Source organism: Bactrocera oleae, chromosome X (assembly GCF_042242935.1).
Source record: "Bactrocera oleae isolate idBacOlea1 chromosome X, idBacOlea1, whole genome shotgun sequence".
In the NCBI taxonomy this organism is placed as follows: domain Eukaryota; kingdom Metazoa; phylum Arthropoda; class Insecta; order Diptera; family Tephritidae; genus Bactrocera; species Bactrocera oleae.
Genome location: NC_091541.1, coordinates 30,451,065 through 30,675,000, shown reverse-complemented (window position 1 = coordinate 30,675,000; position 223,936 = coordinate 30,451,065). Strand labels below are relative to the sequence as shown.

At 38.5% G+C, this 223,936-nt stretch overlaps 2 pseudogenes; both read left to right on the top strand.

Annotated features, from left to right (window-relative positions):
- The first annotated feature begins 28,904 nt into the window (after positions 1-28,904).
- LOC138858196 (uncharacterized) lies at positions 28,905-141,191 on the top strand (annotated as a pseudogene).
- A 14,904-nt stretch (positions 141,192-156,095) lies between these two features.
- LOC138858195 (uncharacterized) lies at positions 156,096-157,515 on the top strand (annotated as a pseudogene).
- The last annotated feature ends 66,421 nt before the right edge of the window (positions 157,516-223,936 follow it).

The following is a 223,936-nucleotide window of genomic DNA, read 5'->3' as shown; positions in this document are numbered from 1 at the left end:
AATATTTGTCATTTACAGTTTTTAATAATTTTCAACTGAAAATTAATACCATTATACGTCACATCACAAAAACATTTCATCGGATACATTTAAAATTAATTTTTTTTTTGTATATTATATTGTTTTACATTTTTTATTGGTGATTTTAACGGCGTCAACAAATCCCACCGTTTGCATAAATAATATATTTAGTAGTTTCAATCTGGCCGTTTCAATCGTCCCACTTGCAGAACGTCAAAACCTCCTCAATCCAGTTAAATGACAAAGTTGAGGAGGTGAAATCTACTTTCTTCTACAAATGTACTTTTTGGAAAAACAAGATTTCACATTTTAGGAATTAAATAAGTTTAAGTAAAGTTTATTTACAAATTTAATGTATTTAATTGCTTTTTTCCATGTTTTGGTAAAATTTATGTTTTGAATAGTTGCAGTTTAAGTACAAAATTTACACATTGGCATTTCAGCTTTGTTGGCATCATGCCACCTAAGCTAACATGTACAAGCGTAGCCTCTTCAAAATTTGTATGCAAATAGTCCTGTCAAACCAACAAAATAAAAGTAAAGTAAATCTAGCAATGTATGGCTGGAAATATATTTAGACATCAATTGCTAAACATTAACAATGGTCAGTTTCCATGGCAATATTACTAGCATTCAGATTTTTAGCTAACTTTAATTGCCTGTCTTGATGTCCCGTTTTCTCTGCCTCAAATTATTCGCTATTGGAGAGAATATATTGTAGGAACACGAATTCCAGAACAAATCAGAATCGACTATAAACTGACAGAAGCAACTAGACAATAACAATTCGTAGTTACCAGAATGTTCTAGAGACGAAGTTTTGTTAAAGATCTACTATAAAAGGGCAGCCAGGCTGTACAAGAGACACAGTCCTAATTAGAGTGTTGTCCTGTAAACAGCAACTAAGCTATTAGTAAGAAGAAGAGATACAAGTGTTAAGTGGCTAAAATTAGAAATAAAGAAATGTGTATAGCATTAAATTGGGACTTTTATTTAAAAATCCAGTGAGTTACAAGGTAAATGATTTATCGAGAAATCCGTTACAAATTTTCCAAGAGAGAATTGTTTTAAAATGGCAAAGTCTAACGAACTGAAGATTCCACAACAACACAAAGGAGCTAGAAAAACGTGATTTAGCAACAAATGAAATAAAGTCCAAATTACAACCAAGGTTATGGGAGGCCGTAGAAACAGAAAACATTAATGTTGTTGAATATGTGTTTCACTTTAACGGAAAAAACTACGAAGATAGAAGCAAAGGAAGAGGCTCAATGCTCGTCAAAGATTGTGGACATGAACAGGATTTTCACTATTACATCGCAGATGGGAAAAGAGCAGGATGCATGTATATCGCAAATGCCAGCGCAAATGTTCCAGATGTCAACGCAAATATCGCCACAAATAGAAGAGACACACACAAATGGTGACACAACAATCCCAATTGTCCTCGCTAGAAATGCGATTGTCAACGCAGTTGGAAGAGCAGTTTGCAGCGCAAGATGCACGTATATCAGCACAGGTGTGCTCACAGTTGGAAAGCAGTTCGCAGCGCAAAATGCACGTATATCAGCACTGGTGACCTCACAAATAGCAGAAGCGTCCTCATAGATTTCGGAAGAGCGGGCCAAAATTAAGACTGAACTGGATGAGTTGAAAGATCGTCTCCGCGAGCTACAATTGAATCGGCCAATTATATCAACAGCTTCTGCCAAGATAAAACTACCATCTTTTGATGACACTGTTCAATTCCACGATTTTAAACTTTAATTTTAAAAGACGGCATCTTCATAACTGGAAAGCAGAAGATAAAGTAGTTGCATTGTGCGTTGCATTGAAAGGATATGCAACGGAGATATTACAGACCATTCTAAACGGCGAGGCGAGTAGTTATGAAAAGTTGATGGGTACGTAAGAAAGACGGTATGGTAGTGAGCACAGGAAGCAGATCTTCCCAATTAAATTGCGAAATCGCCGCCAGAAAGCCGATGACTCGCTAAGGAGAGATTGAAAGGTAAGGTCACTTTGTTTATGCACATAAATCCGGGAAATACATCGAGGATACGAAAATTTAGACCTACACGCATCGCTGCATTAGCATGTCCAAAATTGACGTTTGCGGAACCCGTTTCGTATGCTCTGGCACAGGAAACTGCACCTCTGCATAGCAGTCGAACATTTAAAGCTCATACGGTAGAAATAAAAGAACACACTTGGGTAAACCATTTATATAAAAAAATTTAAAACATGCAGAAAGTACTGGAAAAATCTACAGAAACGCGTAAGAAAAATGATGTTGAGGTTAAATGCTTCAACTGCGGAAAAAGTGGCCATATTACACGCACCTTTAACCAGTCCAATATAACAGTTGGACGTAAACGCAGAACTGAGGAAGATCAAGCAAATGTTAAATCTAACTTGGCGAGCCAGCGAAAAAGGCCACGGGCTGGTTCCCGCATGCAAATGCCCTGTAATCTCTATTTCACAAATAAGCAGGAATACGAGTAACGTTACCGTAAGTAGACGGCAAAAAGCGCATACTGACTGTGGATACAGGCGCATCACATCCAATAATTCGATCTGATCTGGTTGATAAAAAAGTGTATAGCCATTAAATTGGGACTTTTATTTACAAACCAGTGAACGAACCCAAGAGTGAGTTATAGGTAGGCATTATCTGGAGCAAAGTTGCGTACTGTAACTGGAGAAGTTATCCAAGTTATCGGAGAAGTAACGTGCGAGATCGTAATTGGAAAGGAAGCCGTGTTACACAACTTGATAGTGGCAGATATCGTCGACGAAGTCATTACTGAAGTAGACTTTCCAGCGAATCAAGAAATCCAAATTGACATGAAGAACAGAATCTATACAAATATGGAAACTCCACTTATGTTCTGTTAGTAAGTTACCAATCTGAGGGTAAGTTACCAATCAAACTCTCCAAAGATGCTATATAAGGGCAGTGTCAAGAGATTGAGGCCGTGATAAATTACAAAATAAGTCTTGAGGAAGATTCCATGGAGGAAAACGACATATCGAACGAAATTAACGCATGGAACGAGGAACTAGAGGCAAACCATCAAAAGAAGACTTAACAGCTTCTTCTCAGATACTCATCCATATTTGATAAACACGATTCCAAACCAGGAAGAACCAAAGTTGTGAAACATTTTGTTAACACAGGTTATGTAAGATCAATCGGCCAGACTCCTCGAAGCGTTTCTTTAGCAAACCGTGAAGTTGAAAGCCAGACCATACGTGAAATAAGCGAAAAGGGCGTAATCGAACCATGAGAGAGTCCATGGATGGATCATCTGCAGTACTTATGAAGAAGAAAGATGGAAACATGAGATTCTGTGTGGACTATAGAAGGTTGAATGATGTAACGAAGAAAGACAGTTATCCACTACCTAAAATCGATGACACCTCGTTATCAGGCACAAAATGGTTATCAACACTTAGGTTTAGGTTTAGGCTGCGTTGCAGATGGTCTATGGCAATTTACCGCAATCCTTTTGGCTAATATAACGCTCCTGCTACCGTTGAGAGACTTATGGACCAGATATTAAAAAAGTTACACTGGAAGACTTGTTCGGTACGCCTCAACGATATCATCATATTAGGTAAAAGCTTCGATGAACACCTTAAGAACTTGGAAGAGGTTTTCCAATAGATAGCTAGCGCTGGTCTAAAGCTGAGTCCAAAAAAGTGTTCCCTTTTTAAGAAAAAAGTTAGTTACTTAGGACACAAAGTGACAACGGAGGGAATTTGCACAGCTAATGAAAAGTAGAGACAGTAAAATATTGCCCCACTCCTTAAAATTTACATGAATTGCGGAGTTTCCTTGGACTGTGTACTTATTATCGACGATTCGTTTCAAGTTTTGCCAGCGTAGCTAGTACCTCCATGCCTCCATGAACTCACGAAAAAGAACCGAGTTTTTGAAATAAAAAGAACCTTAACATATAAAAAGTTTGAATTTTGCGGAACAGATGAAATTATTATATTTTTTTGAAACAGGCTGAAAGAAATCCTTATAATATGTATATATATATATCTCGGTAATATGTTTCATTTTTTGTTTTGCTAGCCTTATGTGTTATAAGCGATCCTGTTTGTTGCTTGATTAACCCAAGAGGTATCGCTGGAAATATTGCAGGTAGGAATACTTGACTTTGCACAAAATTTTTTTTTTGGAAGAATATAACGGTGTGTTTGGAGACACAAAATATGCTAAAGCAGATACCGTATATTTTTTTCTTTATCAGTTATTTTGTTCCGTTATTTATTTCCAAAAAAATACCGATAAAACTGTGAATTAACATACATATGAACTTACATATGTACATAAAATGCCTCTATTTTCAAATTTATTTGGAATGGACTCACTTTTTTTTGCCGCCAAGAGGTTTTGGGAGTTATACTTATGTATGCTTCTTCTCTGTTTTCTCTGTTTTGAATTTTTTTTGTTTTGTCTCCGGTGTTTTGAATGTGCGTTACTGTCCACCTCTCTGCGTGCTTTGTGGACTTATACCTGTGCTTTATGTTGATTTTTTCTCTTAGTTTGTGTTAAATTGCGCCCGCTTTTAATGTTTGGTGATTTTTTGTGTTAGTTTTGTATATCCATTGATTTCGCGCCCGTTGTTGCAATTTTATTTAACCACTGTTTAGGTATGCATATATGTACTTATATTAGTACTTTTGACCTTTCCGTTTTTGGTTTTTTGTAATTTACGTTTGTATAAGTATTAATCACTTTAATTTTTACGTTTTGTCTTTTTTTTCGATAGGTACGTTTGAAAAAGGCTCGAAGGACCATTTGGTGATTTCAGTTATTTTTTCACCTTGGGTGCGGTGTTATACTCACTTGCACTATTGCACTACATTTAGTTAAAAACTCTTTAATTAATTTTTAAATTCTGTACTTAATTTCACGGCAATATATATTTTGAAAATGCTTTATTATATATCAAGTTCGCTTTCTAAAATTTTTTTAAAAATAATGTATAATGTAACAAGTTTAGTGTGGGTGTATAGTGTGGTTGGTTAATTGTATATGGTTGTGTTGTAGGTGGTGTATGATGTTGCATTGTATTATGTTGTGTTGTATGATGTTGTACGGTGGATTGTGTGCTTAGTTGCAAAATGTCGCGGGATCAGAAGTCGCATGAACAATACTTAATAAAATGATTTAGATTGTTAGCTCTAATATAATTTTTGTCATTTACAGTTTTTAATAATTTTCAACTGAAAATTAATACCATTATGTACATCACAAAAACATTTCATCGGATACATTTAAAATTAATTTTTTTTTATTTTAATGTTTTACATTTTTATACTCTCGCAACCTGTTGCGACAGAGTATAATAGTTTTGTTCACCTAACGGTTGTTTGTATCACCTAAAACAAATCGAGTTAGATATAGGGTTATGTATATATAAATGATCAGGATGAAGAGACCAGTTGAAATCCGGGTGACTGTCTGTCCGTCCGTCCGTGCAAGCTGTAACTTGGGTAAAAATTGAAATATCTTTATGAAACTTGGTAGACATGTTTCTTGGTACCGTGAGACGGTTGGTATTTCAGATGGGCGTAATCGGACCACTGCCACGCCCACAAAACGCCATTAATCAAAAACAAATAAATTGCTATAACTAAGCTCCGCAATACGATACAAGACTGTTATTTGGTACACAGGATCACATTAGGGAGGGGCATCTGCAGTTAAAATTTTTAATGTGCATATCTCCTAAACTGCTAATGCTATAATAACAAAATTCACTGGAAGCAAATGTTTTAAGTTTACAGTGTGAAAATAGTTGAAATCGGGTGGCAACTCCACCCACTCCCCATATAACGGTACTGTTAAAAACTACTAAAAGCGCGATAAATCAAGCACGAAGCACGCCAGAGACATTAAATTTTATCTCTGGGATGGTATGAGATGACTTTATAAGAACTGCGTTCAAAATTAGACAGTGGGCGTGGCACGGCCCACTTTTAGGTGAAAACCCATATCTTGGAATCTGCTTAACCGATTTCAACCAAATTCGGTGCATAACGTTCTTTTCATATTTCTATGTAGTGCGAAAATGAGCGAAATCGGACTACAACCGCGCATATTTACCATATAACACCATTTTTAATTCCATCTGATTCTTTCACTTTCCACTATGCATATCAAGCAACAATGACTGTATCGGGGTAAAACTTTGCGTGAATAATGCGATTAAAGTATGCCACCTTGTGGCCAAAAATTGTCTAAATCGAACCAAAACTGTTCAAGCCCCTAAGTACTAAATATGTGGACCCCAGTGCCTATAGTTGACCTTCTACCGAAAATATCAGTCAATCCACAAAGAAATTTCAAACGAGTATACCATTTGACTTTGCGAGAGTATAAAATGTTCGGTTACATCCGAACTTAGCCCTTCCTTACTTGTTTATTGGTGATTTTGAACAGCGGCAACAAATCCCACCGTTTTCAAATATATTTAGTAGTTTCAATCTGGCCGTTTCAATCGTCCCACTTGCGGAACGTCAAAACCTCCTCAAACCAGTCAACTGACAAAGTTGAGGAGATGAAATCTATTTTCTTCTACAAATGTACTTTTTGGAAAAACAAGATTTCACATTTTAAGTATTAAATTGTAACGTAAAGTTTTTTTAGAAATTCATTAATGATACATGAGCTAAGTATGCTTACAATTATCTAAACTATTAACCATACATATACATACATACGGATGTATTTAATTGTTTTTTTCCATGTTTTGGTAAAATTTATGTTTTGAATAGTTGCAGTTTAGGTACAAAATTTACACATTGGCATTTCAGCTTTGCTGGCATCATGCCACCTAAGCTAACATGTACAAGCATAGCCTCTTCAAAATTTGTATGCAAATAGTCCTGTCAAATCACCAAAATAAAAGTAAAGTAAATCTAGCAATACATGGCTGGAAATATAATTAGACATCAATTGCTAAACATTAACAATGTTCAGTCTCCATGGCAATATTACTAGCATTCAGAGTTTTAGCTAACTTTAATTGCCTGTCTTGGTGTCCCGTTTTCTCTGCCTCAAATTATTCGCTATTGGTGAGAATATATTGTAGGAACACGAATTCCAGAACAAATCAGAATCGACTATAAACTGACAGAAGCAAATAGACAATAACAATTCGTAGTTACCAGAATGTTCTAGAGACGAAGTTTTGTTAAAGATCTACTATAAAAGGGCTGCCTGATTGTGCAAGAAATACAGTCCTAATTAGAGTGTTGTCGTGTAAACAGCAATTAAGCTATTAGTAAGAAGAAGAGGTACAAATGTTAAGTGGCTGAAATTAGAAATAAAGAAATGTGTATAGCATTAAATTAACACGTTTATTTAACAATCCAGTGATCGAACTCAAGAGTGAGTTACAAGATAAAAGATTTATCGAGAAATCCGTTACAATTGGTGTCAGAAGTGGGATTGTCAAATAAATTTTCCAAGAGAGAATTGTTTTAAAATGGCAAAGTCTAACGAACTGAAGATTCCACAACAACATAAAGGAGCCTCAAAAACGCGATTTAGCAACAAATGAAATAAAGTCCAAATTACAACCAAGGTTATGAGAGGCCGTGGAAACAGAAAACATTAATGTCGTTGAATATGTGTTTCACTTTAAAGGAAAAAACTACGAAGATAGAAGCAAAGAAAAAAGAGGCTCAATGCTCGTCAAAGATTGTGGACATGAACAGGATTTTCACTATAACATCGCAGATGGGAAAAGAGCAGGATGCACGTATATCGCAAATGCCAGCGCAATGCTGACTCTCTGAGGAGAGATTGAAAGGTAAGGTCACTTTGTTTATGCACATAAATCCGGGAAATACATCGAGGATACGAAAATTCAGACCTACACGCTTCGCTGCATTAGCATGTCCAAAATTGACGTTTGTGAAACCCGTTTCGTATGCTCTGGCACAGGAAACTGCACCTCTGCATAGCAGTCTTACATTTAAAGCTCAGGGAATTAAAAGAACACACTTGGGTAAACCATTTATTTGAAAAAATTTAAAACATGCAGAAAGCACTGGAAAAATCTACAGAAACGCGAAAGAAAAATGATGGTGAGGTTAAATGCTTCAACTGCGGAAAAAGGTTCCATATTACACGCAACTTTAACCAGTCCAATATAACAGTTGGACGTAAACGCAGAGCTGAGGAAGATCAAGCAAATGTTAAATCTAACTTGGCGAGCCAGCGAAAAAGGCCACTGGATGGCTCCCGCAAGCAAATGCCCTGTAATGTCTATTTCACAAATAAGCAGAAATACGAATAACGTTACCGTAACTAGACGGCAAAAAGCGCATAATTACTGTGGATACAGGCGCATCACATCCAATAATTCGATATGATCTGGTTGATTAAGAAGTCTATAGCCATTAAATTGGGACTTTTATTTACAAACCAGTGATCGAACCCAAGAGTGAGTTATAGGTAGGCATTATCTGGAGCAAAGTTGCGTATTGCAACTGGAGAAGTTATCCAAGTTCTCGGAAAAGTAACGTGCGAGATCGTTATTGGAAAGGAAGCCGTGTTACACAACTTGATAGTGGCAGATATCGTCGACGAAGTCATTACTGAAGTAGACTTTCCAGCGAATCAAGAAATCAAAATTGACATGTAGAACTGAATCTATACAAGTATGGACACTCCACTTATGTTCTGTTACGATAATAAGTACAACGTTAGACGAGTGATGACAACAGAGAGCCAGCAGATCCCACCAAAATCAGAAGCAGTTTTTTGGGCAGAAATAGAAGGAGACTATTGGCCAAACAAACGGTGGACTGTTTGACAAGATAAACATGTTCCAGTAAGAGTACTTAATAAGTGCAAGTTACCAATCAAACTCTCCAAAGATGCTATATAAGGGCAGTGTCAAGAGATTGAGGCCGTGATAAATTACAAAATAGATCTAAAGGAAGATTCCATGGAGGAAAACGACATATCGAACGAAATTAACGCATGGAACGAGGAACTAGAGGCAAACCATCAAAAGAAGACTTAACAGCTTCTTCTCAGATACTCATCCATATTTGATAAACACGATTCCAAACCAGGAAGAACCAAAGTTGTGAAACATTTTGTTAACACAGGTGATGCAAGATCAATTCGCCAGACTCTTCGAAGCGTTTCTTTAGCAAACCGTGAAGTTGAAAGCCAGACCATACTTGAAATAAGCGAAATGGGCGTAATAGAACTATCAGAGAGTCCATGTATGGATCATCTGCAGTACTTGTGAAGAAGAAAGATGGCAACATGAGATTCTGTGTGGACTATAGAAGGTTGAATGATGTAACGAAAAAAGACAGTTATCCTCTACTAAAATCAATGACCGCTGGACTCGTTATCAGGCACAAAATGGTTATCAACACTTAAACGAAAAACAAAGAAAACAGACAGACAGTCAGCGTTGCAGATGGTCTATGGCAATTTACCGCAATGCCTTTTGAATAATGTAACGCTCCTGCTACCTTTGAGAGACTTATGGGCCAGGTATTAAAAAGATTACACTGGAAGACTTGTTCGGTATAACTCAATGATATCATCATATTAGGTAAAAGCTTCGATGAACACCTTAAGAATTTGGAAGAGGTTTTCCAACAGATAGCTAGCGCTGGTCTAAAACTGAGTCCAAAACAGTGTTCCCTTTTCAAGAAAAAAGTTAGTTACTTAGGACACAAAGTGACAACGGAGGGCATTTGCACAGCTAATGAAAAATAGAGACAGTAAAATATTGCCCCACTACTAAAAATTTACATAAATTGCGGAGTTTCCTTGGGCTGTATACTTATTATAGACGATTCGTTTCAAGTTTTACCAGCGTAGCTAGTACCTCCATGCCTCCGTGAACTCACGAAAAAGGACCGAGTTTTTGAAATAAAAAGAACATTAAAATATAAAAAGATTGAATTTTGCAGAACAGATGAAATGTATAGCTTTTTTTGAAACAGGCTGAAATAAATCCTTATAATATATATATATATTTCGGTAATATGTTTTATTTTTTGTTAGCCTTATGCGTTATAAGCGATCCTGTTTGTTGCTTGATTAACCCAAGGGGTATCGCTGGAAATATTGCAGGTAGGAATACTTGACTTTGCAAACATTTTTTTTTTTGAAAGAATATAACGGTGTGTTTGGAGACACAAAATAAGCTGAGGCAGATGCTGTATATTTTTTTTCTTTTTCAGTTATTTTGTTCCGTTATTTATTTCCAACGAAATACCGATAAAACTGTAAATTAACATACATATGTACATATGTGCATAAAATGCCTATATTTTCAAATTTAATTGGAATGGACTCACTTTTTTGCCGTTAAGAGGTTTTGGGAGTAATACTTATGTATGTGTATGCTTCCTCTCTATTTCCTCGGTTTCCTCTGTTTTAATTTTTTTTGTTTTGTCTCCGGGGTTTTGCCTGTGCGTTACTGTCCTCCTCTCTGCGTGCTTTGTGGACTTATACCCGTGCTTTATGTTGATTTTTTCTCTTAGTTTGTGTTAAATTAGAAACGGGCGCTCTAATTTTTAGTGGTTTTTATACTCTCGCAACCTATTGCTACAGAGTATAATAGTTTTGTTGTTTGTATCACCTAAAACTAATCGAGTTAGATATAGGGTTATATATATAAATGATCAGGATGAAGATACCAGTTGAAATCCGGGTGACTGTCTGTCCGTCCGTCCGTCTGTCCGTCCGTGCAAGCTGTAAATTGAGTTAAAATTGAGATATCTTTATGAAACTTGGTAGACATGTTTCTTGGTACCGTGAGACGGTTGGTATTGCAGATGAGCGTAATCGGACCACTGCCACGCCCACAAAACGCCAGTAATCAAAAACAAATAAATTGCCATAGCTAAGCTCCGCAATAAGATACAAGACTGTTATTTGGTACACAGAATCACATTAGGGAGGGGCATCTGCAGTTAAAATTTTAATGTGCATATCTCCTAAACCGCTATTGCTATAATAACAAAATTCACTGGAAGCAAATGTTTTAAGCACTTCTATTGACGGTGTGAAAATAGTTGAAATCGGGTAGCAACTCCGCCCACTCCCCATATAACGGTACTGTTAAAAACTACTAAAAGCGCGATAAATCAAGCACGAAGCACGCCAGAGACATTAAGTTTTATCTCTGGGATGGTATGAGACGGCTTTATAGAAACCGCGTTCAAAATTAGACAGTGGGCTTGGCACAGCCCACTTTTAGGTGAAAAACCATATCTTGAGATCTGCTTAACCAATTTCAACAGAATTCGGCACATAACGTTATTTTCATATTTCTATGTTATAGTGCGAAAATGGGCGAAATCGGACTACAACCACGTCTATTTCCCATATAACACCTTTTTCAATTCCATCTGATTCTTTCACTTTCTACTATGCATATCAAGCAACAATGATTATATCGGGGTAAAACTTTGCGTAAATAATACGTTTAAAGTATGCCACCTTGTGACCGAAAATTCTCTAAATCAAACCAAAACTATTTAAGCCCCTAAGTACTAAATATGTGGACCCCAGTGCCTATAGTTGACCTTCTACCGAAAATATCAGCCAATCCACAAAGAAATCTCAAACGTGTATACCATTTGACTTTGCGAGAGTATAAAATGTTTGGTTTCATCCGAACTTAGCCCTTCCTTACTTATTTTAATTTACGTTTGTATAAGTATTAATCACTTTAATTTTAACATTTTTTCTTTTTTTTCGATAGGTACGTTTGAAAGAGGCTCGAAGGACCATTTGGTGATTTCACTTATTTTTTCACCTTGGGTGCGGTGTCACTTGCACTATTGCACTATATTAAGTTAAAAGTTCTTTAATTAATTTTAAATTCTGTACTTAATTTCACGATAATATATATTTTGAAAATACTTTATTATATATCATGTTCGCTTTCTTATATTTTTTTAAAAATAATGTATAATGTAACAAGTTTAGTGTGGGTGTATGGTGTATTTGTATAGTGTGGTTGGTTAATTGTATATGGTTGTGTTGTTGAGTGATATGGTGTGTTGTAGGTGGTGTATGATGTTGCATTGTGTTATGTAGTGTTGTATGATGTTGTACGGTGGATTGTGTGCTTAGTTGCAAAATGTCGCGGGATCAGAAGTCGCATGAACAATACTTAACAAAACGATTTAGATTGTTAGCTCTAATCTAATTTTTGTAATTTACAGTTTTTAATAATTTTCAACTGAAAATTAATACCATTATACACATGGACTGTTTGACAAGATAAACATGTTCCAGTAAGAGTACTTAATGAGTGCAAGTTACCAATCAAACTCTCTAAAGATGCTATATAAGGGCGGTGTCAAGAGATTGAGGCCGTGATAAATTGCAAGATAGGTCTTGAGGAAGATTCCATGGAGGAAAACGACATATCGAACGAAATTAACGCATGGAACGAGGAACTAGAGGCAAACCATCAAAAGAAGGCTTAGCAGCTTCTTCTCAGATACTCATCCATATTTGATAAACGCGATTCCAAACCAGGAAGAACCAAAGTTGTGAAACATTTTGTTAACAAAGGTGATGCAAGATCACTCCGCCAGACTTCTCGAAGCGTTTCTTTTTTGATTTTGTTAGCCTTATGTGTTATAAGCGATCCTGTTTGTTGCTTGATTAACCCAAGGGGTAGCGCTGGAAATATTGCAGGTAGGACTACTTGACTTTGCAAAAAAAATTTTTTTTGGAAGAATATAACGGTGTGTTTGGAGACACAAAATAAGCTGAGGCAGATACCGTATATTTTTTTCTTTTTCAGTTATTTTGTTCCGTTATTTATTTCCAACGAAATACCGATAAAACTGTAAATTAACATATATATGTACATATGTGCATAAAATGCCTATATTTTCAAATTTAATTGGAATGGACTCACTTTTTTTTGCCGCCAAGAGGTTTTGGGAGTAATACTTATGCATATGTATGCTTCTTCTCTGTTTCCTCGGTTTCCTCTGTTTTTATTTTTTTTTGTTTTGTCTCCGGGGTTTTGCCTGTGCGTTACTCCTCCTCTCTGTGTGCTTTGTGGATTTATACCCGTGCTTTATGTTGATTTTTTCTCTTAGTTTGTGTTATATCGCGCCCGTTTCTAATTTTTAGTGATTTTTATACTCTCGCAACCTGTTGCTACAGAGTATAAGAGTTTTGTTCACCTAACGGTTGTTTGTATCACCTAAAACTAATCGAGTTAGATATAGGGTTATATATATATAAATGATCAGGATGAAGAGACCAGTTGAAATCCGGGTGACTGTCTGTCCGTCCGTCCGTCTGTCCGTCCGTGCAAGCTGTAACTTGAGTAAAAATTGAGATATCTTTATGAAACTTGGTAGACATGTTTCTTGGTACCGTGAGACGGTTGGTATTGCAGATGAGCGTAATCGGACCACTGCCACGCCCACAAAACGCCATTAATCAAAAACAAATAAATTGCCATAACTAAGCTCCGCAATAAGATACAAGACTGTTATTTGGTACACAGAATCACATTAAGGAGGGGCATCTGCAGTTAAAATTTTTAATGTGCATATCTCCTAAACCGCTAATGCTATAATAACAAAATTCACTGGAAGCAAATGTTTTTAGAACCTCTACCTACAGTGTGAAAATAGTTGAAATCGGGTGGCAACTCCGCCCACTCCCGGGTATAACGGTACTGTTAAAAACTACTAAAAGCGCGATAAATCAAGCACTTACACGCCAGAGACATTAAATTTTATCTCTGGGATGGTATGAGATGACTTTATAGAAACCGCGTTCAAAATTAGACAGTGGGCGTGGCACAGCCCACTTTTAGGTGAAAAACCATATCTTGAGATCTGCTAAACCAATTTCAACAGAATTCGGTACATAACGTTATTTTCATATTTCTATGTTATAGTGCGAAAATGGGCTAAATCGGACTACAACCACGCATTTTTCCCATATAACACCATTTTCAATTTCATCTGATTCTTTCACTTTCCACTATACATATCAAGCAACAATGATTATATCGGGGTAAAACTTTGCGTGAATAATACGTTTAAAGTATGCCACCTTGTGACCAAAAATTGTTTAAATCGAACCAAAACTGTTTAAGCCCCTAAGTACTAAATATGTGGACCCCAGTGCCTATAGTTGACCTTCTACCGAAAATATCAGCCAATCCACAAAGAAATCTCAATCGAGTATACCATTTGACTTTGCGAGAGTATAAAATGTTCGGTTTCATCCGAACTTAGCCCTTCCTTACTTATTTTAATTTACGTTTGTATAAGTATTAATCACTTTAATTTTTACGTTTTTCTTTTTTTTCGATAGGTACGTTTGAAAGAGGCTCGAAGGACCATTTGGTGATTTCACTTATTTTTTCACCTTGGGTGCGGTGTTATACTCACTTGCACTATTGCACTATATTAAGTTAAAAGTTCTTTAATTAATTTTTAAATTCTGTACTTAATTTCACGATAATATATATTTTGAAAATACTTTATTATATATCATGTTCGCTTTCTTATATTTTTTTAAAAATAATGTATAATGTAACAAGTTTAGTGTGGGTGTATGGTGTATTTGTATAGTGTGGTTGGTTAATTGTATATGGTTGTGTTGTTGAGTGATATGGTGTGTTGTAGGTGGTGCATGATGTTGCATTGTGTTATGTAGTGTTGTATGATGTTGTACGGTGGATTGTGTCCTTAGTTGCAAAATGTCGCGGGATCAGAAGTCGCATGAACAATACTTAATAAAACGATTTAGATTGTTAGCTCTAATATAATTTTTGTCATTTACAGTTTTTAGTAATTTTCAACTGAAAATTAATACCATTATACACATGGAGTGTTTGACAAGATAAACATGTTCCAGTAAGAGTACTTAATTACTTTAATTTTTAGGTTTTTTCTTTTTTTTCGATAGGTACGTTTGAAAGAGGCTCGAAGGACCATTTGGTGATTTCACTTTTTTTTTCATCTTGGGTGCGGTGTTATACTCACTTGCACTATTGCACTACATTTAGTTAAAAACTCTTGAATTAATTTTTAAATTCTGTACGTAATTTCACGTTAATATATATTTTGAAAATACTTTATTATATTATATATCAAGTTCACTTTCTTATATATTTTTTAAAATAATTTATAATGTAACAAGTTTAGTGTGGGTGTATGGTGTAGGTGTATAGTGTGGTTGGTTAATTGTATATGGTTGTGTTGTTGAGTGATATGGTGTGTTTTAGGTGGTGTATGATGTTGCATTGTATTATGTTGTGTTGTATGATGTTGTTCGGTGGATTGTGTGCTTAGTTGCAAAATGTCGCGGGATCAGAAGTCGCATGAACAATACTTAATAAAATGATTTAGATTGTTAGCTCTAATATAATTTTTGTCATTTACAGTTTTTAATAATTTTCAACTGAAAATTAATACCATTATACATCACATCACAAAAACATTTCATGGGATACATGTAAAGTTAAGTTTTTTTTTGTATATTATATTGTTTTACATTTTTTATTGGTGATTTTGAACGGCGGCAACAAATCCCACCGTTTCAATATATATTTAGTAGTTTCAATCTGGCCGTTTCAATCGTCCCAATTGCGGAACGTCAAAACCTCCTCACTCCAGTCAACTGACAAAGTTGAGGAGGTGAAATCTACTTTCTTCTACAAATGTACTTTTTGGAAAAACGAGATTTCACATTTTAAGAATTAAATAATTGTTACGTAAAGTTTATTTACAAATTTAATGTATTTAATTGCTTTTTTCCATGTTTTGGTAAAATTTATGTTTTGAATAGTTGCAGTTTAAGTACAATATTTACACATTGGCATTTCAGCTTTGTTGGCATCATGCCACCTAAGCTAACATGTACAAGCATAGCCGCTTCAAAATTTGTATGCAAATAGTCCTGTCAAACCAACAAAATAAAAGTATAGTAGTATCTAGCAATGTATGGCTGGAAATATATTTAGACATCAATTGCTAAACATTAACAATGTTCAGTCTCCATGGCAATATTACTAGCCTTCAGATTTTTAGCTAACTTTAATTGCGTGTCTGATGTCCCGTTTTCTCTGCCACACATTATTCGCTATTGGAGAGAATATATTGTAGGAACACGAATTCCAGAACAAATCAGAATCGACGATAAACTGACAGAAGCAACTAGACAATAACAATTCGTAGTTACCAGAATGTTCTAGAGACGAAGTTTTGTTACAGATCTACTATAAAAGGGCTGCCAGACTGTGCTGGAAAAGGACACATTCCTAATTAGAGTGTTGACGTGTAAACAGCAGTTAAGCTATAAGTAAGAAGAATAGATACAAGTGTTAAGTAGCTGAAATTAGAAATAAAGAAATGTGTATATCATTAAATTGGGACTTTTATTTAACAATTCAGTGAGAGACAAGGTAAAAGATTTATCGAGAAATCCGTTACAAATTTTCCAAGAGAGAATTGATTTCAAATTTCAAAGTCTAACGAACTGAAGATTCCACAACAACACATAGGAGCTAGAAAAACGTGATTTAGCAACAAATGAAATAAAGTCCAAATTACAACCAAGGTTATGGGAGGCCGTGGAAACAGAAAACATTAATGTTGTCGAATATGTGTTTCACTTTAAAGGAAAAAACTATGAAGATAGAAGCAAAGGAAGAGGCTCAATGCTTGTCAAAGATTGTGGACATAAACAGGACTTTCACTATAACATCTAAGATGGGAAAAGAGCAGGATGCACGTATATCGCAAATGCCAGCGCAAATGTTCCATCCAGATATCAGCACAGGTGTCCTCACAGTTGGAAAGCAGTTCGCAGGGCAAAATGCACGTATATCAGCACAGGTGACCTCACAAATAGCAGAAGAGTCCTCACAGAGTTCGGAAGAGCGGGCCAAAATTAAAACTGAACTGGATGAGTTGAAAGATCGTCTCCGCGAGCTACAATTGAATTGGCCAATTATATCAACAGCTTCTGCCAAGGCAAAACTACCATCTTTTGATGACACTGTTCCATTCCACGTTTTGAAACTTTAATTTTAAAAGAAGGCTTCTTCAAATAATTGGAAAGCAGAAGATAAAGTAGTTGCATTGAAAGGATATGCAACGGAGATATTACAGACCATTCTAAACGGCGAGGCGAGTAGTTATGAAACGTTGATGGGTGCATTAGAAAGACGGTATGGTAGTGAGCACAGGAAGCTGATCTTCACAATTGAGTTACGAAATCGCCGCCAGAGAGCCGATGACTTCCTGAGGAGAGCTTGAGAGGTAAGGTCACTTTGTTTATGCACATAAATCCGGGAAATACATCGAGGATACGAAAATTCAGACCTTTACGCTTCGCTGCATTAGCATGACCAAAATTGACGTTTGCGGAATCCGTTTCGTATGTTCTGGCACAGGAAACTGCACCTACAGAAACTCGTAAGAAAAATGATGGTGAGGTTAAATGCTTCAACTGCGAAAAAAGTGGCCATATTACACGCAACTTTAGTTCAGTCCAATATAACAGTTGGACGTATACGCAAAGCTGAGGATCAAGCAAATGTTAATTCTAACTTGGCGAGCCAGCGAAAAAGGCCACGGGCTGGCTCCTGCAAGCAAACGCCCTGCAATCTCTATTTCACTAATAAACAGGAATACGAGTAACGTTACCGTAAGTAGACGGCAAAACGCGCATACTGACTGTGGATACAGGCGCATCACATCCAATAATTCGATCTGATCTGGTTGATAAAGAAGTGTATAGCCATTAAATTGGGACTTTTATTTACAAAGCAGTGATCGAACCCAAGAGTGAGTTATAGGTAGGCATTATCTGGAGCAAAGTTGCGTATTGCAACTGGAGAAGTTATACAAGTTCTCGGAAAAGTAACGTGCGAGATCGTAATTGGAAAGAAAGCATTACTGAATAGAATTACTGAAGTAGACTTTCCAGCGAATCAAGAAATCAAAATTGACATGAAGAAATGAATCTATACAAATGTGGAAGCACCACTTATGTTCTGTTACGATAATAAGTACAACGTTAGACAAGTGATGACAGCAGAGAGCCAGCAGATCCCACCAAAATCAGAAGCAGTTTTTTGGGCAGAAATAGAAAGAGACTATGGGCCAAACAAACGGTGGACTGTTTAACAATATAAACATGTTCCAGTAAGAGTACTAAATGAGGGCAAGTTATTAATTGAACTCTCCAAAGATGCTATATAAGGGCAGTGTCAAGAGATTGAGGCCTTGATAAATTGCAAAATAAGTCTTGAGGAAGATTCCATGGATCACAATGACATATCGAACGAAATTAACGCCTGGAACGAGGAACTAGAGGCAACCCCTCAAAAGAATACCTTACAGCTTCTTCTCAGATACTCATCCATATTTGATAAACACGAGTCCAAACCAGGAAGAACCAAAGTTGTGAAACATTTTGTTAACACAGGTGATGCAAGATCAATTCGCCAGACTCCTCGAAGCGTTTCTTTAGCAAACCGTGAAGTTGAAAGCCAGACCATACGTGAAATAAGCGAAAAGGGCGTAATCGAAATCATCAGAGAGTCCATGGATGGATCATCTGCAGTACTTGTGAAGAAGAAAGATGGCAACATGAGATTCTGTGTGGACTATAGAAGGTTGAATGATGTAACGTAGAAAGACAGTTATCCACTACCTAAAATCGATGACACGCTGAACTCGTTATCAGGCACAAAATGGTTATCAACACTTAAACGAAAAACAAATAAAACAGACGGACGTCAGCGTTGCAGATGGTCTATGGCAATTTACCGCAACGCCATTTGGATAATGTAACGCTCCTGCTACCTTTGAGAGACATATGGACCATGTATTAAAAATATTACACTGGAAGACTTATTCGGTATACCTCAACGATATCATCATATTAGGTAAAAGCTTCGATGAACACCTTAAGAACTTGTAAGAAGTTTTCCAATAGATAGCTAGCGCTGGTCTAAAGCTGATTCCAAAAAAGTGTTCCCTTTTCAAGAAAAAAGTTAGTTACTTAGGACACAAAGTGACAACGGAGGGCATTTGCACAGCTTATGAAAAGTAGAGACAGTAAAATATTGCCCCACTCCTTAAAATTTACATGAATTGCAGAGTTTCCTTGGACTGTGTACTTATTATCGACGATTCGTTTCAAGTTTTGCCAGCGTAGCTAGTACCTCCATGCCTCCATGAACTCACGAAAAAGAACCGAGTTTTTGAAATAAAAAGTACATTAAATATACAAAGTTTGAATTTTGCAGAACAGATGAAGTTTATAGATTTTTTTTGAAACAGGCTGAAATAAATCCTTATAATATATATATATTTCTGTAATATGTTTCATTTTTTGTTTTTGTTAGCCTTATGTGTTATAAGCGATCCTGTTTGTTGCTTGATTAACCCAAGGGGTATCGCTGGAAATATTGCAGGTTGGAATACTTGACTTTGCACAAACTTTTTTTTTTTGGAATAATATAACGGTGTGTTTGAAGACACAAAATAAGCTGAGGCAGATACCGTATAATTTTTTCTTTTTCAGTTTTTTTGTGCCGTTATTTATTTCCAACGAAATACCGATAAATCTGTAAATTAACATACATATGTACATATGTGCATAAAATGCCTCTATTTTCAAATTTAATTGGAATGAACTCACTTTTTTTGCCGCCAAGAGGTTTTGGGAGTAATACTTATGTATGTGTATACTTCTTCTCTGTTTTCTCTGTTTTAACTTTTTTTTGTTTTGTCTCCGGGGTTTTGAATGTGCGTTACTGTCCACCTCTCTGCGTGCTTTGTGGATTAATACCCGTGCTTTATGTTGATTTTTTCTCTTAGTTTGTGTTAAATCGCGCCCGCTTTTAATGTTTGGTGATTTTTTGTGTTAGTTTTGTATATCCATTGATTTCGCGCCCGTTGTTGCAATTTTATTTAACCACTGTTAGTATGTATTTAGGTATGCATATATGTACTTATATTAGTACTTTTGACCTTTCCGTTTTCGGTTTTTTTTTTTATTTATGTTTGTATAGGTATTAATCACTTTAATTTTTACGTTTTTTCTTTTTTTTTGATAGGTACGTTTGAAAGAGGCTCGAAGAACCATTTGGTGATTTCACTTATTTTTTCACCTTGGGTGCGGTGTTATACTCACTTGCACTATTGCACTACATTTAGCTAAAAACTCTTTAATTAATTTTTAAACTCTGTACATAATTTCACGTTAATATATATTTTGAAAATACTTTATTATATATCAAGTTCACTTTCTTATATTTTTTTAAAAATAATGTATAATGTAACAAGTTTAGTGTGGGTGTATGGTGTAGGTGTATAGTGTGTTTGGTTAATTGTATATGATTGTGTTGTTGAGTGATATGGTGTGTTGTAGGTGGTGTCTGATGTTGCATTGTGTTATGTTGTGTTGTATGATGTGGTACGGTGGATTGTGTGCTTAGTTGCAAAATATCGCGGGATCAGAAGTCGCATGAACAATACTTAATGAAATGATTTAGATTGTTAGCTCTAATATAATTTTTTTAATTTACAGTTTTTAATAATTTTCAAAAGAAAATGAATACCACTTGTTTAAATGAGCTAAGCCTCAGTAAATAAACACACCACACTCCGCAAAAAATTGGCGCACCCTAATGTAACGCACCACACCTGAAAACACTCACAGACGCACCACACCACACTCAACTTTTGAGAACACTACACATGATGACACACCATACAGCAACTTAACAAAAAGGACGGGATCATCGCACACACATCATTCGAATATACACGTCAGTCAACACGGTTTCTGCTTGCTTTTTTAATTCGTTTTTCCGCCAACCACAATCCTGCGCGCTACATCCAATTCCTTTCGTCAACGCGCCTGAGCACTACATCGATCTCAGTTTGGCTCATCTTTGTGCCTAATCGGATTCAACGGCTTCAGCTTTCAACGTTCCCTGTTTTCGATCCGTATTTCTAGGCGTACAGCGTTTGCAAACGCATTATAAATATTTTATAATTGATTTAAACCTAAGCGTTAATAAATAAAAATTTATTAAGCTTATGTATACAAATTAAACGGGCGTTTTTGTTTACAATACTTAGTGAGAGTGTCTAAGTATTCATGGTCCTTCGAGCCATAGTGAGCGGCACTATGGAGTAACAAAAAAAAACAAAAAACCTATAAAAACGAAAGAACAAAATATATATATATATATATATGTTTACATATAACAAGTGACAAAAAGTGCTGTGGAGTGAACCGACATACTTACATATACACATAAAAGAAGAAAAACAAATTGTTAAAAAGTTAATTTAAAAAAAAGAAGAAGAAAGAGTGGAGTGACACAGACATATGTACAAGAGGTAAAAAAGAACAAGTATCAAAAAAAAAAAAACAACGGGCGCGAAATAACACAAAATTTCACACGGGCGCGAATAGCAACATAACCACAACAAAAATACATGCATAATTAAAAAGAAAACGGGCGCGAGTCAAAACTAACAAAAAAAACATAATCACCTCAAAAGGACACAACAACAACCACACCAGCCTAATCAACACAGCGAAGCAGAAACTGGGAGAGAGCCACAAGCGGAAAAAGCAACACACAAGTACACCATACACACATATGGTATACAATATTGGCCCCAAAACCTCTTGGCGGACCCCATAGTGAGTCGTATCGTTTCCTATTCCTTTATTTTATCATGCATATATGTATGTAAAAATTACAGTTTTAAATATAATATTATATATAGAACCTGTAATAACAAATACGTTCACCAAACTACAACAGTTCGGTAAAATATATATAATACAATATATATATTATTAACAAAAAAAAATAATTCAATGCCTATTTATGCTTAGCTTCGTGTATTCAAATACACCATCAAGAAACAAAAAGCAAAAACAAATTCAAGTATATACTTGCAAATTTCTCCAGCAATACCCCTTGTGTTTAATAAAGCAATAAGCAGGATTGCATATAAAAAGTAAGCAAAGGCAAAATAGCAAACCTAAAACAAGACAGAGAAACAAAAAAAAAAACACAACAAACAAACATACATATATGCATATCGAAATAACGTTTATATATTACATCTCTATATATCGTTAAATATATATAATATTTTTAATAAACATATATACATAAAAAAATATATTTACAATGTGCATACGGTAAAATACCTGCACATTATTTACTTTGCTTTCGCGCTCTCTTCGCTGTGCGAACCTACATACATACACATTTATATACACAAACGGCAATTAATATATCTGTAACTTTATACCCTACTTTGGGACCTTATAAAGTTATTTAATATCAATTTCCAAAAAAGGAACCATTATCATAAATTTCGAATATAATCATACGGCATAGAATCTGCCTGTCTACCCTACGCTGGGTAATATTAAACTATACAAATTTTAAACATTCACTAAAAAGTGATTTTCAAATTGTGAATGAATAAACAAAGTGAAATAAAATGTCCTTAATTTTATTTTTTATTAAAACGTAAACAAAAAAAAAAAACTCTTAAAAAAAAAAATATATATATATATATATATAAATACATAAAATATTCTTTTAACAAGAACTAAAGTACATACGCATATGTACATCTATTCAAGCAAAACCTCTTGTTCTTGTTAAAACACAAGCAAGCAGGATTGCGAACCACACAAAAACGCATTGATCTCTCTAACGAGCTCTCAATTGCACACAAACAAAAATAATATTTAAATATACACATATTAAAACATATACAATTATAGTTGTACATATTTTTAAAGTCCACATTGGCATACACCCCGCCATACCCCTTGTAACAAACAAGCAGGATTGCGTACATAAAAAACTAAAAGCACATTGATCTCTTCAACGAGCTCTCAATTTCATTAGAAAATATACACACATACGCACAAACAATCCGTGCATACTTATGTACAAAGTGTATTGATCTCTTTAACGAGCTCTCATTTTCACGAGCACATAAATATATACTAACAAGTCCGTGTATTAGGGTGTACCTAAATATATCAACATAAGGACATAATAAGTATTATTAAATTAAAAGTGCCATTCTTAATAACTAAATTAAGAAAATTTAAATTACGCTCACAAATATATATTTAAAATAAAATACAAATTAAAAAATTATTTCGCAAGTAAATATTTATCTAGTCCGAAAAAAACTCGTATACAAGTATACGTAAAAGAGTATTCGGTATTAATTATCATTTATTGCTGCGTTTAAATCAGTTTACACTGAGAAAATTTTAATTAACTTTGACACATATAGTAATAAAAAACATAACAAAAATGGTTAATGACGATAAAAATCAAATTACACCTGCAGAAGCTACACGCGCAAGACAGGTTACAACAAAGCAAATAAAAGGCAAAAATATTTGTGCCACCAAATTCATTTCTGAGAGTGACAGATTAACACGATACTGCACTCGATTTTCATCTTCACCGATTCAAGACATCTCTGAATCGTTATTGGAAATAAAAAAACAAAATATTGACAATTTTTGGACTCGTCTCCAAACGGCTCATGACGCCATAGTAGATTATGACAATTCAGATCTACCATACGATTTTAAATCATCGGCTTACGCACGATACGAAAACTGTTTAGACCAGTACGAAGAAGGAAAAGCTATGATTTCTGATCAATTAAAGCTAATAAAAGCGATTGCACCTACTCCACATCCGAGAGTAGAGCTGCCACAAATTCTAAGTCAAGAGGCAAGTTCAGGCATCCATCTCGAGGTGCCCGCATGTGACACAGAAATATTTTATGGAGGTTATGAAGAATGGCCGTCCTTCCGGGACATGTTCACTGCCGTATATATCAACCATCCAAAATTATCAAAAGCGCAGAAATTGTATCACCTCCGATACAAAACAAAAGGTCAAGCAGGCGTCATAGTCAAACAGTTCGCACTAAATGACGACAATTTCAATTTGGCTTGGGAAGCTCTTAAATCAAGATTCGAAAACGAAAGAATATTGGTCGATAAACAAGTAACGACACTAATAAACTTGCCTAAAATTCAAAAAGAAACAAGTGAAGAATTTGTTAGACTACAATCCACTGTTTCTAATTGTTTGTCGGTTCTATCGACACAAAATATTCCCACAGACAGCTGGGACCGTATACTGGTAAACATATGCACCGCCGCATTACCAAAAAAATCGTTACTTTTATGGGAGCAATCGCTCTAATCACGAAAGAAATGCCCCACGTGGCAACAAATGAAAGACTTTCTTACTACCCAGTTCGAAATCGCTGAAAAGGTAGACAAAAAGCTAATTAAAACAAAAATGTACAACACGACCTAAAAAGAAGCTTCAATAGACCCCAAGCTAGTAACAAAAACAAATTAAACAGAAGCTTGTACAAAACGCAATCGTTCACATCTGAACAGAACAATCATACGTCATGCGAACTTTGCACGAGAGGGCATAAACTACAATCTTGCGAGATATTTAAAAAATTAAAAATTCACGAAAGAAACAATTTTATAAGATCAAAAAGATTATGTACAAATTGCTTGTCATATACTCATACTCATAAAAATTGTAAAAGCAAATTCAATTGCATCTACTGTCGAAAAAGACATCACACAATGCTTCATTACAGCCAATTTCCCATATCACCCCAAAAAAGCGCTTATACAAAAAGAACCACAGGTTTAGTTGTAACAACAACTCTTAAAAACCAAAATCCCGAACATTGCCAAAATACACCTTGCTCAAAGGCACAAAACACTCAAACGCTACACAGCGAAATACAAAATAGGGTATTACTACCCACAGCAGTTATCTCCACCGAACATCGAGGAGAACTCTACAAACTTAAAGCCCTATTCGACCAAGGATCACAACGATCTTTCATAGCGTCTAGGGCACAAAATAGGCTACAACTGCCAACAAAACAATCAAATTTTAAAATTACGGAAATGGGCGGAAGAGTAGTCCAAAACTCAAATAAAATCTGTCCCATTACCCTAATTTCCCCCCAAGCGGATAAGCGAATTGTAGCAGAAGCTATAGTTTTACCGCAACTTACTAACATGCTTCCAAGCTATCGCATAAATAGCAAGCATTGGCAAAAGGTTTCACACCTAAAGCTAGCAGATGCCAACTGCAACGCCCCCGCTCAAATAGATATTCTAATAGGCAGCGACCTTATACCGCAAATAATACTTGAAGGTGTTGGAAAAATTTCAACCACCCTTCTAGCCCAAAACACTATATTTGGTTGGATTCTAAGTGGACTAGTTACAGAACCAGTTTCCACATCAACAACTCAAGTTGACAAACATTCCAAAGAATCGCTTAATTCACAATTAAGGAAATTTCGGGAGTTAGAAAAACGCCCCCTTATAACGACTCTAGAAGATCAGTATTGTGAAGACTTCTACAAACCCACAACTACTCGATCAAATAATGGCCGGTACGTCATACAACTACCAATAAAGCCACAATTTTCCAACACTCTACATAATGGTACAAAAAACAAATTCAGTGTTTCCTCTGCCAATGTTCGAAACACCAATATATGTAATCCAAACATATCACCCAAATATAATAATACCTATTCCAAAAGATAATTTTTTGTACACCAATTTCCTTAAATTTTAAAACGACAGTACAACAAAAATACAGAGGATCCAATGAATCTGTCTAGTTTTAATATCCTACTGATTCAATACCTGCATTATCCCCAATAACAAAGAGGCAAATTTTATCCTCTGTGGCAAAATTTCGACTCCGCAGGATGGCTTTCGCCAATAATGATAAAAGTGCTGACTAAAAAATTATGGCTAGACGGAACCAACTGGGACGAACTAGCGAAACATATTCGCTTAGAAAACTGACCCCCCTTTACACACAATTTTACCCCAATTTTGCAACTACAAATACCATGTTGAGCGAACTATTCCCAAATTACCAACGCAAACCAGATTGCTTCGGCGACGGCTCAGAAAATCCATACTGCGCACCAATTCAAATTGAGCTATGTGGTAATGCCAAATAAGTACTGTGTATACTACCACACGCATTTCAACATGGCAAAATATAAATTATCTCGATACTCCGATTAGGAAATTATTCTAGCCTGATTGGAAAAAACACTTTATGCTAAGAAAACATGTATCCAATTGCACGTACACTCGTCCATGCGCGACACAATACACATAATTGCATGATACTCACATCCTTGAGCGATTGACCGTTCCCCCGAGCACTCAGAATAATTACCCACATTCCCAAATACAATTCAACAATAAAGTTTAGGGATTACCATACTCCCAATGCGATACAGTGCCTCATCTTACAAAAAACAAAGGTCGCACTTATCCCATCTATCTTAGCGCTCATCACATGGGTAGTTTATAGCAAACACTTTTAAAAGTTGCAAATCACACTTCAAAAAAGTGGGTAAAAATCATAAACCTTACTCTCGCAAGATCCCTCTTCAAATGTTTTCAAAGGAGCACCCATTCTGGCCATATCTGAGCCAGGTGTGGAGTCGCTATCCTTACTTAGTCATAATAAATAAATGGTAAATAACCGCCAATAAAAATTATAAACACAAAAACTCATATACTATTACTATAATAACAAGTCGTCAAAATAGTGAATCAATAAACACGCAAAATAAATTTGCTTACATTAAGCATTAATACCTATGGTACTTTAAAATCGATTTAAACCAAAATCTTACACTTAATATTCTGCGCCCTCGGCTACTCTACCAGCAGCATGCCGAAATACTTCCAACATTTACAGCCAATATGGGTAATACTAGGCAAAATATTTGCCTAGGTGGCCCAGGATGTTTAAATGAGCTAAGCCTCAGTAAATAAACACACCACACTCCGCGAAAAATTGGCGCACCCTAATGTAACGCACCACACCTGAAAACACTCACAGACGCACCACACCACACTCAACTTTTGAGAACACTACACATGATGACACACCATACAGGAACTTAACAAAAAGGACGGGATCATCGCACACACATCATTCGAATATACACGTCAGTCAACACGGTTTCTGCTTGCTATTTTTATTCGTTTTTCCGCCAACCACAATCCTGCGCGCTACATCCAATTCCTTTCGTCAACGCGCCTGAGCACTACATCGATCTCAGTTTGGCTCATCTTTGTGCCTAATCGGATTCAACGGCTTCAGCTTTCAACGTTCCCTGTTTTCGATCCGTATTTCTAGGCGTACAGCGTTTGCAAACGCATTATAAATATTTTATAATTGATTTAAACCTAAGCGTTAATAAATAAAAATTTATTAAGCTTATGTATACAAATTAAACGGGCGTTTTTGTTTACAATACTTAGTGAGAGTGTCTAAGTATTCACCATTATACATCACATCACAAAAACATTTCATCGGATACATTTAAAATAAATTTTTTTTTTTGTATATTATATTGTTTTACATTTTTTATTGGTGATTTTGAACGGCCGCAACAAATCCCACCATTTGCATATATATTTAGTAGCTTCAATCTGGCCGTTTCAATCGTCCCACTTGCGGAACGTCAAAACCTCCTCACTCCAGTTAACTGACAAAGTTGAGGAGGTGAAATCTACTTTCTTCTACAAATGTACTTTTTGGAAAAACAAGATTTCACATTTTAAGAATTAAATAATTGTTACGTAAAGTTTATTTACAAATTCATTAATGAAACATGAGCAATGTATGCTTACAATTATCTAAACTATTAACCATACATATACATAGATACGGATGTATTTAATTGCTTTTTTCCCATGTTTTGGTAAAATTTATGTTTTGAATAGTTGCAGTTTAAGTACAAAATTTACACATTGGCATTTCAGCTTTGTTGGCATCATGCCACCTAAGCTAACATGTACAAGCATAGCCTCTTCAAAATTTGTATGCAAATAGTCCTGTCGGACTAACAAAATAAAAGTAAAGTAAATCTAGCAATGTATGGCTGGAAATATATTTAGACATCAATTGCTAAACATTTACAATGTTCAGTCTCCATGGCAATACTACTAGCCTTCAGATTTTTAGCTAACTTTAATTGCCCGTCTGATGTCCCGTTTTCTCTGCTTCAAATTATTCGCTATTGGAGAGAATATATTGTAGGAACACGAAGTCCAGAACAAATCAGAATTGACGATAAACTGACAGAAGCAACTAGACAATAACCTTTCGTAGTTACCAGAATGTTCTAGAGACGAAGTTTTGTTAAAGATCTACTATAAAAGGGCTGCCAGACTGTGCAGGAAACACAGTAATAATTAGAGTGTTGTCGTGTAAACAGCAATTAAGCTATTAATAAGAAGAAGAGGTACAAATGTTAAGTGGCTGAAATTAGAAATAAAGAAATGTGTATAGCATTAAATTGGGAATTTTATTTAACAATCCAGTGATCGAACTCAAGAGTAAGTTGCAAGGTAAAAGAGAGAAATCCGTTACAAATTTTCCAAGAGAGAATTGTTTTAAAATGGCAAAGTCTAACGAACTGAAGATTCCACAACAACACAAAGGAGCTAGAAAAACGTTATTTAGCAACAAATGAAATAAAGTCCAAATTAAAACCAAGGTTATGAAAGGCCGTGGAAACATTAATGTTGACGAATATGTGTTTCACTTTAAAGGAAAAAACTACAAAGACAGAAGTAAAGGAGGAGGCTCAATGCTCGTCAAAGATTGTGGACATAAACAGGATTTTCACTATAACATCGCAGATGGGAAAAGAGCAGGAGGACATAGCAATCCCAATTATTCTCGTTAGAAATGCGATTGTCAACGCAGTTGGAAGAGCAGTTCGCAGCGCAAGATGAACGTATATCAGCGCAGGTCTCCTCACAGTTGGAAAGCAGTTCGCAGCGCAAAATGCACGTATATCAACACAGGTGACCTCACAAATAGCAGAAGAGTCCTCACAGAATTCGGAAGAGCGGCCCAAAATTAAAACTGAACTGGATGAGTTGAAAGATCGTCTCCGCGAGCTACAATTGAATCGGCCAATTCTGCCAAGGTAAAACTACCATCTTTTGATGACACTGTTCCATTCCACGATTTTAAACTTTAATTTTAAAAGACGGCATCTTCAAATAATTGGAAAGCAGAAGATAAAGTAGTTGCATTGTGCGTTGCATTGAAAGAATATGCAACGGAGATATTACAAACCATTCTAAACGGCGAGGCGAGTAGTTATGAAACGTTGATGGGTGCATTAGAAAGACGGTATGGTAGTGAGCACAGGAAGCAGATCTTTCCAATTGAGTTACGAAATCGCCGCCAGAAAGCCGATGGCTTCCTGAGGAGAGATTGAGAGGTAAGGTCACTTTGTTTATGCACATAAATCCGGGAAATACATCGAGGTTACGAAAATTCAGACCTACACGCTTCGCTGCATTAGCTGTCCAAAATTGACGTTTGCGGAACCCGTTTCGTATACTCTGGCACAGGAAACTGCACCTCTGCATAGCAGTCGAACATTTAAAGCTCATACGGTAGAAATAAAAGAACACACTTGGGTAAACCATTTATTTGAAAAAATTGAAAACATGCAGAAAGCACTGCAAAAATCTACAGAAACGCGTAAGAAAAATGATGGTGAGGTTAAATGCTTCAACTGCAAAAAAAGTGGCCATATTACACGCAACTTTAGCCAGTCCAATATAACAGTAGGACGTAAACGCAGAATTGAGGAAGATCAAGCAAATGTTAAATCTAACTTGACGAGCCAGCGAAAAGGGCCACGGGCTGGCTCCCGCAAGCAAATGCCCTGTAATCTCTATTTCAATAATAAGCAGGAATACGAGTAGCGTTACCGTAAGTAGACGGCAAAAAGCGCATACTGACTGTGGATACAAGATCGTAATTGGAAAGGAAGCCGTGTTACACAACTTGATAGTGGCAGATATCGTCGACGAAGTCATTACTGAAGTAGACTTTCCAGCGAATCAAGAAATCAAAATTGACATGAAGAACTGAATCTATACAAATATGGAAACACCACTTATGTTCTGTTACGATAATAAGTACAACGTTAGACGAGTGATGACAAAAGAGAGCCAGCAGATCCCACCAAAATCAGAAGCAGTTTTTTGGGCAGAAATAGAAGGAGACTATGGGCCAAGCAAACGGTGGACTGTTTGACAAGATAAACATGTTCCAGTAAGAGTACTTAATGAGTACAAGTTACCAAGCAATCTTTCCAAAGAAGCTATATAAGGGCAGTGTCAAAAGATTGAGGCCGTGATAAATTGCAAAATAGGTCTTGAGGAATATTCCATGGAGGAAAACGACATTTCGAACGAAATTAACGCATGGAACGAGGAACTAGAGGCAAACCATCAAAAGAAGACTTAACAGCTTCTTCTCAGATACTCATTCATATTTGATAAACACGAATCCAAACCAGGAAGAACCAAAGGTGTGAAACATTTTGCTAACACAGGTGATGCAAGATCAATTCGCCAGACTCCTCGAAGCGTCTCTTTAGCAAACCGTGAAGTTGAGAGCCAGACCATACGTGAAATAAGCGAAAAGGGCGTAATCGAACCATCAGAGGGTCCATGGATGGATCATCTGCAGTACTTGTGAAGAAGAAAGATGGAAACATGAGATTCTGTTTGGACTATAGAAGGTCGAATGATGTAACGAAGAAAGACAGTTATCCACTACCTAAAATCGATGACACGCTGGACTCGTTATCAGGCACAAAATGGTTATCAACAGTTAAACGAAAAACAAAGAAAACAGACGGACAGTCAGCGTTGCAGATGGTCTATGGCAATTTACCGCAATGCCTTTTGGATAATGTAACGCTCCTGCTACCTTTGAGAGACTTTTGGACCAGGTATTAAAAAGATTACACTGGAAGACTTGTTCGGTATACTTCAACGATATCATCATATTAGGTAAAACACCTTAACTATCTCACCAAGGTCCTCAACCTGTCGATATCCACTCTTCAAATACCCGATGTGTGAAAAGTCGGAAGAGTGGTACCACTACTGAAATCTGGGAAACCCGCCAACAAAGGGGAGTCTTATCGCCCGATATCTCTCCTTTCCCCAGTAGTGAAGACACTTGAGGCATTGTTATTCCCGTCATTCACTCACCACCTGAGCCTAGCAGATCATCAGCATGGCTTCCGAAAAAAGCACAGTAGCACCACAGCACTTAGCGTCATAAACGCCCAGATACTTCATGGCCTGAACCAGCAGCCACCCTGCGAGAGGACGATCCCCGTAGCGTTGGACTTGCCAAAAGCTTTTGACACAGTCAATCACACAACGCTTCTTGAGGATCTAGAACAATCAACGCTCCCTCCAGGGCTGAAGCGGTGGACTATGAACTACCTGCGCGGCTGGCATTCATCCGTACTGTTTCAAGGTCAAAACTCCAAACTTAGGAAAATTAAACAGGGTGTTCCGCAGGGCGGTGTCTTCTCCCCACTACTGTTTAATTTCTATATTTCGAAACTCCCCCAGCCACCAGCGGGAATTTCAGTGACCCCGTACGCTGATGACTGTACGATATTGACGTCGGGCAATGGAATCGATGGCATGTGTTCAAAAGTAAACAGCTACCTCTCCGATCTTCCTCGCTTCTTCTCTGCAAGGAGCCTAACACTCTCCCCCACTAAATCCACAGCGACCATATTCTCAAATTGGACGAAGGAGTACGGACTGGGCCTGAACATTTCAGTCGATGGCACAAAAATTCCGACAGTAAATAACCTTAAAATTTTAGGCGTCACATTGGATAGTCTGTGCTCTTTCACTCCTCACACGACCGCGATAACTGCCAAAGTACAGAGCCGCAACAAAATCCTCAAGCCGCTTGCCGGCAGCTCTTGGGGAAAAGACAAAGAAACGTTGTTGGCAACATACAAGGCAATCCGCCGGCCGGTCCTAAATTATGCAGCCTCAATATGGTCGCCTGGATGCAGTGACACGCAGAAGAAGAAGCTTCAGACCTATCACGGGATGCCTCTTGATGTCTCCAATCGAACACCTACATAGTGAGGCCCGTATGCTTCCGGTTAAGGAACACAACGAACTCCTCTTCAAGCAGTTTCTGCTGGGGTGCTTCGGTAGAAACCACCCCTGTAGTCGCCTGCTTGTAACGGAGCCGCCTCCTAGGAACATCAAGAGGTCTTTCCTTGATTACGTTGACGACATCAGGCAGTACGCCGATCGGACTTCAGACGCTGCGAACTTCAGACAGGTACTGACCGCCATTCACAGTGGAGCTATCAACACTTTCACCGACTCCCTCTCAGTGAATGGCGTATTACGAGTCAAACCACCACACATAGCAGATGTAGAGCTCGAGTTGCTTCGCGAAACCAGAGTGACCCTTGCGCAACTTCGTTCTGGATACTGTAGCAGGTTAGACTCCTACTTATCCAGAATAGACCCCGACATACCAAACACATGTCCTGCGTGCAATGAGTCTCCTCATGACACTAACCACCTCTTTGCACGCCCAACAAACCCCACCCATCTTACACCCTTCTCCCTATGGTCCGACCCCGTCGAAACAGCTCGTTTCCTGGGCCTACCGTTAGATGACCTCGACGACAACGAATCTGGAATTTATCCCCAAACGGGGATTAGGTAACCGTTACAACAACAACAACAACGAAATGAACACCTTAAGAGCTTGGAAGAGGTTTTCCAACAGATAGCTAGCGCTGGTCTAAAGCTGAGTCCAAAAAAGTGTTCCCTTTTCAAGAAAAAAGTTAGTTACTTAGGACACAAAGTGACAACGGAGGGCATTTGCACAGCTAATGAAAAGTAGAGACAGTAAAATATTGCCCCACTCCTTTAAATTTACATGAATTGCGGAGTTTCCTTGGACTGTGTACTTATTATCGACGATTCGTTTCAAGTTTTGCCAGCGTAGCTAGTACCTCCATGCCTCCATGAACTCACGAAAAAGAACCGAGTTTTTGAAATAAAAAGAACATTAAAATATAAAAAGTTTGAATTTTGCAGAACAGATGAAATTTATAGATTTTTTTTGAAACAGGCTGAAATAAATCCTTAAATATATATATATTTCTGTAATATGTTTCATTTTTTGTTTTTGTTAGCCTTATGTGTTATAAGCGATCCTGATTGTTGCTTGATTAACCCAAGGGGTATCGCTGGAAATATGGCAGGTAGGAATACTTGACTTTGCAAAAATTTTTTTTCTGAAAGAATATAACGATGTGTTTGGAGACACAAAATAAGCTGAGGCAGATACCGTATATTTTTTTCTTTTTCAGTTATTTTGTTCCGTTATTTATTTCCAACGAAATACCGATAAAACTGTAAATTAACATACATATGTACATATGTGCATAAAATGCCTCTATTTTCAAATTTAATTGGAATGGACTCACTTTTTTTGCCACCAAGAGGTTTTGGGAGTAATACTTATGTATGTGTATGCTTCTTCTCTGTTATGCTCCTCGGTTTCCTCTGTTTTAATATTTTTTGTTTTGTCTCCGGAGTTTTGAATGTGCGTTACTGTCCACCTCTCTGCGTGCTTTGTGAATTTATACCCGTGCTTTATGTTGATTCTTAGTTTGTGTTAAATCGCGCCCTCTTTTAATTTTTGGTGATTTTTTGTGTTAGTTTTGTATATCCATTGATTTCGCGCCCGTTGTTGTAATTTTATTTAACCACTGTTAGTATGTATTTAGGTATGCATATATGTACTTATATTAGTACTTTTGACCTTTCCGTTTTTGGTTTTTTTTTTTGTAATTTATGTTTGTATAAGTATAAATCACTTTAATTTTTACGTTTTTTCTTTTTTTTTCGATAGGTACGTGTGAAAGAGGCTCGAAGGACCATTTGGTGATTTCACTTTTTTTTCACCTTGGGTGCGGTGTTATACTCACTTGCACTATTGCACTACATTTAGTTAAAAACTCTTGAATTAATTTTTAAATTCTGTACGTAATTTCACGTTAATATATATTTTGAAAATACTTTATTATATTATATATCAAGTTCACTTTCTTATATATTTTTTAAAATAATTTATAATGTAACAAGTTTAGTGTGGGTGTATGGTGTAGGTGTATAGTGTGGTTGGTTAATTGTATATGGTTGTGTTGTTGAGTGATATGGTGTGTTTTAGGTGGTGTATGATGTTGCATTGTATTATGTCGTGTTGTATGATGTTGTACGGTGGATTATGTGCTTAGTTGCAAAATGTCGCGGGATCAGAAGTCGCATGAACAATACTTAATAAAATGATTTAGATTGTTAGCTCTAATATAATTTTTGTCATTTACAGTTTTTAATAATCTTCAACTGAAAATTAATACCATTATACATCACATCACAAAAACATTTCATGGGATACATTTAAAATTAATTTTTTTTTTTGTATATTATATTGTTTTACATTTTTTATTGGTGATTTTGAACGGCGGCAACAAAACCCACCGTTTGCATATATATTTAGTAGTTTCAATCTGGCCGTTTCAATCGTCCCACTTGCGGAACGTCAAAACCTCCTCACTCCAGTTAAATGACAAACTTGAGGAGGTGAAATCTACTTTCTTCTACAAAACTTTTTGGAAAAACAAGATTTCACATTTTAAGAATTAAATAATGGTTACGTAAAGTTTATTAACAAATTTAATGTATTTAATTGCTTTTTTCCATGTTTTGGTAAAATTTATGTTTTGAATAGTTGCAGTTTAAGTACAATATTTACACATTGGCATTTCAGCTTTGTTGGCATCATGCCACCTAAGCTAACATGTACAAGCATAGCCTCTTCAAAATTTGTATGCAAATAGTCCTGTCGGACCAACAAAATAAAAGTAAAGTAAATCTAGCAATGTATGGCTGGAAATATATTTAGACATCAATTGCTAAACATTAACAATGTTCAGTCTCCATGGCAATACTACTAGCCTTCAGATTTTTAGCTAACTTTAATTGCCCGTCTGATGACCCGTTTTCTCTGCTTCAAATTATTCGCTATTGGAGAGAATATATTGTAGGAACACGAATTCCAGAACAAATCAGAATCGACTATAAACTGACTGAAGCAACTAGGCAATAACAATTCGTAGTTACCAGAATGTTCTAGAGACAAAGTTTTATTAAAGATCTACTATAAAAGGGCTGCCAGACTGTGCTGGAAAAGGACACAGTCCTAATTAGAGTGTTGACGTGTAAACAGCAATTAAGCTATTAGTAAGAAGAAAAGATACAAGTGTTAAGTGGCTGAAATTAGAAATAAAGAAATGTGTATAGCATTAAATTGGGACTTTTATTTAACAATCCAGTGAGTTACAAGGTAAAAGATTTATCGAGAAATCCGTTACAAATTTTCCAAGAGAGAATTATTTTAAAATGGCAAAGTCTAACGAACTGAAGATTCCACAACAACACAAAGGAGCTAGAAAAACGTTATTTAGCAACAAATGAAATAAAGTCCAAATTAAAACCAAGGTTATGAAAGGCCGTGGAAACAGAAAAAATTAATGGTGACGAATATGTGTTTCACTTTAAAGGAAAAAACTACAAAGACAGAAGTAAAGGAGGAGGCTCAATGCTCGTCAAAGATTGTGGACATAAACAGGAGTTTCACTATATAATCGCAGATGGGAAAAGAGCAGGAGGACACAACAATCCCAATTATTCTCGTTAGAAATGCGATTGTCAACGCAGTTGGAAGAGCAGTTCGCAGCGCAAGATGCACGTATATCAGCGCAGGTCTCCTCACAGTTGGAAAGCAGTTCGCAGCGCAAAATGCACGTATATCAGCACTGGTGACCTCACAAATAGCAGAAGCGTCCTCATAGATTTCGGAAGAGCGGGCCAAAATGAAAACTGGACTGGATGAGTTGAAAGATCGTCTCCGCGAGCTACAATTGAATCTGCCAATTATATCAATCGCTTCTGCCAAGGTAAAAGTACCATCATTTGATGACACTGTTCCATTCCACGTTTTTAAACTTCAATTTTAAAAGATGGCATCTTCAAATAATTGGAAAGCAGAAGATAAAGTAGTTACATTGTGCGTTGCATTCAAAGGATATGCAACGGAGATATTACAGACCATTCTAATCGGCAAGCCGAGTAGCTATGAAACGTTGATAGGTGCATTAGAAAGACGGTATGGTAGTGAGCACAGGAAGCAGATCTTCCCAAATAAGTTACGAAATCGCCGCCAGAAAGCCGATGACTCCCTGAGGAGAGATTGAGAGGTAAGGTCATTTTGTTTATGCACATAAATCCGGGAAATACATCGAGGATACGAAAATTCAGACCTACACGCTTCGCTGCATTAGCATGTCCAAAATTGACGTTTGCGGAACCCGTTTCGTATACTCTGGCACAGGAAACTGCACCTCCGCATAGCAGTCGAACATTTAAAGCTCATACGGTAGAAATAAAAGAACACACTTGGGTAAACCATTTATTTGAAAAAATTGAAAACATGCAGAAAGCACTGGAAAAATCTACAGAAACGCGTAAGAAAAATTATGGTGAGGTTAAATGCTTCAACTGCAAAAAAAGTGGCCATATTACACGCAACTTTAACCAGTCCAATATAACAGTAGGACGTAAACGCAGAGCTGAGGAAGATCAAACAAATGTTAAATCTAACTTGGCGAGCCAGCGAAAAAGGCCACGGGCTGGCTCCCGCGAGCAAATGCCCTGAAATCTCTATTTCACAAGTAGGCAGGAATACGAGTAACGTTACCGTAAGTAGACGGCAAAAAGCGCATACTGACTGTGGATACAAGATCGTAATTGGAAAGGAAGCCGTGTTACACAACTTGATAGTGGCAGATATCGTCGACGAAGTCATTACTGAAGTAGACTTTCCAGCGAATCAAGAAATCAAAATTGACATGAAGAACTGAATCTATACAAATATGGAAACACCACTTATGTTCTGTTACGATAATAAGTACAACGTTAGACGAGTGATGACAAAAGAGAGCCAGCAGATCCCACCAAAATCAGAAGCAGTTTTTTGGGCAGAAATAGAAGGAGACTATGGGCCAAACAAACGGTGGACTGTTTCACAAGATAAACATCTTCCTGTAAGAGTACTTAATGAGTGCAAGTTACCAATCAAACTCTCCAAAGATGCTATGTAAGGGCAGTGTCAAGAGATTGAGGCCGTGATAAATTGCAAAATAGGTCTTGAGTAAGATTCCATGGAGGAAAACGACATATCGAACGAAATTAACGCATGGAACGAGGAACTAGATACAAACCATCAAAAGAAGACTTAATAGCTTCTTCTCAGATACTCATCCATATTTGATAAACACGATTCCAAACCAGGAAGAACCAAAGTTGTGAAACATTTTGTTAACACAGGTGATGCAAGATCAATCCGCCAGACTCCTCGAAGCGTTTCTTTTGCAAACCGTGAAGTTGAAAGCCAGACCATACGTGAAATAAGCGAAGAGGGCGTACTCGAACCAGCAGAGAGTCCATGAATGGATCATCTGCAGTATTTGTGAACAAGAAAGATGGAAACATGAGATTCTGTGTGGACTATTGAAGGTTGAATGATGTAACGGTGAAAGACAGTTATCCACTACCTAAAATCGATAACACCTCGTTATCAGGCACAAAATGGTTATCAACACTTAAACGAAAAACAAAGAAAACAGACGGACAGTCAATGTTGCAGATGGTCTATGGCAATTTACCGCAATGCCTTTTGGATTATGTAACGCTCCTGCTACCTTTGAGAGACTTATGGACCAGTAATTAAAAAGATTACACTGGAAGACTTGTTCGGTATACCTCAACGATATCATCATATTAGGTAAAAGCTTCGATGAACACCTTAAGAATTTGGAAGAGGTTTTCCAACAGATAGCTAGCGCTGGTCTAAAGCTGAGTCCAAAACAGTGTTCCCTTTTCAAGAAAAAAGTTAGTTACCAAAGACACAAAGTGACAACGGAGGGCATTTGCACAGCTAATGAAAAATAGAGACAGTAAAATATTGCCCCACTCCTAAAAATTTACATGAATTGCGGAGTTTCCTTGGGCTGTGTACTTATTATCGACGATTCGTTTCAAGTTTTGCCCGCGTAGCTAGTACCTCCATGCCTCCATGAACTCACGAAAAAAAACCGAGTTTTTGAAATAAAAAGAACACTAAAATATAAAAAGTTTGAATTTTGCAGAACAGATGAAATGTATAGATTTTTTTTGAAACAGGCTGAAATAAATCCTTATAATATATATATATTTCGGTAATATGTTTCATTTTTTGTTTTTGTTAGCCTTATGTGTTATAAGCGATCCTGTTTGTTGCTTGATTAACCCAAGGGGTATCGCTGGAAATATTGCAGGTAGGAATACTTGACTTTGCAAACATTTTTTTTTTTGGAAGAATATAACTGTGTGTTTGGAGACACAAAATAAGGTGAGGCAGATACTGTATATTTTTTTCTTTTTCAGTTATTTTGTTCCGTTATTTATTTCCAACGAAATACCGATAAAACTGTAAATTAACATACATATGTGCATAAAATGCCTATATTTTCAAATTTAATTGGAATGGACTCACTTTTTTGCCGTTAAGAGGTTTTGGGAGTAATACTTATGTATGTGTATGCTTCTTCTCTATTTCCTCGGTTTCGTCTGTATTAATTTTTTTTGTTTTGTCTCCGGGGTTTTGCCTGTGCGTTACTGTCCTCCTCTCTGCGTGCTTTGTGGATTTATACCCGTGCTTTATGTTGATTTTTTCTCTTAGTTTGTGTTAAATCTCGCCCGTTTCTAATATTTGGTGATTTTTATACTCTCGGAACCAGTTGCTACAGAGTATAATAGTTTTGTTCACCTAACGGTTGTTTGTATCACCTAAAACTAATTGAGTTAGATATAGGGTTATATATATATAAATGATCAGGATGTAGAGACAAATTGAAATCCGGTTGACTGTCTGTCCGTCCGTGCAAGCTGTAACTTGAGTAAAAATTTTGATATGTTTATGAAACTTGGTAGACATGTTTCTTGGTACCGTGAGACGGTTGGTGAGCGTAATCGGACCACTGCCAAGCCCACAAAACGCCATTAATCAAAAACAAATAAATTGCCATAACTAAGCTCCGCAAAAAGATACAAGACTGTTATTTGGTACACAGGATCACATTAGAGAGGGGCATCTGCAGTTAAATTTTGGGCGTGGTCCCGCCTCTAATAGGTTTAATGTGTATATCTCCTAAACCGCTAACGCTGTAATAACAAAATTCACTGGAAGCAAATACTTTTAGCACTTCTATTGACGGTGTGAAAATAGTTGAAATCGGGTGGCAACCCCGCCCACTCCCCATATAACGGTACTGTTAAAAACTACTAAAAGCGCGATTAATCAAGCACTAAACACGCCAGAGACATTAAATTTTATCTCTGGGATGGTATGAGATGACTTTATAGGAACCGCGTTCAAAATTAGACAGTGGGCGTGGCACAGCCCACTTTTAGGTGAAAACCCATATCTTGAGATTTGCTTAACCAATTTCAACAGAATTCGGTACATAACGTTATTTTCATATTTCTATGTTATAGTGCGAAAATGGCCGAAATCGGACTACAACCACGTCTATTTCCCATATAACACCATTTTCAATTCCATCTGATTCTTTCACTTTCCACTATGCATATCAAGCAACAATGATTATATCGGGGTAAAACTTTGGGTGAATTTTACGTTTAAAGTATGCCACCTTGTGAGCAAAAATTGTCTAAATCGAACCAAAACTGTTCAAGCCCCTAAGTACTAAATATGTGGACCCCAGTGCCTATAGTTGACCTTCTACCGAAAATATCAGCCAATCCACAAAGAAATCTCAAACGAGTATACCATTTGACTTTGCGAGAGTATAAAATGTTCGGTTACATCCGAACTTAGCCCTTCATTACTTGTTTGTGTTAGTTTTGTATATCCATTGATTTCGCGCCCGTTGTTGTAATTTTATTTAACCACTGCTGCATATATATACTTATATTAGTACTTTTGACCTTTCCGTTTTTGGGTTTTTTTTTTTTTATTTACGTTTGTAGAAGTATTAATCACTTTAATTTTTACGTTTTTTAATTTTTTTCGATAGGTAATTTTTGAAAGAGGCTCGAAGGACCATTTGGTGATTTCACTTATTTTTTCACCTTGGGTGCGGTGTGATACTCACTTGCACTATTGCACTATATTTAGTTAAAAATTCTTTAAATAATTTTTAAACTCTGTACTTAATTTCACGTTAATATATATTTTGGAAATACTTTATTATATATCAAGTTCACTTTCTTATATATATTTTTTTTTAAATTTATAATGTAACAAGTTTAGTGTGGGTGTATGGTGTAAGTGTATAGTGTGGTTGGTTAATTGTATATTATTGTGTTGTTGAGTAATATGGTATGTTGTAGCAGAGAACTTAAAACAATGAGAAGGTGCAAATTGAATTTTGTATGATGCTCGATTGGTTGGCTGAAAATTTGAGATCAAGGAGTTCACCACTTTCTGTATAGTTTTGCTGTTATTTAACAAAAATGAGAATTTTTAACAGCGTTCTCTGACAAAATACAATGAAATGAAATAGAAAACAAGAAATACAAATGCCACTTCACATATGCATGATTATTTTTTGCCATATAAACGATTTTTATGATGATATGATTTTTTTGCACAAATGCTACATTGATAAAATTGAAAGATTATGCAAAAAATGATATTTTACTATTTTTATAATTTTCTAATTTCAATTTTTACAGAATTAATAATTTATGTATGTACATCAATATGTTATATTATATAATATAGTAATATATTATCAATTATCAATAAATACATGTGAGCGCACTGCTCTATATGCAAGTATGTATGTACAAATATGCATATGACCGCGCAAAATAAGTAATGCATACACAAATCTACATACATTTAAGCGTACAAATGTAAGTACGTCAGCCAATAGGAAAAATACAAACATTGTTGTACAAAAACAACAATTGTCTCAAATAGCATCAGCACTAGAAATCAATATGGCAGCCAAATTGACAAATCCTAAATTTGTAGTAAATCACACAACAACCACATTTTCATTCATGAACGCTGGCGCACAAGCAATAAGCTAAGTCGTTTCATTCATAAAAGCAAACGCCTTACACATCTCCCCGAGCATGTGTTTGTCTACAAGCGTCTTTTCGCGACGATGGCAAAAGCTAAAAATCATAAATTGAACAAATTTCTGATATTCCCTCTAAAACGGAAAAGTGACAACCCCTCAAATATGAGTATTAAAATATTTTAGAATAAAAGTGACAACATAGTAAATTTGTCGATTTACAATTCAAGAAACATTTTAAAGAAAATATTCAATATTCCTCTGATTTATGTATACAGTAAACCCCGGTTAAGTATTACTCCTCCAATCCCTCTTATCTGCCGGTGTCTTGCTGCATCTCACTTTTTTTTTCTTAATTTTTTAAAGAAAACGGTAATTTTTTTTTAAATACATAGAAATAATTTTTTTTGGTACCACTCGCTTAAGTACCATAATCGCTTATGTACTACAAAGCACAAAAAATCTGCATCTTTGGTTTTGGCACTTAACCGGGATTGACTGTATTTGTCAAAGAATTTACGTAAGTACGTTCGAATTTTTTGTACACACATTGACTTTGCACTTGCCCATATGCGATGTATGTTTGTAAGAGTGTGTATGGCACATCTCGGATTTTCTACCAACAACACAATGTTTTGACGCTTTGTCGTCGCGACAGTTCTTCGACAGATTGACTCTTTGACATAAAAGCAAAAAATGTGTCAACGGAGATTTCACATGAAGTAATTAGTGTACATATCTACATAAAACTACATACAAATGTGTAAACGACATAATATATGTATGTCCTGTTACATATGTTTACACATGCATTTGAAAAGAAAAATTGAAGTATGAATGTGAAATACCGACGGCAAAACACAATTCTGTACTTTTATGACTCCATAATGGTGTCAAGTACAATTAATGAATTATTTTAAGAAATATATCAAAATAATTTATTAGTAATAATTTAAAAGTATTTTGATATATTTCTCATAATAAAGAAAAAATGAATTAACATAAAATAATTTAAAAAATAATAAATAATAGTTCAATAAAAGGGAAGTTTTGCTCACATATTATATTCTCTTCAATTGGTTATGTTAAGAGAGCGTATGTGTACAGATTCATCGCTATTATAAAAGCGAAAAATGTTATTTGTTTCTCGTTCATCTGTGAACTCCTTGATAAATTCCTACAAATTGTTCGCTGTCGAACCTGCACCTTCTCATTGTTTTAAGTTCTCTGGTTGTAGGTGGTGTATGATGTTGCATTGTATGATGTTGTACGGTGGATTGTGTGCTTTGTTGCAAACTGTCGCGGGATAAGAAGTCGCATGAACAATACTTAATAAAATGATTTAGATTGTTAGCTCTAATATAATTTTTGTCATTTACAGTTTTTAATAATTTTCAACTGAAAATTAATACCATTATACATCACATCACAAAAACATTTCATCGGATACGATTAAAATTAATTTTTTTTTATATTATAATGTTTTACATTTTTTATTGGTGATTTTGAACGGCGGCAACAAATCCCACCGTTTGAATATATATTTGGTAGTTTCAATCCGGCCGTTTCAATCGTTCCACTTGCGGAACGTCAAAACCTCCTCAATCCAGTCAACTGACAAAGTTGAGGAGGTGAAATCTACTTTCTTCTACAAATGTACTGGAAAAACAAGATTTCAGATTTTAAGAATTAAATATTTGCTACGTAAAGTTTATTTACAAATTCATTAATGAAACATGAGCAATGTATGCTTACAATTATCTAAACTATTAACCATATATATACATACATACGGATGTATTTAACTGCTTTTTTTCCATGTTTTGGTAAAGTTTATGTTTTGAATAGTTGCAGTTTAAGTACAAAATTTACACATTGGCTTTCAGCTTTGCTGGCATCATGCCATCTAAGCTAACATGTACAAGCATAGCCTCTTTAAAATTTGTATGCAAATAGTCCTGTCAAACCAACAGAATAAAAGTAAAGTAAATCTAGCAATGTATGGCTGGAAATATATTTAGACATCAATTGCTAAACATTAACAATGTTCAGTCTCCATGGCAATATTACTAGCATTCAGATTTTTAGCTAACTTTAATTGCCTGTCTTGATGTCCCGTTTTCTCTGCCTCAAATTATTCGCTATTGGAGAGAATATATTGTAGGAACACGAATTCCAGAACAAATCAGAATCGACTATAAACTGACAGAAGCAACTAGACAATAACAATTCGTAGTTACCAGAATGTTCTAGAGACGAAGTTTTGTTAAAGATCTACTATAAAAGGGCTGCCAGACTGTGCAGGAAACACAGTCCTAATTAGAGTGTTGTCGTGTAAGGAGCAATTAAGCTATTAGTAAGAAGAAGAGGTACATGTGTTAAGTGGTGGTGAGGTACAAGGTAAAAGATTTATCGAGAAATCCGTTACAAATTTTCCAAGAGAGAATTGTTTTCAAATGGCAAAGTCTAACGAACTGAAGATTCCACAACAACACAAAGGAGCTAGAAAAACGTGATTTAGCAACAAATGAAATAAAGTCCAAATTACAACCAAGGTTATGGGAGGCCGTGGAAACAGAAAACATTAATGTTGTCGAATATGTGTTTCACTTTAAAGGAAAAAACTATGAAGATAGAAGCAAAGGAAGAGGCTCAATGCTCGTCAAAGACTGTGGACATAAACAGGACTTTCACTATAACATCTAAGATGGGAAAAGAGCAGGATGCACGTATATCGCAAATGCCAGCGCAAATGTTCCATCCAGATATCAGCACCGTTGTCCTCACAGTTGGAAAGCAGTTTCCTTGGGCTGTGTACTTATTATCGACGATTCGTTTCAAGTTTTGCCCGCGTAGCTAGTACCTCCATGCCTCCATGAACTCACGAAAAAAAACCGAGTTTTTGAAATAAAAAGAACACTAAAATATAAAAAGTTTGAATTTTGCAGAACAGATGAAATGTATAGATTTTTTTTGAAACAGGCTGAAATAAATCCTTATAATATATATATATTTCGGTAATATGTTTCATTTTTTGTTTTTGTTAGCCTTATGTGTTATAAGCGATCCTGTTTGTTGCTTGATTAACCCAAGGGGTATCGCTGGAAATATTGCAGGTAGGAATACTTGACTTTGCAAACATTTTTTTTTTTGAAAGAATATAACTGTGTGTTTGGAGACACAAAATAAGGTGAGGCAGATACTGTATATTTTTTTCTTTTTCAGTTATTTTGTTCCGTTATTTATTTCCAACGAAATACCGATAAAACTGTAAATTAACATACATATGTGCATAAAATGCCTATATTTTCAAATTTAATTGGAATGGACTCACTTTTTTGCCGTTAAGAGGTTTTGGGAGTAATACTTATGTATGTGTATGCTTCTTCTCTATTTCCTCGGTTTCGTCTGTATTAATTTTTTTTGTTTTGTCTCCGGGGTTTTGCCTGTGCGTTACTGTCCTCCTCTCTGCGTGCTTTGTGGATTTATACCCGTGCTTTATGTTGATTTTTTCTCTTAGTTTGTGTTAAATCTCGCCCGTTTCTAATATTTGGTGATTTTTATACTCTCGGAACCAGTTGCTACAGAGTATAATAGTTTTGTTCACCTAACGGTTGTTTGTATCACCTAAAACTAATTGAGTTAGATATAGGGTTATATATATATAAATGATCAGGATGTAGAGACAAATTGAAATCCGGTTGACTGTCTGTCCGTCCGTGCAAGCTGTAACTTGAGTAAAAATTTTGATATGTTTATGAAACTTGGTAGACATGTTTCTTGGTACCGTGAGACGGTTGGTGAGCGTAATCGGACCACTGCCAAGCCCACAAAACGCCATTAATCAAAAACAAATAAATTGCCATAACTAAGCTCCGCAAAAAGATACAAGACTGTTATTTGGTACACAGGATCACATTAGAGAGGGGCATCTGCAGTTAAATTTTGGGCGTGGTCCCGCCTCTAATAGGTTTAATGTGTATATCTCCTAAACCGCTAACGCTGTAATAACAAAATTCACTGGAAGCAAATACTTTTAGCACTTCTATTGACGGTGTGAAAATAGTTGAAATCGGGTGGCAACCCCGCCCACTCCCCATATAACGGTACTGTTAAAAACTACTAAAAGCGCGATTAATCAAGCACTAAACACGCCAGAGACATTAAATTTTATCTCTGGGATGGTATGAGATGACTTTATAGGAACCGCGTTCAAAATTAGACAGTGGGCGTGGCACAGCCCACTTTTAGGTGAAAACCCATATCTTGAGATTTGCTTAACCAATTTCAACAGAATTCGGTACATAACGTTATTTTCATATTTCTATGTTATAGTGCGAAAATGGCCGAAATCGGACTACAACCACGTCTATTTCCCATATAACACCATTTTCAATTCCATCTGATTCTTTCACTTTCCACTATGCATATCAAGCAACAATGATTATATCGGGGTAAAACTTTGGGTGAATTTTACGTTTAAAGTATGCCACCTTGTGAGCAAAAATTGTCTAAATCGAACCAAAACTGTTCAAGCCCCTAAGTACTAAATATGTGGACCCCAGTGCCTATAGTTGACCTTCTACCGAAAATATCAGCCAATCCACAAAGAAATCTCAAACGAGTATACCATTTGACTTTGCGAGAGTATAAAATGTTCGGTTACATCCGAACTTAGCCCTTCATTACTTGTTTGTGTTAGTTTTGTATATCCATTGATTTCGCGCCCGTTGTTGTAATTTTATTTAACCACTGCTGCATATATATACTTATATTAGTACTTTTGACCTTTCCGTTTTTGGGTTTTTTTTTTTTTATTTACGTTTGTAGAAGTATTAATCACTTTAATTTTTACGTTTTTTAATTTTTTTCGATAGGTAATTTTTGAAAGAGGCTCGAAGGACCATTTGGTGATTTCACTTATTTTTTCACCTTGGGTGCGGTGTGATACTCACTTGCACTATTGCACTATATTTAGTTAAAAATTCTTTAAATAATTTTTAAACTCTGTACTTAATTTCACGTTAATATATATTTTGGAAATACTTTATTATATATCAAGTTCACTTTCTTATATATATTTTTTTTTAAATTTATAATGTAACAAGTTTAGTGTGGGTGTATGGTGTAAGTGTATAGTGTGGTTGGTTAATTGTATATGGTTGTGTTGTTGAGTAATATGGTATGTTGTAGCAGAGAACTTAAAACAATGAGAAGGTGCAAATTGAATTTTGTATGATGCTCGATTGGTTGGCTGAAAATTTGAGATCAAGGAGTTCACCACTTTCTGTATAGTTTTGCTGTTATTTAACAAAAATGAGAATTTTTAACAGCGTTCTCTGACAAAATACAATGAAATGAAATAGAAAACAAGAAATACAAATGCCACTTCACATATGCATGATTATTTTTTGCCATATAAACGATTTTTATGATGATATGATTTTTTTGCACAAATGCTACATTGATAAAATTGAAAGATTATGCAAAAAATGATATTTTACTATTTTTATAATTTTCTAATTTCAATTTTTACAGAATTAATAATTTATGTATGTACATCAATATGTTATATTATATAATATAGTAATATATTATCAATTATCAATAAATACATGTGAGCGCACTGCTCTATATGCAAGTATGTATGTACAAATATGCATATGACCGCGCAAAATAAGTAATGCATACACAAATCTACATACATTTAAGCGTACAAATGTAAGTACGTCAGCCAATAGGAAAAATACAAACATTGTTGTACAAAAACAACAATTGTCTCAAATAGCATCAGCACTAGAAATCAATATGGCAGCCAAATTGACAAATCCTAAATTTGTAGTAAATCACACAACAACCACATTTTCATTCATGAACGCTGGCGCACAAGCAATAAGCTAAGTCGTTTCATTCATAAAAGCAAACGCCTTACACATCTCCCCGAGCATGTGTTTGTCTACAAGCGTCTTTTCGCGACGATGGCAAAAGCTAAAAATCATAAATTGAACAAATTTCTGATATTCCCTCTAAAACGGAAAAGTGACAACCCCTCAAATATGAGTATTAAAATATTTTAGAATAAAAGTGACAACATAGTAAATTTGTCGATTTACAATTCAAGAAACATTTTAAAGAAAATATTCAATATTCCTCTGATTTATGTATACAGTAAACCCCGGTTAAGTATTACTCCTCCAATCCCTCTTATCTGCCGGTGTCTTGCTGCATCTCACTTTTTTTTTCTTAATTTTTTTGAAGAAAACGGTAATTTTTTTTTAAATACATAGAAATAATTTTTTTTGGTACCACTCGCTTAAGTACCATAATCGCTTATGTACTACAAAGCACAAAAAATCTGCATCTTTGGTTTTGGCACTTAACCGGGATTGACTGTATTTGTCAAAGAATTTACGTAAGTACGTTCGAATTTTTTGTACACACATTGACTTTGCACTTGCCCATATGCGATGTATGTTTGTAAGAGTGTGTATGGCACATCTCGGATTTTCTACCAACAACACAATGTTTTGACGCTTTGTCGTCGCGACAGTTCTTCGACAGATTGACTCTTTGACATAAAAGCAAAAAATGTGTCAACGGAGATTTCACATGAAGTAATTAGTGTACATATCTACATAAAAATACATACAAATGTGTAAACGACATAATATATGTATGTCCTGTTACATATGTTTACACATGCATTTGAAAAGAAAAATTGAAGTATGAATGTGAAATACCGACGGCAAAACACAATTCTGTACTTTTATGACTCCATAATGGTGTCAAGTACAATTAATGAATTATTTTAAGAAATATATCAAAATAATTTATTAGTAATAATTTAAAAGTATTTTGATATATTTCTCATAATAAAGAAAAAATGAATTAACATAAAATAATTTAAAAAATAATAAATAATAGTTCAATAAAAGGGAAGTTTTGCTCACATATTATATTCTCTTCAATTGGTTATGTTAAGAGAGCGTATGTGTACAGATTCATCGCTATTATAAAAGCGAAAAATGTTATTTGTTTCTCGTTCATCTGTGAACTCCTTGATAAATTCCTACAAATTGTTCGCTGTCGAACCTGCACCTTCTCATTGTTTTAAGTTCTCTGGTTGTAGGTGGTGTATGATGTTGCATTGTATGATGTTGTACGGTGGATTGTGTGCTTTGTTGCAAACTGTCGCGGGATAAGAAGTCGCATGAACAATACTTAATAAAATGATTTAGATTGTTAGCTCTAATATAATTTTTGTCATTTACAGTTTTTAATAATTTTCAACTGAAAATTAATACCATTATACATCACATCACAAAAACATTTCATCGGATACGATTAAAATTAATTTTTTTTTATATTATAATGTTTTACATTTTTTATTGGTGATTTTGAACGGCGGCAACAAATCCCACCGTTTGAATATATATTTGGTAGTTTCAATCCGGCCGTTTCAATCGTTCCACTTGCGGAACGTCAAAACCTCCTCAATCCAGTCAACTGACAAAGTTGAGGAGGTGAAATCTACTTTCTTCTACAAATGTACTGGAAAAACAAGATTTCAGATTTTAAGAATTAAATATTTGCTACGTAAAGTTTATTTACAAATTCATTAATGAAACATGAGCAATGTATGCTTACAATTATCTAAACTATTAACCATATATATACATACATACGGATGTATTTAACTGCTTTTTTTCCATGTTTTGGTAAAGTTTATGTTTTGAATAGTTGCAGTTTAAGTACAAAATTTACACATTGGCTTTCAGCTTTGCTGGCATCATGCCATCTAAGCTAACATGTACAAGCATAGCCTCTTTAAAATTTGTATGCAAATAGTCCTGTCAAACCAACAGAATAAAAGTAAAGTAAATCTAGCAATGTATGGCTGGAAATATATTTAGACATCAATTGCTAAACATTAACAATGTTCAGTCTCCATGGCAATATTACTAGCATTCAGATTTTTAGCTAACTTTAATTGCCTGTCTTGATGTCCCGTTTTCTCTGCCTCAAATTATTCGCTATTGGAGAGAATATATTGTAGGAACACGAATTCCAGAACAAATCAGAATCGACTATAAACTGACAGAAGCAACTAGACAATAACAATTCGTAGTTACCAGAATGTTCTAGAGACGAAGTTTTGTTAAAGATCTACTATAAAAGGGCTGCCAGACTGTGCAGGAAACACAGTCCTAATTAGAGTGTTGTCGTGTAAGGAGCAATTAAGCTATTAGTAAGAAGAAGAGGTACATGTGTTAAGTGGTGGTGAGGTACAAGGTAAAAGATTTATCGAGAAATCCGTTACAAATTTTCCAAGAGAGAATTGTTTTCAAATGGCAAAGTCTAACGAACTGAAGATTCCACAACAACACAAAGGAGCTAGAAAAACGTGATTTAGCAACAAATGAAATAAAGTCCAAATTACAACCAAGGTTATGGGAGGCCGTGGAAACAGAAAACATTAATGTTGTCGAATATGTGTTTCACTTTAAAGGAAAAAACTATGAAGATAGAAGCAAAGGAAGAGGCTCAATGCTCGTCAAAGACTGTGGACATAAACAGGACTTTCACTATAACATCTAAGATGGGAAAAGAGCAGGATGCACGTATATCGCAAATGCCAGCGCAAATGTTCCATCCAGATATCAGCACCGTTGTCCTCACAGTTGGAAAGCAGTTCGCAGCGCAAAATGCACGTATATCAGATCACAGAGTTCGGAAGAGCGGGCCAAAATTAAAACTAAACTGGATGAGTTGAAAGATCGTCTCCGCGAGCTACAATTGAATTGGCCAATTATATCAACAGCTTCTGCCAAGGTAAAACTACCATCTTTTGATGACACTGTTCCATTCCACGTTTTCAAACTTTATTTTAAAAGAAGGCATCTTCAAATAATTGGAAAGCAGAAGATAAAGTAGTTGCACTGAAAGGATATGCAACGGAGATATTACAGACCATTCTAAACGGCGAGGCGAGTAGTTATGAAACGTTGATGGGTGCATTAGAAAGACGGTATGGTAGTGAGCTCAGGAAGCAGATCTTCCCAATTGAGTTACGAAATCGCCGCCAGAAAGCCGATGACTTCCTGAGGAGAGATTGAGAGGTAAGGTCACTTTGTTTATGCACATAAATCCGGGAAATACATCGAGGATACGAAAATTCAGACCTTCACGCTTCGCTGCATTAGCATGACCAAAATTGACGTTTGCGGTACCCGTTTCGTATGTTCTGGCGCAGGAAACTTCACCTACAGAAACGCGTAAGAAAAATGATGGTGAGGTTAAATGCTTCAACTGCGAAAAAAGTGGCCATATTACACGCAACTTTAGTTCAGTCCAATATAACAGTTGGACGTACACGCAAAGCTGAGGATCAAGCAAATGTTAAATCTAACTTGGCGAGCCAGCGAAAAAGGCCACGGGCTGGCTCCTGCAAGCAAACGCCCTGCAATCTCTATTTCACTAATAAGCAGGAATACGAGTAACGTTACCGTAAGTAGACGGCAAAAAGCGCATACTGACTGTGGATACAGGCGCATCACATCCTATAATTCGATCTGATCTGGTTGATAAAGAAGTGTATTAAATTGGGACTTTTATTTACAAACCAGTGATCGAACCCAAGAGTGAGTTATAGGTAGGCATTATCTGGAGCAAAGTTGCGTATTGCAACTGGAGAAGTTATACAAGTTCTCGGAAAAGTAACGTGCGAGATCGTAATTGGAAAGAAAGCCGTGTTACACAACTTGATAATGGCAGATATCGTCGACGAAGTCATTACTGAAGTAGACTTTCCAGCGAATCAAGAAATCAAAATTGACATGAAGAAATGAATCTATACAAATATGGAAACACCACTTATGTTCTGTTACGATAATAAAAACAACGTTAGACAAGTGATGACAACAGAGAGCCAGCAGATCCCACCAAAATCAGAAGCAGTTTTTTGGGCAGAAACAGAAAGAGACTATGGGCCAAACAAACGGTGGACTGTTTGACAAGATAAACATGTTCCAGTAAGAGTACTAAATGAGGGCAAGTTATTAACTAAACTCTCCAAAGATGCTATATAAGGGCAGTGTCAAGAGATTGAGGCCGTGATAAATTGCAAAATAAGTCTTGAGGAAGATTCCATGGAGGAAAACGACATATCGAACGAAATTAACGCATGGAACGAGGAACTAGAGGCAAACCATCAAAAGAAGACTTAACAGCTTCTTCTCAGATACTCATCCATATTTGATAAACACGATTCCAAACCAGGAAGAACCAAAGTTGTGAAACATTTTGTTAACACAGGTGATGCAAGATCAATTCGCCAGACTCCTCGAAGCGTTTCTTTAGCAAACCGTGAAGTTGAAAGCCAGACCATACGTGAAATAAGCGAAAAGGGCGTAATCGAAATCATCAGAGAGTCCATGGATGGATCATCTGCAGTACTTGTGAAGAAGAAAGATGGCAACATGAGATTCTGTGTGGACTATAGAAGGTTGAATGATGTAACGGAGAAAGACAGTTATACACTACCTAAAATCGATGACACGCTGGACTCGTTATCAGGCACAAAATGGTTATCAACACTTAAACGAAAAACAAAGAAAACAGACGGACGTCAGCGTTGCAGATGGTCTATGGCAATTTACCGCAATGCCATTTGGATAATGTAACGCTCCTGCTACCTTTGAGAGACTTATGGACCATGTATTAAAAATATTACATTGGAAGACTTATTCGGTATACCTCAACGATATCATCATATTAGGTAAAAGCTTCGCTGAACACCTTAAGAACTTGTAAGAGGTTTTCCCATAGATAGCTAGCGCTGGTCTAAAGCTGAGTCCAAAAAAGTGTTCCTTTTTCAATAAAAAAGTTAGTTACTTAGGACACAAAGTGACAACGGAGGGCATTTGCACAGCTAATGAAAGGTAGAGACAGTAAAATATTATTATATATATTTTTTTTGAAACAGGCTGAAATAAATCCTTATAATATATATATATTTATGTAATGTGTTTCATTTTTTGTTTTTGTTAGCCTTATGTGTTATAAGCGATCCTGTTTGTTGCTTGATCAACCCAAGGGGTATCGCTGGAAATATTGCAGGTTGGAATACTTGACTTTGCACAAAATTTTTTTTTCGGAAGAATATAACGTGTTTGGAGACACAAAATAAGCTGAGCAGATACCGTATATTTTTTTCTTTTTCATTTTTTTGTGCCGTTATTTATTTCCAACGAAATACCGATAAAACTGTAAATTAACATACATATGTACATATGTGCATAAAATGCCTCTATTTTCAAATTTAATTGGAATGAACTCACTTTTTTTGCCGCCAAGAGGTTTTGGGAGTAATACTTATGTATGTGTATACTTCTTCTCTGTTTTCTCTGTTTTATTTTTTTTTGTTTTGTCTCCGGGGTTTTGAATGTGCGTTACTGTTCACCTCTCTGCGTGCTTTGTGGATTAATACCCGTGCTTTATGTTGATTTTTTCTCTTAGTTTGTGTTAAATCGCGCCCGCTTTTAATGTTTGGTGATTTTTTGTGTTAGTTTTGTATATCCATTGATTTCGCGCCCGTTGTTGCAATTTGATTTAACCACTGTTAGTATGTATTTAGGTATGCATATATGTACTTATATTAGTACTTTTGACCTTTCCGTTTTCGTTTTTTTTTTTTATTTATGTTTGTATAAGTATTAATCACTTTAATTTTTACGTTTTTTCTTTTTTTTCGATAGGTACGTTTGAAAGAGGCTCGAAGAACCATTTGGTGATTTCACTTATTTTTTCACCTTGGGTGCGGTGTTATACTCACTTGCACTATTGCACTACATTTAGTTAAAAACTCTTTAATTAATTTTTAAACTCTGTACATAATTTCACGTTAATATATATTTTGAAAATACTTTATTATATATCAAGTTCGATTTCTTATATTTTTTTAAAAATAATGTATAATGTAACAGGTTTAGTGTGGGTGTATGGTGTAGGTGTATAGTGTGTTTGGTTAATTGTATATGATTGTGTTGTTGAGTGATATGGTGTGTTGTAGGTGGTGTCTGATGTTGCATTGTGTTATGTTGTGTTGTATGATGTTGTACGGTGGATTGTGTGCTTAGTTGCAAAATATCGCGGGATCAGAAGTCGCATGAACAATACTTAATGAAATGATTTAGATTGTTAGCTCTAATATAATTTTTTTAATTTACAGTTTTTAATAATTTTCAAAAGAAAATGAATACCATTTGTTTAAATGAGCTAAGCCTCAGTAAATAAACACACCACACTCCGCAAAAAATTGGCGCACCCTAATGTAACGCACCACACCTGAAAACACTCACAGACGCACCACACCACACTCAACTTTTGAGAACACTACACATGATGACACACCATACAGGAACTTAACAAAAAGGACGGGATCATCGCACACACATCATTCGAATATACACGTCAGTCAACACGGTTTCTGCTTGCTATTTTAATTCGTTTTTCCGCCAACCACAATCCTGCGCGCTACATCCAATTCCTTTCGTCAACGCGCCTGAGCACCACATCGATCTCAGTTTGGCTCATCTTTGCGCCTAATCGGATTCAACGGCTTCAGCTTTCAACGTTCCCTGTTTTCGATCCGTATTTCTACGCGTACAGCGTTTGCAAACGCATTATAAATATTTTATAATTGATTTAAACCTAAGCGTTAATAAATAAAAATTTATTAAGCTAATGTATACAAATTAAACGGGCGTTTTTGTTTACAATACTTAGTGAGAGTGTCTAAGTATTCATGGTCCTTCGAGCCATAGTGAGCGGCACTATGGAGTAACAAAAAACAAAAAAAACCTATAAAAACGAAAGAACAAAAAAACAAAAATATATATATATATACATATAACAAGTGACAAAAAGTGCTGTGGAGTGAACCGACATACTTACATATACACATAGAAGAAGAAAAACAAATTGTTAAAAAGTTAATTTAAAAAAAGGAAGAAGAAAGTGTGGAGTGACACAGACATATGTACAAGAGGTAAAAAAGAACAATTATCAAAAAAAAAAAAAACAACGGGCGCGAAATAACACAAAATTTCACACGGGAGCGAATAGCAACATAACCCCAACAAAAATACATGCATAATTAAAAAAAAAACGGGCGCGAGTCAAAACTAACAAAAAAACATAATCACCTCAAAACCACACCAGCCTAATCAACACAGCGAAGCAGAAACTGGGAGAGAGCCACAAGCGGAAAAAGCAACACACAAGTATACCATACACACATATGGTATACAATATTGGCCCCAAAACCCCTTGGTGGACCCCATAGTGAGTCGTATCGTTTCCTATTCCTTTATTTTATCATGCATATATGTATGTAAAAATTACAGTTTTAAATATAATATTATATATAGAACCTGTAATAACAAATAGGTTCACCAAACTACAACAGTTCGGTAAAATATATATAATACAATATATATATTATTAACAAAAAAAAAAAATTCACTGCCTATTTATGCTTAGCTTCGTGTATTCAAATACACCATCAAGAAACAAAAAGCAAAAACAAATTCAAGTATATACTTGCAAATTTCTCCAGCAATACCCCTTGTGTTTAATAAAGCAATAAGCAGGATTGCATATAATAAGTAAGCAAAGGCGAAATAGCAAACCTAAAACAAGACAGAGAAACAAAAAAAAACACAACAAACAAACATACATATATGCATATCGAAATAACGTTTATATATTACATCTCTATATATCGTTAAATATATATAATATTTTTAATAAACATATATACATAAAAAAATATATTTACAATGTGCATACGGTAAAATACCTGCACATTATTTACTTTGCTTTCGCGCTCTCTTCGCTGTGCGAACCTACATACATACACATTTATATACACAAACGGCAATTAATATATCTGTAACTTTATACCCTACTTTGGGACCTTATAAAGTTATTTAATATCAATTTCCAAAAAAGGAACCATTATCATAAATTTCGAATATAATCATACGGCATAGAATCTGCCTGTCTACCCTACGCTGGGTAATATTAAACTATACAAATTTTAAACATTCACTAAAAAGTGATTTTCAAATTGTGAATGAATAAACAAAGTGAAATAAAATTTCCTTAATTTTATTTTTTATTAAAACGTAAACAAAAAAAAAAAAACTCTTAAAAAAAAAAAAATATATATATATATATATATAAAGACATAAAATATTCTTTTAACAAAAACTAAAGTACATACGCATATGTACATCTATTCAAGCAAAACCTCTTGTTCTTGTTAAAACACAAGCAAGCAGGATTGCGAACCACACAAAAACGCATTGATCTCTTTAACGAGCTCTCAATTGCACACAAACAAAAATAATATTTAAATATACACATATTAAAACATATACAATTATAGTTGTACATATTTTTAAAGTCCACATTGGCATACACCCCGCCATACCCCTTGTAACAAACAAGCAGGATTGCGTTCATAAAAAACTAAAAGCACATTGATCTCTTCAACGAGCTCTCAATTGCATTAGAAAATATACACACATAAGCACAAACAATCCGTGCATACTTATGTACAAAGTGTATTGATCTCTTTAACGAGCTCTCATTTTCACGAGCACATAAATATATTCTAACAAGTCCGTGTATTAGGGTGTACCTAAATACACCAACATAAGGACATAAAAGTATTGTTAAATTAAAAGTGCGATTCTTAATAACTAAATTAAGAAAATTTAAATTACACTCACAAATATATATTTAAAATAAAATACAAATTAAAAAATTATTTCGCAAGTAAATATTTATCTAGTCCGAAAAAAACTCGTATACAAGTATACGTAAAAGAGTATTCGGTATTAATTATCATTTATTGCTGCGTTTAAATCAGTTTACACTGAGAAAATTTTAATTAACTTTGACACATATAGTAATAAAAAACATAACAAAAATGGTTAATGACGATAAAAATCAAATTACACCTGCAGAAGCTACACGCGCAAGACAGGTTACAACAAAGCAAATAAAAGGCAAAAATATTTGTGCCACCAAATTCATTTCTGAGAGTGACAGATTAACACGATACTACACTATACGAAAACTGTTTAGACCAGTACGAAGAAGGAAAAGCTATGATTTCTGATCAATTAAAGCTAATAAAAGCGATTGCACCTACTCCACATCCGAGAGTAGAGCTGCCACAAATTCTAAGTCAAGAGGCAAGTTCAGGCATCCATCTCGAGGTGCCCGCATGTGACACAGAAATATTTTATGGAGGTTATGAAGAATGGCCGTCCTTCCGGGACATGTTCACTGCCGTATATATCAACCATCCAAAATTATCAAAAGCGCAGAAATTGTATCACCTCCGATACAAAACAAAAGGTCAAGCAGGCGTCATAGTCAAACAGTTCGCACTAAATGACGACAATTTCAATTTGGCTTGGGAAGCTCTTAAATCAAGATTCGAAAACGAAAGAATATTGGTCGATAAACAAGTAACGACACTAATAAACTTGCCTAAAATTCAAAAAGAAACAAGTGAAGAATTTGTTAGACTACAATCCTCTGTTTCTAATTGTTTGTCGGTTCTATCGACACAAAATATTCCCACAGACAGCTGGGACCGTATACTGGTAAACATATGCACCGCCGCATTACCAAAAAAATCGTTACTTTTATGGGAGCAATCGCTCTCATCACGAAAGAAATGCCCCACGTGGCAACAAATGAAAGACTTTCTTACTACCCAGTACGAAATCGCTGAAAGGGTAGACAAAAAGCTAATTAAAACAAAAATGTACAACACGACCTAAAAAGAAGCTTCAATAGACCCCAAGCTAGTAACAAAAACAAATTAAACAGAAGCTTGTACAAAACGCAATCGTTCACATCTGAACAGAACAATCATACGTCATGCGAACTATGCACGAGAGGGCATAAACTACAATCTTGCGAGATATTTAAAAAATTAAAAATTCACGAAAGAAATAATTTTATAAGATCAAAAAGATTATGTACAAATTGCTTGTCATATACTCACTCATAAAAATTGTAAAAGCAAATTCAATTGCATCTACTGTCGAAAAAGACATCACACAATGCTTCATTACAGCCAATTTCCCATATCACCCCAAAAAAGCGCTTATACAAAAAGCACCACAGGTTTAGTTGTAACAACAACTCTTAAAAACCAAAATCCCGAACATTGCCAAAATACACCTTGCTCAAAGGCACAAAACACTCAAACGCTACACAGCGAAATACAAAATAGGGTATTACTACCCACAGCAGTCATCTCCATCGAACATCGAGGAGAACTCTACAAACTTAAAGCCCTATTAGACCAAGGATCACAACGATCTTTCATAGCGTCTAGGGCACAAAATAGGCTACAACTGTCAACAAAACAATCAAATTTTAAAATTACGGGAATGGGCGGAAGAGTAGTCCAAAACTCAAATAAAATCTGTCCCATTACCCTAATTTCCCCCCAAGCGGATAAGCGAATTGTAGCAGAAGCTATAGTTCTACCGCAACATAAATAGCAAGCATTGGCAAAAGGTTTCACACCTAAAGCTAGCAGATGCCAACTGCAACGCCCCCGCTCAAATAGATATTCTAATAGGCAGCGACCTTATACCGCAAATAATACTTGAAGGTGTTGAAAAAATTTCAACCACCCTTCTAGCCCAAAACACTATATTTGGTTGGATTCTAAGTGGACTAGTTACAGAACCAGTTTCCACATCAACAACTCAAGTTGACAAACATTCCAAAGAATCGCTTAATTCACAATTAAGGAAATTTCGGGAGTTAGAAAAACGCCCGCTTATAACGATTCCAGAAGATCAGTATTGTGAAGACTTCTACAAACCCACAACTACTCGATCAAATAATGGCCGGTACGTCATACAACTACCAATAAAGCCACAATTTTCCAACACTCTACATAATGGTACAAAAAACAAATTCAGTGTTTCCTCTGCCAATGTTCGAAACACCAATATATGTAATCCAAACATATCACCCAAATATAATAATACCTATTCCAAAAGATAATTTTTTGTACACCAATTTCCTTAAATTTTAAAAGGACAGTACAACAAAAATACAGAGGATCCAATGAATCTGTCTAGTTTTAATATCCTACTGATTCAATACCTGCATTATCCCCAATAACAAAGAGGCAAATTTTATCCTCTGTGGCAAAATTTCGACTCCGCAGGATGGCTTTCGCCAATAATGATAAAAGTGCTGATTAAAAAATTATGGCTAGACGGAACCAACTAGGACGAACTAGCGAAACATATTCGCTTAGAAAACTGATCCCCCTTTACACACAATTTTACTGCAATTTTGCAACTACAAATACCATGTTGAGCGAACTATTCCCAAATTACCAACGCAAACCAGATTGCTTCGGCGACGCCTCAGAAAATCCATACTGCGCACCAATTCAAATTGAGCTATGTGGTAATGCCAAATAAGTACTGTGTATACTACCACACGCATTTCAACATGGCAAAATATAAATTAACTCGATACTCCGATTAGAAAATTATTCTAGCCTGATTGGAAAAAACACTTTATGCTTAGAAAACATGTATCCAATTGCACGTACACTCGTCCATGCGCGACACAATACACATAATTGGATGATACTCACATCCTTGAGCGATTGACCGTTCCCCCGAGCACCCAGAATAATTACCCACATTCCCAAATACAATTCAACAATAAAGTTTAGGGATTACCATACTCCCAATGCGATACAGTGCCTCATCTTACAAAAAACAAAGGTCGCACTTATCCCATCTATCTTAGCGCTCATCACATGGGTAGTTTATAGCAAACACTTTTAAAAGTTGCAAATCACACTTCAAAAAAGTGGGTAAAAATCATAAATCTTACTCTCGCAAGATCCCTCTTCAAATGTTTTCAAAGGAGCACCCATTCTGGCCATATCTGAGCCAGGTGTGGAGTCGCTATCCTTACTTAGTCATAATAAATAAATGGTAAATAACCGCCAATAAAAATTATAAACACAAAAACTCATATACTATTACTATAATAACAAGTCGTCAAAATAGTGAATCAATAAACACGCAAAATAAATTTGCTTACATTAAGCATTAATACCTATGGTACTTTAAAATCGATTTAAACCAAAATCTTACACTTAATATTCTGCGCCCTCGGCTACTCTACCAGCAGCATGCCGAAATACTTCCAACATTTACAGCCAATATGGGTAATACTAGGCAAAATATTTGCCTAGGGGGCCCAGGATGTTTAAATGAGCTAAGCCTCAGTAAATAAACACACCACACTCCGCGAAAAATTGACGCACCCTAATGTAACGCACCACACCTGAAAACACTCACAGACGCACCACACCACACTCAACTTTTGAGAACACTACTCATGATGACACAACATACAGCAACTTAACAAAAAGGACGGATCATCGCACACACATCATTCGAATATACACGTCAGTCAGCACGGTTTCTGCTTGCTATTTTAATTCGTTTTTCCGCCAACCACAATCCTGCGCGCTACATCCAATTCCTTTCGTCAACGCGCCTGAGCACCACATCGATCTCAGTTTGGCTCATCTTTGTGCCTAATCGGATTCAACGGCTTCAGCTTTCAACGTTCCCTGTTTTCGATCCGTATTTCTAGGCGTACAGCGTTTGCAAACGCATTATAAATATTTTATAATTGATTTAAACCTAAGCGTTAATAAATAAAAATTTATTAAGCTTATGTATACAAATTAAACGGGCGTTTTTGTTTACAATACTTAGTGAGAGTGTCTAAGTATTCACCATTATACATCACATCACAAAAACATTTCATCGGATACATTTAAAATTAATTTTTTTTTTGTATATTATATTGTTTTACATTTTTTATTGGTGATTTTGAACGGCCGCGACAAATCCCACCATTTGCATATATATTTAGTAGTTTCAATCTGGCCGTTTCAATCGTCCCACTTGCGGAACGTCAAAACCTCCTCACTCCAGTTAAATGACAAAGTTGAGGAGGTGAAATCTACTTTCTTCTACAAATGTACTTTTTGGAAAAACAAGATTTCACATTTTAAGAATTAAATAATTGTTACGTAAAGTTTATTTACAAATTCATTAATGAAACATGAGCAATGTATGCCTACAATTATCTAAACTATTAACCATACATATACATAAAAACGGATGTATTTAATTGCTTTTTTCCCATGTTTTGGTAAAATTTATGTTTTGAATAGTTGCAGTTTAAGTACAAAATTTACACATTGGCATTTCAGCTTTGTTGGCATCATGCCACCTAAGCTAACATGTACACGCATAGCCTTTTCAAAATTTGTATGCAAATAGTCCTGTCAAACCATCAAAATGAAAGTTTATTTCTATCAATGTATGGCTGGAATTATATTTAGACATCAATTGCTAAACATTAACAATGTTCAGTCTCCATGGCAATATTACTAGCCTTCAGATTTTTAGCTAACTTTAATTGCCTGTCTTAATGTCCCGATAGAAAAACGTTATTTAGCAACAAATTAAATAAAGTCCAAATTAAAACCAAGGTTATGAGAGGACTTGGAAACAGAAAACATTAATGTTGACGAATATGTGTTTCACTTTAAAGGAAAAAACTACGAAGACAGAAGCAAAGGAAGAGGCTTAATGCTCGTCAAAGATTGTGGACATAAACAGGATTTTCACTATAACATCGCAGATGGGAAAAGAGCAGGATGCACGTATATCGCAAATGCCAGCGCAAATGTTCCAGATATCAACGCAAATATAGCCACAAATAGCAGAGGCACACACAAATGGTGACACAACAATCCCAATTATTCTCGTTAGAAATGCGATTGTCAACGCAGTTGGAAGAACAGTTCGCAGCGCAAGATGCACGTATATCAGCACAGGTGTCCTCACAGTTGGAAGGCAGTTTGCAGCGCAAAATGCACGTATATCAACACAGGTGACCTCACAAATAGCAGAAGCGTCCTCATAGAATTCGGAAAAGCGGGCCACAATTAAAACTGAACTGGATGAGTTGAAAGATCGTCTCCGCGAGCTACAATTGAATCGGCCAATTATATCAACAGCTTTTGCCAAGGTATAACTACCATCTGTTGATGACACTGTTCCATTCCACGATTTTAAACTTTAATTTTAAAAGACGGCATCTTCAAATAATTGGAAAGCAGAAGATAAAGTAGTTGCATTGTGCGCTGCATTGAAAGGATATGCAACGGAGATATAACAGGCCGTTCTAAATGCCGAGGCTAGTAGTTATGAAACGTTGATGGCTGCATTAGAAAGACGGTATGGTAGTGAGCACAGGAAGCAGATCTTCCCAATTGAGTTACGAAATCGCCGCCAGAAAGCCGATGACTCCCTGAGGAGAGATTAAGAGGTAAGGTCACTTTTTTTATGCACATAAATCCGGGAAATACATCGAGGATACGAAAATCAGACCTACACGCTTCGCTGCATTAGCATGTCCAAAATTGACGTTTGCGGAACCCGTTTCGTATGCTCTGGCACAGGAAACTGCAACTCTGCATAGCAGTCGAACATTTAAAGCTCATACGGTAGAAATAAAAGAACACACTTGGGTAAACCATTTATTTGAAAAAATTTAAAACATGCAGAAAGCACTGGAAAAATCTACAGAAACACGTAAGAAAAATGATGGTGAGGTTAAATGCTTCAACTGTGGAAAAAGTGGCCATATTACACGTACCTTTAAGCAGTCCAATACAACCGTTGGACGTCAACGCAGAATTGAGGAAGATCAAGCAAATGTTAAATCTAACTTGACGAGCCAGCGAAAAGGGCCACGGGCTGACTCCCGCAAGCAAATGCCCTGTAATCTCTATTTCACAAATAAGCAGAAATACGAGTAACGTTACCGTAAGTAGACGGCAAAAATCGCATACTGACTGTGGATACAGGCGCATCACATCCAATAATTTGATCTGATCTGGTTGATAAAGAAGTGTATAGCCATTAATTGGGACTTTTATTTACAAAGCAGTGATCGAACCCAAGAGTGAGTTATAGGTAGGCATTATCTGGAGCAAAGTTGGGTACTGCAACTGGAGAAGTTATCCAAGTTCTCGGAAAAGTAACGTGCAAGATGGTAACTGGAAAGGAAGCCGTGTTACACAACTTGATAGTGGCAAATATCGTCGACAAAGGCATTACTGAGTGATGACAACAGAGAGCCAGCAGATCCCACCAAAATCAGAAGCAGTTTTTTGGGCAGAAATAGAAGGAGGCTATAGGCCAAACAAACGGTGGACTGTTTGACAATATAAACATGTTCCAGTAAGAGTACTTAATGAGTGCAAGTTACCAATCAAACTCTCCAAAGATGCTATATAAGTGTCAAGAGATTGAGGCCGTGATAAATTGCAAAATAGGTCTTGAGGAAGATTCCATGGAGGAAGACGACATATCGAACGAAATAAACGCATGGAACGAGGAACTAGAGGCAACCCATCAAAAGAAGACTTAACAGCTTCTTCTCAGATACTTATCTATATTTAATAAAAACGATTCCAAACCAGGAAGAACCAAAGTTGTAAAACATTTTGTTAACACAGGTGATGCAAGATCAATCCGCCAGACTCCTCGAAGCGTTTCTTTAGCAAAGCGTGAAGTTGAAAGCCAGACCATACGTGAAATAAGCGAAAAGGGCGTAATCGAACCATCAGAGAGTCCATGGATGGATCATCTGCAGTACTTGTGAAGAAGAAAGATGGAAACATGAGATTCTGTGTGGACTATAGAAGGTCGAATGATGTAACGAAGAAAGACAGTTATCCACTACCTAAAATCGATGACACGCTGGACTTGTTATCAGGCGCAAAATGGTTATCAACAGTTAAACGAAAAACAAAGAAAACAGACGGACAGTCAGCGTTGCAGATGGTCTATGGCAATTTACCGCAATGCCATGTATTAAAAAGATTACACTGGAATACTTGTTCGGTATAACTCAACGTTATCATCATATTAGGTAAAAGCTTCGAAACACCTTAACTATCTCACCAAGGTTCTCAACCTGTCGATATCCACCAGTAGTGAAGACACTTGAGGCCTTGTTACTCCCGTCATTCACTCACCACCTGAGCCTAGCAGATCATCAGCATGGCTTTCGAAAAGTGCACAGTACCACCACAGCACTTAGCGTCATAAACGCCCAGATACTTCATGGCCTGAACCAGAAGCCACCCTGCGAGAGGACGATGCTCGTAGCGTTGGACTTGTCAAAAGCTTTTGACACATTCAATCACACAACGCTACTTGAGGAGCTAGAACAATCAACGCTCCCTCCAGGGCTGAAGCGGTGGACTATGAACTACCTGCGCGGTCGGCATTCATCCGTACTGTTTCGAGGTCAAAACTCCAAACTTAGGAAAATTAAACAGGGTGTTCCGCAGGGCGGTGTCCTCTCCCCACTACTGTTTAATTTCTATATTTCGACCTCGTACGCTGATAACTGTACGATATTGACGTCGGGCAATGGAATCGATGGCATGTGTTCAAAAGTAAACAGCTACCTCTTCGATCTTTCTCGCTTCTTCTCTGCAAGGAGCCTAACACTCTCCCCCACTAAATCCACAGCGACCATATTCACAAATTGGACGAAGGAGTACAGACTGGACCTGAACATTTCAGTCGATGGCACAAAAATTCCGACAGTAAATAACCCTAAAATTTTAGGCGTCACATTGGATAGTCTGTGCTCTATCACTCCTCACACGACCGCGATAACTGCCAAATTACAGAGCCGCAACAAAATCCTCAAGTCGCTTGCCGGCAGCTCTTGGGGAAAAGACAAAGAAACGTTGTTGGCAACATACAAGGCAATCGGCCGGCCGGTCCTAAATTATGCAGCCTCAATATGGTCGCCTGGATGCAGTGACACGCAGAAGAAGAAGCTTCAGACCTATCACGGGATGCATCTTGATGTCTCCAATCGAACACCTACATAGTGAGGCCCGTATGCTTCCGGTTAAGGAACACAACGAACTCCTCTTCAAGCAGTTTCTGCTGAAGTGCTTCGGTAGAAACCACCCCTGTAGTCGCCTGCTTGTAGCGGAGCCGCCTCCTAGGAACATCAAGAGGTCCTTGATTACGACGCTACGAACTTCAGACAGGTACTGACCGCCATTCACAGTTAAGCCATCAACACTTTCACCGACTCCCTCTCAGTGAATGGCGTATTACGAGTCAAACCACCACCCATAGCAAATGTAGAGCTCGAGTTGCCTCGCAAAACCAGAGTGACCCTCGCGCAACTTCGTTCCGGATACGGTAGCAGGTTAAACTCCTACTTATCCAGAATAGACCCCGACATACCAAATAAATGTCCTGCGTGCAATGAGTCTTCACGTGACACTAACCACCTCTTTGCACGCCCAACAAACCCCACTCATCTAACATCCTTCTCCCTATGGTCCGACCCCGTCGAAACAGCTCGTTTCCTGGGCCTACCGTTACCAAACGGGTATCTAACCGTTACAACAACAACAACATGAACACCTTAAGAACTTGTAAGAGGTTTTCCAATAGATAGCTAGCGCTGGTCTAAAGCTGAGTCCAAAAAAGTGTTCCCTTTTCAAGAAAAAAGTTAGTTACTTAGGACACAAAGTGACAACGGAGGGCATTTGCACAGCTAATGAAAAGTAGAGACAGTGAAATATTGCCCCACTCCTTAAAATTTACATGAATTGCGGAGTTTCCTTGGACTGTGTACTTATTATCGACGATTCGTTTCAAGTTTTGCCAGCGTAGCTAGTACTTCCATGCCTCCATGAACTCACGAAAAAGAACCGAGTTTTTGAAATAAAAAGAACATTAAAATATAAAAAGTTTGAATTTTGCAGTACAGATGAAATTTATAGATTTTGTTTTGAAACAGGCTGAAATAAATCCTTATAATATATATATATTTCTGTTATATGTTTCATTTTCTGTTTTTGTTAGTCTTATGTGTTATAAGCGATCCTGTTTGTTGCTTGATTAACCCAAGGGGTATCGCTGAAAATATTGCAGGTAGGAATACTTGACTTTGCACAAACTTTTTTTTTTTGGAATAATATAACGGTGTGTTTTGAGACACAAAATAAGCTGAGGCAGATACTGTATATTTTTTTCTTTTTCAGTTATTTTGTTCCGTTATTTATTTCCAACGAAATACCAATAAAACTGTAAATTAACATACATATGTGCATAAAATGCCTCTATTTTCAAATTTAATTGGAATGAACTCACTTTTTTTGCCACCAAGAGGTTTTGGGAGTAATACTTATGTATGTGTATGCTTCTTCTCTGTTATGCTCCTCGGTTTCCTCTGTTTTAATTTTTTTTTGTTTTGTCTCCGGAGTTTTGAATGTGCGTTACTGTCCACCTCTCTGCGTGCTTTGTGGATTCATACCCGTGCTTTATGTTGATTCTTAGTTTGTGTTAAATCGGGCCCACTTTTAATTTTTGGTGATTTTTTGTGTTAGTTTTGTATATCCATTGATTTCGCGCCCGTTGTTGTAATTTTATTTAACCACTGTTAGTATATATTTAGGTATGCATATACATTATATATATATTATATATATATATTATATATATTAGTACTTTTGACCTTTCCGTTTTTTTTTTTTTTTTCTTTAATTTATGTTTGTATGAGTATTAATCACTTTAATTTTTACGTTTTTTCTTTTTTTTCGATAGGTACGTTTGAAAGAGGCTCGAAGGACCATTTCGTGATTTCACTTTTTTTTCATCTTGGGTGCGGTGTTATACTCACTTGCACTATTGCACTACATTTAGTTAAAAACTCTTTAATTAATTTTTAAACTCTGTACTTAATGTCACGTTAATATATATTTTGAAAATACTTTATTATATTATATATCAAGTTCACTTTCTTATATATTTTTTAAAATAATTTATAATGTAACAAGTTTAGTGTGGGTGTATGGTGTAGGTGTACAGTGTGGTTGGTTAATTGTATATGGTTGTGTTGTTGAGTGATATGGTGTGTTGTAGGTGGAGTATGATGTTGCATTGTATTATGTTGTGTTGTATGATGTTGTATGGTGGATTGTGTGCTTAGTTGAAAAATGTCGCGGGATCAGAAGTCGCATGAACAATACTTAATAAATTGATTTAGATTGTTAGCTCTAATATAATTTTTGTCATTTACAGTTTGTAATAATTTTCAACTGAAAATTAATACCATTATACAACACATCACAAAAGCATTTCATGGGATACATTTAAAATTAATCTTTTTTTTGTATATTATATTGTTTTACATTTTTCATTGGTGATTTTGAACGGCGGCAACAAATCCCACCGTTTCAACGATAATAAAATTGAAGGGTAATAAAAAACTTTAAATATCGGGTATATATAGATGTCAAGACATTCCTAAAGAAAACTTTATAGATGCAATAACTAAATTTTTAGACGTAAACAAGCATGGGAACAATCATTTTCTAGTTGGGGATTTTAACATCAATTTATTAAATTCTGATATTACTACAAATGAATATTTAAATAATCTATTAGATCGTGGCTATATACCATATTTCAATCGTGTAACCAGACCTAATGACTTAGGGGGTACTTGTATCGATAACATTTTTGTTAAATTAAATATTGAGAAAATCAGATCCTTTACTTATGCCAATGTTTTTACAGATCATTATCCTATTTTTGTTGCTCTTGATTTGTTCCCTATAAAGTCTATGCTTAAAGAAACCTATTTCATTAACCACAATCTTATAAAAGTAAATAGTAGTTTACATGATTGGTCTCATATGCTCGATATAAAAGATCCAGAAGTTTTTTTTAAGCTTCTGATTGAAAATATAAAGAATATTTTTGATGTTTCAAGATCCAAAGTAAATAAAACTAAAAACAATAACAAACCGAGGAGTAAATGGATAACTGAAGGTATTATAAAACCATGTAAAACAAAAGAAACTTTATACAGACTATGGAACTTGGATAGAAATAATGTAAAATTAAAATCTGAATATAACGCGTACTGTAAAATACTAAAGAGAGTTATAACACTTGCCAAAAATAACTACGAAAGTAAATATGTTAAAAAAATATCCAAAGATAGTAAAAAAATGTGGCAATACGTTAACACGAAAATAGGTAATGATGAAATCATATCCGATAACCAGGTTATTGCTGATGAGTTTATAACTTTCTTTAGTAATGTGACGAATATGGATGATAGAACAAAATCGAATCGACGATAAATTGCCAGAAGCAACTAGACAGCGAATTCGTAGTTGCCAGAATGTTCTAGTAGTAAAGTAGTTAGCGAATTCGTAGTGGCCAGAATGTTCTAGAAGCAATGTTTTGTTACAGATTTACTATGTAAGAGCTGCCGGATTGTGCAGCAAACACAGTTCTAGTCAGAGTGTTGTCGTGATAAGAGCAATCAAGCTATAAGCAAGAAGTTGTAAGCTCGAATAACGAGCAATAAGTGTTAAGTTGTTTTAATTAGAAATAAAGATAAGTGTGTAGCCATTAAATTGGGACTTTTATTTAACAATCCAGTGATCGAACTCAAGAGTGAGTTACAGGTAGACGATTTATCGAGAAATCCGTTACAATTGGTGTCAGAAGTGGGATTGTCAAATAAATTCCCAAGGAGATAATTATTTAAAAATGGCCAAGTTTAACGATCTGAAGATTCCACAACTGAAAAAGGAGCTGGAACAACGTGGTTTGGCGACAAATGGATTAAAAACTGAATTACAATCACGGTTGAGAGAGGCCATGGAGGCGGAAAACATTAATGTTGAGGAATATGTCTTTCACATGGAATTAGAAGAAGAGACAACAAAGATAGAAGAAAAGGAAGAGGCTCAATGCTCGTCAAAGATGGTGGACATGAACATGCTTTTTTCTGCAATATCGCCGATGGGGACGCAGATGTCAACGCAAATATCGACACAATTTAAAGAGCAGGATACACGTATGTCTCAGATGTCAACGCAAATGTCGACACAATTTAAAGAGCAGGATACACGTATGTCTCAGATGTCAACGCAGTTAGAAACGCGATTGTCAACGCATTTGGAAGAGCTGTTCGCAGCGCAACATGCACGTCTTTCAGCACAGTTGTCAGCACCGAAAGAGCTCGACGTGCATATGTCAGCGCAGGTATCCTCACAGTTGGAAGAGGAGGAAGCATGTGAACCAGGATCTTCACAGTATGAAGAGCAAGAAGCTTGTATACCAGCAAAAGTGTCTTCGCAGTCGGAAGAACTGACCGGGCGCATGCCAGCGCAGGTGTCCTCACAGTCGGAAGAGGAGGAAGCGTGTGTACCAGTACAAGGGTCCTCACAGTTGAAAGAGCTGGAACTGCGTATGTCAGGGCAGGTGTTCTCACAGTTGCAAGAGGAGGAAGCGTGTGAACCAGTAAAAGGTTCCTCACAGTTAGAAGAGCAAAAAGCTTGTATACCAGCAAAAGTGTCTTCGCAGTCGGAAGAACTGAACGGGCGCATGCCAGCGCAGGTGTCCTCACAGTCGGAAGAGGAGGAAGCGTGTGTACCAGTACAAGGGTCCTCACAGTCGAAAGAGCTGGAACTGCGTATGTCAGGGCAGGTGTCCTTACAGTTGGAAGAGCAGGAAGCGTGTATACCATCACAGGTGGAAGATCAGCATAAAATTGAACCTGAAACGGATGACTCTGTGCAAGAAGATCCAGAATTGGAAGGTGCATTACATAAGGTGGAGTTGAACCAATGTACAACGATTGGAGAAATAACTACAGGAAGGCGAGTCACAAAATCATATTGGGCAGAGCGGAGCAGTTTAAAGTTAGTGTATGGCTGCTTGCATCGAGTATGGAAAAGCGAAAATAAGCAACCCTTCCGAGTACTTATGGTTGTTCCAAGGGTTGGAATTCCTGATGTTCTTAACGTGCAGTACAAATGTCCAAGAGGAGGGCACTTGAGAGACATGAAATCCTTGGAGCATTTGAAGCAAAGGTTTTATTGGACTGGTTGTCAATCAGCTATAGAAAGGATTGCGAAATATGCTGAGAACATTGTAGCTAAGGGATCAAGGTCCAGGAGTCATGGGCAGATGAAACAGCACAATTCGCGTGCGCCAGTTGAGAAAATAGGTGTGTATGAAGATGGTCCGTTCCCCACCAATAAATTAGGAAATAGTCATGTTTTGGTAGTCAAGGACCATTTCAATGAATGGCCACAAGTATGCACAACTCCTAACCAAGAGACTGAACCAGTGACGAAGGCATTCATCAACAAGTGGGTAACGAGATTCGGTGTTCCAATGGAGTTACGTTCTGATCAAGAATGGAATCTCGAGTCAGCTTTAAGTCAAGGGATGTACCAGAAACTGAGTATCCGGAAAACGGATGGAATTAACTCCAAGCAGAGAAGGACGACAACAATGTCAGCACCAGCCTAGAAGACGAGATGGGGGACATAAAAGCTTTGTGTTTGGTATCGCAAATATGTCTAATCGGGACGATCAGACTTAGGTGGAGGGCAGTGTGACGAATATGGATGATAGAACAAAATCGAATCGACGATAAATTGCCAGAAGCAACTAGACAGCGAATTCGTAGTTGCCAGAATGTTCTAGTAGTAAAGTAGTTAGCGAATTCGTAGTGGCCAGAATGTTCTAGAAGCAATGTTTTGTTACAGATTTACTATATAAGAGCTGCCGGATTGTGCAGCAAACACAGTTCTAGTTAGAGTGTTGTCGTGATAAGAGCAATCAAGCTATAAGCAAGAAGTTGTAAGCTCGAATAACGAGCAATAAGTGTTAAGTTGTTTTAATTAGAAATAAAGATAAGTGTGTAGCCATTAAATTGGGACTTTTATTTAACAATCCAGTGATCGAACTCAAGAGTGAGTTACAGGTAGACGATTTATCGAGAAATCCGTTACAGTAATATTGGAGTTGAATTAGCTAATAAAATCGATAAACTATCGATTGACATAAATAAAAATGTTAAGCATAACCCTAATAGTATGTTTCTTACTCCAACTAGTTATACAGAAATTGAAAAAATCATAAAAGAAATGAAAGATAAATCTGGTGGTGTAGACGGCATTAGCAGTAAGATTTTAAAAATTATAGCCAAAGATATTAGTATACCTTTAGAGCATATTTTCAATATATGTATAAATAAAGCTATTTGGCCCTCTGTACTTAAAAAACCTGATATTATACCTATACATAAATCCGGGGACAAACACTTAGCAAATAACTATCGGCCTATTTCTCTAATCTCAAACCTTGCTTAAATATTCGAGAAAATAATATATATCCGATTTTATGATTTCTGTAGGAAAAATAGTTAATTTTCTCCGAACCAATTTGGATTTATGAAAAGTAGAGGTACCAGTGATGCTTTAACTCTTACATCAGATTTTATTTATAAAAATATTTATAAAAATTTACCATCTGTCCTAGTCTTTCTAGACCTAGCAAAAGCGTTCGATACTGTAAATCACGAAATACTACTAGATAAGATCTGGAGGCTTGGGATTAGAGGAATACCTCACCAATTACTTAAAAACTACCTTTACGAAAGGGAACAATGTGTAAAAATTAATAATTGTATTAGTACAACAACTAATGTAAAAGTTGGTGTGCCACAAGGCACAATATTGGGTCCTTTGCTGTTTATCATGTATATAAATGACATCTTCAATACTCTACCGGATATGGCTCTCGTAGCCTATGCTGAAGATACTGCAGTGCTTTGCTCTGGTAAAAATTGGAATGAAGTTAAAACACGACTGAATAGATGGTTGGAGATGCTAAATAAATGGCTACGAAGTAATCAATTATCTCTTAACATAGACAAGTCAACATACATCACTTTTGGCAGTTATTGTGATAGTATACCTGTCAATTATATACTAAATATAAACAACAGAGAACTCACAAGAGTAGATCACAGCAAATATCTGGGTCTGTACTTTGATACACATATGAAATGGAATTTTCATGTGAACGAACTGGCCAAAAAAGTCAGATACTTTGCTTTCCTCTTTTTCAAATTGAGTAAATGGGTTGACATAAAAATCTTAAAAACTATATACTATGGACTTTTCGAAAGTGTAATCAATTACGGAATAATTGCCTGGGGTGGAGCCTACAAAAATGCTCTGCAGCCTATAACAAATATGCAAAACCGTTTATTAAAGTTCTCTGAAAACAATTATGAAACTAATTTGCCACTTGACATCAAGAAAACTTTTATTGTTAAGGCTATAATACAATACTATGAAAAATGTAAATCAAAATATCTTACTAAACAAGTACAAACTAGAGCTAACACCCTAACATTACCAAAAATTAAAAAGTCAATTAGCATTAAAAATGCATATTATATAGCAATTAAGTACTTTAACATGCTTCCTAATAAATTGAAGATTCTAACATGTAATAAAAAATCTCTTAACAAAAAAATGCTGGATAAATAACTTATCAATATAGTAAATTTTAGCTATATATTAAGTGATTAATTTTTGCTCTTACTTGGTATAATTTATAATTTATATGTATAACTTTGTCACGCAATATTTAATGTAATATACTATTATCCATGCTAGAATATTTATAATATTAGGAAATAAGCTGTTAAATATATTGTATTTGTAATGCCCTGGTTCTATGCACAGATGTTAAACATCTCTATAGACTTGTACCAGAAGAAATATATAAATAAATAAATTAATTAATAAAATTCATTAATGAAACATGAGCAATGTATGCTTACAATTATCTAAACTATTAACCATACATATAGATACATACGGATGTATTTAATTCCTTTTTTCCATGTTTTGGTAAAATTTATGGTTTGAATAGTTGCAGTTTAAGTACAAAATTTACACATTGGCATTTCAGCTTTGCTGGCATCATGCCACCTAAGCTAACATGTACAAGAATAGCCTCTTCAAAATTTGTATGCAAATAGTCCTGTCAAACCACCAAAATGAAAGTTTATATCTAGCATTGTATGGCTGGAAATATATTTAGACATCAATTACTAAACATTAACATTGTTCAGTCTCCATGGCAATATTACTAGCCTTCAGATTTTTAGCTAACTTAAATTGCCTGTCTGATGTTCCGCTTTCTCTGCTTCAAATTATTCGCTATTGGAGAGAATATATTGTAGGAACACGAATTCCAGAACAAATCAGAATCGACTATAAACTGACAGAAGCAACTAGACAATAACAATTCGTAGTTACCAGAATGTTCTAAAGACGAAGTTTTGTTAAAGATCTACTATTAAAGGTCTGCCAGACTGTGCAGGAAACACAGTCCTAATTAGAGTGTTGTCGTGTAAAGAGCACTTAAGCTATTAGTAAGAAGAAGAAATATAAGTGTTAAGTGGCTGAAATTAGAAATAAAGAAATGTGTATAGCATTAAATTGGGACTTTTATTTAACAATCCAGTGAGTTACAAGGTAAAAGATTTATCGAGAAATCCGTTACAAATTTTCCACGAGAGAGTTGTTTTAAAATGGAAAAGTCTAACGAACTGAAGATCCCACAACAACACAAAGGAGCTAGACAAACTTTATTTAGCAACAAATGAAATAGATCCAAATTAAAACCAAGGTTATGAGAGGCCGTGGAAACGGAAAAAATTAATGGTGACGAATATGTGTTTCACTTTAAACGAAAAAACTACGAAGACAGAAGCCAAGGAAGAGGCTCAATGCTCGTCAAAGATTGTGGACATAAACAGGATTTTCACTATAACATCGCAGATGAGAAGAGAGCAGGATGACACAACAATCCCAATTATTCTCGTTAGAAATGCGATTGTCAACGCAGTTGGAAGAGCAGTTCGCAGCGCAAGATGCACGTATATCAGCGCAGGTGTCCTTACAGTTGGAAAGCAGTTCGCAGCGCAAAATGCACGTATATCAGCACTGCTGACCTCACAAATAGCAGAAGCGTCCTCATAGATTTCGGAAGAGCGGGCCAAAATTAAAACTGAACTGGATGAATTGAAAGATCGTCTCCGCGAGCTACAATTGAATCTGCCAATTATATCAACAGCTTCTGTTAAGGTAAAACTACCATCATTTGATGACACTGTTCCATTCCACGCTTTTAAACTTCAATTTTAAAAGACGGCATCTTCAAATAATTGGAAAGCAGAAGATAAAGTAGTTGCATTGTGCGTTGCGTTCAAAGGATATGCAACGGAGATATTACAGACCATTCTTAATGGCGAGGCGAGTAGTTATGAAACGTTGATGGGTGCATTAGAAAGACGGTATGGTAGTGAGCACAGAAGCAGATCTTCCCAATTGAGTTGCGAAATCGCCGCCAGAAAGCCGATGACTCCCTGAGGAGAGATTGAGAGGTAAGGTCACTTCGTTTATGCACATAGATCCGGGAACATCGAGGATACGAAAATTCAAACCTACACGCTTCGCTGCATTAGCATGTCCAAAATTGACGTTTGCGGAACCCGTTTCGTATGCTCTGGCACACGAAACTGCACCTCTGCATAGCAGTCGAACATTTAAAGCTCATACGGTAGAAATAAAAGAATACACTTGGGTGAACCATTTATTTGAAAAAATTGAAATCATGCAGAAAGCACTGGAAAAACCTACAGAAACACGTAAGAAAAATGATGGTGAGGGTGCTTCAACTGCGGAAAAAGTGGCCATATTACACGCAACTTTAACCAGTCCAATATAACAGTAGGACGTAAACGCAAAGCTGAGGAAGATCAAGCAAATGTTAAATCTAACTTGGCGAGCCAGCGAAAAGGGCCACGGGCTGGCTCCTGCGAGCAAATGCCCTGAAATCTCTATTTCACAAATAAGCAGGAATACGAGTAACGTTACCGTAAGTAGACGGCAAAAAGCGCATACTGACTGTGGATACACGAAGTCATTACTGAAGTAGACTTTCCAGCGAATCAAGAAATCAAAATTGACATGAAGAACAGAATCTATACAAATATGGAAACTCCACTTATGTTCTGTTACCATAATAAGTACAACGTTAGACGAGTGATGCCAACAGAGGGCCAGCAGATCCCACCAAGATCAGAAGCAGTTTTTGGGCAGAAATAGAAGGAGACTATAGGCCAAACAAACGGTGGACTGTTTGACAAGATAAACATGTTCCAGTAAGAGTACTTAATGAGTGCAAGTTACCAATCAAGCTCTCCAAAGATACTATATAAGGGCAGTGTCAAGAGATTGAGGCCGTGATAAATTGCAAAATATGTCTTGAGGAAGATTCCATGGAGGAAAACGACATATCGAACGAAATTAACGCATGGAACGAGGAACAAGAGGCAAACCACCATAAGAAGACTTAACAGCTTCTTCTCAGATACTCATCCATATTTGATAAACACGATTCCAAACCAGGAAGAACCAAAGTTGTGAAACATTTTGTTAACACAGGTGATGCAAGATGAATCCGCTAGACTCCTCGAAGTGTTTCTTTAGCAAACCGTGAAGTTGAAAGCCCGACCATACGTGAAATAAGCGAAAAGGGCGTAATTGAACCATCAGAGAGTCCATGTATGGATCATCTGCAGTACTTGTGAAGAAGAAAGATGGAAACATGAGATTCTGTGTGGACTATAGAAGGTTGAATGATGTAACGGTGAAAGACAGTTATCCACTACCTTAAATCGATGACACGCTTCACTCGTCATCAGGCACGAAATGGTTATCAATACTTAAACGAAAAACAAAGAAAACAGACGGACAGTCAGCGTTGCAGATGTTCTATAGCAATTTACCGCAATGCCTTTTGGATTATGTCACGCTCCTGCTACCTTTGAGAGAATTATGGACCAGTTATCAAAAAGATTACACTGGAAGACTTGTTCGGTATACCTCAACGATATCATCATATTAGGTAAAAGCTTCGATGAACACCTTAAGAATTCTGAAAAGGTTTTCCAACAGATAGCTAGCGCTGGTCTAAAGCTGAGTCCAAAACAGTGTTCCCTTTTCAAGAAAAAAGTTAGTTACTTAAGACACAAAGTGACAACGGAGGGCATTTGCACAGCTAATGAAAAATAGAGACAGTAAAATATTGCCCCACTCCTAAAAATTTACATGAATTGCGGAGTATCCTTGGGCTGTGTACTAATTATCGACGATTCGTTTCAAGTTTTACCAGCGGAGCTAGTACCTCCATGCCTCCATGAACTCACGAAAAAGAACCGAGTTTTTGAAATAAAAAGAACATTGAATATAAAAAGTTTGAATTTTGCAGAACAGATGAAATTTATAGATTTTTTTTGAAACATGCTGAAATAAATCCTTATAATATATATATATTTCGGTAATATGTTTCACTTTTTGTTTTTGTTAGCCTTATGTGTTATAAGCGATCCTGTTTGTTGCTTGATTAACCCAATGGGTATCGCTGGAAATATTGCAGGTAGGAATACTTGACTTTGCAAACATTTTTTTTTTGGAAGAATATAACAGTGTGTTTTGAGACACAAAATAAGCTGAGGCAGATACTGTATATTTTTTTCTTTTTCAGTTATTTTGTTCCGTTATTTATTTCCAACGAAATACCAATAAAACTGTAAATTAACATACATATGTACATAAGTGCATAAAATGCCTATATTTTCAAATTTAATTGGAATGGACTCACTTTTTTGCCGTTAAGAGGTTTTGGGAGTAATACTTATGTATGTGTATGCTTCTTCTCTATTTCCTCGGTTTCCTCTGTTTTAATTTCTTTTGTTTTGTCTACGGGGTTTTGCCTGTGCGTTACTGTCCTCCTCTCTGCGTGCTTTGTGGATTTATACCATTGCTTTATGTTGATTTTTTCTCTTTATTTGTGTTAAATCGCGCCCGTTTCTAATATTTGGTGATTTTTATACTCTCGCAACCTGTTGCTACAGAGTATAATAGTTTTGTTCACCTAACGGTTGTTTGTATCACCTAAAACTAATTGAGTTAGATATAGGGTTATATATATATAAATGATCAGGATGAAGAGACGAGTTGAAATCCGGGTGACTGTCTGTCCGTCCGTCCGTCTGTCCGTCCGTCCGTGCAAGCTCTAACTTGAGTAAAAATTGAGATATCTTTATGAAACTTGGTAGACATGTTTTATGGTACCGTGAGACGGTTGGTATTGCAGATGGGCGTAATCGGATCACTGCCACGCCCACAAAACGCCATTAATCAAAAACAAATAACTTGCCATAACTAAGCTCCGCAATAAGATACAAGACTGTTATTTGGTACACAGGATCACATTAGGGAGGGGCATCTGCAGTTAAAATTTTTTTTTTAAAAGTGGGCGTGGTCCCGCCTCTAATAGGTTTAATGTGCATATCTCCTAAACCGCTTATGCTATAATAACAAAATTCACTGGAAGCAAATGTTTTTAGCACTTCTATTGACGGTGTGAAAATAGTTGAAATCGGGTGGCAACTCCGCCCACTCCCCATATAACGGTACTGTTAAAAACTACTAAAAGCGCGATAAATCAAGCACTCAACACGCCAGAGACATTAAATTTTATCTCTGAGATGGTATAAGATGACTTTATAGGAACCGCGTTCAAAATTAGACAGTGGGCGTGGCACAGCCCAATTTTAGGTGAAACCCCATATCTTGAGATCTGCTTAACCGATTTCAACCAAATTCGGTGCGTAACGTTCTTTTCATGTTTCTATGTCATAGTGCGAAAATGGGCGAAATCGGATTACAACCACGCCTATTTTCATATGACACCATTTTAAATACTACTTGATTCTTTCACTTTCCACTATGCAAATCAGGCAACAATGACTGTGTCGGGATAAAACTTTGCGTGAATAATGCAATTAAAGTATGCCACCTTGCGGCCAAAAATTGTCTAAATCGAACCAAAACTGTTCAAACCCCTAAGTACTAAATATGTGGACCCCAGTGCCTATAGTCTTCTACTATATATATATCTATTCCTTCTACCGAAAATATCAGTCAATCCACAGAGAAATCTCAAACGAGTATACCATTTGACTTTGCGAGAGTATGAAATGTTCGGTTACATCCGAACTTAGCCTTTCCTTACTTGTTTTAATTTACGTTTGTATAAGTATAAATCACTTTAATTTTTACGTTTTTTCTTTTTTTTCGATAGGTACGTTAGAAAGAGGCTCAAAGGACCATTTGGTGATTTCACTTCCGGTGATTTCAGTGCGGTGTTATACTCACTTGCACTATTGCACTACATTTAGTTAAAAGCTCTTGAATTAATTTTTAAATTCTGTACGTAATTTCACGTTAATACATATTTTGAAAATACTTTATTATATATCAAGTTCACTTTCGTATATATTTTTTTAAATTAATTTATAATGTAACAAGTTTAGTGTGGGTGTATGGTGTAGGTGTATAGTGTGGTTGGTTAATTGTATATGGTTATGTTGTTGAGTGATATGGTGTGTTGTAGGTGGTGTATGATGTTGCATTGTGTTATGTTGTGTTGTATGATGTTGTACGGTGGATTGTGTGCTTAGTTGCAAAATGTCGCGGGATCAGAAGTCGCATGAACAATACTTAATGAAATGATTTAGATTGTTAGCTCTAATATAATTTTTGTCATTTACAGTTTGTAATAATTTTGAACTGAAAATTAATATCATTATACATCACATCACAAAAACATTTCATGGGATACATGTAAAATTAAGTTTTTTTTTGTATATTATATTGTTTTACATTTTTTATTGGTGATTTTGAACGGCGGCAACAAATCCCACCGTTTGAATATATATTTAGTAGTTTCAATCTAGCCGTTTCTATCGTCCCAATTGCGGAACGTCAAAACCTCCTCACTCCAGTCAACTGACAAAGTTGAGGAGGTGAAATCTACTTTCTTCTACAAATGCACTGGAAAAACAAGATTTCACATTTAAAGAATTAAATAATTGTTACGTAAAGCTTATTTACTAATTCATTAACGAGACATGAGCAATGTATGCTTACAATTATCTAAACTATTAACCATACATATACATAGATACGGATGTATTTAATTGCTTTTTTCCATGTTTTGGTAAAATTTATATTTTGAATAGTTGCAGCTTAAGTTATAAATTTACACATTGGCATTTCAGCTTTGCTGGCATCATGCCACCTAAGCTAACATGTATAAGCATAGCCTCTTCAAAATTTGTATGCAAATAGTCCTGAAGACAGAAGCAAAGGAAGAGACTCAATGCTCGTCAAAGATTGTGGACATAAACAGGATTTTCACTATAACATCGCAGATGGGAAAAGAGCAGGATGACACAACAATCCCAATTATTTTCGTTAGAAATGCGATTGTCAACGCAGTTGGAAGAGCAGTTCGCAGCGCAAGATGCACGTATATCAGCACAGGTGTCCTCACAGTTGGAAAGCAGTTCGCAGCGCAAAATGCACGTATATCAGCACAGGTGACCTCACAAATAGCAGAAGAGTCCTCACAGAGTTCGGAAGAGCGGGCCAAAATTAAAACTGAACTGGATGCGTTGAAAGATCGTCTCCGCGAGCTACAATTGAATCTGCCAATTATATCAAGAGCTTCTGCCAAGGCAAAACTACCATCTTTTGATGACACTGTTCCATTCCACGTTTTTAAACTTTAATTTTAAAAGACGGCATCCTCAAATAATTGGAAAGCAGAAGATAAAGTAGTTGCATTGTGCGTTGCATTGAAAGGATATGCAACGGAGATATACAGACCATTCCAAACGGCGAGGCGAGTAGTTATGCAACGTTGATGATTGCATTAGAAAGACGGTATGGTAGTGAGCACAGGAAGCAGGTCTTCCCAATTGAGTTACGAAATCGCCGCCAGAAAGCCGATGACTCCCTGAGGAGAGATTGAGAGGTAAGGTCACTTTGTTTATGCACATAAATCCGGGAAATCCATCGAGGATACGAAAATTCAGACCTACACGCTTCGCTGCATTAGCATGTCCAAAATTGACGTTTGTGGAACCCGTTTCGTATGCTCTGGCACAGGAAACTGCACCTCTGCAAAACAGTCCAACATTGAAAGGTCATACGGTAGAAGTAGAAGAACACACTTGGGTGAACTATTTATTTGAAAAAATTAACAACATGCAGAAACCACTGGAAAAATCTACAGAAACGCGTAAGAAAAATGATGATGAGGTTAAATGCTTCAACTGTGGAAAAAGTGGCCATATTTTACGCAACTTTAACCAGTCCAATATAACAGTAGGACGTAAACGCAAAGCTGAGGAAGATCAAGCAAATGTTAAATCTAACTTGGCGAGCCAGCACAAAAGGGCAGGGGCTGGCTCCCGTAAGCAAACGCCCTGTAATATCTATTTCACTAATAAGCAGGAATACGAGTAACGTTACCGTAAGTAGACGGCAAAAAGCGCATACTGAATGTGGATACAGGCGCATCACATTAAATAATTCGATCTAATCTGGTTGATAAAGAAGTGTATTAAATTGGGACTTTTATTTACAAACCAGCGATCGAACGCAAGACTGAGTTATAGGTAGGCATTTTCTGGAGCAAAGTTGCGTATTGCAACTGGAGAAGTTATACAAGTTCTCGGAAAAGTAACGTGCGAGATCGTAATTGGAAAGAAAGCCGTGTTACACAACTTGATAGTGTTATACAAGTTCTCGGAAAAGTAACGTGCGAGATCGTAATTGGAAAGAAAGCCGTGTTACACAATTTGATAGTGGCAGATCGTCGACGAAGTCATTACTGAAGTAGACTTTCCAGCGAATCAAGAAATCAAAATTGATATGAAGAACTGAATCTATATAAATATGGAAACTCCATTTATGTTCTGTTACGATAATAAGTACAACGTTAGACAAGTGATGACAACAGAGAGCCAGCAGATCCCACCAAAATCAGAAGCAGTTTTTTGGGCAGAAATAGAAAGAGACTATGGGCCAAACAAACGGTGGACTGTTTGACAAGATAAACATGTTCCAGTAAGAGTACTAAATGAGGGCAAGTTACCAATCAAACTCTCCAAAGATGCTATATAAGGGCAGTGTCAAGAGATTGAGGCCGTGATAAATTGCAAAATAGGGCTTGAGGAAGTTTCCACGGATCAAAACGACATATCGAACGAAATTAACGCTATGTATGTGTATACTTCTTCTCTGTTTTCTCGGTTTTCTCTCTTTTAATTTTTTGTTTTGTCTCCGGGGTTTTGAATGTGCGTTACTGTCCACCTCTCTGCGTGCTTTGTATATTTATACCCGAGCTTTATGTTGATTTTTTCTCTTAGTTTGTGTTAAATCGCGCCCGCTTTTAATTTTTGGTGATTTTTTGTGTTAGTTTTGTATATCCATTGATTTCGCGCCCGTTGTTGTAATTTTATTTAACCACTGTTAGTATGTATTTAGGTATGCATATATGTACTTATGTTAGTACTTTTGACCTTTCCGTTTTTGGTTTTTTTTTTTTTAATTTATGTTTGTATAAGTATTAATCACTTTAATTTTTACGTTTTTTCTTTTTTATCGATAGGTACGTTTGAAAGAGGCTCGAAGGACCATTTGGTTATTTCACTTTTGTTTTCATCTTGGGTGCGGTGTTATACTCACTTGCACTATTGCACTACATTATTTTAAAAACTCTTGAATTAATTTTTAAACTCTGTACTTAATTTCACGTTAATATATATTTTGAAAATACTTTATTATATTCAAGTTCACTCTCTTATATATTTTTTTAAATAATTTATAATGTAACAAGTTTAGTGTGGGTGTATGGTGTGGGTGTATAGTGTGGTTGGTTAATTGTATATGGTTGTGTTGTTGAGTGATATGGTGTGTTGTAGGTGGTGTATGATGTTGCATTGTGTTATGTTGTGTTGTATGATGTTGTACGGTGGATTGTGTGCTTAGTTGCAAAATGTCGCGGGATCAGAAGTCGCATGAACAATACTTAATGAAATGATTTAGATTGTTAGCTCTAATATAATTTTTGTCATTTACAGTTTGTAATAATTTTGAACTGAAAATTAATATCATTATACATCACATCACAAAAACATTTCATGGGATACACTTAAAATTAATTTTTTTTTTGTATATTATATTGTTTTACATTTTTTACTGGTGATTTTGAATGGCGGCAACAAATCCCACCGTTTGCATATATATTTAGTAGTTTCAATCTGGCCGTTTCAATCGTCCCACTTACGGGACGTCAAAACCTCCTCACTCTAGTTAAATGACAAAGTTGAGGAGGTGAAATCTACTTTCTTCTACAAATGTTCTTTTTGGAAAAACAAGATTTCACATTTTAAGAATTAAATAATTGTTACGTAATGTTTATTTACAAATTCATTAATGAAACATGAGCAATGTATGCTTACAATTATCTAAACTATTAACCATACATATACATAGATACGGATGTATTTAAGTGCTTTTTTTCCATGTTTTGGTAAAATTTATGTTTTGAATAGTTGCAGTTTAAGTACAAAATTTACACATTGGCATTTCAGCTTTGCTGGCATCATGCCACCTCAGCTAACATGTACAAGCATAGCCCCTTCAAAATTTGTATGCAAATAGTCCTGAAGACAGAAGCAAAGGAAGAGGCTCAATGCTCGTCAAAGATTGTGGACATAAACAGGATTTTCACTATAATATCGCAGATGGGAAAAGAGCAGGATGCACGTATATCGCAAATGCCAGCGCAAATGTTCCAGATGTCAACGCAAATGTCGCCACAAATAGCAGAGGCACACACAAATGGTGACACAACAATCCCAATTATTCTCGTTAGAAATGCGATTGTCAACGCAGTTGGAAGAGCAGTTCGCAGCGCAAGATGCACGTATATCAGCACAGGTGTCCTCACAGTTGGAAAGCAGTTCGCAGCGCAAAATGCACGTATATCAGCACTGGTGACCTCACAAATAGCAGAAGCGTCCTCATAGATTTCGGAAGAGCGGGCCAAAATTAAGACTGAACTGGATGAGTTGAAAGATCGTCTCCGCGAGCTACAATTGAATCTGCCAATTATATCAACAGCTTCTGTTAAGGTAAAACTACCATCATTTGATGACACTGTTCCATTCCACGTTTTTAAACTTCAATTTTAAAAGACGGCATCTTCAAATAATTGGAAAGCAGAAGATAAAGTAATTACATTGTGCGTTGCATTCAAAGGATATGCAACGGAGATATAACAGGCCATTCTAAATGCCGAGGCTAGTAGTTATGAAACGTTGATGGGTGCATTAGAAAGACTGTATGGTAGTGAGCACAGGAAGCAGGTCTTCCCAATTGAGTTACGAAATCGCCGCCAGAAAGCCGATGACTCCCTGAGGAGAGATTAAGAGATAAGGTCACTTTGTTTATGCACATAAATCCGGGAAATACATCGAGGATACGAAAATCAGACCTACACGCTTCGCTGCATTAGCATGTCCAAAATTGACGTTTGTGGAACCCGTTTCGTATGCTCTGGCACAGGAAACTGCACCTCTGCAAAACAGTCGAACATTGAAAGGTCATACGGTAGAAGTAGAAGAACACACTTGGGTGAACTATTTATTTCAAAAAATTAACAACATGCAGAAACCACTGGAAAAATCTACAGAAACACGTAAGAAAAATGATGGTGAGGGTGCTTCAACTGCGGAAAAAGTGGCCATATTGCACGCAACTTTAACCAGTCCAATATAACAGTAGGACGTAAACGCAAAGCTGAGGAAGATCAAGCAAATGTTAAATCTAACTTGGCGAGCCAGCGAAAAAGGCCACGGGCTGGCTCCTGCGAGCAAATGCCCTGAAATCTCTATTTCACAAATAAGCAGGAATACGAGTAACGTTACCGTAAGTAGACGGCAAAAAGCGCATACTGACTGTGGATACAGGCGCATCACATCCAATAATTCTGGATCTGGTTGATAAAGAAGTGTATTTGGGACTTTTATTTACAAAGCAGTGATCGAACCCAAGAGTGAGTTATAGGTAGGCATTATCTGGAGCAAAGTTGCGTATTGACACTGGAGAAGTTATACAAGTTCTCGGAAAAGTAGCGTGCGAGATCGTAATTGGAAAGAAAGCCGTGTTACACAACTTGATAGTGGCAGATATCGTCGACGAAGATATCAAAATTGACATGAAGAACTGAATCTATACAAATATGGAAACTCTACTTATGTTCTGTTACGATAATAAGTACAACGTTAGACAAGTGATGACAACAGAGAGCCAGCAGATCCCACCAAAATCATAATCAGTTTTTTGGGCAGAAATAGAAGGAGACTATAGGCCAAACAAACAGTGGACTGTTTGACAAGATAAACAGTAAGAGTACTTAGTGAGTGCAAGTTACCAATCAAACTCTCCAAAGATGCTATATAAGGGCAGTGTCAAGAGATTGAGGCCGTGATAAATTGCAAAATAAGTCTTGAGGAAGATTCCATAGAGGAAAACGACATATCGAACGAAATTAACGCATGGAACGAGGAACTAGAGGCAAAACATCAAAAGAATACTGAACAGCTTCTTTTCAGATACTCATCCATATTTGATAAACACGATTCCAAACCAGGAAGAACCAAAGTTGTGAAACGTTTTGTTAACACAGGTGATGCAAGATCAATCCGCCGGACTCCTCGAAGCGTTTCTTTAGCAAACCGTGAAGTTGAAAGCCAGACCATATGTGAAATAAGCGAAAAGGGCGTAATCGAACCATCAGAGAGTCCATGGATGGATCATCTGCAGTACTTGTGAAGAAGAAAGATGGAAACATGAGATTCTGTGTGGACTATAGAAGGTTGAATGATGTAACGAAGAAAGACAGTTATCCACTACCTAAAATCGATGACACGCTGGACTTGTTATCAGGCACAAAATGGTTATCAACACTTAAACGAAAAACAAAGAAAACAGACGGACAGTCAGCGTTGCAGATGGTCTATGGCAATTTACCGCAATGCCTTTTGGATAATGTAACGCTCCTGCTACCTTTGAGAGACTTTTGGACCAGGTATTAAAAAGATTACACTGGAAGACTTGTTCGGTATACTTCAACGATATCATCATATTAGGTAAAAGCTTCGAAACACCTTTACTATCTCACCAAGGTCCTCAACCTGTCGATATCCACTCTTCAAATACCCGATGTGTGGAAAGCCGGAAGAATGGTCCCACTACTGAAATCTGGGAAACCCGCCAACAAAGGGGAGTCCTATCGCCCGATAACTCTCCTTTCCCCAGTAGTGAAGACATTTGAGGCATTGTTATTCCCGTCATTCACTTACCACCTGAGCCTAGCAGATCATCAGCATAGCTTCCGAAAAGTGCACAGTACCACCACAGCACTTAGCGTCATAAACGCCCAGATACTTCATGGCCTGAACCAGAAGCCACCCTGCTAGAGGACGATCCTCGTAGCGTTGGACTTGTCAAAAGCTTTTGACACAGTCAATCACACAACGCTACTTGAGGACCTAGAACAATCAACGCTCCCTCCAGGGCTGAAGCGGTGGACTATGAACTACCTGCGCGGTCGGCATTCATCCGTTCTGTTTCGTGGTCAAAACTCTAAACTTAGGAAAATTAAACAGGGTGTTCCACAGGGCGGTGTCCTCTCCCCACTACTGTTTAATTTCTATATTTCGAAACTCCCCCAGCCACCAGCGGGAATTTCAGTGACCTCGTACGCTGATGACTGTACGATATTGACGTCATGCAATGGAATCGATGGCATTTGTTCAAAAGTAAAGAGCTACTTCTCCGATCTTTCTCGCTTCTTCTCTGCAAGGAGCCTAACACTCTCCCCCACTAAATCCACAGCGCCCATATTCACAGATTGGACGAAGGAGTACAGACTGGACCTGAACATTTCAGTCGATGGCACAAAAATTCCGACAGTAAATAACCCTAAAATTTTAATCGTCACATTGGATAGTCTGTGCTCTTTCACTCCTCACACGACCGCGATAACTGCCAAATTACAGAGCCGCAACAAAATCCTCAAGTCGCTCGCCGGCAGCTCTTGGGGAAAAGACAAAGAAACGTTGTTGGCAACATACAAGGCAATCGGCCGGCCGGTCCTAAATTATGCAGCCTCAATATGGTCGCCTGGATGCAGTGACACGCAGAAGAAGAAGCTTCAGACCTATCACGGGATGCCTCTTGATGTCTCTAATCGAACACCTACATAGTGAGGCCCGTATGCTTCCGGTTAAGGAACACAACGAACTCCTCTTCAAGCAGTTTCTGCTGGGGTGCTTCGGTAGAAACCACCCCTGTAGTCACCTGCTTGTAGCGGAGCCGCCTCCTAGGAACATCAAGAGGTCTTTCCTTAATTACGTCGACTACATCAGGCAGTATGCCGACCGGACTTCGGACGCTACGAACTTAAGACAGGTACTGACCGCCATTCACAGAGGAGCCATCAACACTTTCACCGACTCCCTCTCAGTGAATGGCGTATAACGAGTCAAACCACCACCCATAGCAGATGTAGAGCTCGAGTTGCCTCGCGCAACCAGAGTGACCCTCGCGCAACTTCGTTCTGGATACTGTAGCAAGTTAAACTCCTACTTATCCAGAATAGACCCCGACATACCAACCACATGTCCTGCGTGCAATGAGTCTTCGCATGACACTAACCACCTCTTTGCACGCCCAACAAACCCCACTCATCTAACATCCTTCTCCCTATGGTCCGACCCCGTCGAAATAGCTCGTTTCCTGGGCCTACCGTTACCAAACGGGGGATTAGGTAACCGTTACAACAACAAAAACAACAACAACAACAACGTGAACACCTTAAGAACTTGGAAGAGGTTTTCCAATAGATAGCTAGCGCTGGTCTAAAGCTGAGTCCAAAAAAGTGTTCCCTTTTCAAGAAAAAAGTAAGTTACTTAGGAAAAAAAGTGACAACGGAGGGCATATGCACAGCTAATGAATAGTAGAGACAGTGAAATATTGCCCCATTCCTTAAAATTTACATGAATTGCGGAGTTTCCTTGGACTGTGTACTTATTATCGACGATTCGTTTCAAGTTTTGCCAGCGTAGCTAGTACCTCCATGCCTCCATGAACTCACGAAAAAGAACCGAGTTTTGAAATAAAAAGGACATTAAAATATAAAAAGTTTAAATTTTGCAGAAAAGATGAAATTTATAGATTTTTTTTTGAAACAGGCTGAAATAAATTCTTATAATATATATGTATTTCTGTAATATGTTTCATTTTTTGTTTTTGTTAGCCTTATGTGTTATAAGCAATCCTGTTTATTGCTTGATTAACCCAAGGGGTATCGCTGGAAAATATTGCAGGTAGGAATACTTGACTTTGCAAAAATTTTTTTTTTTGGTAGAATATAACGGTGTGTTCGGAGACACAAAATAAGCTGAGGCAGATACTGTATATTTTTTCTTTTTCAGTTATTTTGTTACGTTATTTATTTCCAACGAAATACCGATAAAACTGTAAATTAACATACATATGTGCATAGAATGCCTCTATTTTCAAATTTAATTGGAATGAACTCACTTTTTTTGCCACCAAGAGGTTTTGGGAGTAATACTTATGTATGTGTATGCTTCTTCTCTGTTATGCTCCTCGGTTTCCTCTGTTTTAATTTTTTTTGTTTTGTCTCCGGAGTTTTGAATGTGCGTTACTGTCCACCTCTCTGCGTGCTTTGTGGATTTATACCCGTGCTTTATGTTGATTTTTTCTCTTAGTTTGTGTTAAATCGCGCCCGCTTTTAATTTTTGGTGATTTTTTGTGTTAGTTTTGTATATCCATTGATTTCGCGCCCGTTGTTGTAATTTTATTTAACCACTGTTAGTATGTATTTAGGTATGCATATATGTACTTATATTAGTACTTTTGACCTTTCCGTTTTTGGTTTTTTTTTTTTTAAATTTATGTTTGTATAAGTATTAATCACTTTATTTTTTACGTTTTTTCTTTTTTATCGATAGGTACGTTTGAAAGAGGCTCGAAGGACCATTTGGTGATTTCACTTTTTTTTTCATCTTGGGTGCGGTGTTATACTCACTTGCACTATTGCACTACATTTAGTTAAAAACTCTTGAATTAATTTTTAAAATAAATAAATTTTCAACTGAAAATTAATACCATTATACATCACATAACAAAAACATTTCATGGGATACATTTAAAATTAATTTTTTTTTTGTATATAATATTGTTTTACATTTTTTATTGGTGATTTTGAACGGCGGCAACAAATCCCACCGTTTGCATATATATTTAGTAGTTTCAATCTGGCCGTTTCAATCGTCCCACTTGCGGGACGTCAAAACCTCCTCACTCCAGTTAAATGACAAAGTTGAGGAGGTGAAATCTACTTTCTTCTACAAATGTTCTTTTTGGAAAAAGAAGATTTCACATTTTAAGAATTAAATAATTGTTACGTAATGTTTATTTACAAATTCTTATTGAAACATAAGCAATGTATGCTTACAACTATCTAAACTATTAACCATACATATACATACATACGGATGTATTTAATTGCTTTTTTTCCATGTCTTGGTAAAATTAATGTTTTGAATAGTTGCAGTTTAAGTACAAAATTTACAGATTGGCATTTCAGCTTTGCTGGCATCATGCCACCTCAGCTAACATGTATAAGCATAGCCTCTTCAAAATTTGTATGCAAATAGTCCTGAAGACAGAAGCAAAGGAAGAGGCTCAATGCTCGTCAAAGATTGTGGACATAAACCTGATTTTCACTATAACATCGCAGATGGGAAAAGAGCAGGATGACACAACAATCCCAATTATTCTCGTTAGAAATGCGATTGTCAACGCAGTTGGAAGAGCAGTTCGCAGCGCAAGATGCGCGTATATCAGCACAGGTGTCCTCACAGTTGGAAAGCAGTTCGCAGCGCAAAATGCATGTATATCAGCACTGGTGACCTCACAAATAGCAGAAGCGTCCTCATAGATTTCGGAAGAGCGGGCCAAAATTAAAACTGAACTGGATGAGTTGAAAGATCGTCTCCGCGAGCTACAATTGAATCTGCCAATTATATCAACAGCTTCTGTTAAAGTAAAACTACCATCATTTGATGACACTGTTCCATTCCACGTTTTTAAACTTTAATTTTAAAAGACGGCATCTTCAAATAATTGGATAGCAGATGATAAAGTAATTACATTGTGCGTTGCAAGGATATGCAACGGAGATATTACAGACCCTTCTAAACGGCGAGGCGAGTAGTTATGAAACGTTGATGGGTGCATTAGAAAGACGGTATGGTAGTGAGCACAGGAAGCAGATCTTCCCAATTGAGTTGCGAAATCGCCGCTAGAAAGCCGATGATTCCCTGAGGAGAGATTGAGAGGTAAGGTCACTTTGTTTATGCACATAAATCCGGGAAATACATCGAGGATACGAAAATTCAGACCTACACGCTTCGCTGCATTAGCATGTCCAAAATTGACGTTTGCGGAACCCGTTTCGTATGCTCTGGCACAGGAAACTGAACCTCTGCATAGCAGTCGAACATTTAAAGCTCATATGGTAGAAATAAAAGAACACACTTGGGTAAACCATTTATTTGAAAAAATTGTAAACATGCAGAAAGCACTGGGAAAATCTACAGAAACGCGTAAGAAAAATGATGGTGAGGTTAAATGCTTAAACTGCGGAAAAAGGTGTAATATTACACGCAGCCAGCGAAAAAGGCCACGAGCTGGCTCCCGCGAGCAAATGCCCTCAAATCTCTCTTTCACAAATAAGCAGGAATACGAGTAACGTTACCATAAGTAGACGGCAAAAAGCGCATACTGACTGTGGATACAGGCGCATCACATCCAATAATTTTGGATCTGGTTGATAAAGAAGTGTATTTGGGACTTTTATTTACAAAGCAGTGATCGAACCCAAGAGTGAGTTATAGGTAGGCATTATCTGGAGCAAAGTTGCGTATTGACACTGGAGAAGTTATACAAGTTCTCGGAAAAGTAGCGTGCGAGATCGTAATTGGAAAGGAAGCCGTGTTACACAACTTGATAGTGGCAGATATCGTCGACGAAGAAATCAAAATTGACATGAAGAACTGAATCTATACAAATATGGAAACTCCACTTATGTTCTGTTACGATAATAAGTACAACGTTAGACAAGTGATGACAACAGAGAGCCAGCAGATCCCATTAAAATCAGAAGCAGTTTTTTGGGCAGAAATAGAAAGAGACTATGGGCCAAACAAACGGTGGACTGTTTGACAAAATAAACATGTTCCAGTAAGAGTACTAAATGAGGGCAAGTTACCAATTAAACTCTCCAAAGATGCTATGTAAGGGCAGTGTCAAGAGATTGAGGCCGTGCTAAATTGCAAAATAGGTCTTGAGTAAGATTCCATGGAGGAAAACGACATATCGAACGAAATTAACGCATGGAACGAGGAACTAGATACAAACCATCAAAAGAAGACTTAGCAGCTTCTTCTCAGATACTCATCCATATTTGATAAATACGATTCCAAGCCAGGAAGAACCAAAGTTGTGAAACATTTTGTTAACATAGGTGATGCAAGATCAATTCGCCAGACTCCTCGAAGTGTTTCTTTAGCAATCCGTGAAGTTGAAAGCCAGACCATACGTGAAATAAGCGAAAAGGGCGTAATCGAACCACCAGAGAGTCCATGGATGGATCATCTGCAGTACTTGTGAAGAAGAAAGATGGCAACATGAGATTCTGTGTGGATTATAGAAGGTTGAATGATGTAACGGAGAAAGACAGTTATCCACTACCTAAAATCGATGACACGCTGGACTCGTTATCAGGCACAAAATGGTTATCAACACTTAAACGAAAAACAAAGATCGCAATTTCCCGCAATGCCTTTTGGATAATGTAACGCTCCTGCTACCTTTGAGAGACTTATGGACCAGGTATTAAAAAGATTACACTGGAAGACTTGTTCGGTATACCTCAACGATATCATCATATTAGGTAAAAGCTTCGATGAACACCTTAAGAACTTGTAAGAGGTTTTCCCATAGATAGCTAGCGCTGGTCTAAAGCTGAGTCCAAAAAAGTGTTCCTTTTTCAATAAAAAAGTTAGTTACTTAGGACACAAAGTGACAACGGAGGGCATTTGCACAGCTAATGAAAAATAGAGACAATAAAATATTGCCCCACTCCTAAAAATTTACATGAATTGCGGAGTTTCCTTGGACTGTGTACTTATTATCGACGATTCGTTTCAAGTTTTGCCAGCGTAGCTAGTACCTCAATGAACTCACGAACAAGAATCGAGTTTTTGAAATAAAAAGAACATTAAATATAAAAAGTTTGAATTTTGCTGTACAGATGAAATTTATAGATTTTTTTTGAACCAGGCTAAAGTAAATCCTTATAATATATTACATATATATATATTTCTGTAATATGTTTCATTTTTTGTTTTTGTTAGCCTTATGTGTTATAAGCGATCCTGTTTGTTGCTTGATTAACCCAAGGGGTATCGCTGGAAATATTGCAGGTAGGACTACTTGACTTTCCAAAAATATTTTTTTTTTGATAGAATATAACGGTGTGTTTAGAGACACAAAATAAGCTGAGGCAGATACCGTATATTTTTTGCTTTTTCAGTTATTTTGTTCAGTTATTTATTTCCAACGAAATACCGATAAAACTGTAAATTAACATACATATGTACATATGTGCATAAAATGCCTCTATTTTCAAATTTAATTGGAATGGACTTACTTTTTTTGCCGCCAAGAGGTTTTGGGAGTAATACTTATGTATATGTATACTTCTTCTCTGTTTTCTCGGTATTCTCTGTTTTAATTTTTTTTGTTTTGTCTCCGGGGTTTTGAATGTACGTTACTGTCCACCTCTATGTGTGCTTTGTATATTTATACCCGTGCTTTATGTCGATTTTTTCTCTTAGTTTGTGTTAAATCGCGCCCGGTTTTAATGTTTGGTGATTTTTGTGTTAGTTTTGTATATCCATTGATTTCGCGCCCGTTGTTGCATTTTTATTTAACCACTGTTAGTATGTATTTAGGTATGCATATATGTACTTATATTAGTACTTTTGACCTTTCCGTTTTTGGTTGTTTTTTTTTTTATTTTTTGTTTGTATAAGTATAAATCACTTTAATTTTTACGTTTTTGCTTTTTTTTCGATAGGTACGTTTGAAAGAGGCTCGAAGGACCATTTGGTGATTTCACTTATTTTTTCACCTTGGGTGCGGTGTTATACTCACTTGCACTATTGCACTACATTTAGTTAAAAACTCTTTAATTAATTTTTAAACTCTGTACATAATTTCACGTTAATATAGGTATATTTTGAAAATACTTTATTATATATCAAGTTAACTTTCTTATATTTTTTTAAAAATAATGTATTATGTAACAAGTTTAGTGTGGGTGTATGGTGTAGGTGTATAGTCAGAGAACGTATATCATAGAGAAGGTTCAATTGCGGACCAGCGTGTGAATTGTCAAAACCTAACAAGATTTTATTAGTGAATTTCACCAAATCTGGCTCGGAAGGAGAAATTTTAACAGTGGAGAGTGAACAGAGCTGAGCATTGTATTAAAATTATGCTCAGAGACTTGCTTTGATATTACAGCTGCATGTTAGCCTTTTGGCTTATATTCTTATACGCTTATATGCAAACATATTTATTGATATGAATATCATTTTGCGAATTTTTATGAATGCATGCAAAACTGATAAGGCTCTAATTAATTAATTAAATCTAAGTAATTTTAAAAATATTATATATAGTCAATTTGGGAATTTAATGATTTTATTTAGTTTTTACATAATATACTTTCCTAATAGAGATTAAATTTATTACAATATATGTATATGTACATATGTACATCTTTTATCATATTAATCTTATATATAAACTATGTATATCTGCACAAGCGCATTTGAATGTGCGGATTCAGAAATTGAAATCATAATTTTATCATATATCAACACAATATATGTGCGCGCATTGATTTATATGTACACGCATATATGTATGTAGACATAAAATTGCCGAACAAATAATGCATACACAAACCAACATACATACATATGTATATGCGTACACATGTAAATATGTCACCCGCAAAAGCTACAAAGATTGTTTTACAAAAACAACAATCGTCACAAGTCAATATGTCAGCCAAATAGGCGAAGCCCAAATTTATAGTAAATTGCACAACAACAACATTTTCATTCATGAACGCAGGCGTACTTTTAACAGGCAACCTCGCTTCATTCATAAAAACAGATACCCTCACATCCCCCCGAGCATGCTTTTGCCAACAAGCGTCTTTTCACGACGATGGCGAAAGCTAAAAATCATAAATTGAACAAATTTCTGATATTCCCTCTAGAAGGGAAAAGTGACAATCCCTCAAATATGAGTATTAAAATATTTTAGAATAAAAGTGACAACATAGTATATTTGTCGATTTACAATTCAAGAAACTTTTTAAAGAAAATATTCAATATTCCTCTGATTTATGTATACAGTAAGCCCCGGTTAAGTATCACTCCTCCAATCCCTCTTATCTGCCTGTGTCTTGCTGCATCTCACGTTTTTTTTTCTTAATTTTTAAAGGAAAACGGTAACATTTTTTAAATACATAGAAATTATTTTTTTGGTACCAGTCTTTTAAGTACCACAATCGCTTATGTACTACAAAGCACAAAAAATCTGCAACTTTGGTTTTGGCACTTAACCGGGTTTGACTGTATTTGTCAAAGAATGTGCGTATGTAAATATGCGAATTTTTTGTACACACATCTGCCCGTATATATGCACATGACTTATTGACTTTGTTTCCATTTACGCATGCCACGTTGTATATGAATAAGGGTTGATTTTGCACTTGTCATATGCGATGTATGTTTGTAAAAGTGTGTATGGTTCTGTTGGTCAAAGTTTTGTAAGTTTTTTTTTGGCACATTGGCATATGCACGAAATTGAATTGAATTCAATCCAAAATGAGTATTCCTTCTAAAGTAAAGACAACTTTATTGTTTTAAAATAAAATATGTAACTTTTATTACTTATATTTTTCTTAAAACTAACAATTGAAGGTTTTTTATAAAATTGTAGGATTTAATTAAAAATTAAATAAAATTTTATAAAATAAAAACTGATTTACGAAATTTTCCATTTAAAATTTAAATTTCTCACACGACTTAATAATTAAATTAAGTCAATTATTTTCACCTGCTTTTTTAAACACAATTTAATCCATCTTGATTAAGTGCAATATTAATGTTTAAAAAAGCTAGGCTCAGTTACAACAGTAATAAAAAGAAAAATGAAAAAAAACCTGGAAATATAAAATAAAACTGAAATTAGAAGAAAAGCTGAAAATATAAAGGAGCTGAAAATAAAAAAAGAACCTGTAAATAGAATAAATAGCAAAACATTGAAAAAACGTAAATATTCTTTTCATTTGGTTAGTTCATTACTCACCCGAAAGTAGAATGTTCGTTAATGAACAGGCCCTGACTTGCAACTTACTTAAGTTTTTTTATTTTATCATCGCGCTTCCGATGTCGTTCCCTATTTATTTCGTTTTTCACTAACCATTTTGAATTTTTAAACAGAAGAACGGTCACTAAATATTCTAAAAGTTTGGTTTTATGAGCATAACACCCATCGGACTTATTAAACCATTCAGGAAAAACCTTTTCGGTTCTTTGTTGTATAGCAGACAACATCAGACAACGAACATTAGAATAATGAGCATATTCGTTGAAGAGCTTGACGTACCACATCATTTGCAGTCGACACACTTCGAAGACCCTATCACTAGGATTGACCAGCTTTAAATCGCCGTCATCCTTATAGTTTTTTGCTCTGATTAGGGCCTCCGAATAGAGCGTTAAATCGCTCTGTGTCTTTGTCATTGCCTCAGTACATTTATCGCAATGAATTTTACACAAAATTTTCTGGTAAATACCATAGCCAGTGTAATACCGCTTGACTTGGACGTCAGCTTCGTCGTCCTCTTCAAGGAAATTTTCGTCTGGAATAACAAAATTTTCCAAACCGAGTTGCTCATATTCCTGATCGCTTTCCTGCACATCTAGATGACGATCTTCGGGGCCTAGGTTCCAATCTAAATTTACATCGTCATCATCCTCGCAATTAGCCCCCTTATTTTCGAAGTTCTGCCTTAAAATTTTCATCGATATTAATCGTCCTACTATATATTGAATTTCATGGGCAGTGGGATGGGTATTCATACCCAGACTGGCTCGGACTCTATAAAAAAAATTTTCCAACGCATCCTGATTCAATTTCCCAAAGAATATATATTTTAATTCCTTTTGATCCCTAAATAGCTCATTGGACAACATTATCATAGCCCTAATAGTTTTAACAAAACTGTCAATACATTTGACGCGATTACTATTAGGAAATTTCATTGACTTTAAAAACTGTATATGATCATAGAGGCGTTGGACCTTCCCGGAATCATTTCTTAAAAGCGGATATTTTAATGGATTTTTTGATGCAAAATTTTTGCAGTCTAAATCTTCGAAGAGATCGTTCATTCTCTTCACAAATAACTGCGTAGGCTTGACACATTTTTTTAAATATTCGTCAGAGCCGAATAGATTTTGGCTATAGGCCATTTCTATGCCAGCCGCGACCGAATTACTCAGAACTTGAGTTGCACGTTTTACAGACATTTTTTCAAAGACGCTGGGATATATGTGGGACTCTGTTAGTTTTGGACAAATCTTAAAATGTGTATTGCTCTGATCGATAGAGTATAGTTTTTTAATAATATTGAAACTGACTATTCCATCGGGACTTGAAATGTCATATTTCATTAACGTATTGCGGACAGACTTAAATAGGTGGCAATAATCATATAAGCAATACACTTTAGAACCCGTAAAAGGGGTTTTCTTCAGTAATTTGCATTAAATTGAAAATTGAAGAGTTTGGTCCCCCCTGATCGCAGACTAAAGCCTTTACGCTAAGGCCAATCGACTTCAGTGCTGCGATATTTTTATTCAAAATTTCAAATAAATTTTGACTTAGAAGTCCACCTTTGGAAATATAGTAAGAAAACACATATTTCCAACTTGAACTCAACCCTTTTACCATAAAAAAACAACATTTACTACCTATTTTCATTTCGCGATGGCCTTCCCCGTAATCTACAAACCCATCAATGATATCTCTAACTCGATTATAAGTTAGATCGGACTTTATGATGATTTCATCAAATAAGAGAACGCAATTACGTTCTAGAACGGACATATTTTTGGCAATTTTGCCTAAATTTCCCAAGACATTGGCATCGACGCCAGGGACAACATACCTAATGGGGCGCCATCTCAAAAGAGCTTGGTAAAGCGAAACCTAAATCGTAACGCATGAAACTGTAAGATTTGGTGCACATATAGTTAATATTTTGTGCCAATGTCTTTTCATTGTCACTAAAGAAAGTGCGTTTTGTGACGATCATCCTAGCGAATGTTACAGCATCAGAGCTTGAAGTTTCATCCGCAACTATTGCACGATCTTTAAGATCTTTATACTCTGTTTCTAACTGTTGTATAACCCCCTCTAACTCTTCGATCTTTTTATTAAGTTTGAGCGCATTACTTTGATAAAACCGTGCGGATCGAGCAAATCGTTCGCGGCTGTCTAATGCAGAGCCTACGTCGTTATTTTGTGTCCCTAATCCTAATCTTTCTTCTTCTAAAATGGAATATTCTTCGAATTCCCTCAAGGTTATATCGTCCTCCCTAACTCCTACAGCTACCTTAGGACGTTCATAAGTGTTAGTGACGGGTGGGCACACCCAATCAGAGTCATTACTAGAAGAGCTATGGAAATAGCCCCAGGCAAAAGTTTGAATCTAGAGACGTACTCTGGGTCAAAATGGTTACGACAAATAAATAGGGTATCGGAAGGCGACACGACTATGTTGCAAGCCACTGCCCAACTTTGACGAACATCGTCCTTTTTAGGGAACTCAAACAGCGTCGCCTGCCTTGAAACGCAGCTGCTAATGCAGCATCTTCTTCGGGGCAGTGGACCCGTCCACAAATGCCTAGGTGCTTCGTCGTAACCTAATTATATGTATAAAAAATTTATATTCAACACCTGTTCATGTTGTATGTATAAACGTATATAATTACATTAAAATATAAATATTATAATATATTATTATTGTATTTATTTTATATAATTTTAGCTGACTCGAACTAAAATATATCAGTAAAACTAACAAGTAAGGAAGAGTTAAGTTCGGCTGTAACCGAACATTTTATACTCTCGCAAAGTATACCATACATAGACGGACAGACAGTCACCCGGATTTCAACTCGTCTCTTCATCCTGATCATTTATGTATATATATCTTCCTATATCTTACTCAATTATTTTTATTAGATACAAACAATCGTTAGACTTTGCACAGCAGTTTTAAAAAACCATGGATACTTCACTAAATATTAATGTAACACCAATAATAAATATTATTGTTTCACCATCATCGCACATCACTGTATATACTTATATTAGAAGTATCAGCAAATATACTAATGTTTATATATGTACACATGTTAATATATGTATGTATGTATATAAACATTATTATATTTGGTACCAAAATTATACTCTCAATATACATACATGCCTACATACACATACAACTGTATGGATGTAATATATTATATTGCTACCATACTAATAATATATTATAAATTATACACATGTTTCTAATTAAAATAAAGTTTTGAAGTTTTTCTAATCCTAATAAAGTTATCAAATGTATATTTATATAAACTACTCTATATAATTTTATATTATTAAAAGAAGAAAAACTTACCAAGGTTGAGGGTGGGCACAACATGTGCCTTCAATTTTCTCACGCCCACTGCACTTCGCTCGAAGTGTTTAATGCAAACGAATGCATTGTGGGCGGGTAAATCCAGCGGTGGTGGGATTTTCAGGTTTTCCACCCACTTTTAGAGGTTCTCCTCGTTTTTGGGAAACGAAAACAATCTTTCCGACTCTTCAATACACTCGCGAACGCGACACTTCCTTCTCACTGACATTTTCAATTTATACAATTAATAAAAATAGTAAACCCACAACGGAAAAACGGTACGAATTGATCTACTCGCGTCGAAAATCTTTTAAAACTAAAATTCCGTTGACCCTTCCTCCTTTTCATTCATTTTGGCGGGATTTCCCCACTAAAACATATATTAGAAAAAGTTAGAAAAAAGCACTTGCATATATGGTAATACATATATATATATATAAGCTTTTCCCTTCATTGGCTGTCTCTCACATATATTTTTCATTTATTAGCATTATTTTTCTCATTTAACATTTAAAATGCTCAATTCTGCTATTTTGCTCTCCGCAGGGGTAAAATTCTGGTGAAATCAGCTTATAATTTGTTTGTGGTGAAATGCACTAATGTTGGCGAGTAACCCTCCGTCAAGAGGAACATTTTGACAATCGGCACACCATGAACCTTCTCTATGATATACGTTCTCTGGTATAGTGTGGTTGGTTAATTGTATATGATTGTGTTGTTGAGTGATATGGTGCGTTGTAGGTGGTGTATGATGTTGCATTGTGTTATGTTGTGTTGTATGATGTTGTACGGTGGATTGTGTGCTTAGTTGCAAAATGTCGCGGGATCAAAAGTCTCATGAACAATAATTAATGAAATGATTTAGATTGTTAGCTCTAATATAATTTTTTTCATTTACAGTTTTTAATAATTTTCAACTGAAAATTAATACCATTATACATCACATCGCAAAAACATTTCATCGGATACATTTAAAATTAATTTTTATTTTGTATATTATATTGTTTTACATTTTTTATTGGTGATTTTGAACGGCGGCAACAAATCCCACCGTTTGAATATATAATTGGTAGTTTCAATCTGGCCGTTTCAATCGTCCCACTTGCGGAACGTCAAAGCCTCCTAAATCCAGTCAACTGACAAAGTTGAGGAGGTGAAATCTACTTTCTTCTACAAATGTACTGGAAAAACAAGATTTCAGATTTTAAGAATTAAATAATTGTAACGTAAAGTTTATTTACAAATTCATTAATGAAACATGAGCAATGTATGCTTACAATTATCTAAACTATTAATCATACATATAGATACATACGGATGTATTTAATTGCTTTTTTTCCATGTTTTGGAAAAATTTATGTTTTGAATAGTTGCAGTTTAAATACAAAATTTACACATTGGCATTTCAGCTTTGCTGCCATCATACCACCTAAGCTAACATGTATAAGCATAGCCTCTTCAAAATTTGTATGCAAATAGTCCTGTCAAACCACCAAAAAAAAAATAAAATAAAGATTTTTAGCTAGCTTTAATTGTCTGTCTTGATGTCCCGTTTTCTCTGCTTCAAATTATTCGCTATTGGAGAGAATATATTGTAGGAACATGAATTCCAGAAAAAATCAGAATCGACGATAAACTGACAGAAGCAACTAGACAATAACCTTTCGTAGTTACCAGAATGTTCTATAGACGAAGTTTTGTTAAAGATCTACTATAAAAGGGCTGCCAGACTGTGCAGGAAACACAGTCCTAATTAGAATGTTGTCGTGTAAAGAGCAATTAAGCTATTAGTAAGAAGAAGAGGTACAAAGTGGAAGAAATAAAGAAATGTGTATAGCATTAAATGGGGACTTTTATTTAACAATCCAGGAAAAAGATTTATCGAGAAATCCGTTACAAATTTTCCAAGAGAGAATTGTTTTAGAATGGCAAAGTCTTTCGAACTGAAGATCCCACAACAACACAAAGGAGCTAGAAAAACGTTATTTAGCAACAAATGAAATAAAGTCCAAATTAAAACCAAGGTTATGAGAGGACTTGGAAACAGCAAACATTAATGTTGACGAATATGTGTTTCACTTTAAAGGAAAAAACTGCGAAGACAGAAGCAAAGGAAGAGGCTCAATGCTCGTCAAAGATTGTGGACATAAACAGGATTTTCACTATAACATCGCAGATGGGAAATGAGCAGGATGCACGTATTATATATCGCAAATGCCAGCGCAAATGTTCCAGATGTCAACGCAAATATAGCCACAAATAGCAGAGGCACACACAAATGGTGACACAACAATCCCAATTATTCTCGTTAGAAATGTGATTGTCAACGCAGTTGAAAGAGCAGTTCGCAGCGCAAGATGGACGTATATCAACGCAGGTGACCTCACAAATAACAGAAGCGTCCTCATAGAATTCGGAAGAGCGGGCCAAAATTAAAACTGAAGTGGATGAGTTGAAAGATCGTCTCCGCGAGCTACAATTGAATCGGCCAATTATATCAACAGCTTTTGCCAAGGTATAACTACCTTCTGTTGATGACACTGTTCCATTCCACGATTGTAAACTTTATTTTAAAAGACGGCATCTTCAAATAATTGGAAAGCAGAAGATAAAGTAATTACATTGTGCGTTGCATTCAAAGGATATGCAACGGAGATATTACAGACCATTCTAAACGGCGAGGCGAGTAGTTATGAAACGTTGATGGGTGCATTAGAAAGACGGTATGGTAGTGAGCACAGGAAGCAGATCTTCCCAAATAAGTTACGAAATCGCCACCAGAAAGCCGATGACTCCCTGAGGAGAGATTGAGAGGTAAGGTCATTTTGTTTATGCACATAAATCCGGGAAATACATCGAGGATACGAAAATTCAGACCTACACGCTTCGCTGCATTAGCATGTCCAAAATTGACGTTTGCGGAACCCGTTTCGTATGCTCTGGCACAGGAAACTGCACCTCTGCATAGCAGTCGAACATTTAAAGCTCATACGGTAAAAATAAAAGAATGCACTTGGGTAAACCATTTATTTGAAAAAATTGAAAACATGCAGAAAGCACTGGAAAAACCTACAGAAACGCGTAAGAAAAATGATGGTGAGGTTAAATGCTTCAACTGCAGAAAAAGTGGCCATATTACGCATACCTTTAAGCAGTCCAATACAACCGTTGGACGTAAACGCAGAATTGAGGAAGATCAAGCATATGTTAAATCTAACTTGACGAGCCAGCGAAAAGGGCCACGGGCTGGCTCCCGCAAGCAAATGCCCTGTAATCTCTCTTTCACAAATAAGCAGGAATACGAGTAACGTTACCGTAAGTAGACGGCAAAAAGCGCATACTGACTGTGGATACAGGCGCATCACATCCAATAATTTGATCTGATCTGGTTGATAAAGAAGTGTATAGCCATTATCTGGAGCAAAGTTGCGTACTGCAACTGGAGAAGTTATCCAAGTTCTCGGAAAAGTAACGTGCAAGATCGTAATTGGAAAGGAAGCCGTGTTACACAACTTGATAGTGGCAGATTTCGTCGACGAAGTCATTACTGAAGTAGACTTTCCAGCGAATCAAGAAATTAAAATTGACATGAAGAACTGAATCTATACAAATATGGAAACTCTACTTATGTTCTGTTACGATAATAAGTACAACGTTAGACAAGTGATGACAACAGAGAGCCAGCAGATCCCACCAAAATCAGAATCAGTTTTTTGGGCAGAAATAGAAGTAGACTATAGGCCAAACAAACAGTGGACTGTTTGACAAGATAAACAGTAAGAGTACTTAATGAGTGCAAGTTACCAATCAAACTCTCCAAAGATGCTATATAAGGGCAGTGTCAAGAGATTGAGGCCGTGATAAATTGCAAAATAAGTCTTGAGGTAGATTCCATAGAGGAAAACGACATATCGAACGAAATTAACGCATGGAACGAGGAACTAGAGGCAAAACATTAAAAGAATACTTAACAGCTTCTTTTCAGATACTCATCCATATTTGATAAACACGATTCCAAACCAAGAAGAACCAAAGTTGTGAAACGTTTTGTTAACACAGGTGATGCAAGATCAATCCGCCGGACTCCTCGAAGCGTTTCTTTAGCAAACCGTGAAGTTGAAAGCCAGACCATACGTGAAATAAGCGAAAAGGGCGTAATCGAACCATCAGAGAGTCCATGGATGGATCATCTGCAGTACTTGTGAAGAAGAAAGATGGAAACATGAGATTCTGTGTGGACTATAGAAGGTTGAATGATGTAACGAAGAAAGACAGTTATCCACTACCTAAAATCGATGACACGCTGGACTTGTTATCAGGCACAAAATGGTTATCAACACTTAAACGAAAAACAAAGAAAACAGACGGACAGTCAGCGTTGCAGATGGTCTATGGCAATTTACCGAAATGCCTTTTGGATAATGTAACGCTCCTGCTACCTTTGAGAGACTTTTGGACCAGGTATTAAAAAGATTACACTGGAAGACTTGTTCGGTATACTTCAACGATATCATTATATTAGGTAAAAGCTTCGAAACACCTTTACTATCTCACCAAGGTCCTCAACCTGTCGATATCCACTCTTCAAATACCCGATGTGTGGAAAGTCGGAAGAGTGGTACCACTACTGAAATCTGGGAAACCCGCCAACAAAGGGGAGTCTTATCGCCCGATAACTCTCCTTTCCCCAGTAGTGAAGACACTTGAGGCATTGTTATTCCCGTCATTCAATCACCACCTGAGCCTAGCAGATCATCAGCATGGCTTCCGAAAAGTGCACAGTACCACCACAGCACTTAGCGTCACAAACGCCCAGATACTTCATGGCCTGAACCAGAAGCCACCCTGCGAGAGGACGATCCTCGTAGCGTTGGACTTGTCAAAAGCTTTTGACACAGTCAATCACACAACGCTTCTTGAGGATCTAGAACAATCAACGCTCCCTCCAGGGCTGAAGCGGTGGACTATGAACTACCTGCGCGGCTGGCATTCATCCGTACTGTTTCGAGGTCAAAACTCCAAACTTAGGAAAATTAAACAGGGTGTTCCGCAGGGCGGTGTCTTCTCCCCACAACTGTTTAATTTCTATATTTCGAAACTCCCCCAGCCACCAGCGGGAATTTCAGTGACCCCGTACGCTGATGACTGTACGATATTGACGTCGGGCAATGGAATCGATGGCATGTGTTCAAAAGTAAACAGCTACTTCTCCGATCTTTCTCGCTTCTTCTCTGCAAGGAGCCTAACACTCTCCCCCACTAAATCCACAGCGACCATATTCACAAATTGGACGAAGGAGTACAGACTGGACCTGAACATTTCAGTCGATGGCACAAAAATTCCGACAGTAAATAATCCTAAAATTTTAGGCGTCACATTGGATAGTCTGTGCTCTTTCACTCCTCACACGACCGCGATAACTGCCAAATTACAGAGCCGCAACAAAATTCTCAAGTCGCTTGCCGGCAGCTCTTGGGGAAAAGACAAAGAAACGTTGTTGGCAACATACAAGGCAATCGGCCGGCCGGTCCTAAACTATGCAGCCTCAATATGGTCGCCTGGATGCAGTGACACGCAGAAGAAGAAGCTTCAGACCTATCACGGGATGCCTCTTGATGTCTCCAATCGAACACCTACATAGTGAGGCCCGTATGCTTCCGGTTAAGGAACACAACGAACTCCTCTTCAAGCAGTTTCTGCTGGGGTGCTTCGGTAGAAACCACCCCTGTAGTCGCCTGCTTGTAACGGAGCCGCCTCCTAGGAACATCAAGAGGTCTTTCCTTAATTACGTCGACTACATCAGGCAGTACGCCGACCGGGCTTCGGACGCTACGAACTTCAGACAGGTACTGACCGCCATTCACAGTGGAGCCATCAACACTTTCACCGACTCCTTCTTAGTGAATGGCGTTTTACGAGTCTAACCACCCCCCATAGCAGATGTAGAGCTCGAGTTGCCTCGCGAAACCAGAGTGACCCTCGCGCAACTTCGTTCTGGATACTGTAGCAGGTTAAACTCCTACTTATCCAGAATAGACCCCGACATACCAACCACATGTCCTGCGTGCAATGAGTCTTCGCATGCTACTAACCACCTCTTTGCACGCCCAACAAACTCCACTCATCTAACACCCTTCTCCCTATGGTCCGACCCCGTCTAAACAGCTCGTTTCCTGGGCCTACCGCTACCAAACGGGGGATTAGGTAACCGTAACAACAACAACAACATGAACACGTTAAGAACTAGGAAGAGGTTTTCCAATAGATAGCTAGCGCTGGTCCAAAGCTGAGTCCAAAAAAGTGTTCCCTTTTCAAGAAAAAAGTTAGTTACTTAGGACACAAAGTGACAACGGAGGGTATTTGCACAGCTAATGAAAAGTCGAGACAGTGAAATATTGCCCCACACCTTAAAAATTACATGAATTGCGGAGTTTCCTTGGACTGTGTACTTATTATCGACGATTCGTTTCAAGTTTTGCCAGCGTAGCTAGTACCTCCATGCCTCCATGAACTCACGAACAAGAATCGAGTTTTTGAAATAAAAAGAACATTAAATATAAAAAGTTTGAATTTTGCAGTACAGATGAAATTTATAGATTTTTTTTTAACCAGGCTGAAGTAAATCCTTATAATATATTACATATATATATATTTCTGTAATATGTTTCATTTTTTGTTTTTGTTAGCCTTATGTGTTATAAGCGATCCTGTTTGTTGCTTGATTAACCCAAGGGGTATCGCTGGAAATATTGCAGGTAGGACTACTTGACTTTCCAAAAATATTTTTTTTTTGATAGAATATAAAGGTGTGTTTAGAGACACAAAATAAGCTGAGGCAGATACCGTATATTTTTTGCTTTTTCAGTTATTTTGTTCAGTTATTTATTTCCAACGAAATACCGATAAAACTGTAAATTAACATACATATGTACATATGTGCATAAAATGCCTCTATTTTCAAATTTAATTGGAATGGACTTACTTTTTTTGCCGCCAAGAGGTTTTGGGAGTAATACTTATGTATATGTATACTTCTTCTCTGTTTTCTCGGTTTTCTCTGTTTTAATTTTTTTTGGTTTTGTCTCCGGAGTTTTGAATGTACGTTACTGTCCACCTCTCTGCGTGCTTTGTAGATTTATACCCGTGCTTTATGTTGATTTTTTCTCTAAGTTTGTGTTAAATCGCGCCCGCTTTTAATTTTTGGTGAATTTTTGTGTTAGTTTTGTATATCCCTTGATTTCGCCCCCGTTGTTGTAATTTTATTTAACCACTGTTAGTATGTATTTAGGTATGCATATATGTACTTATATTAGTACTTTTGACCTTTCCGTTTTTGTTTTTTTTTTTTTTTAATTTATGTTTGTATGAGCATTAATCACTTTAATTTTTACGTTTTTTCTTTTTTTTCGCTAGGTACGTTTGAAAGAGGCTCGAAGGACCATTTGGTGATTTCACTTATTTTTTCACCTTGGGTGCGGTGTTATACTGTGCAAGTGAGTACTTGCACTACATTTAGTTAAAAAATGTGAAACTCTGTACTCAATTTCAATTTTATAATTAATTTTGAAACTCTGTACTTAATTTCACGTTAATATATATTTTGAAAATACTTTATTATATATCAAGTTCACTTTCTAATACATTTTTTTAAATAATTTATAATGTAACAAGTTTAGTGTGGGTGTATGGTGTAGGTGTATAGTGTGGTTGGTTAATTGTATATGGTTGTGTTGTTGAGTGATATGGTGTGCTGTAGGTGATGTATGATGTATGATCTTGCATTGTATTATGTTGTGTTGTATGATGTTGTACGGTGGATTGTGTGCTTAGTTGCAAAATGTCGCGGGATTAGAAGTCGCATGAACAATACTTAATAAAATGATTTAGATTGTTAGCTCTAATATAATTTTTGTCATTTACAGTTTGTAATAATTTTCAACTGAAAATTAATACCATTATACATCACATCACAAAAACATTTCATGGGATACTTTTAAAATTAATTTTTTTTTTGTATATTATATTGTTTTACATTTTTTATTGGTGATTTTGAACGGCGGCAACAAATCCCACCGTTTGCATATATATTTAGTAGTTTCAATCTGGCCGTTTCAATCGTCCCACTTGCGGGACGTCAAAACCTCCTCACTCTAGTTAAATGACAAAGTTGAGGAGGTGAAATCTACTTTCTTCTACAAATGTACTTTTTGGAAAATCAAGATTTCACATTTTAAGAATTAAATAATTGTTAGGTAATGTTTATTTACAAATGCATTAATGAAACATGAGCAATGTATGCTTACAATTATCTAAACTATTAACCATACATATACATACATACGGATGTATTTAATTGCTTTTTTCCATGTTTTGGTAAAATTTATGTTTTGAATAGTTGCAGCTTAAGTTACAAATTTACACATTGGCATTTCAGCTTTGCTGGCATCATGCCACCTCAGCTATCATGTACAAGCATAGCCTCTTCAAAATATGTATGCAAATAGTCCTGAAGACAGAAGCAAAGGAAGAGACTCAATGCTCGTCAAAGATTGTGGACAGGATTTTCACTATAACATCGCAGATGGGAAAAGAGCAGGATGACACAACAATCCCAATTATTCTCGTTAGAAATGCGATTGTCAACGCAGTTGGAAGCGCAGTTCGCAGCGCAAGATGCACGTATATCAGCACAGGTGTCCTCACAGTTGGAAAGCAGTTCGCAGCGTATGTCAGCACTGGTGACCTCACAAATAGCAGAAGCGTCCTCATAGATTTCGGAAGAGCGGGCCAAAATTAATACTGATTTGGATGAGTTGAAAGATCGTCTCCGCGAGCTACAATTAAATCTGCCAATTATATCCACAGCTTCTGTTAAGGTAAAACTACCATCATTTGATGACACTGATCCATTCCACGTTTTTAAACTTCAATTTTAAAAGACGGCATCTTCAAATAATTGGAAAGCAGAAGATAAAGTAGTTACATTGTGCGTTGCAAGGATATGCAACGGAGATATTACAGACCATTCTAAACGGCGAGGCGAGTAGTTATGAAACGTTGATGGGTGCATTAGCAAGACGGTATGGTAGTGAGCACAGGAAGCAGATCTTCCCAATTGAGTTGCGAAATCGCCGCCAGAAAGCCGATGACTCCCAGAGGAGAGATTGAGAGGTAAGGTCACTTTGTTTATGCACATAAATCCGGGAAATACATCGAGGACAGGAAAATTCGAACTTTCGTCACGATTCGCTGCATTAGCATGTCCAGAATTGACGTTTGCGGAACCCGTTTCGTATGCTCTGGCACAGGAAACTGCACCTCTGCATAGCAGTCGAACATTTAAAGCTCATACGGTAGAAATAAAAGAACACACTTGGGTAAACCATTTATTTGAAAAAATTTAAAACATGCAGAAAGCACTGGTAAAATCTACAGAAACGCGTAAGAAAAATGATGGTGAGGTTAAATGCTTAAACTGCGGAAAAAAGTGTAATATTACACGCAGCCAGCGAAAAAGGCCACGAGCTAGCTCCCGCGAGCAAATGCTCTGAAATCTCGCTTTCACAAATAAGCAGGAATACGAGTAACGTTACCGTAAGTAGACGGCAAAAAGCGCATACTGACTGTGGATACAGGCGCATCACATCCAATAATTCTGGATCTGGTTGATAAAGAAGTGTATTTGGGACTTTTATTTACAAAGCAGTGATCGAACCCAAGAGTGAGTTATAGGTAGGCATTATCTGGAGCAAAGTTGCGTACTGCAAATGGAGAAGTTATCCAAGTTCTCGGAAAAGTAACGTGCAAGATCGTAATTGGAAAGGAAGCCGTGTTACACAACTTGATAGTGGCAGATATCGTCGACGAAGTCATTACTGAAGTAGACTTTCCAACGAATCAAGAAATCAAAATTGACATGAAGAACAGAATCTATACAAATATAGAAACACCACTTATGTTCTGTTGCGATAATAAGTACAACGTTAGACGAGTGATGACAACAGAGATCCAGAAGATCCCACCAAAATCAGAAGCAGTTTTTTGGGCAGAAATAGAAGGAGACTATAGGCCAAGCAAACGGCGGACTATTTGACAAGATAAACATGTTCCAGTAAGAGTACTTAATGAGTGCAAGTTACCAATCAAACTCTCCAAAGATGCTATATAAGGGCAGTGTCAAGAGATTGAGGCCGTGATAAATTGCAAAATAGGCCTTGAGAAAGATTCCATGGAGGAAAACGACATATCGAACGAAATTAACGCATGGAACAAGGAACGAGAGGCAAACCATCATAAGAAGACTTAACAGCTTCTTCTCAGATACTCATCCATATTTGATAAACACGATTCCAAACCAGGAAGAACCAAAGTTGTGAAACATTTTGTTAACACAGGTGATGCAAGATCAATCCGCCAGACTCCTCGAAGCGTTTCTTTTGCAAACCGTGAAGTTGAAAGCCAGACCATATGTGAAATAAGCGAAAAGGGCGTAATCGAATCATCAGAGAGTTCATGGATGGATCATCTGCAGTACTTGTGAAGAAGAAAGATGATAACATGAGATTCTGTGTGGACTATAGAAGGTTGAATGATGTAACGGAGAAAGACAGTTATCCACTACCTAAAATCGATGACACGCTGGACTCGTTATCAGGCACAAAATGGTTATCAACACTTAAACGAAAAACAAAGATCGCAATTTACCGCAATGCCTTTTGGATAATGTAACGCTCCTACTACCTTTAAGAGACTTATGGACCGGGTATTAAAAAGATTACACTGGAAGACTTGTTCGGCATACCTCAACGCTATCATCATATTAGGTAAAAGCTTCGATGAACACCTTAAGAATTTGTAAGAGGTTTTTCAACAGATAGCTAGCGCTGGTCTAAAGCTGAGTCCAAAACAGTGTTCCCTTTTCAAGAAAAATGGAAGTTACTTAAGACACAAAGTGACAACGGAGGGCATTTGCACAGCTAATGAAAAATAGAGACAATAAAATATTGCCCCACTCCAAAAAATTTACATGAATTGCGGAGTTTCCTTGGGCCGTGTACTTATTATCGACGATTCGTTTCAAGTTTTGCCCGCGTAGCTAGTACCTTCATGCCTCCATGAACTCACGAAAAAACACCGAGTTTTTGAAATAAAAAGAACACTAAAATATAAAAAGTTTGAATTTTGCAGAACAGATGAAATTTATAGATTTTTTTTGAAACAGGCTGAAATAAATCCTTATAATATATATATATTTCGGTAATATGTTTCATTTTTTGTTAGCCTTATGTCTTATAAGTGATCCTGTTTGTTGCTTGATTAACCCAAGGGGTATCGCTGGAAATATTGCAGGTAGGAATACTTGACTTTGCAAACATTTTTTTTTTGGAAGAATATAACGGTGTGTTTGGAGACACAAAATAAGCTGAGGCAGATACTGTATATTTTTTTCTTTTTCAGTTATTTTGTTCCGTTATTTATTTCCAACGAAATACCGATAAAACTGTAAAATGCCTATATTTTCAAATTTAATTGGAATGGACTCACTTTTTTGCCGTTAAGAGGTTTTGGGAGTAATACTTATGTATGTGTATGCTTCTTCTCTATTTCCTCGGTTTCCTCTGTTTTAATTTCTTTTGTTTTGTCTACGGGGTTTTGCCTGTGCGTTACTGTCCTCCTCTCTGCGTGCTTTGTGGATTTATACCCGTGCATTACGTTAATTTTTTCTCTTAGTTTGTGTTAAATCGCGCCCGTTTCTAATATTTGGTGACTTTTTGTGTTGGTTTTTATTATCATTGATTTCGCGCCCGTTGTTGTAATTTTATTTAACCACTGTTAGTATGTATTTAGGTATGCATATATGTACTTATATTAGTACTTTTGACCTTTCCGCTTTTGGTTTTTTTTTTTTTAATTTACGTTTGTATAAGTATTAATCACTTTAATTTTTACGTGTTTTCTTTTTTTCGATAGGTACGTTTGAAAGAGGCTCGAAGGACCATTTGGTGATTTCACTTATTTTTTCACCTTGGGTGCGGTGTTATACTCACTTGCACTATTGCACTATATTTAGTTAAAAATTCATTAATTAATTTTTAAACTCTGTACTTAATTTCACGTTAAAATATATTTTTGAAATACTTTTTTATATATCAAGTTCACTTTCTTATAGTTTTTTAAAAGTAATTTATAATGTAACAAGTGTAGTGTGGGTGTATGGTGTAGGTGTATAGTGTGGTTGGTTAATTGTATATGGTTGTGTTGTTGAGTGATATGCTATGTTGTAGGTGGTGTATGATGTTACATTGTGTTATGTTGTGTTGTATGATGTTGTACGGTGGATTGGGTACTTTGTTGCAAAATGTCGCGGGATCAGAAGTCTCATGAACAATACTTAATAAAATGATTTCGATTGTTAGCTCTAATATAATTTTTGTCATTTACAGTTTTTAATAATTTTCAACTGAAAATTAATACCATTATACATCACATCACCAAAACATTTCATGGGATACATTTAAAATTAATTTTTTTTTTATATTATATTATTTTACATTTTTATTGGTGATTTTGAACGGCGGCAACAAATCCCACCGTTTGAATATATATTTGGTAGTTTCAATCTGGCCGTTTCAATCGTCCCACTTGCGGAACGTCAAAACCTCCTCAATCCAGTCAACTGACAAAGTTGAGGAGGTGAAATCTACTTTCTTCTACAAATGCACTGGAAAAACAAGATTTCACATTTAAAGAATTAAATAATTGTTACGTAAAGCTTATTTACTAATTCATTAACGAGACATGAGCAATGTATGCTTACAATTATCTAAATTATGAACCATACATATACATACATACGGATGTATTTAATTGCTTTTTTTCCATGTTTTGGTAAAATTTATGTTTTGAATAGTTGCAGTTTAAGTTATAAATTTACACATTGGCATTTCAGCTTTGCTGGCATCATGCCACCTCAGCTATCATGTACAAGCATAGCCTCTTCAAAATTTGTATGCAAATAGTCCTGAAGACAGAAGCAAAGGAAGAGACTCAATGCTCGTCAAAGATTGTGGGCATAAACAGGATTTTCACTATAACATCGCAGATGGGAAAAGAGCAGGATGACACAACAATCCCAATTATTCTCGTTAGAAATGCGATTGTCAACGCAGTTGGAAGAGCAGTTCGCAGCGCAAGACTTCAATTTTAAAAGACGGCATCTTCAAATAATTGGAAAGCAGAAGATAAAGTAATTACATTGCGCGTTGCAAGGATACGCAACGGAGATATTACAGACCATTTTAAACGGCGAGGCGAGTAGTTATGAAACGTTGATGGGTGCATTAAAAAGACGGTATGGTAGTGAGCACAGGAAGCAGATCTTCCCAATTGAGTTGCGAAATCGCCGCCAGAAAGCCGATGACTCCCAGAGGAGAGATTGAGAGGTAAGGCCACTTTGTTTATGCACATAAATCCGGGAAATACATCGAGGACACGAAAATTCGAACTTTCGTCAATGGAATACGAGATAACACTACACGATTCGCTGCATTAGCATGTCCAGAATTGACGTTTGCGGAACCCGTTTCGAATGCTCTGGCACAGGAAACTGCACCTCTGCATAGCAGTCGAACATTTAAAGCTCATACGGTAGAAATAAAAGAACACACTTGGGTAAACCATTTATTTGAAAAAATTGAAAACATGCAGAAAGCACTGAAAAAATCTACAGAAACGCGTAAGAAAAATGATGGTGAGGTTAAATGCTTAAACTGCGGAAAAAAGTGTAATATTACACGCAGCCAGCGAAAAAAATCACGAGCTTGCTCCCGCGAGCAAATGCTCTGAAATCTCTCTTTCACAAATAAGCAGGAATACGAGTAACGTTACCGTAAGTAGACGGCAAAAAGCGCAAACTGACTGTGGATACAGGCGCATCACATCCAATAATTCTGGATCTGGTTGATAAAGAAGTGTATTTGGGACTTTTATTTACAAAGCAGTGATCGAACCCAAGAGTGAGTTATAGGTAGGCATTATCTGGAGCAAAGTTGCGTACTGCAAATGGAGAAGTTATCCAAGTTCTCGGAAAAGTAGCGTGCGAGATCGTAATTGGAAAGAAAGCCGTGTTACACAACTTGATAGTGGCAGATATCGTCGACGAAGTCATTACTGAAGTAGACTTTCCAGCGAATCAAGAAATCAAAATTGACATGAAGAACAGAATCTATACAAATATAGAAACACCACTTATGTTCTGTTGCGATAATAAGTACAACGTTAGACGAGTGATGACAACAGAGAGCCAGAAGATCCCACCAAAATCAGAAGCAGTTTTTTGGGCAGAAATAGAAGGAGACTATAGGCCAAGCAAACGGCGGACTATTTGACAAGATAAACATGTTCCAGTAAGAGTACTTAATGAGTGCAAGTTACCAATCAAACTCTCCAAAGATGCTATATAAGGGCAGTGTCAAGAGATTGAGGCCGTGCTAAATTGCAAAATAGGCCTTGAGAAAGATTCCATGGAGGAAAACGACATATCGAACGAAATTAACGCATGGAACGAGGAACTAGAGGCAAACCATCATAAGAAGACTTAACAGCTTCTTCTCAGATACTCATCCATATTTGATAAACACGATTCCAAACCAGGAAGAACCAAAGTTGTGAAACATTTTGTTAACACAGGTGATGCAAGATCAATCCGCCAGACTCCTCGAAGCGTTTCTTTTGCAAACCGTGAAGTTGAAAGCCAGACCATACGTGAAATAAGCGAAAAGGGCGTATTCGAACCATCAGAGAGTCCATGAATGGATCATCTGCAGTACTTGTGAAGAAGAAAGATGGAAACATGAGATTCTATGTGGACTATAGAAGGTTGAATGATGTAACGGAGAAAGACAGTTATCCACTACCTAAAATCGATGACACGCTGGACTCGTTATCAGGCACAAAATGGTTATCAACACTTAAACGAAAAACAAAGACAGACGGTCAGCGTTGCAGATGGTCTATGGCAATTTACCGCAATGCCTTTTGGATTATGTAACGCTCCTGCTACCTTTGAGAGACTTATGGACCGGGTATTAAAAAGATTACACTGGAAGACTTGTTCGGCATACCTCAACGCTATCATCATATTAGGTAAAAGCTTCGATGAACACCTTAAGAATTTGGAAGAGGTTTTCCAACAGATAGCTAGCGCTGGTCTAAAGCTGAGTCCAAAACAGTGTTCCCTTTTCAAGAAAAAAGGAAGTTACTTAAGACACAAAGTGACAACGGAGGGCATTTGCACAGCTAATGAAAAATAGAGACAGTAAAATATTGCCCCACTCCTAAAAATTTACATGAATTGCGGAGTTTCCTTGGACCGTGTACTTATTATCGACGATTCGTTTCAAGTTTTGCCCGCGTAGCTAGTACCTCCATGCCTCCATGAACTCACGAAAAAACCCCGAGTTTTTGAAATAAAAAGAACACTAAAATATAAAAAGTTTGAATTTTGCAGAACAGATGAAATGTATAGATTTTTTTTGAAACAGGCTGAAATAAATCCTTATAATATATATATATTTCGGTAATATGTTTCATTTTTTGTTTTTGTTAGCCTTATGTGTTGCCTTGTGTGTTATAAGCGATCCTGTTTGTTGCTTGATTAACCCAAGGGGTATCGCTGGAAATATTGCAGGTAGGAATACTTGACTTTGCAAACATTTTTTTTTTGGAAGAATATAACGGTGTGTTTGGAGACACAAAATAAGCTGAGGCAGATACTGTATATTTTTTTCTTTTTCAGTTATTTTGTTCCGTTATTTATTTCCAACGAAATACCGATAAAACTGTAAATTAACATATATATGTGCATAAAATGCCTATATTTTCAAATTTAATTGGAATGGACTCACTTTTTTGCCGTTAAGAGGTTTTGGGAGTAATACTTATGTATGTGTATGCTTCTTTTCTATTTCCTCGGTTTCCTCTGTATTAATTTTTTTTGTTTTGTCTCCGGGGTTTTGCCTGTGCGTTACTGTCCTCCTCTCTGCGTGCTTTGTGGATTTATACCCGTGCATTATGTTAATTTTTATACTCTCGCAACCTGTTGCTACAGAGTATAATAGTTTTGTTCACCTAACGGTTGTTTGTATCACCTAAAACTAATCGAGTTAGATATAGGGTTATATATATATAAATGATCAGGATGAAGAGACGAGTTGAAATCCGGGTGACTGTCTGTCCGTCCGTCCGTCCGTCCGTCCGTGCAAGCTCTAACTTGAGTAAAAATTGAGATATCTTTATAAAACTTGGTAGACATGTTTCTTGGTACAGTGAGACGGTAGGTATTGCAGATGGGCGTAATCGGACCACTGCCACGCCCACAAAACGCCATTAATCAAAAACAAATAACTTGCCATAACTAAGCTCTGCAATAAGATACAAGACTGTTATTTGGTACACAGGATCACATTACGGAGCGGCATCTGCAGTTAAATCTTTTTTTTTAAAGTGGGCGTGGTCCCGCCTCTAATAGGTTTAATGTGCATATCTCCTAAACCGCTAATGCTATAATAACAAAATTCACTAGAAGCAAATGTTTTTAGCACTTCTATTGACGGTGTGAAAATAGTTGAAATCGGGTGGCAACTCCGCCCACTCCCCATATAACGGTACTGTTAAAAACTACTAAAAGCGCGATAAATCAAGCACTAAACACGCCAGAGACATTAAATTTTATCTCTGAGATGGTATTAATTGGCTTTATAGGAACCGCGTTCAAAATTAGTCAGTGGGCGTGGCACAGCCCACTTTTAGTTGAAAACCCATATCTTGAGATCTGCTCAACCGATTTCAACCAAATTCGGTGCATATCGTTCTTTTCATGTTTCTATGTCATAGTGCGAAAATGGGCGAAATCGGACTACAATCACGCTTACTTCCCATGTAACACCATTTTCAATGCCATCTGATTCTTTCACTTTCCACAATGCAAATCAGGTAACAATGACTATATCGGGGTAAAACTTTGCGTGAATAATGCAATTAAAGTATGCCACCCTGCGGCCAAAAATTGTTTAAATCGAACCAAAACTGTTCAAACCCCTAAGTACTAAATATGTGGACCCCAGTGCCTATAGTTGACCTTCTACCGAAAATATCAGTCAATCCACAAAGAAATCTCAAACGAGTCTACCATTTGACTTTGCGAGAGTATAAAATGTTCGGTTACATCCGAACTTAGCCCTTCCTTACTTGTTTGTTTTTAATTTACGTTTGTATAAGTATTAATCACTTTAATTTTTACGTTTTTCCTTTTTTTTCGATAATTACGTTTGAAAGAGGCTCGAAGGACCATTTGGTGATTTCACTTATTTTTTCACCTTGGGTGCGGTGTTATACTCACTTGCACTATTGCACTATATTTAGTTAAAAATTCTTTAATTAATTTTTAAACTCTGTACTTAATTTCACGTTAAAATATATTTTTGAAATACTTTATTATATATCAAGTTCACTTTCTTATATTTTTTTAAAAATAATTTGTAATATAACAAGTGTAGTGTGGGTGTATGGTGTAGGTGTATAGTGTGGTTGGTTAATTGTATATGGTTGTGTTGTTGAGTGATATGGTATGTTGTAGGTGGTGTATGATGTTACATTGTGTTATGTTGTGTTGTATGATATTGTACGGTGGATTGGGTACTTTGTTGCAAAATGTCGCGGGATCAGAAGTCGCATGAACAATACTTAATAAAATGATTTCGATTGTTAGCTCTAATATAATTTTTGTCATTTACAGTTTTTAATAATTTTCAACTGAAAATTAATACCATTATACATCACATCACCAAAACATTTCATGGGATACATTTTAAATTAATTTTTTTTTTATATAATATTATTTTACATTTTTATTGGTGATTTTGAACGGCGGCAACAAATCCCACCGTTTGAATATATATTTGGTAGTTTCAATCTGGCCGTTTCAATCGTCCCACTTGCGGAACGTCAAAACCTCCTCAATCCAGTCAACTGACAAAGTTGAGGAGGTGAAATCTACTTTCTTCTACAAATGCACTGGAAAAACAAGATTTCACATTTAAAGAATTAAATAATTGTTACGTAAAGCTTATTTACTAATTCATTAACGAAACATGAGCAATGTATGCTTACAATTATCTAAATTATGAACCATACATATACATACATACGGATGTATTTAATTGCTTTTTTTCCATGTTTTGGTAAAATTTATGTTTTGAATAGTTGCAGTTTAAGTACAAAATTTACACATTGGCATTTCAGCTTTGCTGGCATCATGCCACCTAAGCTAACATGTACAAGCATAGCCTCTTCAAAATTTTTATGCAAATAGTCCTGTCAAACCATCAAAATGAAAGCTTATGTCTATCAATGTATGGTTGGAAATATATTATATTTAGGCATCAATTGCTAAACATTAACAATGTTCAGTCTCCATGGCAATATTACTAGCCTTCAGATTTTTAGCTAACTTTAATTGCCTGCCTTGATGTCCCGTTTTCTCTGCTTCAAATTATTCGCTATTGGAGAGAATATATTGTAGGAACACGAATTCCAGAACAAATCAGAATCGACGATAAACTGACAGAAGCAACTAGACAATAACAATTCGTAGTTTCCAGAATGTTCTAGAGACGAAGTTTTTTTAAAGATTTACTATAAAAGGGCTGCCAGACTGTGCAGGAAGCACAGTCCTAATTAGAATGTTGTCGTGTAAAGAGCAATTAAGCTGTTAGTAAGAAGAAGAGGTACAAAGTGGCTGAAATTAGAAATAAAGAAATGTGTATAGCATTAAATTGGGACTTTTATTTAACAATCCAGGTGAAAGATTTATCGAGAAATTAAAATGGCAAAGTCTAACGAACTGAAGATCCCACAACAACACAAAGGAGCTAGAAAAACGTTATTTAGCAACTAATGAAATAAAGTCCAAATTAAAAACAAGGTTATGAGATTACTTGGAAACAGAAAACATTAATGTTGACAAATATGTGTTTCACTTTAAACGAAAAAACTACGAAGACAGAAGCAAAGGAAGAGGCTCAATATCCAATAATTCGTTCTGGTTGATAAAGAAGTGTATAGCCATTAAGTTGGGACTTTTATTAACAAGCCAGTGATCGAACCCAAGAGTGAGTTATAGGTAGGCATTATCTGGAGCAAAGTTGCGTATTGCAACTGGAAAAGTTATCCAAGTTCTCGGAAAAGTAACGTGCAAGATCGTAATTGGAAAGAAAACCGTGTTACACCACTTGATAGTGGCAGATATCGTCGACGAAGTCATAACTGAAGTAGACTTTCCAACGAATCAAGAAATCAAAATTGACATGAGGAACTGAATCTATACAAATATGGAAACTCCACTTATGTTCTGTTCTGTTCTGTTCTGTTAATAAGTAACACGTTACAGTAGTGATGACAACACAGAGCCAGCAGACTCCACCAAGATCAGAAGCAGTTTTTTGGGCAGAAATAGAAGGAGACTGTTTGACAAGATAAACATGTTCCAGTAAGAGTACTTAATGAGTGCAAGTTACCAATCAAACTCTCCAAAGATGCTATACAAGGGCAGTGTCAAGAGATTGAGGCCGTGATAAATTACAAAATAGGTCTTGAGGAAGATTCCATGGAGGAAAACGACATATCGAACGAAATTAACGCATGGAACGAGGAACTAGAGGCAAACCATCAAATGAAGACTTAGCAGCTTCTTCTCAGATACTCATCCATATTTGATAAACACGATTCCAAACCAGGAAGAACCAAAGTTGTGAAACATTTTGTTAACATAGGCGATGCAAGATCAATCCGCCAGACTCCTCGAAGCGTTTCTTTTGCAAAACGTGAAGTTGAAAGCCAGACAATACGTGAAAAAAGCGAAAAGGGCGTAATCGAACCATCAGAGAGTCCATAAATGGATCATCTGCAGTACTCGTGAAGAAGAAAGATGGAAACATGAGATTCTGTGTGGACTATAGAAGGTTGAATGATGCAACGGAGAAAGACAATTATCCACTACCTAAAATCGATGACACGCTGGACTCGTTATCAGGCACGAAATGGTTATCAACACTTAAACGAAAAACAAAGAAAACAGCCGATGGTCTATGGCAATTTACCGCAATGGCTTTTGGATTATGTAACGCTCCTGCTACCTTTGAGAGACTTATGGACCAGGTATTAAAAAGATTACACTGGAAGACTTGTTCGGTATACCTCAACGCTATCATCATATTAGGTAAAAGCTTCGATGAACACCTTAAGAATTTGAAAGAGGTTTTCCAACAGATAGCTAGTGCTGGTCTTAAGCTGAGTCCAAAAAAGTGTTCCCTTTTCAAGAAAAAAGTAAGTTACTTAAGACACAAAGTGACAACGGAGGGCATTTGCACAGCTAATGAAAAGTAGAGACAGTAAAATATTGCCCCACTCCTAAAAATTTACATGAATTGCGGAGTTTCCTTGTACCGTGTACTTATTATCGACGATTCGTTTCACGTTTTGCCCGCGTAGCTAGTACCTCCATGCCTCCATGAACTCCCGAAAAAACACCGAGTTTTTGAAATAAAAAGAACATTAAATATAAAAAGTTTGAATTTTGCAGAACAGATGAAATTTATAGATTTTTTTTGAAACAAACTGAAATAAATCCTTATAATATAATATATATATATTTCTGTAATATGTTTCATTTTTTGTTTTTGCTAGCCTTATGTGTTATAAGCGATCCTGTTTGTTGCTTGATTAACCCAAGGGGTATCGCTGGAAATATTGCAGGTAGGACTACTTGACTTTGCAAAAAAAAATTTTTTTTGGAAGAATATAACGGTGTGTTTGGAGACACAAAATAAGCTGAGGCAGATACTGTATATTTTTTTCTTTTTCAGTTATTTTGTTCCGTTATTTAACTGTTAGTTAGCATAGATATGTACATATGTGCATAAAATGCCTATATTTTCAAATTTAATTGGAATGGACTCACTTTTTTTGCCGCCAAGAGGTTTTGGGAGTAATACTTATGTATATGTATGCTTCTTCTCTGTTTCCTCGGTTTCGTCTGTTTTAATTTTTTTTGTTTTGTCTCCGGGGTTTTGCCTGTGCGTTACTCCTCCTCTCTGTGTGCTTTGTGGATTTATACCCGTGCTTTATGTTGATTTTTTCTCTTAGTTTGTGTTAAATCGCGCCCGTTTCTAATTTTTGGTGATTTTTTGTGTAAGTTTTGTATATCCATTGATTTCGCGCCCGTTGTTGTAATTTTATTTAACCACTGTTAGTATGTATTTAGGTATGCATATATGTACTTATATTAGTAGTAGTCGCACGAACAATACTTAATAAAATGATTTAGATTGTTAGCCCTAATATATTTTTGTCATTTACAGTTTTTAATAATTTTCAACTGAAAATTAATACCATTATATGTACACGTGGACTGTTTGAGAAGATAAACATGTTCCAGTGCCGTACCCGTCCTTTATGTTGATTTTTTCTCTTAGTTTGTGTTAAATCGCGCCCATTTCTAATTTTTGGTGATTTTTTGTGTAAATTTTGTATATCCATTGATTTCGCGCCCGTTGTTGTAATTTTATTTAACCACTGTTAGTATGTATTTAGGTATGCAAATATGTACTTATATTAGTAGTAGTCGCACGAACAATACTTAATAAAATGATTTAGATTGTTAGCTCTAATATATTTTTGTCATTTACAGTTTTTAATAATTTTCAACTGAAAATTAATACCATTATATGTACACGTGGACTGTTTGAGAAGATAAACATGTTCCAGTAAGAGTACTTAATGAGTGCAAGTTACCAATCAAACTCTCCAAAGATGATATATAAGGGCAGTGTCAAGGGATTGAGGCCGTGATAAATTGCAAAATAGGTCTTGAGGAAGATTCCATAGAGGAAAACGACATATCGAACGAAATTAGCGCATGGAACGAGGAACTAGAGGCAAACCAACCAAAGAAGGCTTAACAGCTTCTTCTCAGATACTCATCCATATTTAATAAACGCGATTCCAAACCAGGAAGAACCAAAGTTATGAAACAGACTCCTCGAAGCGTTTTTTTAGCCAATCATGAAGTTGAAAGCCAGACCATACGTGAAATAAGCGAAAAGCGCGTAATCAAACGATCAGAGAGTCCATGGATGGATCATCTGCAGTACTTGTGAAGAAGAAAGATGGCAACATGAGATTCTGTGTGGACTATAGAAGGTTGAATGATGTAACGAAGAAAGCCAGTTATCCACTACCTAAAATCAATGACACCTCGTTATCAGGCACAAAATGGTTATCAGCACTTAACCGAAGAACAAAGAAAACAGACGGACAGTCAGCGGTGCAGATGGTCTAGGGCAATTTACCGCAATGCCTTTTGGATTATGTAACGCTCCTGCTACCTTTGAGAGACTTATGGACCAGGTATTAAAAAGATTACACTGGAAGACTTGTTCGGTATACCTTAACGATATCATCATATTAGGTAAAAGCTTCGATGAACACCTTAAGAATTTGGAAGAGGTTTTCCAACAGATAGCTAGGTCTAAAGCTGAGTCCAAAACAGTGTTCCCTTTTCAAGGAAAAAGTTAGTTACTTAAGACACAAAGTGGCAACGGAGGGCATTTGCACAGCTAATGAAAAATAGAGACAGTAAAATATTGCCCCACTCCTAAAAATTTACATGAATTGCGGAGTTTCCTTGGGCTGTGTACAGAACAGATGAAATGTATAGATTTTTTTTGAAACAGGCTGAAATAAATCCTTATAATATATATATATTTCGGTAATATGTTTCATTTTTTGTTTTTGTTAGCCTTATGTGTTGCCTTATGTGTTATAAGCGATCCTGTTTGTTGGTTGATTAACCCAAGAGGTAGCGCTGGAAATATTGCAGGTAGGAATACTTGACTTTGTAAAAAAATTTTTTTGGAAGAATATAAATGTGTGTTTGGAGACACTAAATATGCTGAAGCAGATACCGTATATTTTTTTCTTTTTCAGTTATTTTGTTCCGTTATTTATTTCCACGAAATACCGATAAAACTGTAAATTAACATACATATGTGTTTACATATGTGCATAAAATGCCTCTATTTTCAAATTTAATTGGAATGGACTCACTTTTTTTGCCGCCAAGAGGTCTTGGGAGTAATTCTTATGTATGTGTATGCTTCTTCTCTGTTCTAATTTTTTTTGTTTTCTCTCCGGGGTTTTGAATGTGCGTTTCTGTCCACCCCTCTGCGTGCTTTGTGGATTTATACCCGTGCTTTTCTCTTAGGGTGTGTTAATTCGCGCCCGTTTCTAATATTTGGTGATTTTTTGTGTTAGTTTTGTATATTTATTGATTTCGCGCCCGTTGTTGTAATTTTATTTAACCACTGTTAGTATTTATTTAGGTATGCATAAATGTACTTATATTAGTACTTTTGACCTTTCCGCTTTTGGGTTTTTTTTGTTTTTAATTTACGTTTGTATAAGTATTAATCACTTTAATTTTTACGTATTTCCTTTTTTTTCGATAATTACGTTTGAAAGAGGCTCGAAGGACCATTTGGTGATTTCACTTATTTTTTCACCTTGGGTGCGGTGTTATACTCACTTGCACTATTGCACTATATTTAGTTAAAAATTCTTTAATTAATTTTTAAACTCTGTACTTAATTTCACGTTAAAATATATTTTTGAAATACTTTATTATATATCAAGTTCACTTTCTTATATTTTTTTAAAAATAATTTGTAATATAACAAGTGTAGTGTGGGTGTATGGTGTAGGTGTATAGTGTGGTTGGTTAATTGTATATGGTTGTGTTGTTGAGCGATATGGTATGTTGTAGGTGGTGTATGATGTTGTACGGTGGATTGGGTACTTTGTTGCAAAATGTCGCGGGATCAGAAGTCGCATGAACAGTACTTAATAAAATGATTTCGATTGTTAGCTCTAATATAATTTTTGTCATTTAGAGTTTTTAATAATTTTCAACTGAAAATTAATACCATTATACATCACATCACCAAAACATTTCAAGGGATACATTTAAAATAAATTTTTTTTTTATATTATATTGTTTTACATTTTTATTGGTGATTTTGAACGGCGGCAACAAATCCCACCGTTTGAATATATATTTGGTAGTTTCAATCTGGCCGTTTCCATCGTCCCACTTGCGGAACGTCAAAACCTCCTCAATCCAGTCAACTGACAAAGTTGAGGAGGTGAAATCTACTTTCTTCTACAAATGCACTGGAAAAACAAGATTTCACATTTCAAGAATTAAATAATTGTTACGTAAAGCTTATTTACTAATTCATTAACGAAACATGAGCAATGTATGCTTACAATTATCTAAATTATGTTTTGGTAAAATTTATGTTTTGAATAGTCTCTTCAAAATTTGTATGCAAATAGTCCTGTCAAACCATCAAAATGAAAGTTTATTTCTATCAATGTATTGCTGGAAATATATTATATTTAGACATCAATTGCTAAACATTAACAATGTTCAGTCTCCATGGCAATATTACTAGCCTTCAGATTTTTAGCTAACTTTAATTGCCTGTCTTGATGTCCCGTTTTCTCTGCTTCAAATTATTCGCTATTGGAGAGAATATATTGTAGGAACATGAATTCCAGAACAAATCAGAATCGACGATAAACTGACAGAAGCAACTAGACAATAACAATTTGCAGTTACCAGAATGTTCTAGAGACGAAGTTTTGTTAAAGATCTACTATAAAAGGGCAGCCAGACTGTGCAGGAAACACAGTCCTAATTAGAATGTTGTCGTGTAAAGAGCAATTAAGCTATTAGTAAGAAGAAGAGGTACAAAGTGGCTGAAATTAGAAATAAAGAAATGTGTATAGCATTAAATTGGGACTTTTATTTAACAATCCAGGTAAAAGATTTATCGAGAAATTAAAATGGCAAAGTCTAACGAACTGAAGATCCCACAACAACACTAAGGAGCTAGAAAAACGTTATTTAGCAACAAATGAAATAAAGTCCAAATTAAAACCAAGGTTATGAGATTACTTGGAAACAGAAAACATTAATGTTGACGAATATGTGTTTCACTTTAAACGAAAAAACTACGAAGACAGAAGCAAAGGAAGAGGCTCAATATCCAATAATTCGATCTGATCTGGTTGATAAAGAAGTGTATAGCCATTAAGTTGGGACTTTTATTTACAAGCCAGTGATCGAATCCAAGAGTGAGTTATAGGTAGGCATTATCTGGAGCAAAGTTGCGTATTGCAACTGGAAAAGTTATCCAAGTTCTCGGAAAAGTAACGTGCGAGATCGTAATTGGAAAGAAAGCCGTGTTACACCACTTGATAGTGGCAGATATCGTCGACGAAGTCATTACTGAAGTAGACTTTCCAACGAATCAAGAAATCAAAATTGACATGAAGAACTGAATCTATACAAATATGGAAACTCCACTTATGTTCTGTTACGATAATAAGTACAACGTTAGAGGAGTGATGACAACAGAGAGCCAGCAGATCCCACCAAAATCAGAAGCAGTTTTTTGGGCATAAATAGAAGGAGACTATGGGCCAAATAAACGGTGGACTGTTTGACAAGATAAACATGTTCCAGTAAGAGTACTTAATGAGTGCAAGTTACCAATCAAACTCTCCAAAGACGCTATATAAGGGCAGTGTCAAGAGATTGGAGCCGTGATAAATTGCAAAACAGGTGTTGAAAAAGATTCCATGGAGGAAAACGACATATCGAACGAAATTAACGCATGGAACGAGGACCTAGAGGCAAACCATCAAATGAAGACTTAGCAGTTTCTTCTCAGATACTCATCCATATTTGATAAACACGATTCCAAACCAGGAAGAACCAAAGTTGTGAAACAATTTGTTAACACAGGTGATGCAAGATCAATCCTCGAAGCGTTTCTTTTGCAAACCGTGAAGTTGAAAGCCAGACCATACGTGAAATAAGCGAATATCAGAGAATATCGTAATCGAACCATCAGAGAGTCCATGAATGGATTATCTGCAGTACTTATGAAGAAGAAAGGTGGAAACATGAGATTCTGTGTGGACTATAGAAGGTTGAATGATGTAACGGAGAAAGACAGTTATCCACTACCTAAAATCGATGACACGCTGGACTCGTTATCAGGCACAAAATGGTTATCAACACTTAAACGAAAAACAAAGATCGCAATTTACCGCAATGCCTTTTGGATTATGTAACGCTCCTGCTACCTTTGAGAGACTTATGGACCAGGTATTAAAAAGATTACACTGGAAGACTTGTTCGGTATACCTCAACGCTATCATCATATTAGGTAAAAGCTTCGATGAACACCTTAAAAACTTGGAAGAGGTTTTCCAACAGATAGCTAGCGCTGGTCTAAAGCTGAGTCCAAAAAAGTGTTCCCTTTTCAAGAAAAAAGTTAGTTACTTAGGACACAAAGTGACAACGGAGGGCATTTGCACGCTAATGAAAAGTAGAGACAGTAAAATATTGCCCCACTCCTAAAAATTTACATGAATTGCGGAGTTTCCTTGGACTGTGTGCTTATTATCGACGATTTGTTTTAAGTTTTGCCAGCGCAGCTAGTACCTCCATGCCTCCATGAACTCACGAAAAAGAACCGAGTTTTTGAAATAAAAAGAACATTAAATATAAAAAGTTAGAATTTTGCAGAACAGATGAAATTTATAGATTTTTTTTTAAAAAAAGGCTGAAAGAAATGCTTTTTTTGATATTTTGTTTTTGTTAGCCTTATGTGGTATAAGCGATCCTGCTTGTTGCTTGATTAAACCAAGGGGTATCGCTGGAAATATTGCAGGTAGGACTACTTGACTTTGCAAAAAAAATTTTTTTTTGGAAGAATATAACGGTGTGTTTGGAGACACAAAATAAGCTGAGGCAGATACCGTATATTTTTTTCTTTTTCAGTTATTTTGTTCCGTTATTTAACTGTAAGTTACCATACATATGTACATATGTGCATAAAATGCCTATATTTTCAAATTTAATTGGAATGGACTCACTTTTTTTGCCGCCAAGAGGTTTTGGGAGTAATACTTATGTATATGTATGCTTCTTCTCTGTTTCCTCGGTTTCGTCTGTTTTAATTTTTTTTGTTTTGTCTCCGGGGTTTTGCCTGTGCATTACTCCTCCTCTCTGTGTGCTTTGTGGATTTATACCCGTGCTTTATGTTGATTTTTTTTTCTTAGTTTGTGTTAAATCGCGCCCGTTTTTAATTTTTAGTGATTTTTGGCTGGCATCATGCCACCTCAGCTAACATGTACAAGCATAGCCTCTTCAAAATTTGTATGCAAATAGTCCTGAAGACAGAAGCAAAGGAAGAGGCTCAATGCTCGTCAAAGATTGTGGACATAAACAGGATTTTCACTATAATATCGCAGATGGGAAAAGAGCAGGATGACACAACAATCCCAATTATTCCCGTTAGAAATGCGATTGTCAGTTGGAAGAGCAGTTCGCAGCGCAAGATGCACGTATATCACCACAGGTGTCCTCACAGCTGGAAAGCAGATCGCAGCGCAAAATGCACGTATATCAGCACTGGTGACTTCACAAATAGCAGAAGCGTCCTCATAGATTTCGGAAGAGCGGGCCAAAATTAAAACTGAACTGGATGAGTTGAAAGATCGTCTCCGCGAGCTACAATTGAATCTGCCAATTATATCAACAGCTTCTGTTAAGGTAAAACTACCATCATTTGATGACACTGTTCCATTCCACGTTTTTAAACTTCAATTTTAAAAGACGGCATCTTCAAATAATTGGAAAGCAGAAGATAAAGTAATTACATTGTGCGTTGCATTCAAAGGATATGCAACGGAGATATTACAGACCATTCCAAACGGCGAGGCGAGTAGTTATGAAACGTTAATGGGTGCATTAGAAAGACGGTATGGTAGTGAGCACAGGAAGCAGCTCTTCCCAATCGAGTTGCGAAATCGCCGCCAGAAAGCCAATGACTACCTGAAGAGAGATTGAGAGGTAAGGTCACTTTGTTTATGCACATAAATCCGGGAAATACATCGAGGATACGAAAATTCAGACCTACACGCTTCGCTGCATTAGCATGTCCAAAATTGACGTTTGCGGGACCCGTTTCGTATGCTCTGGCACAGGAAACTGCACCTCATACGGTAGAAATAAAAGAACACATTTGGGTAAACCATTTATTTGAAAAAATTGAAAACATGCAGAAAGCACTGGAAAAATCTACAGAAACGCGTAAGAAAAATGATGGTGAGGTTAAATGCTTCAACTGCAGAAAAAAGTGTAATATTACACGCAGCCAGCAAAAAGGCCACGAGCTAGCTCCCGCGAGCAAATGCTCTGAAATCTCTCTTTCACAAATAAGCAGGAATACGAGTAACGTTACCGTAAGTAGACGGCAAAAAGCGCATACTGACTGTGGATACAGGCGCATCACATCCAATAATTCTGGATCTGGTTGATAAAGAAGTGTATTTGGGACTTTTATTTACAAAGCAGTGATCGAACCCAAGAGTGAGTTATAGGTAGGCATTATCTGGAGCAAAGTTGCGTACTGCAACTGGAAAAGTTATCCAAGTTCTCGGAAAAGTAACGTGCAAGTAATTGGAAAGGAAGCCGTGTTACACAACTTGATAGTGGCAGATATCGTCGACGAAGTCATTACTGAAGTAGACTTTCCAGCGAATCAAGAAATCAAAATTGACATGAAGAACAGAATCTATACAAATATGGAAACTCCACTTATGTTCTGTTACGATAATAAGTACAACGTTAGAGGAGTGATGACAACAGAGAGCCAGCAGATCCCACCAAAATCAGAAGCAGTTTTTTGGGCAGAAATAGAAGAGACTATGGGCCAAACAAACGGTGGACTGTTTGACAAGATAAACATGTGCTAGTAAGATTACTTAATGAGTGCAAGTTACCAATCAAACTCTCCAAAGACGCTATATAAGGGCAGTGTCAAGAGATTGAGGCCGTAATAAATTGCAAAATAGGTCTTGAGAAAGATTCCATGGAGGAAAACGACATATCGAACGAAATTAACGAATGGAACGAGGAACTAGAGGCAAACCATCATAAGAAGACTTAACAGCTTCAAAGTTGTGAAACAATTTGTTAACACAGGTGATGCAAGATCAATCCGCCAGACTCCTCAAAGCGTTTCTGTTGCAAACCGTGAAGTTGAAAGCCAGACCATACGCGAAATAAGCGAAAAGGGCGTAATCGAACCATCAGAGAGTCCATGGATGGATCATCTGCAGTACTTGTGAAGAAGAAAGATGGAAACATGAGATTCTGTGTGGACTATAGAAGGTTGAATGATGTAACGGAGAAAGACAGTTATCCACTACCTAAAATCGATGACACGCTGGACTCGTTATCAGGCACGAAATGGTTATCAACACTTAAACGAAAAACAAAGAAAACAGACGGACAATCAGCGTTGCAGATGGTCTATGACAATTTACCGCAATGCCTTTTGGATTATGTAACGCTCCTGCTACCTTTGAGAGACTTATGCTACCTTTGAGAGACTTAATAAAATGATTTAGATTGTTAGCTCTAATATAATTTTGGTCATTTACAGTTTTTAGTAATTTTCAACTGAAAATTAATACCATTATACATCACATCACAAAAACATTTCATCGGATACATTTAAAATTAATTTTTTTTATATTATATTGTTTTACATTTTTTATTGGTGATTTTGAACGGCGGCAACAAATCCTACCGTTTGAATATATATTTGGTAGTTTCAATCTGGCCGTTTCAATCGTTCTACTTTCTTCTACAAATGTACTGGAAAAACAAGATTTGAGAGTTTAAGAATTAAATATTTGTTACGTAAAGTTTATTTACAAATTCATTAATGAAACATAAGCAATGTATGCTTACAATTATCTAAACTATTAACCATATATATACATACATACGGATATATTCAATAGCTTTTTTTCTATGTTTTGGTAAAATTTATGTTTTGAATAGTTGCAGTTTAAGTACAACGTTTACACATTGGCATTTCAGCTTTGCTGGCATCATGCCACCTAAGCTAACATGTACAAGCATAGCCTCTTTGTATGCAAATAGTGTCAAACCATCAAAATGAAAGTTTATTTCTATCAATGTATGGCTGGAATTATATTTAGACATCAATTGCTAAACATTAACAATGTTCAGTCTTCATGGAAATATTACTAGCATTCAGTTTTTTAGCTAACTTTAATTGCCTGTCTTGATGGCCCGTTTTCTCTGCCACAAATTATTCGCTATTGGAGAGAATATATTGTAGGAACACGAATTCCAGAACAAATCAGAATCGACGATATACTGACAGAAGCAACTAGACAATAACAATTCGTAGTTACCAGAATGTTCTAGAGACGAAATTTTGTTATAGATCTACTATAAAAGGGCTGCCAGACTGTGCAGGAAAAGGAAACACAGTCCTAATTAGAGTGTTAACGTGTAAACAGCAATTAAGCTATTAGTAAGAAGAAGAGATACAAGTGTTAAGTGGCTGAAATTAGAATTAAAGAAATGTGTATATCATTAAATTGGGACTTTTATTTAACAATCCAGTGATCGAACTCAAGAGTGAGTTACAAGTTAAAAGATTTATCGAGAAATCCGTTACATTTGGTGTCAGAAGTGGGATTGTCAAATAAATTTTCCAAGAGAGAATTGTTTTAAAATGGCAAAGTCTAACGAACTGAAGATTCCACAACAACACAAAGGAGCCTGAAAAACGAGATTTACCAACAAATGAAATAAAGTCCAAATTACAATCAAGGTTATGAGAAACAGAAAACATTAATGTTGACGAATTATTATGGAAACAGAAAACATTAATGTTGACGAATATGTGTTTCACTTGAAAGGAAAAAACCACGAAGATAGAAGCAAAGGAAAAGGCTCAATGCTCGTCAAAGATTGTGGACATAAACAGGATTTTCACTATAACATCGCAGATGGGAAAAGAGCAGGATGCACGTATATCGCAAATGCCAGCGCAAATGTTCCAGATGTCAACGCAAATATCGCCGCAAATAGCAGAGGCACACACAAATGGTGACACAACAATCCCAATTATTCTCGTTAGAAATGCGATTGTCAACGCAGTTGGAAGAGCAGTTCGCAGCGCAAGATGCACGTATATCAGCACAGGTGACCTCACAAATAGCAGAAGCGTCCTCATAAATTTCGGAAGAGCGGGCCAAAAATAAAACTGAACTGTTATGAAACGTTGATGGGTGCATTATAAAGACGGTATGGTAGTGAGCACAAAAAGCAGATCTTCCCAATTGAGTTGCGAAATCGCCGCCAGAAAGCCGATGCCTCCCTGAGGACAGATTGAGAGGTAAGGTCACATTGTTTGTGGACATAAATCCGGAAAATGCATCGAGGATACGAAAATTCAGACCTACACGCTTCGCTGCATTAGCTGTCCAAAATTGACGTTTGCGGAACCCGTTTCGTATGCTCTGGCACAGGAAACTGCACCTATGTATAGCAGTCGAATATAACAGTTGGGCGTAAACGCAGAGCTGAGGAAGATCAAGCAAATGTTAAATCTAACTTGGCGAGCCAGCGAAAAAGGCCACGGGCTGACTCCCGCAAGCAAATGCCCTGTAATCTCAATTTCACAAATAAGCAGGAATACGAGTAACGTTACCGTAAGGAGACGGCTAAAAGCGCATACTGACTGTGGATACAGGCGCATCACATCCAATAATTCGATCTGATCTGGTTGATGAAGAAGTGCTTAGCCATTAAATTGGGACTTTTATTTACAAACCAATGATCGAACCCAAGAGTGAGTTATAGGTAGGCATTATCTGGAGCAAAGTTGCGTATTGTAACTGGAGAAGTTATCCAAGTTTTCGGAAAAGTAACGTGCAAGATCGTAATTGGAAAGGAAGCCGTGTTACACAACTTGATAGTGGCAGATATCGTCGACGAAGTCATTACTGAAGTAGACTTTCCAGCGAATCAAGAAATCAAAATTGACATGAAGAACAGAATCTATACAAATATGGAAACTCCACTTATGATCGGTTACGATAATAAGTACAACGTTAGACAAGTGATGACAACAGAGAGCCAGCAGATCCCACCAAAATCAGAAGCAGTTTTTTGGGCAGAAATAGAAAAGACTATGGGCCAAACAAACGGTGGACTGTTTGACAAGATAAACATGTTCCAGTAAGATTACTTAATGAGTGCAAGTTACCAATCAAACTCTCCAAAGATGCTATATAAGGGCAGTGTCAAGAGATTGAGGCCGTAATAAATTGCAAAATAGGTCTTGAGGAAGATTCCATGGAGGAAAACGACATATCGAACGAAATTAACGAATGGAACGAGGAACTAGAGGCAAACCATCATAAAACGACTTAACAGCTTCTTCTCAGATACTCATCCATATTTGATAAACACGATTCCAAACCAGGAAGAACAAAAGTTGTGAAACATTTTGTTAACACAGGTGATGCAAGATGAATCCGCTAGACTCCTCGAAGTGTTTCTTTAGCAAACCGTGAAGTTGAAAGCCAGACCATACTCGAAATAAGCGAAAAGGGCATAATCGAACCATCAGAGAGTCCATGGATGTATCAACTGCAGTACTTGTGAAGAAGAAAGATGGAAACATGAGATTCTATGTGGACTATAGAAGGTTGAATGATGTAACGAAGAAAGACAGTTATCCACTACCTAAAATCAATGACCGCTGGACTCGTTATCAGGCACGAAATGGTTATCAACACTTAAACGAAAAACAAAGAAAACAGCCGGACAGTCAGCGTTGCAGATGGTCTATGGCAATTTACCGCAATGGCTTTTGGATAATGTAACGCTCCTGCTACCTTTGAGAGACTTATGGACCAGGCATTAAAAAAATTACACTGGAAGACTTGTTCGGTATACCTCAACGATATCAACATATTAGGTAAAAGCTTCGATGAACACCTTAAGAATTTGGAAGAGGTTTTCCAACAGATAGCTAGCGCTGGTCTAAAGCTGAGTCCAAAACAGTGTTCCCTTTTCAAGAAAAAAGTTAGTTACTTAGGACACAAAGTGACAACGGAGGGCAGTAAAATATTGCCCCACTCCTAAAAATTTACATGAATTGCGGAGTTTCCTTGGACTGTGTACTTATTATCGACGATTCGTTTCAAGTTTTGCCAGCGTAGCTAGTACCTCCATGCCTCCATGAACTCACGAACAAGAACCAAGTTTTTGAAATAAAAAGAACATTAAATATAAAAAGTTTGAATATTGCAGAACAGATGAAATTTATAGATTTTTTTTTGAAACAAACTGAAATAAATCCTTATAATATAATATATATATATTTCTGTAATATGTTTCATTTTTTGTTTTTGATAGCCTTATGTATTATAAGCGATCCTGTTTGTTGCTTGATTAACCTAAGGGGTATCGCTGGAAATATTGCAGGTAGGAATACTTGACTTTGCAAAAATTTTTTTTTTTGGAAGAATATAACGGTGTGTTTGGAGACACAAAATAAGCGGAGGCAGATACCGTATATTTATTTTCTTTTTCAGTTATTTTGTTCCGTTATTTATTTCCAACAAATACCGATAAAACTGTAAATTAACATACATATGTACATATATGCATAAAATGCCTATATTTTCAAATTTAATTGGAATGGACTCACTTTTTTTGCCGCCAAGAGGTTTTGGGAGTAATACTTATGTATGTGTATGCTTCTTCTCTGTTTTAATTTCTTTTGTTTTGTCTCCGGGGTTTTGCCTGTGCGTTACTGTCCTCCTCTCTGCGGGCTTTGTGGAGTTATACCCATGCTTTATGTTGATTTTTATACTCTCGCAACCTGTTGCTACAGAGTATAATAGTTTTGTACTCCTAACGGGTGTTTGTATCACCTAAAACTAATCAAGTTAGATATAGGGTTATATATATATAAATGGTCAGGATGAAGAGACGAGTTGAAATCCGGGTGACTGTCTGTCCGTCCGTCCGTCTGTCCGTCCGTCCGTGCAAGCTCTAACTTGAGTAAAAATTGAGATATCTTTATGAAACTTGGTAGACATGTTTCTTGGTACCGTCAGACGGTTGGTATTGCAGATGGGCGTGATCGGACGACTGCCACGCCCACAAAACGCCATTAATCAAAAACAAATAACTTGCCATAACTAAGCTCCGCAATAAGATACAAGACTGTTATTTGGTACACAGGATCACATTAAGTAGCGGCATCTGCAGTTAAATCTTTTTTTTTTAAAGTGGGCGTGATCCCGCCTCTAATAGGTTTAATGTGCATATCTCCTAAATCGCTAATGCTATAGTAACAAAATTCACTAGAAGCAAATGTTTTTAGCACTTCTATTGAGGGTATGAAAATAGTTGAAATCGGGTGGCAACTCCGCCCACTTCCCATATAACGGTACTGTTAAAAACTACTAAAAGCGCGATAAATCAAGCACTAAACAGGCCAGAGACATTAAATTTTACCTCTGAGATGGTATAAGATAACTTTATAGTAACCACGTTCAAAATTAGACAGTGGGCGTGGCACAGCCCACTTTTAGGTGAAAACCCATATCTTGAGATCTGCTCAACCGATTTCAACCAAATTCGGTGCGTAACGTTCTTTTCATGTTTCTTTGTCATAGTGCGAAAATGGGCGAAATCGGATTACAACCACGCCTATTTTCCATGTGACACCATTTTAAATACCACTTGATTCTTTCACTTTCCACTATGCAAATCAAGCAATAATGATTATATTGGCGTAAAACTTTGCGTGAATAATACGTTTAAAGTATGCCACCTTGCGGCCAAAAATTGTCTAAATCGAACCAAAACTGTTCAAACCCCTAAGTACTAAATATGTGGACCCCAGTGCCTATAGTTGACCTTCTACCGAAAATATCAGTCAATCCACAAAGAAATCTCAAACGAGTATACCATTTGACTTTGCGAGAGTATAAAATGTTCGGTTACATCCGAACTTAGCCCTTCCTTACTTGTTTCTCTTAGTTTGTGTTAAATCGCGCCCGTTTCTAATTTTTGGTGTTTTTATACTCTCGCAACCTGTTGCTACAGAGTATAATAGTTTTGTTCACCTAACGGTTGTTTGTATCACCTAAAACTAATCGAGTTAGATATAGGGTGATATATATATAAATGATCAGGATGAAGAGACGAGTTGAAATCCGGGTGACTGTCTGTCCGTCCGTCCGTCCGTCTGTCCGTCCGTGCAAGCTCTAACTTGAGTAAAAATTGAGATATCTTTATGAAACTTAGTAGACATGTTTTTTGGTACCGTGAGACGGTTGGTATTGCAGATGGACGTGATCGGACGACTGCCACGCCCACAAAACGCCATTAATCAAAAACAAATAACTTGCCATAACTAAGCATAAGATACAAGACTGTTATTTGGTACAAAGGATCACATTAGGGAGGGGCATCTGCAGTTAAAACTTTTTTTTAAAAAGTGGGCGTGGTCCCGCCTCTAATAGGTTTAATGTGCATATCTCCTAAACCGCTTATGCTATAATAACAAAATTCACTAGATGCAAATGTTTTTAGCACTTCTATTGACGGTGTGAAAATAGTTGAAATCGGGTGGCAACTCCGCCCACTCCCCATATAACGGTACTGTTAAAAACTACTAAAAGCGCGATAAATCAAGCACTAAACACGCCAGAGACATTAAATTTTATCTCTGAGATGGTATAAGATAACTTTATAGTAACCACGTTCAAAATTAGACAGTGGGCGTGGCACAGCCCACTTTTAGGTGAAAACCCATATCTTGAGATCTGCTTAACCGATTTCAACCAAATTCGGTGCGTAACGTTCCTTTCATGTTTCTTTGTCATAGTGCGAAAATGGGCGAAATCGGATTACAACCACGCCTATTTTCCATGTGACACCATTTTAATTACCACTTGATTCTTTCACTTTCCACTATGCAAATCAAGCAATAATGATTATATTGGCGTAAAACTTTGCGTGAATAATACGTTTAAAGTATGCCACCTTGCGGCCAAAAATTGTCTAAATCGAACCAAAACTGTTCAAACCCCTAAGTACTAAATATGTGGACCCCAGTGCCTATAGTTGACCTTCTACCGAAAATATCAGTCAATCCACATAGAAATCTCAAACGAGTATACCATTTGACTTTGCGAGAGTATAAAATGTTCGGTTACATCCGAACTAAGCCCTTCCTTACTTGTTTCTCTTAGTTTGTGTTAAATCGCGCCCGTTTCTAATTTTTGGTGTTTTTATACTCTCGCAACCTGTTGCTACAGAGTATAATAGTTTTGTTCACCTAACGGTTGTTTGTATCACCTAAAACTAATCGAGTTAGATATAGGGTTATATATATATAAATGATCAGGATGAAGAGACGAGTTGAAATCCGGGTGACTGTCTGTCCGTCCGTCCGTCTGTCCGTCCGCCCGTGCAAGCTCTAACTTGAGTAAAAATTGAGATATCTTTATGAAACTTGGTAGACATGTTTCATGGTACCGTGAGACGGTTGGTATTGCAGATGGGCGTAATCGGACCACTGCCACGCCCCCAAAACGCCATTAATCAAAAACATATAACTTGCCATAACTAAGCTCCGCAATAAGATACAAGACTGTTATTTGGTACACAGGATCACATTAGGGAGGGGCATCTGCAGTTAAAATTTTTTTTTTAAAAGTGGGCGTGGTCCCGCCTCTAATAGGTTTAATGTTCATATCTCCTAAACCGCTAATGCTATAATAACAAAATTCACTAGAAGCAAATGTTTTTAGCACTTCTATTGACGGTGTGAAAATAGTTGAAATCGAGTGGCAACTCCGCCCACTCCCCATATAACGGTACTGTTAAAAACTACTAAAAGCGCGATAAATCAAGCACTGAACACGCCAGAGACATTAAATTTTATCTCTGAGATGGTATAAGATGACTTTATAGGAACCGCGTTCAAAATTAGACAGTGGGCGTGGCACAGCCCACTTTTAGGTGAAAACCCATATCTTGAGATCTGCTCAACCGATTTCAACCAAATTCGGTGCATTACGTTCATGTTTCTATGTCACAGTGCGAAAATGGGCGAAATCGGACTACAACCACGCTTACTTCCCATGTAACACCATTTTCAATTCCATCTGATTCTTTCACTTTCCACTATGCAAATCAGGTAACAATGATTAAATCGGGGTAAAACTTTGCGTAAATAATGCAATTAAAGTATGCCACCTTGCGTCCAAAAATTGTCTAAATCTAACCAAAACTGTTCAAACCCCTAAGTACTAAATATGTGAACCCCAGTGCCTATAGTTGACCTTCTACCGAAAATCTCAGTCAATCCACAAAGAAATCTCAAACGAGTATACTATTTGACTTCGCGAGAGTATAAAATGTTCGGTTACATCCGAACTTAGCCCTTCCTTACTTATTATAATTTACGTTTGTATACGTATTAATCACTTTAATTTTTACGTTTTTTCTTTTTATACTCTCGCAACCTGTTGCTACAGAGTATAATAGTTTTGTTCACCTAACGGTTGTTTGTATCACCTAAAATTAATCGAGTTAGATATAGGGTTATATATATATAAATGATCAGGATGAAGAGACGAGTTGAAATCCGGGTGACTGTCTGTCCGTCCGTCCGTCTGTCCGTCCGTCCGTGCAAGCTCTAACTTGAGTAAAAATTGAGATATCTTTATGAAACTTGGTAGACATGTTTCATGGTACCGTGAGACGGTTGGTATTGCAGATGGGCGTAATCGGACCACTGCCACGCCCACAAAACGCCATTAATCAAAAACAAATAACTTGCCATAACTAAGCATAAGATACAAGACTGTTATTTGGTACACAGGATCACATTAGGGAGGGGCATCTGCAGTTAAAATTTTTTTTTTAAAAGTGGGCGTGGTCCCGCCTCTAATAGGTTTAATGTTCATATCTCCTAAACCGCTAATGCTATAGTAACAAAATTCACTAGAAGCAAATGTTTTTAGCACTTCTATTGAGGGTATGAAAATAGTTGAAATCGGGTGGCAACTCCGCCCACTTCCCATATAACGGTACTGTTAAAAACTACTAAAAGCGCGATAAATCAAGCACTAAACAGGCCAGAGACATTAAATTTTACCTCTGAGATGGTATAAGATAACTTTATAGTAACCACGTTCAAAATTAGACAGTGGGCGTGGCACAGCCCACTTTTAGGTGAAAACCCATATCTTGAGATCTGCTCAACCGATTTCAACCAAATTCGGTGCGTAACGTTCTTTTCATGTTTCTTTGTCATAGTGCGAAAATGGGCGAAATCGGATTACAACCACGCCTATTTTCCATGTGACACCATTTTAAATACCACTTGATTCTTTCACTTTCCACTATGCAAATCAAGCAATAATGATTATATTGGCGTAAAACTTTGCGTGAATAATACGTTTAAAGTATGCCACCTTGCGGCCAAAAATTGTCTAAATCGAACCAAAACTGTTCAAACCCCTAAGTACTAAATATGTGGACCCCAGTGCCTATAGTTGACCTTCTACCGAAAATATCAGTCAATCCACAAAGAAATCTCAAACGAGTATACCATTTGACTTTGCGAGAGTATAAAATGTTCGGTTACATCCGAACTTAGCCCTTCCTTACTTGTTTCTCTTAGTTTGTGTTAAATCGCGCCCGTTTCTAATTTTTGGTGTTTTTATACTCTCGCAACCTGTTGCTACAGAGTATAATAGTTTTGTTCACCTAACGGTTGTTTGTATCACCTAAAACTAATCGAGTTAGATATAGGGTGATATATATATAAATGATCAGGATGAAGAGACGAGTTGAAATCCGGGTGACTGTCTGTCCGTCCGTCCGTCCGTCTGTCCGTCCGTGCAAGCTCTAACTTGAGTAAAAATTGAGATATCTTTATGAAACTTAGTAGACATGTTTTTTGGTACCGTGAGACGGTTGGTATTGCAGATGGACGTGATCGGACGACTGCCACGCCCACAAAACGCCATTAATCAAAAACAAATAACTTGCCATAACTAAGCATAAGATACAAGACTGTTATTTGGTACAAAGGATCACATTAGGGAGGGGCATCTGCAGTTAAAACTTTTTTTTAAAAAGTGGGCGTGGTCCCGCCTCTAATAGGTTTAATGTGCATATCTCCTAAACCGCTTATGCTATAATAACAAAATTCACTAGATGCAAATGTTTTTAGCACTTCTATTGACGGTGTGAAAATAGTTGAAATCGGGTGGCAACTCCGCCCACTCCCCATATAACGGTACTGTTAAAAACTACTAAAAGCGCGATAAATCAAGCACTAAACACGCCAGAGACATTAAATTTTATCTCTGAGATGGTATAAGATAACTTTATAGTAACCACGTTCAAAATTAGACAGTGGGCGTGGCACAGCCCACTTTTAGGTGAAAACCCATATCTTGAGATCTGCTTAACCGATTTCAACCAAATTCGGTGCGTAACGTTCCTTTCATGTTTCTTTGTCATAGTGCGAAAATGGGCGAAATCGGATTACAACCACGCCTATTTTCCATGTGACACCATTTTAATTACCACTTGATTCTTTCACTTTCCACTATGCAAATCAAGCAATAATGATTATATTGGCGTAAAACTTTGCGTGAATAATACGTTTAAAGTATGCCACCTTGCGGCCAAAAATTGTCTAAATCGAACCAAAACTGTTCAAACCCCTAAGTACTAAATATGTGGACCCCAGTGCCTATAGTTGACCTTCTACCGAAAATATCAGTCAATCCACATAGAAATCTCAAACGAGTATACCATTTGACTTTGCGAGAGTATAAAATGTTCGGTTACATCCGAACTAAGCCCTTCCTTACTTGTTTCTCTTAGTTTGTGTTAAATCGCGCCCGTTTCTAATTTTTGGTGTTTTTATACTCTCGCAACCTGTTGCTACAGAGTATAATAGTTTTGTTCACCTAACGGTTGTTTGTATCACCTAAAACTAATCGAGTTAGATATAGGGTTATATATATATAAATGATCAGGATGAAGAGACGAGTTGAAATCCGGGTGACTGTCTGTCCGTCCGTCCGTCTGTCCGTCCGCCCGTGCAAGCTCTAACTTGAGTAAAAATTGAGATATCTTTATGAAACTTGGTAGACATGTTTCATGGTACCGTGAGACGGTTGGTATTGCAGATGGGCGTAATCGGACCACTGCCACGCCCCCAAAACGCCATTAATCAAAAACATATAACTTGCCATAACTAAGCTCCGCAATAAGATACAAGACTGTTATTTGGTACAAAGGATCACATTAGGGAGGGGCATCTGCAGTTAAAACTTTTTTTTTAAAAGTGGACGTGGTCCCGCCTCTAATAGGTTTAATGTGCATATCTCCTAAACCGCTAATGCTATAATAACAAAATTCACTAGAAGCAAATGTTTTTAGCACTTCTATTGACGGTGTGAAAATAGTTGAAATCGAGTGGCAACTCCGCCCACTCCCCATATAACGGTACTGTTAAAAACTACTAAAAGCGCGATAAATCAAGCACTGAACACGCCAGAGACATTAAATTTTATCTCTGAGATGGTATAAGATGACTTTATAGGAACCGCGTTCAAAATTAGACAGTGGGCGTGGCACAGCCCACTTTTAGGTGAAAACCCATATCTTGAGATCTGCTCAACCGATTTCAACCAAATTCGGTGCATTACGTTCATGTTTCTATGTCACAGTGCGAAAATGGGCGAAATCGGACTACAACCACGCTTACTTCCCATGTAACACCATTTTCAATTCCATCTGATTCTTTCACTACCCACTATGCAAATCAGGTAACAATGATTAAATCGGGGTAAAACTTTGCGTAAATAATGCAATTAAAGTATGCCACCTTGCGTCCAAAAATTGTCTAAATCTAACCAAAACTGTTCAAACCCCTAAGTACTAAATATGTGAACCCCAGTGCCTATAGTTGACCTTCTACCGAAAATCTCAGTCAATCCACAAAGAAATCTCAAACGAGTATACTATTTGACTTCGCGAGAGTATAAAATGTTCGGTTACATCCGAACTTAGCCCTTCCTTACTTATTATAATTTACGTTTGTATACGTATTAATCACTTTAATTTTTACGTTTTTTCTTTTTATACTCTCGCAACCTGTTGCTACAGAGTATAATAGTTTTGTTCACCTAACGGTTGTTTGTATCACCTAAAATTAATCGAGTTAGATATAGGGTTATATATATATAAATGATCAGGATGAAGAGACGAGTTGAAATCCGGGTGACTGTCTGTCCGTCCGTCCGTCTGTCCGTCCGTCCGTGCAAGCTCTAACTTGAGTAAAAATTGAGATATCTTTATGAAACTTGGTAGACATGTTTCATGGTACCGTGAGACGGTTGGTATTGCAGATGGGCGTAATCGGACCACTGCCACGCCCACAAAACGCCATTAATCAAAAACAAATAACTTGCCATAACTAAGCATAAGATACAAGACTGTTATTTGGTACACAGGATCACATTAGGGAGGGGCATCTGCAGTTAAAATTTTTTTTTTAAAAGTGGGCGTGGTCCCGCCTCTAATAGGTTTAATGTTCATATCTCCTAAACCGCTAATGCTATAATAACAAAATTTACTGGAAGCAAATGTTTTTAGCACTTCTATTGACGGTGTGAAAATAGTTGAAATCGGGTGGCAACTCCGCCCACTCCCCATATAACGGTACTGTTAAAAACTACTAAAAGCGCGATAAATCAAGCACTAAACACGCCAGAGACATTAAATTTTATCTCTGAGATGGTATAAGATGACTTTATAGGAACCGCGTTCAAAATTAGACAGTGGGCGTGGCACAGCCCACTTTTAGGTGAAAACCCATATCTTGAGATCTGCTTAACCGATTTCAACCAAATTCGGTGCGTAACGTTCTTTTCATGTTTCTATATCATAGTGCGAAAATGGGCGAAATCGGATTACAACCACGCCTATTTTCCATATGACACCATTTTAAATACCAGTTGATTCTTTCACTTTCCACTATGCAAATCAAGCAACAATGATTATATCGGCGTAAAACTTTGCGTGAATAATACGTTTAAAGTATGCCACCTTGTGACCAAAAATTGTGTGGGTGTATGGTGTAGGTGTATAGTGTGGTTGGTTAATTGTATACGGCTGTGTTGTTGAGTGATATGGTATGTTGTAGGTGGTGTATGATAATGCATTGTGTTATGTTGTGTTGTATGATGTTGTACGGTGGATTGTGAGCTTTGTTTCAAAATGTCGCGGGATCAGAAGTCCCATGAACAATAGTTAATAAAATGATTTAGCTTGTTAGCTCTACTATAATTTTTGTCCTTTACAGTTTTTAATAATTTTCAACTGAAAATTAATACCATTATACGTCACATCACAAAACATTTCATCGGATATATTTAAAATAAATTTTTTTTTTTTATATATTATACATTTTTTTTAGGTGATTTTGAACGACGGCAACAAATCCCACCGTTTGCATATATATTTAGCAGTTTCAATCTGGCCGTTTCAATCGTCCCACTTGCGGAACGTCAAAACCTCCTCACTCCAGTTAAATGACAAAGTTGAGGAGGTGAAATCTACTTTCTTCTACAAATGTACTTTTTGGAAAAACAAGATTTCACATTTTAAGAATTAAATAATTGTTACGTAAAGTTTATTTACAAATTTAATGTATTTAATTGCTTTTTTCCATGTTTTGGTAAAATTTATGTTATGAAAAGTTGCATTAAAAATTTACACATTGGCATTTCAGCTTTGCTGCCATCATGCCACCTAAGCTAACATGTATAAGCATAGCCTCTTCAAAATTTGTATGCAAATAGTCCTGTCAAACCACCAAAATAAAAGTAAAGTAAATCTAGAAATGTATGGCTGGAAATATATTTAGACATCAATTGCTAAACATTAACAATGTTCAGTCTCCATGCCAATGTTACTAGAATTCAGATTTTTAGCTAATTTTAATTGCCTGTCTTGATGTCCCGTTTTCTCTGCCTCAAATAATTCGCTATTGGAGAGAATATATTGTAGGAACACGAATTCCAGAACAAAACAGAATCGACGATAAACTGACAGAAGCAACTAGAGAATAACATTTCGTAGTTACCAGAGTGTTCTAGAGACGAAGTTTTGTTAAAGATCTACTACAAAAGGGCTGCCTAATTAGAGTGTTGTCGTGCAAAGAGCAATTAAGCTATTAGTAAGAAGATGAGGTACATGTGTTAAGTGGCTGAAATTAGAAATAAAGAAATGTGTATAGCAATAAATTGGGACTTTTATTTAAAAATCCAGGAAAAAGATTAATCGAGAAATCCGTTACAAATTTTCCAAGAGAGAATTGTTTTAAAATGGCAAAGTCTAACGAACTGAAGATCCCACAACAACACAAACGAGCTAGAAAAACGTTATTTAGCAACAAATGAAATAAAGTCCAAATTAAAACCAAGGTTATGAGACGACTTGGAAACAGAAAACATTAATGTTGACGAATATGTGTTTCAATTTAAGGGAAAAAACTACGAAGACAGAAGCAAGGGAAGAGGCTCAATGCTCGTCAAAGATTGTGGACATAAACAGGATTTTCACTATAACATCGCAGATGGGAAAAGAGCAGGATGCACGTATATCGCAAATGCCAGCGCAAATGTTCCAGATGTCAACGCAAATATCGCCACAAATAGCAGAGGCACACACAAATGGTGACACAACAATCTCAATTATTCTCGTTAGATATGCGATTGTCAACGCAGTTGGAAGAACAGTTCGCAGCGCAAGATGCACGTATATCAGCACAGGTGTCCTCACAGTTGGAAGGCAGTTTGCAGCGCAAAATGCACGTATATCAACAGTGGTGACCTCACAAATAGCAGAAGCGTCCTCATAGATTTCGGAAGAGCGGACCAAAATTAAAACTGAACTGGATGAGTTGAAAGATCGTCTCCGCGAGCTACAATTGAATCGGCCAATTATATCAACAGCTTCTGCCAAGGTAAAACTTTCATCTTTTGATGACACTCTTCCATTCCACGTTTTTAAACTTTAATTTTAAAACACGGCATCTTCAAATAATTGGAAAACAGAAGATAAAGTAGTTGCATTGTGCGTTGCATTGAAAGGATATGCAACGGAGATATTACAGACCATTCTAAACGGCGAGGCGAGTAGTTATGAAACGTTGATAGGTGCATTAGAAAGACGGTATGGTAGTGAGCACAGGAAGCAGATCTTCCCAATTGAGTTGCGAAATCGCCGCCAGAAAGCCGATGACTCCCTGAGGAGAGATTGAGAGGTAAGGTCACTTTGTTTATGCCCATAAATCCGGGAAATACATCGAGGATACGAAAATTTAGACCTACACGCTTCACTGCATTAGCATGTCCAAAATTGACCTTTGCGGAACCCGTTTCGTATGCTCTGGCACAGGAAACTGCACCTCTGCACAGCAGTCGAACATTTAAAGCTCATACGGTAGAAATAAAAGAACACACTTGGGTAAACCATTTATTTGAAAAAATTGAAAACATGCAGAAAGCACTGGAAAGCACTAAAAAACGCGTAAGAAAAATGATGGTGAGGTTAAATGCTTAAACTGCGGAAAAAGTGGCCATATTACACGCACCTTTTACCAGTCCAATATAACAGTCGGACGTAAACGCAGAACTAAGGAAGATCAAGCAAATGTTAAATCTAACTTGGCGAGCCAGCGAAAAAGGCCACGGGCTGGCTCCCGCGAGCAAATGCCCTGTAATCTCTATTTAACATAAAGCAGGAATACGAGTAACGTTACCGTAAGTAGACGGCAAAAACCGCATACTGACTGTGGATGCAGGCGCATCACATCCAATAATTCGATCTGATCTGGTTGATAAATAAGTGTATAGTCATTAAATTGGGACTTTTATTTACAAACCAGTGATCGAACCCAAGAATGAGTTATAGGTAGGCATTATCTGGAGCAAAGTTGCGTACTGCAACTGGAGAAGTTATCCAAGTTATCGGAAAAGTAACGGGCGAGATCGTAATAGGAAAGGAAGCCGTGTTACACAACTTGATAGTGGCAGACATCGTCGACGAAGTCATTACTGAAGTAGACTTTCCAGCGAATCAAGAAATCCAAATTGACATGAAGAACAGAATCTATACAAATATGGAAACTCCACTTATGTTCTGTTACGATAATAAGTACAACGTTAGACAAGTGATGACAACAGAGAGCCAGCAGATCCCACCAAAATCAGAAGCAGTATTTTGGGCAGAAATAGAAGGAGACTATTGGCCAAACAAACGGTGGACTGTTTGACAAGATAAACATGTTCCAGTAAGAGTACTTAATGAGTGCATGTTACCAATCAAACTCTCCAAAGATGCTATATAAGGGCAGTGTCAGGAGATTGAGGCCGTAATAAATTGCAAAATAGGTCTTGAGGAAGATTGCATGGAGGAAAACGACATATCGAACGAAATTAACGCATGGAACGAGGAACTAGAGGCAAACCATCAAAAAAAGACTTAACAGCTTCTTCTCAGATACTCATCCACATTTGATAAACACGATTCCAAACCAGGAAGAACCAAAGTTGTGAAACATTTTGTTAACACAGGTGATGCAAGATGAATCCGCTAGACTCCTCGAAGCGTTTCTTTAGCAAACCGTGAAGTTGAAAGCCAGACCATACTCGAAATAAGCGAAAAGGGCATAATCGAACCATCAGAGAGTCCATGGATGTATCATCTGCAGTATTTGTGAAGAAGAAAGATGGAAACATGAGATTCTGTGTGGACTATAGAAGGTTGAATGATGTAACGAAGAAAGACAGTTATCCACTACCTAAAATCAATGACCGCTGGACTCGTTATCAGGCACAAAATGGTTATCAACACTTGACAGCCGATGGTCTATGGCAATTTACCGCAATGGCTTTTGGATTATGTAACGCTCCTGCTACCTTTGAGAGACTTATGGACCAGGTATTAAAAAGATTACACTGGAAGACTTGTTCGGTATACCTCAACGATATCATCATATTAGGTAAAAGCTTCGATAAACACCTTAAGAACGTGGGAGAGGTTTACCAACAGATAGCTAGCGCTGGTTTAAAAGCTGAGTCCAAAAAAGTGTTCCCTTTTCAAGAAAAAAGTTAGTTACTTAAGATTTGCAGGCACAGCTAATGAAAAGTAGAGACAGTAAAATATTGCCCCACTCCTAAAAATTTACATGAATTGCGGAGTTTCCTTAGACTGTGTACTTATTATCGACGATTCGTTTCAAGTTTTGCCAGCGTAGCTAGTACCTCCATGCCTCCATGAACTCACGAACAAGAACCGAGTTTTTGAAATAAAAAGAACATTAAATATAAAAAGTTTGAATATTGCAGAACAGATGAAATTTATAGATTTTTTTTGAAACAAACTGAAATAAATCCTTATAATATAATATATATATATTTCTGTAATATGTTTCATTTTTTGTATTTGTTAGCCTTATGTGTTAAATATAAGAGATCCTGTTTGTTGCTTGATTAACCCAAGGGGTATCGCTGGAAATATTGCAGTTAGGAATACTTGACTTTGCAAACATTTTTTTTTTTGGAAGAATATGACGATGTGTTTGGAGAGACAAAATAAGCTGAGGCAGATACCGTATATTTATTTTCTTTTTCAGTTATTTTGTTCCGTTATTTATTTCCAACAAATACCGATAAAACTGTAAATTAACATACATATGTACATATATGCATAAAATGCCTCTATTTTAAAATTTAATTGGAATGGACTCACCTTTGTTTCCACCAAGAGGTTTTGGGAGTAATACTTATGTATGTGTATGCTTCTTCTCTGTTATGCTCCTCGGTTTCCTCTGTTTTAATTTTTTTTGTTTTGTCTCCGGGGTTTTGAATGTGCGTTACTGTCCACCTCTCTGCGTGCTTTGTGGATTTATACCCGTGCTTTATGTTGACTTTTTCTCTTAGTTTGTGTTAAATCGCGCCCGCTTTTAATTTTTGGTGAATTTTTGTGTTAGTTTTGTATATCCATTGATTTCGCCCCCGTTGTTGTAATTTTATTTAACCACTGTTAGTATGTATTAAGGTATGCATATATGTACTTATATTAGTACTTTTGACCTTTCCGTTTTTGTTTTTTAATTTATGTTTGTATGAGCATTAATCACTTTAATTTTTACGTTTTTTCTTTTTTTTTGATAGGTACGTTTGAAAGAGGCTCGAAGGACCATTTGGTGATTTCACTTATTTTTTCACCTTGGGTGCGGTGTTATACTGTGCAAGTGAGTACTTGCACTACATTTAGTTAAAAAGTGTGAAACTCTGTACTCAATTTCAATTTTATAATTAATTTTGAAACTGTGTACTTAATTTCACGTTAATATATATTTTGAAAATACTTTATTGTATATCAAGTTCACTTTCTTATATATTTTTTTAAATAATTTATAATGTAACAAGTTTAGTGTGGGTGTATGGTGTAGGTGTATAGCTACACCATACACCCACACTGTGGTTGGTTAATTGTATATGGTTGTGTTGTGGAGTGATATGGTGTGTTGTAGGTAGTGTATGATGTTGCATTGTGTTATGTTGTGTTGTATGATGTTGTACGGTGGATTATGTGCTTAGTTGCAAAATGTCGCGGGATCAGAAGTCGCATGAACAAAACTTAATAAAATGATTTAGATTGTTAGCTCTAATATAATTTTTGTCATTTACAGTTTTTAATAATTTTCAACTGAAAAACCGTTTCAATCGTCCCACTTGCGGAACGTCAAAACCTCCTCACTCCAGTTAAATGACAAAGTTGAGGAGGTGAAATCTACTTTCTTCTACAAATGTACTTTTTGGAAAAACAAGATTTGACATTTAAGAATTAAATAATTGTTACGTAAAGTTTATTTACAAATTTAATGTATTTTTTTGCTTTTATCCATGTTTTGGTAAAATTTATATTTTGAATAGTTGCAGCTTAAGTTATAAATTTACACATTGGCATTTCAGCTTTGCTGGCATCATGCCACCTAAGCTAACATGTACAAGCATAGCCTCTTCAAAATTTGTATGCAAATAGTCCTGTCAAACCACCAAAAAATAAAAGTAAAGTAAATCTAGAAATGTATGGCTGGAAATATATTTAGACATCAATTGCTAAACATTAACAATGTTTAGTCTCCATGGCAATGTTACTAGCATTCAGATTTTTAGCTAACTTTAATTGCCTGTCTTGATGTCCCGTTTTCTCTGCGTCAAATTATTCGCTATAGGAGAGAATATATTGTAGGAACACGAATTCCAGAATAAATCAGAATCGACAGAAGCAACTAGACAATAACAATTCGTAGTTACCAGAATGTTCTAGAGACGAAGTTTTGTTAAAGATCTACTATAAAAGGGCTGCCAGACTGTGCAGCAAACACAGTCCTAATTAGAGTGTTAACGTGTAAACACCAATTAAGCTATTAGTAAGAAGAAGAGATACAAGTGTTAAGTGGCTGAAATTAGAAATAAAGAAATGTGTATAGCATTAAATTGGGACTTTTATTCAACAATCCAAAGAGTTACAAGGTAAAAGATTTATCGAGAAATCCGTTACATTGTGCGCTGCATTGTGCGTTGCATTGAAAGGATATGCAACGGAGATATTACAGACCATTCCAAACGGCGAGGCAAGAAGTTATGAAACGTTGATGGGTGCATTAGAAAGACGGTATGGTAGTGATCACAGGAAGCAGATCTTCCCAATCGAGTTGTGAAATCGCCGTCAGAAAGCCAATGACTCCCTGAGGGGAGATTGAGAGGTAAGGTCACTTTGTTTATGCACATAAATCCAGGAAATACATCGAGGATACGAAAATTCAGACCTACACGCTTCGCTGCATTAGCATGTCCAACATTGACGTTTGCGGAACCCGTTTCGTATGTTCTGGCACAGGAAACTGCACCTTTGCATAGCAGTCGAACATTTAAAGCTCAAACGGTAGAAATAAAAGAACACACTTGGGTGAACCGTTTATTTGAAAGAATTGACAACATGCAGAAAGCACTGGAAAAATCTACAGAAACGCGTAGGAAAAATGATGGTGAGGTTAAATGCTTCAACTGTGGAAAAAGTGGCCATATTACACGCAACTTTAACCATTCCAATATAACAGTTGGACGTAAAGGCAGAGCTAAGGAATATCAAGCAAATGTTAAATCTAACTTGGCTAGCCAGCGAAAAAGGCCATTGGCTGGCTCCCGCAAGCAAATGCCCTGTAATCTCTATTTCACAAATAAGCAGGAATACGAGTAACGTCACCGTAAGTAGACGGCAAAAAGCGCATACTGACTGTGGATACAGGCGCATCACATCCAATAATTCGATCTGATCTGGTTGGTAAATAAGTGTATAGCCATTAAATTGGGACTTTTATTTACAAACCAGTGATCGAACCCAAGAGTGAGTTATAGGTAGGCATTATCTGGAGCAAAGTTGCGTAATGTAACTGGAGAAGTTATCCAAGCTCTCGGAAAAGTAACGTGCGAGATCGTAATTTGAAAGGAAGCCGTGTTACACAACTTGATAGCGGCAGATATCGTCGACGAAGTTGACTTTCCAGCGGATCAAGAAATCAAAATTGACATGAAGAACAGAATCTATACAAATATGGAAACTCCACTTATGTTCTGTTACGATAATAAATACAACGTTAGACAAGTGATGACATCAGAGAGCCAGCAGATCCCACCAAAATTAGAAGCAGTTTTTGGGCAGAAATAGAAGGAGACTATGGGCCAAACAAACGGTGGACTGTTTGACAAGATAAACATGTTCCAGTAAGATTACTTAATGAGTGCAAGTTACCAATCAAACTCTCCAAAGATGCTATATAAGAGCAGTGTCAAGAAATTGATGCCGTGATAAGTTGTAAAATAGGTCTTGAGGAAGGTTCCATGGAGGAGAACGATATATTGAACGAAATTAACGCATGGAACGAGGAACTAGAGGCAAACCATCAAAAGAAGACTTAACAGCTTCTTCTCAGATACTCATCAATATTTGATAAACACGATTCCAAACCAGGAAGAACCAAAGTTGTGAAACATTTTGTTAACACAGGTGATGCAAGATCAATCCGCCAGACTCCTCGAAGTGTTTCTTTTGCAAACCGTGAAGTTGAAAGCCAGACCATACGTGAATTAAGCGAAAAGGGCGTAATCGAACCATCAGAGAGTCCATGGATGGATCATCTGCAGTACTTGTGAAGAAGAAAGATGGAAACATAAGATTCTGTGTGGACTACAGAAGGTTGAATGATGTAACGGAGAAAAACAGTTATCCACCTCCTAAAATCGATGACACGTTGGACTCGTTATCAGGCACAAAATAGATATCAGCACTTAAACGAAAAACAAAGAAAACAGACGGACAGTCAGCGTTGCAGATGGTCTATGGCAATTTACCGCAATGCCTTTTGGATTATGTAACGCTCCTGCTACCTTTGAGAGACTTATGGACCAGGTATTAAAAAGATTACACTGGAAGACTTGTTCGGTATACCTCAACGATATCATCATATTAGGTAAAAGCTTCGATGAACACCTTAAGAATTTGGAAGAGGTTTTCCAACAGATAGCTAGCGCTGGTCTAAAGCTGAGTCCAAAAAAGTGTTCCGTTTTCAAGAAAAAAGTTAGTTACTTAGGACAGAAAGTGACAACGGAGGGCATTTGCACAGCTAATGAAAAATAGAGACAGTAAAATATTGCCACACTCCTAAAAATTTACATGAATTGCGGAGTTTCCTTGGGCTGTGTACTTATTATCGACGATTCGTTTCAAGTTTTGCCAGCGTAGCTAGTACCTCCATGCCTCCATGAACTCACGAACAAGAACCGAGTTTTTAAATAAAAAAAACATTAAAATATAAAAAGTTTGAATTTTGCAGAACAGATGAAATGTATAGATTTTTTTCTAAACAAGCTGAAATAAATCCTTATAATATATATATATTTCGGTAATATGTTTCATTTTTTGTTATTGTTAGCCTTATGTGTTATAAGCGATCCTGTTTGTTACTTGATTAACCCAAGGGGTATCGCTGGAAATATTGCAGGTAGGAATACTTGACTTTGCAAAATTTTTTTTGTTGGAAGAATATAACGATGTGTTTGGAGACACAAAATAAGCTGAGGCATATACTGTATATTTTTTTCTTTTTCAGTTATTTTGTTCCGTTATTTATTTCCAACGAAATACCGATAAAACTGTAAATTAACAAACATATGTACATATGTGTATAAAATGCCTATATTTTTAAATTTAATTGGAATGGACTCATTTTTTTGCCGCCAAGAGGTTTTGGGAGTAATACTTATGTATGTGTATGCTTCTTCTCTGTTTCCTCGATTTCCTCTGTTTTAATTTCCTTTGTTTTGTCTCCGGGGTTTTGCCTGTGCGTTACTGTGCTCCTCTCTTCGTGCTTAGTGGATTTATACCCGTGCTTTGTGTTGATTTTTCCTCTTAGTTTGTATTAAATCGCGCCCGTTTCTAATTTCTGGTGATTTTTTGTGTTAGTTTTGTATATCCATTGATTTCGAGCCCGTTGTTGTAATTTTATTTAACCACTGTTAGTATGTATTTAGGTATGCATATACCCTTATATTAGTACTTTTGACCTTTCCGTTTTTGGGTTTTTTTTTTAAGTTACGTTTGGTATAATCACTTTAATTTTTGCGTTTTTTTTCGGTAGGTACGTTTGAAAAAGGCTCGAAGGACCATTTGGTGATTTCACTTATTTTTCCCCTTGGGTACGGTGTTATATTCACTTGCACTATTGCACTACATATAGTTAAAAACTCTTTAATTAATTTTTAAATTCTGTACGTAATTTCACGTTAATATATATTTTGAAAATACTTTATTATATATCAAGTTCGCTTTCTTATATTTTTTTAAAAATAATGTATAATGTAACAAGTTTAGTGTGGGTGTATGGTGTAGGTGTATAGTGTGGTTGGTTAATTGTATATGGTTGTGTTGTTGAGTGATATGGTGTATTGTAGGTGGTGTATGATGTTGCATTGTGTTATGTTGTGTTGTATGATGTTGTACGGTGGATTGTGTGCTTAGTTGCAAAATATCGCGGGATCAGAAGTCGCATGAACAATACTTAATAAAATGATTTAGATTGTCAGCTCTAATATAATTTTTGTCATTTACAGTTTTTAATAATTTTCAACTGAAAATTAATACCATTATACGTCACATCACAAAAACATTTCATCGGATACATTTAAAATTAGTTGTTTTTCTTTTGTATATTATATTGTTTAACATTTTTTATTGGTGATTTTGAACGGCAGCAACAAATCCCACCGTTTGCATATAGGTATATTGCGTAGTTTCAATCTGGCCGTTTCAATCGTCCCACTTGCGGAACGTCAAAACCTCCTCACTATAGTTAAATGACAAGTTGAGGAGGTGAAATCTACTTTCTTTTACAAATGTACTCTTTGGAATAACAAGATTTCACATTTTAAGAATTAAATAATTGTAACGTAAAGTTTATTTACAAATTTAAATGCTTTTTTCCATGTTTTGGTAAAATTTATGTTTTGAATAGTTGCAGTTTAAGTACAAAATTTACACATTGGCATTTCAGCTTTGCTAGCATTATGCCACCTTAGCTAACATGTACAAGCATAGCCTCTTCAAAATTTGTATTCAAATAGTCCTGTCAAACCACCAAAATGAAAGTTTATTTCTATCAATGTATGGCTGGAATTATATTTAGACATCAATTGCTAAACATTAACAATGGTCAGTCTCCATGGCAATATTACTAGCCTTCAGATTTTTAGCTAACTTTAATTGCCTGTCTTAATGTCCCGTTTACTCTGCCTCAAATTATTCGCTATTGGAGAGAGTATATTGTAGGAACACGAATTCCAGAACAAATCAGAATCGACGATATACTGACAGAAGCAACTAGACAATAACAATTCGTAGTTACCAGAATGTTCTAGAGACGAAGTTTTGTTAAAGATCTACTATAAAAGGGCTGCCAGACTGTGCAGCAAACACAGTCCTAATTAGAGTGTTAACGTGTAAACACCAATTAAGCTATTAGTAAGAAGAAGAGATACAAGTGTTAAGTGGCTGAAATTAGAAATAAAGAAAGGTGTATAGCATTAAATTAGGACTTTTATTTAACAATCCAGGGATCAAACTCAAGAGTTAGTTACAAGTTAAAAGATTTACCGAGAATTCCGTTACAATTGGTGTCAGAAGTGGGATTGTCAAATAAATTTTCCAAGAGAGAATTGTTTTAAAATGGCAAAGTCTAACGAACTGAAGATTCCACAACAACACAAAGGAGCTAGAAAAAAGTGATTTAGCAACAAATGAAATAAAGTCCGAATTACAACCAAGGTTATGAGAGGCCGTGCAAACAGAAAACATTAATGTTGACGAATATGTGTTTCATTTTAAAGGAAAAAACAATGAAGATAGAAGCAAAGGAAGAGGCTCAATGCTCGTCAAAGATTATGGACATAAACAAGATTTTCACTATAACATCGCAGATGGGAAAAGAGCAGGATGTACGTATATCGCAAATGATAGCGCAAATGTTCCAGATGTCAACGCAATTATCGCCACAAATAGCAGAGGCACACACAAATGGTGACACAACAATCCCAATTGTCCTCGTTAGAAATGCGATTGTCAACGCAGTTGGAAGAGCAGTTCGCAGCGCAAGATGCACGTTTATGAGCAAAGGTGTCCTCACAGTTGGAAAGAAGTTCGGAGCGCAAAATGCACGTTTATCAGCACAGGTGACCTCACAAATAGCAGAAGCGTCCTCATAGATTTCGGAAGAGCGGGCCAAAATTAAAACTGAACTGGATGAGTTGAAAGATCGTTTCCGCGAGCTACAATTGAATCGGCCAATTATATCAACAGCTTCTGCCAAGGTAAAACTACCATCTTTTTATCCACGTTTTTAAACTTTAATTGCACAAGACGGCGGCTTCAAATAATTGGAAAGCAGAAGATAAAGGTGCTGCATTGTGCGTTGCATTGAAAGGATATGGAGATATTACAGACCATTCCAAACGGCTAGGCAAGTACTTATGAAACGTTGATGGGTGCATTAGAAAGACGGTATGGTAGTGAGCACAGGAAGCAGATCTTCCCAATCGAGTTGCGAAATCGCCGTCAGAAAGCCAATGACTCCCTGAGGGAAGATTGAGAGGTAAGGTCACTTTGTTTATGCACATAAATCCAGGAAATACATCGAGAATACGAAAATTCAGACCTACACGCTTCGCTGCATTAGCATGTCCAACATTGACGTTTGCGGAACCCGTTTCGTATGTTCTGGCACAGGAAACTGCACCTTTGCATAGCAGTCGAACATTTAAAGCTCATACGGTAGAAATAAAAGAACACACTTGGGTGAACCGTTTATTTGAAAAAATTTACAACATGCAGAAAGCACTGAAAAAATCTACAGAAACGCGTAGGAAAAATGATAGTGAGATTAAATCCTTCAACTGTGGAAAAAGTGGCCATATTACACGCAACTTTAACCATTCCAACATAACAGTTGGACGTAAAGGCAGAGCTCAGGAATATCAAGCAAATGTTAAATCTAACTTGGCGAGCCAGCGAAAACGGCCATGGGCTGGCTCCCGCAAGCAAATGCCCTGTAATCTCTATTTCACAAATAAGCAGGAATACGTGTAACGTCACCGTAAGTAGACGGCAAAAAGCGCATTCTGACTGTGGATACAGGCGCATCACATCTAATAATTCGATCTGATCTGGTTGGTAAATAAGTGTATAGCCATTAAATTGGGACTTTTATTTACAAACCAGTGATCGAACCCAAGAGTGAGTTATAGGTAGGCATTATCTGGAGCAAAGTTGCGTAATGTAACTGAAGAAGTTAGCCAAGCTCTCGGAAAAGTAACGTGCGAGATCGTAATTTGAAAGGAAGCCGTGTTACACAACTTGATAGCGGCAGATATCGTCGACGAAGTTGACTTTCCAGCGAATCAAGAAATCAAAATTGACATGAAGAACAGAATCTATACAAATATGGAAACTCCACTTATGTTCTGTTACGATAATAAATACAACGTTAGACAAGTGATGACATCAGAGAGCCAGCAGATCCCACCAAAATTAGAAGCAGTTTTGTGGGCAGAAATAGAAGGAGACTATGGGCCAAACAAACGGTGGACTGTTTGACAAGATAAACATGTTCCAGTAAGATTACTTAATGAGTGCAAGTTACCAATCAAACTCTCCAAAGATGCTATATAAGAGCAGTGTCAAGAAATTGAGGCCGTGATAAGTTGTAAAATAGGTCTTGAGGAAGGTTCCATGGAGGAAAACGATATATTGAACGAAATTAACGCATGGAACGAGGAACTAGAGGCAAACCATCAAAAGAAGACTTAACAGCTTCTTCTCAGATACTCATCAATATTTGATAAACACGATTCCAAACCAGGAAGAACCAAAGTTGTGAAACATTTTGTTAACACAGGTGATGCAAGATCAATCCGCCAGACTCCTCGAAGTGTTTCTTTTGCAAACCGTGAAGTTGAAAGCCAGACCATACGTGAAATAAGCGAAAAGGGCGTAATCGAACCATCAGAGAGTTCATGGATGGATCATCTGCAGTACTTGTGAAGAAGAAAGATGACAACATGAGATTCTGTGTGGACTATAGAAGGTTGAATGATGTAACGGAGAAAAACAGTTATCCACTACCTAAAATCGATGACACGCTGGACTCGTTATCAGGCACAAAATGGATATCAGCACTTAAACGAAAAACAAAGAAAACAGACGGACAGTCAGCGTTGCAGATGGTCTATGGCAATTTACCGCAATGCCTTTTGGATTATGTAACGCTCCTGCTACCTTTGAGAGACTTATGGACCAGGCATTAAAAAGATTACACTGGAAGACTTGTTCGGTATACCTCAACGATATCATCATATTAGGTAAAAGCTTCGATGAACACCTTAAGAATTTGGAAGAGGTTTTCCAACAGATAGCTAGCGCTGGTCTAAAGCTGAGTCCAAAAAAGTGTTCCGTTTTCAAGAAAAAAGTTAGTTACTTAGGACAGAAAGTGACAACGGAGGGCATTTGCACAGCTAATGAAAAATAGAGACAGTAAAATATTGCCCCACTCCTAAAAATTTACATGAATTGCGGAGTTTCCTTGGGCTGTGTACTTATTATCGACGATTCGTTTCAAGTTTTGCCAGCGTAGCTAGTACCTCCATGCCTCCATGAACTCACGAACAAGAACCGAGTTTTTAAATAAAAAAAACATTAAAATATAAAAAGTTTGAATTTTGCAGAACAGATGAAATGTATAGATTTTTTTCTAAACAAGCTGAAATAAATCCTTATAATATATATATATTTCGGTAATATGTTTCATTTTTTGTTTTTGTTAGCCTTATGTGTTATAAGCGATCCTGTTTGTTACTTGATTAACCCAAGGGGTATCGCTGGAAATATTGCAGGTAGGAATACTTGACTTTGCAAAATTTTTTTTGTTGGAAGAATATAACGATGTGTTTGGAGACACAAAATAAGCTGAGGCATATACTGTATATTTTTTTCTTTTTCAGTTATTTTGTTCCGTTATTTATTTCCAACGAAATACCGATAAAACTGTAAATTAACAAACATATGTACATATGTGTATAAAATGCTTATATTTTCAAATTTAATTGGAATGGACTCACTTTTTTGCCGCCAAGAGGTTTTGGGAGTAATACTTATGTATATGTATGCTTCTTCTCTGTTTCCTCGATTTCCTCTGTTTTAATTTCCTTTGTTTTGTCTCCGGGGTTTTGCCTATGCGTTACTGTGCTCCTCTCTTCGTGCTTAGTGGATTTATACCCGTGCTTTATGTTGATTTTTCCTCTTAGTTTGTATTAAATCGCGCCCGTTTCTAATTTCTGGTGATTTTTTGTGTTAGTTTTGTATATCCATTGATTTCGAGCCCGTTGTTGTAATTTTATTTAACCACTGTTAGTATGTATTTAGGTATGCATATACCCTTATATTAGTACTTTTGACCTTTCCGTTTTTGGGTTTTTTTTTTAAGTTACGTTTGTATAAGTAATAATCACTTTAATTTTTGCGTTTTTTTTCGGTAGGTACGTTTGAAAAAGGCTCGAAGGACCATTTGGTGATTTCACTTATTTTTCCCCTTGGGTACGGTGTTATATTCACTTGCACTATTGCACTACATATAGTTAAAAACTCTTTAATTAATTTTTAAATTCTGTACGTAATTTCACGTTAATATATATTTTGAAAATACTTTATTATATATCAAGTTCGCTTTCTTATATATTTTTAAAAATAATGTATAATGTAACAAGTTTAGTGTGGGTGTATGGTGTAGGTGTATAGTGTGGTTGGTTAATTGTATATGGTTGTGTTGTTGAGTGATATGGTGTATTGTAGGTGGTGTATGATGTTGCATTGTGTTATGTTGTGTTGTATGATGTTGTACGGTGGATTGTGTGCTTAGTTGCAAAATATCGCGGGATCAGAAGTCGCATGAACAATACTTAATAAAATGATTTAGATTGTTAGCTCTAATATAATTTTTGTCATTTACAGTTTTTAATAATTTTCAACTGAAAATTAATACCATTATACGTCACATCACAAAAACATTTCATCGGATACATTTAAAAATAATTGTTTTTTTTGTATATTATATTGTTTAACATTTTTTATTGGTGATTTTGAACGGCAGCAACAAATCCCACCGTTTGCATATAGGTATATTTCGTAGTTTCAATCTGGCCGTTTCAATCGTCGCACTTGCGGAACGTCAAAACCTCCTCACTATAGTTAAAGGACAAGTTGAGGAGGTGAAATCTACTTTCTTTTACAAATGTACTCTTTGGAATAACAAGATTTCACATTTTAAGAATTAAATAATTGTAACGTAAAGTTTATTTACAAATTTAAATGCTTTTTTCCATGTTTTGGTAAAATTTATGTTTTGAATAGTTGCAGTTTAAGTACAAAATTTACACATTGGCATTTCAGCTTTGCTAGCATTATGCCACCTTAGCTAACATGTACAAGCATAGCCTTTTCAAAATTTGTATTCAAATAGTCCTGTCAAACCACCAAAATGAAAGTTTATTTCTATCAATGTATGGCTGGAATTATATTTAGACATCAATTGCTAAACATTAACAATGGTCAGTCTCCATGGCAATATTACTAGCCTTCAGATTTTTAACTAACTTTAATTGCCTGTCTTAATGTCCCGTTTACTCTGCCTCAAATTATTCGCTATTGGAGAGAGTATATTGTAGGAACACGAATTCCAGAACAAATCAGAATCGACGATATACTGACAGAAGCAACTAGACAATAACAATTCGTAGTTACCAGAATGTTCTAGAGACGAAGTTTTGTTAAAGATCTACTATAAAAGGGCTGCCAGACTGTGCAGCAAACACAGTCCTAATTAGAGTGTTAACGTGTAAACACCAATTAAGCTATTAGTAAGAAGAAGAGATACAAGTGTTAAGTGGCTGAAATTAGAAATAAAGAAATGTGTATAGCATTAAATTGGGACTTTTATTTAACAATCCAGGGATCAAACTCAAGAGCTAGTTACAAGTTAAAAGATTTATCGAGAAATCCGTTACAATTGGTGTCAGAAGTGGGATTGTCAAATAAATTTTCCAAGAGAGAATTGTTTTAAAATGGCAAAGTCTAACGAACTGAAGATTCCACAACAACACAAAGGAGCTAGAAAAAAGTGATTTAGCAACAAATGAAATAAAGTCCGAATTACAACCAAGGTTATGAGAGGCCGTGCAAACAGAAAACATTAATGTTGACGAATATGTGTTTCATTTTAAAGGAAAAAACTACGAAGATAGAAGCAAAGGAAGAGGCTCAATGCTCGTCAAAGATTATGGACATAAACAAGATTTTCACTATAACATCGCAGATGGGAAAAGAGCAGGATGTACGTATATCGCAAATGATAGCGCAAATGTTCCAGATGTCAACGCAATTATCGCCACAAATAGCAGAGGCACACACAAATGGTGACACAACAATCCCAATTGTCCTCGTTAGAAATGCGATTGTCAACGCAGTTGGAAGAGCAGTTCGCAGCGCAAGATGCACGTTTATGAGCAAAGGTGTCCTCACAGTTGGAAAGCAGTTCGGAGCGCAAAATGCACGTTTATCAGCACAGGTGACCTCACAAATAGCAGAAGCGTCCTCACAGATTTCGGAAGAGCGGGCCTAAAGTAAAACTGAACTGGATGAGTTGAAAGATCGTTTCCGCGAGCTACAATTGAATCGGCCAATTATATCAACAGCTTCTGCCAAGGTAAAACTACCATCTTTTGATGACACTGTTCCATTCCACGTTTTTAAACTTTAATTGCAAAAGACGGCGGCAGCAGAAGATAAAGGTGCTGCATTGTGCGTTGCATTGAAAGGATGTGCAACGGAGATATTACAGACCATTCCAAACGGTGAGGCAAGTACTTATGAAACGTTGATGGGTGCATTAGAAAGACGGTATGGTAGTGAGCACAGGAAGCAGATCTTCCCAATCGAGTTGCGAAATCGCCGTCAGAAAGCCAATGACTCCCTGAGGGGAGATTGAGAGGTAAGGTCACTTTGTTTATGCACATAAATCCGGGAAATACATCGAGGATACGAAAATTCAGACCTACACGCTTCGCTGCATTAGCATGTCCAACATTGACGTTTGCAGAACCCGTTTCGTATGCTCTGGCACAGGAAACTGCACCTCTGCATAGCAGTCGAACATTTAAAGCTCATACGGTAGAAATAAAAGAACACACTTGGGTGAACCGTTTATTTGAAAAAATTGACAACATGCAGAAAGCACTGAAAAAATCTACAGAAACGCGTAGGAAAAATGAAAGTGAGATTAAATCCTTCAACTGTGGAAAAAGTGGCCATATTACACGCAACTTTAACCATTCCAATATAACAGTTGGATGTAAACGCAGAGCTCAGGAATATCAAGCAAATGTTAAATCTAACTTGGCGAGCCAGCGAAAAAGGCCATGGGCTGGCTCCCGCAAGCAAATGCCCTGTAATCTCTATTTCACAAATAAGCAGGAATACGAGTAACGTCACCGTAAGTAAACGGCAAAAAGCGCATACTGACTGTGGATACAGGCGCATCACATCCAATAATTCGATCTGATCTGGTTGGTAAATAAGTGTATAGCCATTAAATTGGGACTTTTATTTACAAACCAGTGATCGAACCCAAGAGTGATTTATAGGTAGGCATTATCTGGAGCAAAGTTGCGTACTGCAACTGGAGAAGTTATCCAAGCTCTCGGAAAAGTAACGTGCGAGATCGTAATTTGAAAGGAAGCCGTGTTACACAACTTGATAGCGGCAGATATCGTCGACGAAGTTGACTTTCCAGCGAATCAAGAAATCAAAATTGACATGAAGAACAGAATCTATACAAATATGGAAACTCCACTTATGTTCTGTTACGATAATAAGTACAACGTTAGACAAGTGATGACAACAGAGAGCCAGCAGATCCCACCAAAATCAGAAGCAGTTTTTTGGGCAGAAATAGAAGGAGAATATGTTCCAAGCAAACGGTGGACTGTTTGACAAGATAAAGATGTTCCAGTAAGAGTACTTAATGAGTGCAAGTTACCAATCAAACTCTCCAAAGATGCTATATAAGGGCAGTGTCAAGAAATTGAGGCCGTGATAAGTTGTAAAATAGGTCTTGAGGAAGGTTCCATGGAGGAAAACGACATATCGAACGAAATTAACGCATGGAACGAGGAACTAGAGGCAAACCATCAAAAGTAGACTTAACAGCTTCTTTTCAGATACTCATCAATATTTGATAAACACGATTCCAAACCAGGAAGAACCAAAGTTGTGAAACATTTTGTTAACAAAGGTGATGCAAGATCAATCCGCCAGACTCCTCGAAGCGTTTCCTTTGCAAACCGTGAAGTTGAAAGCCAGACCATATGTGAAATAAGCGAAAAGGGCATAATCGAACCATCAGAGAGTCCATGGATGTATCAACTGCAGTACTTGTGAAGAAGAAAGATGGAAACATGAGATTCTATGTGGACTATAGAAGGTTGAATGATGTAACGAAGAAAGACAGTTATCCACTACCTAAAATCGATAACACCTCGTTATCAGGGACAAAATGGATATCAGCACTTAAACGAAAAACAAAGAAAACAGACGGACAGTCAGCGTTGCAGATGGTCTATGGCAATTTACCGCAATGCCTTTTGGATTATGTAACGCTTCTGCTACCTTTGAGAGACTTATGGACCAGGTATTAAAAAGATTACACTGGAAGACTTGTTCGGTATACCTCAACGATATCATCATATTAGGTAAAAGCTTCGATGAACACCTTAAGAATTTGGAAGAGGTTTTCCAACAGATAGCTAGCGCTGGTCTAAAGCTGAGTCCAAAAAAGTGTTCCGTTTTCAAGAAAAAAGTTTGTTACTTAGGACACAAAGTGACAACGGAGGGCATTTGCACAGCTAATGAAAAATAGAGACAGTAAAATATTGCCCCACTCCTAAAAATTTACATGAATTGCGGAGTTTCCTTGGGCTGTGTACTTATTATCGACGATTCGTTTCAAGTTTTGCCAGCGTAGCTAGTACCTCCATGCCTCCATGAACTCACGAACAAGAACCGAGTTTTTAAATAAAAAAAACATTAAAATATAAAAAGTTTGAATTTTGCAGAACAGATGAAATGTATAGGTTTTTTTTTAAACAAGCTGAAATAAATCCTTATAATATATATATATTTCGGTAATATGTTTCATTTTTTGTTTTTGTTAGCCTTATGTGTTATAAGCGATCCTGTTTGTTGCTTGATTAACCCAAGGGGTATCGCTGGAAATATTGCAGGTAGGAATACTTGACTTTGCAAAATTTTTTTTGTTGGAAGAATATAACGATGTGTTTGGAGACACAAAATAAGCTGAGGCATATACTGTATATTTTTTTCTTTTTCAGTTATTTTGTTCCGTTATTTATTTCCAACGAAATACCGATAAAACTGTAAATTAACAAACATATGTACATATGTGTATAAAATGCCTATATTTTCAAATTTAATTGGAATGGACTCACTTTTTTGCCGCCAAGAGGTTTTGGGAGTAATACTCATGTATGTGTATGCTTCTTCACTGTTTCCTCGATTTCCTCTGTTTTAATTTCCTTTGTTTTGTCTCCGGGGTTTTGCCTGTGCGTTACTGTGCTCCTCTCTTCGTGCTTTGTGGATTTATACCCGTGCTTTATGTTGATTTTTCCTCTTAGTTTGTATTAAATCGCGCCCGTTTCTAATTTCTGGTGATTTTTTGTGTTAGTTTTGTATATCCATTGATTTCGAGCCCGTTGTTGTAATTTTATTTAACCACTGTTAGTATGTATTTAGGTATGCATATACCCTTATATTAGCACTTTTGACCTTTCCGTTTTTGGGTTTTTTTTTTAAGTTACGTTTGTATAAGTAATAATCACTTTAATTTTTTCGTTTTTTTTCGGTAGGTACGTTTGAAAAAGGCTCGAAGGACCATTTGGTGATTTCACTTATTTTTCCCCTTGGGTACGGTGTTATATTCACTTGCACTATTGCACTACATATAGTTAAAAACTCTTTAATTAATTTTTAAATTCTGTACGTAATTTCACGTTAATATATATTTTGAAAATACTTTATTATATATCAAGTTCGCTTTCTTATATATTTTTAAAAATAATGTATAATGTAACAAGTTTAGTGTGGGTGTATGGTGTAGGTGTATAGTGTGGTTGGTTAATTGTATATGGTTGTGTTGTTGAGTGATATGGTGTATTGTAGGTGGTGTATGATGTTGCATTGTGTTATGTTGTGTTGTATGATGTTGTACGGTGGAATGTGTGCTTAGTTGCAAAATATCGCGGGATCTGAAGTCACATGAACAATACTTAATAAACTGATTTAGATTGTTAGCTCTAATATAATTTTTGTCATTTGCAGTTTTTAATAATTTTCAACTGAAAATTAATACCATTATACGTCACATCACAAAAACATTTCATCGGATACATTTAAAATTAATTTTTTTTTGTATATTCTATTGTTTAACATTTTTTATTGGTGATTTTGAACGGCAGCAACAAATCCCACCGTTTGAATATAGGTATATTTCGTAGTTTCAATCTGGCCGTTTCAATCGTCCCACTTGCGGAACGTCAAAACCTCCTCACTATAGTTAAATGACAAAGTTGAGGAGGTGAAATCTACTTTTACAAATGTACTTTTTGGAAAAACAACATTTCACATTTTAGGAATTAAATAATTGTAACGTAAAGTTTATTTACAAATTTAATGTATTTAATTGCTTTTTTCCATGTTTTGGTAAAATTTATGTTTTGAATAGTTGCAGTTTAAGTACAAAATTTACACATTGGCATTTCAGCTTTGCTAGCATTATGCCACCTTAGCTAACATGTACAAGCATAGCCTCTTCAAAATTTGTATTCAAATAGTCCTGTCAAACCACCAAAATGAAAATTTATTTCTATCAATGTATGGCTGGAATTATATTTAGACATCAATTGCTAAACATTAACAATGTTCAGTCTCCATGGCAATATTACTAGCCTTCAGATTTTTAGCTAATTGTAATTGCCTGTCTTGATGTCCCGTTTACTCTGCCTCAAATTATTCGCTATTGGAGAGAATATATATTGGGAACACGAATTCCAGAACAAATCAGAATCGACGATATACTGACAGAAGCAACTAGACAATAACAATTCGTAGTTACCAGAATGTTCTAGAGACGAAGTTTTGTTAAAGATCTACTATAAAAGGGCTGCCAGACTGTGCAGCAAACACAGTCCCAATTAGAGTGTTGTCGTGTAAACAGCAATTAAGCTATTAGTAAGAAGAAGAGATACAAATGTTAAGTAGCTGAAATTAGAAATAAAGAAATGTGTATAGCATTAAATTGGGACTTTTATTTAACAATCCAGGGATCGAACTCAAGAGTTAGTTAATAGTTAAAAGATTTACCGAGAAATCCGTTACAATTGGTGTCAGAAGTGGGATTGTCAAATAAATTTTCCAAGAGAGAATTGTTTTAAAATGGCAAAGTCTAACGAACTGAAGATTCCACAACAACACAAAGGAGCTAGAAAAACGTGATTTAGCAACAAATGAAATAAAGTCCGAATTACAACCAAGGTTATGAGAGACCGTGCAAACAGAAAACATTAATGTTGACGAATATGTGTTTCATTTTAAAGGAAAAAACAACGAAGATAGAAGCAAAGGAAGAGGCTCAATGCTCGTCAAAGATTATGGACATAAACAAGATTTTCACTATAACATCGCAGATGAGAAAAGAGCAGGGTGTACGTATATCGCAAATGCCAGCGCAAATGTTCCAGATGTCAACGCAAATATAGCCACAAATAGCAGAGGCACACACAAATGGTGACACAACAATCCCAATTGTCCTCGTTAGAAATGCGATTGTCAACGCAGTTGGAAGAGCAGTTCGCAGCGCAAGATGCACGTATATCAGCACAGGTGTCCTCACAGTTGGAAAGCAGTTCGCAGCACAAAATGCACGTATATCAGCACAGGTGACCTCACAAATAGGAGAAGCGTCCTCACAGATTTCGGAAGAGCGGGCCAAAATTAAAACTGAACTGGATGAGTGGAAAGATCGTCTCCGCGAGCTACAATTGAATCGGCCAATTATATCAACAGCTTCTGCCAAGGTAAAACTACCATCTTTTGATCCACGTTTTTAAACTTTAATTGCAAAAGACGGCGGCTTCAAATAATTGGAAAGCAGAAGATAAAGTAGCTGCATTGTGCGTTGCATTGAAAGGATATGCAACGGTGAGATTACAGACCATTCCAAACGGCGAGGCAAGTACTTATAAAACGTTGATTTGTGCATTAGAAAGACGGTATGGTAGTGAGCACAGGAAGCAGATCTTCCCAATCGAGTTGCGAAATCGCCGTCAGAAAGCCGATGACTCCCTGAGGGGAGATTGAGAGGTAAGGTCACTTTGTTTATGCACATAAATCCGGGAAATATATACATCGAGGATACGAAAACTCAGACCTACACGCTTCGCTGCATTAGCATGTCCAAAATTGACGTTTGCGGAACCCGTTTCGTATGCTCTGGCACAGGAAACTGCACCTCTGCATACCAGTCGAACATTTAAAGCTCATACGGTAGAAATAAAAGAACACACTTGGGTGAACCGTTTATTTGAAAAAATTGACAACATGCAGAAAGCACTGGAAAAATCTACAGAAACGCGTAGGAAAAATGATGGTGAGGTTAAATCCTTCAACTGTGGAAAAAGTGGCCTATTACACGCAACTTTAACCAATCCAATATAACAATAGGACGTAAACGCAGAGCTGACGAAGAGCAAGCAAATGTTAAATCTAACTTGGCGAGCCAGCGAAAAAGGCCACGGGCTGGCTCCCGCAAGCAAATGCCCTGTAATCTCTATTTCACAAATAAGCAGGAATACGAGTAACGTTACCGTAAGTAGACGGCGAAAAGGGCATACTGACTGTGGATACAGGCGCATCACATCCAATAATTCGATCTGATCTGGTTGATAAATAAGTGTATAGTCATTAAATTGGGACTTTTATTTACAAACCAGTGATCGAACCCAAGAGTGAGTTATAGGTAGGCATTATCTGGAGCAAAGTTGCGTACTGCAACTGGTGAAGTTATCCAAGCTCTCGGAAAAGTAACGTGCGAGATCGTAATTGGAAAGGAAGCCGTGTTACACAACTTGATAGCGGCAGATATCGTCGACGAGTTCATTACTGAAGTAGACTTTCCAGCGAATCAAGAAATCAAAATTGACATGAAGAACAGAATCTATACAAATATGGAAACTCCACTTATGTTCTGTTACGATAATAAGTACAACGTTAGACAAGTGATGACAACAGAGAGCCAGCAGATCCCACCAAAATCAGAAGCAGTTTTTTGGGCAGAAATAGAAGGAGAATATGTTCCAAGCAAACGGTGGACTGTTTGACAAGATAAAGATGTTCCAGTAAGAGTACTTAATGAGTGCAAGTTACCAATCAAACTCTCCAAAGATGCTATATAAGGGCAGTGTCAAGAAATTGAGGCCGTGATAAGTTGTAAAATAGGTCTTGAGGAAGGTTCCATGGAGGAAAACGACATATCGAACGAAATTAACGCATGGAACGAGGAACTAGAGGCAAACCATCAAAAGTAGACTTAACAGCTTCTTCTCAGATACTCATCAATATTTGATAAACACGATTCCAAACCAGGAAGAACCAAAGTTGTGAAACATTTTGTTAACAAAGGTGATGCAAGATCAATCCGCCAGACTCCTCGAAGCGTTTCCTTTGCAAACCGTGAAGTTGAAAGCCAGACCATATGTGAAATAAGCGAAAAGGGCATAATCGAACCATCAGAGAGTCCATGGATGTATCAACTGCAGTACTTGTGAAGAAGAAAGATGGAAACATGAGATTCTATGTGGACTATAGAAGGTTGAATGATGTAACGAAGAAAGACAGTTATCCACTACCTAAAATCGATAACACCTCGTTGTCAGGGACAAAATGGATATCAGCACTTAAACGAAAAACAAAGAAAACAGACGGACAGTCAGCGTTGCAGATGGTCTATGGCAATTTACCGCAATGCCTTTTGGATTATGTAACGCTCCTGCTACCTTTGAGAGACTTATGGACCAGGTATTAAAAAGATTACACTGGAAGACTTGTTCGGTATACCTCAACGCTATCATCATATTAGGTAAAAGCTTCGATGAACACCTTAAGAATTTGGAAGAGGTTTTCCAACAGATAGCTAGCGCTGGTCTAAAGCTGAGTTTAAAACAGTGTTCCCTTTTTAAGAAAAAAGTTAGTTACTTAAGACACAAAGTGACAACGGAGGGCATTTGCACAGCTAATGAAAAGTAGAGACAGTAAAATATTGCCCCACTCCTAAAAATTTACATGAATTGCGGAGTTTCCTTGGGCTGTGTACTTATTATCGACGATTCGTTTCAAGTTTTGCCAGCGTAGCTAGTACCTCCATGCCTCCATGAACTCACGAAAAAGAACCGAGTTTTTGAAATAAAAAGAACATTAAAATATAAAAAGTTTGAATTTTGCAGAACAGATGAAATGTATAGATTTTTTTTGAAACAGGCTGAAATAAATCCTTATAATATATATATATTTCGGTAATATGTTTCATTTTTTGTTATTGTTAGCCTTATGTGTTATAAGCGATCCTGTTTGTTGCTTGATTAACCCAAGGGGTATCGCCGGAAATATTGCAGTTAGGAATACTTTACTTTGCAAAAATTTGTTTTTTTGATAGAATATAACGATGTGTTTGGAGACACAAAATAAGCTGAGGCAGATACTGTATATTTTTTTCTTTTTCAGTTATTTTGTTCCGTTATTTATTTCCAACGAAGTACCGATAAAACTGTAAACTAACATACATATGTACATATGTGCATAAAATGCCTCTATTTTCAAATTTAATTGGAATGGACTCACTTTTTTGCCGCCAAGAGGTTTTGGAAGTAATACTTATGCATGTGTAAGCTTCTTCTCTGTTTCCTTGGTTTCCTCTGTTTTAATTTCTTTTGTTTTGTCTCCGGGGTTTTGCCTGTGCGTTACTGTCCTCCTCTCTGCGTGCTTTGTGGATTTATACCCGTGCTTTATGTTGATTTTTTCTCTTAGTTTGTGTTAAATCGCGCCCGTTTCTAATTTCTGGTGATTTTTTGTGTTAGTTTTGTATATCCATTGATTTCGCGCCCGTTGTTGTAATTTTATTTAACCACTGTTAGTATGTATTTAGGTATGCATATATGTACTTATATTAGTACTTTTGACCTTTCCGTTTTTAGGTTTTTTTTTTTAAATTTACGTTTGTATAAGAATTAATCACTAAAATTTTTGGTTTTTTTCGGTAGGTACGTTTGAAAAAGGAAAGGAAGGACCATTTGGTGATTTCACTTATTTTTTCCCCTTGGGTGCGGTGTTATATTCACTTGAACTATTGCACTACATATAGTTAAAAACTCTTTAATTAATTTTTAAATTCTGTACGTAATTTCACGTTAATATATATTTTGAAAATACTTTATTATATATCAAGTTCGCTTTGTTATATTTTTTTGAAAATAACGTATAAAGTAACAAGTTTAGTGTGGGTGTATGGTGTAGGTGTATAGTGTGGTTGGTTAATTTTATATGGTTGTGTTGTTGAGTCATATGGTGTGTTGTAGGTGGTGTATGATGTTGCATTGTGTTATGTTGTGTTGTATGATGTTGTACGGTGGAATGTGTGCTTAGTTGCAAAATATCGCGGGATCTGAAGTCACATGAACAATACTTAATAAAATGATTTAGATTGTTAGCTCTAATATAATTTTTGTCATTTGCAGTTTTTAATAATTTTCAACTGAAAATTAATACCATTATACATCACATCACAAAAACATTTCATCGGATACATTCAAAATTAATTTTTTTTGAATATTATATTGTTTTACATTTTTTATTGGTGATTTTGAACGGCAGCAACAAATCCCACCGTTTGCATATATATTTCGTAGTTTCAGTCTGGCCGTTTCAATCGTCCCACTTGCGGAACGTCAAAACCTCCTCACTATAGTTAAATGGCAAAGTTGACTAGGTGAAATCTACTTTCTTCTACAAATGTACTTTTTGGAAAAACAAGATTTCACATTTTAAGAATTAAATAATTGTTACGTAATGTTTATTTACAAATTCATTAATGAAACATGAGCAATGTATGCTTACAATTATCTAAGCTATTAACCATACATATCCATACATACGGATGTATTTAATTGCTTTTTTTACATGTTTTGGTAAAATTTATGTTTTGAATAGTTGCAGTTTAAGTACAAAATTTACACATTGGCATTTCAGCTTTGCTGGCATCATGCCACCTAAGCTAACATGTACAAGCATAGCCTCTTCAAAATTTGTATGCAAATAGTCCTGTGAAATCACCAAAATGAAAGTTTATTTCTAGCAATGTATGGCTGGCAATATTTTTAGACATCAATTGCTAAACATTAACAATGTTCAGTCTCCATGGCAATGTTACTAGCATTCAGATTTTTAGCTAACTTTAATTGCCTGTCTTAATGTCCCGTTTACTCTGCCTCAAATTATTCGCTATTGGAGAGAGTATATTGTAGGAACACGAATTCCAGAACAAATCAGAATCGACGATATACTGACAGAAGCAACTAGACAATAACAATTCGTAGTTACCAGAATGTTCTAGAGACAAAGTTTTGTTAAAGATCTACTATAAAAGGGCTGCCAGACTGTGCAGCAAACACAGTCCTAATTAGAGTGTTAACGTGTAAACACCAATTAAGCTATTAGTAAGAAGAAGAGATACAAGTGTTAAGTGGCTGAAATTAGAAATAAAGAAATGTGTATAGCATTAAATTGGGACTTTTATTTAACAATCCAGGGATCGAACTCAAGAGCTAGTTACAAGTTAAAAGATTTATCGAGAAATCCGTTACAATTGGTGTCAGAAGTGGGATTGTCAAATAAATTTTCCAAGAGAGAATTGTTTTAAAATGGCAAAGTCTAACGAACTGAAGATTCCACAACAACACAAAGGAGCTAGAAAAAAGTGATTTAGCAACAAATGAAATAAAGTCCGAATTACAACCAAGGTTATGAGAGGCCGTGCAAACAGAAAACATTAATGTTGACGAATATGTGTTTCATTTTAAAGGAAAAAACTACGAAGATAGAAGCAAAGGAAGAGGCTCAATGCTCGTCAAAGATTATGGACATAAACAAGATTTTCACTATAACATCGCAGATGGGAAAAGAGCAGGATGTACGTATATCGCAAATGATAGCGCAAATGTTCCAGATGTCAACGCAATTATCGCCACAAATAGCAGAGGCACACACAAATGGTGACACAACAATCCCAATTGTCCTCGTTAGAAATGCGATTGTCAACGCAGTTGGAAGAGCAGTTCGCAGCGCAAGATGCACGTTTATGAGCAAAGGTGTCCTCACAGTTGGAAAGCAGTTCGGAGCGCAAAATGCACGTTTATCAGCACAGGTGACCTCACAAATAGCAGAAGCGTCCTCACAGATTTCGGAAGAGCGGGCCTAAAGTAAAACTGAACTGGATGAGTTGAAAGATCGTTTCCGCGAGCTACAATTGAATCGGCCAATTATATCAACAGCTTCTGCCAAGGTAAAACTACCATCTTTTGATGACACTGTTCCATTCCACGTTTTTAAACTTTAATTGCAAAAGACGGCGGCAGCAGAAGATAAAGGTGCTGCATTGTGCGTTGCATTGAAAGGATGTGCAACGGAGATATTACAGACCATTCCAAACGGTGAGGCAAGTACTTATGAAACGTTGATGGGTGCATTAGAAAGACGGTATGGTAGTGAGCACAGGAAGCAGATCTTCCCAATCGAGTTGCGAAATCGCCGTCAGAAAGCCAATGACTCCCTGAGGGGAGATTGAGAGGTAAGGTCACTTTGTTTATGCACATAAATCCGGGAAATACATCGAGGATACGAAAATTCAGACCTACACGCTTCGCTGCATTAGCATGTCCAACATTGACGTTTGCAGAACCCGTTTCGTATGCTCTGGCACAGGAAACTGCACCTCTGCATAGCAGTCGAACATTTAAAGCTCATACGGTAGAAATAAAAGAACACACTTGGGTGAACCGTTTATTTGAAAAAATTGACAACATGCAGAAAGCACTGAAAAAATCTACAGAAACGCGTAGGAAAAATGAAAGTGAGATTAAATCCTTCAACTGTGGAAAAAGTGGCCATATTACACGCAACTTTAACCATTCCAATATAACAGTTGGATGTAAACGCAGAGCTCAGGAATATCAAGCAAATGTTAAATCTAACTTGGCGAGCCAGCGAAAAAGGCCATGGGCTGGCTCCCGCAAGCAAATGCCCTGTAATCTCTATTTCACAAATAAGCAGGAATACGAGTAACGTCACCGTAAGTAAACGGCAAAAAGCGCATACTGACTGTGGATACAGGCGCATCACATCCAATAATTCGATCTGATCTGGTTGGTAAATAAGTGTATAGCCATTAAATTGGGACTTTTATTTACAAACCAGTGATCGAACCCAAGAGTGATTTATAGGTAGGCATTATCTGGAGCAAAGTTGCGTACTGCAACTGGTGAAGTTATCCAAGCTCTCGGAAAAGTAACGTGCGAGATCGTAATTTGAAAGGAAGCCGTGTTACACAACTTGATAGCGGCAGATATCGTCGACGAAGTTGACTTTCCAGCGAATCAAGAAATCAAAATTGACATGAAGAACAGAATCTATACAAATATGGAAACTCCACTTATGTTCTGTTACGATAATAAGTACAACGTTAGACAAGTGATGACAACAGAGAGCCAGCAGATCCCACCAAAATCAGAAGCAGTTTTTTGGGCAGAAATAGAAGGAGAATATGTTCCAAGCAAACGGTGGACTGTTTGACAAGATAAAGATGTTCCAGTAAGAGTACTTAATGAGTGCAAGTTACCAATCAAACTCTCCAAAGATGCTATATAAGGGCAGTGTCAAGAAATTGAGGCCGTGATAAGTTGTAAAATAGGTCTTGAGGAAGGTTCCATGGAGGAAAACGACATATCGAACGAAATTAACGCATGGAACGAGGAACTAGAGGCAAACCATCAAAAGTAGACTTAACAGTTTCTTCTCAGATACTCATCAATATTTGATAAACACGATTCCAAACCAGGAAGAACCAAAGTTGTGAAACATTTTGTTAACAAAGGTGATGCAAGATCAATCCGCCAGACTCCTCGAAGCGTTTCCTTTGCAAACCGTGAAGTTGAAAGCCAGACCATATGTGAAATAAGCGAAAAGGGCATAATCGAACCATCAGAGAGTCCATGGATGTATCAACTGCAGTACTTGTGAAGAAGAAAGATGGAAACATGAGATTCTATGTGGACTATAGAAGGTTGAATGATGTAACGAAGAAAGACAGTTATCCACTACCTAAAATCGATAACACCTCGTTATCAGGGACAAAATGGATATCAGCACTTAAACGAAAAACAAAGAAAACAGACGGACAGTCAGCGTTGCAGATGGTCTATGGCAATTTACCGCAATGCCTTTTGGATTATGTAACGCTTCTGCTACCTTTGAGAGACTTATGGACCAGGTATTAAAAAGATTACACTGGAAGACTTGTTCGGTATACCTCAACGATATCATCATATTAGGTAAAAGCTTCGATGAACACCTTAAGAATTTGGAAGAGGTTTTCCAACAGATAGCTAGCGCTGGTCTAAAGCTGAGTCCAAAAAAGTGTTCCGTTTTCAAGAAAAAAGTTTGTTACTTAGGACACAAAGTGACAACGGAGGGCATTTGCACAGCTAATGAAAAATAGAGACAGTAAAATATTGCCCCACTCCTAAAAATTTACATGAATTGCGGAGTTTCCTTGGGCTGTGTACTTATTATCGACGATTCGTTTCAAGTTTTGCCAGCGTAGCTAGTACCTCCATGCCTCCATGAACTCACGAACAAGAACCGAGTTTTTAAATAAAAAAAACATTAAAATATAAAAAGTTTGAATTTTGCAGAACAGATGAAATGTATAGGTTTTTTTTTAAACAAGCTGAAATAAATCCTTATAATATATATATATTTCGGTAATATGTTTCATTTTTTGTTTTTGTTAGCCTTATGTGTTATAAGCGATCCTGTTTGTTGCTTGATTAACCCAAGGGGTATCGCTGGAAATATTGCAGGTAGGAATACTTGACTTTGCAAAATTTTTTTTGTTGGAAGAATATAACGATGTGTTTGGAGACACAAAATAAGCTGAGGCATATACTGTATATTTTTTTCTTTTTCAGTTATTTTGTTCCGTTATTTATTTCCAACGAAATACCGATAAAACTGTAAATTAACAAACATATGTACATATGTGTATAAAATGCCTATATTTTCAAATTTAATTGGAATGGACTCACTTTTTTGCCGCCAAGAGGTTTTGGGAGTAATACTCATGTATGTGTATGCTTCTTCACTGTTTCCTCGATTTCCTCTGTTTTAATTTCCTTTGTTTTGTCTCCGGGGTTTTGCCTGTGCGTTACTGTGCTCCTCTCTTCGTGCTTTGTGGATTTATACCCGTGCTTTATGTTGATTTTTCCTCTTAGTTTGTATTAAATCGCGCCCGTTTCTAATTTCTGGTGATTTTTTGTGTTAGTTTTGTATATCCATTGATTTCGAGCCCGTTGTTGTAATTTTATTTAACCACTGTTAGTATGTATTTAGGTATGCATATACCCTTATATTAGCACTTTTGACCTTTCCGTTTTTGGGTTTTTTTTTTAAGTTACGTTTGTATAAGTAATAATCACTTTAATTTTTTCGTTTTTTTTCGGTAGGTACGTTTGAAAAAGGCTCGAAGGACCATTTGGTGATTTCACTTATTTTTCCCCTTGGGTACGGTGTTATATTCACTTGCACTATTGCACTACATATAGTTAAAAACTCTTTAATTAATTTTTAAATTCTGTACGTAATTTCACGTTAATATATATTTTGAAAATACTTTATTATATATCAAGTTCGCTTTCTTATATATTTTTAAAAATAATGTATAATGTAACAAGTTTAGTGTGGGTGTATGGTGTAGGTGTATAGTGTGGTTGGTTAATTGTATATGGTTGTGTTGTTGAGTGATATGGTGTATTGTAGGTGGTGTATGATGTTGCATTGTGTTATGTTGTGTTGTATGATGTTGTACGGTGGAATGTGTGTTTAGTTGCAAAATATCGCGGGATCTGAAGTCACATGAACAATACTTAATAAACTGATTTAGATTGTTAGCTCTAATATAATTTTTGTCATTTGCAGTTTTTAATAATTTTCAACTGAAAATTAATACCATTATACGTCACATCACAAAAACATTTCATCGGATACATTTAAAATTAATTTTTTTTTGTATATTCTATTGTTTAACATTTTTTATTGGTGATTTTGAACGGCAGCAACAAATCCCACCGTTTGAATATAGGTATATTTCGTAGTTTCAATCTGGCCGTTTCAATCGTCCCACTTGCGGAACGTCAAAACCTCCTCACTATAGTTAAATGACAAAGTTGAGGAGGTGAAATCTACTTTTACAAATGTACTTTTTGGAAAAACAACATTTCACATTTTAGGAATTAAATAATTGTAACGTAAAGTTTATTTACAAATTTAATGTATTTAATTGCTTTTTTCCATGTTTTGGTAAAATTTATGTTTTGAATAGTTGCAGTTTAAGTACAAAATTTACACATTGGCATTTCAGCTTTGCTAGCATTATGCCACCTTAGCTAACATGTACAAGCATAGCCTCTTCAAAATTTGTATTCAAATAGTCCTGTCAAACCACCAAAATGAAAATTTATTTCTATCAATGTATGGCTGGAATTATATTTAGACATCAATTGCTAAACATTAACAATGTTCAGTCTCCATGGCAATATTACTAGCCTTCAGATTTTTAGCTAATTGTAATTGCCTGTCTTGATGTCCCGTTTACTCTGCCTCAAATTATTCGCTATTGGAGAGAATATATATTGGGAACACGAATTCCAGAACAAATCAGAATCGACGATATACTGACAGAAGCAACTAGACAATAACAATTCGTAGTTACCAGAATGTTCTAGAGACGAAGTTTTGTTAAAGATCTACTATAAAAGGGCTGCCAGACTGTGCAGCAAACACAGTCCCAATTAGAGTGTTGTCGTGTAAACAGCAATTAAGCTATTAGTAAGAAGAAGAGATACAAGTGTTAAGTAGCTGAAATTAGAAATAAAGAAATGTGTATAGCATTAAATTGGGACTTTTATTTAACAATCCAGGGATCGAACTCAAGAGTTAGTTAATAGTTAAAAGATTTACCGAGAAATCCGTTACAATTGGTGTCAGAAGTGGGATTGTCAAATAAATTTTCCAAGAGAGAATTGTTTTAAAATGGCAAAGTCTAACGAACTGAAGATTCCACAACAACACAAAGGAGCTAGAAAAACGTGATTTAGCAACAAATGAAATAAAGTCCGAATTACAACCAAGGTTATGAGAGACCGTGCAAACAGAAAACATTAATGTTGACGAATATGTGTTTCATTTTAAAGGAAAAAACAACGAAGATAGAAGCAAAGGAAGAGGCTCAATGCTCGTCAAAGATTATGGACATAAACAAGATTTTCACTATAACATCGCAGATGAGAAAAGAGCAGGGTGTACGTATATCGCAAATGCCAGCGCAAATGTTCCAGATGTCAACGCAAATATAGCCACAAATAGCAGAGGCACACACAAATGGTGACACAACAATCCCAATTGTCCTCGTTAGAAATGCGATTGTCAACGCAGTTGGAAGAGCAGTTCGCAGCGCAAGATGCACGTATATCAGCACAGGTGTCCTCACAGTTGGAAAGCAGTTCGCAGCACAAAATGCACGTATATCAGCACAGGTGACCTCACAAATAGGAGAAGCGTCCTCACAGATTTCGGAAGAGCGGGCCAAAATTAAAACTGAACTGGATGAGTGGAAAGATCGTCTCCGCGAGCTACAATTGAATCGGCCAATTATATCAACAGCTTCTGCCAAGGTAAAACTACCATCTTTTGATCCACGTTTTTAAACTTTAATTGCAAAAGACGGCGGCTTCAAATAATTGGAAAGCAGAAGATAAAGTAGCTGCATTGTGCGTTGCATTGAAAGGATATGCAACGGTGAGATTACAGACCATTCCAAACGGCGAGGCAAGTAGTTATAAAACGTTGATTTGTGCATTAGAAAGACGGTATGGTAGTGAGCACAGGAAGCAGATCTTCCCAATCGAGTTGCGAAATCGCCGTCAGAAAGCCGATGACTCCCTGAGGGGAGATTGAGAGGTAAGGTCACTTTGTTTATGCACATAAATCCGGGAAATATATACATCGAGGATACGAAAACTCAGACCTACACGCTTCGCTGCATTAGCATGTCCAAAATTGACGTTTGCGGAACCCGTTTCGTATGCTCTGGCACAGGAAACTGCACCTCTGCATACCAGTCGAACATTTAAAGCTCATACGGTAGAAATAAAAGAACACACTTGGGTGAACCGTTTATTTGAAAAAATTGACAACATGCAGAAAGCACTGGAAAAATCTACAGAAACGCGTAGGAAAAATGATGGTGAGGTTAAATCCTTCAACTGTGGAAAAAGTGGCCTATTACACGCAACTTTAACCAATCCAATATAACAATAGGACGTAAACGCAGAGCTGACGAAGAGCAAGCAAATGTTAAATCTAACTTGGCGAGCCAGCGAAAAAGGCCACGGGCTGGCTCCCGCAAGCAAATGCCCTGTAATCTCTATTTCACAAATAAGCAGGAATACGAGTAACGTTACCGTAAGTAGACGGCGAAAAGGGCATACTGACTGTGGATACAGGCGCATCACATCCAATAATTCGATCTGATCTGGTTGATAAATAAGTGTATAGTCATTAAATTGGGACTTTTATTTACAAACCAGTGATCGAACCCAAGAGTGAGTTATAGGTAGGCATTATCTGGAGCAAAGTTGCGTACTGCAACTGGTGAAGTTATCCAAGCTCTCGGAAAAGTAACGTGCGAGATCGTAATTGGAAAGGAAGCCGTGTTACACAACTTGATAGCGGCAGATATCGTCGACGAGTTCATTACTGAAGTAGACTTTCCAGCGAATCAAGAAATCAAAATTGACATGAAGAACAGAATCTATACAAATATGGAAACTCCACTTATGTTCTGTTACGATAATAAGTACAACGTTAGACAAGTGATGACAACAGAGAGCCAGCAGATCCCACCAAAATCAGAAGCAGTTTTTTGGGCAGAAATAGAAGGAGAATATGTTCCAAGCAAACGGTGGACTGTTTGACAAGATAAAGATGTTCCAGTAAGAGTACTTAATGAGTGCAAGTTACCAATCAAACTCTCCAAAGATGCTATATAAGGGCAGTGTCAAGAAATTGAGGCCGTGATAAGTTGTAAAATAGGTCTTGAGGAAGGTTCCATGGAGGAAAACGACATATCGAACGAAATTAACGCATGGAACGAGGAACTAGAGGCAAACCATCAAAAGTAGACTTAACAGCTTCTTCTCAGATACTCATCAATATTTGATAAACACGATTCCAAACCAGGAAGAACCAAAGTTGTGAAACATTTTGTTAACAAAGGTGATGCAAGATCAATCCGCCAGACTCCTCGAAGCGTTTCCTTTGCAAACCGTGAAGTTGAAAGCCAGACCATATGTGAAATAAGCGAAAAGGGCATAATCGAACCATCAGAGAGTCCATGGATGTATCAACTGCAGTACTTGTGAAGAAGAAAGATGGAAACATGAGATTCTATGTGGACTATAGAAGGTTGAATGATGTAACGAAGAAAGACAGTTATCCACTACCTAAAATCGATAACACCTCGTTATCAGGGACAAAATGGATATCAGCACTTAAACGAAAAACAAAGAAAACAGACGGACAGTCAGCGTTGCAGATGGTCTATGGCAATTTACCGCAATGCCTTTTGGATTATGTAACGCTCCTGCTACCTTTGAGAGACTTATGGACCAGGTATTAAAAAGATTACACTGGAAGACTTGTTCGGTATACCTCAACGCTATCATCATATTAGGTAAAAGCTTCGATGAACACCTTAAGAATTTGGAAGAGGTTTTCCAACAGATAGCTAGCGCTGGTCTAAAGCTGAGTTTAAAACAGTGTTCCCTTTTTAAGAAAAAAGTTAGTTACTTAAGACACAAAGTGACAACGGAGGGCATTTGCACAGCTAATGAAAAGTAGAGACAGTAAAATATTGCCCCACTCCTAAAAATTTACATGAATTGCGGAGTTTCCTTGGGCTGTGTACTTATTATCGACGATTCGTTTCAAGTTTTGCCAGCGTAGCTAGTACCTCCATGCCTCCATGAACTCACGAAAAAGAACCGAGTTTTTGAAATAAAAAGAACATTAAAATATAAAAAGTTTGAATTTTGCAGAACAGATGAAATGTATAGATTTTTTTTGAAACAGGCTGAAATAAATCCTTATAATATATATATATTTCGGTAATATGTTTCATTTTTTGTTATTGTTAGCCTTATGTGTTATAAGCGATCCTGTTTGTTGCTTGATTAACCCAAGGGGTATCGCCGGAAATATTGCAGTTAGGAATACTTTACTTTGCAAAAATTTGTTTTTTTGATAGAATATAACGATGTGTTTGGAGACACAAAATAAGCTGAGGCAGATACTGTATATTTTTTTCTTTTTCAGTTATTTTGTTCCGTTATTTATTTCCAACGAAGTACCGATAAAACTGTAAACTAACATACATATGTACATATGTGCATAAAATGCCTCTATTTTCAAATTTAATTGGAATGGACTCACTTTTTTGCCGCCAAGAGGTTTTGGAAGTAATACTTATGCATGTGTAAGCTTCTTCTCTGTTTCCTTGGTTTCCTCTGTTTTAATTTCTTTTGTTTTGTCTCCGGGGTTTTGCCTGTGCGTTACTGTCCTCCTCTCTGCGTGCTTTGTGGATTTATACCCGTGCTTTATGTTGATTTTTTCTCTTAGTTTGTGTTAAATCGCGCCCGTTTCTAATTTCTGGTGATTTTTTGTGTTAGTTTTGTATATCCATTGATTTCGCGCCCGTTGTTGTAATTTTATTTAACCACTGTTAGTATGTATTTAGGTATGCATATATGTACTTATATTAGTACTTTTGACCTTTCCGTTTTTAGGTTTTTTTTTTAAATTTACGTTTGTATAAGAATTAATCACTAAAATTTTTGGTTTTTTTTCGGTAGGTACGTTTGAAAAAGGAAAGGAAGGACCATTTGGTGATTTCACTTATTTTTTCCCCTTGGGTGCGGTGTTATATTCACTTGAACTATTGCACTACATATAGTTAAAAACTCTTTAATTAATTTTTAAATTCTGTACGTAATTTCACGTTAATATATATTTTGAAAATACTTTATTATATATCAAGTTCGCTTTGTTATATTTTTTTGAAAATAACGTATAAAGTAACAAGTTTAGTGTGGGTGTATGGTGTAGGTGTATAGTGTGGTTGGTTAATTTTATATGGTTGTGTTGTTGAGTCATATGGTGTGTTGTAGGTGGTGTATGATGTTGCATTGTGTTATGTTGTGTTGTATGATGTTGTACGGTGGAATGTGTGCTTAGTTGCAAAATATCGCGGGATCTGAAGTCACATGAACAATACTTAATAAAATGATTTAGATTGTTAGCTCTAATATAATTTTTGTCATTTGCAGTTTTTAATAATTTTCAACTGAAAATTAATACCATTATACATCACATCACAAAAACATTTCATCGGATACATTCAAAATTAATTTTTTTTTGAATATTATATTGTTTTACATTTTTTATTGGTGATTTTGAACGGCAGCAACAAATCCCACCGTTTGCATATATATTTCGTAGTTTCAGTCTGGCCGTTTCAATCGTCCCACTTGCGGAACGTCAAAACCTCCTCACTATAGTTAAATGGCAAAGTTGACTAGGTGAAATCTACTTTCTTCTACAAATGTACTTTTTGGAAAAACAAGATTTCACATTTTAAGAATTAAATAATTGTTACGTAATGTTTATTTACAAATTCATTAATGAAACATGAGCAATGTATGCTTACAATTATCTAAGCTATTAACCATACATATACATACATACGGATGTATTTAATTGCTTTTTTTACATGTTTTGGTAAAATTTATGTTTTGAATAGTTGCAGTTTAAGTACAAAATTTACACATTGGCATTTCAGCTTTGCTGGCATCATGCCACCTAAGCTAACATGTACAAGCATAGCCTCTTCAAAATTTGTATGCAAATAGTCCTGTGAAATCACCAAAATGAAAGTTTATTTCTAGCAATGTATGGCTGGCAATATTTTTAGACATCAATTGCTAAACATTAACAATGTTCAGTCTCCATGGCAATGTTACTAGCATTCAGATTTTTAGCTAACTTTAATTGCCTGTCTTGATGTCCCGTTTACTCTGCCTCAAATTATTCGCTATTGGAGAGAATATATTGTAGGAACACGAATTTCAGAACAAATCAGAATCGACGAAAAACTGACAGAAGCAACTAGACAATAACAATTCGTAGTTACCAGAATGTTCTAGAGACGAAGTTTTGTTAAAGATCTACTATGAAAGGGCTGCCAGACTGTGCAGCAAACACAGTCCTAATTAGAGTGTTGTCGTGTAAACAGCAATTAAGCTATTAGTAAGAAGAAGAGATACAAGTGTTAAGTGGCTGAAATTAGAAATAAAGAAATGTGTATAGCATTAAATTGGGACTTTCATTTAACAATACAGGGATCGAACTCAAGAGTTAGTTACAAGTTGAAAGATTTATCGAGAAATCCGTTACAATTGGTGTCAGAAGTGGGATTGTCAAATAAATTTTCCAAGAGAGAATTGTTTTAAAATGGCAAAGTCTAACGAACTGAAGATTCCACAACAACACAAAGGAGCTAGAAAAACGTGATTTAGCAACAAATGAAATAAAGTCCGAATTACAACCAAGGTTATGAGAGGCCGTGAAAACAGAAAGCATTTATGTTGACGAATATGTGTTTCACTTTAAAGGAAAAAACTACGAAGATAGAAGCAAAGGAAGAAACTCAATGCTCGTCAAAGATTATGGACATAAAGAGGATTTTCACTATAACATGCCAGCGCAAATATTTCAGATGTCAACGCAATTATCGCCACAAATAGCAGAGGCACACACGAATGGTGACACAACAATCAAAATTGTCCTCGTTAGAAATGCGATTGTCAACGCAGTTGGAAGAGCAGTTCACAGCGCAAGATGCACGTATATCAGCACAGGTGTCCTCACAGTTGGAAAGCAGTTCGCAGCGCCATTGTATAGCCATTAAATTGGGACTTTTATTTACAAACCAGTGATCGAAGCCAAGAGTGAGTTATAGGTAGGCATTATCTGGAGCAAAGTTGCGTACTGCAACTGGAGAAGTTATCCAAGCTCTCGGAAAAGTAACGTGCGAGATCGTTATTGGAAAGGAAGCCGTGTTACACAACTTGATAGCGGCAGATATCGTCGACGAAGTTGACTTTCTAGCGAATCAAGAAATCAAAATTGACATGAAGAACAAAATCTATACAAATATGGAAACGTCACTTATGTTCTGTTACGATAATAAATACAACGTTAGACAAGTGATGACAACAGAGAGCCAGCAGATCCCACCAAAATCAGAAGCAGTTTTGTGGGCAGAAATAGAAGGAGATATGGGCCAAACAAACGGTGGACTGTTTTGAAGATAAACATTTTTCAGTAAGATTACTTAATGAGTGCAAGTTACCAATCAAACTCTCCAAAGATGCTATATAAGGGCAATGTCAAGAAATTGAGGCCGTGATAAGTTGCAAAATAGGTCCTGAGGAAGATTCCATGGAGGAAAACGACATATCGAACTAAATTAACGCATGGAACGAGGAATTAGAGGCAAACCATCAGACCATACGTGAAATAAGCGAAAAGGGCGTAATCGAACCATCAGAGAGTTCATGGATGGATCATCTGCAGTACTTGTGAAGAAGAAAGATGGCAACATGAGATTCTGTGTGGACTATAGAAGGTTGAATGATGTAACGGGGAAAGACAGTTATCCACTACCTACAATCGATGACACGCTGGACTCGTTATCAGGCACAAAATGATTATCAGCACTTAAACGAAAAACAAAGAAAACAGACGGACAGTCAGCGTTGCAGATGGTCTATGGCAATTTACCGCAACGCCTTTTGGATTATGTAACGCTCCTGCTACCTTTGAAAGATTTGGACCAGGTATTACACTGGAAAACTTGTTCGGTATACCACGACGATATTATCGTATTTAGTAAAAGCTTCGATGAACACCTTAAGAACTTGGAAGAGGTTTTCCAACAGATAGCTAGCGCTGGTCTAAAGCTGAGTCCAAAAAAGTGTTCCCTTTTCAAGAAAAAAGTTAGTTACTTAGGACACAAAGTCACAACGGAGGGCATTTGCACAGCTAATGAAACATAGAGACAGTATAATATTGCCCCACTCCTAAAAGTTTACATGAATTGCGGAGTTTCCTTGGGCTGTGTACTTATTATCGACGATTCGTTTCAAGTTTTGCCAGCGTAGCTAGTACCTCCATGCCACCATGAACTCACGAACAAGAACCGAGTTTTTTAAATAAAAAGAACATTAAAATATAAAAAGTTTGAATTTTGCAGAACAGATGAAATGTATAGATTTTTTTTTAAACAGGCTGAAATAAATCCTTATAATATATATATATTTCGGTAATATGTTTCATTTTTTGTTTTTGTTAGCCTTATGTGTTATAAGCGATCCTGTTTGTTGCTTGATTAACCCAAGGGGTATCGCTGGAAATATTGCAGTTAGGAATACTTGACTTTGCAAAAATTTTTTTTTTTGGAAGAATATAACGATGTGTTTGGGGACACAAAATAAGCTGAGGCAGATACTGTATATTTCTTTCTTTTTCAGTTATTTTGTTCCGTTATTTATTTCCAACGAAATACCGATAAAACTGTAAATTAACATACATATGTACATATGTGCATAAAATGCCTATATTTTCAAATTTAATTGGAATGAACTCACTTTTTTGCCGCCAAGAGGTTTTGGGAGTAATACTGTGAGAACTAAATGTCCAGATGGAATTTAGCCCACGCAACACATGAAGGCGCACCCTGTTTAATAAAATCAACGCAACGAGTATTGGGCCACAACGGGAAAATCACGCCACTTTTAGCAACACACGCCATCCTAAAGCAACATGTTGCGACACAACAGTTAAATCACGCCACGCAAGCAACACAACGAGTATTGGGCTGCAACGGGAAAATCACGCCACTTCTAGCAACGCACGCCATCCTAAGCATCATGTTGCGAACGGGCGAGCAAGCAACACACGGCTTGGCGGAAAGCAAGCAGGCCGATCAGCAGTCATTCAGGACAGGACTGTGACAGCGAGCACAACGCTGGACGGGTGATCGGAAAATATCTTCTACGGTAGGACGCGAGCAGCGGTGGAATCGGGGTATGCCTACGCGAGCGCTTGCAGAAACGTCCGGGTGTCGTCGCGGTAGCACCCACGAGCGTCAATTCACGCAGCGGTGGAGTCGCTGTCGACTCGTTATCAGGCACAAAATGATTATCAGCACTTAAACGAAAAACAAAGAAAACAGACGGCTTTCAGCGGTGCAGTTGGTCTATGGCAATTTACCGCAATGCTTTTTGGATTATGTAACGCTCCTGCTAGCTTTGAGAGACTTCTGGACCAGGTATTAAAAGGATTACACTGGAAAACTTGTTCGGTATACCACGACGATATTATCGTATTTAGTAAAAGCTTCGATGAATACCTTAAGAACTTGGAAGAGGTTTTCCAACAGATAGCTAGCGCTGGTCTAAAGCTGAGTCCAAAAAAGTGTTCCCTTTTCAAGAAAAAAGTTAGTTACTTAGGACACAAAGTGACAACGAAGGGCATTTGCACAGCTAATGAAAAATAGAGACAGTAAAATATCGCCCCACTCCTAAAAATTTACATGAATTGCGGAGTTTCCTTGGGCTGTGTACCTATTATCGACGATTCGTTTCAAGTTTTAGCTTGATGAGCTTCCATGCCTCCATGAACTCACGAACAAGAACCGAGTTTTTTAAATAAAAAGAACATTAAAATATAAAAAGTTTGAATTTTGCAGAACAGATGAAATGTATAGATTTTTTTTTAAACAGGCTGAAATAAATCCTTATAATATATATATATTTCGGTAATACGTTTCATTTTTTGTTTTTGTTGGCCTTATGTGTTATAAGCGATCCTGTTTGTTGCTTGATTAACCCAAGGGGTATCGCTGGAAATATTGCAGGTAGGAATACTTGACTTTGCAAAAAATTTTTTTTTGGAAGAATATAATGGTATGTTTGGAGACACAAAATATAGCTGGGGCAGATACTGTATATTTTTTTCTTTTTCGGTTATTTTGTTCCGTTATTTATTTCCAACGAAATACTGATAAAACTGTAAATTAACATACATATGTTTATATGTGCATAAAATGCCTATATTTTCAAATTTAATTGGAATGAATTCACTTTTTTGCCGCCAAGAGGTTTTGGGAGTAATACTGTGAGAACTAAATGTCCAGATGGAATTTAGCCCACACAACACATGAAGACGCTCCCTGTTAAATAAAATCAACGCAACGAGTATTGGGCCACAACGGGAAAATCACGCCACTTTTAGCAACACACGCCATCCTAAAGCAACATGTTGCGACACAACAGTTAAATCACGCCACGCAAGCAACACAACGAGTATTGGACTGCAACGGGAAAATCACGCCACTTCTAGCAACACACGCCATCCTAAGCATCATGTTGCGAACGGGCGAGCATGCAACACACGGCTTGGCGGAAAGCAAGCAGGCCGATCAGCAGTCATTCAGGACAGGACTGTGACAGCGAGCACAACGCTGGACGGGTGATCGGAGAATATCTTCTACGGTAGGACGCGAGCAGCGGTGGAATCGGGGTATGCCTACGCGAGCGCTTGCAGAAACGTCCGGGCGTCGTCGCGGTAGCACCCACGAGCGTCAATTCACGCAGCGGTGGAGTCGCTGTCGAGGTCATCATCGGAGCAGGACACGAAACGTAAGTCATCCCGGGACACGTAGCACACCCAGAGCGCAACAGGGTAGTATACGCGATAGTATACTAACTATTCAACGGGAGCGCGGAAAGTCAGACGACGTTTTCCGGCGGTAAGGAGTGAATGTCTCGCAGTGAGTCGATCCTCTGGCAGGCATTTCAGTCCTTAACGTGCGAAGGCCGGAAGTCACGCGGGAAGTGGGTAGTGAGTCGATCCTCTGACCTGCTCTACGCTTGGCATCGCGCCCACTGTCACTGCCCTCCGTAATTCCGCGTGATAGTGACGCGCTAACGGGTTACGTGAACCACTACCCTGTCGAAACGCCAGCATCGGGTGACGCTCCTACAAAGCGGATCCAGAGATTGTGTAATTGAAAGTGGAATGAACGCCAGCATCGGGTGACGCTCCTTCAACGCGGATCCAGAGATTGTGTAATTGAAAGTGGAATGAACGCCAGCATCGGGTGACGCTTCTACAACGTGGATCTAGAGATTGTGTAATTGAAAGTGGAATGAACGCCAGCATCGGGTAACGCTCCTACAACGCGGATCTAAATATTGAGCGATTGAAAGTGGATCTACATATTGTGTAATTGGAAGACAAATAAAGTATGATTTGTAAAGAGCCCCACAGTTTACAAATTTATTGTAACAAACCCTGGACACGGCGAGTATACCTCAGCAAACCATAAAAAGCAGGGGGCAGCAAAAAGCTTTGTTACATTTGGCGCCCGAGCAGGGACCCGGCAAATCGTATAACATCAGGAGAAGTGTTAAAACGGAAAATGACAGATCTTATGTGGTTCGACAACGTATCTAATCTCCTTCGCAGAGAATTTGGGCGTTGACCACATAGGCACCACGCGGGAAATTCGGAAGCGCATAACTGCACTGGCAGCCAAGGCGCACGAGGACTCCGAAATAGAAGAGCAATTTTTAAAAATGGAAGCTGCATACAAAGGAAATGATTTCGCTTCGCGACACGAAGGCGATCAGAAGACACCACTTCCACCAGATCAAGGCAGAGAAACCGCGGACATTTTCGCGGAATCATCACGACGACTGCCGGCACCAATAAGCATGCCGAATAATGGCATATCACTGCAACAGAACCAGATGTTTACATTCGCACCTATCATCGACCAGGTGAGGAAGTGGTCCGTAAAGTACGACAGCGGGAGAGACCCATTAGCGTTCATCGAACGATTGGAAGAGCTCTCCGAAGTATACGTAATAGACACAGACCTTCTTCCAAGAAACATGCCCGAGTTACTGTGCGGTACTGCTCTCCAATGGTATCGCAACAACAACGAACATTGGAGGAGTTGGAGTACCTTCAAAAGGGATTTTTTGCGATTCTTCTTACCAGCACGTTACTTCGAACGCCTCGAAGATGACATACGGCAACGAAGACAACACGCGCGGGAAAAGTACAAAGACTACGTCCTCGCTATGCAGAACCTAATGAGACGCGCTGGATATAATCAGGAGCAGCGATTGGAAAGGATCTTCCGAAATAGCCACACCGATTATCTGCTCTACATTCGGCGTCGAGATTTCGAGACATTAGCCGAACTTATCACGCTGGCTGAAGAGTACGAGGACATCCATGAAGGACATCGGAGAACTGTAGAGATGGCGCGCCGCGAGATGACGAGACACATCAGAGGTGACCACGAGGTAAGAAGTACATCACGGCCAGACCATCCACCCGTCCAGTCCGCATCAGCACGTTCACAACAGCGTCACACGGTTTCTCAACACGATACGACGGTAAACGCGCATCACCAACAACCATCCACGAACCAAACCTTTATGCCTGGAAACACATGCAGGAGATGTGGCCAGGAAGGACACTACGCTAGGAGGTGCCGTAATCCCAGAAAGATATTTTGCTGGGAGTGTGGTCGAGCGGGTGTGCTAACCAAAGAATGTTGCGGCCAACGACAGGGAAACATCCGAGGGTTCCGCCAGGGGAAAGGCGCGGCGGACCCACAGAACTCAGAACCCGCCAGTAATTATGCGTCAGGAACGCGGCGGGTTGTACGCCTTAATCAAGCTTGGCGGAGAACCGGCGGAAGCCGTCATCGACACCGGCGCCTCAAAAAGTTTCGTATCGTCACGACTAGCAGAACGTATGGACACGACCGGTAGGAAGGTAACCGTAGCCATGCAAATACAAATGGCCGACGGTACCACCAGCAAGATTTACGATGCCGTTGAAACCAACATCCAACTCGGACAGTCATCGCTCCAAGCAGTGTTACATGTTATGCCCGGTGCGATTGATGACATCATACTCGGGTTAGATACACTGGGGAGCATGGAAGCTAAGATATCCTGCGGAGGTCATCAGGTAGTGCTGACAACGCTAGATGCTCAGCACTCAGCGGCCTCCTACACCATGCCACCAGAAAAGGTAGGCAACGCAACGCCAACTACACCAAATAGCCGAATACAAAAATCCAGTAGAACGAAGTGCAACAAAAGACGTAAACTAAAGTGCAGGAGGATTAATAGAGTCGAGCCTAGATCGACCATCAACGAGAGAAACGAAGCGGCCCGCATACGCGACTTCTTAGCAGAAGAGCTTCAAAAATTTGATACCATGAGTGGAGTGACGACAGTGGCAGAGCATAAAATCACGATGACCGACAACCGCCCCATCAAGCAGCGATATTTCCCACGAAATCCAGCGATGCAAGCGGTTATCAACAATGAAATCGATGAGCTGCTATCGAAGGGATGCATCGAGCCGTCTCACAGCCCACACAGCGCGCCGATTGTATTGGCCCGGAAGAAAAACGGTAAGTGGCGTCTATGCGTGGATTATCGGCAACTCAACGCCCGATCAGTACCCGACGCATACCCCTTACCTAGGATACAACACATCTTGGACAGGTTACGACGAGCAAGTTATATTAGTAGTCTGGACCTCAAGATCGGCTACTGGCAGATACCTTTGGAGAAAGGCAGCCGCACATACACAGCCTTCACCGTACCTGTTCGTGGCCTATTCCAATGGCGCGTCATGCCATTCGGCTTACACTCGGCACCTGCGACGTTCCAGAGGGTACTCGACCAGGTCATAGGCCCAGAGATGGAACCACACGCCTTCGTCTACCTCGACGACATAATCGTGATAGGCTCTACATTCAAGGAACATATACAGAATCTACGAAAGGCAGAGACTACAGCAGGCCAACCTTCGTATCAATCCTGAGAAATGCGAGTTTTTTAAGAAGGAACTTCGGTATTTAGGTCACGTGATCAGTGACAAAGGCATCCACACCGACCCCGAGAAAGTAGCAGCAATACAGGAGCTGAAGCCGCCAACTGTAACAGTGGCTGTAACAGTTTAAAAAATAAAAAATAAAAATTATAATAATAGAAAATATTTAAATGAGCAAATTTGGTGACCAACCGAGCCAGTCACATTCATTCAACCGCGAGCTGTCAGCAAGGCAAGACGTACCGGACATTTTAAAGAAAGTAAAATAAAATAAAAGATATGAATAACGACGAGAAGTGGGACAATAGTTTGAACCGGTTCCGTAAACGGATGGAGGAGGAGAAGGTAAAGCTCCCCAGGACACAGGCACTGGAAGCAGCCAGCACCACAGGCACGCGGCGTCGCGACACCTAAAACTGATACATATCGCGACAGCGACATTCGAAGCCAACGCTAGCACTGCCAACGTATCCAAGACCGTCAACACCACTACACAACTAACCGACCACAAACCCAGTACAAGTGCAACTGAAGCACGAACAACACAAGCCGCCATGAGACGCACTATCGCGGCCCACGTAGCCACGACGCCATGCATCGTCGGCCCAGTGGTTGTTCAGGAAATAAGTGCACCAAATCACGAAGAAACCCACGGGAGTCCGACGAGTAGAAGAACATCAAACGACAGCAGCAAGACTAGTAACGATACGTCTAGCTCAGACGATGCCAGGGTACCACGACAATCACCGGTGATCGAACTCTCCTCGGACCAAGAGAATACCAAACCTGAGAGGGATAGGGTGGAACTGACCTTCCCAACGGGACAAGGTGGAGTCGCCCTGTACCGAGCGGACTTACTTTCCCTAGAAGATGGATCCTGGCTAACAGACACCGTGATCGACGCCTGAGCGAAGCACCTGGAGACGATAATCAGCCCCTTTGTTTTCTGGCAGTTGAACCAACCAGGGGGACGAGAAGAAAATTTCCGCCGCATTCACCGCTGGATCCGAAACATCGACATCTTCGGACAGCGTGTAGTTCTGGCACCACACAACACCGCTCATCACTGGTATGTGCTCGCCCTATCCAATCGCGAGCTTACGCACCACATTACCGACACAGTGTGTTGCCAACCACACCAGTTATGGACAACGTCCGGTGTGTTTAACGTGAGTACCTGCCGTCGACGGCCTTATCTCACGGCGCTCAAAAGCACAGCGTATCAATACAATGCGTTGATCAGCGCCCTGAAAATGCTAGGCATTTTTCAGTACCGATTGGTAGTGTGGAATGGACACATTACACACCTTGGTGAGGTTCGAGGCCTATCTAAAACCTCTGCCGTACTTTGGGTCCGGCACCCGATTGCAATGCAACTCCACATTCAACTGACAAACGTCAGTTCTTCCCGCATTTGGGTATAAACCACAACCACCACGATACTCCCCGAAGGGCCAGTCCGCACGAGCAGGTTGGAGCGAACTCCAAGGGCCCCTGCTCCCCGTGGTACCAGAATTAAGTCAGACCTCGTAGCCGGGGCTACTACCAGTTGAGCCTCCATACAGCTCTGGACTGGTAACCAAGGGTTGAACCCCATATGCACATTACACGCACACACCTTTCACACAAGAAGCTACCCCTAACGCACGGCCTCCGCCGCCTAAACAATTCACGCGCAAACGACCCTAACTGTTCGGCATTCCGACTAGTGGAGATCACACCGCTAACATCTAACCGTCCATCAGTCCAGCTAATCCCCATACCCCCTAGATCCCTAATGTCCGAGTACATCGGGCAATCCGCGATCAAGTGAACCCAGTCTTCACGACGCGCCCCACGACGCGTATTTGACTTGCGTCACATACCTGATGCTGACCCCATTCACCCGGACAATCGGTTGACGAACCGGCGACAATCTGCCCTTAAGCAGCATTGTCACCATTTTGTCCATCGATATGTCAACCCCCACACCTAAACCCCAACTATTTGCAATTTCTAGAAATTGTCCTCCCATCCGCTCTAGCTCTAATCTCGATCGACCTTCAACCAGAAGGAGAAGATCGTCCGCATACGCACAACATTTACAGAGTGGCTCGAGCTGTCCAAGCAGAGAGTCCATCATGAGGTTCCAAATATATGGACGGCAGATGGATCCCTGCGGGCAGCTACGAACCACTCCGATCTCCACACTCCCATTCATTCCGACTAGAGAGGCTTTTCTGTCCGAAAAGTAACTCCGCCAAAGAGTAATTTCCGGACAGCCAATCTCCTCCAGCCGTTGCAACACTCGATCCCAGCTTAGGTAATCAAATGCCCCCTTGAAGTCAACATATATGCCAAGGACATATTTGTTGACATTCTCCCTAACAGCACCCTGAACGTAGAACCACGCATCCTCTACACTGCATCCTTTCCTGAACCCATACTGTTTATTCGACCACATACACCGCGTTAGCTCCTGAAGCCGTTCCACCATAACTCTTTCCAGCACTTTTCCAAGTACTGGAAGGAGACTGATGCCCCGATAAGAGCGAGGATCACTCCTGATCTTATCAGGGGACTTCAGGAGAGGTACAACCCTAGCAATTTTCCACTCGCGTGGAAAATAACCCTCCCAAACGCACTTATCATAAATGGCCTCCAAGTATTCCGGAATGAACTTCCACAAGCTTTTACACATCTCTCCGTTCAAACCATCAAAACCTGGGGACCGTTTAGACCTGACCAGGCCAAAGGCGTACCCTAACTCACCATCATCTAATGGGGGGACAGGTACCTCTTGTGTTTGAGGTACCTGAACCTCCGCCCTAGGAAAGAACGCTCCAAACAAAGCACCCACACACTCTCTCCACGTTGATAACACAGTGTCACCAACGCGAAGAGAGGTGATATCCTCCCTCTTACGACCCCGGCAGATCCTATAGACCTGACCCCACGGGTCGTCCCTATTTTCCCCTACAAAATTCCTCCACTCCTGCTCTTTAATTTTGATCAACATATCCTTGTATTCCCTAACCGCACAACTAAATTCATGCCTAAGCTGGGACAGCCTGTCAGAATCGGACCGTTGAGCGCGTTGAAACTTCCGCCTCAATCGCCTGACAGTCCTCCTCTTCAAGGTTAACTCTCGCGTCCACCACTTGATTTTCCTAACCATAAAACTTTCACACTTTCTAAGAACCCTATCATTTACCCCCCACACTACCTCATAAAGACGAGCAATCTGCTCATCAATACCGCTTCCCTGACAGATCGTCCATATTGGTTCCAGTCGATACCAGAGGTACGCCATCGCCGCAATGGACTCTCATACAGCGAGGGAGGGGATTTGGGTGTAACCATAATTTGGATCAAATTATGATCACTCAATCCCCGCCCTCCCTTAACCTCCCATCTAGCTACGAACGCCCTATCTGCTGCCTGATTCATAAGCGTCACGTCAATGTCACTCACGCCCCCAGGCCCATCAAACGTGTACCATTCACTCGGCTCATTCACAATGTGGAGGTTTTTAGCCACCACCCATTCACTTAATGCCTCGCCTCGACTGTGGCTTTGATATCCAGACGAATGCCGGGATACCTTACTAAACCACATCGAAGACGAGGCATTCGCATCCAGCCCTAGGATAAATGGGCTACTACTCGCAAGTAGTAGTAGCTTATCCATGTAGCCCAGGTAGGGCTCTGGGAGCTCGCTAAATTTGCAGTACAAACTAGCTACAATCAGCCTACCGAACTCCCCCTCTTTCGCGACACATACACCCAGTTGTGAGGAATCCACAACTACACAATCGTAGTTGGGATCACTCACAACAATTGCAGCATTAGCCCCAAGGTCTGTGAAGACCTTGAAACTACCAGGAAGACCCCGAACCACACCATTGGGCAGACATCGGACATCATAAGATGCCCAGCTGGTCTACCCTTGAATGCGCAGTTGCGGCAATGGAGTGCATTGACGCAACTGGCAGCTCTGTGGCCTTCCTGACCGCACCTCCGGCAGACATCTGATTTGGCCCTACACACAGCCACTCTATGGTCAAAACTCCTACACCGGAAGCAGCCAGCAACGGGGCCATCCGGTCGCACCCGGAAGGAGAACCACTTGATGTAGCACCTACCTGCCTCCAAGAGGGCGGACATCATTTTGTCCGTACCCTCAAGGACGACATTGGTGCTACCATCAGGGGCCACCTTCCAGGGACGACTGACCATCCTCACGTCTGACCTCAGGAACGCCGGGCTGAAATCCTGAAGGTTCAGCCAGAGTAACTCTTCCATGAATACATCATGGGAGATCTCCGTGTGAACCCCCTGGACTACTACCCGAGGACCCAACTTCCGGTTGACAATCACGTTCAACCCCACCTCCCCGAATTTTTCATTCCTAACAACTTTCTCCCTCTTTCAAACAGAGGGAGTGCGGATAACCGCCCCACCACCCTTAATAGGCCTAACTTCGTGGATCTTTACCCCCAGAGAAGGACCCACCTCCTTAACAACTTTTTTGATGACTTCCTCAGAGGTAGCTGCGGGACTACGGACCAGGTCTCAACAGGCTTCTGCGCCACCGGTGCAATCGGCTCCAGTACAGCTGCTGGGGGCGGAGGCATCGGTGCCGATGGAGCCGGCATTGACCTGCTCGGCGGCGAGGAGTGTCCCCCACAGCCTCCTCTAAGGGCGTCAACTTGACCACGAAGATAGGCATTCTCGGTTACAACCGTCATCAGAAGTGCCTCGTACTTCGAGGCAAGCTCCATCAGCCCCTTCGCGGTCCCTATAGCGAAATTTTCGGCCCCAAAAACTACTTCACTAAGCTCCGCCGAAATTTTCTTAATAGCCGCGACATGGCTAACCGCACCACCCCCGACAAAAATCGCGCTCCCTTTAGCAGCGTCACCTCTGCCCGCACTACCCTTACTCGCGCTCGCCTTCTTTGCGCCCGTCTTTGTCGCGCCCTCGTCACCACGCACGAGACCAACTTCTCCAGCGCGCGATTTCTGCGCGCCCACATAAGCGCTCGTAACGCCCTTTTCACCCCGACTTTGCGGGGTGAACAGCCACTGTTTCAGCGGTGCCACCTTTACCGCAACCTACAACTACCGCTCCCGCCCTCTTCACCCCCCGTTTCTCCCGCCGACCCCAAACGCGCCTTCTGCCGTTCTCTGGCATAGGAAACTGCACCTCTGCATAGCAGTCGAACATTTAAAGGTCATACGGTAGAAGTAGAAGAACACACTTGGGTGAACCATTTATTTGAAAAAATTGACAACATGCAGAAAGCACTGGAAAAATCTACAGAAACGTGTAGGAAAAATGATGGTGAGGTTAAATGCTTCAACTGTGGAAAAAGTGGCCATATTACACGCAACTTTAACCAGTCCAATATAACAGTTGGACGTAAACGCAGAGCTCAGGAAGATCAAGCAAATATTAAATCTAACATGGCGAGCCAGTGAAAAAGGCCACGGGCTGGTTCCCGCAAGCAAATGCCCTGTAATCTTTATTTCACAAATAGGCAGGAATACGAGTAACGTTACCGTAAGTAGACGGCAAAAAGCGCATACTGACTGTGGATACAGGCGCATCACATCCAATAATTCGATCTGATCTGGTTGGTAAATAAGTGTATAGCCATTAAATTGGGACTTTTATTTACAAACCAGTGATCGAACCCAAGAGTAAGTTATAGGTAGGCATTATCTGGAGCAAAGTTGCGTACTGCATCTGAAAAAATTATCCAAGTTCTCGGAAAAGTAACGTGCGAGATCGTAATTGGAAAGGAAGCCGTGTTACACAACTTGATAGTGGCAGATATCGTCGACGAAGTGGCAGATAACCGTCCATCAGTCCAGCTAATCCCCATACCCCCTAAATCCCTAATGTCCGAGTACATCGGGCAATCCGCGATCAAGTGAACCCAGTCTTCACGACGCGTATTTGACTTGCGTCACATACCTGATGCTGACCCCATTCACCCGGACAATCGGTTGACGAACCGGCGACAATCTGCCCTTAAGCAGCATTGTCACCGTTTTGTCCATCGATATGTCAACCCCCACACCTAAACCCCAACTATTTGCAATTTCTAGAAATTGTCCTCCCATCCGCTCTAGCTCTAATCTCGATCGACCTTCAACCAGAAGGAGAAGATCGTCCGCATACGCACAACATTTACAGAGTGGCTCGAGCTGTCCAAGCAGAGAGTCCATCATGAGGTTCCAAATATATGGACGGCAGATGGATCCCTGCGGGCAGCTACGAACCACTCCGATCTCCACACTCCCATTCATTCCGACTAGAGAGGCTTTTCTGTCCGAAAAGTAACTCCGCCAAAGAGTAATTTCCGGACAGCCAATCTCCTCCAGCCGTTGCAACACTCGATCCCAGCTTAGGTAATCAAATGCCCCCTTGAAGTCAACATATATGCCAAGGACATATTTGTTGACATTCTCCCTAACAGCACCCTGAACGTAGAACCACGCATCCTCTACACTGCATCCTTTCCTGAACCCATACTGTTTATTCGACCACATACACCGCGTTAGCTCCTGAAGCCGTTCCACCATAACTCTTTCCAGCACTTTTCCAAGTACTGGAAGGAGACTGATGCCCCGATAAGAGCGAGGATCACTCCTGATCTTATCAGGGGACTTCAGGAGAGGTACAACCCTAGCAATTTTCCACTCGCGTGGAAAATAACCCTCCCAAACGCACTTATCATAAATGGCCTCCAAGTATTCCGGAATGAACTTCCACAAGCTTTTACACATCTCTCCGTTCAAACCATCAAAACCTGGGGACCGTTTAGACCTGACCAGGCCAAAGGCGTACCCTAACTCACCATCATCTAATGGGGGGACAGGTACCTCTTGTGTTTGAGGTACCTGAACCTCCGCCCTAGGAAAGAACGCTCCAAACAAAGCACCCACACACTCTCTCCACGTTGATAACACAGTGTCACCAACGCGAAGAGAGGTGATATCCTCCCTCTTACGACCCCGGCAGATCCTATAGACCTGACCCCACGGGTCGTCCCTATTTTCCCCTACAAAATTCCTCCACTCCTGCTCTTTAATTTTGATCAACATATCCTTGTATTCCCTAACCGCACAACTAAATTCATGCCTAAGCTGGGACAGCCTGTCAGAATCGGACCGTTGAGCGCGTTGAAACTTCCGCCTCAATCGCCTGACAGTCCTCCTCTTCAAGGTTAACTCTCGCGTCCACCACTTGATTTTCCTAACCATAAAACTTTCACACTTTCTAAGAACCCTATCATTTACCCCCCACACTACCTCATAAAGACGAGCAATCTGCTCATCAATACCGCTTCCCTGACAGATCGTCCATATTGGTTCCAGTCGATACCAGAGGTACGCCATCGCCGCAATGGACTCTCATACAGCGAGGGAGGGGATTTGGGTGTAACCATAATTTGGATCAAATTATGATCACTCAATCCCCGCCCTCCCTTAACCTCCCATCTAGCTACGAACGCCCTATCTGCTGCCTGATTCATAAGCGTCACGTCAATGTCACTCACGCCCCCAGGCCCATCAAACGTGTACCATTCACTCGGCTCATTCACAATGTGGAGGTTTTTAGCCACCACCCATTCACTTAATGCCTCGCCTCGACTGTGGCTTTGATATCCAGACGAATGCCGGGATACCTTACTAAACCACATCGAAGACGAGGCATTCGCATCCAGCCCTAGGATAAATGGGCTACTACTCGCAAGTAGTAGTAGCTTATCCATGTAGCCCAGGTAGGGCTCTGGGAGCTCGCTAAATTTCCAGTACAAACTAGCTACAATCAGCCTACCGAACTCCCCCTCTTTCGCGACACATACACCCAGTTGTGAGGAATCCACAACTACACAATCGTAGTTGGGATCACTCACAACAATTGCAGCATTAGCCCCAAGGTCTGTGAAGACCTTGAAACTACCAGGAAGACCCCGAACCACACCATTGGGCAGACAGCGGACATCATAAGATGCCCAGCTGGTCTACCCTTGAATGCGCAGTTGCGGCAATGGAGTGCATTGACGCAACTGGCAGCTCTGTGGCCTTCCTGACCGCACCTCCGGCAGACATCTGATTTGGCCCTACACACAGCCACTCTATGGTCAAAACTCATACACCGGAAGCAGCCAGCAACGGGGCCATCCGGTCGCACCCGGAAGGAGAACCACTTGATGTAGCACCTACCTGCCTCCAAGAGGGCGGACATCATTTTGTCCGTACCCTCAAGGACGACATTGGTGCTACCATCAGGGGCCACCTTCCAGGGACGACTGACCATCCTCACGTCTGACCTCAGGAACGCCGGGCTGAAATCCTGAAGGTTCAGCCAGAGTAACTCTTCCATGAATACATCATGGGAGATCTCCGTGTGAACCCCCTGGACTACTACCCGAGGACCCAACTTCCGGTTGACAATCACGTTCAACCCCACCTCCCCGAATTTTTCATTCCTAACAACTTTCTCCCTCTTTAAAACAGAGGGAGTGCGGATAACCGCCCCACCACCCTTAATAGGCCTAACTTCGTGGATCTTTACCCCCAGAGAAGGACCCACCTCCTTAACAACTTTTTTGATGACTTCCTCAGAGGTAGCTGCGGGACTACGGACCAGGTCTCAACAGGCGTCTGCGCCACCGGTGCAATCGGCTCCAGTACAGCTGCTGGGGGCGGAGGCATCGGTGCCGATGGAGCCGGCATTGACCTGCTCGGCGGCGAGGAGTGTCCCCCACAGCCTCCTCTAAGGGCGTCAACTTGACCACGAAGATAGGCATTCTCGGTTACAACCGTCATCAGAAGTGCCTCGTACTTCGAGGCAAGCTCCATCAGCCCCTTCGCGGTCCCTATAGCGAAATTTTCGGCCCCAAAAACTACTTCACTAAGCTCCGCCGAAATTTTCTTAATAGCCGCGACATGGCTAACCGCACCACCCCCGACAAAAATCGCGCTCCCTTTAGCAGCGTCACCTCTGCCCGCACTACCCTTACTCGCGCTCGCCTTCTTTGCGCCCGTCTTTGTCGCGCCCTCGTCACCACGCACGAGACCAACTTCTCCAGCGCGCGATTTCTGCGCGCCCACATAAGCGCTCGTAACGCCCTTTTCACCCCGACTTTGCGGGGTGAACAGCCACTGTTTCAGCGGTGCCACCTTTACCGCAACCGCTACAACTACCGCTCCCGCCCTCTTCACCCCCCGTTTCTCCCGCCGACCCCAAACGCGCCTTCTGCCGTTCTCTGGCATAGGAAACTGCACCTCTGCATAGCAGTCGAACATTTAAAGGTCATACGGTAGAAGTAGAAGAACACACTTGGGTGAACCATTTATTTGAAAAAATTGACAACATGCAGAAAGCACTGGAAAAATCTACAGAAACGTGTAGGAAAAATGATGGTGAGGTTAAATGCTTCAACTGTGGAAAAAGTGGCCATATTACACGCAACTTTAACCAGTCCAATATAACAGTTGGACGTAAACGCAGAGCTCAGGAAGATCAAGCAAATATTAAATCTAACATGGCGAGCCAGTGAAAAAGGCCACGGGCTGGTTCCCGCAAGCAAATGCCCTGTAATCTTTATTTCACAAATAGGCAGGAATACGAGTAACGTTACCGTAAGTAGACGGCAAAAAGCGCATACTGACTGTGGATACAGGCGCATCACATCCAATAATTCGATCTGATCTGGTTGGTAAATAAGTGTATAGCCATTAAATTGGGACTTTTATTTACAAACCAGTGATCGAACCCAAGAGTAAGTTATAGGTAGGCATTATCTGGAGCAAAGTTGCGTACTGCATCTGAAAAAATTATCCAAGTTCTCGGAAAAGTAACGTGCGAGATCGTAATTGGAAAGGAAGCCGTGTTACACAACTTGATAGTGGCAGATATCGTCGACGAAGTGGCAGATAACCGTCCATCAGTCCAGCTAATCCCCATACCCCCTAAATCCCTAATGTCCGAGTACATCGGGCAATCCGCGATCAAGTGAACCCAGTCTTCACGACGCGTATTTGACTTGCGTCACATACCTGATGCTGACCCCATTCACCCGGACAATCGGTTGACGAACCGGCGACAATCTGCCCTTAAGCAGCATTGTCACCGTTTTGTCCATCGATATGTCAACCCCCACACCTAAACCCCAACTATTTGCAATTTCTAGAAATTGTCCTCCCATCCGCTCTAGCTCTAATCTCGATCGACCTTCAACCAGAAGGAGAAGATCGTCCGCATACGCACAACATTTACAGAGTGGCTCGAGCTGTCCAAGCAGAGAGTCCATCATGAGGTTCCAAATATATGGACGGCAGATGGATCCCTGCGGGCAGCTACGAACCACTCCGATCTCCACACTCCCATTCATTCCGACTAGAGAGGCTTTTCTGTCCGAAAAGTAACTCCGCCAAAGAGTAATTTCCGGACAGCCAATCTCCTCCAGCCGTTGCAACACTCGATCCCAGCTTAGGTAATCAAATGCCCCCTTGAAGTCAACATATATGCCAAGGACATATTTGTTGACATTCTCCCTAACAGCACCCTGAACGTAGAACCACGCATCCTCTACACTGCATCCTTTCCTGAACCCATACTGTTTATTCGACCACATACACCGCGTTAGCTCCTGAAGCCGTTCCACCATAACTCTTTCCAGCACTTTTCCAAGTACTGGAAGGAGACTGATGCCCCGATAAGAGCGAGGATCACTCCTGATCTTATCAGGGGACTTCAGGAGAGGTACAACCCTAGCAATTTTCCACTCGCGTGGAAAATAACCCTCCCAAACGCACTTATCATAAATGGCCTCCAAGTATTCCGGAATGAACTTCCACAAGCTTTTACACATCTCTCCGTTCAAACCATCAAAACCTGGGGACCGTTTAGACCTGACCAGGCCAAAGGCGTACCCTAACTCACCATCATCTAATGGGGGGACAGGTACCTCTTGTGTTTGAGGTACCTGAACCTCCGCCCTAGGAAAGAACGCTCCAAACAAAGCACCCACACACTCTCTCCACGTTGATAACACAGTGTCACCAACGCGAAGAGAGGTGATATCCTCCCTCTTACGACCCCGGCAGATCCTATAGACCTGACCCCACGGGTCGTCCCTATTTTCCCCTACAAAATTCCTCCACTCCTGCTCTTTAATTTTGATCAACATATCCTTGTATTCCCTAACCGCACAACTAAATTCATGCCTAAGCTGGGACAGCCTGTCAGAATCGGACCGTTGAGCGCGTTGAAACTTCCGCCTCAATCGCCTGACAGTCCTCCTCTTCAAGGTTAACTCTCGCGTCCACCACTTGATTTTCCTAACCATAAAACTTTCACACTTTCTAAGAACCCTATCATTTACCCCCCACACTACCTCATAAAGACGAGCAATCTGCTCATCAATACCGCTTCCCTGACAGATCGTCCATATTGGTTCCAGTCGATACCAGAGGTACGCCATCGCCGCAATGGACTCTCATACAGCGAGGGAGGGGATTTGGGTGTAACCATAATTTGGATCAAATTATGATCACTCAATCCCCGCCCTCCCTTAACCTCCCATCTAGCTACGAACGCCCTATCTGCTGCCTGATTCATAAGCGTCACGTCAATGTCACTCACGCCCCCAGGCCCATCAAACGTGTACCATTCACTCGGCTCATTCACAATGTGGAGGTTTTTAGCCACCACCCATTCACTTAATGCCTCGCCTCGACTGTGGCTTTGATATCCAGACGAATGCCGGGATACCTTACTAAACCACATCGAAGACGAGGCATTCGCATCCAGCCCTAGGATAAATGGGCTACTACTCGCAAGTAGTAGTAGCTTATCCATGTAGCCCAGGTAGGGCTCTGGGAGCTCGCTAAATTTCCAGTACAAACTAGCTACAATCAGCCTACCGAACTCCCCCTCTTTCGCGACACATACACCCAGTTGTGAGGAATCCACAACTACACAATCGTAGTTGGGATCACTCACAACAATTGCAGCATTAGCCCCAAGGTCTGTGAAGACCTTGAAACTACCAGGAAGACCCCGAACCACACCATTGGGCAGACAGCGGACATCATAAGATGCCCAGCTGGTCTACCCTTGAATGCGCAGTTGCGGCAATGGAGTGCATTGACGCAACTGGCAGCTCTGTGGCCTTCCTGACCGCACCTCCGGCAGACATCTGATTTGGCCCTACACACAGCCACTCTATGGTCAAAACTCATACACCGGAAGCAGCCAGCAACGGGGCCATCCGGTCGCACCCGGAAGGAGAACCACTTGATGTAGCACCTACCTGCCTCCAAGAGGGCGGACATCATTTTGTCCGTACCCTCAAGGACGACATTGGTGCTACCATCAGGGGCCACCTTCCAGGGACGACTGACCATCCTCACGTCTGACCTCAGGAACGCCGGGCTGAAATCCTGAAGGTTCAGCCAGAGTAACTCTTCCATGAATACATCATGGGAGATCTCCGTGTGAACCCCCTGGACTACTACCCGAGGACCCAACTTCCGGTTGACAATCACGTTCAACCCCACCTCCCCGAATTTTTCATTCCTAACAACTTTCTCCCTCTTTAAAACAGAGGGAGTGCGGATAACCGCCCCACCACCCTTAATAGGCCTAACTTCGTGGATCTTTACCCCCAGAGAAGGACCCACCTCCTTAACAACTTTTTTGATGACTTCCTCAGAGGTAGCTGCGGGACTACGGACCAGGTCTCAACAGGCGTCTGCGCCACCGGTGCAATCGGCTCCAGTACAGCTGCTGGGGGCGGAGGCATCGGTGCCGATGGAGCCGGCATTGACCTGCTCGGCGGCGAGGAGTGTCCCCCACAGCCTCCTCTAAGGGCGTCAACTTGACCACGAAGATAGGCATTCTCGGTTACAACCGTCATCAGAAGTGCCTCGTACTTCGAGGCAAGCTCCATCAGCCCCTTCGCGGTCCCTATAGCGAAATTTTCGGCCCCAAAAACTACTTCACTAAGCTCCGCCGAAATTTTCTTAATAGCCGCGACATGGCTAACCGCACCACCCCCGACAAAAATCGCGCTCCCTTTAGCAGCGTCACCTCTGCCCGCACTACCCTTACTCGCGCTCGCCTTCTTTGCGCCCGTCTTTGTCGCGCCCTCGTCACCACGCACGAGACCAACTTCTCCAGCGCGCGATTTCTGCGCGCCCACATAAGCGCTCGTAACGCCCTTTTCACCCCGACTTTGCGGGGTGAACAGCCACTGTTTCAGCGGTGCCACCTTTACCGCAACCGCTACAACTACCGCTCCCGCCCTCTTCACCCCCCGTTTCTCCCGCCGACCCCAAACGCGCCTTCTGCCGTTCTCTGGCATAGGAAACTGCACCTCTGCATAGCAGTCGAACATTTAAAGGTCATACGGTAGAAGTAGAAGAACACACTTGGGTGAACCATTTATTTGAAAAAATTGACAACATGCAGAAAGCACTGGAAAAATCTACAGAAACGTGTAGGAAAAATGATGGTGAGGTTAAATGCTTCAACTGTGGAAAAAGTGGCCATATTACACGCAACTTTAACCAGTCCAATATAACAGTTGGACGTAAACGCAGAGCTCAGGAAGATCAAGCAAATATTAAATCTAACATGGCGAGCCAGTGAAAAAGGCCACGGGCTGGTTCCCGCAAGCAAATGCCCTGTAATCTTTATTTCACAAATAGGCAGGAATACGAGTAACGTTACCGTAAGTAGACGGCAAAAAGCGCATACTGACTGTGGATACAGGCGCATCACATCCAATAATTCGATCTGATCTGGTTGGTAAATAAGTGTATAGCCATTAAATTGGGACTTTTATTTACAAACCAGTGATCGAACCCAAGAGTAAGTTATAGGTAGGCATTATCTGGAGCAAAGTTGCGTACTGCATCTGAAAAAATTATCCAAGTTCTCGGAAAAGTAACGTGCGAGATCGTAATTGGAAAGGAAGCCGTGTTACACAACTTGATAGTGGCAGATATCGTCGACGAAGTGGCAGATAACCGTCCATCAGTCCAGCTAATCCCCATACCCCCTAAATCCCTAATGTCCGAGTACATCGGGCAATCCGCGATCAAGTGAACCCAGTCTTCACGACGCGCCCCACGACGCGTATTTGACTTGCGTCACATACCTGATGCTGACCCCATTCACCCGGACAATCGGTTGACGAACCGGCGACAATCTGCCCTTAAGCAGCATTGTCACCGTTTTGTCCATCGATATGTCAACCCCCACACCTAAACCCCAACTATTTGCAATTTCTAGAAATTGTCCTCCCATCCGCTCTAGCTCTAATCTCGATCGACCTTCAACCAGAAGGAGAAGATCGTCCGCATACGCACAACATACAGAGTGGCTCGAGCTGTCCAAGCAGAGAGTCCATCATGAGGTTCCAAATATATGGACGGCAGATGGATCCCTGCGGGCAGCTACGAACCACTCCGATCTCCACACTCCCATTCATTCCGACTAGAGAGGCTTTTCTGTCCGAAAAGTAACTCCGCCAAAGAGTAATTTCCGGACAGCCAATCTCCTCCAGCCGTTGCAACACTCGATCCCAGCTTAGGTAATCAAATGCCCCCTTGAAGTCAACATATATGCCAAGGACATATTTGTTGACATTCTCCCTAACAGCACCCTGAACGTAGAACCACGCATCCTCTACACTGCATCCTTTCCTGAACCCATACTGTTTATTCGACCACATACACCGCGTTAGCTCCTGAAGCCGTTCCACCATAACTCTTTCCAGCACTTTTCCAAGTACTGGAAGGAGACTGATGCCCCGATAAGAGCGAGGATCACTCCTGATCTTATCAGGGGACTTCAGGAGAGGTACAACCCTAGCAATTTTCCACTCGCGTGGAAAATAACCCTCCCAAACGCACTTATCATAAATGGCCTCCAAGTATTCCGGAATGAACTTCCACAAGCTTTTACACATCTCTCCGTTCAAACCATCAAAACCTGGGGACCGTTTAGACCTGACCAGGCCAAAGGCGTACCCTAACTCACCATCATCTAATGGGGGGACAGGTACCTCTTGTGTTTGAGGTACCTGAACCTCCGCCCTAGGAAAGAACGCTCCAAACAAAGCACCCACACACTCTCTCCACGTTGATAACACAGTGTCACCAACGCGAAGAGAGGTGATATCCTCCCTCTTACGACCCCGGCAGATCCTATAGACCTGACCCCACGGGTCGTCCCTATTTTCCCCTACAAAATTCCTCCACTCCTGCTCTTTAATTTTGATCAACATATCCTTGTATTCCCGAACCGCACAACTAAATTCATGCCTAAGCTGGGACAGCCTGTCAGAATCGGACCGTTGAGCGCGTTGAAACTTCCGCCTCAATCGCCTGACAGTCCTCCTCTTCAAGGTTAACTCTCGCGTCCACCACTTGATTTTCCTAACCATAAAACTTTCACACTTTCTAAGAACCCTATCATTTACCCCCCACACTACCTCATAAAGACGAGCAATCTGCTCATCAATACCGCTTCCCTGACAGATCGTCCATATTGGTTCCAGTCGATACCAGAGGTACGCCATCGCCGCAATGGACTCTCATACAGCGAGGGAGGGGATTTGGGTGTAACCATAATTTGGATCAAATTATGATCACTCAATCCCCGCCCTCCCTTAACCTCCCATCTAGCTACGAACGCCCTATCTGCTGCCTGATTCATAAGCGTCACGTCAATGTCACTCACGCCCCCAGGCCCATCAAACGTGTACCATTCACTCGGCTCATTCACAATGTGGAGGTTTTTAGCCACCACCCATTCACTTAATGCCTCGCCTCGACTGTGGCTTTGATATCCAGACGAATGCCGGGATACCTTACTAAACCACATCGAAGACGAGGCATTCGCATCCAGCCCTAGGATAAATGGGCTACTACTCGCAAGTAGTAGTAGCTTATCCATGTAGCCCAGGTAGGGCTCTGGGAGCTCGCTAAATTTCCAGTACAAACTAGCTACAATCAGCCTACCGAACTCCCCCTCTTTCGCGACACATACACCCAGTTGTGAGGAATCCACAACTACACAATCGTAGTTGGGATCACTCACAACAATTGCAGCATTAGCCCCAAGGTCTGTAAAGACCTTGAAACTACCAGGAAGACCCCGAACCACACCATTGGGCAGACAGCGGACATCATAAGATGCCCAGCTGGTCTACCCTTGAATGCGCAGTTGCGGCAATGGAGTGCATTGACGCAACTGGCAGCTCTGTGGCCTTCCTGACCGCACCTCCGGCAGACATCTGATTTGGCCCTACACACAGCCACTCTATGGTCAAAACTCATACACCGGAAGCAGCCAGCAACGGGGCCATCCGGTCGCACCCGGAAGGAGAACCACTTGATGTAGCACCTACCTGCCTCCAAGAGGGCGGACATCATTTTGTCCGTACCCTCAAGGACGACATTGGTGCTACCATCAGGGGCCACCTTCCAGGGACGACTGACCATCCTCACGTCTGACCTCAGGAACGCCGGGCTGAAATCCTGAAGGTTCAGCCAGAGTAACTCTTCCATGAATACATCATGGGAGATCTCCGTGTGAACCCCCTGGACTACTACCCGAGGACCCAACTTCCGGTTGACAATCACGTTCAACCCCACCTCCCCGAATTTTTCATTCCTAACAACTTTCTCCCTCTTTAAAACAGAGGGAGTGCGGATAACCGCCCCACCACCCTTAATAGGCCTAACTTCGTGGATCTTTACCCCCAGAGAAGGACCCACCTCCTTAACAACTTTTTTGATGACTTCCTCAGAGGTAGCTGCGGGACTACGGACCAGGTCTCAACAGGCTTCTGCGCCACCGGTGCAATCGGCTCCAGTACAGCTGCTGGGGGCGGAGGCATCGGTGCCGATGGAGCCGGCATTGACCTGCTCGGCGGCGAGGAGTGTCCCCCACAGCCTCCTCTAAGGGCGTCAACTTGACCACGAAGATAGGCATTCTCGGTTACAACCGTCATCAGAAGTGCCTCGTACTTCGAGGCAAGCTCCATCAGCCCCTTCGCGGTCCCTATAGCGAAATTTTCGGCCCCAAAAACTACTTCACTAAGCTCCGCCGAAATTTTCTTAATAGCCGCGACATGGCTAACCGCACCACCCCCGACAAAAATCGCGCTCCCTTTAGCAGCGTCACCTCTGCCCGCACTACCCTTACTCGCGCTCGCCTTCTTTGCGCCCGTCTTTGTCGCGCCCTCGTCACCACGCACGAGACCAACTTCTCCAGCGCGCGATTTCTGCGCGCCCACATAAGCGCTCGTAACGCCCTTTTCACCCCGACTTTGCGGGGTGAACAGCCACTGTTTCAGCGGTGCCACCTTTACCGCAACCGCTACAACTACCGCTCCCGCCCTCTTCACCCCCCGTTTCTCCCGCCGACCCCAAACGCGCCTTCTGCCATTCTCTGGCACAGGAAACTGCACCTCTGCATAGCAGTCGAACATTTAAAGGTCATACGGTAGAAGTAGAAGAACACACTTGGGTGAACCATTTATTTGAAAAAATTGACAACATGCAGAAAGCACTGGAAAAATCTACAGAAACGTGTAGGAAAAATGATGGTGAGGTTAAATGCTTCAACTGTGGAAAAAGTGGCCATATTACACGCAACTTTAACCAGTCCAATATAACAGTTGGACGTAAACGCAGAGCTCAGGAAGATCAAGCAAATATTAAATCTAACATGGCGAGCCAGTGAAAAAGGCCACGGGCTGGTTCCCGCAAGCAAATGCCCTGTAATCTTTATTTCACAAATAGGCAGGAATACGAGTAACGTTACCGTAAGTAGACGGCAAAAAGCGCATACTGACTGTGGATACAGGCGCATCACATCCAATAATTCGATCTGATCTGGTTGGTAAATAAGTGTATAGCCATTAAATTGGGACTTTTATTTACAAACCAGTGATCGAACCCAAGAGTAAGTTATAGGTAGGCATTATCTGGAGCAAAGTTGCGTACTGCATCTGAAAAAATTATCCAAGTTCTCGGAAAAGTAACGTGCGAGATCGTAATTGGAAAGGAAGCCGTGTTACACAACTTGATAGTGGCAGATATCGTCGACGAAGTTATTACTGAAGTAGACTTTCCAGCGAATCAAGAAATCAAAATTGCCATGAAGAACAGAATCTATACAAATATGGAAACTCCACTAATGTGCTGTTACGATAATAAGTATAACGTTAGACAAGTGATGACAACAGAGAGCCAGCAGATCCCACCAAAATCAGAAGCAGTTTTGTGGGCAGAAATAGAAGGAGACTATGGGCCAAACAAACGGTGGACTGTTTGACAAGATAAACATGTTCCAGTAAGATTACTTAATGAGTGCAAGTTACCAATCAAACTCTCCAAAGATGCTATATATATAAGGACGGTGTCAAGAGATTGAGGCCGTGTTAAATAGCAAAATAAGTCTTGAGGAAGATTCCATGGAGGAAAACGACATATCGAACGAACTTAACGCATGGAACGAGGAACTAGAGGCAAACCATCAAAAGAAGACTTAACAGCTTCTTCTCAGATACTCATCAATATTTGATAAACACGATTCCAAACCAGGAAGAACCAAAGTTGTGAAACATTTTGTTAACACAGGTGATACAAGATCAATCCGCCAGACTATTCGAAGCGTTTTTTTAGCAAACCGTGGAGTTGAAAGCCAGACCATACGTGAAATAAGCGAAAAGGGCGTAATCGAACCATCAGAGAGTCCATGGATGGATCATCTGCAGTACTTATGAAGAAGAAAGATGGCAACATGAGATTCTGTGTGGACTATAGAAGGTTTAATGATGTAACGAAGAAAGACAGTTATCCACTACCTAAAATCGATGACGTTATCAGGCACAAAATGGTTATCAACACTTAAACGAAAAACAAAGAAAACAGACGGCTTTCAGCGGTGCAGATGGTCTATGGCAATTTACCGCAATGCTTTTTGGATTATGTAACGCTCCTGCTACCTTTGAGAGACTTTTGGACCAGGTATTAAAAGGATTACACTGGAAAACTTGTTCGGTATACCACGACGATATTATCGTATTTAGTAAAAGCTTCGATGAATACCTTAAGAACTTGGAAGAGGTTTTCCAACAGATAGCTAGCGCTGGTCTAAAGCTGAGTCCAAAAAAGTGTTCCCTTTTCAAGAAAAAAGTTAGTTACTTAGGACACAAAGTGACAACGGAGGGCATTTGCACAGCTAATGAAAAATAGAGACAGTAAAATATTGCCCCACTCCTAAAAATTTACATGAATTGCGGAGTTTCCTTGGGCTGTGTACCTATTATCGACGATTCGTTTCAAGTTTTAGCTTGATGAGCTTCCATGCCTCCATGAACTCACGAACAAGAACCGAGTTTTTTAAATAAAAAGAACATTAAAATATAAAAAGTTTGAATTTTGCAGAACAGATGAAATGTATAGATTTTTTTTTAAACAGGCTGAAATAAATCCTTATAATATATATATATTTCGGTAATGGAATGGCTGGAAATATTGCAGGTAGGAATACTTGACTTTGCACAAAATTTTTTTTTGGAAGAATATAATGGTATGTTTGGAGACACAAAATATAGCTGGGGCAGATACTGTATATTTTTTTCTTTTTCGGTTATTTTGTTCCGTTATTTATTTCCAACGAAATACTGATAAAACTGTAAATTAACATAAATATGTTTATATGTGCATAAAATGCCTATATTTTCAAATTAAATTGGAATGAATTCACTTTTTTGCCGCCAAGAGGTTTTGGGAGTAATACTGTGAGAACTAAATGTCCAGATGGAATTTAGCCCACACAACACATGAAGACGCACCCTGTTAAATAAAATCAACGCAACGAGTATTGGGCCACAACGGGAAAATCACGCCACTTTTAGCAACACACGCCATCCTAAAGCAACATGTTGCGACACAACAGTTAAATCACGCCACGCAAGCAACACAACGAGTATTGGACTGCAACGGGAAAATCACGCCACTTCTAGCAACACACGCCATCCTAAGCATCATGTTGCGAACGGGCGAGCATGCAACACACGGCTTGGCGGAAAGCAAGCAGGCCGATCAGCAGTCATTCAGGACAGGACTGTGACAGCGAGCACAACGCTGGAGGGGTGATCGGAGAATATCTTCTACGGTAGGACGCGAGCAGCGGTGGAATCGGGGTATGCCTACGCGAGCGCTTGCAGAAACGTCCGGGCGTCGTCGCGGTAGCACCCACGAGCGTCAATTCACGCAGCGGTGGAGTCGCTGTCGAGGTCATCATCGGAGCAGGACACGAAACGTAAGTCATCCCGGGACACGTAGCACACCCAGAGCGCAACAGGGTAGTATACGCGATTGTATACTAACTATTCAACGGGAGCGCGGAAAGTCAGACGACGTTTTCCGGCGGTAAGGAGTGAATGTCTCGCAGTGAGTCGATCCTCTGGCAGGCATTTCATTCCTTAACGTGCGAAGGCCGGAAGTCACGCGTGAAGTGGGAAGTGAGTCGATCCTCTGACCTGCTCCACCTGTCACTGCCCTCCGTAATTCCGCGTGATAGTGACGCGCTAACGGGTTACGTGAACCACTACCCTGTCGAAACGCCAGCATCGGGTGACGCTCCTACAAAGCGGATCCAGAGATTGTGTAATTGAAAGTGGAATGAACGCCAGCATCGGGTGACGCTCCTTCAACGCGGATCCAGAGATTGTGTAATTAAAAGTGGAATGAACGCCAGCATCGGGTGACGCTTCTACAACGTGGATCTAGAGATTGTGTAATTGAAAAAGGAATGAACGCCAGCATCGGGTGACGCTCCTACAACGCGGATCTAAATATTGAGCGATTGAAAGTGGATCTACATATTGTGTAATTGGAAGACAAATAAAGTATGATTTGTAAAGAGCCCCACAGTTTACAAATTTATTGTAACGAACCCTGGACACGGCAAGTATACCTCAGCAAACCATAAAAAGCAGGGGGCAGCAAAAAGCTTTGTTACATTTGGCGCCCGAGCAGGGACCCGGCAAATCGTATAACATCAGGAGAAGATTTAAAACGGAAAATGACAGATCTTATGTGGTTCGACAACGTATCTAATCTCCTTCGCAGAGAATTTGGGCGTTGACCATATAGGCACCACGCAGGAAATTCGGAAGCGCATAACTGCACTGGCAGCCAAGGCGCACGAGGACTCCGAAATAGAAGAGCAATTTTTAAAAATGGAAGCTGCATACAAAGGAAATGATTTCGCTTCGCGACACGAAGGCGATCAGAAGACACCACTTCCACCAGATCAAGGCAGAGAAACCGCGGACATTTTCGCGGAATCATCACGACGACTGCCGGCACCAATAAGCATGCCGAATAATGGCATATCACTGCAACAGAACCAGATGTTTACATTCGCACCTATCATCGACCAGGTGAGGAAGTGGTCCGTAAAGTACGACAGCGGGAGAGACCCATTAGCGTTCATCGAACGATTGGAAGAGCTCTCCGAAGTATACGTAATAGACACAGACCTTCTTCCAAGAACCATGCCTGAGTTACTGTGCGGTACTGCTCTCCAATGGTATCGCAACAACAACGAACATTGGAGGAGTTGGAGTACCTTCAAAAGGGATTTTTTGCGATTCTTCTTACCAGCACGTTACTTCGAACGCCTCGAAGATGACATACGGCAACGAAGACAACACGCGCGGGAAAAGTACAAAGACTACGTCCTCGCTATGCAGAACCTAATGAGACACGCTGGATATAATCAGGAGCAGCGATTGGAAAGGATCTTCCGAAATAGCCACACCGATTATCTGCTCTACATTCGGCGTCGAGATTTCAAAACATTAGCCGAACTTATCACGCTGGCTGAAGAGTACGAGGACATCCATGAAGGACATCGGAGAACTGTAGAGATGGCGCGCCGCGAGATGACGAGACACGTCAGAGGTGACCACGAGGTAAGAAGTACATCACGGCCAGACCATCCACCCGTCCAGTCCGCATCAGCACGTTCACAACAGCGTCATACGGTTTCTCAACACGATACGACGGTAAACGCGCATCACCAACAACCATCCACGAACCAAACCTTTATGCCTGGAAACACATGCAGGAGATGTGGCCAGGAAGGACACTACGCTAGGAGGTGCCGTAATCCCAGAAAGATATTTTGCTGGGAGTGTGGTCGAGCGGGTGTGCTAACCAAAGAATGTTGCGGCCAACGACAGGGAAACATCCGAGGGTTCCGCCAGGGGAAAGGCGCGGCGGACCCACAGAACTCAGAAGCGGCCAATAATTATGCGTCAGGAACGCGGCCGGTTGTACGCCTTAATCAAGCTTGGCGGAGAACCGGCGGAAGCCGTCATCGACACCGGCGCCTCAAAAAGTTTCGTATCGTCACGACTTGCAGAACGTATGGACACGACCGGGAATGGTAGGAAGGTAACCGTAGCCATGCAAATACAAATGGCCGACGGTACCACCAGCAAGATTTACGACGCCGTTGAAACCAACATCCAACTCGGACAGTCATCGCTCCAAGCAGTGTTACATGTTATGCCCGGTGCGATTGATGACGTCATACTCGGGTTAGATACACTGGGGAGCATGGAAGCTAAGATATCCTGCGGAGGTCATCAGGTAGTGCTGACAACGCTAGATGCTCAGCACTCAGCGGCCTCCTACACCATGCCACCAGAAAAGGTAGGCAACGCAACGCCAACTACACCAAATAGCCGAATACAAAAATCCAGTAGAACGAAGTGCAACAAAAGACGTAAACTAAAGTGCAGGAGGATTAATAGAGTCGAGCCTAGATCGACCATCAACGAGAGAAACGAAGCGGCCCGCATACGCGACTTTTTAGCAGAAGAGCTTCAAAAATTTGATACCATGAGTGGAGTGACGACAGTGGCAGAGCATAAAATCACGATGACCGACAACCGCCCCATCAAGCAGCGATATTTCCCACGAAATCCAGCGATGCAAGCGGTTATCAACAATGAAATCGATGAGCTGCTATCGAAGGGATGCATCGAGCCGTCTCACAGCCCACACAGCGCGCCGATTGTATTGGCCCGGAAGAAAAACGGTAAGTGGCGTCTATGCGTGGATTATCGGCAACTCAACGCCCGATCAGTACCCGACGCATACCCCTTACCTAGGATACAACACATCTTGGACAGGTTACGACGAGCAAGTTATATTAGTAGTCTGGACCTCAAGATCGGCTACTGGCAGATACCTTTGGAGAAAGGCAGCCGCACATACACAGCCTTCACCGTACCTGTTCGTGGCCTATTCCAATGGCGCGTCATGCCATTCGGCTTACACTCGGCACCTGCGACGTTCCAGAGGGTACTCGACCAGGTCATAGGCCCAGAGATGGAACCACACGCCTTCGTCTACCTCGACGACATAATCGTGATAGGCTCTACATTCAAGGAATATATACAGAATCTACGAAAGGCAGAGACTACAGCAGGCCAACCTTCGTATCAATCCTGAGAAATGCGAGGTTTTTAAGAAGGAACTTCGGTATTTAGGTCACGTGATCAGTGACAAAAGCATCCACACCGACCCCGAGAAAGTAGCAGCAATACAGGAGCTGAAGCCGCCAACTAACGTAAAAGAAGTACGCCAATATCTTGGGATAGCCTCCTGGTATCGCCGCTTTGTACCCGACTTCGCGACGATGAGCCAGCCGCTGACCGCTTTATTAAAGAAAGGAAGACACTGGAAATGGGGAGCTGAACAACTAGAAGCGTTTGAAAGCATCAAGTGTAAGCTAACAGAGGCTCCGGTCCGCGCATGTCCGGATTTCAGCCAGACATTTACCTTGCAGACGGACGCTAGCAACATCGGTATTGGTGCAGTGCTAACACAGAAACTAGAAGAAGGTGAACGCGTAATAGCTTACGCTAGCCGCAAACTGAATAAGGCGGAGACCAACTATTCGGCAACCGAAAAGGAGTGCCTCGCCATAATCTGGGGTATCCGGAAAATGAGACCCTACCTAGAGGGATATAAATTCAAGGTGATAACGGATCACATGTCGCTGAAGTGTTACAGAATTACAGCAACATACTTTCGACATCGAATATCGCAAAGGGAAACTCAACCTATAGCGGACGCACTGTCCCGTCAGCCGCTAGAGACCATACGACAAGCGACGACGGTGACGCCACAATGCAACTGGTGGCGAAAACGAGCAGAGGAAGTACGCGCGAACCCCGAGAAATACGCGGACTACATGGAAAAGGATGGCCAACTCTATCGCCATATTCCGTGTCGATCCCAGGATGAAGAGGCTGTACCCTGGAAGCTATGTGTGCCTAAACCCCTCCGCTTAAGAGTCCTGCAAGAGAACCACGATATACCTAGCGCCGGATATATGGGTATACGCCGGACCGTAGCCCGGGTGGCTAACCGATATTACTGGCCAGGGATGTTCCGCGACATAAGCCGTTACGTACGCCAGTGTGAGTCTTGCCAGAAATACAAGGAAGGTCAGCAGAAACCAGCAGGAAAGATGCTTTCACAGGTGGCACAAGAACCGTTGCGGACTTCGTCGCGCACTTAGAGAACGAATCCTCGCCCCCTCAAGAGAATCCCACGGAACGAGCCAATCGGACAATTAAACGAATTATTGCACAACTCAGTAAGGCCCGACACCAGCGATGGGATGATTTTCTCCCAGAGATCAAGCTCGCAGTGAACACTAGCATTTTGGCATCCACGGGATATAGCCCAGCATTCTTCGTACAAGGACGAGAGCCGCGACTGCCAAAGGCACTCTTCGACGAAGTTAATATCGGCACCGGCACGACATCCACGACGGCTGAGGAAAAGTCCAATAGGATGCAGGAGGTATTCAAAATTGTTCGGAAAAATATGGAGAGGCCGACAACGGATCAAGCCCGGCATTATAACCTGAGACGCAGAAAATGGACCCCCGTGATCGGAAAACTAGTTCTCGCGAAAGAACATCACCTCTCTAAAGCCACTGAGGGCTTCGCCGCAAAGTTAGCCGAGGGCCCTTATCAAATTCTCAGGTATGCCTCACCAGTGATCGTAGAACTTCGAAAAATTGACGGCGGAAAGGAGAAAACGGTGAACATCAGCGAATTGAAACCGTACCACATGGCTGTAACAGTTTAAAATATAAAAAATAAAAATTATAATAATAGAAAATATTTAAATGAGCAAATTTGATGACCAACCGAGCCAGTCACATTCATTCAACCGCGAGCTGTCAGCAAGGCAAGACGTACCGGACATTTTAAAGAAAGTAAAATAAAATAAAAGATATGAATAACGACGAGAAGTGGGACAATAGTTTGAAGCGTTCCGTAAACGGATGGAGGAGGAGAAGGTAAAGCTCCCCAGGACACAGGCACTGGAAGCAGCCAGCACCACAGGCACTAGAAGTGCTTGCTCAGCGCGTGCAGACGCTATGCACGCGGCGTCGCGACACCTAAAACTGATACATGTCGCGACAGCGACATTCGAAGCCAACGCTAGCACCGCCAACGTATCCAAGGCCGTCAACACCACTACACAACTAACCGACCACAAACCCAGTACAAGTGCAATTGAAGCACGAACAACACAAGCCGCCATGAGACGCACTATCGCGGCCCACGTAGCCACGACGCCATGCATCGTCGACTGAGTGGTTGTTCAGGAAATAGGTGCACCAAATCACGAAGAAACCCACAGGAGTCCGAGGAGTAGAAGAACATCAACCGACAGCAACAAGACTAGTAACGATACGTCTAGCTCAGACGATGCCAGGGTACCACGACAATCACCGGTGATCGAACTCTCCTCGGACCAGGAGAATACCAAACCTGAGAGGGACAGGGTGGAACTGACCTTCCCACCGGGACAAGGTGGAGTCTCCCTGCACCGAGCGGACATACTCTCCCTAGAAGATGGATCCTGGCTAACAGACACCGTGATCGACGCCTGAGCGAAGCACCTGGACACCGAATTTGGACCGAAAGGCACGATACTCAGCCCCTTTGTTGCCGGGCAGTTGAACCAACCAGGGGGACGAGAAGAAAATTTTCGCCGCATTCACCGCTGGATCCGAAACATCGACATCTTCGGACAGCGTGTAGTTCTGGCACCACACAACACCGCTCATCACTGGTATGTGCTCGCCCTATCCAATCGCGAGCTTACGCACCGCATTACCGACACAGTGTGTTGCCAACCACACCAGTTATGGACAGCAGATTCCTGGACGAGGGGAAGGGTCACCCGTGCAACCACGGCCTGGCGCGAATTCTTTCAGTGGGAATATAAGGAGAGGTACGGCCAGGAAAAACTCAATTTCCGGGAACTTCTTTTAGAGGTGCCACAACAAGAAAATACGGACGATTACGGCATTTACGTACTGGAGACAATGGAGCGAGTCATGCGCTATGTAGGACGAGGTGAAGGAGCGCCCGGATGCATCTCCGAGCCTTTCACAGCGGAGATGACAGCAAAGAAGCGCGCTCACATTTTAGCTACTTTCAGACACCAGAAAGACGCAATGACGACCAATGACGCAGAAGTAACAAACTCACCAACTTTATCACAACCACCCGCAGAGGAACAGCTTCCCCCAGAAGGCATAAAAGTACCCATTAACGACGCACTCGGAACAGGACTCAAGGCCTTCCCACAAATCGCCGAAAGAGTTAGGAGGAGCCTCATAGACCTCACGACCGGCACAGGAAAGCACCGGCTGACATTTAGTACCACCAGATATCAAGTGGCTATGTATCGGTGGGGCGTACACATTCGGAGGAAGCCAACATCAATGAAAACAGCCGCAAAAGCCGACTAAAGAAAAAAAAAACCCGGAAAATTACAAATTTATAACGTGAATTAATTGAATTTTTTATATTATTATATCAATAATAATAAATTTTAGTCTATACTTAAAGTAAGAAGAAAAAAAAAACTAGTTCATAAGTCTATGAAATTGGAGAAAGATAATTGTATTAGAACGTGAAGATTATACAAGATTAATAGAAGGTTAAAGCAAAAAAAAAAACCAAACAAAGGAAAAAAAAGGTTTATATAATCAAGAAAATTTGTAATATAATTTAAGACTTGAATTTAAGAAATATTGTAACTTAGATTAAATTTTACATCTAATCTGATGCAAAACTCACCGAAGTGGGGGGGAAGTGTGAGAACTAAATGTCCAGATGGAATTTAGCCCACACAACACATGAAGACGCACCCTGTTAAATAAAATCAACGCAACGAGTATTGGGCCGCAACGGGAAAATCACGCCACTTTTAGCAACACACGCCATCGTAAAGCAACATGTTGCGACACAACAGTTACATCACGCCACTTCTAGCAACACACGCCATCCTAAAGCAACATGTTGCGACACAACAGTTAAATCACGCCACGCAAGCAACACAACGAGTATTGGGCTGCAACGGGAAAATCACGCCACTTCTAGCAACACACGCCATCCTAAGCATCATGTTGCGAACGGGCGAGCAAGCAACACACGGCTTGGCGGAAAGCAAGCAGGCCGATCAGCAGTCATTCAGGACAGGACTGTGACAGCGAGCACAACGCTGGACGGGTGATCGGAGAATATCTTCTACGGTAGGACGCGAGCAGCGTTGGAATCGGGGTAAGCCTACGCGAGCGCTTGCAGAAACGTCCGGGCGTCGTCGCGGTAGCACCCACGAGCGTCAATTTACGCAGCGGTGGAGTCGTTGTCGAGGTCATCATCGGAGCAGGACACGGAACGTAAGTCATCCCGGGACACGCAGCACACCCAGAGCGCGACAGGGTAGTATACGCGATAGTATACTAACTATTCAACGGGAGCGCGGAAAGGCAGACGACGTTTTCCGGCGGTAAGGAGTGAATGTCTCGCAGTGAGTCGATCCTCTGGCAGGCATTTCATTCCTTAACGTGCGAAGGCCGGAAGTCACGCGTGAAGTGGGTAGTGAGTCGATCCTCTGACCTGCTCCACGCTTGGCATCGCGCCCGCTGTCACTGCCCCCCGTAATTCCGCGTGATAGTGACGCGCTAACGGGTTACGTGAACCACTACAATGTCGAAACGCCAGCATCGGGTGACGCTCCTACAAAGCGGATCCAGAGATTGTGTAATTGAAAGTGGAATGAACGCCAGCATCGGGTGACGCTCCTTCATCGCGGATCCAGAGATTGTGTAATTGAAAGTGGAATGAACGCCAGCATCGGGTGACGCTTCTACAACGTGGATCTAGAGATTGTGTAATTGAAAGTGGAATGAACGCCAGCATCGGGTGACGCTCCTACAACGCGGATCTAAATATTGAGCGATTGAAAGTGGATCTACATATTGTGTAATTGGAAGACAAATAAAGTATGATTTGTAAAGAGCCCCACAGTTTACAAATTTATTGTAACGAACCCTGGATACGGCGAGTATACCTCAGCAAACCATAAGAAGCAGGGGGCAGCAAAAAGCTTCGTTACAATACTTATGTATGTGTTGCTTCTTCTCTGTTTCCTCTGTTTTAATTGTTTTTGTTTTGTATCTGGGGTTTTGCCTGTGCGTTACTGTCCTCCTCTCTGCGTGCTTTGTGGATTTATACCCGTGCTTTATGTTGATTTTTTCTCTTAGTTTGTGTTAAATCGAGCCCGCTTGTAATTTTGGGTGATTTTTTGTGTTAGTTTTGTATATCCATTGATTTTGCGCCCGTTGTTGTAATTTTATTTAACCACTGTTAGTATGTATTTAGGTATGCATATAGGAATGTACTTATATTAGTACTTTTGACCTTTGAGTTTTTGGTTTTTTTTTTAAATTTATATTTGTATGAGTATTAATCACTTTAATTTTTACGTTTTTTCTTTATTTTCGATAGGTACGTTTAAAAAAGGCTCGAAGGACCATTTGGTGATTTCACTTATTTTTTCACCTTGGGTGCGTTGTTATACTCACTTGCACTATTGCACTACATTTAGTTAAAAACTCTATAATTAATTTTTAAACTCTGTACTTAATTTCACGTTAATATATATTTTGAAAATACTTTATTATATATCAAGTTCGCTTTCTTATATTTTTTTAAAAATAATGTATAATGTAACAAGTTTAGTATTGGTGTATGGTGTAGGTGTATAGCGTGGGTGGTTAATTGTATATGGTTGTGTTGTTGAGTGATATGGTGTGTTTTAGGTGGTGTATGATGTTGCATTGTGTTATGTTGTGTTGTATGATGTTGTACGGTGGATTGTGTGCTTAGTTGCAAAATATCGCGGGATCAGAAGTCGCATGAACAATACTTAATAAAATGATTTAGATTGTTAGCTCTAATATAATTTTTGTCATTTACAGTTTTTAATAATTTTCAACTGAAAATTAATACCATTATACGTCACATCACAAAAACATTTCATCGGATACATTTAAAACTAATTTTTTTTGTATATTATATTGTTTTACATTTTTATTTGTGATTTTGAACGGCAGCAACAAATCCCACCGTTTGCATATATATTTCGTAGTTTCAATCTGGCCGTTTCAATCGTCCCACTTGCGGAACGTCAAAACCTCCTCACTATAGTTAAATGACAAAGTTGAGGAGGTGAAATCTACTTTCTTTTACAAATGTACCTTTTGGAAAAACAAAATTTCAAATTTTAAATAAAAGTTACGTAAAGTTTATTTACAAATTTAATGTACTTAATTGCTTTTTTTTCTATGTTTTGGTAAAATTTATGTTTTGAATAGTTGCACTTTAAGTACAAAATTTACACATTGGCATTTCAGTTTTGCTGGCATCCTTCCACCTAAGCTAACATGTACAAGCATAACCTCTTCAAAATTTGTATGCAAATAGACCTGTCAAACCACCAAAATGAAAGTTTATTTCTAGCAATGTATGGCTGGAAATATATTTAGACATCAATTGCTAAACATTAACAATGTTTAGTCTTCATGGCAATGTTACTTGCATTCAGATTTTTAGCTAACTTTAATTGCCTGTCTTGATGTCCCGTTTACTCTACCTCAAATTATTCGCTATTGGAGAGAATATATTGTAGGAACACGAATTCCAGAACAAATCAGAATCGACAATAAACTGACAGAAGCAACTAGACAATAACAATTCGTAGTTACCAGAATGTTCTGGAGACGAAGTTTTGTTAAAGATCTACTATAAAAGGGCTGCCAGACTGTGCAGCAAACACAGTCCTAATTAGAGTGTTGTCGTGTAAACAGCAATTAAGCTATTAGCAAGAAGAAGAGATACAAGTGTTAAGTGTCTGAAATTAGAAATAAAGAAATGTGTATAGCATTAAATTGGGACTTTTATTTAACAATCCAGGGATCAAACTCAAGAGTTAGTTACAAGTTAAAAGATTTATCGAGAAATCCGTTACAATTGGTGTCAGAAGTGGGATTGTCAAATGATCTTTCCAAGAGAGAATTGTTTTAAAAGTTTAACGAACTGAAGATCCCACAACAACACAATGGAGCTAGAAAAACGTTATTTAGCAACAAATGAAATAAAGTTCAAATTAAAACCAAGGTTATGAGAGGACTTGGAAACAGAAAACATTAATGTTGACGAATATGTGTTTCACTTTAAAGGAAAAAACTACGAAGATAGAAGCAAAGGAAGAGGCTCAATGCTCGTCAAAGATTGTGGATATAAACAGGATTTTCCCTATAACATAGCAGATGGGAAAAGAGCAGGATGTACGTATATCGCAAATGCCAGCGCAAATGTTCCAGATGTCAACGCAATTATCGCCACAAATGGCAGAGGCACACACAAATGGTGACACAACAATCCCAATTGTCCTCGTTAGAAATGCGATTGTCAACGCAGTTGGAAGAGCAGTTCGCAGCGCAAGATGCACGTATATCAGCACAGGTGTCCTCACAGTTGGAAAGCAGTTCGCAGCGCAAAATGCACGTATATCGGCACAGGGGACCTCACAAATAGCAGAAGCGTCCTCAAAGATTTCGGAAGAGCGGGCCAAATTAAAACTGAACTGGATGAGTTGAAAGATCGTCTCCGCGAGCTACAATTGAATCGGCCAATTATATCAACAGCTTCTGCCAAGGTAAAACTACCATCTTTTGATGACACTGTTCCATTCCACGTTTTTAAACTTTAATTGCAAAAGACGGCGGCTTTAAATAATTGGAAAGCAGAAGATAAAGTAGCTGCATAGTGCGTTGCATTGAAAGGATATGCAACGGAGATATTACAGACCATTCCAAACGGCGAGGCGAGTAGTTATGAAACGTTGATGGGTGCATTAGAAAGACGGTATGGTAGTGAGCACAGGAAGCAGATCTTCCCAATCGAGTTGCGAAATCGCCGTCAGAAAGCCAATGACTCCCTAAGGGGAGATTGAGAGGTAAGGTCACTTTGTTTATGTACATAAATCCGGGAAATACATCGAGGATACGAAAATTCAGACCTATACGCTTCGCTGCATTAGCATGTCCAAAATTGACGTTTGCGGAACCCGTTTCGTATGCTCTGGCACAGGAAACTGCACCTCTGCATAGCAGTCGAACATTTAAAGGTCATACGGTAGAAGTAGAAGAACACACTTGGGTGAACCATTTATTTGAAAAAATTTACAACATGCAGAAACCACTGGAAAAAAATATACAGAAACGTGTAGGAAAAATGATGGTGAGGTTAAATGCTTCAACTGTGCCTCAAAAAGTGGCCATATTACACGCAACTTTAACCAGTCCAATATAACAGTTAGACATAAGCGCAGAGCTCAGGAAGATCAAGCAAATGATAAAACTAACTTGGCGAGCCAGCGAAAAAGGCCATGGGCTGGCTCCCGCAGGCAAATGCCCTGTAATCTCTATTTCACAAATAAGCAGGAATACGAGTAACGTCACCGTAAGTAGACGGCAAAAAGCGCATACTGACTGTGGATACAGGCGCATCACATCCAATAATTCGATCTGATCTGGTTGGTAAATAAGTGTATAGCCATTAAATTGGGACTTTTATTTACAAACCAGTGATCGAACCCAAGAGTGAGTTATAGGTAGGCATTATCTGGAGCAAAGTTGCGTACTGTAACTGGAGAAGTTATCCAAGTTCTCGGAAAAGTAACGTGCGAGATCGTAATTGGAAAGGAAGCCGTGTTACACAACTTGATAGTGGCAGATATCGTCGACGAAGTCATTACTGAAGTAGACTTTCGAGCGAATCAAGAAATCAAAATTGACATGAAGAAAAGAATCTATACAAATATGGAAACTCCACTTATGTTCTGTTCTGTTATGTTCTGTTAATAAGTACAACGTTAGACGAGTGATGACAACAGAGAGCCAGCAGATCCCACCAAAATCAGAAGCAGTTTTTTGGGCAGAAATAGAAGGAGACTTATGGCCAAACAAAGGGTGGACTGTTTGACAAGATAAACATGTTCCAGTAAGAGTACTTAATGAGGGTAAGTTACCAATCAAACTCTCCAAAGATGCTATATATATAAGGACGGTGTCAAGAGATTGAGGCCGTGTTAAATAGCAAAATAGGTCTTGAGGAAGATTCCATGGAGGAAAACGACATATCGAACGAAATTAACGCATGGAACGAGAAACTAGAGACAACCCATCAAAAGAAGACTTAGCAGCTTCTTCTCAGATACACATTTGATAAACACGATTCCAAACCAGGAAGAACCAAAGTTGTGAAACATTTTGCTAACAAAGGTGATGCAAGATCAATCCGCCAGACTCCTCGAAGCGTTTCGTTAGCAAACCGTGAAGTTGAAAGCCAAACCATACGTGAAATAAGCGAAAAGGGTGTAATCGAACCATCAGAGAGCCCATGGATGGATCATCTGCAGTACTTGTTAAGAAGAAAGATGACAACATGAGATTCTGTGTGGACTATAGAAGGTTGAATGATGTAATGGAGAAAGACAGTTATCCACTACCTAAAATCGATGACACGCTGGACTCGTTATCAGGCACAAAATGGTTATCAACACTTAAACGAAAAACAAAGAAAACAGACGGCTTTTAGCGTTGCAGATGGTCTATGGCAATTTACCGCAATGCTTTTTGGATTATGTAACGCTCCTGCTACCTTTGAGAGACTTATGGACCAGGTATTAAAAAGATTACACCGAAGACTTGTTCGGTATACCTCAACGATATCATCATATTAGGTAAAAGCTTCGATAAACACCTTAAGAACTTGGAAGAGGTTTTCCAAAAGATAGCTAGCGCTGGTCTAAAGCTGAGTACAAAAAAGTGTTCCCTTTTCAAGAAAAAAGTTAGTTACTTAGGACACAAAGTGATAACGGAGGAGCATTTGCACAGCTAATGAAAACTGGAGACCGTAAAGTATTGCCCCACTCCTAAAAATTTACATGAATTGCGGAGTTTCCTTGGACTGTGTACTTATTATCAACGATTCGTTTCAAGTTTTGCCAGCGTAGCGGAGACTATCGCAATCTAAATGGTCGCACAGTTTCAGATAAATATCCTGTCCACTGCCTCGAAGATTTCACCGCATCATTGCATGGCAAGCACAATTTTTCAACAATATATTTTATCCGTCCATTTAACCAAATCCCAGTCGCACCAGAAGACATCTGTAAAAAAGCCATTATAACGAATTTTGGACTATTTGAATTTCCTTTTATGACCTTTGGTCTAAGAAACGCTGCTCAAACGTTTCAAAGGTTCATTGATGATGTAACACGGTCTTTGTGTATATCGATGACATCCTTGTAGCGTCAATCGACGAGTAAGAACATTATCATCATCTTGAAATTCTATTCAACCGATTTCAAGATTACAGACTAGTGATTAATCAAACAAAATCACATCTTGGTCTAACCGAGGTACAATTCTTGGACCACACAGTCAACAATAATGGTATAATGCCTTTAAAGGATAAGGTTAACGCTATCCTAAGTCTTGAATTTCCTACTACTATCAAAAGTTTACGAAGATTTATTGGTACTATAAATTTTTACAGGAAATTCATCAAGAAAGCGGCCGAAATCCTCGCTCCACCAAACTCACTTCTGGATGGACCAAACGTTAAGAATGTTCAAAAAATTGAGAGCACAAAAGAGCTTCAAACGTCGTTCAACAAAGCAAAACAAACACTAGCTGTGGCAACATTATTCGTTCATCCAGATATAACCACACAATGGGCTATTTTTACAGACACTTCCGAACGAGGCATAGGCGCTGTCTTACAGCAACGTGTCAGCAACACTTGGTAACCTTTAGTATTCTTCAGCAAAAAGCTACCACCGTCAATACAGAAATTGTCCACTTACGATCGTGAGTTACATGCAATATTCGAAGATGTGCAGTATTTTCGGCACATTTTCGAAGGACGCAACGTATTTATCTTTACAGACCATAAGCCACTACAACACGCTTTACACCAACGTACAAAACGAGCCTCCCCAGTTTCGTCGTCTAGATTTCATTGGTCAATCTACAGACAGGATATCAGACACATACGTCCCAGGGCAACTCAGGAAACGCATATTCAAAATTCAACGACACGTATCAACGCCTGTTGCAACATTCCAGGCACCATCTCAACGATTCGAACACATACACATCGATTTAGTTTCTCTACCAACCTTTAAAAGCTTTAACCAATGTTTAACAATTATTGATCGTTTTACGCGTTTTCCGGAAGCAATACCTTTGGAAACCGGTACAGCAGATACAGTAGCTCGAGCACTTGTAAACCACTGGATAGCTCGGTACGGAGTACCAAAACGAATTACATCTGACCAAGGACGACAATTTGAGTCGAAACTTTTTAACTCACTGTCACAGATTCTAGGCATCAAACATCTAAGAACTTCCCTATATCATCCACAGTCAAACGTGTTAGTCGAACGCTTTCATCGCCAATTTAAATCAGCACTTCTTTGTCATCGCGAAACTTGGCTGGTCGTACTACAAGCCCGGAAGGAAGACATCTGCACAACGCCAGCCGAACTTGTTTATGGAGAGCAAATACGTTTACCAGGAGAATTCATCGCTCCTTCAAACAAAAGAATAACCGCCGCTGAACTGTGGGTGAATTTAAAAAACCATTTTAAAAATCTTGCTCCTGTAGAAATGTCACGACATGGGAAGAGATCTATTTTTTATTTTAAGGATCTCAACACCTGTTCACACGTTTTAGTACGAAATGACCATATCGAAATTTCATTCTCATCGCCCTACAAAAGACCGTTCAAAGTTATCGCGCGCCATGAAAAATATTTCGTCATAGATTACCGAGGGAACGCAACTTCTATTTCAATAGGGAGATTAAAAGCAGTCTACGTAGCTGACAGCGACGTTAATGAACCAGTATCTTCCACAGCAGAAATGGAAACACAATATAAAACTTTAAAAGTAAGATACAAAAATAATATCACCTTTATTCCATCTAACTTGTAAAATTTAAAATTCTACTTAAAAACTTAAAATTTTTTTTTTTTAAAAAGGGGAGTATTGTAGCGTTTAGCATCATTCCTAATTTTAAAAGATCTATGTAAAAAACTATTCTTAAAATTGTTCTTAATTCTTATAATCTGGTAACACCAAATTCAGCAACTAAATTATTGTACTTATTTCTTTGAACATGGCAATACCGAATTCAGCAACTAAATTATATTATCCCGTTACAATATTAATTGCATTTTGTTACATCTCCTTATTGCTTCTTCTCGATTAATCATCCAACGTGATAATACGTATTTAAATAAAAGTAAAGTAACGAGTTGAACGTAGTTTTATTATTTACCCCTCAACTCCTACATATATATAAATATAGCTCTTTTTTAATTGCTGTGACCCCCGCTTTGAAGACACTGCAGTGGTCTGGAAGACGAAAGACAATTTTGGTATCCAGGTAAGCTGAAAAGGCACCGCTGTCCATTCGGTTATCTAGTTTGAAACCATCCGTATAGATGCTTATCTCTGCCTCCTTGTCCTCTTCGTCCCTTTCCCACTCATCTCTGAAGAGGAAGATTATATTGGGAACCGAATTTAGATTCAGAAGAAGTGCGAACTTTTAAGTATAATAGAATGCCACTTGTTAATGGCGACTATTAGGTAGGATTCCCTCAGTCTAAGAGCTGACTTCACTGCCGTTTGCTTCCAAAACAAGTTTGTTGACAGTAAGTGTAAAATAACGTTTGTGCCTGGCTTGGCGTTATTCTGAGAGCTCCACTGATGCAAATACTGACTGCTCTTTGTATGCTTTCCATACTTCCAACCGCGCATTTCTTTTTCGTTATTGGCCACCATACTAATATATCGTAAGTAATAATCGACCTTACAATTGTCAGTGAGCTATCTGAAGCGGTAATTCCCATCTGGTCCCTACCATCCTTTTAATTGTGTAAAGTTCTGTAGCTGCTTTCTTCACCCTAGCTTCCATATTTGGACCCAAGAAAGCTTTGCAAAATTAATCCCAAATAGCTTGAATTATCTCCTATCACTAGCCTGGTGCCACTTAATAATGGCGGCGTGATATCTGGAGTACTGTTTCTTAGTGAACAATTCTAGCATTCAGCGTGGAAATAACTTATCTGCCCAAGAGCATATGTTCATTTAATTTTCGGAGAGGCTCCGATATGCCCAAATCTTTAAGCGCGCTCAGTATTGCCTTCGGCTGAATGTTATTGAAAGCGCCTTCTATGTCTGAGAAAGCTACGAGGATGTATTCTTTTATCTCCAGAGACTTTTTAGTCTCTGCTACCACTGAGCTTAATTCCGCCGCCGATTTTCCCTTAAGATACGCATGCTGCGAAACTTGATTTTTTTTCAGGGTTTAGTTTGCTTCTTATATGTATTTCTATTAGCCTCTCAAACGTTTGTAAGAGAAACGAGGAAAGACTAATTGATCGAAAATCTTTTGGATTGGTATGTAAGGTTCTGCCCGCCTTTGGTATATATATAACCTTAACTTTCCTTCATACCGAGGGAATATAGTTTAATTGCAGTGCCACTTTAAGCATGGTTGTTATCGAGTTTATTATGTAGCTCTGGGACTGCTGTAACTGAGCGGGGAATATCTGGTCTGGTCTGGTCCCGGCGATTTATAGGGCTTGAAGCTGGACACTATGTCTACAGGAGAGGACTGCTTCCAATTCAATGCCCATTGTATGCTCCATTGTGTGGTTCTCGGTACTGTCTGAGAAGTGAGGATCTATTAGCAGGCCTAGCGACTCTTCACTGGATACTGTCCAGCTGTGGCCTGGCTGCTCCGATATCCGATGTTATGTATCGACTGTGCCATTATTTTTCAAAGTCGAGACGCTTCTGCCGTATTCTCCATATCTATACAAAAAGTTTTCTAAAATTTTTTTTGCTTTCCTTAACTCTATTCTATAAGGCCTTAAGAGGTTGTAATATTTATCCCATTCTTCTTCTCCTTGGTACAGTATGGCTAAATTGAATTGCTTCCTGCAATATTCTTAAATACGGGAGACCACCAGGGGCCTAATTCTTCTCCTACTACGTGCTATTGGACAAGCCACCTATAGTGCTAGTCGAGAAGACTGTAAACTGCTTAACGAGGATGTCTAGGTCCTCAATGTTTTTTGGTCTCTTAGCCGCCACTGCGCAAGCGGACATACTTTCCCCCACACTTGTGGGACCTGTTATGAGCTTTAATATAAAAAAAACCAAAATCTTTGCATCTCCATTAAGAAAGCCTCCGGATCTCTAGTAAGAACGCCGGAGAAAGTTAGTTGCTCCCAAAAAAAAACGGAGTTCGGAATGAGCTCGGCAACAATCAGCAAGAAGACAGGAGCGAAGCTTTTTCCGGATGATAAGGCAAGCACAAGTAAAGGGGCAGAAGCTAAAGCGGGACACAAGAAAGCAGTAGTGCCAGAGGCAACCAGATCCAAACCCTGCAGCCAAAACACAGCTGCAAATTAGGGGGAAGGGGAGATGCCACAGGAGAGTCTGCTGGAAGTGCATCTGCCAAAGAGTTTCCTGTATTTAATATTCAGGACCCAGCAAAGGCAAAATATGCGGAGAGGCGACGCGCCGCAATACCTACTGAGGAAAGTAGAGATGCAACCGAAAACCATAGAGGAGCTGACGAAGAAGCTCCAAGCATCGATTGACTGCGCGAGAGCAGTTATACCAAATTTGAAGTTGGAACCGCCAGTATAGGCAGCCAAGCAACAGAGGTCAGCTGAAGAGGCTAAATCGTCATCCAAGAGACCAAAGACAAAGGGCGCAACGCCCGCAAAATCATTAACCGATGTGGACCGAAACCGAATTGTCATTGGCGATCTGGATGAGGGAGATCCCAAAAGAAGAATCCCCAGAGCCCAATGGAAATTAGT